Source organism: Taurulus bubalis, assembly GCF_910589615.1.
Source record: "Taurulus bubalis genome assembly, chromosome: 1".
NCBI lineage: Eukaryota > Metazoa > Chordata > Actinopteri > Perciformes > Cottidae > Taurulus > Taurulus bubalis.
In genome coordinates, this window is record NC_136589.1 from 31,939,239 (window position 1) to 32,227,596 (window position 288,358).

At 41.4% G+C, this 288,358-nt stretch overlaps 18 protein-coding genes across 23 annotated transcripts in view; 10 read left to right on the forward strand and 8 right to left on the reverse strand.

Annotated features, from left to right (window-relative positions):
• onecut3b (one cut homeobox 3b) overlaps positions 1-3,323 on the forward strand; it is a gene marked incomplete at both ends in the record, with an annotated part of 10,476 nt that extends 7,153 nt beyond the window's left edge. Inside the window, one exon of the mRNA XM_079221403.1 lies at positions 2,968-3,323. Coding sequence (XP_079077529.1) covers positions 2,968-3,323 — 356 coding nt within the window. The remainder of the gene's footprint in view (positions 1-2,967) is intronic.
• Positions 3,324-15,786: 12,463 nt separating this feature from the next.
• Positions 15,787-17,940, reverse strand: lingo3b (leucine rich repeat and Ig domain containing 3b; the record flags this gene model as incomplete). Its single annotated transcript, XM_079223026.1, has 3 exons — positions 15,787-16,356; positions 16,549-17,292; positions 17,386-17,940. The coding sequence occupies 3 exons, from the start codon at positions 17,938-17,940 to the stop codon at positions 15,787-15,789; spliced, it is 1,869 nt and encodes a 622-aa protein (XP_079079152.1).
• A 64,080-nt stretch (positions 17,941-82,020) lies between these two features.
• Positions 82,021-84,832, forward strand: LOC306735787 (uncharacterized protein). The gene is made up of 7 exons (XM_079217343.1): positions 82,021-82,135; positions 82,708-82,803; positions 83,570-83,589; positions 83,676-83,751; positions 83,852-83,986; positions 84,063-84,157; positions 84,257-84,832. Exons 2-7 carry the CDS (start codon positions 82,710-82,712, stop codon positions 84,635-84,637), a joined length of 801 nt encoding a protein of 266 aa, XP_079073469.1. The 5' UTR covers positions 82,021-82,135; positions 82,708-82,709; the 3' UTR covers positions 84,638-84,832.
• Positions 84,833-85,221: 389 nt separating this feature from the next.
• On the reverse strand, positions 85,222-87,446 carry sf3a2 (splicing factor 3a, subunit 2; the record flags this gene model as incomplete). The annotated part of the gene is made up of 7 exons (XM_079227463.1): positions 85,222-85,683; positions 85,792-85,860; positions 85,940-86,080; positions 86,596-86,645; positions 86,764-86,873; positions 87,101-87,147; positions 87,249-87,446. 7 exons carry the CDS (start codon positions 87,444-87,446, stop codon positions 85,423-85,425), a joined length of 876 nt encoding a protein of 291 aa, XP_079083589.1. The 3' UTR covers positions 85,222-85,422.
• Positions 87,447-88,893: 1,447 nt separating this feature from the next.
• plekhj1 (pleckstrin homology domain containing, family J member 1) lies at positions 88,894-92,135 on the forward strand. Its single transcript, XM_079217059.1, has 6 exons — positions 88,894-89,226; positions 89,405-89,472; positions 89,597-89,663; positions 89,868-89,958; positions 90,278-90,341; positions 90,965-92,135. Exons 1-6 carry the CDS (start codon positions 89,133-89,135, stop codon positions 91,055-91,057), a joined length of 477 nt encoding a protein of 158 aa, XP_079073185.1. The 5' UTR covers positions 88,894-89,132; the 3' UTR covers positions 91,058-92,135.
• Positions 92,136-93,041: 906 nt separating this feature from the next.
• On the forward strand, positions 93,042-100,215 carry LOC306744286 (fizzy-related protein homolog). The gene is made up of 14 exons (XM_079226901.1): positions 93,042-93,117; positions 94,199-94,276; positions 94,680-94,801; positions 94,980-95,043; positions 95,767-95,897; positions 95,989-96,074; positions 96,169-96,352; positions 96,609-96,674; positions 96,997-97,099; positions 97,242-97,426; positions 97,519-97,752; positions 97,911-98,015; positions 98,566-98,658; positions 98,772-100,215. The coding sequence occupies exons 2-14, from the start codon at positions 94,204-94,206 to the stop codon at positions 98,811-98,813; spliced, it is 1,488 nt and encodes a 495-aa protein (XP_079083027.1). The 5' UTR covers positions 93,042-93,117; positions 94,199-94,203; the 3' UTR covers positions 98,814-100,215.
• An 11,712-nt stretch (positions 100,216-111,927) lies between these two features.
• On the reverse strand, positions 111,928-115,994 carry LOC306736774 (spindlin-1-like). Its single transcript, XM_079218444.1, has 4 exons — positions 115,967-115,994; positions 114,988-115,247; positions 114,189-114,422; positions 111,928-113,496 (listed from the first exon to the last, which is right to left on the reverse strand). The coding sequence occupies exons 1-4, from the start codon at positions 115,984-115,986 to the stop codon at positions 113,291-113,293; spliced, it is 720 nt and encodes a 239-aa protein (XP_079074570.1). The 5' UTR covers positions 115,987-115,994; the 3' UTR covers positions 111,928-113,290.
• A 23,775-nt stretch (positions 115,995-139,769) lies between these two features.
• Positions 139,770-164,464, reverse strand: LOC306747735 (potassium/sodium hyperpolarization-activated cyclic nucleotide-gated channel 2; the record flags this gene model as incomplete). Its single annotated transcript, XM_079230822.1, has 8 exons — positions 163,551-164,464; positions 160,730-161,153; positions 158,525-158,686; positions 150,545-150,763; positions 141,830-141,976; positions 141,343-141,583; positions 141,067-141,231; positions 139,770-140,719 (listed from the first exon to the last, which is right to left on the reverse strand). Exons 1-8 carry the CDS (start codon positions 164,408-164,410, stop codon positions 139,770-139,772), a joined length of 3,168 nt encoding a protein of 1,055 aa, XP_079086948.1. The 5' UTR covers positions 164,411-164,464.
• Positions 164,465-166,750: 2,286 nt separating this feature from the next.
• Positions 166,751-173,874, reverse strand: rnf126 (ring finger protein 126; the record flags this gene model as incomplete). Of its 2 annotated transcripts, none has more annotated exons than XM_079215201.1 (9): positions 166,751-168,009; positions 168,465-168,580; positions 170,780-170,873; positions 171,270-171,339; positions 171,434-171,502; positions 171,932-172,170; positions 172,255-172,315; positions 172,415-172,473; positions 173,800-173,874. In XM_079215201.1, the coding sequence occupies 9 exons, from the start codon at positions 173,872-173,874 to the stop codon at positions 167,863-167,865; spliced, it is 930 nt and encodes a 309-aa protein (XP_079071327.1). In that variant the 3' UTR covers positions 166,751-167,862. The 2 variants fall into 2 exon arrangements, with proteins under 2 accessions (XP_079071327.1, XP_079071328.1); XM_079215202.1 differs by having other exon boundaries at positions 172,255-172,318.
• Positions 173,875-177,086: 3,212 nt separating this feature from the next.
• sugp1 (SURP and G patch domain containing 1) lies at positions 177,087-184,286 on the forward strand. Its single transcript, XM_079215915.1, has 14 exons — positions 177,087-177,174; positions 177,962-178,130; positions 178,344-178,447; positions 178,819-179,067; positions 179,216-179,339; positions 179,434-179,534; positions 180,443-180,566; positions 180,662-180,990; positions 181,264-181,370; positions 181,601-181,778; positions 181,907-182,013; positions 182,756-182,901; positions 183,427-183,556; positions 183,767-184,286. The coding sequence occupies exons 1-14, from the start codon at positions 177,156-177,158 to the stop codon at positions 183,791-183,793; spliced, it is 1,914 nt and encodes a 637-aa protein (XP_079072041.1). The 5' UTR covers positions 177,087-177,155; the 3' UTR covers positions 183,794-184,286.
• A 2,672-nt stretch (positions 184,287-186,958) lies between these two features.
• Positions 186,959-206,057, forward strand: stk11 (serine/threonine kinase 11; the record flags this gene model as incomplete). The annotated part of the gene is made up of 10 exons (XM_079221252.1): positions 186,959-187,242; positions 195,093-195,197; positions 196,996-197,085; positions 197,424-197,556; positions 198,167-198,303; positions 199,058-199,185; positions 200,427-200,484; positions 200,622-200,815; positions 203,242-203,475; positions 204,241-206,057. 9 exons carry the CDS (start codon positions 186,959-186,961, stop codon positions 203,439-203,441), a joined length of 1,329 nt encoding a protein of 442 aa, XP_079077378.1. The 3' UTR covers positions 203,442-203,475; positions 204,241-206,057.
• A 1,320-nt stretch (positions 206,058-207,377) lies between these two features.
• LOC306753285 (voltage-dependent calcium channel beta subunit-associated regulatory protein-like) lies at positions 207,378-214,519 on the reverse strand (the record flags this gene model as incomplete). Its single annotated transcript, XM_079237154.1, has 9 exons — positions 207,378-209,202; positions 209,282-209,486; positions 209,619-209,817; positions 210,556-210,699; positions 210,793-210,973; positions 211,057-211,219; positions 211,323-211,384; positions 211,560-211,705; positions 214,472-214,519. The coding sequence occupies 9 exons, from the start codon at positions 214,517-214,519 to the stop codon at positions 207,378-207,380; spliced, it is 2,973 nt and encodes a 990-aa protein (XP_079093280.1).
• Positions 214,520-222,143: 7,624 nt separating this feature from the next.
• LOC306739984 (midnolin-like) lies at positions 222,144-229,795 on the forward strand (the record flags this gene model as incomplete). The annotated part of the gene is made up of 7 exons (XM_079222085.1): positions 222,144-222,370; positions 222,459-222,546; positions 223,508-223,570; positions 224,137-224,655; positions 225,079-225,184; positions 228,068-228,301; positions 229,224-229,795. 7 exons carry the CDS (start codon positions 222,144-222,146, stop codon positions 229,385-229,387), a joined length of 1,401 nt encoding a protein of 466 aa, XP_079078211.1. The 3' UTR covers positions 229,388-229,795.
• Positions 229,796-230,541: 746 nt separating this feature from the next.
• Positions 230,542-235,440, forward strand: cirbpa (cold inducible RNA binding protein a). 3 transcript variants are annotated; one of them, XR_013771083.1, is made up of 8 exons: positions 230,542-230,579; positions 231,271-231,377; positions 231,486-231,592; positions 231,795-231,936; positions 232,034-232,190; positions 232,282-232,340; positions 234,941-235,041; positions 235,127-235,440. XR_013771083.1 is itself a non-coding variant. In XM_079225971.1 (7 exons), the coding sequence occupies exons 2-7, from the start codon at positions 231,278-231,280 to the stop codon at positions 233,632-233,634; spliced, it is 573 nt and encodes a 190-aa protein (XP_079082097.1). In that variant the 5' UTR covers positions 230,542-230,579; positions 231,271-231,277; the 3' UTR covers positions 233,635-233,905. The 3 variants fall into 3 exon arrangements, 2 of the variants coding, with proteins under 2 accessions (XP_079082097.1, XP_079082096.1); XM_079225971.1 differs by lacking the exons at positions 234,941-235,041; positions 235,127-235,440 and adding an exon at positions 233,627-233,905; XM_079225970.1 differs by lacking the exons at positions 234,941-235,041; positions 235,127-235,440 and adding an exon at positions 232,949-233,268.
• A 392-nt stretch (positions 235,441-235,832) lies between these two features.
• On the reverse strand, positions 235,833-238,985 carry ndufa13 (NADH:ubiquinone oxidoreductase subunit A13). Its single transcript, XM_079223452.1, has 5 exons — positions 238,876-238,985; positions 237,430-237,508; positions 237,265-237,336; positions 237,086-237,155; positions 235,833-236,078 (listed from the first exon to the last, which is right to left on the reverse strand). The coding sequence occupies exons 1-5, from the start codon at positions 238,967-238,969 to the stop codon at positions 235,959-235,961; spliced, it is 435 nt and encodes a 144-aa protein (XP_079079578.1). The 5' UTR covers positions 238,970-238,985; the 3' UTR covers positions 235,833-235,958.
• Positions 238,986-242,041: 3,056 nt separating this feature from the next.
• LOC306739266 (transcriptional repressor p66-alpha) lies at positions 242,042-250,076 on the reverse strand (the record flags this gene model as incomplete). The annotated part of the gene is made up of 10 exons (XM_079221241.1): positions 242,042-243,208; positions 243,671-243,929; positions 244,020-244,417; positions 245,013-245,274; positions 246,277-246,477; positions 246,753-246,872; positions 247,465-247,542; positions 247,664-247,792; positions 248,012-248,144; positions 249,550-250,076. The coding sequence occupies 10 exons, from the start codon at positions 250,074-250,076 to the stop codon at positions 243,069-243,071; spliced, it is 2,247 nt and encodes a 748-aa protein (XP_079077367.1). The 3' UTR covers positions 242,042-243,068.
• A 13,797-nt stretch (positions 250,077-263,873) lies between these two features.
• On the forward strand, positions 263,874-266,942 carry armc6 (armadillo repeat containing 6; the record flags this gene model as incomplete). Its single annotated transcript, XM_079224826.1, has 7 exons — positions 263,874-263,994; positions 264,509-264,594; positions 264,676-265,246; positions 265,373-265,518; positions 265,603-265,734; positions 265,882-266,019; positions 266,121-266,942. The coding sequence occupies 7 exons, from the start codon at positions 263,874-263,876 to the stop codon at positions 266,331-266,333; spliced, it is 1,407 nt and encodes a 468-aa protein (XP_079080952.1). The 3' UTR covers positions 266,334-266,942.
• A 2,377-nt stretch (positions 266,943-269,319) lies between these two features.
• slc25a42 (solute carrier family 25 member 42) lies at positions 269,320-272,862 on the forward strand (the record flags this gene model as incomplete). 3 transcript variants are annotated; one of them, XM_079221596.1, is made up of 7 exons in its annotated part: positions 269,320-269,445; positions 270,002-270,113; positions 270,301-270,326; positions 270,643-270,809; positions 270,954-271,070; positions 271,569-271,720; positions 272,284-272,862. In XM_079221596.1, 7 exons carry the CDS (start codon positions 269,353-269,355, stop codon positions 272,607-272,609), a joined length of 993 nt encoding a protein of 330 aa, XP_079077722.1. In that variant the 3' UTR covers positions 272,610-272,862. The 3 variants fall into 3 exon arrangements, with proteins under 3 accessions (XP_079077722.1, XP_079077723.1, XP_079077724.1); XM_079221597.1 differs by having other exon boundaries at positions 269,353-269,445; positions 270,011-270,113; XM_079221598.1 differs by having other exon boundaries at positions 269,353-269,445; positions 270,023-270,113.
• Between the last annotated feature and the right edge of the window lie 15,496 nt (positions 272,863-288,358).

Consider the following 288,358-nt stretch of genomic DNA (forward strand, 5'->3'; position numbering starts at 1 on the left):
TGGTAATGAGGCAAGTATAGCCTACAACTGTTCTCATCTCAAGAGAGGTGTTTTAATGAGCAGCTCCCTCTTTCCCTTCCCTGTGGTCCTATTCATTGCCATGGAAGGTGATGTTTAGGGGTTTCATTTTAAATGGATCTATTGATTATCTGAAATATGTATTGACCAGGCCCAGGCTTTGTGTTATAGCTCCTTGGTTTAGCATGGTTGGGTTGTGATGCTCTGCAAGCCTCACAGTTGCAGTTCAGCTGATGGAGGAGAACCAGAGTGGTGTTGGCATTGTAAAATGGCTGGTAGCACAAGTTGTTCGAAAACAGACATTACATATTAAATTATCACTATATTAGCACTAGCATTCAGTCATTACATTAGGGAGTATTGAGTTTGGTTTGAGACAGCACTTAGAGAGCCGCGAGAAGATTCTGGCATGGCTGGGCCTGAACCAATTGAATAAACGTTCCATGGAATGGTTCTGAAGTGAGGATCAATCAATATGGGAGCTATCAATCTGAGGGCAAATTAAAACAATTGAGAAAAACAACTAGAGGGAAACAGTTGAAGAAGTCCAGGAGGTATCTGTGGAGGCTCTAATGCAGGGACAAACATATACACTCTGCAGGAAAACATCTTAATTATGCTTTGCTTGCAGTAACAAAGCACGAACAATGGCAATTCAAACATGCACGCTCACACACAGGCATGCATACACATGTGCACATTCTTATTGATCTCCCCCCACAGTCAAATCTGTTTACTGCTGTTGTCTACACCTGCTATAAAGTCATCAATCATTTGCATACATCACCTCCACACTGCAGCCTTTCTCCCCTCACTCCCTCCTTATATCCCCTCACCCTTTCCTATTTTTCTCCCTTCCTCCCCTACACGTGCACAAACACCCCACGCCTGGGATGAATACAATTCCTCACTTTGTTTGTTTCTTTCATGCAAGCCCGCAGACCACAATCTCATGCACGCGAGCACACTTGAAAAAAAAAAAACAATCAGTGACGTAGCCTAATATGAAAGACATTCCTTTGTCCTCTCACAGACTGGATGACTACCTCTTTTCCGCCACATCTCCTTTGTTCTTCCACAGATAAACAATTTCTTCTCCATCTGTCTGTCACAAAGCGCGCTCCCGAGCTATACTCCCCAATGCGAGGCAAGGCACACACACACACACACACACACACACACACACACACACACACACACACACACACACACACACACACACACACACACACACACACCTCGGTCTCGCGGATCGATGGGGATCGATCGGGTGGGGAAGGGAGCCCTGATTACTGGACCACGTGTTCAGGAGAAAACCGCGGAAAATCAATCATTGCAGCTTTTTAGGGCAGCAGAACAGAACAGACTTCCTTCAGTCTCCACAGCTACAGCCGGTATACTGACGGTGCATCCAGGCGCGGCACTCCGCTTCTTTGTCAGCATTTCACATCACGCTCCTACGGTTTCAACAAGACACAGACCCACAATGTAAACCAGGCTTTTTTTTACCCACAATAACCTTTTTTAAATTTTTTTTTTTAGATCTGTATCATTAGAACAAGAGAATACAATGAAACCTATAGCATATACTTCACACAACAATTAACACACACACGTTTCGACACCGTAGCGTAGCCTACACTTTAAATGACCCAATGATGTGTTGCATGTCGTAGCCCATGCAACCTACTTTAAATTACTGATGACCATTTCAAAGCCTTCTGTAGTTTTTAGATTGATTTCCTATCCTCCAGGCGGCCGTTGCTTTCAGATCATTTCACTGCACAAAAAAATCAACTTGTAGAGATTTAAAACTTGCTTGACATAGGGAATCCATCCCGATGAACAATTAGCCTCATTAATGTTCGTTTATTTTATTTACTTTATACATTTTAATTCACGTTCAACAACAGATGTTAACAGGGGAAATTAAATACACTATCCTTTGTGTAGCATTTAAGGCTAGTTGGACATCTAGAAGTTGATACTCGCCTGCTGGAAAGTATTATTAAATCAAACATGTGTGTTGTTTCCTCTGTGCAAAAATAATTACTGTTTAACAACTGAGTCTTAAATCTCCAAGTGTTCTTGATTACAACAACAGGAAGAGTTTTCCAAACTATTATTGACTTTGTCAAGAACACAAAGACAACTTAGCTTTCAAGCAATATTTAGACATCCTCAAGTTGATTGTCATTCCACAATGAAATAAATGGAAAGCAAAAACTGCTTGGAAGGTAAGAAATCAATCTAAAAACTCTTAGTGTACTTCAGCAATTAGCAATAATATAAGATAAACAACATTTTAAAGGCTGAAACTTGTAAAAGCCACAGTAATGGCCATAACAGCTCCCAAGGGTGGGCCAGTTTTCCACTTTGAAGGATATATAGTTTACAGAATATGAAAATCAGTTTGAATTGGTCTTTCACTCATAAGTGGCGACTCACTGACTCAGTGCCTTTCCTGTCTGCCTTTCCACTTTTCCATTCTCTCGTTTGTTACCCTCCCTTTATGTTACATGTAATGTTAATATCAACTCCAAATGTCTTTCTTTCTCCCTGTACCAGACAGTCATTATGTATATCTGCAGTTTCACATGGAACGAAAGACATTCGGCTGAAATTGTAGAACTTGTATTGCACAAATACATCGATGCACACCAACACCTGCATTAGTTCATTTTTAACCATTTTGGTTTCACCGTTTCATTTGCTCTTTAGTCATTTTAATTGCGAACATTCTTCAGCATGTCCCTTTATGTCACAATTAGTTTTTTTAAAGGCACCTCACCTCATCTTGCAGCAATATAATGCATTATGTGTTATTTTTGTTATTTTGTTGTTAGTAAATTTAAAGGAACAGTTTGAGTATTTCAATGGCAATGACACTCCTTCCTTTTGTTCTGTCCTCCCCCCTCTTTTCCTTGGCACCTTCTCTTCCCCTCTCAGCATGTAAACGTAAGGAGGAGGACCGAGGACGAGAGCGCAACCAGTTGCCAAAGAAGCAACGACTGGTCTTCACCGACCTGCAGCGTCGCACCTTGGTAGCCATCTACAGAGAGAACCGCCGGCCCTCCAAGGAGATGCAGATCACCATCTCCCAGCAGCTGGGCCTGGAGCTCTCCACCGTCTCCAACTTCTTTATGAACGCACGCCGCCGCTGTACGGACCGCTGGGACACGGAGGAGCACAGTCATGGGGTGCACGGCCACGGCCACGTGCACACTCCTCACGGAAACAGCAACAACAACAACTCACCGACCCTACCCGGTACCTCCTCTGCCGCCTCTTTCTCTACGGCCTGACGGTGGCAGGATGGATGGTTGAACAGATACTTGGAGGACGGAGGGGGGGATGTTTTTCGCTAAACCACTCCAATCATCCTGCAGAGCTACAGGGTGTGTAGCTCCAGGACAATCATCTGATTCATCTGCTCAGAGTGCTGATGACTTGAGCAGATGAATCAGATCTTCTTAATGATCCATGTTATTTCTTTTAATCTGAATGTTACTAATAGGGATTAACATGCATTTCAAATTGTGACTTTTTTCAAACCAAAGATCCAGCAGCTTTGAGCAAGTTGCCCTCAAACAACCACACGTGGCTCTTAGTGCACCCACCTAACAAACCAAAGAAAATCCATCTACACTAAACTGTAATAACTCTAAATGTGGGTCTGTGTTGAAGCCTTGAAAAGGGAGGGTTTTGCTTTAGGAACCTCTGCTGGTTGTGAGGATGTAAACACACCAAAGATTCACTCTTGACAGGGAGCAGATAGCTTTAAGGCAGGAAACCTCGAGCAGCCGCACGTTGGTCTTGTTACTCCTCATTTCAGTAACAGACACTGAGGCTGATTGAGAGGTGCGTTTGTGTGTCAAGTGTCTGTGAAACGCTCCCGACAGGTCCTTTGACCCGTTAACCACATACCACCTCGCCGCTCTGCATCACTGCAGGCTGTGTTGCTCCTGGGGTGTAATTCTTCTGCAGTGATTTGGCCTACTTCCATGTCAGGGTAACAGTGCCACCTGCTGTCCATTTAATCCACATCTAAACATGTTCTGAGCATGTGTTGACGGCCCATGTCTCCAACAGGCCGGCCGCAACACACTGTAACCTGCAGTGCAGATTTCTATTAGGATAAAGATACCAAAACCCCATATAAGCAGATGTGTAGCCCTGCAAACACCAAACAAACTGACAAAACACGATTACTCCCAAACCCTTTGATACACATTTGAATGTTTGTTTCTTAAAACTGTCTCGTTGTACGGCTGCACGGTCATACACCGTGCAGCCGCTTGAGAGGTTATTTTCAGGTAACAAAAGGAGAACAATCAAACAGGGGTGACACTCCCCGCGTTTAAAAAGTGTTGTGCCCGAGTGTAGGGGTGAGGGATGGGGGGTCTGCTCTGTTCTAGTGGCCAAACGCAGAGGTCAAATGTCACAATATAGGATCCTGAGTGCCAATGATGTTTGCCTCTTTATGATAATCAGAGAACAGGAGCAGCCCGCTCCGTCGCCATGCGTCTGGCCTGTGTCATTACAACCGTCAAGCTGCGAGCACTACACGGGCACGTTGCCTATTCCATACCTCAGAAAAACATTGATGTGATCGACAAGAAACACAATGACTGTAAATAGTGTTTAATTTCATCTCTCTTTCTCTCTCCGTCTTATCTATTCTCTATTTATCTATACTCTCTTACTACTCCCCATGTTGTGTCTCTTTCATTTCTCCCTCCTTAACTACTGATGCGGGTAATAATAGTACCATAGACACATGGTTTCTCTTTTGGGACTATTGTGCTATGTTGTGCTACAACTTTATGTAAAGAAGCACCTTGTCGACAAAATGTAAAAACTTAAAGATGAAAAAAAGAAGAATCAACATAAACTGATCTTATGCACAGACGAGGAAGGAATACCACAAATGATGAACTGTGCATATTTGTGAATACCTGTGTGATGGAAGGCCCCTGATCCTTGATCTCTGAACTATGCGCCCTTTGAACTGGACTGTCCTGTGGTAATGCTGTGTTTTGGTTACCATGAGAGTCGTCTCATTTCTCTGTGTCTTGTTTTATTTATTTGGTGGGCAAAGCCACTTGTTGTGTAGCATCTTCTAGCGGGAGATAATCATATTAGAGAGAAGACAGGAGGAAGAAGGGTGCAGCAGGAGCATCAGAGGCCCATCATCAGAACATTTATGTGACATTCCTCCACAGTTTGGGTTCTGGTCGTGCACTAAAACAGATTCCCTGTTGGAGGAGGTCTCACTTAAGACGTTTCAGTGCAGATATTTGAAGCTCAGACCAAGAGAGTGATGGGAACAGTTGTATGTGTGGGTGTGGCTACCTCACAGAATAGAGTGGACTGTGACACAGCCATCGATACCAAAGATACTTCAAGCCTGCCGTGTTCACACTGGACCTGGGACGTGAGCACACATGCAAACACTACACACATGCAAACACACACATGCAGATGTGCTACTTAGTGCACATACACACTTCCACAGAGCAGTCGTGCTGCATGGCAAATACACAGAGGTGTTTGTTATGTGGGAAGAGTTGAGTGCCTTTTTCCTTCAACCAGGGGTTGGACTGCTCTGCACACATAGACACACATAGACACACACAGTGTTTAGGGTGAAGGGGGAGCAACACAGGAGTGGGTTCCCATGACATAAAACACACACTTTTGTTTTAATTTTCACTCAAAGAAGGAAAATATATTGTTCACCACCACCGTTTAAGTTTTTACATGCTGGTGAGACAATGTCATCTCACAGAGTCCTCTCCACGATACACACATGCACACACACTCCCACCAGAGATATTTTTGTGTAATTTGTAACTCGAGTGTATGTGTGTGTGTGTGTCTTTGATTGTTTACAAAGCCCTCTAACCCCGCTCTCTCATTGGCTCGCATCTAAAACTTTAACCTTTGTATCAAGCAACTGATGATCAATCAGTACAGAAACGATGAGACCTTTCAGCTCCAAAAGACACATGAAGCCCACCAGTCACCCCGACCCATCCAAAACCCTTTGCTGGTCCCTCCGTCCAGGGTAGCATCACAACGAGGCAGGCATGTGTCGACAATTCATCTTGATATACCTCAAATCTTTATTGTAAAGGTTAATGTAGTGAAACAATAATGACAATGTTTAGCTATGGGAGTGATATTAAAGTCACAGCAAAAATGATTGTTTGTTTTTACAAGACTTATTTATTTCAGTTAATTTAATTAAATTAAATTAGTGTGTGCAGTATAAGCCGTCTTATCATTTGACATCTTTTTGAGTTGGTTAATTTATTGTTTGTAGGTTTGCACGTTGTCCTTTTTGGAGTTAGGAGAAACTCTAAAAGGAGGATTAAGAATAATTGATCAGGTAAGAAAGGACATAATATATGACGATGTAGCAGTAGAGGACAAATAAATCAGTGAAATGATTATGAATATATGTTAAGACGTAGAAATGGAGAAAAGTGATCAAGATCAAGGTGAAAATGACACATAAAAGATGCACTAATTTCTGTTTTGCATCACTTTTTGGCTTATTTTGTGTTTAATGATTGTTTCCGAAATGTGTTAAAGTGATTTCCATATTAAAAAAAGAGAACCAACCAAAGCACCTCCGTCATTATGGTTGGGATGAGCAATTCTTTTATGCATGGATACTATATATATGTATATAAACTGCAGGATGAATTGTACCTCTACAGGTGAAGATGGGGAGAAACAGGGAAAAAACATTCTTTTTAGGTCTGTCTTATATGAAATATTTGTGTATTTGTTCAAAAATAAGTGTGTATTTGTACGTGTATCAGCTTCATCTGTGTGTCTGCCCTTCCTGTTGTAACCCTTCCCTTTGTGTGGAAATAGTCTCTACACCTCCATGTCTGTACCTGCCCTATGTTTCGTCACACAGGTGTGAGTGAGCTTCTCTGTTTTGTTCCTGTGTTTCTGCTCATCCGATATTTAATCTAAATTTGATCCGCCTGTGTGCTTTTCTGCTTTAGTAGAAACATAAACAAACAGACAGCCAGGCAGCTGAAATGCGGGTTTCCTCCAGTGCATCAAAATGGCGTCGTTTCCTTTTTCCTTCTGACAGACCTCAGAGCTCTGGAAGACCCAGTGTTGATGTTCTCTCCCTCTTCCCTTACCAATCAATCAGAACCAAGTGTCTTTGTGATGGTAGAAGACAATCAATTTCAAATAGAGCAGAGACAAAAAAGAAGGAGAGAGAGAAAGAGAGTGATGGAGGAGGGCAGAGAAAATGACTGGACAAGAGAAATGGGAGGAGAGGAGGAAGGATGGCTCTCAGTGTATGTGTGTGTGGTCACCTTTAACCTCTGCAGAGTGACCTTTACAGTGGGGGCTGAGGCACCCGGGACCCTCCCCCGGCCACGATGGAGGTGTAGGTGTATGTGGTGGGGGGGATCTGACTTGTTAAGTGGACATCTAATCGAAGATTTTGATCAAATGCCTGCACACACACGAACGTTGCCCAGAGAGCCTTTCTTCTGATCTTCACCTCCCAGCAACACAGTGAGTCCGTCAGTCACGTTGGTCTGCCTTCAGCCTGTGGAGGGACACTCAAGTAATAACTGGGACAAATGATACACCAAGTGAAAACCAGGATGGTTAAATTGTGTGTTTTGACTAAAACAAATAAAGAAACAAGCGATTGGCTGACTTAGTTCATTTCTGTGTGATGGTTTCTGACTGTGGAGCTCTGCTGCCATCTGGTGGTGTAAAATAACTGGACAATCCAGTCCAGGAAATGTACAGCATAGGGACCATAGCCAGGGTTTTGGAAACACTGATGCACCTCACTTGTCTGTGGATCACAATCAAAACATGTATATATTTGTTTATTCATTTGTATTTTATTTACTCAGTTAATGCAGTTAAATATTATATTTACTTCATAAGGCTACTGTACTGTAATAATTGTCATTTTGTCAGTTAGACAAATATATCAATATACTTTACCATTTTATACTGACAGGAAATATACAATTCACATGAGACGCTGGATGTCAATCAAACTGCCACTTTAAAAAAGCGACATTGCAAAGCGACATCAATATGTTTTTCCTAAGATTTACTTACTTTTTTGTCTTCCAAGATATTTTGGAGCTGATTCACCACCACCTACAGTTTATGTAAATGTTTCCAGCTTTGAGCTTGTCCTCCACTTCCTTTGTGCTTTGCATTGAGGGAGAATATGCCAAACAGCACACTAAAAAATAACCTGTATTTAATGTGAAGTTAACGAACGACATACTCAAAACCAACTCAGAACCAATATGTAGTAAAGAATTGGGACATGGACAAATAATATCATATCATCAGCCTTTGTCAATCAAGACAAACAAGAGTCAGTTATGTGATTGGCTGTCCATTCATTCAGTCTGAAGCAACAGACACAAAACGGCAAAAAGGACCCTGTGAGGAAATAGCATAATGGAATAAATCGTTCTTGGGAACTATGCTTTAACTAAAATGGTCTTTTTTTAACGATTATAATAAACTGCTTTTGTGAAAACAAATAATACTGAGTTTCAAAAATATTTTACCAACTCTAAATTGATTAGAGCAGCTTTAACTGTTCTGTGTATCTATTCATATATATATATCGTAATGTATTTTATATTTCATTTCATATTTAAACCCAACTTCAACACATGACAGCTGAATGGGAGCAAATCCTGCAGCCAGGTCCTAAAATCGTGTGGGAAGCCATCAAGAAGAGTGGAGGCTGTTATGGCTCTCGATCAATGCCCATGGCTAAAGGACACGCTAAACACTCATACAGGCCGTGTGGTATAGCTTTGTGAATGTTAGCGGCGGGCAACACAAGCAGGTAACGAGAAGAGACACAGGACACTTTTGACAGAGTCACATCATGCTTTTATGACGAAAGAAGTTCATTTACAAGACAGACAGTATATAAAACATATATTGAAATAAAAAAAGAAGTAATATGTGTTTTATAGACAAGTACATTATTGTCTCATCTTTCCCTTTGAGACCAAGCAGCCATGGGACTGAGCAAAACACGGGTGATCCCTGGATAAAAGAAGCAGCAGTTAAATCCTATATTACTATAACTACACTATTTACAGTTCAACAGTCATTTTCCTCTGTCAGACATGGCAAGGAGGTCTACAGATTTGATGACATGATATGGCTAATAAATCTAATATGTACAGTTTCTGCTCTTTACACCCAAAGATCCACACATCACGTGCAAAATTGAAATGCTATAATCCTGGTACAGTCTGATGTTCTTGCAACCAGAGAGGAATTTGGTATTTACTGTATAACAGCCTAGATTATGAGCCATCATGCTTTATGGTTGATCAGTCCAGTAAATGTGACAAGCTGAACAACCTGTCTTAATGTTAGCTCTGCATTACATTGGAGCGCTCAGCACCCATTCCTAGGTTTCAGGGGTCAGTAATGACCGTGTCAACAGGCTACAAATACGCATTAGCACAAAAACTAAGTGATTGATAGAAAAATGTTGAGAAATGTTTAACGAGGTCAGTGCCAAATAGAAAGAGAGACAGAGAGGAAAAACAGAGAGAGAAAAGAGAGAAAGAGAGAAGAGAAAATAAGTAAGCCAATTTGAGAACTTTACTAATAACTAAGAGGGCTCCAACAAATACAGAGCTAGACCATAGTGACAGCTTCCTCTGAAGAGTGGGAGAGCGTTACATTGGCTCAGACCTGGTAAAAAAAAAAAGTCAAAATCTGGCACCATCTCGTTCTTAAAAGAGAAAAATCGTCTTAAAAGGTACTGTGGAAACCTAGGAATGAGTGCCAACCAGGTCTGTAAGAGCTTTGCACGCCTCCTCCTACTTCAGAGGGATTCTGGGAGAGTGGTAAGGTTCAAGACAGATCAATGAAAATATGCCATTAATTATCCAATCCCCATACAGCATTGATCAGTCCCACCATCCTGCTTGGAATATCAATCGTTTTATCTACAGCTAAACACATCCTCTGTGTGTAAAAGTACAATCATCCCAAGTAAACAAATGCTTCTTTTGCAAGATGCACACTTCTTTGAATATATGTGAATGCACATGCAGGTGATTACCAGATTTAAAACACTGTAATGGTCCCACCTGCTCTCGCAGTAAGTCTGTTTCAACCAGTCCCATGGCCAGCAACAATGGCACCCATAGCTCTCCGTACAAGTGTAGCTGAGAGTTTGGCAAGACCAATCACTGTATACAAAAGGCATGCATAGATTAAACCTGCTAAAACCAAAAGAAAGAAAGTGATTGAAAGTGAGACTGATTTCTGTTCATCTCTCAGCCATATTCAGAGAAAGAAGGATGGTGTGATATTTTATCACGTTTTGTTATTGTTTGTTGTGAAGGTGGGGAGACTCGTGGGGGGGGGGGGGGGCGTCAGAAAGTATTTCTCTAATCTACAGACTGAGCCTCAGCAAACCAGGTCAGAACTGTTCTACCTCTCCTTTTAACACCCTCACAGGTAGCTGAGAGCAATCATTTCCCTGGACACCTACAGCAGAGAGGAGGTCACGCTATGGCTATAAGAAAAATCAGTGAAGCACTGACATATGAATCACACAGTTAATTTGTTCTCTTTAGTGTTTCGTTTGAGACCCAGTGCTTGATTTATTTCCCCACCACATACAATAATACTGGTACGTCAGCGTCATGGTCCCATTTTGTTGCTGTTACACACATTGACCACTTGGGGTCAGTATTGCCACATGGAAAGTGGGACAGTTGCAATTGTCTGGTCAAGGTTAAGATGAAGCAATTGTCTGCTCAAGGTGCTTTAAACAATCCTTGATCATTGCTCTGCCACCTGCACAATTAAACCTGAGTGTCAGTTAACAATGACTGCTTTGTATTACCATCTATTTGTCCAATAAGAGGAAACTGCCATGTGTAATATTTTTATCTAACATTTATGTACACATGCTGAAATAACACCATGAATTCAGCCTCCAGTATTCGCATGACACAATGTCATGAGAGGTCTGTTGTGGAAATGAGATTAATAAACCCAGTAATCACCCAATCAGTCGAGCTCATTTCTCCGTCATCCCATTACTGCTCCTCTCAGCTCGGATAATTCAACTCAAATCTAATCCAAGCGAAACCGCAGCTGTAGGTTCTGAAGCAGGAGATGGATGCAAGAGCAAATCTCAGAAACGAGAGGAAACCAAGGAAATGCATGAAGAAATGCAGTCTTGTCAGGCAACTAATGAGAGCACAGCTAAAACTGGCCCCGTTATTGAGAAAATAATGTTTAAAAAACCCAAATAATTCAGTCTCAGCTCTTAATTAAACCATGATTATTGGTGTCTAAGGGTTTGTCTTTATATGTGCTGGGTCTTTGAAGAGTTACCCAGCGGAAGGTATCCTAATAGTGAGGTTGCTGCTGCTGTTGCTGCTGCTGTAAATGGGGCGTCTAGACTACAGTACATCAACCCGAGGCAGGGGCGAACCGGAGAAGGGAGGAGGGGATTGCTCAGCCTACTTTCTCAAGTATTAGAGTGGAGGAAATGAATCAAGCTCCAGCTCCACTGGTATCTAAAACACAGAGAATATGTCAGGCAGACTGAGGCAATGGCTGTGTGTACTGGAATCTTTGTTTGGCAAAGCGCCTATCAATTTAAATGTTTAATGCATTTCTAAAGTCTTTGATAATGAATCTCTGGCAGAAAATTAAAGAGGGGGTGGGGGTATTTTGTTTAAAAGCCTCCACTAGCTTTTAAGGGCTTATGGGGCTTGAATAGATACAAACGCATATTTTTAACCCTGACCAATATGATGATGTCTGTTTTCAGTGAATGGGCTGCTTCCTCGACTAAATTACTTTGTGAACCACAGTAGGCAGAAAGTGAGTGTAGGCTAATAGTCACAGTATTAAAACAACCCAACTATATTCTACATTTGTAAGTTAAAGTGTGACTATCATCTAAGATATCATCAGAGAAAACACATACAGTACAGTCTGTGGGTTTTCATATCCAGAGAAAGATCCCACAGTGGCACTGTGCAGAGCAAGAAAGTTCCGGAAGTGCTTTTTCAGGAATGAGTGGGGCGTGAAATGGGAACCAATGTCTGTTTTTTTTTTTTTTTGGGAACCTGGGTCACCCCTTTCATCTTTTGTCTCCACTGATCCAATCAACGCTCCGTGTTCGATGGCACCACAAGGAGCAACAAATCATAACACAACAACACGGACTCACCGACCACACAGAACACGTGTCTACTACCACACAACCATAATCCAGCCTAATACTGTGAATGGGGACAACGAGGGGTGGAAATGTTAAGAAGACAGGGGAAAGGAAGAGGGGAGGAAGAAGGATAATACAACTACACACACCCTCATCTACGCCTACATTTGTGACTGTTTGCACAATAACGCCATCTACAATCACGAGACATTCTCACTGTCTTCTAAACCTAGTTGTCACTGAGAAATACCAGGGAATGGAAACACAAAAAGGTTGGGATAACCCGCAGGGAGAGGAGACGTCCATGAAGGCGACGTCCTGTTCTCAACACAAAAATGGCCGCTGACACTGTTAACGGCGGTGTTAAAAAACCAGGCCGATTTAATCAAAGTCTCATTCGGCCTCATGAATCTTTAACAGCTGTTGAGTTATTCATCCTGACACAGAAGCCGTGGTTTCATCATCCCTCACGAGGGACAAAAATGGAGTTTGCAGGATATATTTAGAAAAGGTTTTGAGACTTTAAAGTTGTATCTTACCTGGACAAATTGTTTCCAAACCGTACGCTTGGTTTCATACAGTGTTGTAGGTATGCTTTAGATAGCGGTTTCCCAATTTTGTACAGTTCTTAAAAGTGAAGCAATGCTCCTCATTATTGCACACATCAATGAGTTTATCAGCACCGGCAATGTGTAAATCTGCCCCTAAATGTGTTCATCCTTCAAAAGTTCCTATTAATGGCTAGCTGGTTTAAACATTTAAAATATAGATTACATTTAACAACCGGTGCTCTGCATATGGTATGATTTTGTTAGAATTCGGGCCTAAATCTTGCACAATCTTGTCACACACACTCACTCCCGACAATAGCAAAGCAGACAATTGCTATGCCACCATGCAACTCCCATCCTGCAAACCAGATAGACAGAAACTAAGTGTTATAGCAGGAAGGTGGTATATATAGATATACTGAAACCATTTGCTGTTAGCAACGCAGAAAGACCTGGTTAGATCTCAATGTAAGAGGCAGTCTGTGTGGTGCAACCAGTTTTAATATAACGATGTGTACATTTCTAGTTAATTACTACTTTTAACTATAGGCTAGCCTAGAAGGTATAACTATTCAATATACATTTTGATACAAATATTAAAGATATAATAACTTTGTGGAGGACACCTATATGTTCTTCATTCGTATTCTGTCAACCACCTAGTGACACCTCCAATTTAATTTGTGACACCATGTTACCACCACTGCTTTAGATCATGTATTTTTTCTTAAATCCTGGTTCCAGTTGACATGCACGCCGTAATGCGAACAGGCACAAGTGAGGTCTAGTGTTTGGGAACAATTTGATGTGTTGAGAACAGAACAGTCCCAGACGGAGGATGGTGAACTTCAAAAACGGCAAACTGTTAAAAGGTTACGGAGAACAACAACTGAGGAAATTAAAATAGAGGACAAACAAGAAGCAACAGAACACCTCAAAGAAAAGTTTTTTTTTCTTCTTTTTTTTTCTTTTCTAAACCACAGTACTTATTACTCTCCACTCTACGATGCACATGGTGTGGGTAGGGTTAACACGACTTCATTTACATTTTAAATCCTCGTTCTCCAGCCAGGGACCCCTCCCAAAGGAGGACCCAGTGGGGGTGTGTTGGGGGTGGGGTGGGGTGAGGAGGGGGGATGCACTGGGCTAGGGGGGCAGAGACATTCACACACTGACCTTCTCAGAGACAGAGAGAGAGAGCAGTGTCATACTTTGCTGTGGCGCTTCATCAATTTGTATGTTCATTGACGTGTAGCTGTGATTGTTGTTTCTGTACATCCAAGTAACCTTGATGAGGTTTTACCACTTCTGTCTGTGTGTGTGTGTGTGTGTGTGTGTGTGTGTGTGTGTGTGTGTGTGTATGTGTGTGTATGTGTATGTGTGTGTGTGTTATGGGGTGCAACTTTATGCAAGCCCAGCAACAGCAGATGGTCTTGTGATCATCCCACCAGCTTGTAAAATGGCAGTAGCAATACTTATTATCATATGACTGAATCATGCACACGGCTCGCTATAAAAAACATCCTACACATACTATGGCTTTGTTTCTTCACTCAAACATTTACAGTTCTCTCTTAGAGAATGGATTTTGGCTTCATGGCTCTACATACAGTATTGCTGGAATGTAATATTTTAACAGAGCATGTATGTGTGCTTACACTCACTCTGGAGGCTAGTTATTTCACTTTTCCTGAGAAAAGGTGCTATACATATGTTGCTATATGTGTTTATCCACTTCTAGAATGACAGTGTGTGTTTATTTGACCCCGGCAGTCATACTGCGCATCCTCTGTCTGCCTCTGAGTGCGACCCAACCCTCCGGGCTGCTCCCCCCTGGCAGCGCTAGGAAGGTCAGGCGTCCACCAACACAGGAGAGGGCAGGGACAAAGGGAGGAGGCCGGCAGGTTGAGCATCTCTTGTTGATGAAAGAGCATCGATTGGGTGATGTAGGGACCTCTTTTTCCCATTCCCTTCAACCCAGTGACCCTCCTGCGGCCACCAGCCTGGTCCACATTGCTCTCTATTGTGTTGGTTGCTATAATTACAGTGGCTGCCCGTGTCCGGTGGGTTTGACTTCCTAACCAAACCCTCCGGGCCACGGGCAGCCACGGCAGCTCTCGGCCAGTGTGCTCGCCCCAAACTCACACAACCAAACTCAACAGTTGCAAAAATCTCACAAAGAAGAAAAGGCCAAATCTTTCGTCTATTTGTCATTTATGGGAATGGTCCAAATGCAGCACTTCTTATCAGATATTACTATCAGATTGTATTTTACAGCCTTTAAGCTTGACATAACATAATGCTAATGAAGAACCCTCCTCACTATTCAGCCGTGGTCAATATAAATAAAGGAGGCTCTTATATGTTCTATAGAAAAACATATTCAAAATGTCTTTCAAAACAATTTGTTTTATTCGGTGGCATGAACTCACAACTTAACTCTCAACTGCATTTTTTCATGCATGATTCTTAACAGGGCAGACTTTAGGAGAGCATAGCTACAACTTATATAAAGGGATGGTAGCCAGGTCTCCCTGCAACACATTTCTTTTAAAATCCCTGTACAGAATACAGTAAAGGGAAATTTAAATGAAAGAGGAACCCATTATCTCATTAATGTAACCGAGAAACAGGGCTACCGGTATCCCACAGCTCAGTAATCATGCCAATTTCCAAAACTTATCTCCAATAATTCTTAACTCTATTGTTCTTATCAAGCACGGACGACAAGCAACTCCTTTAAATCTATCAATACTATAGTTTTTAACAGTATTAAACATATTTTTAACCACAAGCTGAAACCACTGAAAGGTTTTGATGTGGGCGCTCAATTTTGAAGAAAGCCAATAGGCAGGAACTTGTATTGTGCTTTAACACTTCTTTGTGAGTCAGTGGCTGTGTGTGTTTGCGCGTGTCAAACACGTTTTTGGGACGTGCTCATGCCTCCCCCGAGCGACCCCTGGCTGCGTTGTTTCATATCATTTTCATGTTGAACTTCCTGGTCCCTCCTGAGGAGCTGCCGGTGACGGGTTCAGATTTCCGGAAGGAGTACTCCACTGTGAAGTTGTTCTTGCGTTGGCCGCGTCCCCGGCTCCACACGAACAACAGCAGGAAACAGAAGAGGACCACCCCCAGAAAAGTGATGCAACCCATTGCCGTGGAGACCAAGATGGTAGTCAGGTCCAAGGTGAACTTGAGGAAAACGCGCGTATTGTTTAGATTTGTGTCGTTGAAGAACTCGCCACTGTACAGCGAACGGTTGAGAAAGAAGGCTGAGGCGGCATCTAGTGGCTGGCCACGCACTGTGAGTGTAGCAAAGTAGGTGTCATTGCCTCCAGCATTACTGGCGATGCAGATGTATGTTCCGCTGTCAGTAAGCTGGGCGTACCGGATCTCCAGGGTGCCACTAGGGAGAACAGTAATGCGCCCTGAACTTTTAGCTGTGATCCGTCTGCGCTGTGGGGAAATCCAGATTATAGCAGGTGCAGGTTCTCCTTCAGCCCGACACAGAAAACTCACAGGTTGGCCCTCACGAGCAACCACCTGTGAAAGGTAGAGGAAAGGAGTGCATGAAATAATAAATGCAGAAAAATATATGTGCGCTACAAAATCTGGCACTATCACAGAAAATATTTGTCGTGCTTGCAGAAGTAATTGTAAACTCAATGATAGAACAATAAGCAAATTATTAAAGTTTTGCTAAATATTTAAGCTAAATGCAGTTATCTTCATTACCTGCTGCAGCTTACGGTTGCGTATCTTAGGTTTCTGGCATGTAAAGTGGTCGAAGAGTGCAGAATCGGTGAAGGTGCTGAGGCTGACACCTTGCACCTCCACCGGCCCGGCACACACCGGCACTCTGCCGTCAAAGTTGAGGGTCTTGCGTCTTTGCAGGATCCACAAGAGACGGCAGTCACACATCAGGGGGTTCCCATCCACTCTGAGGGTCTCCAGACTGTTGACAGAGTGGAAGGAGCCCTCTTCAAGAGTTTGCAGGTCGTTGGAGGAGAAGTTGAGGACCCGGATCTGCCGAAGGCCGCCAAGGGCATGTAGCTCCACTGTCATCAACCCTGTGCTTACCATGATGAGGTCCTTCAGCCTCAGCAGGTCCTTGAAGGCCCAGGGCTCTAGTGTGGTGATGGGATTGTAGGACAAGTTGAGGTGGGTGAGGTGCACCTGGTTTTTGAATGAAGCGGAGGGGACAGAGGTGATGTTGGTGTTGGTGATGGAGAGCCGGTGGAGATCCAGGCCCTGGAAACTAAGAGGGGAGATGTACTCCAGGTACGGCCAGTGATCGATGTCCAGACCCCGCAGGTTAGAGAGCTTGCGGAAATTCTGGTCCTCCAGAGCAATGATGCTGAGGTGATGGAGGCGAAGGGTGACCAGGCTGCGCAGGTACGATAGGGTCTGTCCAGAAATGGATGTCAGGTTACAGCGCTCTATTGTGAGATCTTCCAGCCCCACCAGCCCTGAGAATGCCTATAAAAAAGAAAGAAAAAGAAGTTTAAATAAATGGAATGTTCCTCCCTTCACTTCTTTGCGATGATACAAACAAAATGCTGGAGAGCCTACCTTGTGGGAGATATATACCAGGTCGTTGTCTCCCACCTCCAAATGTTTCACACCCCTCAGATCCTGAAAGGTGTAGTCCAATAAAATCACCATTTTGTTCTCGCTCAGGTCTAAGCTGGTCAGATTGCCCAGCTTGGCAAAAGCACCCATGGGCACTAACTTCAGCTGGTTTCCCCGTAACTTCAGCACTTTAAGACTCTGGAGGGTGGCGAAGGCATTGGGCTCCAATGTGGCGATGAGGTTCTCACTGAGGTCCACTTCCTCCAGCCGCGGGTACGGTGCCAGGTCACCTACTTGAACCCAGCGGATTCGGTTCTTGCTGAGGTCCAGAAGTTTTGTCTCCGTGGGGATGCCCTCTGGGATGTTTATCAGCCGCCGCCGCTGGCACGACACCGACCTCAGCTGAGCCGAGCACTCGCACCGTGGTGGACAGGCCTGGCTATTTCCTGGCAGGGTCAAGGTTATTATGGCAACCAAAGAAGCAGCCAGGACCCACCGCCGCACCCTTTGCCATGGCGCTAAGGCACGCCCACCAGGGCCAGGAGAGCCAGTCATGGCCCTGGTCCTCCAACTCCTTGCCTTTTGAAGGCAGGGTCAGTGCACCATACACCTGCAAGATGAGACAGAGGGGCAAAATTAACAGGAGAGAAGCAACGAGAGAGGAGAAATAGGAAACATGAGGATAATGAATGATACTCGAGAAAGAGGATGTGAAAATTATCTTCTCGAAGGCTCATAAAAATTGCATTAACACACTGTGAATTATCTATGTTTAGTTTAAGTAATATTTCCCCGAAAGCTGTGGATATTTGAGACATATCATGACACGGCATTAAAATACAACTAATGAGACCAAATTACAGGAACACGGCTCCATGAAAGATATTTAAGATCATTTGTCTTTTCACAAATGTATCTATGCATTCAGCTGGAGAACTGGGACACTGGGAGCCTGTGTGAGGGAGCTTCCTGCTTCAGCTGAATTCATGCACATTGCACCTCCTCAGCTCTCCTTGCAGCACTGAGGCCGTCTGCTCCATTTAGACAAATACAATTAATTTATTATCAGCACGCATAAACACAGACTGAGCTCCTCATCATTCACATTATGCCTGGAAGCCATGCACGGTATGAAATGTGAAGAGAAGTAAGTGTTTGAATCCTTGTGCACTCAAGTCACATAATGTGTTTGATCAGGTATGTGCTGATGCATGTATGCGTAGGACGTGACATTTTGCTGGGTATGAATTTAAACCTTTTTTTTTTCTTCTTGCGCGGTGATGAGATGAATCACTCGTGCTTCAACATTCCTTCAGGCAACCTGTCATCTCTCCCACACACCATTTTCAACTCAGAGACAGTCAAAGAGCACCTGGCATTAGATCTGAAACACAACGCAGTGTCCATCTCATTAGCAGTAAGTGGAGATACTTATACACTTGAGGAAAAAACGTGTGCGAGACACATTTTCTGCTCTCATGCTCAAAATCTTCAAACCCCAGATGATTAAATATTGACTATTTGCTTGTTTATTTTACAGATGAAGTATGTCATCACCACAAGGGAGTATCATGTTAAAATGCACTCTTATGCTGGCAGTAGAGGAAGGAAGAGTCAAGCAGATTAATAATATATGGGTTGGTTTATGCTGAATGGGTGGTCTTTAGAACAGTTAAAGGAGTAAGTTGTCAGTCTCTCCTTGCTTTGCTTTGCCTCAAGTCTCTCCTGTAAAAAGTTGGATTCTGAAAATAGCCACTTGAACACTGTTTCAATATGTTGCCGTCAATTGGATCCAACTAGATGAAATGGGATTTAAGCAAAATTGAAAATTCCTCGTACACATGCTCAAAACTCATATTTTCACACATGATCACACACATACAAACTCACAGTAAAACCCCAGAGATGGTGTGTCTCATCTACTAAGCCCCAGGGTGAATAGTCCAACAATTGTATATAATATTGTTTACAGATCCTATATTTGAAGGATCTGGTTGAAATCTGGCACACTTTTCCATTTGCTGAGACAAAACGCGGGCAGAAGGAGGCTGACCCAGTTCTCAGCAGCAACTCAGCCTCGCACTATTAACCAGCAACAACTCCCCATGACCACAACAACAGAGCTGCAAACCTCAGCGTCTTCGTGGAGTTAAGCCCAGGAGAGTAACTGAGAGATCTGATAAACAAACACGAGTATACAGGTGTTCCCAAATAACAAACTATTTATAAGACAAAACAAAACAAAACCAGCATTCGCATCCCAGCACCAGCTAAATGACATGATACTATTTCCTCACCTCTTACTCCCTACTAGAGGTTCCCAAAGGGACTTTGGTGATAACCTGACCATTCCTCTAGTGCCAGAATGAGGTTGAAATTTTAGTTTCTTATTGAGATAAACAGAGGGAAAAATTATCAGCCATGAGCTTTTCCTCTTAACTGTACCTTAACGTCACCAACCATCATTTGTATATATTTTATCCAAAGGGTTAATTATTTTCCGTGTCTGATTTACAGTCGACCACCACACAGTCTGAATACTTGCAATCCATTTTGGGTGCTTGAGTATGTCTAGTAAACTCTCGTCTCATTCTCTGTAGTCTATATAATCTAGAAGGCCTTGTTTAGACTACAAGCTCAATTCCGTATTTTGGCATATCCAGATTAATTTTAGAAACTCTGGACAGCTAAAAAACCCATGAAATGCAATTTTGGCAAATCAGATCCAAACCATATTTTAAAGTGATTTGAAAAGCGATTCTAATCAGATTTCTAGAGATGCGTCTCAGTTTGTATGCTCTGGCTGCTCAAATTGGATTACAAAGTGTGGAAGTGCTGAGCAGAGTCCATGCTGTTTACTGGCACTTTCACTTTTACTCCCTGCTGCTTCCCCATCACAATGTTTACCAGCCTCTTCTGTCGCTGAGGTTGTCTGGAGTGAGGGTGGAGTTCTGCACCATGACTGTGCATTGTTTCAAAAGCGAATGCTTCCTTGTCTCACCAGCAATGCTACGTAGCGAGTGATGCCTATGGTGTCACCATAGCAACCCATGCGGATAAATTGGGGATGTCTAAACACAAAAGTTCATTCTGATCACTTGCAAATAACAGTGTGGACAGTCTGTCTTCAAGATCTGATTATTTGCTTCCAGTTTGAACGGTTTAACGTAAACATCCAAGTATTTCTCCTATACACAACATTTGCATACTATGCGATTGGAACGCCCTTTATACTCAGTTTCATGTCATGTAATAGTATGCTAGTATGCGCGTGTCTTGTGTCTGTGTCAGTGAACTCTTTGGCCATGTGATGGATGCAGCCTGTCCTCCCCCATGAGAGTCGTCCTACGGATCAGTGGCAGTTGCAGCATGAATCAGTGCGCTGACACCGTGGAGGCAGACAAGGTCCTCACTGCTGGACTCAAGGACAGGCAGAAATCTTTTAAGCACACACACATACACACTTCATTAAACCCACAGACCCAGAAGAGTTCAGTGTGCAGACAAATACATGGCAAACACTAAAGATGTATCTGTTCTAGTTTTGTTGCAGCAGGTGGTTTCATCAGCCGCTTGTGTCTCTGTTCTATTTCAAAAGAGCTCAGTGTAAGTCTTGCAAGTCGTTCCCACATCTGGACAGCCAAGACACACAAAATCACACTAGGAGGCCTCAAATTGACACCACAAACTGCAAATTAACATTTGCCAGATGTTAAGGTAATAGCAGTGTCAAATCCAACAACTATCCTGACAGATTCTGCAGCAGGCCAGCTGTCCAGGCAGAGAGAGAGATGGAGAAGAATAGGATGAAAATCTGCCCGGAAGCAAAAAATAATTAACTTTTTAGATAGCTGACCCGATGAACAGATGTTGGGGAACAACATCCCTGTCCAATCACAGATGCATCAACCTGCTCTGACCACGGCCAGATGCCTCAAACACCGGTTGTTTCACCTGATTTTCACAGACAGGGTAACCTGATTAAAAACACCATATTGCCATGAAAGAACGCTTCAAAGAATACTGTGGAGAAAAATGAGGTTGTGGTCATTGTCTGATGTGTATTTGTGTGGCAGTGTGTCTGACTGTAAATAGGTCATCCATGTTGACTGGTAGCCTTTACAAGCCTTTATATTCGGCCAGCAGAGCGTAGATCTCCTCAACCCTCGTCCCTCGTTCCTAAGCTTTGTCTAGCTTTTTGGCTTTTGCATGCACCCACCCACCCACCCACACCCACACACACCCACACCCTCCCCCCCCCACACACACTCAATAAAAATCTTTAAAAATAGAATCAGTGATGTAGACGCAGTCGAGCAGTCAGCAGGTTATTATAGAGAGAGCTTTTACATTTTATTGTCGCCAACCAACCGAGGTGCAAACTTGACAAGTTTTTACTTTTCAGAGGTAAGCTGACAGTTTGTGCTTTCCATTGCTAAGTAGCTATAAGTCCAATATTAAATCTGTGCTTAGTCACTCCATTTTAAGCCCAAGTCAAGTGTGGAGCTAGCAGCTCTCTAATACAGATGCACTGAATAGGGGGAGAGAAGGGGACGACAATGGGATGGAAGACAACTGTGGTAAATGTGTTCAAAGCGAAGAGTTATGATTTTATTTAAGCCTGGGAATTCTCAGTTTTGTCATGTTAATCTAGTTAACATCAAGTCCACGTCAATATGAAAGATTCATTTGTAAGTCTGAAAAGTCGATTTAAGTTTATCTGTACCTCCTCTAATCAAAGTTTGAGTCACAGAAAGGTTTTACAATGCTCAGATTGTAATCTAGTCAGTGAAAACAAAAACAACAACTCCCAAATGTAGACCCTTGATGATAACAAAGGAAAACTGTCATCACAAAATAATTAGGTGGAAAGAAATAGAAGAAGCCCTGGGTGGCAGCTCAAAGAGCAGGATCCCCACACTGATGAGGCGCACAACGCCTGGAGTGGAAACACAAAACTGAAAGAACACATAAAGAATCAACTAAATATATACATCTAGTCAACATTTGCTAACTCTTGATCGCTTGTCTACATCAGTGGTTCTCAAATGGGGGTATGTGAAAACACTCCAGGGGGTATGTGAGATTTTGTTAAGAAAATATTTAAAATTAGCATCCATTAAAAAATCCTTTAAAAAAATGTTATTTAATAAATATTCAATAAAACATAAGTGTAAGTTCCTGAACTGAATTTTAAATATTCAAATTTAAATCAGACACTGATGACAGCAATGTGTATTCCATCTTTTGTTCAACCCAAAATGCTTTGCACTGGTTAGGCGGTACTACTAAGGTTGAGCACCACTGGTCTACATCATGGACTTCATTACAGCGAGACCCATTAACCATAAACCGCAGCTCCCAATGTTCACAAAGAAAACTGCCCATTTTCAAAGCTGCCATCATTTCAGTGTGCAAAGTAAAAGACACGTAAATTGTTTTGAGTTTGCAAAGAGAGAGGACGCTCATGACGTTGCTTGGTGCCATGCAACCCTACTGTAGCTGCATCCTCTTCCTCAAACAACTCTGAGTCACTGAGGTAGCGAGTGTGAACTGATTGAGACAGACTGCCTCCTTTGACCTTTATCTGTTTACAGCCAAAAGTGTTTTATTGCACATGTAGCGGGAGGGAGCTTTGGTCGCTGGGTCTCGGCGCATCCCCTAAACTATAAGCCAATAGCGGTGGGCGGGCCTCCTATAAAGGTGACGGAGATTGCAGTGGTTCCCTCCTGACGTCAAGCGCGTGTTCGGGGTCTAGACTTCCGCCATGGACGTTCGTGGGCTCCCCCCTCCTGCACAGGAGATGTCCCTATAGATCGCCGTGGTGAGTTCCGAGCGACTCTTGATCTTATAGTGTCTCGTGGCGACGTATTCATAATCCGTCTGATTTTATATAGCTGGCTGTGACCTCCTCATATGGCGTCTTGCCTCCTTCCGGTGCGGATCGGAACCCTTGCCTGAGCGGTAGGTGCCTTCCTTGTGCCCAGTCAGGTAGTTTCGGGATTTATTATTATTTGATTGATGTCTTCCCGGCTCATAGGACACGGTTGGCTAAGTTCGGGCGGAACGCTGCCGCAAAAGGGTGCACCGCTAGCCAGCGCCACCAAGAAGCACCTGCTGTTTTGCCTACGGCGGATTTCGCCGACGGCCGACTTGCACCTAGTCTTGTGTTTGTACCAACCTGGTTTCCTACGAGTGACTGATTCGGCTGTGTCGGCCTACTGCGTCGGCCGCGGAGTCGAACCAGCACGGCGCCCCGCCTTGTGTGGGAAACGCCATCGGACTGGTATGGAAGGAACTAATTATTTTAGCGAGCCCCTTTTATCGCGGGTTTATAATAGATTATTCCTGTTCTCGGTTATTGTTTGGTCCTTATTTGCCTTTTTGTTTCTTTTTGTTTCCCGTTGCCTTTTGTTTCTTAATTGTCTTTTGGTTGAGTTTCCTTTGTTGGGAGAACCGGAACCTGGGATTAATTGTTTTTCTGTGTGTTTGTAGGTGCGGCGGGACTGAGGTGGTGGGAGTGGTGCTTCCGGGTGTTGGGGTCCCCCTACGTGTGTTGTGTGGTTTAGGGTACCCCTGGTCCAGGACCCTCACGTGTGGCTGTGTGTGTGAGTGATGTGAGCGGACACGTGTGATCGGGGTGCTTTCTTTTTATTTCGGGACCCTCACCAGTGCAGTTCCTCATCCCTTGGTCAGTCCCAGCCCTACACCCCTTTTTATAGTAACGGCTCTTTTATTGGTATATTGTATTAATATATTATATTGGTATATTGTCTGTTATTAGTGCATTGTATTAGTATAGGATATTGTGTTAGTAAAGTGTATTTTATTAGACTAGTGTATTTAAACTGGCATCAGTGAACACACTGTGATTTAAAATAATAATGAAAACAATAATTATTAAGCTGGACTCATGATAAGAATACTTATCACTGCTTCAATTGATTGAATTTCTGATTATGAATAATACATACATACTGATACACCCATACACATATTCAAACTCCTAGTTATATGGTAATCTACACATGTTTTTCCACAAATATAGTACATGATACATACGCACAAAGAGTACATATATCCTCACAAGTATATATTAATTTGTATACTACAGCAGGCACATTTAAACAAATATAATCTGATTGATTTGGGTGATGAAGCACTTCAAATTAGCCGATACATTTTCCCAACACTGACGCATTTAACTTGTCTGATATATTTGGTATCAAGGTGGAACCTTGAGAACAGACAACAGACTGTTCTCACAGAAACTTCTCACAGACAGTATTTGTTAAACTGACCTCGCACAACCTGAACTCTAATAGACATAAGAATAATGAAATGCAGAATATCTACAGAATATAATAATTTATATTATCAACGTGCATTTATCCAGATGACTGATGTCTGGTTAGAATTAACGAGACAGTTTCAGCACGGATCTGCCGTTGAGAAACCGAGTTAGCCTGATGTCAATCATCTCGCTAATTTAAGATGGATAATAGGACATTTGATCGACTTTGTTGAACCACGTACGAGAAATAGGGCCCAGGACCCTGTGACATTAGACAGCTTTTCACGGTGTTAAGTTACTATTTAAATTTAATTTTTGCTCTAAGTCGAAGTGAGATGCTCAATACATTTGAATTGTTCTTAATTTTTAGCGAAACTATTAAAATGACTAGAAAGTGGCTCTTGAAAGCATTGCAATTGTACACACACACACACACACACACACACACACACACACACACACACACACACACACAGCCACTGCATACACCGAGTAGATGAGCTGCTAAACTGAGGATACAAGGTAACAGATCCATACTGTCAGTCTCAATCCTCTCATGTACTCCTGAGAACTCGAGTCTGCAGCAAAGCAAGAGGCTTACACCACACAACACGCAACACACACACACCTTTTGGGGAAGCATCACCCCCGTAATGATGACTGTCTTCTCGTACAGGGGATGATGTTCCACCAAACTAGAGACAGTTTCTGACTCATCCAACTGTACTGTTTATCATCTGAACGGGTGATCCCAAAAACCCTTGACAGATCTGTGTGATTTCTCTGAGCTGATATCTTTCTGTCTGTATCTTTCATGCGAAGCACAGCAAAGTGAAACGCCACCAAAACAGAGAGTTATTTAGTTAAAAGTGGCATGAGTTGAGGATGCCAAACTCCATGGCCTCTGTTCTCCAACTGCTTCAAAGTCAGCCATAATCACACTGAAACTGAATGTCAGTGGAGAACGCACAGTGCATCAAGAACAATGCCTGACAGCCACAGAGGAACAACAACACAACAAACAAAAGCTAAAACAAGCTAAGATAAAACCCCACAAGACAAAACAACAACAACCATGTGCTGCTTGTTCATTAAGGGGGAAATAATCTCAGTCCTCAAATGACTTTTCCAACAAACACCCCCCGAAAAACTATTTACTTCATCATCTAAAAATACATTTCATATTGGAATAACTCTTGGTTGAATAATACTCCAACACACACACACACACACACACACACACACACACACACACACACACACACACACACACACACACACACACACACACACACACACACACACACACACACACACAATAAATGTCTGTGCATTCAGACAGGAGCTGTCTGGGTTGATGTGTGGGCAGAAGGTAGACGACGCAAAGTGGATCAGAATGGAGATGAGTCCAAAAGGTTGCTTCATCCCTGTGTCTGTGTGTGTGTGTGTGTGTGTGTGTGTGTGTGTGTGTGTGCGTGTGCGCGTGTGTGTGTGTGTGTGTAAGAGAGAGAGAGAGAGTGTGTGTATGCATGTGCGTCTGTCAAATGTTTTCCCTTTGAACTTCACCAACGCAGAGACCTCAGTGAGGGGCGGCAGGCTCAGCAGAGAGTCTGAAATCTCATGACACTGATAGCTTTGGTCACTCATATCAGTTTCTCTCGATGCAGCAAAAGTTCCTCAAAGTGATCCATAAAGTATGGAGGCAATTAATCAATGATTATTCTCTGAACTAAATACAGTAAATTAATTAATTATACCTGTTCTGTCCAACAGTTGAACACTAGGGAAATGATGAAAGAGGTTCTGCAGGGTTGACAGAGTTAAATATCAGACTTTCTAACAGCTTTCACACCACATAGCAAGCAATTAAATACATGTTTCGCGATCATATATTCAGTCATATCATTAATGAAATTGATGTGACCTGGAGCCGGATAAGCGTCATGAAATGGATGAATGTATTAACCAATACAAATGATGAACTCAACATATGCTCATTTTCTGGTTTGTACTTGTATTTGGGGTTTCTACAAGAACATGTCATACTGTCTGAATAAACCTTCGCTACAAGTCTGATGGTGCTGACTGAAAGCACAGCCACGAGGGCTTTCAGTCAGTGCATCTGACTTTAGTTAGATGCAAACATGTACATGTCAAATGTCAAAAGTGCAAATGTGCATCTGACATGCAAATGTTCATGTCAAATGTACATTTGCACAATTTTTCATTTTATAACTAACATTACTGCCCTCGATAGGCAATTTAAAATATCCAGGACTCTTGTAAATTACATTTCAAACATTGCCCTTTCTTGAGGGAACTGATTTAAATACTTTTAAAATACATTAAGGATTCCACCATTGTCTATCACTATATGTGAATTTAGATAAGCATTGAAGTGAATTTAGATGCTAATGAAAACACATTTGATTATTAAAATGACAAATGTGTCCTGTGTGGCCTTGATGGGGATATGGGCTGTCTGAGGATTATACATCTTTAAATGTAAAAGAGTATACAATGTGGATGTGATCAGAAATGTTCTGAACACATTCATATCAGTTAAAATTTTGAAAACCGGATGTTGGGTCCCGTTACTCCTTCCGTTCGTTTGAATATTTTTCACGCCAGATTCTGCACTTGATGTGACCACAGAGATCCGAGTGTCTGCTGATGATCGCAGTGGTTTACTGCACTCAATGGAGTTTATCACACACTTTGGGCTGCATTCACAAACAACCCGACTCAGAGAAGACCGGAGCCGGCGCAAAGGAGGCTGTTACCGACGGCCTGACGGCGACGCCAAGTGTCTGAAGACCGGCCCGTACTGGCCCGTTACCGGCCTAACAATGGCGGGCAAACGGTCTACGGCTCCCGGTGCGGCCGACTCTCGGGCTCCCGTCACTGGCCTCACGCCACCCCTCTTCTTTTTTCTCTGCAGAGTTTAAAAATTAAAATATGCTTAAATAAAGCAAGAAAACAATAACACAAACACACGATTATAAACATATTTGTAATACGTCAAACACAAACATAAAAACAATAAAACAGAAATACGTGTATAATCAACATATGTGTATAATCAACGTATGTGTAATACGTCAAACACAAACATAATCAGGGAGGAGATACGTTTCTGACAGTGTTGGGGTAGTAAAAGTAACTAGTTACAAGTTACTAGTTACTTCTGAAAATTGTAACTAGATTACTTTACTAGTTACTGCATTTGAAAAGTAACTTCACTACTAGTTACTTTACTTTCCTTTTTTTTAAGCAAATGTCCAAATTAACCGCAAGATACATAGACAAACATCATGGCCCTTTCATCACTTTATGTTCAATAAAGGGCATCTCTTAGCCTTTCCACATAGTGCATTGTAATTGTAAACATGTAAAACAAAATGGCATATAAAACTCAGCCATTAACTTGAACGAACATTAACCCTGTTCACACTGTCTGACCAAAGAAATATGCCTCACTTTAAAATCCACAAACAGGATACAAGAGGCTGTGTATGGTGGGGACATTCAGGTCGGTCAAACAGCATAACACATTGAAAACAGGCTTTTGGAAACATGAGACCCCACTAAACCAAATGGGGGCTGACTCCTAAGAACAAAACCAGCTTGTTATAGGAATCATTGTAGTGGTTTAAGAAAAATAGAAAAATGAATGCCACTTTTTCCCATAAAATAGAAGCAGAAATGCACTTAACCCAAAAAATAGAAACAGAAAATGCAATTAAATAAACAGAAAATCCACTTCATCTTTGCCTAAATAAACAGAAAGTGCACTATATCTTATGAAGTTTATCATTTTTCTCTATTCTTCAAAATAGCGATTGTATCGCATGAGTAAAAGTCTCTTGCATCTTTTATCCGACAGCCTGTTCCTCCTTGGGGTCAGAACAATACTGCCCAGTCTGAAAAGCCTTTCGACAGTGTTGTAACTTGTTTTATTACATGATTTACTCTTATTGTGAAGAGCATGGAAACAGGAAGTGCTTTTACTTTGAAGGCAGACAGTACAATGATACGTGCTTGTTGACGCTAACTAATGTTGATGTTACGTGTGGAAAATATATACATGTCAGGTGCAAGAGCGCGTTCTCAATGCTTTAACAGTTGTAATACTGCAGTTCACCAGTAAAGTGATTCCGTTCATACCAGACGTGTCTTGTCCTCATTAGAAGCTCCAATTCATTACAGACAGGTGCACTTGATGGTATTGGAGTGTTGTATTGCTTTGCAATATCCTTAATCCTAGGGAACCTGGAGAGAACCTCCCAGTTGGATCCGGGCACTCCGTCTCCGTCTCATCCATTCCCCGATTCCCTCCTTCTACGCACCAGCAGCTACGTCACTCAAATCACTCAGATCGAGTTCTGTGATAGACTGTTCATGCAGGAAGTGTCGTGTGACTCGCGCGCCGCTAAAAGAGAACTTTTCGGACTGGTAAAAATGTCTTGAGTAACGCAGGAACGCGCGTTACTAAGGTCTAGCAAAGTAGTGTAGTTACCAATATTTTGAGTGTAATGCGTTACTTTACTTCGTTACCTATAAAAGTAATTACGTTACTGTAATCCGTTACTTTGTAACTCGTTCCCCCCAACACTGGTTTCTGATCAAACGCAATTGGGAATGGGTATTAGTTCTGGGGGAACGTAATTTTTAGGAGACAGGGTTGTCCAAAGCGACTTACATTTTTGCTCTATACACCTTAGACACAGCAACGGGGAGCAATTCGGGGTTAAGTGTCTTGCTCAAGGACACATCGACATGGACTAGCGGAGCCGGACTGAAAAACCACCGATCCTCTGATTGAAAGACGGCATGCTAACCACTGAGCCGCAGTCGCCCCATTGGATGTATTATTACATTCAATCTATGAATGTGGTCAATGGCACCTTAAGAAATGTCAAATAAATCAAGTTTGCTGACAATGATGGATTATGAAATGAAAACTAAATTGATTCTTTGGAGAGAACTTCTAAATTTGAATCCAGACACAAACACTGTTTGTCTTTGGACTTTTAACTATTTCACTCCCTTGTTCTCTTCAACTAAAATAACCAGTAAGTCAGTATCCGGTGCACTTGATTGGTATCCAGGCTCAGCTGTTCTCGCTGTTCCTATCGAACTTCAGCGGGTAAGGTGTTTAATCAAATGTGTCGTTGAGAACATGCACATTGAGAAAGAGAGATACAATATGCTTGCTTTACTTCTTTGATGCCTAGTGTTACTTTGTTCCTTGCTTGATTTTGCTCCCACTCAATACTGGTTGTTATTTTCCTCTGTCATAATGAGCAACAGGGCTGTGCAGTCCAGAGAATCAAATCCATGGCAAACATCAATGATGCGTGTGCGTGCGTGTGCGTGCGTGCGTGTGCGTGTGTGTGTGTGTGTGTGTGTGTGTGTGTGGTGGGGGTGTGGTTCAATCCTCTGAAGTAAGAGTGTCTTTATATAAAACATTTTTGGCAGTAATTACATTTTTGGTGCTCACTGCAAGAGCGACCAGAAAGATAATCAGTGAAACGCTTTACTTAACCATTCACCTGTCGAAAATAACCCACCCTCTGTATCTTGTCTAGGCAATCAGATTACATTAATACATTTGACAATTGTCAAACAATACATTTGGTAGAAAGTATTCCTGATCACAAAAGTAATCGCTAAATAGTTTTCAGTGTCTCAGCTTTCACAGCATTGGTATTTCAACCTTTACGTGAAATCCCCTGTGTACCCAAAATAGATTAAACTGGAATCCTACACTCTCTCTCCGTCTCTCTCTTTCTCCCTCCGTCTTTGTTATCTCTTTTTTCTTTCTGGGTGTAATCTGACAGTTGAAGAGAGTCCCATGTTTGACAGTTGTGATGAATATACACAGAGGGATGGTGGGATTAAAGGGAAAAACAAAAACAAGACACTGCAGCATCCAATGAATCATTTCAAACACCGTTTGATCTCAAAAGTAGAACCAACATCTTTGAATTTATCTATAACCCCTGTTGTGCCCCATCTGTGGCAGCATTGCATTACTGACCTGTATGGAACAAACACACATTGAGATTAACGAAGAAATAATCCCCATTAATACAGTGATAGGACAATCACTATATGCACCTACACACACATGACACAACAGATGTCAAAAATGAAATATGCTGTCTAAAGTTAAACCCCTTCAGGCGTGTCTAACTTTACTGTCCTGCCAGAACTTTCATTCTCATCCCCCAAATCAAAGAGCTAAAGATCTGAACGTTTTTGCTAGCTAATTAACCTCACCACTTTGATAAGACATTAACATGATATAGGAAACATGTTTTATGGTTGACATGATTTTCACAACTACAAAACAAATCTAAGTCTAGTGAGACTATACTTAGGGCACTGTGCTGATTTGGGCTAAATGATGCTCGCATTGACAATGTGAGCAACTTGTTGATGTGTACCATCCAATTGTTCCCCATTTTAGTTCTGCATGCTAACTTCGCTAATTGGCACTGAACAAACATCATGATGGTGGTGCTAGAGAAAAAGTCAGAGAATCACCAAAATCCTAAAGATTCATCCTTAGAGCATCATAAATGTCTGTACAAAAGTTCACAGAAATCCTTCTGATTGTTGTTGAGATACTTTACTTTGTCTGTAGTCTGGCGTAAGTGACTATTTTCTTTGGCACAGACTAATACATATTTGATGCCCCTTTACAGTAGACATTGGGTCTAAAGGGGTTAATCGTTTCTCTGGCAATTTAAACGTGTAATATGTTAAAAACAAAGAGGATTCCAGTCAGTGCTCACATTTAGAGGATCACAACATGGATCCTTTTGTTTTACGCAACGGCCTGGCACATTTAATTAGTGGTAGCTATTCTGATGATTCTCACACCCTGCTGTGTTTTGACCTCCTTTTCTCTGGCTCAAACATGGATACACATACTGAGAGCACAGACACATGGAAAGACAAACACAAACACACACACACACACACACACACACACACACACACACACACACACACACACACACACACACACACACACACACACACACACACATAGTGCAGTACACAAACAACAGAGGCTGGCCCAGGGATCCGGCTTATTAGATGGGTAACTTTGCCTGCAACCATATTGTCTCTGCTCAGGTTTTACGTGTGTACGTTTTCAGTTGTAGTGCACCCAGAAACACTATTTCTACCTTGTGACATCACTTTTTCCCCCTCCACCTTTTAGGAAGTCATGTGATCTGGGTGTTCAGGGGTTATGCCTTAGTCGGCAGACACTTGTGAAATGCCAGGTCTAAAGTGGGAACGGATTAGTTTACATATTAACAAAGGTCACCCACACATTATCACTAAATTATGGTCTGTTTATGCTCCCAACATATATTCACTTATGTTACAGCTCTGACTCATACACAAACACTCAAAGCCTAAATACATGGGCATATGAGCAAATCCTTAAAGCGTGTGAGTAAAACTTTGATTATCACAAGACGATGGAAATGTTACGTAGCTCACAAGAATAGTACAAGAATGTTTCCCTGAACAAGGGATTTTACTTGTCGACACATTTCAACCTCATTCATCTCCATTCAGCAGTTTCAGTATGGCAGTGTCAGTACAAGCTCCTGTTATCCAGGATGCGACTTTGCCTCATTAACGAGCAGGTTGGAGCAACTACAGAGCCCAATTTTACATCCTGAAGATAAAAAAATAAAAAAGGCTTTCTGTTTTCGATTCCGATCCGAGCAGAATCGCTGTGATGTGTTGAAATGTCCTCTGTGTTACGGTGCTATACATTTTCAGGAAACATGAGGAGCTTGCTATGTAGACCAGGCATTTGGACACCCGCCATCTGGTAGGCAGATAGAGAACTTACACATCATTAAGTCGACACGTGCACTACTGAAGCTACACAAATTGTGCCTGTGCATGCACGCGAATAAGCCTGTGTTGACATGGCTTTTTAAAAGTTTATTCAGGAAAATAATTTTTGTGGCAAGTGCTTATCCTGAGGTGCAATTAGCCAACAAGTGCAGAGATTATTATGAGCAAGAGTTCAAGTTAGAGGGAAAGAGTTAAGAATAGCAGAGATAAAATCATTCAATCAAACTTGACCTGTCTGATGGAAAAAACTTTCACACATGCAGACACCAATCATTTTGAGTGACACACAGTCTGACAAGTGACTGAACAGCCTTGAATTAGTCTTGCCCTTTGGGGATCTGTGGCCTATTACTCGCGTGGATTGAAATGACTCATTAATTATCTCAGACGTGCTTCCAAAAAAGCTTGGTCAGCGCCGTGAGCTATTTCCTCACGTTTGTGAAATACGTGCAGAATATTCAGCAGTAGTAGTAGTACTCGTGCAGTATTGTGTGGGTCATGCTGCTAAAGGAGGTCTTATATTGATGTCGGAGAAGACAAATCTCTCCTTCACGTAAACACAAGACTGTCATCGCGGTTGTGATTACAAGGCTCTAGATGGGATTCGAAGGGAGTTCATTTCTGGTGTCATTTCCTTTCTAAAGGCTAATGAATTTCCAGATGACAAAATGGTGGGGTGATCTGGAGGGTTGGTCTCTGGGAAGTGAAATCACGTCTTCTTCTCAGCATCAACGGAGCAGCCGCATATTGCGTTCATAGCTGGGCGATTGCTTCTAAGGAAAACATTTCCTTGGAGACATCTCACCTGAAAGGCATCGGCTCCTTTTTCACCCTGTACAGCTTAGCGTGTGTGCATGTTTGGGAGTGTGAATGAGTTGTGGCAGTGTGTTTCTATATCTCTTCGGTGTTGAGAAGAAAATAAATTAATTCAATTCTCCAGCTCGTTAGATATGTGAAAGCCAAACAGGGAATTTTAAACCAAGACAGACGACGCCTCCTCGAGATACCGCCGCAAATAGGACAAGTGCAGGAAGAAGTGTGATCACAACAAATTGAAGGGATGAAAATGAAAAAGATAAGTGCAGAGCTGCATAATATGACCACAATGTGAGCAACTGATAGATTTGGGTATCTGGGGAGGAGATGATGGACATGCAGGACAAGAAAGAAGCGAGTATATGAAGAGGAGAGAAAGAGCGAACAGGCGGGAGGTAAGAGGTACACTTTGACTGTCTCACTCTGTCACTAATGATCGAGGAAGGTCAAAGCTATTCCACAGTTGAGAGAATCTAATGATGCAAATTAGGTTACGCTCAGTCAGATGCCAGAAGAGAGGTTTAGGAATCCTGATGTTGCTCAATAACACATTGTGAGAATTTTTGTTTTCTAAATATTCTCTGTCTATAACACAAGACGTTGGTAAAAAGGCAATATCTGAAGAACAAAAAGAGGAATGCTGAAACGCAGCCTGGCTGACTGACTGGTACAAATATATAACTGTCTCTGTGGCAAGTAAATAGCGAGAAAAGGAATGAGTTGGAGAAAGAAGGGGGAGGGGAGGAGTGTGACAGCTTTCCATCCCCAGTCTTTGAAGAGCAGCATGGTGCCGGATTCACATGTGGGAGAATTTGCAATAAATATGTACATAGCTTTGACCTGAATGCATAAACTGATTGCAAATGTATGACAAATCGCACAGAGGCTAACAGTTTCTCACTTCAATTTTTCTAAAATTGCATTTTGTCTAAAAATGCACAAAAGAAATGTGGAAAATTACATCAAATGATCCCCCAACATATAAAATTACCTTTCCTTTCAGTCAAGGTGTGAATAAACCATATAACCAAGAAGGGTTTTCCTGTACAGTAGAAATGTGCAGCATAGGTACAAGGACAGGAAACACATTGCATATGCATACATGGCAGGGACATAGACGGCAGAGTAATTGCAGTGCTTCATGGATAATAGTGACCTTGTTAGCCCAAAAGCTTATTGGCTGCCAGTTTTACTGACTCTGTCTGCGCAACCAATGGGGACGGTCGCTATACCGTTTCAGATGTGGGGATGAAGGGGCAGAAAGAGGAAGTGGGGGTGTGAAGCACTGAGAAATAGAGGTGAAGGCAGAAAAATGGGAATGGATGACATGGGGAGAAATGGAGAGTGACAAGGATGGAGATGCAGAATAAAAGCGGGACAGAGCTAAATCCTTTGTACTGAGGAAACAAAGGCGACAATCCCTGAGCACTGATAAAACCGTTCAGCTTGTGGTGGTTGTACAACACCAACAGAGCATACTCTGTGTGTGTGTGTGTGTGTGTGTGTGTGTGTGTGTGTGTGTGTGTGTGTGTGTGTGTGTGTGTGTGTGTGTGTGTGTGTGTGTGTGTGTGTGTGTGTGTGTGTGTGTAAGAAGATGGTGCTTCACAGGACATTGGGTGCTAATCACATTTTCTAGATCCTTTTCTCACCACAGATCCCTGGGGAAGGTACAGAAACCCCTATATACACATGTATGTAGACACACATATGGTTGTGAAGGCTTTGTAAACATTGCAGAGCTTAATGGTGAGAAGAAACAGATCATTGTGAGGAGGAGGAAGAAGAGGAGAAGGAGACATGGGATCACAGGGAGGACATTTTTGGAAAGGTCCTAAAAGCGGTTGACAGATAAGGGAAAAGGGAAATAGATGAGAGCTGGAGATTTTAGGGACAATGAGTTAGAGTAAGAGAGCGGTAGAGAGAGTTTGAACAGGTTGCCAGGTTTGGGGAGAGTTCAAGGTTATTTTGTGTAGTGACAGCCTGCCAGTCCATGTCTACACCTCCATACACGTGTGCACACACTTTGACAATACAAGGAAATTCTACTTTTATATAATCTTAATATAATAGTTTTGACCGACACTATACCATTGGTCAAATTATTCTCACCAAATGTATAGCTTTTCTGGATGTGCCAGAATTGTCTTCAATTAAATCAAGATAAAACAGAAGTAATTGTTTTTGGTCCCAAGGACGAACGATTGAAAGTCAGCGCTCAGCTTCAATCACTAATGTTAAAAACCTCAAACCAAGCTAGAAATCTAGGTGTAGTTATGGATTCAGACCTCAACCTGAACAGCCATATCAAGACAATTACAAAATCAGCCTACTATCACCTGAAGAATATATCAAGGGTTAGAGGACTTATGTCTCAACAGGATTTGGAGAAACTTGTCCATGCATTTATCTTCAGTAGACTTGACTACTGTAACGGTGTGTTCACAGGCCTCTGTAAAAAGTCAATCAGGAAGCTGCAGCTGATTCAGAACGCTGCAGCTCGAGTCCTCACTAAGACCAGGAAAGTGGATCACGTCACTCCAGTTCTGAGGTCTTTGCACTGCCTCCCTGTCAAACAAAGAATTGACTTTAAAATCCTGCTGCTGGTTTATAAAGCACTGAATGGTTTAGGGCCTAAGTATGTTTGTGATCTGCTGCTACCTTATGAACCATCCCGGCCACTCAGGTCGTCTGGGACGGGTCTACTATCTGTTCCAAGAGTCAGAACTAAACATGGAGAAGCAGCGTTCAGCTTTTCTGCTCCACACATCTGGAACAAGGTCCCTGAAAGCTGCAGGTCTGCTGAGACCCTCAGCTCCTTTAAGTCCACATTGAATACTTTTCTGTTTGCTGCTGCCTTTAATTGAACCAGATTCAATTACTGCATCTCACTACTGCATTTTATTTCTTAAACTGCACTGCAACTTTTATTCACCTTTTATTTTTTATGTTGCTTTTTCTACTTTTATTTTGCTTTTTGACTGTTTTAATGTTTTCTTAACTGTTAACTGTTAAATCTGCATTATGTTTTGATGCTTTTAATGGTTTTATGTGAAGCACTTTGAATCGCCTTATTGTTGAAATGTGCTATACAAATAAACTTGCCTTGCCTTGCCTTAGATTCAGAGAGATGGAAGGAAATATGCAACAGAGAAATTCATGGTCATGTCTTAACTATAGAGCACCAGAGCACCCCCAATCAGACTTTGAACAACTCCCAGGTAACGAGTAATTTAAACATCTAGTTAATGTTAATTATTGACCTTGAAACAATAGAAAAGGGGAAACAACTTTCCAAGGTCGAGAATGAACTGGAAGATCAAGTGATACGATCAAAAGCCCCAAAACAACCACCGCAGTTTGTCAGAATGGGCCGTGTGCTGTCTGGCACGGTGGTCAGTGATGTTGGAGCCCCACAGGGAACTGTTCTGTCTCCCTTCCTGTTCACCCTGTACAACACTGACTTCCAGTACAACACGGAGTCATGCCATCTGCAGAAGTTCTCTGATGACTCTGCAGTGGTCGGGTGTATTAGGGATGGACAGGAGGAGGAGTACAGGGCAGTGGTGAGTGACTTTGTGAAGTGGGCCGGTGAGAATCACCTGCTTCTGAACGTGGCCAAGACCAGAGAGATGGTGGTCGACTTCAGGAGGAAGACAACAGCTCCTAGTCCTCTGAGTGTTCTGGGAGAGGACGTGGACATAGTGGAGGAGTACAGGTACCTGGGTGTTGCCATCGACAGCCGACTGAACTGGAAGGCCAACATCAACGCTGTCTACAAGAAGGGGATGAGTCGACTCTTTTTTCTGAGGAAGCTTCGATCCTTCAATGTGTGCAGCAAGATGCTGGAGATGTTCTACCAGTCGGTTGTGGCCAGCGCCCTGTACTTCGCTATTGTCTGCTGGGGGAGCAGCATTGGAGCCGGTGACAGCAACAGACTTAACAAGCTAGTTAAGAAGGCCGGCTCCATCATCGGCTGCAAGCAGGAGTTTCTGGAGCAGGTGGTGGAGAGGAAGACGCTGAAGAAACTTTTGTCCATATTGGTCAACCTGGACCACCCTCTCAACCACATACTGCAGGGCCAGTGAGTGGGGCCGGAGCCAGTTAACTGTGATCATTTTGTGGGCAATTAACATCATAAATGATTATAGACAGTTTGTTTTTCCCTAGCCCCCTTGTAGGTGTAGTTCCCAAAATCAGCTGTTGTGGGTCAATCGAACTGTCTAAGTTCAAGATCTTACCTATCTCCCTCTTTACCTCCTCCCAGAACTTCTGCAATTTAGGGCAATCCCAGAAAATGTGAGAAAAGTCTCCTATTAGGCCACAACCTCTCCAGCAGAGAGGGGAATACTTCTTGTCATATTTAGCTATTACTAAGGGCGTTTTAAAAAATCTCATCCTTAGCTTCCAACTAAACTCTCTCCAGGTTGGACTACTTAAACATTTGTGCCAGGACAACCAAGAGCATTCCCAATCATCATCTGCAATAATGATGTTAGCCTCCAATTCCCATTTACTTTTTATATCTAGTGTGTTGATGAATGTATCCATATGAATTATGCTGTATAAACAAGATATTACATGTTTTGTTTGGATTTGACACTCAGCTATCTCCACCCAGTACTCCTCAAAATTGCCTGGTATGTCCTTAATTTTGTCCCAATCCTTGTGTGTGGTCAAATAGTGTCGAAGTTGGAAATATCGGAATAGATCCTTGGCTTCAATATCATACTTTTTAATTATATCGTAAAGCGTTAACTTTAGAAGAATTACGGTAATATGAATCACTTTCTGTCGCTGGAGACAGGGTTTGTACTACAACAGTTTTAGAGTTGTAAAATGAACTGACAGCTGCATGCAGAGTATTTTTCCTCAGTATAACTAACATAACTAACCACATTCGACCCACGGAACTGCGCCACCCTGCGCGCTCATGTCACGTGACATATAGGGTTCTGTCTGCCAGCCTCCTGCCATCCTCCTGCATTGATCCCTTCTGTCACAATGAGTGGACCCAAGAAAAGAAAAGTTGACAGTGAGTGCAGAGTCTTTAATGAGTGGACTGCTAAGTATTTTTTCACCGAAGTACGATCAGAGGCAGTATGTCTTATTTGCCAAGAAACCATTGCAGTATTCAAAGAATACAATATTAGCCGCCACTTTTTCCGCCAAGCATGCTAACTATGCTAGCCAACAGTCAACGACAGAACGGACGGCTACTGCTAAGAGGTTGGCAGCCAATTTAAAGAGTCAGCAAAATATTTTTCTCCGCCAAACTGCTATACAAGAATCAAGCACCAAGGCAAGTTTTTTGCTAGCATTCAAATTAGCAAAAGCCAGCAAGCCTTTCTCTGAAGGAGAGTTTTTGAAAGAATGTATGGTAGAAACAGCAGGTCTCTTATGTCCAGAGAGCAAAAACAAATTTGAAAAATTGAGTTTATCACGCAGAACAGTGACTCGGCGTGTAGAACAAATTGATGAAGATTTAACCAGCGAGTTGAACAAAAAAGCTGAGTCATTTACGTTATATTCTCACACCGCCCCCTGCCGGCCTCGCCGTCGTCCAGTGGAGAGCCACGGGTCTCACACCGCCCAGCACCCCCTGTGCGGACCACAGGCTCCCCACCTTCCCTTTGGCTCCAATAATCTGTTTTACCAGATACTCATACTCTCATGTGGTCTGCATTTGGGTCCTAAACATTGTCCTCCTGTGACAGGTTCACACAAACACTCTCCATCCATCTGATACTGGCCCGGCCCGTCTGTCAAATTTTTTTATTCAATGTGGCCCCTGAGCCAAAAAGTTTGCCCACCCCTGCTCTAGTGGATCCTTCCCCTCTTTGTGTATGACTGTTATCACGGCCTCTGACCAACTTTTAGGTGGGTCATTTTCCTGTAAAGCATAGTTAAAGACCCCACAAAGCCTAGGCACAAGCTCCTTCAAAAAGGTCTTGTAAAATTCACCTGGCAGACCATCTGTTCCGGGAGATTTATTATTTTTCAGAGGTCCAATGATCCCTTCTATTTCACTTTCTAAAATTGGGGCTGTCAACTCCTCCGCCTCTGCTTCCGATAGCTTTACTAAATTAAGATCCTTAAATATTCCCTCCATTTTTACCGTGCTTGGAGCTTCCTCTGGTGCATCGTAAAGATTTTTGTAAAAAGTTTGAAATGCCCCTGCCACCTCAACTGGATGTGAAACCTCAGCTAAGGATGTTGGATGCCTTATTTTAGGAACAATACGGTTTGACTGCTCTTTTCTCAACTGAAAGGCAAGTAGCCGGCTTGCTCGATTCCCCATCTCATAATATCTTTGGTTTGTATATCTGAGCGCCCCCTCAGCTTTGCGTGTAAGTAATTCATCCAGAGCAGTTCTACACTCCTGTAGTTGTTCCAATATATGTTTGTCCCCAGTTACTCTATGCTCATGTCCCAATCTTTTTATATCACTTTCTAATTGTTTCTCCTTTTCAAGTCTCTGTTTATGTAATTTAACGGCTATTTCAATACATTTCCCTCTCAACACCGCCTTAGCCCCATCCCAAAGGGTGGAGAGGGATACTGCTCCATTATCATTTATTGCAAAGTATTCTCCTATAGTTTGTTTTAATTGCTCTTGGGATATCGGGTTTGTCAGCAAAGAGATGTTTAATCTCCAGTATTTAAAATGCCTTTCGAAACACAAGTTTAATTTCAGTCTTACTGGGCCATGATCAGATAGAGTAATAGGTTCTATAACACACTCCTTAATTTTATGAAGGCTCTGCTTTGAGATGCAAATCAGATCAATTCTGGAGTATGACCCATGAACCGTAGACAGAAATGTAAAATCTTTTGCCGTTGGATTCTTGGCTCTCCAGCTATCTACAAGCCCTAACTCTTCCAATATATGTTTTGCAGCTTTTGATTTCCTGCTAGGAGGTCCCTGGTCTGTGGGTAATTTGTCTAATTTCGCGTTTAAGACACAATTAAAGTCTCCTCCTAAAACTATGGTACCTTCAGCTTCCCTTGCCAATATGGATGCAATGTCCTTAAAAAACGAAGGATCATCTTCATTCGGAGCATAAATATTCATGATGGTCAGGTCTATTCCACCTATTTTTCCTATGACTGCTATATACCTTCCCTGAATATCCTTTACTTCCCTATGTACTGCAAGACCGCTGGATCTACTCATCAAAATTGCCACTCCTCTCTTTCTGCCATTTGGACAAGATGCATAGAACACCTGCTCCACCCAATCTCTTCTCAATTTCTTGTGTTCAGCCTCATTTAGGTGAGTTTCCTGTAGTAATCCTATTGAACAATTGAATTTTTTCAACTGAGTTAGAATCTTTTTCCTCTTAATGGGATGATTAATACCTTTAACATTATAACTAACAACCCCTAAATCAGACATAAGTAATCTTCTTTCTTGGTTTTTTTCATTCCCCTCAAACCCCCTGTGTTTAAAATAAGAAGTTTTACTTCAAAAATGACCTCATTTACTTGTGTGGACTTAACAGACATGTCAAGGATATAAGAACTACGAACAAACATATTTAAATGAACCAAATAAACACCTTTGACTTCCAAAAACCCAGCTGGCTGAAGAAATGTGTCCACCAGCCCCTGTTGTATTATAGGCAGAGAGTTGTGACCTCTAACTCTCTCTGGGGAATATGCACAAAGTGCCAACCAAACCACAGCCCAAAGAAAATAACCAATTCCCTGGTGAGGTTTTCGTCCCATCTTAGGTACTATCATCAAAAAGAAAATGGGAGCCCTTCGCTCCCTCTTACCTTTAATATCACTCACATACACTCATCACTTATATTCAGTGTGACTAGCTGTTTTAAATGTCATATACGGGGATAGATATGTCGTATTCCTGTCGACCGTTAAACTTAGCACTGATTTCCAAAAGTCTGTTAGCATAACCTGAGCACAAATGTCATTTTCTCAGTCCTTCAGAAAAGAGCGTAGATCAGCGTCCCTCAGAGAAGCGGCTCCTCCTCCTCCTCCTCCTCCTCCTCCTCCTCCTCCTCTCCTCCGCTCTCCTGCCTTTGCCATGTCGCCCTTGAAAGTTCCCGTTCCATCTTCTCTCTCTCACTCACTTGCACCTCTATGCCCAACTCCCCAAGTGTCGGCAGAGCCTCTACCAGCGTTGGAAAAGTTTTCACTCCAGTCTCCAAGGTGACTGACTCTCAGCTGCGCAGGGAAGCGACATCCGGCCCGAATCCCCTTCTCCTTCAGCTGCTTTATAACTCCACGTACCCGCGCTCTTTTCCTCTGTACCCCCGGAGAGAAATCTTGGTCGAAGTATGTGAGCTTTCCCTAAAACTGGACTTGTTTCTGCGTCCATGCTTGTCATAGCACCGCTTCTTTCACGGTATAGTCCTGAAATCTCACAATGATGGAGCGCGGAGGTGCGGTGTTGTCTGGTTTTAGCCCCAAAGATCTGTGCGCCCTCTCAATGTGTACATTAATTTCAGGCGGTAGCTGCAGCGTGTTTTTAATAAGATCTTTAACAAATCCAACCATGTCTCTTTTCTCACTTTCTTCAGGGACTTGATAGATTCTCGGATTGTTGCGGCACATTCGGTTCTGCAGGTCATCTCATAGGTCGGTGAGGGCCGCCTCGCGTCTCACCAGATGTCGGAGCACCAGATGTCGGAGCAGGGTCAGCTACGCCGACCCTGGTCTCCGTCTCTTCCACCCTCCGTTCGAGTTTTGCGGGAGCAAACCCTCCTTGCGACTTGCTCAGAACATGGCGTCACCGGAAGTCGTCTCTATTCTATTTGATTGTGTATATTTAAATATATATATATATATATTATTTGTATATATCTTTCATCCCTGTTGCTTCTTTCTTTATATATTTGATCTTTTATCTTGTGTGTTTGTATCTTCAATTGTAAGGCGCTACTGATAACGACAAAAAAATTTCCCCTTGGGGATTAATAAAGTATATATTCATTCATTCATTCATTAATGAGATTGTCAGCGACTGTTTCCAAGGTCAAGAATGTTTGTATCCTGCAATCTTGCGGACAACTCTTTTTGTTGGGATCTTGAAAGACAGTGAATGTTTGCCTCCATCCCTAAAGTAGCTTTACGTTTAGTTTCTGTGACTTTCTGTGTGTAACCCAAATTAAATGAAGCAAAGGGCAAGCGGTGTGCAATGCTAAAAAAACACCCAACTCAAGTGAAATTATGCCACTGGGACTTAGTCAAGGCCCACATGATGGTGAAGCATAGTTGAAGCATATAGCATGTATGCTGTGTTCTCAGTTCTCAACAATTACCTTGGGTGAGTGCGTTGTTATCATAACTGACAGAAAGGTTGGCTAAAACTACAAACATGAAACACACATTGCAAGAAACACACACCATTATAGGGATGATTTAGTTGAACCCTTATCACATTACAGATAATAGATAGTGACATTTATCCTCTGGTACAGCCTCTGCTCTGGAAGAATTGGCTACCGCTGGAGGAATGTCATTATCCAGCGCTAAAACCGGATAAGAGAAACCCTTTGCCACTGATTCATCAAATGATTTCCCCCCAAAAAAGAAGCTAGAAAGTCAGACGAGCTTCCCTGAAAGAATATCAGAGTAGTCAGGGCCCTTGCGCGCCGAAAGAAAGCTGTGGGACTCTGGCATTGAAGACACACAGTGATGATGGGAATTCTCCCCAGGGAGCATCCGGTTAAAATTCAAGGACTCTTTCATTTTCACTCCCTCTAATGCTCATCTCGATCCTCTCTCCCTCTTTGGGAGGTCACGGCTGAAAAGTTTCAATGATGCCCCAGGAGGCCGAGAATAATCATCCAAGTGTGCATCTGCGTCCATGTGTGTGTATCCAGGCATGTGATTGACCTTATGTGTGCACAGAGATTGTGTGTCTGTCTTTTTGTCCACGTAAAGTTGATGTATAGACGTGTGGTTCACCGCCTGGTAGCCTCTGTCGCACCCTCGCAGGGTCCTCAGATCCCCTGCCGTACTATTTTGCTTCCCAATCAGGCCGTCTGATGTGAAGAGATAAGCACTTCAGCCTCTCCCCTGTGATTTCCTCTCCGCATAAAATGCAAACTGAGAGCTAGTGGAACTCCTTTTGGGGCATTCAATAGTGACACACTCCACATCTAAAACATTGAATGCGAGTCAAAGAGAGTGAGATGGGAAGCTCTCCGTAATGAGATCAATGGCCGCCTTTGAGTTGAAAGCTGGTGAAATAAACTGCTGCATGCTATGCCATCAAAGCTATTCAGCAGAAATCTGCTAAATATTATCCATAATCACCACATAAGTACTGACAAACAACCTCAAGGAGTAGTACAAATGCACAAACCTATCAACAAACACCGTAAAGACAGCCAAGAAAAAAAAAGTAGAACAAATGTAAACACACCCATAGCATGTCTGTATAAAAGCAACAAGCATTCAAAGAACAAGGCTGACAATCCCATCATATCTACACAGTCCTTCCTGAGGACAGAGAAGAATATGTTCTATCGTCATATGATCGTGATTGAACTGGTGGGAGGAATGATAGAGAGCGAGAAGAGAGGGAGAAGAGAGGGAGACGAAAGAGTGAGTGCAACAGGAAAGGCGCTGACAGCTCGCCATTCGAAAATAGCCAGAATAGAGCGGCTCGATAATAATTCTCTTTTTTTCCCCCTGATGCAAAATTCAACCACTTGTCTGCATTATTCATTTCTAGACCAATGACATGCAGAGATGGGGACAAAGAGTCATTCCTCTATTTTGATTCACATAATAAATTCATGACTCGATGTTTAAAAGGAGGGAGGAAAAGACAGAGGAGGGGAAGGAGATGGTGGAAGGCTCGGGTCGGGTTGAGAGAAAAAGAAACGGAAAGTGTAAAACAAGGATGAAACAGGAAGGAGCGGAAGGAGGAGAAACAGGAGATCGAGGAATCAAGACTGGAAAGGATGTGTGTGTTTGGAGATAAATGGGTTTCAGTAGCTTCTCTGTAAAAATCCACACACACATGAAGGTGCGGCTGACACAGCATTAACCCGGGATCAACTGAGAGTGAAACTGACAGGCTGCAAGCAAAACCAAAAAGGAGAAGAATTACACGATTATAAATACTGTATTGGCACAGATATGAGACACTATTTCATGTCAGATTCTTAGACTAGATATTTATGTATTCACAACATCACATATTCTTTTTGAATGTGACACTGGCTCCTACAGAGAGTGTTGCATTATGGGTCGTTTAGAGTCTTAATGTTGCGGCTCACAACCGAAATGGGCCAAACCGAATCATATGTGGAATAATAATAATCTGTCAACAATCATGAAGAGGAGCTCAAAACAATTGAAACTTGTGAAAATGCTAATACCAAGAAAAGATGATTGTGATCGATTCAAGAGCCTGGCAGGAGAGTGGGTGAGTAAACTATTATACTTATAAGTATTGCATAGTTTGGTTTTACGGGAGGAAAGGTTTTAAGAATGAGAGCTATCTTCTCTTTTGGCATAGTATATCTTGTGGGCAACTCTCCAAACAGGACTCTTATAATAAATTGTTTATAATAAATTGTTTATCTTCAACCTCCCCCTATTTAAAAAGCTGTTGGAAAAGAGGGGTCATTTTAAAGTGAAGTTAGTTTGCAGAAAACAAGGTCAAGATAATAACAGGAGGAGAGGCAAGAAGACAAAGATGGAAAAAAGCAACTTTTTTCCCTCACTAAACAAACAACAATCACTTTAACAAATCAGTCAGGGGACACTCGACTCCACACAGGCTGGTGATGCAAGTTCAGCCACACTACCACTTCCTCTTCCTTTAGCCTGGAAATGCAGCACACCTTTCCCTCTTAGTTTACTACGTTCAAAGCAACATAGGAAGTTCTCCGGAGATGTAGTCTCTCTTCTCTGAAATTCATTTTCAAACACTATAAAAGGACCCCGGCTGCCTTGCTAAAGGGCAACAATTCTCAAGCCAGTTTTACTGGTGAGGTCGAGACGCAATGGAGCAGATGATTCAGGAGAGTTTTGCTGTATAAACAAGAGGAGAAGCCGAGAAAAAAGGTTTAATATTAAAGAGGCGACTAACCTTTAGCTCTACAAGAACCTTAACAGATACTATACAGTTACTCAATTGCTGGCCTCTTTGTTATACATGACACATAAAAGGGACAAAGTCACACATATGTGCTGGCATCCTCAAGTGACTTCCACATGCCTCCAGTCCTGCAGCAAGGGTGACGCAGTGTGTGCCTCTGTATGTCCGCGTAGCGCGCACACACACACACACGCACACGCACGCACAAACACACACACACACACACACACACACACACACACACACACACACACACACACACACACACACACACACACACACACACACACACACACACACACACACACACACACACACCAGTACAGTCCCTAGGCTTCTGCAAGCCTGTTTGTGTAACAGTGAGGCAGAAATAATGTTTGAATCTGTGCTACCTCAGAGCGAAATGTATGTCTGTCTGTCTGTGTGTGTGTGTGTGTGTGTGTGTGTGTGTGTGTGTGTGTGTGTGTGTGTGTTTGGAATAGGGGGTCAGTGCTGAAGGACATTATAGAAAATCTGTCCATCTACATTCACCCAAACCAATTATTCCCACAGCAGGGTGGAGAACAGATTGAAATGACATCTCACAATGATAATTATTGCATTTGAGCGTGATGTATGTGCAGCGTGAAGGATTTGGCAGCATCTAGTGGTGAGGTTGCAGATTACAACCAAATGAAATTCATCTCCATGCAGTGCCAACCAGGAGAACAATTCTGGCTGATATGAAAACGCAATTGGCCCTTTAGAGCGCGAGTTGGCTCCGTGAAGAGGACCTGCTCCATATAAACGGCAAATTTTAAGGTAAAAAAATCACTACAATTCTTATTTTCAGTATACACAATACACACTAAATAAGAAATACCTATTCATATTACATCCAAGTTCTGCTACTATATCCCCTCAATGCTACACACTGTTCCTTTAATGCAAACTAAACACATTTTTTTTTACAGTGGGGTAAAATGGCCTTATATCTTTCACAATGTCAGCTCAAATGCCAAAACATTACTTTCCTGATCCTATCTTACATTATTTCATAGAAGGCTGCCCATTTTAATTTCTGCGAGTAACAGGGAGCATTGTTCAAGAAATGATACTTGACTCATTAAAATCCAATTTGCAGGAACGGGTCACAACACTCCATCACAGCTATCAACTGAGCACTCCTTCCCACATCGCAGGAAAACATGGATTGGACTGTGCCTGAACTGAACAAACGGAGAGATTGGAAGAGAAATCAATAACAATACAGCATTAATTTAACAGAGTCCTTACGGATCAGAAAGCTGTTCATCCACTCAGAATCACAGCTGAAAGAGTGAAAGACAAGAGAGAGGACAGGAGACAAGTGAAGCATACAAGTGAGACTGATTGACCTTATGTGGGTAGAAAGCCCACACACACACACACACACACACACACACACACACACACACACACACACACACACACACACACACACACACACACACACACACACTGTAACATTGCTCTTGCTTAAGTCATGCAGCTAAAGTTAATGAATAACGTCCCCCCTGCCCCAAAGGTCTGTTCTACAGATGGCATTAGATGGTAACACACACACACACACACACACACACACACACACACACACACACACACACACACACACACACACTCACACACACACACACACACACACACACACACACACACACACACACACACACACACACACACACACCGTAACAACACACACATTTACATGCACACACTACAAGCCATCAGGGCATAACTAACAGCAAATGTGTGTGTATATTCCCATCTCATACAACAGTTATTATATCAATTCAAACCAGCAGCAAAATAACTAAAACAGATTTACATCTCACACGCAGACAGAGGAGACAGAGGAGTAAAGGAAATTAGAGCTCCTGAATTCTGTGTGTGGCCATTAATAAAGTTGCATTATTAAAATGCAAGGTGATATTATTTAACCTACATTAACATTCAATTAACAATCACAGATATGGGCACGGGTGCACTTTCACTCACACATATACAGTAAAGGGTAATCTCATTGACCTGCATTTACATCTGCAAAGCGAAAGCACAGGTGAGCAGAGCACAAACTTCGTGACCCACATCAACATTTAATGAAGTCTGAGAAACATGAATCCTTAATTCAAGCAGATAATGAGATATCATGATTATTAAATCAGATTATTTATTATATAGCTAATGACCTAAAGTATTTATTATCATCATCAACTGAGTTTAAACTGTTTTGGTCCAGCTTATTGTCTTTAGTTTAAGTATTTTTACCTTGATTTGGGCATAAAGGGGCAGATGATTATTTCGAAGATGTGGGAATATTCAAAGTGATGTACTTTTCAACAGCCTCCTTTGAGAATTGGATATCTATCTATCTCACAACTCCTTGGTCAATTTGTAGATATCCCCAATGCTCCCACATAGACGATTTAAGGCTCTTCATGGCGGATATCAGACTGGAATGTCACTTCCCTCTTACATTATTACATTTTCTTTTCAACGCTTCAGGTGAGCGGCACGACTCTCACACACCAAACACATCGTAATTCACACGAGAGGATTACAGCGCACACAAACAAAATTACTCGCAAGAATTGTGTTCACAGAGAAACAGTGTAGGAGTCCGGACACCGTAGATATCGTAGATTCTATAATTCGTACAGTTATGAAACGTTTTGTAACCGCTGTTAAATTGGTTCAACCTGACAACCCTATCACACACACACACACACACACACATGCACACACACACACACACACACACACACACACACACACACAAACACACACACATGCACACACACACACACACACACACACACACACACACACACACACACACACACAGTTCTATTGAAATATTTCATTCAGCCGACTCTCCTAACACACAGAATCAGATATTATGACGAGGAAAAGGCTCCTTCTTTAACTCTAATAAGCATTAATTTTAGGTCACATGTTGTAGACAGAAGTGATATTTTTCAAGTTACATGAGTCTCATTTGTAGCAATGACATAAATCTTGTGTTGCAAATGTTCTGTGAAGGCCAGGCCAAAACGGATCACAGCAGTCAAACAGAAGAGGTCAAAATCTGCAGAAATTCAGACTCGAGAGTCAGAAAAGGATGTCGACACACTCAGTTATTGATTTACTGTTAATGAACGAGAGGATGGAAGTCTGCAGTGAGATTGGTCCTTGTTGGTCCAACCACTGCATGCCTCTTCACATCTTTATGTTAAGATTGTAAATAGTAGTGATCAAGTTGTTTTTGCGCCTTCATCTGCTGCTTCAGAACCAGTGAAAGTACATTTACTGATTTAACTGAAAGACTTGCTAGCTAGCAACAACATGGCAGTGTTTGTTCAAGGCTCAGCGTGAAGGTCAATACATTGCTGCTGTTGTCTCCATTGTAAGAACCAAACTGGATTTTTACTAAGCCAGTGTGAATTCATGTTTTTTTACTCTGCTTTGTAGAAGCAGTTTAATAATATTGGCTGTTGGCAGAGTGTAACATTAACTGTAGTTACGTGATGTTGTGACTATTTGTCTCAAATAGTTATGTTTTTTTGCTTTCTGCGGTTGAACAATTATTCGGAAGGCTCAAAGTGAAGTGTTGAACTAAGAAGATTTCTTCTGAATGAGACAACTGTAACTATAAACAACCAAATAAAGTTATATATATATATATATATATATATATATATATATATATATATATATATATATATATATATATATATATACGTATATATATATGTATATATATATATATACGTATATATATATTTGCATTGATTTGACAGAGAAAAACTTAAAAAATCAATGAAATATGCCCCTTTTCTCATTTTTAAATGAATCTTTACCGAGCTGAGTAGTCTCTGGTCACAGTGGTGTTGAATTATTTAACAGGAAAACGGGAAAGGCTTTGTGTCTCTCCAAGATTTTTGTAATTTGAAATTAAAGATTCAATCATCCCCAAATTCAATATGATAGTGTATTTGAAAGAGAATGACTCCAGGGACGGTTGTCAGACTAAATAATGAAGCAAAGCTAAATGCAAATTTATTATGAGCATTATGCAAGAGATACCAGGTGACCTTAAAATCAGACCCAAGCAGACGAGAGAGAGAGAGAGAGAAAGAGAGAGAGAGAGAGAGAAAAGAAGAGAGAAAGTTAAGGTGGCTGACAGACAGACAGCAACTGTGAGCAGTAGGATCTATAGGCACAGGTATCACGTCAGAGAAAATGCAGCCGGGAAAGAAAATGAAAGTAAGCAAAATGGAAAGTGGAAGCGCAGAATGAGAAAAATAGCGAATGTGCGAGAGAGAATAATTTATCTTGAGTGAGGGAGTGAAAAGAATAGAAACGGCTAGAGGAGGAGGAGTTGGGGAAGAAGGTCAGGAGGTCGTAATAGAGCAGTGAGACTGCAGATAAGTTGAGTTCCCACCTGCTGGTTATTTGCCCGGAGACCAAAGCCCACTTGTTCAATATTGACTGGTATCATGCCTTTAATTCCACACTGTACATGTGAGACACCTGAGGCAAAAGCCTAATAACCTCTGTGTGTCTGCACAATTAATGGACATTTTATTAAAATTGTAATATGGCCTAAAGAAATTTACAAAATGCAAGAGATGCAATATTTGTTAAAGGTTAAATGTGTGCCAAAAATACTATTCCAAACAAAATATTGTTGTGATGTAAAAACATCCATGTTTGGTACAGATCCCTGCAAAAATCCCATCATAATAATTTTGTGTATATTTTTCATGATGAAAAAATTCTGATTCCCTTTAATATTACATATCATATTGCAATTGCATTATCAGACAAAATAAATTGCAATTAGATATTATTTCATAATTATTCAGCCCTACATCTGGACACTAAGCAAGACCATTAAATTCAGTTTTGTGATCGACCTCTGATGCAACCACAAGGCTCTATACTGTAATTCCACAGCTTAATAAAGACTGGTGTTTAATCGTGAGTGTGTGTGTGTGTGTGTGTGTGTGTGTGTGTATTGGCATGGATGTGTGTGTGTGTGTGTGCAGGTAATAGCTGTTGACGTTGCCCACTTCTCCATGCATTCACCTCCATCACCATCCAGGACTCTAATAGGAGCAATTTTCCACTCAGGACATCTTTTAAGACCGGCTAGTGCATTTCTCAAGGTCAACCATCCTGCTCACACAGACGCACTTGTGCACAGACCAAGAACAAAAGCTGCTTCAACACGCCCACATACCCACGGTCACCTTCCCAATCAAATCCTCTCACTACGCAGCCAATCATAGCTCCTTCGCTCCTCTCATCACACGCTCACATTTTTCTCTTTGAAGTCTTAACCTTCTATGTTTCTGAATCTCCCATGTCACCTGAACTCCCCACTCTGCTGAGGCGTTTAAGCCTTAAATGGAAATTCTGGTTCCATACAACCTTTGTCTTATTATTCATAGCTTTGACCATCCATCCTATTGGTTTTAATAAAACGGTACTCACCAGTTGCTAAAAAGAAGTCAGACAGCGCAAGAGTCATGAGACATGATCGCGCATGTTTGGATTAGAATTAACAATGTGGAATTACTATCTTATATTTTTACCTTTTTTTTTTTTTTTACCATTTTTCTTATTTGCTAATTTTCGTACATTTTTATCTGGTAATTTTTTTACTTAGCTTTCATAATTTATTGTTCTACACTGCACTGTGTGGGAGTTTGACGCAAAAATATTTAACATTTAACTGAACTGCACCATGTAACATATTTTGAAGAGAAAACAAAGGTGAAATGTAACATGTATGCCCAATCTGTCTGTTGTATACATCCATCCAAGTTTACAGATGGGCTTTATACTTGAATATTAACCCAATGGACCCATTTGCAAATTCAAGTCTTACATATACCGTCAAATCTTAAATGTCCACAAGCTGTCACATTAAGAGGTCCATATAAACATTTGGTGTTCTATACAAACAGTACAACAATGCAGAGCTCTGCATTCTCAATGCTACATTGCTGTCTGATCCTATGTAAGCATTTATATGTCTGCCAATTTTGAATCAATAGTAAAGCCTTAAGTCTGGCTTGGACAAGCCCAACACGCTGTAAACACAACATTTACATTTCCCCATATTAAATTGTTGTGCAAGCATGTTAGCAAACAGTTGCATATGTACACGTCCAGAAGATATAAAGCAACATTATCAATAAGTTACTCATTGTAAAACTAAAGAAATTACCCTGATGAAAGTTTTGCAGGAGTATTTGACTGTACTAAAAGTAACAAAAATGTCACTGTTATTAGCACCTTTTACATTACACATAATTTACACATCATTTGACAAGAGGTGAACATCAAATTGCCATGAAGTGGTATCAGATGTTGTTGTATTGGAGTAGTTTTTACAAGTATGAGTACATGAGCACAGTTTTTTACCTCATACCCGATAATCGGTACATCTCTACATTCATGTAAGTACAACACGTGAGTACAACATTATAACTGACAGGAATGATGACCAAAAAAAAAGAAATGATCCAACTTAATAAACATGATAAACCAGATTTTTCCTTCAGGTGGCAGCTGAATGCTCTTAATAATAAATCAAACACCCTGTGGTAATCTCTGTCTCCTCTCTCTGTCTCTTTCTTCACCTTTCTTCCCCAGGGGCCTGAAAACTATCTGAAAAGACATCAGCAATCAGCACCTGTCAACAGTGAGTCCGAACATTTTCACCAACATTCTCTCATTTTTCAGTCTCTGTCTGGACTTTCTTTTCCTTTGACTCCCCACCTTATTCCATTATCGCCTCAGTCTTTTTATTATTATTTAAACTTAAGTTGTATACATAAAGGAGGGAAAGAAATCAGCAGGGAAGAACATTTGTAATAGGAGGAAAGTCTTTCCTCTCTCAGACACCAACAGCAAGTTTGCCCATATGCTGAGAGCGATGTGCCCGCCAGCCCTGTCTGGGTGAATTTGTTCTTTTTTTTTCTTCAGGAAGATGAGACTGTGAACAGCGATAAAGTTAGAAACCCAAACAAGTTAATGAGGAGTCGGAAATAATGAGCTGATTGCATGATTAGAGGCATAATTCTTCGGCACTCCAAAAAAAAAAACACAGCCATTTGCCATTTCCTATTTACATATCTTTACTGGATCTGAGTGCAGCAATAATATGAAGTAGCTGCCGTATTCAGACTTTACTGAGGTCACTCTTTGATAAAGTTGTGGCAATGTCCATGAAATCACCACCCATCCTTCACTTTGATTGTGGAAAAGGCAGACATGAAACTAGCCAGCAATGCTGTCCGGAGAGGCAGAGTCAGGTAAAGGTAATTGCTTAGCAAAAGAAAGAAACAGCAGATAGGATCAGGGGGAAAGGGAGAGAGGTGACAGCCTATAATTGGAAACGGAGAAAAGAGAAAGATGGAGGAAAAAGAGGGATAGAGAGAGTGGGGAGAGGAGGGAGGGCTGATATACCTCATGCAAACCTGCTGTCATAAGCCATATGCCCTCTGCCACAACATGACATAACACATGGCCACGCATGTCATGCCACCACACATGGCATCCTGCAGTGTAGCGTGGGCAAGCAGAGCAATGTCTCAGACCACAGTGCACAAACAGCAGCCACACAAGTTATACCCTTTCAGATATTTTTGGAGTGTACAATTTATGACTGCAAATAACTCACGTACAAAATTAATGTAATGAACAATGTTACAGCCACAAAAAAAGAAGTGTTAAATCAGAGTGACTGTTTGATTTGTCAACCTGACGTGAAACACGGCAACGTTCCACCAGTGAAGGTTTATTTACATGCATCACTCTGACAGCCTAGGAAACCCATTATGAAATGCCTCCAGTGCTATACAATGATGTTATAACGGGATGTAGATGGTAAGAAAGCATGACCAGGCACACACCCACCCACCCAACACACACACACACACACACACACACACACACACACACGCACGCACACACACACACACACACACACACACACACACACACACACACACACACACACACACACACACACACACACACACACACACACAATCTCTCCTCCTGATCCTGCTTCCTTTGCTGCAAGTATCTAAGGGCAAGTAGGGAGCCTTGTCAGGGCGGGTAGTCGTCAACCCCGGAGATCTGCGAGCATGCACTGTTGCGTTTTAAGTGTTTCTGTGCTCTATTGGTAAAATCACAGCAAACATTACGAAATGTATATACCTGTTTGTATGAGTGTGTGTAGTATAAGTGAACATACCCAGGACTGAAGCGTGGTCCCTGATGCCTCCTCATCTGTCCAGCTGTCCGCGTTTGGGAATCTATTTTTCTCTCCTCTCGACCCACAAGTTGCCAACACTGCTCCACACGTCCCAGCTCCTCCACTCCTCAGTCCGTCTCTGTCTCACTCTCAGACTCTGGCATCAGCAGCTGTACCAAAGCTGCCTCTCATCCCCCTCTTTTTGCTCTTACTCCCGCCCTCCTTCCCTCCCTCCCTCCAGCCGGCAGGCTCGTATGTGTACACACCTCCTTTCACTCCTTGTTGGTTATTGTCCCAAAATATGATCCAGGCACTCACGGGAGGGGGGTGCTCATGTGAGATTTTCCTCTCCTTCAAACAGTGTTCTTCAGAGGGTCAGGGCGCCCTCCATCTCCCCCGGTGTGGACGTGGGATTATAAGAGGGAGGATGGAGAAGGAGCGTGCTGTTGCTGTAGCTGTTGCCTCTGCCTCCTTCAGTGTGAGCGCCTCTCTCTCGCTTAGCATGCTTTTCATCTTTTTCTCTGCCTCTCTTTCTCTCTCTCTCTCTCTCTCTCTCTCTCTCTCTCTCTCTCTCTCCCTCCCTCTCTCTCTCTCCCTGCTCTCTCAGTACCCCCCTCCCTCCCTTCTCTCAGTCACTGTCTATCTGCTGCTGCTCCGGCTGTTTGGATTCACAATTCAGTGGGCTGCCGGGCGTAAAGCTTAGGGAGTCTCTCTAATCATCCAGGCAGGAAGAAAAACGAAAAGACAGAAAGAGGAAATTCAGAAGACAGGGACATAGTTAAAAGTTGCTTTAAAAAAAAGGAAAGAGATTAAGGTTAAATTAAGGTTAAATTAATATAGATACATCAGATTAAATATAATTGAGCAAAATTAAATTAAAACATCAAATGCATTAAATGTTTCATGTATTATAATTACATTTATTCAAATGCATGTCATGATAACACACTGCAGAAATACTAGCAAGGCTGTAGAATCCCAAAAGAATCTTCCATATTTGAATATCTGGATAAGAAACATTTACATTTCTTTTCTTCTATTTGACTAGTTACCAGTTAGTAACTGTATGTATTTTCAGGTTTAACAAAGATTGACAGGGATTGAGCTTTCAGAAAAACAGAAGCTTCGCTTAATGTAATGAATTATACACAAGACACACATTGGTACTAAAAAGAGACAAATAATAGAAACAATAAAACATTAAGAGACATTCAAACATATAAAGAACTAACTTGCCTGATCTACTCCAGCAGGTTTCTCCAGGCAAAAACTGGGAGCCAATCCCATAAGCAGTCATCAGAGATGTGAATCTTTTGCTATCTGATGAGTCTTGAGGTCACAATTTGATTCAAAATCTATTCCTGATACATTTTAGGATTCACTCTTGGCTACATTGTATGTCATTTCCAGTAATATATATTATTTCTTTCAAATATATATTCAAATTTTTAATGTTTGCTCTACTGGGTCTTTTAAATGACTTGGCTGCACCATTCTGAATCAAAGAGCCCCCCAAAAAATGATTTGGCAGTGTCATTCTTCAAGTGGGTTTGTTCTGTTTAATCATCTACCCCATTTTGCCTGAAGCATGCAGAGAGAAAGAGAGAGAGAGAGAGAGAGAGAAAGAGAGAGAGAGAGAGAGAGAGAGAGAGAGAGAGAGCAAACGAGATAGAGAGAGAGAAAATAGACATTTTTATTGTTCGGTCCTGTGGCCTTGTCAGGGTAAATCAGATCAAAAGAACTGAGGTTCAAACAAACAAACACACACACACACACACACACACACACACACACACACACACACACACACTCTTCTAGCCTGACTGACTGCCCCCGAGGTCAGTTAACAGCTCATCGCAGGAAAAAAGGAGTCTGGGTTGCGACCCTTAGGTCAGGTGTTGTGCTCGTCATGATGCCTGGTGGAGGCCAAGACCAGCAAACACCTACCACTTCAACCTCTGAGCCAATCCAAGACCTAGTTGTACTCTTTAGGCAAAGGTTAGCTGCCTCTGCACACCTTCAGCTCACAAGTCCGTCCACTGACCGTATTCAACATACTGTTGAGACAGCAAACAAGAAAACCTACCAAAGTAGGTCAGGCTTTCTTTTTTTTTAATCGAGGAGTGTTAACTGTAATGCAATTACTAAATTTGAAATTGTAATTCCTTACACTACTTACTGTGTGTCTAATATTGCTCTAGACCGACGATCCAGTTGTTTATAGTTGTATTTATGCTGATAAAGGTTGATAATGTTGTAGCCCACTCCTGGCTAAGTACACTTCACTCTAGGTTCAACAGCTAATTAAGTTAACTGTTACTTTATGAATAGTAATGAATAATGAAAACAAATCCCATCACATTTACATTAAACTAAAGAAAATTGTAGTTGGTTTGGGGTGATCACCTTAAGTCACTTTGGGAATCTGTCCTTATGTGAGGTTTCTCCAAAGTTTCAAATAACTTCCAAGTCAATATCTGATGATCATCCAACTTTACTGTAGTTCCGATCAGATGGAGGTCTAATCTGTCTGCGGCTGATGAAGTATACTGTATGTTCGGGCTGATATAAATCCATGTGGCTTGCACAATCCTGCCACAAAGCTAATTTCCACAAAGGCAATGGAAATACAGTTACCAGGAAATCCAGCTGGAAGGTTCGCCATCAACTGGAGTCATTGGATCTCGTCACTCAATGAAAGAGCTGACCTGCATTTACAAACAGGCTGATAGTCTTTATTCTGCTTTCCTTCATATTTCATAAATGCTCTTCTCATGTCAACATCATACTAGATCATAAAACATCACAGTCAGCGCTGACTGAATGCAAATACTTCAAATATTGAAAATTATGTTACTCTCGAGTTAAATGTTTCAGTATGAGAGATTGTGAGGGCTTGACATGGTGTAAATACAAATAGGACAGCACTTTGCTGCAACAAATCACCTCACCATGACAACGTACTAAAATATGATGGTACAGGTGGGGGAATGCTAATGTTCACGTCACATGGTTTCCACTTCTTTAACAAAAGAACAGGGCTTGTTTTTAAACGCTTACTCGCTTACGTGGGGGAAATGCAGAATTTCTTTATTTCAAGACCTTTAACTTATACTTTTTACTCTCTGATTTGTCTTCCAGGCTCTTTCCTCACAAGATGAGGTCATTTCAAATAATCAATTTACTTGTTTTTGTCAAAATACTGTGATGATTCCCTTGGGCAAAGTCTGCATCTAATGCTGATTTACGGAAAAGGTTCATAAAGGGCTCAACATGTCTGCGAAAGTCTGTGAGTGTGGAGATTGAGATTGAGCCTTTTATTTGTGTTTGCGAACAACACTTCAAAACTTCCGGCTACTGTTAGTAACTGCGAACTTTCAGGATGCGACAGTAATGAGTAAAAGTTATCACAACGGTAGATTCTAACATGAGAAATAAAAGCATTACATTAAAACTTAAATTGTTTAAAACTTTATTTATTTAGTCAGTTTTGTACAGTTGCTTTACACATTGATTTATGAGTAGCAGGATTACAAAGTATTTTATTTATGGATGAATAAACTGCAGCGTTGACTGTTATGACCGAGTCGGATTGGGTTCTTATCTGACACTGAAACCCTTGTGCAATCAATGAATGGTGCACATCTAGCAGACTTACTTATGCCTCGATGTGGAGAAGTTTCAAAGAACTGCTTTGTTTTTGCTTTCTCAACTGCAGATCTAATTTGATAAATTAAAATATTGGTTGAATGTGTATGTTCTCCTTAACAGATGAATGGGGGATTTCCTGCGAGAGCCTGCAAAATAATCTGCTGCAACATTTGTTAGCTGGGCCATTTATTTATGTTTCAGATTTATTGAGACATTATTGATGGTACGGCATCTGACGCAAACACCAAAGGAGCAGGTGGTGTTTTTCGACTGTATTCCTGCTGTACTTAAATAAATAAGTAATTAAATGGAGTGCCAGACGACAAATAAATTAATGAATGAGCTCCGGTAAACTACATGTACGAAATGAGAAAAGTACTTGTGTCTCAGGATTTAACATGACTTGAACCAGATAGTTTTATGAACAGTATTAGTGTTGAAGTATGTTTTTCACCCGTAATTGCTGAAACAGACATGTAGAAATCCAATCCTTCTGTAACCTTTCCCTCTACTTCAAGGTCATGAAATCATTTCCAGTTCAACTGACAATTTTGGTATTTGCTTTTTGGCTCCACCTTGAGCGATGGCAACGGCATCATGGTGGGTGTAGACTGATTGCATACACAAGATGTCTTCACAGTGGGTGCAGAGCGTGAAGATTACGGCTGCAAATGTAAGTACGACTTTGATACCAGCGTGGGTCTTACACGGCAGCCAAGTGACAGCCTCCTTCCTAAAAGCCGCTCTTTTGGGAGGGCTTTCATTTGCACTGACATTTAGGACAGAATAGGATGACATTTGAGATGTGAGAGTATGGGGGACGCGGGTTGGACATAAATGTATCAGATGGCTTGGATGGAATATTCCAGGAAACTGACAAATCATACCCGTTTAAGAATGTGGAATGTGAGGAAAGCACACGCAATAGATGGAGCTTCTGAATCTGTTTTTCATTATCATCAAAGGGGTGTTTTAATTTCAGTCATGGTTATGATTCATGCTCACAACTACCTTTCCCTGTCACCATATGCTTATGTGCCTCAAGATGTGCAAATGAATCCCATAATAAGAGGAACTTCTCAATGAATTAAGGATGTCTTTTTTGTTCTAAGTTACACGCTCCCTATCAGCAGCTGTGCCCTGAAACTAATCACAGCCTTGTTCATTGCTGTTTCATTTGGCAACTTCTCTGCATTTCAGCCTGTTCAAAAGGCCGACAGTCAAGAGCCAAGTGGAATTACATCTCTGACTGTGGTCACACTCACAAAAATACCACACACTTCTCATATGACCTGAACTATTTATCATCAAGTAACTCAATACTGAGGATGCAGTGTTCTGGAAACTCCAAAACATAAAGCTGTTAAATGCTACAGATGTACTATATATGTAATATATTTAAGTTATTTAGTTCTAAAAATCCATATAGAATAGGTTCACATTTTTCTAAGTGTCTCTCAATTTTGTTCATCGTAAGAGTTATTGGTTTCTGTAATCATATCTCCTGTACTGGCCGCTATATATAAGAGATCGCTTGCTACCCCGACTACAGTGGTGGGAGCAAAATCCATAGTTCAGCTGAAGTTAAAATTACTTGCCATATCAACTGCATTTGCGTCACGGCGGATACAGCAAGTAAAATACAACAGCAGCACCAAGTTACAGCTGGCATATTTAGTAAAAGGCTAAAGGTAACCTCATATTCTTTCAACTTAACAAGGACTGTGGGTTTTGTTCAACATCTCTTACACAGCCAATATAATGCATAATTACAGTGACCAATCATTCTTTTATTGTACACATGAGTGCTGTATTAGGATAGACCTCTTAATACTTATATCCTCCAACGTCCTAAAGATGCTAAAAAAAAATCCTAATTCAGTTTTTCACAATTTTGAGATCTGTTTTAAAAATTCTTACTTGACACCGGTTGTAAAATCATTAATCAGGACATTTATTCTTTGCAAAAAAGAGTCAGAAATACAACGTAATGCTTAACAAATTGCATATCCAAGTCTGCTCTCCGAACATTAGGAGAGTCTCCCTTATATACATAAAATACACAATCACAGAAGCCCTCATGACGTCTTGCACTTATTGTGAACCTTCCCCTAGCCATCCCATAGATATGTTTTTCCTCAGCCCTAGCCATAAGAACAACAGTGATATGTACGTTCTTCAGTCAGGGACATACAGATACAACAGATCACTGACTCTTAAACAGAGCCACGTAGCTTGCTTAGTTTCATTAAGTAGGGGAGAGTTCACACAGGAGTCACAGGCCATACAACCGTATATATATGTTTTTCTCAAGACCCTAATTCAGTCCATACCTCAAGGTCAGATAAATGTTGTGTTAATTGAGACTTGTGTGTAGTGCTGCTTGAAAGGCCATTTTGACTTGTCACAGTAGGAAAGAAACAGGTGTTACTAATACCACTAACAAGCGCTCTATTCAAGTGTTCCAGGGACAGTGAACAAGCATGCATGATACCCGGACCCTGAAAGCAAAGCATCAATAATGTCATTATTTATGTCTCTGTTTTTCCATCTGTGACAAGTCAAAATGTCTTCCTTGGAAAGGCCAATTGGGAAAAGTCTCAAACAGATAATGACAACAATAAACTGATTAACCTTAACTCAGCCTTTGGTCTCAGATAGAGCAGCACATTCACCACTCTTGCTAACTGAGCCAACTATTACATGCCAGGTAATAACTTAATTTTCAGTGCAGCCCCAAACAAAATGGATGAAATAAAAACAACTTTTTGCCCTGTTTTGTTCATCTTCTCCCTCTCTCCATTCTTTTTTTTCTAATTTACTCACCTCTTCTATTTGGCTCGGAGAGAAAGATCACTGATGACACATTCATTAGCAGTGATATTAGGGAAGAGAGGAATAGCAGTTAACTATGATGCTAACTATGTTGGCAATGCAACGTCATTATCTCTTCCACTGCGTGTTGCTGACAGTCTTATCAGTGGAAACAGACCTGGACGTGAGCAGGATGGCGAGCAGGAGGAGGATGTTGAGGGGGAGGAGGGGGTAGAAAAGCAACAGTGAAATTAAAGGATATAGAAATAGGAGACTGGAGGAGAAGTGGAGATGGACGATAGACACATGGAGGATATCAAAAAGGTACAATGCTTTGTGAACGAGAAGAATGCAAGATAAATTACTAAAAAGGATAGTGGGAGGGAAATGGGGAGAAAATGGGACGTGATCCGGGTGGAAAGTGGGAGCAGAGGGAGGGACTGGGAGGAGGAGGACAACGGAGTTGGTCGGGGGAGAAGATGCCAAAAAGGTGATAAGGAAGACTGGGCGAGGGGAGACAGGCTTCAGAAATTAGGTTTCTGATGGACTGATCTTCCGTGCAAGTGCCTGGAGGGTGGGCAGATGCCACTAATCTCTCGATTATGGCTCAGAGTATTGCCATGCAAGTGTCCCTCAGGAAGACATCAATAAATGTCTTCCTGAGCAATTTGTGCAATTTGTATCCAATTTGTATCCACAACACTGATACCTCATGTCCCATATTTTAAAAGTTGGAAATGTTACAGTATATGTTAACTAAACAGGTTCACGATTGAACACCCTGAAGCAGGTTGTTGTGTCTGGGAGTCAGAAAACATTTGTGAGCACTATGTGTAGTTAGTTGTGTTTGTGTTTTGCTCCAAACAATCAGTGTGAAAACACATGCACATCTTTTTTTAATTTTTTTTATTTTTATTAAGGCAAGTACACAATGAAACAATGCAATTGTGATACATTTCACATTTTTCTCCCCCCTCACCCCCACCCCCAAGCATTCAAGTCTTCTTGTGAACAAACTCCCTCCCCGACCAACAAAAACAACAACAACAACCTCTTAATTGAGGATACAAAAAAATAATAAAAAAATAAATAAGGAAAGAGTCTGTAACAGCAGGTCACGGCATACTACTACAACACCTCATCAGGAGAAAGTTTATCAAAATATTGAAGAAGAGGTCTCCAGTAAGTGTAAAACCTATCAGAGAACCCTCTAAGAGTGAATTTAATTTTCTCCAATTTAAGGAGAACAGGATATCATGTAACCATGCTTTGATGGACGGGGGTTATGAAGATTTCCATAAGAGAAGGATCTTCTTACGGGGCAATTAAAGAGGCAAAAGCAATAATATTGTCCTGAGTCACTGAGGTGGCAAGGCTGTCAGGAGACCTACCGAAAATAGCTATGTGTGGGGATGGATTAACGGTTATACCTGAAATGTCAGAAATGGATTTAAAAAAGGACTGCCAATAATTATCTAATTTTGAACAGGACCAAAACATGTGAGTCAGGTTACAAGGAGTCTGGAAGCATCTACTACAGGCTTCATCCATTGACTCTGGAAACATTTGAAAGAGTTTATGTTTGCTGTAATGTAGACGGTGGAGCACTTTAAACTGTATGAGAGACAGCCTAGCACAGCTAGAAGAGGAATTAACAGCCTCAAGAGCCTTTTCCAGAAATCTTCAGAAAAGTTTGTTTGTAATTCAAAACACATGCACATCTATCTTGTCCAGATGCTGGATCCAAAACACTGTGATTCATACCTCCTTCTACTCACAACATCATCTGCTTCTCTATTACATGAAGAATTGTGTAATGTTTTGACAACAAACGGGCGACTTGACAAATAGGTTCAGGTTTGTGTCCAAGAATTTGTCTGAAAGTCTCACCAATAAGTGTTGTTACAGACAACACATCCAGGCCTGGTACTAAGAACTACAAATAAAACATTTACAAATTACTGCACAAATGTCTCTAAACATATCCGGCATGCTCCACTATCATGTTACATGTTCATGATGGTATCTTACAGTCTTTAAATATCAGATGAAGTGGTTTGCTCAACCACAATAATTGAACCGTTGGACATTTTTCATTGGTCATTTATTTATATTTGTTGCATTTAAAAACACAAAAATCCCACACGCTGCATATATGAAACAATTCAAATAAAGTTTATTATCATGAGGTTTCTATGTTGCCTCGTGGTCTAAGACCATGTGATCGCAACATCACTCTGGTTTGATTCCAGCTTGTTGCATGTCATCACCATCGCTTCTTCCCTGTGTCTCCAGTCAACCTTGCTGTCGTCTGTGAAAATAAAAGCAAAAGATGATTCACAAAAGGTTTTGTTCCATGATATAAAAAAGAATTTCCAGCATACAAAAGAAGTTCTCAACCATGAAAAATAATTAAGTAGCAATCAATTACAAAATTAAGACTTGAGTGCTTTTCTAATTTGATGGCTCAACCTTCGTGTCACCTGCTATCCATCCCTCCTCAACCAATTGTTTGATGTACTGGAGCTACGCATGTAATGCTGAGTTTATAAAAGCAATGCATGTTTTAAGGCTATGCAAAAATGTTTTTGTATCTTTGCAGAAGCATGTTTCAGCATGTTTCACACATGGGTTTCACACAGACCTTCAACAGGCAGAATCGGGAATTCACAGCTGTACAACGTTTCTCTCCTTTACCTACACAGCAAATGCTGTGCAGCAACAAGCAATGAAAATTCTCTGAACTGGATATAGATCTTCAGCATGGCACAAAGGCACAATGTGTTTTTCTCCGTGATACCATCAGAGAGAAAAGGGGCATTATCTGCGTTTTGCCCGACAAACGCTCTGCAGCTATGCAGCGCCCTGAAGGCAGTAAACACACATTGCCTCACTCAGAAGCCACAGCAGGCAGGCGGAGTCCAACAGAAAGTCAGAACAAAAACAAAGACATAAAAAGACAGGTGAGGAGAGGGGAGATGAAAAGGAACGTCAAAGGAATGTAAAAAGCGAGTGGGACACAGCTAAATCGGGTGGCGATATTAGAGGAGATAGAAAAGTAGAAAAAGAGATTACGAAAAATCATATCTGCAAGGGAAAGGCAGATCCAGTGTATGCCTGCCAGAGATAGCCGGAGATAGAAAAGTGATAAAGAGGGAGGGCGTGATTTAGTGATTTAGTTTGTGTGTGAAAATGGAAACAACCCTGCAAGGTGGAGAGCAAAGGAGTGAGTGTGGGAATTAAGAGACATAGATATATGGCAGCAGAGTTCTGGTAAAAATCAATAGATATGACTGGAGAGAGATAAAGTGGATTGAGGGAGAATTGGGGCATGGAGGAAGGAGAACACTGACAATAAAGCTGGAAGAAGGGTAATGAAGGCAGGGGGAAGGGGCGAGAGAGGAGATGAGAGGGTTACAAGTAGAAAAAGAGAGGGAGAGGGTGTGAGGAATATAAGAGAGCGCTAGATGATGTGAGAGGAGCTGTTGTTTGTCCTCAGGCTGCTCTCTCCGAGGAAGGACAAGGATGTGGGGGTGGTTAGCAACATTTACTGACACAAACTGTGAGCGTGTGCGTGTGTTCATTTTTCACAGCAACCAGCCACCAATAACATTATATAAGAACGATCAAAACAGAGGAAACCATGGCAACTGTAATCCAACAGCCACTAGCATAGAGGTAACACACAATAATAGGTGTGACAGTGCAATTACAGATGCTAAATATCTTTTCAGGTATCAACACAAATATATCTTTCTTTAATAATCCACAACTGGCGTAATACTTTTTTTTTTCACCATGAGGAGAGAAGAGCTCACAGCCTAACGGGGAAGAGATGTTTTTGTTATCGTGCCACTGCAGACCACAGGGCTCTTACTTAGAAAATTCCTGACGTGAGCCCAGACAGTGACGGGCATGGCTTCTGGGAGATGAGTGTATATCGGGCTTGAAACAGAGGCCTGATGGACAGAAGATCACGTCATCTGGGTCACTGTCCCAAATGACTCTCTTGCTTCCAAAAACTCAGGCACGAGCCTCCAACGGCTGTCTGGATCCCCAGCTTAGGAGAGGATGAGGGGGATAAATGAGGTAGCTTCAGAGAATGTTGCTTCACTAGCTACAGCTTAAAAGCTCATTTACATCTGTTTCACCCTCACACAGGGCTAAACTGGGCCTCGGATGGCCTAAATACCAGTTACCCCACCTGTCTTTACTCTTCGACCCACAGACCATCAGAATCAACCTAACATTCCACCAAACTGATTGTTTGGCCTGAGCAGAGTCTGCAGTGAGACAGCTTCCCAGTATGCACTGTGTCTGAAGCTGCTGATGAAGCTACTTGCTAAAACTGTGATTCTACAAATTTCTATGAATGCACACCATTTAAATGTTCATGTATGCAGTAAGTGTGGTAAAATGTGTTATTTACCATGGTGTTATATACCATGAATGTCTTAATAAGACATTTTTCATTTTCAATGGCACTCCATCCAATAGCTGTTGAAATATTTTAGTCTGGACCAAAGTGGTGGACTGGCCGACAGACATTGTCCTCTATTGAGTCATGCAATTACTTACTCAAAACATATTTTCAGATTATAAAGTGATAGAGCACAACACATCATACTCTGAGAAACCACGCCCACCTGAAGGGAAACATAATACTGCAAAATGTCTCAATTATTCGTCTTAATTTACAGATATCTAAGTCAGCCTAAAACTAACCTTTGGACAAATTGCTTGCTGCACACGTAGTGATTCATTGTGGGCCCTCCATTGTGGGCAGGACTTAAATGTAGGTATACAATAGGTATATCATTACAAACTTTGTGGTATTTAATTCCACCCCACACTATCCTACTAACAGCAAATAGAGGAGAGACAAATGATTGAATATACTGTGTGAGATTTCTGTCCAATCTGTTCGATTTAGAGACTAAAAAAAAAAGGCTTGACTGCTTCTTGATTTTCATATCGACTCTAATGGTCAGGCCTCCTGCGGGGACCCGTGGGCTGTCTCATTGAAAATAAGGAAATAGCATACTTAAAAAAGGAATCAGCCAGAAGATCCAGTGAGGCCTTTTAATGTGTTAATTAAAATGTAACTATCAAATCTGAAAATCACTCGAGGCAACTGCGGGGAAAGAGAGCAGCAGAGTCTAGTGTGTGTTTAGATTTCATCAGTGGGACACACGTGGATAATCTAGTGTCTGTCTCAGCTTTCACATCTCAATTGTCCAGCTCGAGGTATATCATTTCTCATTGACTCCAAAAACATTAGTGGGCATGGAGTCAGTGGGTCGATCGTGGGGTTGTGGCTGATTGCCTCTTAACATTGCCTGCTGATTTAATATTGTTAAAAAATATGGCGTGAGTAAACAGACGGCAGACGGCATTCCTCCCTGTGAAGCAACAGTTTCCATTCAGAGCCAGAAATAGGGCATATGTCACAGTAGCTCATGCAATATTCCGTCACATATTCACTCCGATCGGTTATAGACTAATTCTGGGAATTTAACGAAGCATTTCGTTACAGTATGTTGTTTTTCTTTGTTGTGATTGCAACCGAAGTGATGATGCTGAGGGCAAATTTATTCACAGACATCTCATCCATTTATTTTGTGCAGTGTCACAGGGGTCTGGAGCCTAACCCAGCAGGGTGAGAGGTGAGGAACACACTGGACAGGTGGTGTTACACACACGCCGAATGATGTTAACTTCCATCCAAATAATTTTAGTGCACTGTAAACACAGAAAAAAGGACAGTCATGGAAGGTCGGCTTTCTTGTTTGCTGCTATCCTGACTGTCTCGTGCTCAGACTGGGCCTTCCTTCTAAGGAAGAAGAACCAAAAATAAATAAACCTAAAGTAATTTAGTGCAGAAGCTAAATTAATCTGTCATTAAATACAATGAATTACCAAGACACAATAGCAAATGTGCAACCATCTCTATTGCTACAAAATATTGCTTATATTAGCTACACAAAACATTTACAACATCTTATTTGAGAATACAATTATTAAGATAGTTCACTATTATAAATTCATATACAGCTAACATGTACATACCACTGGCCTAGAGTAGCAATTCAAACCAGCATTAGCTAGCTGCGTTACTTTCTAACATAAACATAGAAACAAATATAGATAAAATCAGCATGAATTTATTTGTGGCATTTGTGCACTTCCCTCACCTGGAAACACACTTTAAGGACAGTCATGGATTAACGTTGTCTTTGTTGTTTGCTACCCTGAGGAAGAACAACAGCGTCAGTAGCTAACATAGCAAAACTGCTATTGCCAGCTACTGGGGAAAATAATTTAGCCTTAAAACTATTTAACATTAAGGCAGGTGACTTTGCTATTGTCTTCCAAGTGATACAAAGAGTTTGAAATAATAAAGAAAAACTAAAATGTGTGATTTAGCAAATGTCATTTCAAAATAGGTCTGATTACGCTGTGTGATACTGTGTGGTGCCAATATGTGCATCTTTTATATCTGTTGCTGAATTGTATTCACAAATATCATCCTTGGAAGACAATGGAGCAATTGTTGAACAGCCGCCCTGTCTCCTTCTTTATAAGAGATTCACTCTAACATTTTTTAAAATCCTACCTATACCAATTTTGCTGGATACAATGCTGCAGGAACACAGAAATTAACTTACATTTTCATCATACACTTTAAACTTACAATCACAATCATTTATGCACATATTCATCTTTATTGCTTTCCTTTTGTTGTTCGTCATAATGTCTTCAGTAGACGGGAGCGGAGCCTGGAGATTATTGTACACGCTGGATGGAGATGAAATGAAAGATGAGTCAATTAATGCGATGCAACCCGAATAATGTCTTTTGACATGTGGAATGTAGTCTGAGGCTCACATAATGTCACTGCAGATACACAAAAACATAATTACTGTGCCCATGCATCTCTGCAGCGTGTGTGTGTGTGTGTGTGTGTGTGTGTGTGTGTGTGTTTTTGCCTTGCATCTGATGATCTTTGCAAATGGTTTGTGACATGTGGTTGGCCAGAGGACACATCATTGAATCATATTGGTTGCTGCTCATATTAGATTCTCTTGTTTTCTTTTTGTCACGTGACACAAGACACATCTCCTACCTGAGGCTGCTCTCACCTTCTTTGTTAATGTGCATGGGGTTTAATTTTCTCACGGCATCGATCTGATTTGGACCCCAGTTGTGGAGGAGGAAGAGAGAGAGGGAGAGAGAGGCGGAGAGAGGGAGAGAGAGGGAGAGAGAGGGAGAGAGAGAGAGGGAGAGAGAGAGAGAGAGAGAGAGAGAGAGAGAGCTAGCTGTTGATTTTCTTTGAGTGTCGAAGCATTATCTGCTTTTTAGAGGGTGTTGTTGTTCAGAAGCAGCCGGCTAGAGAGCATTGCCTGCTGTACCTAATCGGAACAGAGAGCGTGACGCCCTGATTAAAAAAAAACAATGAAACTCTCTCACAGTGACACACACACACATGAACACACACACACACACACACACACACACACACACACACGCACACACGCACACACACACACACACACACACACACACACACACACACACACACACACACACACACACACACGTATGCTTTGAAAACAACAACTCTCTCCAAACCTTCTCTTTGCTTAATTTACACACTTAGACGAAAGCACATTACGTTGGAGGTGCACAGAAAAAGACAGCTATATCACAAACAGATTTCAGAGTATTCAATAGTGTGTTCTGCTCTGTAAAAATAATGTATGTTCCCGGGAACCACATCTAGAGATGGTATGCACTGGGTAAGGTGCAGTCTTCCAGTGTGAAGGGTCACACTGATTAGCACATGATGTGACTGTGCCTTGAATCCCAGAATGGCTGTGATTCTAATAGCTCCTAAAATGCTATAGCTATATGCTATCATCCTCCTCAGTCATCCAATGAGTGTTATCCTCTTGCCTCTGCAATCTGTGTTAATGCACATTGCATGCCTCGTCTAGTCCAAAAACACATGTGCAGAGCACATGATGCCACAATGATCTTCACCATTTTGTCCACAGCTGCTGGTCCTTCATTGTCAGAGCACTATTGTTTCGCTTAGGGCAGATGTTGAAGGGGTAGGTGTGGGATATGTAGGCATGTATGTCTTACAGGAGCTTGTACTGCATGGATTGTCTCTGGTCCATGAATGTCCCTTGGTCATCAACTATGGCTATGTATTGAATAGAAGGTATTTCTATTATTTCGGTAATTATGTACGTGTAAAATAAAGTTACTGAAACATTTCCCCAATGTTAAAAAGTGCAGTGGATGTTTCCAAAACCGCTGCCTCGAGGACTCGAGTGGATGTTTTGGGCCGATGAAGCATATGTCATATCAAAGCCTGGTAAGCCTTCCATGTATGCCAACACACGCATACTGATGTCTGTGGATACTACATCTAGTAGGCTGTTACTGAAGGACAAGGCGGTTATTAATCTTTCACCCTCATCACTCTGCTCGCTCTCTCCGCTTCTCTGTTTCAGTATCTCCATCTCTCCCCACTCTAACCTTTTATTCTCTGCCCTCCTCCAAGTTTTCCTCTCAACCCTATGGTCTTGAGCAGTGTGTGGTTATGTATATAAAAAGAGTAGGGGAGGAGAGGGAGAATCTAAATTAATTTCCACGTCTATATCTCCCTCCACCTGCTCTAGTCCTAGCAGAATGTAACCTGGAGTCAAGCCCAAGCCTCCATGACGGGAGGATTGCAATTATTTCTTCAACACTCTTATCAAAACCTCATAATCATCTTCATCCACCCAAGTTCTCTTTTTTAAAGCCTTTATTTAGAAATTGAGGGCAGAGCACAGATACACTTTTCCATAAGCGCTTAAGCTTACACAAGTAAATATATACACATCAAAGTGTTACCCAGTGTGTCAAAATTCTCCATTTACTACTTCTAAGCTATGATGGCTGGAGTTGCAGACGCCAAACATGTTTTAGGTGGATAAGTTAACAACAAATAGAAAGTGTTTTAAATTGCAGGCTACACTGCTTTTCTGCGCTGTTGTCGAAAGCAAGTGATACAAGTAACCCTGACTATATTTAATCTGTTTATGTACTGTATATAATACATTTTAAATAAGGATACATGTATTTTGTGATAAAAAGACAAGAATAACATCAAGTAAGTTGTTTCTTAAAATGGATATGCAATAGTAAAGTATTTGTCAGGTGTGGCTCAGGTGGTGGAGTGGGTTGTCTGCTAATGGATGATGGTTCAATTCTAGATTTGGTGGGCCGATTCCTCACTCCTCCTGTCCTGCTCTGCTGAAGTGTTCTTTAGAATGAGAAAAAAGTATTTTAGAAAGCCTAATGTTTCCACTATGGCTAAGAATTGCCTTTGTATTTTCTGTACAATTCTGCATGTCACAATTTAAAGTTCTCGTCAAATCACAGACCTGCAATGAATGCTTGTTTTTATAGTGTATGACCACAATCTGTTCCAGATCTGAACCAAACAGTTGATAAATGAGTGGAAATCAGCAGCTGTTTGGAAGGGAGGGAAGATATATGAAGCTTGCACTTGACAGACTAAACATGCAAAACAACTTGTACTGACCCTCGAGGACCTTGCTCAGGGACACTGTTGTCGAAATCGCTGCAAGTTTTATTTATTCAACTCGGCCGCCCACACGTTCCAGACAATGTGAGAATTATTTCACCTTTACTCACCTTTACACTTCTACTGCTGCCCTGCATTAACTCCAAGAATATAAGGAGATACATTTCTGCTATGAAAAAACACTTGTAGTGAATGATAATAGGTTGTGCTTTATCCAGTATGGACAAATCGGCACACTTCTCACCTGAAATTACTATTTATTTAATGAAATTACTTCCTTTTTCCTGCTGCTCCACTTCCTGTCCTTGTACTGCCTTTCCCCTCCTATGTCCGATCTGCATGAGGGGAGATAAGACATGCATTAATCACCACTGGTACTACTTGCAACTCCCCTGACAATCTCTGAAGCACACACACAAACATGAAATATGATAAACTTTGCACATCCTCAAGCTCTTTGAACCTTCATAAAACAGTTGTTTAAGAAGTTGGGGCCTCTCACAGGGTTTAAAGAAGCAAGGCTTAGAGCCAGGTTGGAGAAGGTCAGGGAGAAGGGCACAGAGGATGGAGCTGAGAAAGAGGAAACAATCCTGGAAAGGAGCATGGTGGACTTTGGGAATTGGAGCACAGAGGGAGAGATTAACCGGCCTGAAAGAAGGAGGTCTAAATAAGAATATATAAAGTGTGAACGAGAGGAGGATTGACAAGTGAGTGGGTAGAAGTGAAGGGGAAATGGAGGCTTTGACAGAAATACAGTATGAAATTGGTTGCAGAGTTAGAGTGCATTTGGAGACACGCTGCTGGAGAGGCCATAAAATGAGAGGATTGTGCGAAGCGGATAAGGGAGAAAGAAAGTGAGAGACTGTTGAAGCCTTTGGTGGTTACCTCTATTCACCTCAGACTGAAAAATATATCCTCTGCTAACAACACACCCACATGCATGTGCTCACTCTTTCTCTCTCACACTTAAATGCACAGGATGCTGAGCCCTGGACCTGTGACTCAACCATTGAGCCTGTGTCACCACACTTTCTCTCTCTGTCTTTATCTCTCTGTTCCTCTATGGCTGATGTGAAATCAGGCCTGAAACGCAAAGCGATTATTCCAGCACACTGCAGTTTATTACACCAGAACCACGCTCTGCTGCAGATGCATCCACTGAAGAGCTTTCCCAATACAGTACACTACACAGGCCCTCACCACTTGACTCATTGCTGCTGTTTTCCCTTTGGTTATGATTTTATATAAATATTATAAGGTAGAGACTAAACCTAGAAGGTGCACTTAGCCAAGTGAAGAGACAGTTAGCTTATGGCCAGCAAACCTTTTCATAAACAGAGACCATGCAGTAACTGGCTGTAGCTGGCACACTGCATTTGACTGCACTGTGAACTCACTGATGTGATGTAATGCAGCATTATAGTTGCTCAAAATAGCCTGCTGTAGCCTTGCAATATATAGCTATGGTATGTATGGCTCCATACAAACATGTATGGGGAGATTTGCCGTTCATGAAGAGCACTCTAAAAGATGAACAGGCAGTGATTTGTTATTTCATGTCCATAATAGGGACTCATGAGACATAGACTAATAACATAAAATAATACAAATGGCAAAAGCTCCTGACTTTTAGTCCTTTAGTCATTTAGTTTCTGTTCTCCAAGTCAAAGCCAAGATAACCCCGACGATCACCATCACTTCCTCAGGGTTATTTGTTTTAAATGTGACAAAGCTCCTTCCAGAGCCACAGAGGACATGATGAGACTGTTGAACGGCTCGATTGTAGAAACTGACTATGACATACAAAAAATGGTGGAGTCCTCCTTTAACATAATATTTGCCATCAAGGCAACCTCTGTAGCTATGACTACGAGCGTGTGTGCGCCAATGTGTATTCACATTCAAGTGTGTGTGCATAATGCCTGTGTCCCATCAGTAGATTACAACTGACAGACACACAAAAAGGTGTTATCTTGTTAGATTCCTTGATGTGTATACGCTTGTGTAGTCAGTGTGTGTTTTCATACAGGGGTCCATACGTGTTGATGTGTGCAGCGGTGTGCGGCCCACTATTTGCCTGTGCAGGACATCTGATAATAAGCCAATCAACGTGGCTGATGGAGAGGGCTGAGTGATGACAGAGCTTTATCTCCCGGCGGAGAATGAGACTGAGGGGGGTAGATGATGTGTTTGGATGCAGTCTGGGCTGCTTTCTATCTCTCATGACCGCCTAACACCTGAGACCAGGGCCATAGCAACCCAGCAAGCTACAGCTGATACAGGCCTCATTGTTAAAGAGAGCACATACACAGTGAATTATTGTCTCAGCAGAAGCTTTGCTAAAGTAACGACAGAAACACACAGTTTGTTTTATAATGCATTGCATCTGCAGACAGGGTTGATTCTAGTGTGAGCTCTATTTACTTTCACACTGGACACCAATTATCTTGTGATATATTTGCAAGCAAAATGACATTGTGTGCATACAGAAGAGGAAACATTGATAAATGAGGCTCAGGTTTACATTAATCACTGCACTCTAACTGCTCTGAGAAACTAAATGGTAATCTTACTTCATTTTTGGCACCTGGCGTGGGACTCCTTGCACAGCTGAAATGGAAACAGTCTTGGACTGTTATTAGGAGGTATACCTTGATCACCCTCTTATCACCAGCTGCAGGACCACAGAAACAGAAACTCACTATTCACTATTGAGCATTATACATACAGTTTACAAGCAGCCTGTCTCTATATAGATCCCATAATGATCGTTATTTTTTGCTGCAGTTCTATGTAGTTCTATAGGCTGTATATAACTGCTCCGTAGATTACTGTAAATGACAAATAGGTATGGAAGCACAACTCTCTACAGTGCTAAACAAGCAACAAAAAAAGACGATCTAGATGATCTGTGATGGCACTGCAGGGTCACAATCATGCATAAAGCCCAGTGGGGATGAATCAAAGGAAACGGCAGCAAAATCCTTCCCATCTATGCAACCATTCACACATGCAAAATAATATATTCAGCTGGACAGGGGGGCATTTGGCCGAAGCATGCTTTTGCCCAAATATTTAAAAGGTGTTGCTAGCCCCTGTTCTTTTTTAGAAAGAATAATCATCACGGCACACAAATAAGCACAGGCATGTACAATGTGCTCAACAGACAGCAATAAGAAATCTACTGTCAGGTGCCAGCTGACACTCGGTGGGCAGAGCAATCACATATGTGAGCCTGCATGGGAAATCAGAGTGCCTGCAGTGGTGAGATAAACAGAAAAGCAAGGCCTGCTCTCTTTTTCTGTGTGTGTGTGTGTGTGTGTGTGTGTGTGTGTGTGTGTGTGTGTGTGTGTGTGTGTGTGTGTGTGTGTGTGTGTGTGTGTGTGTGTGTGTGTGTGTGTGTGCGTATGTGTGTGTGTGTGTGTGCGTGTGTGTGTGCATCAGCATCTGTGCTTTACCTTCCAGGACAATACAAGCCTGAAGGAGATAGGGGCACAGTTCAGTTCAATAATGATATACTTATTGCCATCTTTTCCCCCAATAGTTCTTCTATCTCCTGCTTCTCCTCTGGATGCCTCATGTCCCAGCCCATAAATACAAACTGAAAACAGCAAGAAGAAAAACTTGTTTGCCTTTCATAATGTGAGCGCTGTTATATCAATACATTTTTCAAATTACATATGAGGATGTGAGAATTGCATTAAGATAGATTTAACATTTCAGTGCAACCATTGCCCTCCTCTGGACAATTGGCCTCCCGTCACTTTGAAGACCTTCTTGATAAGGGTTTTTTTCTGTTAACCTCTGAAGTCAGGAGAGTCGCTACTCATGATCAGCAGCAAGAAAGCAGCCCTTATACTTACATCTCATTTATAAAAAAATAAAAAATGTGCCTTAGCTTTTTGTTTATTTTGGGATGGTTATATTGTTATTTGTAAGCCGGGGTTCTCAACATTTTGTAACTTGAGACCGACTTCTGATTGGTAGCACATTTCTAAGGACCACCTACCCAAATAAATATTTAAAAAAAAGTAACATGACAAAAAAGTAGAAAAATTAAACTGGGCTGTAAATATGCATTAAACTGTTAGCTGTAATGACCAAAATACATATACTGCTTACGTTGCATCACTGTCTGCCATCCTGAATCAAAATATAAATGTGCTTTAAGTGAGATTGAGAACCTTTCTATTCTCTCTCAATGGCTCTCAACATGGTGACAGCTGAGCCGGCGGCTCACAGCTAACAGTGCTAACAGTGCAAACAACGGCAAACATGTTGACAGGGACAGAACAGTGTTTACCTGAAGGGGAACTGGAGAGTAGGTGCTACGCTTCAGCAGTGATGCTGTTGGTCAGGACGGCATTATCAGCTTTAACCACCATATGAGAGGAGTGCAGAGTGGCGGCCGTGAGCTAACAAGAGAGCCCGCACACATCCACGAACATGCATGTGTCGGCTGGCTATGTAAACAATGCACAAAGAAGCTCAGATTACAGGGAGGGAGAGCGACTTCATTCTCTGCTCTGGGAGACATCACTCCACGATATATGTACATAGACAATAGTTGTTTCCTGCTCTATCAATACTCTGAGTATCACATTTACCACTTTTAATGTATACAGGGTCATATTTCCTCACCACATGCTTTGGAGCTTTTTAAGTTTCAGGTTGTCTGTTACATCACTTTTTTTAAAACATGTAGTAGATCTGGTGGTTTAATTGTGATAGGTTTATAACAATCCATTTAGCATTCACTTTTTCTTGAAACAAAATATTGTTACATTTGCAGAGGAGTTGGGGGTCCTGTTGGTTGATCCTACCAACAGACAACATCCTTATCCCTCATTTTTTCCAATTTGTCAACCCTGCATCGTCTTTTATCATAAGGAATATACTCATAAAACATAAAAAAAACAAGTTATTGCTTTGAACTTTTGGGTCCACTTTGAAAGCAATGTTCCTCATGCATGTCAAGTGAGAGTCAAAGAGAAGGAGTGTATGTGGGAGAGAAAGCATCAGTGTTATATTTTTCTGCTTTGATCTCTTTTGCTATTATCCACTTTTGCCCGCGGTCAAGTGTGCAGCTGCCATGGCTCCCCATGAAACAAGGAGGCAGACAGAAAGGGGAAGATCCTGAGTGATGGCTGCGATGAGTCCTCAAGTCTTCGCTGTCACTGCACACAACGCAGCTTATGTAAGCAGGAGGTGACAGAGGGAGATAGAGACGCAGAAGACAATGAGCAGAGAAAAGAGAAAGAAGGGGAAGAGAAAACTGTGTCAGCCAAGCAGGAAGAGAAAGAGAAGAAGATAGAGAAAGGGAGGAGAGCTGTCATAATAAAGAGTCTGACTCATTCCTACTGTTCTGGATATAGCACTGAGCTGAGAGGCATGTACGACAGCTCCAGAACAATTACATTCCTTCAAATCAGGATTAGTTTCATAATATGTGAGAGAACAAGCCAGCCTCTTCAAAACTACACAGATAAATAACTCAATTTACACTGAGACTGTCATCAAATCATGTCTAGTTACTATATTCTTCAATATAACATTTAGACATTCATTCTAAGTCAAGATATTTGTTGTTACATTTCAAAGACTTTAAATTACATTTTGTAACATTCCCGCTTGAAAAAAGGCATTAAATAAAGAGAATTGTATTTCTGCATCACTAAATGTTGCAGCATTTAATGTTTAGAAATATATTAATATTGCATCTTTGCTCATGCAAATTTCAGCTGTTTAGAAATTACCTGGAATACCTCATAGCAGCAGCATGGTCAGATATATGATTCAGCTTCTCTCCCATTGTGTCTGTAGTTATCTGCAGAGGCAGTTAAGGGCCTCTGCTTGGCATGTTCTCAGTCTGTAAGTGCCTCCAGAAAGGACTGGCTGTGAAAGCTGCAGTCAAATAGCTGTAATTATCTACAATCAGTTGACAACCAGGGGCCGGCTGAAAGGCTGCGAGCACACAAACACGGCAGAGGGAAAGAGGCATTGAAGGAGCAGAGGCTATAATATATCTGGGAAAAGAAAAGAAAATGGTTGTGATGTTAGTTTCAAAATCAGCCAATAACGGTTGTGAAAATCACGCTATAATTGAGATCACAAATGAAGCTGCGGCATGATGTGAATACTAATCAGAGTCAAAAATGACAACAGGACTGACTTGTGTCGTCAAAGCCTTTTGTCTCCAACAAAACATGTATGTTTCTCTCTAAAAACTCCATCATTATTAGAGGATGTTGTTTTAAAGGAAAAATATTTTACACAACCTACTTTTCACAGTATGTAACCCGTACTTTAGTCAAATATTTAAGTCGAGGCACAAGACTGCCACTTGTGCAGGATATTTTATGACACAATATTGCCCATAAAGCATGAGAAGATAATATTCCTAATGCACGGGTTGCTACTGATCGCGCAGACGGGCAGAGAGAAATTAAGTGCATGTGGGCTCCTATATTTTGAGGAGAAGAAGGCTGATGGAGGAGTACGGTTTAGGATGTTGTCATGTAGCAGTCATTCCTCTTAACAGCAATCGTATTAGAGCAAATGAGAGACAACTGTTTTAGCAAGATGAATTTACAATTTTACAAGACAAATGTGCTGTCAGACGTCCATCGAAGGATAAAAAAACTGAATGCTGAATGTCAGAGAGGATAAGAGCGCACAAATAGTCAACTGAGAAGCTTGGGATAATCAGCTCTGCATGTTTTTCATATTAAATATACACACCTTGTGTGCGAGTAACTGACACATGAGTGGTGTTAGTGGAGTGCAAATTACTTCTTTATCAGTGCTTATACATCAAATAGTGTCCAAAAACAAAACAAAAATCCCTCCTCTTCTTTTCTCCGACCTCTAGCCAGCTTTCTGTCTTACTCTCACTGTGTGCAAATGATAGATTTATCTGAAAGTGATTAGCAGTTTCACAAATTCCCAATCAGTTTCAGGCACTGGAATGAGTTATTGATTATACAGGCCTGTGTGCCAACAACTAACATGAAGGAACATGCATTGAGTGGTGCGGCTTAAGACCCCAAAGAAGACAAAAAGCATTTTAAAATCCGTGATCACGTGACCAAAGCTGTCAAGACTCACATGGTCATCGGCGAGCAGCAGTAATATATCACACTCTTCCTCAGCAAATGAGGTTGCACATTACTCGTCTCCCACAGGCATGCAAGCTTCTGCCAGAGCATTAAGGGCTGTGACAGAAGCTGTGAAGCATTGGCCTGGAACCGCTGCTCTGGAGCACACTGAAAGGCTGAACAGCCTCAGATGAATAGATGGTAATTAATACACATAGCACACATGAGACCGTAGTACAGTCTCAGGGCAAATTACCCTATCAATAAAAGGGCTGATAGACACAATGAGAGACAGAGAGTAGGGGAGGGAGGGGGAGAAAACTACATATTAGGGCCAAGTAACTCTCAGGTGTGAAAGTGAAGTGGTTCATTTCTTAATAAAGAAACACTCAGTCCTGCCTCCCTTTCCTTGCTTTTTAAAAAATCCAATTCTCTCTTCTTTGCTTCTCACCTTCCCTCAATCTCCTGCATGCTCGTCCCATAATGGTGAAACAAGACCTCAAGATATTATAGAAAAGACCAATGAGGGGAAATGCATAGCCTGCACATGAGGAAAATCTTTCTTCTTATCTTCTTCTCCGACCATCCGCATTCCTCTGGGTCAGCATCTCGCTCCTGCTCCTTCCTCTCAGACGTATCTCTCATGATGTTACACCTCTGCTTACCCCTCTAACGATGGGGAAATGAGAGACAGTTTACCACATTGTTTGGACATTTGAACATTTATTTGCCTGAGGGCACGGTCCGGATAACATCAGAGCGCTCCCCCCAGTGAACTCAGCAGGACTCGCACTCATGATCCGGTCAGTTACATGTTGTGGTCTCCGAAAGATCAAAAGGCTGAGCAAGTTGCCTGAAGAGATACAGAGAATAACACAAGTCCCACAGTGACTCCAATAGAGCATGAAGGCTTTGGTTTGAGATTTAAAGTGAAAGGCGAGCAGCACTGAGACATATGACTGAATCCTTGTGGATTCAGTGTCATTCCTCTTCAAATGCAGGTTTTACACTGTCAACACATCTGAGAGGGAGGGTGTTTAACACAGGCAGATATCTGTGCCGAAAGGCAGGCAGGTTGACTTGTGAGGCTGTCTGGTAGCTGAGTATTAAAAGTTCAGTGCCACTGACTTACTCTCATGATGGCAGCTGCTTGTTACTTTTCATTTATATAAAATAGCATAGGGACAAAGTTACTGCCAGAATAATTACAAAATACAATACGAGCAGTTTAAAGTCTGGTTTATAGGAGAAATAAAAGATATATATGGGTTGTGCTCCACAGTATAAAGTATATAAGGAGTGTGTACTGCTGGGTCAGCAACATAGTGAGCGCAAAAGCACTTGTAAATGTGTGTAGACAGAACTCACAACACTCACACACAAGGCAAAGGCCGAATTTAGTCTAAACTATGTCATTCTTTACAAGCATTAGTATGCAGAAACACTTTATTGTAAATACAATGTATTCCATATCCTTCATCTGGTCTTACGATTTTTGCTGCTCCAAAAATGGTTGATTCGCTGAAGCACAGTACTCCAGTAAGAGCTGAACGTTATCTAATTATGTGAGCAGCCTAATCTTCATCCGTATAGTGTCTATGTATCCACCATGCCAATCCAATTCTACTTCATCCTAACTTCATCTCCACTGTTTATGATGTTCATTATTCAAGACTTTTTTTGTCCAAGGCCAAGTCAACAGCAAGTGTCATTACTCAAATTCTTCAGGACAAGTCCAAGTTAAGTCTTTTTCAAATTGAAAGACAAGATGCAAGTCTCTGAATTTTGTTCATTAAGATGTAACAGCTTTTGAGATTTCTTTTCTTTCAAAACTGTGTTCAATCTCAAATCAAGGCCCACTATAACCTGAAGCTTTCATAGTTGTTTTATTGAACTGCTATTTCCAATGTCAAGAATGAGCTTTCATGCTTAAATTGTAAGCCACTATTAATTAGAAGTGTGAAAGAAATATGAATAGAATGATAACGGCACTTTCGTGCCAATGTACATCTGCAGGTCAAAAAATAAAAACTCCTTAAGAAGACCTTAAGATAAGGCTGAGGGCTCTGGAAAAAGGCTTTGTAGACCTTGAGTTGTGATTGTTTTGTCCAACTTTGCAAGATCAAGACAGAACTCAGGTACATAAAGTGTTAATAATCTTTATAAATAGCCATATAGATAACAACAAGTCCCTTCAACGAAATAGGCCTAATGGCTAAATATGCACTATTGGACTATTTGAGTGTCACTTTTCTATTTAACCACATAAAAAAATGAGACATGAATGTATTTATCTTCAAATCTCAAATTACGGTTTCCTAGGACAGAGAGTGAAAACTCAAGCAAATCAAGTCTCAGAAGAGTAAAGTAAAAGTTATGTTCTCACTATTTTGAACTGAAGGGTTCAGTATGCTTCAAATTGCCTAGTTTGAACAAAGTGTGACCTAAAGACAGCTTCAGGCAAAAGGCCTTATAGCTGTTGCAAATGGCCACACTCGGAGGCAGGACAACGATACATTTGTCATGGATGAGATGTGATACATACTACAACTGGGTGCAAACCTTTTCCATACAAGCTTTCATGGTGTTTCAAAAAGACTGTTGGTCGCAGCCCTCCTCACAATGGAAAATTGTAAGGTGAGGTTGTTTTTTACGCTTATACGGTTGGGGGAAGGATTTAGTTTGAACCATTGTGAGGCCTCAAGTCTGTTTATAGCTCTAAGAAATATCATCTGTGAGCATTAGCTTTATAAAGACACATCAGCTCTTCCTTTACAATGACTTAAAAACACAACTATTAAAGGTGCAATATATGATATTCAGAGCATTAATAGAGTAGCAAACAACTCTGCTCTATGTAAAGATAGAGTGTGTGAGCCACTCTGCACTGCTCTCATACGGCTGTTACAGCTGATAACGCCATCCTGACCAATGGCGTCGTTGCAGAATTGTAGCTCCCTCCTTCCGGTTCCCTCTCAGGTAAACACTGTTAGCTATGCCAGCATTTTTTCCGTATAGTTTGAACTGCAGGGCTCTCAAGTTTTTAAGACAGGTAAGAGTGACATAACCCCGCTGTTAGCGCTGTTAGCGCTGTTAGCTGTGAGCCACTGCCATGTTGAGAGACGTTTAAAGGCAATCAAAATGCTCCCAATCTCATATAACGTACATTTAATCCAATAGAAGTCCCAACAAGTCATTTAAGCCTGTGAGTTTGAAACAGTCTACACAGTTAATGTTGTTTCACGCTCCACTGTACTCCTCCCTCCTCAGTGTATGTGGGCCTAGAGCAGTTCCCACTGGGCGCTGGACGGTCAGTGTGTCCTTGGAGCACAGTCCTCAATATGTAAGGACAAAAAGAAGGCCGAAAGCAGCTGGGATCTCTCCACTGACTTCATGTGGAATGTAGATGTCCGCGAGCAACATTTGCTCACTTTATTGGGCACGACATGTCCACACGGGGCTTGTGTTGCCTTTGAAACATTCTTTAAGACTTTGGCACAGACTTGGCAGTTTCACTTTTTTACCTCAACACATGCTGAGAATAAGATAGAAGGAGCTCAAATTACTTATTGACATTCAGGAGGAAATCGCAAGGCTCCGTTTAATGTTGAAAGACTTCATTAATTCATCCAAATCAAATGGGCTTTTCTTTAAGATGATGCGCTCTAACTAGTGATGAAGCTGTATCCATGGGACTGCAGTGTAAGCACTGACAAATCAGTGGGGTGAGAGTGTGCACTTGGTCAATTATGTCTGCAGACAAGCTCATTATAGGCAAGAATAACCCTAAATGAACACATGATAACACTATAATCGTCTATGTGTTCTGCATACAGTAATATGAGAGGCCTCAGCACATCATATACACATACATGCTTAACATATTGTACATTTTGCGTTTTAAATAAACAAACAATAAACAGATCAGCTGAGGGTTGCACAGCACGTTATTTGCTGCCAACAAATATATCTTCTTTTTTGTTTACAACAATATGAATTTAAAGGTTTGAAGGTTAATTTAAAGGTGCTATATTTGGGGCTATATCATGGCAATGTATCCAATAGTTGTTGAGCTATTTCAGTCTGAACCAAAGGGGTGAGCCACCCAATTTTGATTAATTTTTAAAAACACCACAACTGACAGAGATTGGTTGTGTCAGTTTTGGGACATAACATCATGTGATGCAGCTCTGAGTACTATTTGAGACCCGGGCCTTCTCTTGGTCAGTCTGCCCACGGCGAAAGGTTACAGAGCTTATGTCCACTTCAAAGTTATTACTGATGGGTAAAGGTATGAGTCATCAACATCGCCACAAGTCTGTTTATCAACACTTTCTCTCTGCAACCATCTCACCCTGATATAACCCAATCATCTTTACATCTGTTAAAACTGCTTCCTGTTAGTGGCCTCCATCTCTCTCGCTCTCGTTCTCTCACACACACACACACACACACACACACACACACACACACACACACACACACAGTATGAGAGTAGTAATGCACTTCTGCAATAATGTCCGAAGGAAACATAACGATTATAATTTGATTGACAAAACTCTCATATGTGTTTGATGTAGAGGCTGCGGCTGATGGTCAGCTCATTAAAAGTGTGTAAATCCTTCTGCTAATCTGAGTGTCAGCTAGTCTGGTAGATTACAGACTTCATTTGTGGAGCAAAGCAGACTGAAACCCTGTCTTACAAGTACAGTGGCGCCCTCTGTTGGGGATTTAAGAAAGTCAAAATAATGTCTAAAAAGGAGGCAAAAAGTGGGGAAAGCATCTCCAAATAAAATCTTAAACATCCACAACTCTAATTCTTTCTTCTGTTTTTAAAACACAATACAATTTTTGTTTTCTTAGAGGGAGTTGTTCAAAATCTGTGGGATTGACAACAAATAAGATTTTTATGACATGTTTTCCATATGGCTCAGAGTTTTCCAAAATTCCAATGTGGCTTTCTTCTGCAACTCTGAGCCCTCTCTTGCGATTCGACAGCTGTATGGCACATGCTAATGTCAACCCTCCCTCAGTCAACGCCTCTGACTGACACTCAATTCTTTTCTGTTTTTTCATTCTCCTGCACCTGTGCTTAGCTGTCAGACAGTACAGAGCCTGACTCTGCCGCCATCTCTGCCGAGGAACAACAAGCTCTGTGACAAAGGTTTGCAGACGCTGCCCGGGGGGAACCCAAATGTCGAGACAGGTAGGTCCTTATCTTAATCAGGGCCAAAGGTTAGGCTGCATCACAGAGGAAGGCTAGCTAGGGGTGTAATGGTAACATCAGTCCTTAGATTCAGTTTGTATCCATCGGTCTCTCCAGTGGCTTTGCTTCATCTATTTATAGGGCTGCTAAGACATTAGCTCAATGTCTGGGTAGATATGTCATGTATGGCATAAGGGCCTCACAGCTTTCAATTGTAAATGTGAAGGTCAAGAAACTGTTTTAAGTTTATTCATAAACTATAAGTTGACCTTTTACTTCTTATCATTTTGTGAAGCCAATGTGAAACGCTGATGAGAAATGGAAATAACTTTTACAAAGGGAAGAATAGACAAAAACATTCTGGTCCGGTGAATCATCTTGTTTCTGGGATGTAATAGCTGGCACAAAAAAAGCATTTCTAGAAAATAACAACATAGGCTGAGCTGGCCTCTGACTACAGCCAGGATCTTATGCATATCACATGCAAATTATGGACTAAATCTGCTGACTCATTTTTAAACAAACTCAGTTTTGAGCCACATCCATCTTCTTCCCTCTCTTTCTCTCGGGAGGGATGGAAGAGAGCTATGAGACATTTGAAGAGGAGTTAAGGCCACCAAGAGCAGATCCTCCTCCACAGAAGCCTGTTCGACAGATCCTCAGACCAGGTGGCGACACACACACACACACACACACACACACACACACACACACACACACACACACACACACACACATTCTGTAATGCCTGCACATAAAAGCCTTTGTACATATATTAAACAACTCTATAAATACATGGGAACAGCAGCACAGGGAGCCACTGAAACATGACCCCTTGTCAAAGGCAACACAGATAATGCTGAATGGATGGTGGATGTAATACGCCTCACTCTCTACAAACAAACACCAAGCCCTGCTTGTGAGGCATAGCTCTAAAAAGTCTAAAAAGACCATGTGGTCTGTTTATTTGCCAGCGCTTTGGTCCACACTGAAATCATTTTGTACAGTCTTTCAAGGTCCAGACGATGCATTTGTGTCTGACAATTTCAGTTACCCAATACTTAAATTCATGACAAAATACTTGTAAAAGTATTGGAATTCCAAGGGTGACAGGGCTTGACAGTGTTTAGTGCTCATTAGTAAATAGTATACATGCTAACACACCAATAGGTTGAACGTGGTAAACATTATCTTAGCATGGCGGATGTTAGCATGTTGCTCAATGCACAGCCTTACGAAGTCGCTAGTACGGCTGTTGACTCTTAATCTGTTATGTCTTTCTGTAATACAAAACTTTGTCATAGTAGACTTATATTTTATGTATACTAGAGTGTTTAATGTCAACCAATAATAAAGTTGAATATAAATTAAAGTGGATAAATGGTTGTTTGTTGTCAATTAACCCCTCAGTACATTTCCATCTGTCTGTTTCAGAAATGTATGCGACGAGAAAGGTCAGAGAGGTTGGTTGGAAAACAATTAACATGAACCATATCCCTAATATGTCTTTTTTTCTGAGCTACATGTTGTTCTCCAACAGGAAATGCCTCCGTTTTCACAGCAACCTAGAGCAGAACCCAAGATTTTCCCCAGGGAGCCCAGCTTCCCCAGAACAAGTGAGTCATTCCCATCTTTCTCCTCAACACTTGTCAGCTTTCAATGTTTACTCTACTGGATTACAATAAAAGCATCTCCTCTTGCTTTCATTTCCTTCAGCAGCCTTACGTAAAGCCTCGTCCATCCAAAACTTGACCAAGATCGAAATGCCGTGGGAGAATGTCACCCTCAACCGCTGTCTGTTTGTGGCCATTACCATCCTGGTGCTCACCTCAGGCTTTCAGAGGCTTAATGGCAAGTAAACTAAAAGTAGAACCAGTTAAAAATGACATGCCTGCTGTGACTGAGTGGGCTCTTTTTGAAAAAACAGAAATCCTGCATGGTCAGAGGGCAGCAGAGGAGGAAGAAGTTGAACTGACAGTGAGATGGACAGGCTCATTACGACACAGGAGACAACCACCAGAGGTAAAGACAGTCACAAATAGCCTATTTGACACATTTATTCACCGACATGTAGATAAACAGATGTATAATGTCAACTACGTCACGTGTTCTCCCCCTCAGCCCGAGACAACTCTTTGGGAGGTCATGTTACAGTGGCTGCCAGACCTTGATGATGATGAAGAGGAGGACGATGATGATGACGATGATGGACAAGTCAAAATAGAAAAGTCAAAGAGAGGCGCGACAGCACGAGCATCAAGAGGTCTCAGAAATAAGCCACTCCCGGACAAAAAACTCTTGAAACCAAGAGAGGGGAAATTTAAGGAAAGGAGAGCCAAAAAAGCCAAGGACGAAGAAATTAAAGACAATAAAGAAAAAGACAAAAAGGAGGAACCTGAAGCAGCAGCAGATGAGAAAGATGAAAATGGAGGAAAGGAAGAAGCAGAGAAGAGTAGAAAGCTGGAGGAAAAGAAAGAGAAGAAAAAGACTCATAAGGGATGAGTTGATTCCTTTTACTGTGGCAGACAGCAAAGTATTTTCTAATCCCTTTTCACCAGAATTGATTTGATAATATTTGTGAAGGTGGGAATGTTGAATTCAATAGTAGATGTCCTCTGTAAAAACTCAAATACCACCACTGAGACTTCAAATAATTGTGTTGCTTTGCATAACATATGTGATTCTGTGTAATGAAACACTGAGTTACCTGTGAAGACATTTGCGTTTTCATTTCATCTTCTGGCAGCTATATCTTAAATCATCATGTGATAGTTTGATTACCTTTAGTTTTGAAAGATCTACATACTTTATAAACTGCAGTTCATTTGTCAATATTACCTCGCTAGAAGATATTGAATGTGGCAAACTAAAGATTGAGGTTGTGGGAAATGACTCAACCAGTAAAGTAACGCTTTTATCCTGATCGGCAACCTCCATTTAGATATTTTAAGAACTTATCCAGGGTTGTTCTTCTCTTCTGCTTTAACCCATTCACACGATCAATGAATCTTTCTGTGTGATATCTTTGTCAAAACACAGACTTCGAAAGCCAAATGCTTTTCTCCACAGAATTTAATTACAAAAACAGAATGCTAAAAGGTTAGCCATTTTCAATCATAGCTCCAAATCCAGAAACTAAGCATTTATACAAAACAGTGTGGTCATACGAGCTGACCTACACAGTTACATAAAGCAAATAAATGTTTAAAGTCTACATTTAGTAGATTTTTATACATCATTAAAAAAAACACCATGAAAGAAAGCAATCATGATTCACTGGTAGGGGATCAATTAGACATAAGGCCCTCAGGAGGAGGGGGCCTCATTGGCATGGGAGGCATGGGCATCTGAGGAGGCATATGGGGGGTTCCCGGAGCGCCAGGTGGGAGAGGGGGCATCCCTCCTGGAGGGGGAGGGGGCATAGAATCATGTGGCCGATGTCCAACACCGCTCATGAGAGGAGGGGGGCGCTTCACACCTGCAGGAGGTGGGGGTCCACTGGACTGGGGAATAGCTTTCTCCATTTTGAAGTGGAACTGTAGGAAGAACTGGGGGGGAAATATCATTGAAGACCAGTTAAACCATGTTTCCACATTTCTCACATCAAATACACAGGTTGGCTTTGTGGTAACAAATGTTGATCCACTTATCACTACCTGTTTAGTTTCCCTGTTCCAGTGGGTCCAGAAGCGGTTTTCTGCTTTATCAATTTCTCTACTGGGGACCTAAAAAAAGAAAAGATGTTTTGTCACAGCAAGAATACCAATATAAGAGGAGCACAGTAGAAGTGTAGCTTCCACTCACCTTAAAGGCAATAGTCTCATATGGTTCAGCAGCCAAAAGCAGGTACTGCCAGCGACGATCAGGAGGCTCGATGCGCTGTTCGTAAGCAGACATGAAGCGATGCCGGGGTCCAATTCCTTCAGCGATCTCTGGGTAGTCGATCTGATGAACAGAGAGAGTGGATTTCAGATGCCGATAAAAAAAACGTTACAGTGATTAATAGATTTTCTCGGACGTCATTGTTACAAAAATATATCTAGCTTTGATTTTAGGTTTGATACAAACTATGTAGAATCAAAAGCAACAACATCTGCTCTTCTGTAAATCATGAAAGAATCTAAGAAAATATACCAAGAAACTAAAAGGGAGTACTGACTTCAGCATGCGGTGCTGAATGAGACAGCTGTTTCTAACTGAGAAAAAAAACAGTTTCTTAGAAGTACAGGATATAGCCAGCCATGGGTGAGCGGGTATTGAGAAGCTGGAGAATATCTGTTTACAGTTGCTACAGCTGTCAGTGGTGGAACAAAACTTTACTTAAGCCAACTGAATAGCTTTAAAGCATATATCTTAAGGGAAGATTTAATGTTGAACTACTCTGCAAAGGAAACTTTTGGAAAAAGAAAAACTTTCAAACAAACAGATTTTCCAAAGGTATTGACACCGAACACACTAACCTGGAAAAGTAAGGACTGCTGTCCAGTCTCTGAGTCCCTCTGTTTGGTTACTATATAGAAGAGAAAGACATGGACCATATGTTAAAATGCAATACATTTGTAGTGAAACCTCAATCTGCATAATATAAATAATGACTGTACTGATTCATAACCACGAAGCCATCTTACCTTTGTATCCTGGTCGGCCAATTTTGACAAACTTCTTGACCTCAACTTTCACTTTTGCTGGAGCTGGCTGAGCAGGAGCTTCTTTTGCCTCTTTGGCTGCTCTCCGCGCTCTGAAACAAACAAAATAAATAGTTTTTAATTGTTAATTAACTCCCTGGACCAAATGGGTCGTTGTACGGTCAATTCACAGCCACCACGAAATAGCTGATGATCCACCTCAAGTCCAGCATATGCAATGTGGACTTGTGGTTTGATAAGTTTGTCAGTCATGGGAAAGTGAAGTGGAGTGAATCAGTCATGTAAAAGACAACATATAGAAATTGCACATTGCACTTACAAATTGGTCTGATGTTTCTTTCCTTGTGTGTGAGCCAAGTAGCTGCCCTGTAATTCAGAAGAAAGCAGTATGTCAAACAAGATACACAAAAAACAAGAATTAGTTCATAAAACATAAACTGGGAAAGTGTCAGTATTTGCCTCCATACCTCATTGTTATGAAGTGTCAAGCAAAGTTTGCATTCGTATGATCCTAAATGATTTTTCATAAAGTAGGGGTCTTTGTTGATGTCGATTGTCTCCAGGGCCAGCTGACGTAACCGCTCTCGCCTATCACGGTTACTCTCGGAGGCAGATGCCACCCCACCGCTCCCCGTCTTCCCTCCAGCTCGATGCTGGAAATCCATCTTTGCAAGGTGATGCGCTCAATCACCCAGACAGACACGTGTTTTCCCAGTCAGCACTGGACAGATGCCCCAAGTAAATCCTCCTTGATTATCTGAGAAAAGAAAAATAAAGCACTGTTTTTTACAAAGCATGTAGAGAAAGAAAAATATTTACAATTACTAACATCCTGGATTTTGGTGATACACCACTTATGAGTAAACTTTAGAACTGTATTTTCTGTATTGATAATTTACTTAATTGCTCAACATAAATAGTACTAAGATTTGTAGACAATTGCATGTTTTATGTGCATGCACATCATTTGAGAAGCAGATTAAGTAGAGGAAGTGCACCATTCATTTAAAAAAAGGCATGTACAAAACAAATACACTCAGAACATGGTGGCAACTGAACATGAACATGTTTAATTTGTCACTAGTCTAGCTTTTTACAATGCAATGACTCCTCAGACCCCTTTTGACTGGGATTGTGTATGCTAACTTCCCTCGCAATGGATCGGTCTAAATACTGGGAAGTAAAGCAAGAAGGTTAACAGAACAGTCATTTAGCCAATTATTTCCTTATAACCTAAATCTAATTTACACCAGTTGAGGGAGAGGTGGTTATCACGCCACAACACAAATAAACACTGGTGGTATTTACAAACTCTAGTTAGCTACAGCATTGTAAAGCAACGCTAGCTCCTCAATACAATGCGACACGGTGTATGCTAAGCTAGTGGTGCTAGCAGCTAATAGTTGATGATTTTAACAAATGTGAATGGTCAAACGACAAAATAAACATATCCAACTCTGTATATATGAGCATAGAGTTGGTAGTTACACGATAAAGCGATAATTACACATGGAAATATATGTACAAGTTAAATGTGTTCAAAACACTCACCGCCTATACAACGTTAGGATCATGCCAACGTAGGTTTGTCGTGCGCATGTCCAAGAATATTCTTCTCAGGATTTTGTCGGTTTGCAAACCACTTCAGGTGCATTACTGCCCCCTCCTGGACTGGAGCGAGGGCCGGCTGGACTTTCCTTATACATTTTCATGGACTGTATATTTTCTTAAAAGTTAAATATTTGTCTGTATCGATAAGACTACCACCACAAACAGCTCATCGTAAATATAATGAATGATTACTAAATTAAGCCGCATAAGGGTTCTTGCTGTGGCTGCATATGTGGCTATGATCTGTGGTATTTTTTTTACCCATGTACAATACTCTTTATTATATCATGGTCTAAAAAATAAACTTTTCAAACTGAAACACGAAAACGTCTAAAAATCAAATAGAAAGTAGATCTGATTAGTCGTATCTGACCTATTCTTGATTAAATGAGCGTGTACGGTTTGTAAACGCACGGTTCGCCTAGTTTGACCCTCACCGACCACCGTACGTTACTACAGAGGAGTGTCACTACCGTCCAAGAGGAAGGTGTGTGTGTCCGGTGTGTGACATGAAGGAGAAGTCCGTCTCCACTGTATTTGCTTCATACATACATTACTAAACACACTCCGTCGCGTTTCGCGAAGACAAGACAGCGAGACAGCGACGTTGAACCGATGGTATTGACACGTTGCCCCTACTTACCGTTGTTATCACACTCCATTAGTATGCTGTCGATGGGCAAGGCTCGGCTGTAGCCGAAGTTTCCCCTTTAACCTGTTCACCTGCGTCAGTGACCGTGATGCGTTTCAACGAGAAGGAGCTGGTGTCCCTGAGCCGCCAGCCCTCGGAGATGGCAGCCGAGCTGGGGATGCGAGGGCCCAAGAAAGGAGACGGTAACACGGTTTATTCCTGCTGCGATGCAGCTCTGATCACATCCACTTCCGTGTCATGTAGTGTGGACAGCGGACAGCTAATGCTCGGATCAACAACCACCAAATACACGCCAAGTTTATGTGATACGGAAGTCTGTGCTGTGATATCTCATCTCCGTTCCCTTTTTGTATTATACAGTTGTAAAGAAGAGGCTGGTGAAACTCGTCGTTAACTTCCTCTTTTATTTCAGAACTGATGAGGAGGAGGTCAGTTGGATGAATACTTCTTATTTAATGTATTGCTTCACCATGTCCCTCCTGTATTCATTATGGTTACCTGCTCCTTATAAGAAAGTGGAACCAAAACATTAAGTCACTTTGTATTTGTCAGCCAATTGGAGCTTTGCTGCTGGAGCAGTGTCGGGTGGAGAGGGAGGATACTCAGGCTTTCTCCATTGGTGAGTTAACTTACATTTCACATGACTCACCCTCACTTTCTTACTCACTGGTTTCAAATGCTCAAAAGTCAAATGAGTGGATTCACATTTGTGCTGATGCTATTCAAAATGCATTGTTCATATGTCACTGAACATATCCATTACTTATGACTGTATATTACAGTGACAGATTGTGCATTTTCTGATATGTATTTCTCTTTGTAGCATTTTTGGATGAAGCAGAGAAGAAGTATCTATTTGAGTGTAACTCAGAAGAGCAGTGTGGGGAGTGGGTCGACTCCATTATCAAGGCCAGGTAGGACTAGACTCTTTCCATCCTATTACAACAGACACCGCAATCATATACACATGTCTGGGTATGTTCGGTTTAATCTGGAAAGATTAAACTTCTGTGTTTTAGCCTCCCGTAAAAGACTTGCATGGGTGAAACCGTGAATGAAGTAGCTGTTTCCAGAGACCCATTGTCAAAAATGTGACTTGAGTTTAACATTTTTCAAATGATTCATCACTACTGGACCTTTTTTATTTGTTCACTGGAAAGCAATACTGCTCCCAAACAGGGGATGATTTCCTTCATCCAGTGTCAAATACATTTTTCATCTCATCTCTTGCAGTTACGAGTTCATGAGGAAGAACCTGGTATTCTATCGAACTGAAATCCACAGGCTCACTGGCAAGGTAAGGTCTGTCACAGCAGTCACTAAACGCCACACAGATGGTGCTTCTATCGAACAGTGTCGTACTAGAAAGGAATTGTGAACGTGTATTCGGGCCATGCTACTGAAATGCACAGTATCATCAAGATCAACAAAGGATAGATGGATCAGTCAGTATAGGAACATTCAGTTTAGGTTTTATTTAATAAGGTTTTGCTGTTTTATGATTTATGCCACAACCCACAAAACAATAGAGATATGTGGAATTGTATTTATGCTACTAAAAGCATACATTAAGTACTTTAGAAACGCTTAAAAGTCATATTTATTTTCAGAAACAATCTCATGACCACTCTGGGATCATTCGGGATGATCCAGAGACTGTTCTCAATGAAAACTGTTCATAGCAAAGTCTGTGAAGAATTATGGTTGTTGAGTTTGTTAAATGTACTTTTTTTTTTTAAGAGCAACTAATTCAATTCCACTCCTCTATACTGTATTGTGGCGGAGACAGAAGTCTCAAAGATATCTAAACCCGAACTGAACATTTAATATAAAGTTTGATTCTGCGTCAATAACAGGGAATTTGCTCTGTACACTGTTTGTTTTATTACAGTCTTTACTCATCTTCTCCTTTCTCCCCAGGACCCCTTGGAGCAGTACGGTATATCAGATGAAACTCGCTTCCAGGTCAACAATGGCCTGCAGCTTATGCCTCGGGATACATCCTCCCTGTAGACCAGCGACCTTTATTCAGATGTACATTTTCTTTCATTTTAGTTCGCCCTGCCATTCCAACAATCTCTCCTCAATGGTTTGAAAACCATGGCATTACCATAAGCACACCTTTTTTGAGATCTTCACTGCTCTGAATGTATTTAGTGTGGCTCCAGATTTACAGAGAAATTCTTATGCACACGTTACAACACAGTATCTGCAGCCATGCAAAGTAATGGGTTGACAAATCATGTCAATTGACAGGTAACAGGACTGTTGAACTTGACACTTTGTTATTTTTGGTTTAGGGGATTTTTCAAGCCATTTTCTGTATAATTTTCAGACCTTTTCTTGGTTCATTGGTTGTCAGTATAACACATGTTTTATACTATGTTTTATTTTGGACATACTCTACTGTTAGACGATGTGATTTGAGAGCGTCTGATTGTAATTGTGCTGTAGAGCTGCGGCTATGACTTTCTTGACTGGGTTTAACAAGAATTAAATCCGGACACATGAATAATGTCATGATGATGTATGCTGTTTGAAGAAGCTGATGACTATTGCCCAATTCAGAAAAACCTTCAGCATTTTTTGAACTGCATGGGCACTTTGATCTGCTGAGTTGAGCCACCCATTTTACTTTAGTTTTGTTTATAAGATGGAATTTTATTTTAACTATCCCAATATATATTTATCATTTTGCCCATTTAGACTATTTAGTTTTAAAAACTATACTTTTGCACATATTACTGGGTGTTGAGGGTTTTCTTTTTCAGATTTTCAATAATTTACTTGAAAGTACTGTATCTTTTCTGTGGCACTTTGAATCAGATTCCTAGAGTTACGCTGTTGGACTGGGCTCTTGACATGATTTTTGAATATCTCTCCAACTTGTTTGTCAGTGCAGTTTTGAGAGTTGCAGCTGGTGGTGAGCTGATTGTGCTCACAATCACTTTCACGAGCAGTCCAGAGTCCACCAACAAACAGGATATGCTATTGAATTTGTCTTTATTTTTAAGCTTTGGCACATGAAATGTCAGATTGTGTGTTTCCCTTTCATCCCTTTTTATTATTTTTTACTAATAAAGCCATTTGAAAGATACTGTGAATCGATGTGTTTTGTAATCTGTTAATGAGAATGAATTCGTCAAAAGTAAAATGTTATTTTATACACTATAGACAATCCTGTTCAAAGGCTGGCAATGGTGCTGCAATGTGTGTCCATGTGACAGTCAACTTCAACGATAAAAAGCCCACCGTGTCTGGTTTGTCATAAAAAACACAGACTTCATCACTCGTTTGTGCCAGTTCAGTGGATCAATTGACAAATCAGTTATCAAGATGTGCAAATTTGATTAAAATACTAAATGCATTTAACAACACTAATATTTACACACTAATTAATACAAGCAAAATAAATAATTAAGTTTAAACTATATTTATACTGTCATGGGGCTGCAGTGGCAGCACTGTCACCTCACAGCAAGAGGGGCCTGGGCAGTTCTGTGTTGAGTTTGCAAGTTCTCCCCGTGTCAGCGTGGGTTCCCTCCGGGTTCTCCGGCTTCCCACAGTCCATAGACATGCAGCTTCTGTTAATTGTAGGCTCTAATTTGAGGCATGAATGGTTGTCTTTCCCAATGTCAGCTGGGATCGGCTCCAGCTCCCCTAAGGATGTGGTTTGTTTAATGGAAAGGTATACTGTCATTATGAGGGGACTGGTAAGATCACTTGATGTGGAAAACCTGAAGCTGTGTTTTTATCTTTATGTTAAAAGCTTTGTTGTTTCAAAAGATGTATTTTCTTATCTTTGCAAAAAGAGAGGACATCATTGTCCGTCTTTGTGACAGTGACACGTTTCCTTAGCAACGCAAAATGTGTGATTCAAAAAACTGTGACGTCACATCCTTCCCGTGATGCTTAGCGGACCCAAATTGAACGATCGGCAAAAGAAAACAATTGTGTTTTGCATGCTCTGTTTTAAAGAGTCAAACGAATAAAACAAGACATTTCAACTGGAATTAACACTGCAAATAAAAACACTTTAACGGTGCGGAACAAGAAGATTTACTCCGGTCACGGTGGGTGTATATGAAAGAGGAGATTGTGAACAAACAATGTCGCTAATGTATTAGCCGGGACAGCTAGCGTTAGCGTAGCTTTGTATGCTGGATCACTGCATTATTTGGGTTTTAAATCACTTTAGCGTCACGATTACAGATCAACAAGTACCACCACACCCGAGTTCGTTGTTTCGTGGAGCCAGCGAGTACAAACATTAAGCCATGGTGGTTTTACACCTGCCGTTACAAGTTGCTCACGTTAACTAGTTTTACGTTAATGTTGTGAGCAGAAGACGGAGCCTCCGCGCAGCTGATCACATGTAACTACTGTAACTCTAACTAATGTCATTGTCCTTTACGAACGGATTTGCCGCGAGTTAAAGTGGGGTTTAAATGAAGGCACAATAGTTTAACAGTTGTTTGCCATTATAACCACGATTGCTCTTTGAAGGTCACTTATCAAGTTTTCATTACCATCCAGTTCAATGTACTGTTACTTTCTTTAGCGTCACCTCACACGTCGATACGGAGCAACATCCTCTGACTATGTGATGCTCAGGCAGCCTTCAGTAGTCAGTGTAGTGAGGTGGATCGTTTATGTTGCCATGTCAAAAGATATACGTTATAGGTTAGACTTCACTAGACCGAAGTGTTGCTGAATCAATGAGTTTATTAATCAATGAGTGAATCTCCAGAAAACTAGAAACTAAAACATTTACGACCCATCCAAGGTTTTATTGTCATTATAAAATAGATGATTTATGATGGAAATATGTGTTTATTATTCATACATTTACGTAATTATCAAGCTAATAAAAACAAAAAATGCAAGTTCCAGCTTCCTGAATATGTACATATTGTTTTGATGTTTAAAGTATATTTAATTCAATTGATGTCCTACATGGTGGCATAGCTTTTGCTCAACAGTCATTTATGAGCTAATTACATTTTGCTGTCAGTATCAGGACTGACCAGAAGTCAGCAAGTCATAGCTAAGAGAGTACCAGTGTCCATTTCTAAACCTGTCATCGGACATGTGCATTCAGGAAATTGTTGTATGATTTTACAAATGTGTTGATCTGTCTTAACCTGTTTTCAGGCATCATGGATCAGGACTATGAGTGCAGGCTGCTCAGGCAGATCAACATTCAAAATGAGAACGCAAGCCCCATAGTAAGTATATTATACACACACTTGTACATAAAGGAACTGTGTTTCCTCCACTATTGCACGATGATAGCACCTTCCAAAGAGGATTATCAACTAGCAAAGGACATAGATGGACGGAGATGGTGTTACTCTCCATGTGTTGGAAGAACACACATTTTAACAGGCCAGTCTCTTTTCTTTTTTTTAACGGTGTCACGAGTGTTGAGTGAAAACAAGACCTCACCAGCCAAATGACTGGGTTTTGTGAATGATGCCTCCTGTTGTTGACACCTCAGACAAATGCACCATCTGCCACCTAAATGATCTTTCTGCTTTGAGCAAGTTTTCACATCACTGTCCAAGGCCTGTTTGCATTTGGCCTCTAGTGAGAAAAATGCTTTCTCCTCTCACCCAACTTGTGTAGAAAGCAGCAGGAGCAGTGCGGGCTCTGACACCCACAAGCTCCCCCTTGTCCTCCCCGAGTAAGCACGGTGATCGCTTTATTCCCTCCCGGGCTGGAGCCAACTGGAGTGTGAACTTCCACCGCATCAATGTGAGTCTGCCGCAATACACCCAGGACTTCACTGTCTTTCCTACCAAAAGAACAGTGTTCTCAAGATCAAAGTGTTTATTATCGCTCACAAAGGGAAAACCCAACCCCTTGTTGTTCTTATTTTGCTTGTCTAGATTTGCTTTTCAATAATTGCTTTTTATTCAATTTTCTCATGTAGGAAATTGAAAAGTCACACAATCAAAACAGAAAAACCAAAGATGGCACAACCGACAGCAACAAAGGTAATCAATCCACCTTTTATATCCAGAAACTAGGCATGGCACACTTTTTAATAATAGATCGTGATACACTGTTTTTCTCTTCAGTTTCATTGCTACTGTGATGCATTAAAAATGACTAGAGCTTAAACTAACACATATTTTCATTATCCATTACTTGTTTGGTCTATAGAGAATACTATGAATGTACTCTCATAAAGGAATAAGAAATTAGACATTTGCAAGCTTTGAACTTTTGCTTGAAAAACTACTGAAATGTCAAATTGATTATCAAAATTGATGCAGATTTATCATGTCGATCGGCTCTAAAGATGACTGCTTTTTAGAATATTGTGTATTTCAGAATTGCCGTTTACTGTGACACTTAAGTTATTATAGGAACATTATTATGATAGTATTGCAATCCTGAGTTATCCTATGACTGTCTGCCCTTAAAAGACAAATACTCTCTGTTGTGAGTCCTGTCCCTTTTTCAGCTCATTTCTACACGTGCCTCTCTCTGCTCCAGTGACAGTCAAAGTTGATAATTTGACCTTTTCTTGTTTACTAAGCCTAGACAGGCTCATGGAAACTGGAGATAAGGACGAAACAAAGCTTTGTGAAAAAATTCTCTCTGATCTTCAAAATGGGAGAGAGGGCTGTAAAATTGCAGAGGGAGCAGTGTTTGAACTTAATCATTTCGACAGCCTGGTTTGATTTCCCCTCTGTCTCTTCCTTTGCCTACAGCGGATGGTCTGGCTTACTCGGCTCTGCTGAAGAACGAGCTGTTAGGAGCGGGCATCGAGAAAGTCCAGGACCCCCAGTCAGAAGACCGCCGTCTGCAGCCATCTACTCCAGCCAAGAGAAGCCTATTTAGTGTAAAAATAGTTCACATGGCTGCAACTTTTAATGCACTATTTTCATGGGGACTTTTTTACGAATCAGTAATCATCCGGTTTTGTTTTGTAGTATTCTATAAGTGCAAAGAGGGCTCTGCCAGAAGAGGATGGAAACACAGTCTCTCCATATTCTCTATCGCCCGTCAGTAGCAACAGGTAATATGTTTTCCATGTCTTTCCTCAAATGCCATCTCTACCATTTTGGAAAAGTAGCATCGTATTCCTTACTTACTTGTGTGGTGCATTGCAGCCAGAAACTGCTGCGGTCGCCAAGGAAACCTACACGCAAAATATCCAAAATACCTTTCAAAGTCTTGGATGCTCCAGAGCTTCAGGACGACTTCTACCTCAACCTAGTGGACTGGTCCTCTCTAAATGTACTCAGTGTTGGACTGGGTACCTGTGTGTACCTGTGGAGTGCCTGCACCAGCCAGGTGTGTGTGATCTGTCAACACAAAGAGTGCATTGAGCAAAGCAATGAGACAGCGAGGCATCCAGCAGATGTCTTGACTGCGGTGGAAAATGACCTACGAGTATACATTTCTCTCTCCTATAATGTTTCCAATCACACTGAAGCTCTCAATCACTGGTTGTGTATCACACATTAACTAAAAGAGTCTGAAGATGTAAGTAAGCTGCCTCTTGGACGTAATGTTAATCTGTGCTTTTTTTTTCTCGCCATCTTTTTAGGTAACGCGTCTATGCGACCTTTCTGTAGAAGGAGATTCTGTAACGTCCGTCGGCTGGTCAGAAAGGGTGAGTTTGTCATCTATTATCATCCTTTCACATTTATGTCAGGTACCATTTAAAACATCCAGCATCTCTAATACGTACAACCTGCACACTAAAACGCTTTTCACATTTTTACTAATCAACCACAGAGTTGTTGATAAAGTTACTCAGATTAACCTGAAAAAGATGCATCATGGAAAAGGGCTGTTACCTGAGCTGATGTTTTGTATAGATGCAAATGGTGTTTTGGTGTGTTTGGCTTAAAACTTTTTTTCCTTTGTTTTTTGTTGTTGTCATTATCAACTCATGGTGAAGATGGTTTTCAACGTGTGCTGTCTATTTTTAGGGTAACCTGGTGGCAGTGGGGACTCATAAAGGCTATGTACAGATCTGGGATGCAGCAGCAGGAAAAAAGCTCTCCGTACTAGAGGGACACACTGCCAGAGTGGGTGAGTTGTGATGGAGCGATGAAGGCGGAGACAGCTGCTGGAGTAGATATTACAATCTTTATTCATTTCACAGTTGTTTAGCAACATCTCCCATTCACGGTTGGTGAATCATCTTCCCTTCGATTTCATTCTTTGCTGCCAGGTGCGTTGGCATGGAATGCGGACCAGCTGTCGTCTGGGAGCCGTGATCGGGTGATCCTCCAGCGGGATATCAGGGCCCCGCCTCTGCAGTCAGAGCGCCGTCTCCAAGGACACAGGCAGGAAGTCTGTGGGCTCAAGTGGAGCACAGACCACCAGCTGCTAGCCTCGGGTGGAAATGACAACAAGGTATGTAGACGGAGAATCTCACCTGTCACGTCAGTATCGGGACCACTTTTTCATGAAACAGAATTTCTCTCCCCTCAACCTGCTGTCTGTAGTTACTCGTTTGGAACCACTCGAGCGTCCTCCCGGTGCAGCAGTACACGGAGCACTTGGCTGCAGTGAAGGCCATCGCCTGGTCTCCCCACCAGCACGGCCTGCTGGCCTCCGGAGGCGGCACGGCCGACCGCTGCATTCGCTTCTGGAACACTCTCACTGGCCAGCCCTTACAGTGCACAGACACCGGCTCTCAGGTCTGCAACCTGGCCTGGTCCAAGCACACGAATGAACTGGTGAGTCACCGGAAGTTTTGCTCGGCGATCATACAGCATCTTCGAAATTACATTTCCATAGTAAAGCTGCTATTTGCACACGACAGTAACTCTCAACTAAATTGGGAGGTGACTCCCGAATGTGTTGGTAAATATGTGAAAAACACTGTTTTCTGCAGGTCAGCACACATGGCTATTCCCAGAACCAGATCCTGGTGTGGAAGTATCCCTCTCTCACTCAAGTGGCCAAACTTACTGGACATTCCTACAGAGTACTCTACCTGGTCAGTATATACTGTGTATTTGTGCATCTGTCTGCAGAACAATGGGCCACATACAAGGACATTTTCGTATTATTATTATTATTATTATTATTATCTTAACTTTCTCTGTGTGCCACATCAGATTCAGACCAGCATAAACATGATGAATACCACCTGTGTTAAAATAGTCAATTAGCAGTGATTTATTTTGATGACTTTTGTGAGGCTATATGATTACATTTAGAATTGTATCCTTAATATTGAATAGCAGAGTTAAATAGGATAATGTCATCCCAACTTTCAAAAATGAATTGCACATGACTACTACGATGTCTGGATAACTTGTATATATTCGTACCTCAGAGAAAATTTGAAATACGAGATAATTGGTGAAACTTCTTCGCAAAAAAAATCGCAAGCAACTTAACGAATCGAAATGTGTTGAAATTAATTAAAATTATTTAGTGTCCAACAAAAGAAGGGAACTTAACCCCAAAATACCCCTGATTACTTTGATGTTGTAGTGTTATAATACTGTATATTCAGTGTGTAATAATGTGTTTGTTTGCAGGCCATGTCCCCTGACGGAGAGGCCATTGTGACGGGAGCTGGAGATGAAACACTTCGTTTTTGGAACGTCTTTAGTAAGATGAGATCCACTAAGGTATTTATCCTCTCCATTTCCCTTTCTCTGTTCTCTACCGTTCTCTGTCTGTCATGTTTGATTCACTGTGGTCTTTGTCGCACCATCTCCTTCTATCTTCCTCCCTCTTTTAGGAATCTGTGTCGGTGCTGAACCTCTTCACCAGGATCCGGTAGTTGGCGCGCCACTCTACTACGAGGGCATAATGTCGGGAAGGGAACTTAACTTTGCATGTATCAAACTGTAAATGGGCCCCTTCTTTTGAGTATTTACCTCCCTCAGTAGTCTGCAGAGGGCCCCCATCGATCGCTCTTAGTTATTTAGCCAAGTTGTAGCTGGAGGTGGGAGGGAGCTGGAGAGATGCACAGTCGGGGTGTCGAGGGCAGAGGAGATACGCATGTACAGTATTCCACTTCCTCCTTAATGTTGGAGCCACTGGCTTCTCCAACAGACCAGGGATCTCTGATGACGAGGAGAATGTGGGAGGCGTTTCTCTCCCAATGTGATTATGTTTTGTTTACAGACTGACATTGTGCTTTCCTGCCAAATATTGAGTTTGTCCTTTTGATTGTCTTATTTATTTTATTTTGCTTATTTTTTTCTTTTTAAGGCTGGCAGATTTTCTTTTGTGTGTGTAACTGCAGTTTTTGGTGTGATCTGTGGACTATGTTTGCAAAAAAAAATCCAGGCTTGTCTTTTTTAATTTTACTAAGAGACAATAATGTTTCATGTACACTGATAACCAATTACACAATCCTGTGCCGTTTCGACAACTGTAAATGCATAACTAGGTTCGGACAAATCTGCCTGATCTCTTTTGTAAATCTTCTATTAAGTTAATTTTAGTCTATTGATATTAAGCAGTATTGGCTCATTGTTTTATAATCTCAAGAAAAATATTTGAATGGCACATTTTAGAAGAAAATAATTATTTGGTAACACTGTATATAAGAGCAGTTGCTTACAAAAGTTATCCACAGGAAAATTGGAAGATTTGAATGTGGCTTGTGTCTCACTCATCTTTTCTACTTTCTTGAGTGGAAAATCCAGCAAGGGGTGTTAAAATGAAACACTTTGTCTAAAGCACACACTAAAAATATTTGGGATTAAATCAGAGTGGAAATGCTGCTTGCGCAGAGTGCTGTGTGCTAAGATATTCAAGCTTGAGGCACTTGTCTTTAGCTACTTCACACTGTGTCTGTGTTGAGCAGTCATGCAATTCTATTTTATGTTTGTTATATATCTGAGAGAAAAAATATTCCATATCTGCAGCATTTCCCCCAAATTTTGATTATCTTTTTTCCTCGTTTGAATGTTTGAGTCAACTAGCGTGCCACGTTTAAACCAATGCTATTTATTTGTGTTGTGAAGAAAGGTTATTGTACAGAAATGGCATGTTTGTTTACTAATAATATCTGGGGGAAGTTGATGGGCAGTTTCACTGCTAGACTGAGGACATTTATTTGAATGCCACTTCAAAATCAAGACAATGCTGCAAACTTGAGTTACAGAAAGAATGTTAAAAATAAATATTTCTGTACTGAGAGATAATCAACAATTAAACGATCATATCTTGTACCTTATATCGTCGCCGTTTTATTGTGCAACAACTTGAGTAAAATCAGTCTGCTGCTGTGGAGGAAAATGGGCGATATCATCTTGTATCATTCTATCTCGCCCAGGCCAGGTCAATGAATCGATCTGACAAACAAGTATTTGGTGCGTAGCCAATCTATAGAGCTTCATAACTATAAAAAGCATATGAATAATCCACAATGCTTCACTGCGTGACATGTTCACACATTACCATGAACATGGGCACTGTAGCTTTTCCTAATTTTGTTTTGGTACTGAATTAGGAGAACCAAATATGTTTTTCTCAATAAATGCACTATTTATTACTGTTGAAAGCTCATATTGATTGATCATTTTTATTTGGACGAATAATAAAAAAAAAAAAACATCCACAGAACTTTTAGAAATTTGCTTTTCCTATAAAACATTATGGTTATGAATGAATTATCCAAAAAATATTGACGGGTCCAAAATCAATGTTTTGTTTATCTCTGTGGAAGATAATTGATGTTGGGTTGCCGCTTATAACGAGACTAATGAGCCAATAGTGTAATGACGTTGGTGTCACGTGGCATCTCTGTGTCGTCAGTGATCAAATTGGCAGTTAGTTTGGAAAAAAATGATAAATGGCTGCATTTGACAGTTTGAAGTTTCACTTTGGTAACAATCCCTAGTACTGAGGAACAAAAGGAGGCCATCTCTGATGGGCCCTCACTATCACGCTGCAGACTACGTGAATACGTATCGTGTCAAAAAGTGACAATTGACGTTAGCACATATTAGCTATTAGCTATTTTAGTTTAATAATCCATACAATTACAATTTGCATGTTTAAACAAAAACAACAACCAACAGCCATAGTCCTTACAACCTTAACTAATGCATTTTCACCAGATACATGTAAAAGAAAAAAAAAAAGTTCTCTCAAACAACAAATATGTGTGTTAGTGGAGATTTAGAAGAGTGTGGAAAATAAGTAGGAATACGTTGTGCAGTTCACCCTGCACTACACCGCTGCTTAGATGAGAAGCTAAACATGACCTTTAACTACCCAGCCATATCCTAAGATGACCAGACATTAAGTTACATGAACCTTGACACACCATCGCACAAAGTAACATAATTTAGTACAGCTAGATGATTCAAAATCATCTACCACCAAAGATGAATCACTTGACAAGACTGTTGAGTCGAGACTGTTGAATCGACCATTAAATATACAGGTTTTAAAACAAACTTGCCAAGTAATGAGCCATTGTTCTCGATTTATATAATTTATTAAATGATTGTGCAGAATGTTGCTATGAGCTAACATACAACATCTGTACTCTCTTCAAGTCTCTGTTTACGTCCTGAATTTCCAGCAATCCTGTCAAACCCTGGATACACAACATAAATGCACTATAAATAAAGATGCACACTCCTACGTACAGTCTTGACAGAACTGGCAACCACTTGTTGTGAAGTGAATGCAATGGTCCAGGGCAGAGGAGAGTGCAACATTTCTTGGTGGGATGTTATCAATGTTATGAATGGCACCTTTAAAATGTAGCTAAAAACTACAGTGCCCAGCTGTTTTATAAAAATTATTTGCCTTTTCAAGAAGAAAATAAACTACACATGTTTTACCAATTTTTAACAACGAGCCAATGGGCTCGATGCTGAATGCCACACGCAGGCTAGAGAACTCAGTAAGGTACAGAGGGACTAAATAATTGCTGGTTGTATTATTTTCATGAGATATGTTAACGTACACTTTTTGTGTTTCAGAATGTGATTTTAGAATATCCCAAAAGAAGTTCATATGAATTATGGCATACCTTTTTTCTGTTCTTCAAGAACACGAAAATTTCTCCACACCTATTTGTTAGTGGTAACATTCTACTGTAAAGTTTTGAGTCCTAGTGATTGTGAAAGCCATAGCGTATAATTAACATGTTTTACAATAACCTGTCTTCATTTATTTTTTTCTCCACTCAATTTACTTGTTTTTCCAGATGAACAGCAGAGGGAGCCATCTTATGAGCAGACCATACACTGCTGCCACCACACCCATACTATCAGCCTTCACCATGATACCCTGAAGGTGAGAATCAGATTCAACACTCACTAGAGGTGTATATCCTGCTCCGTTGACTGTCTTTTTAACACGCTATGCAGAAAGTGAAACATCCCAACAAATTGTATCTGGTTTCATTGTATCCTCAGTTACGCATACACAATTAGAGTTTGTAATGGCTGCAAAACATGTGGCCTCACCTTGTTGCCTGCAAGTGTGCTAATTTTCCTACTACGAGTCCTGCCCACACTAATTTAACCCAGAGCACGAAAAATAATAAATGCCCACTGCCTCCCAAAGCTCCTCCACCTCTGCTTGTGCCCTGTGGTCTAACCACACTCCCTCTTGCTGGTTTAATAAGCAGCAACTTTATGAGGTATTGCATGTTTAATGTCATCCACGTTGCAGAGAGAGATGAAAATGAGCCTGTTTGGCTAAATATGTCACATTTACACAATGGCTCATGTTAATGAATTTGCATTGTCCCTTCTTAAAGAAAAACAACTGGATTTTCATCAGTGTAAATAACAGCTAAGAGGTCAAAATTCATCTTTTCACTCCTGTGGTTTGGCTTTAATTTACAGATATCCGAAAAAGGCTAATACTGAATACTGGCTGGCTATTGGACTGAAAAAACTAAAAGGTCTTTTTTTGTAAAGTATTTTTCAGTGTGATGAAGATCAGGTGCTGTAGTCCTCTGTGACTCAGCTCCTCTCAACGTCAGAGAGCCTGAGCTTTTCTCCCCTTCAGACGCCATTATAATGTCATCTAAATAACATGCATAGTCCATTATAGTGATCAGAAAAAACATCTGAATGGAAGACATTGTTGGAAGAAATGCATTCAACACAGTCTTCCAGCTCATATGTGGCTCTCAGTGGGCAGATGTTAACATTAAGCCCTGAAAGCAGACAGTAGGACAGAGGGGGATTTCTAATATGCATAATCCTACCTCCTGATGTTTCTATCAAGAGGCACGGAGTGTGATGTTCGTTATACAACTAAAGCCTCACAACACAGAGAGCAGGATCTTCCCCCAGGTTTCTCCGTAAGCCAGACTCTTGAGTTGTATTGATAAATGGCCTACAGAGGTGTCAAAGGAACACGGCTTTTGTGGGAACTAATGGCTGCAGCCACCCAGGCTTCTTTTGTAATTTTTTCAGAGCACAGAGGGGGGTCACTCATGAACAGTATCCACACATAGTATATTCCCTCACCCCAGAAGTCCCTTTGCAGCCATAAACTGGGGGTTGATAGGGTGTTCCTCCACAGACAAACTGTGACAAGCCCTGCTGTGATGACTACATAATTAATTGATTAATAATAGTGCAGTGACCATGAATTCATGAAAGTGATTCAAGTCATAAATACACTCTGGTCCACGGGAAAGAAACACGTGTAGGCGACGGTCTGGTGCCCAGAATTAAAAGGGCCCCCAATAACTGATTATGTTTAGATATGAAAACTATTGAATCACGTTGTATGTAATAATACACTTACAAAAACATGCTTGTGTCTTCAAATCACTAAATCCGTCCCAAAACACATCCAATTGTGGTCAGAAACACTGGTTTTACAATTAAGTTCTGAAGTCATTCAGAGTATATCAGAGTATACATATATACTGTGTATGCTGACAGAGCTAACAGTAATAGCATGGACGGGCCGGAGCGTGGGTGCTAGGCTTCTGTGACGATGTCGTAGGTGAGGATTGTTGTAGTGCAGAGCAGAAGCCATTGGCTCACAAGTTGAGTTGCATTGGCAGAGTGGTGCTGTTCCTGTGTAGGCTATCTGCTCGTGCTCCTTGACTCCAGGGGAGTAAAAAAGTGAAAAGTTTGGTTGCAAAGTTATCCAGCAGCAAAAGTGAATTGCAGCCAATGAGCGCCTGCACGTCTTGTGAACAAGTAATCATAAGATTCACATGGAATTATTAACAGGTTTCTTTTGTATTATTTTCAAGTCATTGGCTGCATGGTGACAGCTTTTAATTTTCTTGGAATGATTCCTCATACCTCCATAAACTTCTTAATAACCCTTGGCTTGCTGATCATTATTACAATTGTGAATTCTAATTCACAAGGAGATAATCCAATCCTTACATAGACCAAACCAGTTTACATTTCATCAGTATTTTTTTGTAAAACACATAGGTCATTGTTTGGCAGTTTTCCTCTGGTTCAGATGAGTGAGGAGACGTCATGAAGCCCAGAAGGATCCAGACACCTTTGCTGACTGGGAATATGTTCATTACTGTACTGGATGCTACATCTAATATTATACCAATAATACTAAACTCAAACTCTTAAAAGTATAACATTTGCACATTTAAATCACTCCTCATACAAGCCTACAACTACATTAGGAGGTCTAAAACTATTATATAAAAATATTTAGACACATTAGATCCGTTTTCTTTGTCCACTAGACACTGACATGTTATGTATACAATAGTATACATCATATGGTTTGTGATGCTGATGGATACTCTTGGGAATGCTTGTTTAACCATGTATTATTATTTTATGAAGCTTTCATTGTTGACTATGGTCATTTTAAGTTTTTGCTGTCTTATGTCCGAGTCTGGCTACTGTGTGTGATGTTTGTGTTTTGTGTGAGCTAAAAGCAAACAGCTTTGTTAAAATTGCAACAATATATTGAATCTCAATGAAGATCAATTAGGCTCAAACTAAGCATGTACAACTCAACGTTGTTTATCTGCGCATGAAGATAAATTAAGTTGTATTCAGCCCAGCCGTTTTTTCCAAAGCAATTAATTTGACCAACAACACTTTCCACTGCCCTTAAGGTATGTAGCACGTCACTCTTGTTTCCCTCACCAATTAATTTGATGCATAATCTTGATCTGCACAATTCAGGTTTAATCAATTACTTCTGAGCTCCTCACCCCACGGTGCTCAGTATTTTTGCACTCTTGGGACACATTTAAATTTAATTTGTATCTCTGTGTATTTGTGTGTGAGATGTTTCCTCGATCAGATTGCAATTTACGCGCCGACATAAAGTTAGAAAACAGCATGGATTTAACCACCAGTCCGAAAATAGAAAGCTATGTTCCATCGGCAAACATGCTAAACCCCCACATGTTTTATTCATATGCATCCTAAACCTTCATATAATATAATGTGTCTGCTGGTTTGGGCCGCACCCTTAACAAGGTCTGTAGGAGAGAGAAAAAAATCCGCGTCAATTGGCCTCCCCTTGCAGTCGTCACTCCACCTCGTCCCGCCTCCTCCTTGTCTTCTCCGGGCAGCAGACGTATATAAACACACTGATCCATCTTCCTCCAGCCTACCCAGTAACATCATGATAACCAGTACGTGGAGCTCGGCTGGGAGGGCGCAACAGCCCCAGATCGTGGCTGATTTTACCAGCAAACCCAACAGTCAGAGAGACGCAGCCGCGTCTACTCATCCAGCCCACGCGGCATAACATTGTGTCGGCATCACCTGTTGTTTCCATCGATGCACGGTAAGTACACCACTTACAGCCTTTGTCCTGCTCCTTTTATAAAGCGAATGCAATGTTAGGCTATTCAATGGGAAAAAATGCATATATTTGCAATGCCTCTCGCTCCACAACCTTTCGTCTTTTTTTTTTTTTTTTTTGTTGCACTTCAGGATTGAAAAACAAATACGATGAAGCAAAAGAAAAGACAAATAAATAATAGACTCCGAGTCATAAAACGAAAACACAAATAGCTGTTCAAATCCAGACGGCGTCTACTGGAAATTAAATGACAATCCCTTCCTCCTCTTCCTGCCTCGCCTGAGAGGTGGGGGGAATGTTTATCATGTCGTCATGTTGCCGTGATTTGAGAGGGAACACATCTATATCTGAGCTTACTTTTAGATGAGGAGTAGGGTCGCTGCACATTAAATGTGTCACATATCAGAAGTCTTTTGGCTTTCCAACCTCCTGAGAGAAAACTTCGGTGCAGCAACAGGTGGCATGTTTTTTTCTTTTTTTTTTCTTCCCGGGCCGAAGTCGAGGCGAGATGCTGACGAGGAGATGGACGTGGAGGAAGTAGGGCGTCATTCAGCACCGAGACACTGGACAGCTCCCACGTCGAGGGCTCATTTCTATTTAGCTGCGAGCTGGACGGAACAACAGGTTTATTTGTCGCTTTTATAGCTTACATTTTAAATCATGCTGAGACGTCCTGTGAATATTAACAAAACCTAATGCTCAGCATTCAAATGTTCCTGCTGCTTGGAAACTAAATGGACTATTTTTGAGAGGTAGATGCTTGAATTTGAGCATGCAAGAGCAACAGCAAAATAAGTCAATTGTTTTTAATCAACACTATATTAAAATGACGAGTGCATATTATTGATTATCTCCTCTTGGGTCTCCTCTTGGTCTAAATAGAGTGCTGTCTCTGACCAGCACTCCTCTTTTCTCTAGTTTACACTAACATACCCCCCTTCCCTCCTTCCTTGCTTCCTTCCTCTCACTAAACTGTCCCCATCTTCCCATCCCCCTCTTCCACTGACTCCCAGTCTTGTTGCATAGCTACCAGCTCAGAAACATACTGGAGATGCAGGACAATCTATCTGTCTCTTTTCTCTCACTCTTTCTCTTTCAGTCCAAATGAGACTTATTGGAAAGAAAGCACATATCACGGAGTTGACGGCCTGCGTTCACATTTCCATTTTCTTATTTTAAATGGGGTGTAATTGCAAACTGTGCACAGCTTGGGGTTTCTGTTCATTGCATATGGTGAACAACGTTTATTCTAAGTGCTGTGCTGTGATCCTCTGTGTTCCTCCCCTCCTCCTCCTCCTGTCTCCCTCTTTTGAGAGGAGCTGAAAGGTTGGCATTACAACAACAAAGGAGGGATGGAATGTCAACAGGCTTCAGAGAGAAATGGGTTGAGAAAAACACAGAGATGAGAATTGGATGTAGTATTTCCATCTCCGACGTTTGAAGTTCACCACCTGTCAACACACCACGAGCCGCTGGGTGCTCTGCAACACCTGTGACACATGCATATCCTGAAATGCTCTGTGACTCTGGGGGTCAATGTGGAAACAGGGAAGGGAAGATACCAACTTAAGTATGTCAATGCCCTGTGGTGTTACAACTCTTTTTCTTTTAATACAGATGCAGTGGATGTGGAGCTTCAAACCAAAAGGAGAAGATGCTTTGGAAAAGTCTTGGTGGTGCTGAGTGGAAGACTAGTGATTTTGTTGTGAAGCTGATCACAGAACAACAAGTCCCAGTCTACCTCTCAGCACAAGCAGTGCTCTTCTGTCCACGTCAGCTTTCACCTACAAGGCTCTTCAATTCAGAATGTATTCACATTTTAATGTTGGCATTGTAACCGAGGTTTCCTGTTTAAACAATATTTAATCTGCATTTAAAAATTGACTTACAATGTTCTGATTGATCCGTGCCAGCCTTTATTTTCAGCATTTTATTTACTTTGCGATGAAAAGCATCATGCTACTCATGAAACTGATGCACAAACAATGAAAACTGCTCCAAAAGCTCTGGGAGAAACTGTAATAATAGCATACAGCGGCACACTTTGTACAAAACAGACTGTTATGAAATAATAATGGTTAATTGTTCATTCCTTAATCTGCATTTGACTTTTATATTGGAGAAATAAAATTTGGATGTACAACTGTTACGTATATTTCTGCATTTCCTCAAATCAGCATCAACATGACAGCATTAAATGAACATATACACTATATATACGTCACACACCAGGTGCTGAGAAAATCCCAAAGAAGAAAAAAACAAACACTATGGTCTTTCCTGGTCTCGAGTCCACTAACTACTGTACATTCTCCACTCAAACGTATCACTCCTGTTAGATGAGATGGCCTGCTCCAGAAAGCTTTACTTAACACTGTACTAGGTCCAACACTTTGAGCACTTAGAGGAAGAAATACACGTCAACCATCAATAAGAATGGTCGAAATCCCTTCGTGGACTTCAGTGGCTGCCTCAGTCTCTGTAATGGACAGTGGATAGCACTTGCTTCCCATGGTGAGGTAGTTTCCTTGATATGAGTTTTGAGTGACCAGGTGAACACTGTGCAACCAGCAGGAGAGGTCCTCCTAGTGGTGTGAGAATACATGAATGCATGCAACTTGAGTTTAATGCCACCAAATGTTGAAGATATCACAGAACCAACTATACAGGCAAACGTCCGAATTATTAAAAGAAGTGTTGGGAGGCTGACCTGACTTCCTGCATGGTGATTAACACATTGCTTTGAAGAGTGCACTAGTGGCAGTGCTAAGGGCCCATTAGGATCAGAAGTAATTAGGGAATGAGTCTCTTATACACAGTATCTATCCCTTTTTGTAAAACATTTTCTTTGTATTACACTTTGCTGCCAGTTTTTGTTCTGCTCACAGGGTGAGTTAATTAATCAAAGCTCAGAAAAGGTCTCTGCATCAGATTAATATCAGTAAACACACCGGAGCAAATATAAAGATATCTAGAGTCACTACACCTGAAGAAGTCTGAGAGGCATGCTCACACAACCCACTCTCTGCTCTGATGCCGTATTCACATATCAGTAAATATATCTCAAACCAAATAAATATATAGTAACAGACTCAGATGTACAACTAAAAGACTTAAAATCATGATGCTTCTGCATTATGTCAAATTCTTTCAGCTGTGCCTAAACATATAAAAACCAGTGGAGGTGAGCACAATTATTTCTTAGAAAATGGGATTTTAAAAAGATTGGATGAAAAGGAAATGAAGACTTAAAGCTTTAGACATTTTTTTTTAACACCACATATACTTCATCTGCCTCTCCCTCCCCCCAGATACCTGCATGAGTGACCTGACAGGATCCCCATTTATGTTACGAATGGCAAACGGTGCTGAGAACAGAAAGTCAAGCCCACCGCGAATGGGAAAAATATGAATATCTTAATAAAGGCACTATATTTACGGAAATGTTATCTGATGAATGCAAGTCATTACAATCCAAAGCTGACATGAGCCCAACATGGAAGATACATTTGAATAACAAATCATCTTCATCTCCGCTGACACTACATGCAGAAATCAATCATGTCATTATCCCCCGTTAATAACAGACAATGCTTACAGCCCTTTTCACTCAGAAAAGCTTGCAATATTTAATTAAATATGCGTCGTGGCTGGTCTCATTCACACTGCACCCTGTAGGTCTCCAGATTGGCGGCATGCTGGTTTTTCATATAGAAAAACCGGGGACTGGCTTGCGTTGCTAAGCAACACAAAAGAGTCAAGTGCGTTTGTTTATTGGCCAATAAGAATGCAGACAAAGTTTCAAGGTTTTTGCAGAAGGTCCTGTCTCTCACAGAAAGAAAATTGTGCTACAACCTTTCATACATTCATGTTTCATACCAGTGTATGAATAGCGTTGTGCTTTCAGACGTTTCTGTTTCGCAGAGCTCATAAATGGCTCTTAGCTGGTTTGGTAAAGAGATTAAAAGGTGATATATTAGGTTGATATATTGTTGGTTCTAGCACCACAGAACAGAACCACAATTTATGAAAGAAACTTTATACATATACAAACTACTGAGATAGACAGTGGTGAATCTGACCCTTGTATAGTTCACTCTGGCTATATACTGATATATATATATATATATATATATATATATATATATATGACTATTGCTCATCAATAAAGAAAGGAATTAAAGGAACAGGTTACATAGCTGTCCAGTCTTTTGGGGCCCAAAGGACAGAATCACACATCACAGCCATAACCAGGCACACATGGTGCCTTATTTATCCGGTTTTGCCTGGATCAAAAATCAAAGCTACTATGACCTTGTGAGAAGAGATGGTTTCACAGTCAAAGACCTGTCTGACCAACGAAAGCAGTCGCCATGAGTCCAGGCTGACGGTTTCACAAAGAATACAAAATGCTAGGAAATAGTAGCGGATGTGTAAAAGGAAGTGCACAACAGGTGACAAAACGCATCAGACACATTCTCAAGAGCACAGACCTTGTGTAATGCATGTACTCCCTCCTCGTTGTCATTACTATCTGGGCACCAAGCCTGGCGTGATGGTATGCCAACTGTTCCCCTGCTGTCTGTACTGGCACCTGTCACCAGCACCCTGGCACCTCGGAGGGACTCTGGAGGAGCGAGAGGCAGTCAGTAGTCAGCATGTAGCTACATATGCGGTCTGGTCGAACAGGAAACAGGGGAGAATATCTAAGCAGGGTCATCTCTAATATATTTTTGTTGATGATCAGCACTGTAGGACACATTACTGCTGTTTTCAGAAAATATAGGGGAAAGCTATTCACTTCAAAATAGCGGCCATTTGCACTGTCAATGTGTGTGGCATCTATTCAGTAATAGCCCACTTTAGGAGAATTACAAAGTAATCAATAAGGGTTATGGCAATGTTTAGCTTAGACAGTGTCTACTGTATAAATAAACAGACATTTAAATGATTCTGACACCAACTGTGTAAGTTAATAGCTTCTGTCCCTCTGATTTTATTGGCCTTTAAATAAAGAAGCTAATCAGGAATCTGATTAAAATAGGCTGCACAAAAAGTGAAGCAGCTGATCAAGAGGGAAACTATATTTAGTGAAACTATATCCTTAGTTACTTAACCTTTTAAAGCATGACACAGAACAGGAATTGTTTTTTCTTCTTGTTAGACTTATTTTATGTGTAATCGCTTGTTTTTGACCATTATTATCTGAGCCCCTATCATAACATAACATAATCTAAATGTTTCATTAATAAGCTGAATAAAAAGACAGGTGATCGTTCCTCTATACGTTTCTGACGCGGTCAAAGCAATCCGTCCACGACACACAGGCAAAGGAAACAAACAAAAAACACCTCACACAATAAACTCAATCATTCCCTGTGTTTTTTTTCTTCTTGTTTTGCAGCTGTAAATATCAACATGCTGGAAGTTGGAATGTGTCTTGCAAATCCAACTTAATTCTACTTGCTTTCTTTCTTTTTTTCCACATGTATTTACGCAGGGAGGTTGACTGAGCTGTTCCTCAGATATTAAAGGTGTTTTGACACAGTCACACCTGAGCTGTAGAAGTTAACTGATTTAAGTGAATTACCTTCTTCTCGCTAAGAGCAAAGTAGTTAAATCGGTCTCGTGCTGTGATACAATATCTTTTGGACTGTAATGTGTACAGCGCTCATAACACAAGACAGTTTTTCGGTCAGATGGAGGCAAAAATACATTACATTTCAAAGATGAAGATGGGTGTAAGCTGTGTGTAAGTACTCACTGTTTCAAGTAAGAGAAACGGCTCACATAAAGTAATTATAGAGAGGGGCATTTCCCGTTCAGTTGCATGGTCAATATGCACACAGGTACTATACCTAATTACAATACATTTACATTTATTTTCTCAATGGATTAATTGTGCCACTATATCAGCAATATGTAGATAGATATAATACTGCAGGTCATATGGGCAGCGCCTTGGCTTATTAATTATAGCGTTGTGGTCCATTAAAGAACCACTATCAAATCTCCACAATCACAGGGTAAAACATATGCTAATCTGATAAATGTGCTCACTATTTGATTGAATTAATGTATTGTACTTTCATCCATGGTGGAACTCATTCACACGGCAAACAGCATTTAACAATAACGCAACAGGAAAATCATTTTCAAGCAGCTTTGTTTCACGTTCATAAAAATGTCTCCAATTATATATACAGAACAGAACAAAACATATTTAGAGTCACAATGAACAATATTTTGAGGCTTGAATATGTCGTATCACATTAGTCATTTTTTGGCAGATAACAGAGACTTCAGTCCAAAAATGTTGATCGCCAATGTTAACTGCATAGTGTGCAGCACAAACACTGTTGAAACAACTCAACATCAGTATTTTCCATATATAATCATAATGTAGAAAACTTGCAGTTTATATGATAAAACAGAAATATGATAAATTACTAATCTGTGTTTGATATCCATGATGTGAGACAGTCAAGTCGCATCAATGCCTAAACACGTGAACAGAACTCCGATGGTACACGTAGCACACAAATGAATATACTTCTATATTCAACAAACTGAGGCCGCCAAGAGACACATAAAGCATAGCAGGCAAGTTTTGACGAAATGTTACCAGCTGCACAGCCAGATATTCCAGGAGAAATAAACAGCACATACATATAAAAGTGAAATGACATATGAGTAAAACACAGAGGTAAAGGTAGGAAAGCTGAATTATTTTTAGTTTGATGTGTACCTTACAAAAAGTATGATTTTTAAGTTTGAAAGTTGCACTATACAAGTTTGAAATGATCAAGACAAAAGCCCAGTTCCTTTTGATCTGCTGGGCTATACAACCGGTCTGAGACCTGCTTTATTTACACTGAAGAGGACTTAAAAGTCATACATTAAGGTTAACTTAAAAAGGCACAATGAGTAGGATATTCCTAAAACATAATGTATGGACTCAAACAAAAATAATCCCTCACAATCATCACCGATGACCCATTAATAGTGTGTGGCGGTGTCTGTATCTGCACACACTCTGCTTCCCCTTCCCTGTGTTTTCTCCTTTCTTTTCATTTTGCTGTGTTTTGGGACCTTTCTGGGCATCAACCTCTATGAAAACATAGTGACCAGGTGTCCGATTGCCCACAGAGGCAGACACAGCGTCAACCCACCTGCAAAATACCTAGCGAACAAAGGCGTTTCAAAAGGAGAGTAAACCCTTCTTGAGCTAAGGTGGAGGGGCCAACTTTAAATGTTGTTTACCAACCGGTAACCCCCAAAAAAAAAAATCATACTTATTGTGCCTAAAAAAAAGAAGAAATGTCTGGTGACGTGAGAATGAAAGAATCCACTGGAAGCCCCAACAAAAAATGAAACAAAAAAGAGAAGGCTTTTGATTTTCAGTACATGCCTCCTGCTGGAGGAAAACTGAAATCTGTAACACTTTCACAGGTAACGGTTGGTCAGGTCACAGATGAGCTGTCAGCTGTAAATGATTCGGGACAGTCAGTACTAGGTGGTCTTCACCAGATCATAGACGTGGACGTGAACATCATCGTCATATTTGATATAGTATACTGTGGGCTTCGCTGGGACCTGGTAGATGACCAAGCCGGTCCTCTTCAGACCGTTATCTGTGACGTACTCCACCTGTTTACCCACAAGGCTCTCTGGCTCCTCACCTGGCTTCCTGTCTGCTGGCAGCAGATGTTTGTTCTCTGTGTGACGGACAGATGAAAAAAAGTACAATGTAACAGGATCAAGTAAATTCTTACAAGGCTGTATCAATGCATCTTGGTTATTAACTTTAGAGTATTTCATGATTCATACCTCATATTGTTTGGGCAACTATGTACCCCTTCAATATTCATAAGCTTTATTTGCTGTACAAACTATTTGTAAGAAAGGCAACTTTCTCAAACTCTAACGAGGCCTCTATTCCACTATTCAGGAAACTGAACATTCTCGCAGTATATGACATAAATAGCCATAAGATATGTGGGTTCAATACATGGTCTGGCCTTTGTCCCTACCATCAGTGTTTAGCAGTGTAAATACAATAATTAAATAAGTAGCCAAGTTTTAAAATGAGCAAAGGTAACAGCAAGGTTAAGATGGTAGTATCTGCAGTTTAAAGCTGAACCTGGTCCTCTACCAAACCAGTTTATTTGTTCACTTCTTCTTGTCTCTTCTAATTCCTTCTTAGCATTGTCTCATCATGATGAGGCACAAGTGTACATAACAGAACATACTATCTTACTGAAGCTCAGAAAATTACGTTCAGAAAAAGAAGAAGAAGGGAGCATACAGATTGGAGTGTACATTTGTCCTGCCCTCTTTCTCCCACCATCTGAAATATGAAACATTCACAATTGTATGCATACGAAGACTACATATCTTGTTACTTTACCTGATTCGGGCAGGACACGTAGATCTCCGTCCTTATAGTCGTCCCACAGCTGGTACATGTACAGCACCGGGTCCTTCTCGTAAGTGATGTAGTACCAGTGGGTCATGACGGGGGCTCGGGACAGCACCATCCCTCGCCACTCGTTTTTCCCACCGTCCTCCTTCTCAAACAGATGCTCCACAGCACGGCCCACCAGCTCCTCCGCCCCGGGAGGCACCTTGATCTTATTGTTCACTGTGGGAAGAAGACACTTTGAAATGCCTGTGAACTGGAAAACTGTATAAATCCCAGTATCGTAGGACATTCAAATAATATAATATTATCTTACAATGCTGACAAAGCACTGATAGAATCTACAAAAACTCCTTAACGGACTATCAGTCGTGCTTAATGTTAGCGTTATATTAGCTCACTGAAGTGAAAGAGAAAAGTTTTAGATTAACCAGAAAAAAAAAATTGGCTGATATATACAATAAAACTAATTTGTCTTCTCCTTAAAAAAGTCCAGAATCGACTGGGCTGAAGTGATTACATTGTAAGTGTTTTTTTTTTTTAAGTTAACGCATCACTTTTTTAATTATTTGTCTGCTTTCTACAACAAACTCATTCATACTTATACACAACATAAGTGATGAGTTTCATGATTCTGAGAAGCACACAGTTTGACCAAGTGTGACCAGGGTAATTACCAAAATCCAACAAGCTAAAAATACTTCTCAGCACTTTACTGTTTACAGTATGTACATCCAAGCAAATACAACATATGTCCATAATTAGAGATAGACAATGTCACACTCACCAACTTTCTCTGACAACACCTGCAGGTTGGACACCCGGGTGTCTTTGAAGACCTCAATGCCATACACACAGTCAAAGCCATCATATTTGACCATGTAGAGAGAGTTGTTCACAGTTAGGCGCTCCAGAACGGTGCCTTTCCACTTGGTCACGTTACCCTTCTCCCTCCAGGAGTGCTGAATCCTTCGGCCCAGCAGGTTGTCGGGGTCTGGGCTCAGGGTCGCCGCCGAGCTCTCACTCAGCTCTCCACTGCTACGCTTCCTATGAACATGGAGGGAATGAGGTCCATATTACTTTATGTGTAACGGTTGTAAACCTAAAGGCCTTTTGCAAACATCCGGGGTGCCAAATGGGTCCCAAACAGTGAACTTATAAAAATGCACACATGTGTTTAAGCTTGTCATATTGTTTTATATTTACATGTCATACTACAGCTCAACTAATTTCTGTCATGTTGGGTCGTCTTCCCACTGATGACACCTTACATTAGTGTGTTCACACATGCCATTAATAATATGATCATGGCAGGTTAACTAGGAGAGCTAACAATCACTGTGAAGCTTTATCTGAGCCAATGGTGCTGTCAAATTACAGCAAACATGTTTGTTCATCAGGTAGGACTGGTCAGACTAATTCAATTTATTATAACAAATGATGTATTACAATATATTATGTATTACAAAAACCTTTTCATTGTACTCAATCTAAATGTGATTTGATCTTTAAGAGCTGAAATTAGCAGGCACATCGTATAAACGATGGTAAACAGTTTGACAGTAATGTTTAATTAAGTTTAAAGCCACTAGGCTGTGATTTTAATGAAGGGGGAATACCTGATTAAAGTTCATGTTAAAAGTTATTGTTTTTGAAGGGTTGTCACAGACCACAGTAGACTATGTCCTGCTGTGTCGTTCTCGGTGCAAAGACAAGTACACGTTCATACAAAACATCTGGGTCAAAGAGTTTTATCAGATCTTTACCTGCCCCGTTTCTTTGACATGTTTCCATAAATTCACACAGCCCTGCGAGACACAACACAGTTCAGTTAGCCAACACGAACGGACGATCAAATTCATATAAATTAAAACAGTGTTACGTGGTTTTGTTAATCAGCAGGTCTGCTGCCCCGAGCTCAGTCAACCACAACCGTGCAAACTAGCCTATCGTCGGATGTAAACAACGTGACTGCTAACTAAGCTAACGCAGTATCGACTTACAGGTTATATGTGTTTACACACCGACAGGAAAATACATGTGTAACTTCACCAAGACTAGCTGAATAAATGTCGACGTGTCGCCAGGAATGTGAGGCTACAGTGAGTCTAAAATAGGAAACCGAGAGGTAGCCAGCCTCAATAAAGCACTTCAGGGACTGTTCATTTCAAATGAGTAACATTTCTGAGCATTTCTACACAGTAGCTAGCTGAACAAAAGGAAATGCATCGCCATGTATGCGCTGGTTTTACACACTGGTTGTCGCTTTAAGACTAACGGGCACACAGAGGTCCGAACAGAAGAAATTAACTGGCATGTTTAATCAGATAAAAAGGTGCGATTAGCGGGAGCCGGCAGAATGAAATGTTTGTCCTACCTGATCAATAACTTCACATGTGTTTGTCTTTACAGAGCAGATTCCACCACCTAACACTAACGTATGGTAGACACACGGAAACGATACTGATGTGTGGACTACAACTACCGGAAAGAACTCGCTGCTGTCTAATTACTCTGGGATTTGTAGTCACATCTGTGTACTTCTCTGGTACTATCTTGTCATTTGGAGCAAAGTGTAATCACCTTTGTTGATTACAGTGTTTTACGTATTTTCGAACAGTTGGATATTTGTATTAACACTTTGTTATCTTTTAGATGTTGAGGATATGGCGAGGCTTACGAAGCCTTGAAACAACATTTCCCAGAAATCCCCACAAAGCAAGCGCACATTCTTCCTTAAATCGACTGTTGCACATTTCCATGCGGAAGCACATTTCCGACACAACCTGTGAGTCATTACAATGAGAAACTATTTCAAAATAAGGAATTAGTTTCTCAAAATAGTGAGGAACACTCTCAATATTTTTGACTGAGTGTTTCATTGTTTGGAAATGCTAACTCATTATTTTGAGATGGTTTCTCATATCTTTTTATGTCGGATCATTCTTTTTTTAAAGACATTTCCAGACATCTCTTTCCTAAACACCAAGTATGTAATAATTACAATCAATTTCTTAGGCCGTAAACTTCATTTGTAGATCACCTTCTTTTCATACTGATTTGTAAAGTTTTATTTTAATAACACTAATGCATTTATTTGACATCTTTATTGGAAATATAGATACATTTCAACATATTTTAAATAATTTGTGTTTTAAAAAAAACAATTGATTTGAGTTTTGTGTTAGCCTTTCAAAATGGAACAAATCCCTGGATTGTTAGAGGCTGTGAGTGATATTTATAATACAAAAGAAAGGCATGCAGAAAGACGATGCATTTATGTTGAATTTAACTGCAAGCTATGTGTTTCAGCAATTTATAGGCTCGAATGAATATCTTTTGCAATTCAAAAGTGAGATTTTGAGAATTTTAGTGTCACATTGTTTTTATTTTTTTTGTCTATTAAACAATTTTACTGTAAAATACTGACAGCAGAAATGCCAGTATTTTAGTTATTTTACGAAGCAGCTGTATTATATTTTAGCGGTAACTTATTGTATATTGGATTACAGTATGTGATAGGAGAAGTGTGTTTCACGGTAATTTTACAGTTTATAACAGCATGTTACTGTGTATTTACAAAGGGTAATACAACCTTCTACTTTTACATGTATTTCTCCACAATTTAAAAAAAGGAGAACAAATTGAAAACACAATAATTCCTATACAATACAATATTGCTGTCGTTTATTAAACACCCCTTAATTATTTATACAGATGATTTTGTAAAACAAGTACAATTAGGAAAATTTGTATTCCAAAACTGAAGAGGTACTGTTGAGAAGAAAACAATAACTACACACATTTTACACATGCCGATGTGTAGTTACTACATGACAGTGTAAAGGAGAAAGAGAAGAGAAGGAGGAAAGAGAGCGAACAGTGAGGGAGGATTTGGCGGCCTCACTTCTTTGTCTTAGAGACACACTTTTAGAGGCATTTACAGGCATCCATTCCCTTTTGAAAATCATCCCGTTCCTTCTGGTTTGCACTTCTACAGTCGGCTCTATAATAGCACACACAAAACACAGTTAGGTAACCAATGTTACATCTTCACATTCTAATTGGCAATTAGCTTTACAAATGTTAACTTGGCTATGCTACTAGATAACGTTACTGCAGCTACCTGAGCTCGAGCTTGGCTTAATTTTAGCAACCTGATGTCATGAAACAGACCAAATGAAATTCTCTGAGATGATAACAGTTCAACAATCATGAAGACAAAACAATACTTGAAAGTGTCAGTTTATGGTAAAAAGCGTAACTTTACCTTAACTCCTCTGTAGATCTCCACGTGGCCGTGCTCTGAAGGATGACTACTGGAGTTGTGCTGTCCAAAATCACCATCTGGGACAGCCAATCACATCTTGTCACTCAAAAAATGATTAGTGGGCTATGATCAGTTTGATTAATAAAATGTGCTATCGTCCTAGCAGAAACATTAGCCTATAATCAACACGTTGATGGATCGTGACTCATTGAACTTGGTGAAGCGTATTTCCACCACTTCATTGAACATACTGTATTATGCTGATAAATTACGGTTATCTGCCGCTATGGGTAACTGTAAATCTACAGGCGACGGATAAATAGTTAACTGTAAGTTAGTTATTATGAAACACTGTAAGATACCGTCGTAAATCCCAGTGAATTTACAGCAATTCATTACAGTGAAGGTATTGAGGACATTTGTGAAAGGCATAGCTTACTATGCCCAACCATTTAATTTATCATAAAATACACCACAGGGTGTGCTTTAATACTCAAACAAAGTCTTAGATTGTAGCTGAAATGCTAATTTCCACCACAAGATGTCACACTAAACACAACAACTCAGCCACAGGCTCTTTTAACAGACTTCAGATGATGGACTCACAAGTGTGGAGAGTGAATGATGCAGTACCCTTGGGTGCCTGTCTGACAGCTATTTCAGGGTGAAAGTGTTTGGTTTTATCTTGTGCCAAACCACCTGTGTGTGTCTGTGTGTGTCTGTGTGTGTATGACTCGCTTGTGATGTGAACACACTGCGTAAACCTTAACCTTATGTATTGTAGCCCCATTTCTTTGAGAAAAAACTTTCACAGCCTATTTATTCTTTCATGTATTTGCCCAATTATGGTAAATTCCATATTGATTAAAATACCAATACTTTGACACACAAATAGCCATTCACCTTATGAAATAAATGTAATGACCAAACAGAGCAGTCAAAAGAAAAAGAGGTTAGTAGCCTTTGCTGAAAACAAATGAAGCAACATAGACAAAGATGGAAAGCCAATCATTTGATTGAATTGATGTTTGCATTACATTATTTTCTTTGTTCTAATTATGATTAGCATGAGCAGCAAACTAGAGGTGTCGAGATGACACGTTGTGCAGAATGTTAACACGTCAAGCGAGTGTGTTCAGGGACAAAACGTGTTGGTGTCGACATAACATACAGTATAATTGCATTAACTGAGTTTATACAATTACATTCTGCTTACATTTTAAGAACATAATAGAACACATGTGTAAAAATACAAAGTATTAAGTATAAAATCACATGAAAATGTAGATACAAACCATCAACTGGAGCTTCCTTAAAGAAATATTGCAATAACTCATCAAGATTAGGTACACAAACTTTATTTATTGAGGATACACACCATGTCCCAAAAAAACTTTACGATAATACATTCCATACTCAGTCAAAACTGGAAATCATTTAATTTAAGTTTCAGGATGAACCACTTTTCTTTCTAAATTAAGTAGTGAAACATTATCTTTACACCGCGAAAGAAGATAAACCCTCAAAAAGATGATGTCGCAGCATGTGTTATCTCCAACATGAAAAGACTTCAGCGTATTCAAACTGAAGTCCGGTTTGACTCAAGTTGAGCTGGGATCATAAAGTGTGACATGTTGCTGATCATGTTCTCTTAATGCGCTTCATAACTTCATCTTTATCACAATAAAAGTTGTGCTATTATGTTTGTCGACCCTGCAAAAGTCACATAACTTGTTTGATGAATAGCTCTCTACATATGCTCACAAGAAATGGATTGCTAAATTATCTAAATGACTTGGTTCACAACATAACAACAGTTGGAAAGTCTAAAAGAGCTGCACAATTACTAATGTATCCCCATTTAAGTTAGCATCAGGCTAAATCAGAAGATCGTTAGAAGTCTCTGGTGCGTAAGCTCTGCCAGTATGTGCGTTAACATTCTGCAAAAGTACAGCAGAGAAGTGAGATGGCCAACATGCCGTATATACTGTACGCAATAAGCCCTTTCAGCTGACATGTTCCGACAGTTTCAGAGCAGACGGTACTGAAGATTTTGAAACCTAATTTTATAAACCTGCCGATTTACAGTATGTGGTAATTCAAATCTGGCTGGGTGGTTAATAACACACTTCTGTGGTGTGGCAATGTGTTGCGACCGTGGATTTTGTACCTACGGTTGCTGTTTAACAGCTGATCGCGTTATTGAATAGTTTGAAAGGTTGTATGAGCTATAATTTTAAACACATACATATGTATTAATCTTAATAAACAAATATTCGAAGAGAACACATGAATTGTGTCCATCCATCCCACAGTTAACACATTGTGTGCTGAAATGTGTGAAAATGCTGTTGACCCAAATTGTGTGCATTTTATTGACACATCTCTTAGAGTACACTGAGACCATACCCTTGTGTACCTGGCAATTTGCGAGTTTGGGGTGGATGTTTTAAAACAAATTCCAGTATGTTTAGACTCATCATATTTAAATTGAAAAACCTTTGGACTAAAAGGAAATAAATGAGTCAGTACCCCAAATCTTACTCCTGGCAGTGTGAAAGCATTCTAACAGCATTTAGATGTCGGGGAATGCAATTTAGAGAAACTTAAAAGTTAGCAGAATGAATAAAATATGATCAATAAATAGTTTGACCTCATTAGTGGCAGGTCCAAATTTGGAATTGGAACAGGAGGGATATGTGTGTGTGTGTGTGTGTGTGTGTGTGGGGGGGGGGGGGGGGAGGGGGGGCTACAACCCTGATCATGATATGCATATGTCCTGTATGTCTGCCTATAAGGTTGTGTGGAAAAAAATGCTAAAAACAGAGAGAATTCCATTAGCAGCAGGTTAGCAACCCCCATCATCTGCACCCCCTGTGGACTACTGCCCCCCTCTCCCTCTCCCTCCACCTCCCCCTCTTCCACAGCACTCAGCTCCCCTTCACACCTCTCATACTCAGCATTCTACAACCAGCAACCCACTCCAACACCTCACAGCACCCCACCCCCAGCGTGTCCCTTAACCTGGTGAGGAAGGAGGATCAAGGTGAGGAAGGCCACGGGTCCAGACGGCATCAGCTCAAGGCTCCTCAAATCCTGCGCAGACCAGCTGTGCAGGATAGCGGAGCACATCTTCAACTTGAGCTTGAGGCCGGGGAAAGTACCACAACTATGGAAGACGTCCTACGTGGTACCGGTACCAAAGACCCCGCGGCCCAAGGACCTCAACAGCTACCGGCCGGTGGCGTTGACAGCCCACCTGATGAAGACCATGGAGAGGCTGGTCCTTGCCCATCTCCGCCCTTTGGTGAGTTCATCCCTGGACCCACTTCAGTTCGCCTACCAGTCTGGCATCGGGGTGGACGCCATCATCTTCCTGCTGCAGAGATGCCTCTCTCACCTGGAAAAGGCTGGAAGCACTGTGAGAGTTATGTTCTACGACTTCTCCAGTGCCTTCAACACCATCCAGCCTTTACTTCTGAGGGACAAGCTGGAGCAGACCGGGGTGGACCACCACCTGATTGCATGGATCCTGGACTACCTCACAAACCGTCCACAGTATGTGCGGATACGGTAGTGTGAGTCAGATCGGGTGTCCTGCAGCACGGGAGCCCCACAAGGAACCGTTCTGGCTCCATTCCTCTCCACCTCGGACATCAACCACAACTCTGCAAACTGCCACCTGCAAAAGTTCTCTGACGACTCTGCAATCGTCGGCCTCATTTCTGCCGATGGCGACAGGGAATACAGAGAACTAAATCAGGACTTTTTAGGATGGTGCCAGCGGAACTGCCTTCAGATAAACTCCAGTAAAACCAAGGAGCTGGTGGTGGACTTCCACCGGGGTAAACGCTCTCCTCTGGTACCGGTGAGCATCCAGGGACTGGACATTGAGATCGTCAAATCAAGTACCTGTGTGTTCACTTGAACAACAAACTGGACTGGTCCGACCACGTACACGCACTTTACAAAAAGGGACAGAGCAGACTCTTTCTGCTGAGGAGACTGAGATCTTTCGGGGTGCAGGGAGCACTCCTGAAGAATCTTTTATGGAGTGGTCTTCTGGAGCAGCAGCATCACGGCAGCTGACAGGAGGAGACTAAATAAACTGGTAAAGAAGGCCAGCAGCGTGCTGGGGCGTCCCCTGGATACCGTGGAGGTGGTGGGGGACAGGAGGATGATGACGAAGCTCTCGTCCATGATAAGCCTCGCCTCCCACCCCATGCAGGACACTCTGGCAGCGCTGCACACCTCCTTCAGTCACCGGCTGATTCATCCCCGGTGTCTGAGGGAGAGGTACCGCAAGTCCTTTCTTCCCGCTGCGGTCAGGCTGCACAACCAGCTGAGCTCCCAGTAGACCACTTTGACAATTAAACACTTTGAACTGAACTTGGTCACTTTGTCATTCACCTGGTGCAATATTACGTGCAATATTACGTGTAATACGTTTAAGTACTTTTTTATATATACTTTTTCTACTCAGTCTGTATATTAATATTCGTCTCTACTGTTTTACTGCTTATTTATATTTATTTATATTACTTGTTTCTATTTTATTATTCTTTTACTCACTTGTGAGCAATGCTGCTGTAATCCTGTAATTTCCCCACTGCGGGACTAATAAAGGATTATCTTCTTTTAGGTTAGTTTTCTCTAGTTTTCTCCTTCAGATAATCCAATTCTGGATTAAGACAATATGTTCTCTACGAACCAATTGGATGTGAGGTGAGAGTCAGTGTTGGTGCTGTGTAAAGCTGACAGTCTTCAAGAAAAAGCCAGTGTTGTATCGACACAAATATATCTGGCTGTTTTGGCCTTGTTGTTGTCACAGCAACAGAAAGACCTGGATGTTGGAGAAATGGGCTGACTCTTTTTTCTTTTTTTGTTACAGTCAGTACCATGAAGCTCTCAGCAGGCGTCTCTCCCACAGCGGCCGTCTCTCCTGGGACACCATACCGTCTCCAAAAATAGAGGTCTCCTCCTCTCCTTCCAACTCTTCAACTCTTCCAGGTGTCAGTCACTCTCATTTGCATTATTGGTTAGTGGAAAAACTCACAGATCACCTGCACAGAAATGAGTGTGTGCGCATTGATTAGATATCTCTGTTATTAGCTACATCCCTATGCAACCTGAATTATGGCTTTAAAGGGATGGCTTATCATGGCTGTGTCATACATATAGTGAATAGAACTTGACTGTGAGTTTGTGTGTGTGTGTGTGTGTGTGTGTGTGTGTGTGTGTGTGTGTGTGTGTGTGTGTGTGTGTGTGTGTGTGTGTGTGTGCGTGCGTGTGTGTGTGTGTGTGCGCGCGTGTGCGTGTGTGTTGTGTGTGCGTGTGCGTGTGTGTTGTGTGTGTGCGAAGCGGGGTGTTGGAGCTAAAAAAGAAATGTGCTGCTGATGACGTTAATTAACAGGGTTGTGTTTCCTTCTGGAACACAGATCCTTTCCTCTCTGAAGACAAACAGGCAAATATGAACACGTTCAACAAAACCCTGTGAGCCGAGTCAAGACCAAACATGAAGACACAGTTTCTCGAGTGTTGTGATGTTGATTATGAATAGTTTTAGACTGTGAGAACAGCAGATACAGAACAACACATGAGCTTGTGTATTTGGATGGCGGCTGGCTATTCCTGTGTTTTTTGTTCACGTTTCATCTATATGTAGATACATGCTAAAGTCCTTCGCTGCCGAGATTGTTTCACATGTTGGTTTATTTTTATTTTTTAATGTCATGTGTGTAAATAAGACTTTTCTCAAAGAGGCACCTGTATTTGGCTTATGACGGCACATCTTCATGTGTTCAGTCTAAATGAAATTCCCCAAAGTCCAAATTCACCATTTCTGATGAGAGAATGATTCACATTTGGATTGCATGTTTGTAATTTAATCTCATGGTACATCTGATGATGTGCTGTTTCGTCAGGTTGACAGTTTGCATCTCCCAGAGGTGTTTTGCTCGTCTATTCCTCAACTCATCTACAGCTATCTTCAACTATGTGTGAACATGCAATCTTACAAGATGTATTGGGCCTCGTGCCTTGTGGAGAATGTGGTGGCTGGTGTTTCCATCCTGTCGTACCTTCTGATTACACATGATGGGGATTTATGTGGTCTCATTGTCAGCTGGTGGTGAGATTCTTTTCAGCAGTTTGGGATTTCCTGCAGGGAGTCGATTTCTGGTAAAGACTGAAGCAAGCATTTATCTGTCTAATAGTATGTAGAGTATTTCAGAAGCACAAAAAACACAGTACGCTGCCTAAAATAACAATGGCTGATGCCACACAGTTTGATTAAAGTGCCACAGACGTAACCACAAGATTAACAGCGGTCCCTTCTGAGAGCTGAAGGTAGTCGTAGCTTCTGCCACCCAGCACTCAACCATAACACAAAATGTTTCAATATAATTATATCCAGTGAGTGTGATATAAGTCAATCCTCTTATTAATTGGGTCTTATGATTGTGTAGCTCTTGCTGTCACAGCTAATTGACCCCAAGAATGAGGTGAAGTACACCTGCCTTCATTTATGCACAACTCTAATTAACACCACCACCAGAGATAGATGCATGTGTGTATGTGCATACAGTGCATCTCAGTGTGTGTGTGTGTGTGTGTGTGTGTGTGTGTGTGTGTGTGTGTGTGTGTGACATGGGATCAGGCTCGTCTCATCCAGCATACGTTGGATCTAGTGACCCCAATCAACGCAGTCAGACCAATATGGAGGCTGAAGAGAGAGCGAGAAGTGACTTGAGCATTTATTTGGAGTCGTGTTTCTGTCCACCTGGCGAAAGTCCAACATCACCACTGTAGGCGCAAACTGTGTCTGTCTGCCTGCTGTTCGGTGCTGAGCAAGTAGTGTACAGTGGGTTGTTAGAGATTCTTTTTTTTTTAGCTAAAACCATAACAAAGCTGATGAGAGTGGATATAAAATGAACAATTTCCAAACTTCAAAATTCAACAGCAGGTCATATTGCTTTTTCTGCCAAAAATATATTTTTTCAATTAATTTCAAAGTCTATTCTTGCCGATCCAATCCCGAGTGACTGAAGTAAACGGGAGGGGTTCAGTGTCTTGCTCAAGGACAACTTTACAGGACATTGATGGATAAAGTAACTGTGGTGGAGATGCAAGCTAACACTGCTTATGAGACAGCCTCATTCACCATGAGGTAGCTACCTCACAGGACACAGACGTCCATCCGTTTACTCCTCACACTTTAAGAAATTAGTTTAGGTTTTTGTTTCCCCGCTGACATAATAAGCAGCGCTGAATATTTATCTCTTCACCATCCAGAGGTGTTATTGCATATAATGTTGATTACAGTTTATTTTGATGAGTAAAATAGATGTTACTTTCCAGCAGGCTTCTCCCTATCTGTCTGCCCACGCTTTCTCTCCCTTGTTCTTCAATCCTTTAATCTCTGCATAAACCCACTCTGACTTCATAGGCCTGAGTCCTACTGTATCAATTCAGACTCTCCTCTCCTTCCTCTCCTCTCCTCTCCTCTCCTCCTCTCCCCTCTCTTTTCCTCTCCTCTCCTCTCCTTTACTCTCCTCTCCTCTCCTTTTGTTTCTCTCAGTATGTTTTTGATTTCACAATGAGTGTTCTTCCTGGTACTGTTTCCTAAACAGCAGGGGTGCTGCTCTGTCAATGGATTGCTGATGCTGCATGCTGATTACATAGGAGCTAATCTGATGGCTTTATATAGTGTTTGTGTGTGTGCGTTTATTTTTGTGTGCATTTGTGCATATTAAGTATTTTCTTTACTGATGCAAAAATTGCAAGCAGCAACCTGCTCTGAACAGGCACGTTTTGAACGGGCACTGTACTAGTAGAAGTATGAAGTAGCATACCATAGATATACTCAAGTATTTTAAAATTGTACTTAACTTCTGTACTTGAGTAAATGCACTTCGTTACATCCCTCAACTGTAAAACCATTACTTATAAATGGAACAAATCAGAGCCCAAATCAGTCAGCATCATTCTGGTTTTCATGAGAATATATCATAGTTTATTGGCAGTAATTTGCAATTGTTTCTGATGTTGTTATATATTCACTGTTGGCAAGTACTACTATAAATTTAATCCATCCTGACCAATCAAATAAATGCTTTCTGCCCACTGAGCAGTAATAGTTAGGATTATCAAGCTTTGCCAATCACCGATTTGCACACACTAATTTCTAATCCGGAGGGCAGCGAGCTTTCCAGTAAATGGAGCATATGAGTTTGAATTATATCCCAAGTCAGAGGTTTTTATAGCCACAGCACAACATATGTGAACGATGATTCATAGCATCCTCCAGATATTGCAGAAGCAAAATGAACAGCGATATGGTCAGATCAACATAATGCTTTGACTAGAGGCTGACCATTAAAATACCGCTAAATTTCCAACCTGCTTTTTTTCTGGTAAATACTGGAACCTGCAACAACGTGAAGCCTGTGATTTGAAAAACATATCAGGATGTGATGTCAAATATGCGTCATCTGATTGCAAAGCCTACAATCTGCTGCTTAAGTTTTTAATAAATGTTTAGTTTTTCCTGTTTAAATCAGTCTGGTTTATTTGTAAGAGTCCGTATGGTGTAAGCAAAGCCGCAATTATACCACAGGATAGCTGTGGAGTAACAATATGCCCCATCCTGTGTTGTGATTGTGCGTGAGTGTGTGTTTGGTGGTGACGTGACAGTGGGGTGGGGACAAGCTGTGTGTCTTGGTCTGGAGCTTGTCGGTGAGGAAAAGACAGAAGGAAGCTGGGATGCAGCTTACTCTTACAGTGACTCAGCAATTTCAGAGATGAGGTTTTTGTAAATAATCCCCTTTTCTCATTTCTGCTTCCTTCATTCCTTATCCCCTTTGCCCTTTTCGTACTCCATCACCACCCTCCTCGCTCCCAATAATCATTTATGTCTCATTACTTAATTGTTTTGTACATAAAAATAACATCTCATCACTGTAATGACTCTCAATTAGAAAAAAGAGGGACAGGAAATTTGATAACACATCCATTGTCTTAATATTGTTCCTTTTCTAGAACGAGGGATTAAGGTAGCATTTAATATGGTGAAATAAAAAAAGGGAAATCATTATTCAAATTCTGTTGGTTTGCGGTAGGTTCGTCATCTGAACGCCTATCACTGACAGCCCTCATCTGTTTAGTGCAGAAAGAGAGACGTCAGTTGCACTTTGCTGAAAGCAGAGAGATGCAGGGACAGAAATAGACCATACTGGGATATCTGAAGAGAGGAGGAGAAGGGAGAGGCCCTGGGTATTCTGCCATCCTAGATAACACCGACTCTCCAGCGTGGTGGGGTGGAGAATGAACGCCAACAGAGACAATGAGGAGCATGAGCGGTCATGCACTGAACTTGTCTCTGTGTCTGCATGTGTGAGCAATGAGGTGGTCGCAGCAGCGGTGGTGTGATGGAAGACAGAGGAAGGAAGGAGAAAGGAAATGAGCTTCCTATTAGATTAGGAAGAGAGACTAAAAGAGACACTAGAGAACGTTTGCAATGCAAGAAAGCACGTGTCATGGCTGTAGAATGTATAACGCAGCAGAAGATGTTGATCTTTTTTTCATTTGCCGTATTTAATCTAATTATCTGCACATTTTGGTTTGAGGACTGACTTGATGTTAGTTTTTTAATCTGACTGCTGTTAGTTTTACACCATTATTCAGTCTGACATTGGGTTCTTGTTAAACCAGTTTCTGTTTGGGAGGGCAGTGACTAAGGCATCCGGCCCACTTACGTTCAGTCACCTCTGTTACTCGGGATATTTACCTGAAGTTTTTCACATCAGCTGAGTAAATATGTCAATTGTTGTGGGAGGTTGAGTTGTTATTTCTATAAATTGACTTCCATGACAAAATTGGCTGTATCTACGGATACAGTGGTGCTTTTAACTAAATACTAACGTCAGCAGGCTAACACTCACAAATGGCAATGCTAACAAGCTGATGTTTACATTTGATAATGTACAGCAGCATTTTACTAATCAGCACGTCATATTAAGTACAACCGAGGCTGATGGGGATATCATTCATTTTGCTGGGATTTGATCAAAACCAGAAAGCGGAACAACATTTGGTTCACAAGAGGAAAAGTCAGGGGATTAAGATTCATCATTTAAGAAACAAAAATGTCTGTAAAAAATGTCCATTCAGTAGCTGTTGAGATATTTCACTGACATGAAGTCACGTCGCTAGTACGGCTAACAACCTACACAGCTGTGTCAATCTTTGTTATGCTTGTGGCCATTTTTATGCAATTGTTTTTCTGACTCAGGAAGATGACACACATTTAATGCCTTAGAGATAGCCAACAACGAGCACAAAAAGGAAAAATTCAGTTTTGTGTAGAGCCGTTCTGGGGTCTGGAACCGGGCTAATGTTATGCAGGAACTCTTTGAGACCACAGCTGTGACGCATCGTGACGAAATCAGCTATCAAGCATCCTCAGACTGGAGTCATGTCTCTCGCCATTTCAGTCCGAAGTCAGTGGCTTCCTCACGTTAGCCATGTCAGATTGAACAATGGCTCACTTTGACTGGTTTGACTTTTCCTCAAAGCTCACTGTGCCCAGACCTCACTCCCACTCATTCCCATTACTCACCTCTTATTTATACGTATCCTATGAAGGCCAGATAAGATGTAGATGGGTGTGCATGCCTCATTTGGTTTTGCCTGGATGACATGGGTTACAGAACAATAAAGTTGAAATGTCTTATGTTCATCATGGCTGCAAATATATCTGCTCAGCATGAAGGCAAGAAAGAGCCATCACTGGCTTGTTGAAAGGCACAAACAATTGAATTTAAACAATCAATCCAGACTAAATAGCTTGACTTTATTCTCATGAGCACAATAATTAATTTCTGCTTGCACATCCATTTTTTTTTTAGGAGCCACTGAAACAACTTGTTTTCAGTGAATAGCTTAATGATGAGTAATAGTTTTGACAAGCTAAGTCGTCTAATTGGCACGCTGTTTCATATGCATATTTTCATATTCAATTCTCAACTTTGTACCACAATTTTTAGCATATTATTTTAATCAGTAGCGGCATTCAAAGGGCGACAAACCCTTATTGCCCCTCCCTCTACCCTTCTCTTTTTCTCCCTGACACTGCATATGATTAGTTATTTTCAGTTGTAAGAGATTCTGTTAACCTTCCTGTGGATACAGGTCACAGTTCTTCAGATAAACAGGAATACCGTTATTATCATAATTACAAATTACAGCGTGCCGGAGAATCAAATGAGTAAATGTACAGGGCTCAACAAAATGGTAAAAACGCACACATGAATCTGATATATTGAACATTGTTGGGTTTTACAACTGAATATTGTCGAATAGGAATAGGAATTGTGTTAGGTCATACAAATAATAGGTCCAGTCGATCAAAAACAACCAGTTCAAGTATTTAAAATTTTCACTTGAATCGTCTCTGTAAAGCAATATTTGAATGTCATTGCAGTTGGAAATGTGCAGAACATTCCTATATTCATCTGTAATTTGAACTAACATGTAAGTTTGCACAGCAACTGCGGTCCAGCCCCATGCTTTTAGCAAAAACTTGATTCTCCAAATCTGTGTTAAACTGTAGAAGCTTCACGTCTAAACTTGCGTGGATGTAATAGACACTAAAAACGAGCAAAGCTTCCTTAAAACAAAAAAAGATAAATACATAATGTCATGTGACAAACAACCATATGGCATACTGCGCAGGCTCATGACACACTGTATGCTGAGCACGGAGCCTTTTAATATGTTTATATTGCATTTGTTTGTCTTAATGGGACTTACCTGAGGTCTGTTTGTTCCCGGGTGAGAGAGAGAGAGAGAGAGAGAGAGAGAGATGAGGGTGCTGTTAGGACCCAGGGGTGCTCTGTGTGAATGTGATGGATGCTGTGGGGTTTCTCTATCCTCTCGACAATTACACAGCCACTGCTGTTCCCTCCTCACACAGAAACAGTGACCTGCTTGAGACGCCTCAGCACACTGTCATAAATCTTTGCTAAGGCCACTTAAAATCACTACGAGCGATTATGTTTCTGCACAGAGTGCTGGATTCCACTGGAAAATGCAAGGCCACGCAGTGTATTAGCTATTATGGTCACATAGCCAGACGCTATGATGGAGCAGAACAGACTGGCCCCTGGGCTAATGCTCCACAACAACGAAAAGCCCAACAGAGCCGGAATTTAATAGCACTGTTAAAGGGTCACAGCAACAAATAGTGTATCTTGTTTATAGTTTTTCTCTGTTTTCTGTCACTTCCTCTCTGCCTCCCCTCACATCACATCTGAGCTGTTAGTAGTTTTCGCTCACACAATAAATCTGCTTAGAAACAGGAAGACTGGCCCAGTGATTTCTCTGTACAACTGTCAAAATTAGAGAAATCCGTTTCTCCTCTTTTCAGTGATTTGGAAAATATAATTAAAAAGTATATTTTCACCACAAATTGACCTTTCACAGCCTAAATTAAAAGATCTTCTGGACCTGCATCTTTAGAGATTTGGGAAATGTATCCTCTAAACTTCCATTTAAAATAAATCATTCAGATCCCAAAGCATTTAGCCATAACAGCTAAACCAGGGGGCTATGTTCTGTGTTTACTTTCACAATCAGAGACAAGCAGCATTTGAAATGATGAGTTTATTTCCAGTGTCAGAATGTTTTTATTCATGTATTGCATTTTATTTGTCAGGGACATATTCCAATATTACTGGACACATAGATGTTACCATGTGATGAATTGTACCAGACTCAATCAGCCTCAGAGACAAGTGTTTGACATTTAAGTGTTAGGAGGCTTTACATTGAATGGATATACCTTCAGAAATGATGTGTGTGTGTGTGTGTGTGTGTGTGTGTGTGAGAGAGAGAGAGAGAGAGAGAGAGAGAGAGAGAGAGAGAGAGAGAGAGAGCTCTGATGAATAGCCACAGTGTCACTGAGTACAGACCTTGACAGACAGAGCAGAACAGATGAGATGATTCAGACGCCAAAGCATTGTCTTGGCTCTCATCACTTCAGTTGGCGACCCAGAGCAAATATTATCGGTGGATGATGGAGTGAATTCATTGAGCGGGAGGGCTTTGTTTCCTGTCTCAAAACAATCACAGCTGAAACAGCCTAAAGATCTGGAGGAGATTAAATGTTTAGCAAATGATACAAAGTGCTTTGAGAGAAGAAAAAAAAAGGGAACAATATATGCCTGGAGTCTATGAATGATATTGTCTAATGCATATTGCGTTATTGCTTGCATATCACTGCTTTGCTTTCAAACTTTTTACTTCATCCTTTTTCTCTCCTCTTCTTTAAGCTAGAGGGCTCATGGACGTTTCTGGGTCGTCTGTAATGGGAAGTGTTTAGCAGAGCAGATGCATGGAGTGCTGCTCAGACCAGCTGCTCACAGAGAGCCAGCAGCCAGGAACCTTTCAGCCCCGCCTCTTTCCTCTGCTGCTTCTGTCATTTTATTTTCGAGAGAAGAAACATTTAGCAAAGATAGCTGAAAGACTGTTAAGTTCACAAGAAATAGTTGCTGAATTTACATTTTAACTTTGAAAAAAGTATTCGGAGACTTTCTCAGGAAGCCACTTTCAAGCAGTTCATATTTTACATAAAACATTGTATTTATGAGCTGCAAAGTGCATGTAGGATGTGCCCTTGCTACTGCTGTTGTCCTCCTCCTCCTCCTCCTCCTCAAGATACATGCTACTCATTACACAATGTGTTGCTTTAAGCACATATAATACAGTACTCGATTAGAAATGTTAAATCCTCGACTTTAGCTACCAATTTACTGATTCTGAATTAACACCTCACTATTCATTAATGGTTTGTGTAAATCTAAGGTGTGTACATAAAAAAAAAGATGTACATTTTTGATTAATGCCCTGAAATATACAGTGTTACACAATATTGATGAGAAAGTAGCTACAATCATATACAATTGGGAAAAACAATGGAGCTTGGCTACATTTTAATTGGTGGTATAAATGGTTGGTTTTGAATAATTATTTGTTGTTCAATATAAGTAGACATTTTCACGATACAAAACAATCATAATACAGTTGAATTTCTGTATGTTTAGTGGTGAGGAGGTGTTGACCAGAGGTTGTATATTGGTACGTGTGCTAATTATTGATCCCTGGACTCATGCCATTTCTTGTCTTTTTTTATCTATGCATGGAGTAAGTGTCCCACTGAATGGCGGACTGAATTACAGTTGGTTGTGAGTCACATGATTTAAAGGCCATGTGTCCTTGGATGAAGGCTGCATTGATCACTCAAAGGAGCATCTCTCTTTTTGCCTAAATGAGGACGTTAAACAAATCCCCCACAGGGACCAAAGATAAGAGCACCTATCAATTTGAATATGTTGGACATAGTCTGTAGAAGACCACGTGACCCCTCCCTCTTGTCTCTTCCTGTGTATATTTCTCTTGATCATTTCAGCTTGACGCACTTCTCACTTCCTCCCCAGCTCACTGTCCAGCAACTGTGATGCTACTGAGGCTGCTGGAGGCTGTAAGATGATTTACTGTATCTCTCTCTCTTTCTCTCTCTCTCTCTCTCTGTTTCTTGCTCACTGACTCATTCATGGACTTAGAGCTTGGACCAAATGCTAATTCTGGCATTCAGATTTGAGCTGTGTTCTCTAGATGCTCCCCGGTGCAGAGAGACATGGCCGAAACAGCTTCAGCAGAGATGAAATGTTACAGGGCCAACGTTTATGTCGTTTACCATACACACACATAACACATAGAGTTTCCTGGGTACATCCATACCTGCACAAATTACAATAGCAAGCTGCACAGATGTTCTTATGAATCGCAGTTGCGGAAAATGCTCAAAAACCCGGGGGACAAAAATGTTTTAGCTTGTAAAAGCGGGCCAAATAGGAAGTTTGCACCCAGTAAAGGAGCAGTCCTAGGGACCTGGAGGAAGATGGATGGGACAGGGACGAGGATACCAGTATACGGCTAAATAAACAAATTGCCCTCTGGAGGTAAACAGCCTGGAGGGTAGGGAGGGAGATGCTGATATGATTAATTGAAGTAGGACAGCCAGGGACACAGTAGAGGACCGGCACTGCAGAGGAAACCAGGTCGAGGACAATCCTCGGCCATATACAGGATGAAACTACTCAGACTACATATAGCTTCACAACTTGGTGTAGTATCTGCCTGTAGCCACTATCAGTACATTGCTTCCTCATTGAATTACAATGAAATGGATAGAGAGAGAGGAGTTTGTGTGTGTGTCAATAGAGCGGAAGAGAGAGAGAGGACATTATGTCACGTCAAGGCAAAACTATGTACACGCACTGCGGATGGCCTCACCCCCATATTTGTACTAGCCACATGTAGATCTGAGGAGGCAACATGCATGGTGTAAAGCTCTGTGTCGAAACCTCACCTTGCATGTGATTTTAATCTTTCTATCTCAGTGTACAATGCATAATCACTGAGGATCCAGACAGCAGTGTGTGCACGTGCGTGTGTGCGCGTGCCTGTATGTGCGCGTGCGTGTGTGTGTGCGCATGCATGTGTGTGTAAAGGAAATAGACAGAAATGGAAAGGGTGGGTGCTGCTCCCAGGCTGCCAGAGGAGTTTGTCCTTGGACTGCCCTCTTCTGTGACGCACACACACATCAACCCTTTCACACACACACACACACGTTCACTGCCACTGGTTCGTTTACTCCCTCTCCGTATCAGACAAATATAAAACTAGGGCTTGCATGTGCATACACACGCTCTATAGGTACAGGAATAAATACACTTGCTGCCGTGCTGTGTGTGTTCAGGCACACACACACAGTGGAAAGCTCTTAGACTGAGCTCAGACATCTTATCAAGGATGCAGCAGAGCCCTTGTCTGCAGAGAGAGAGAGAGAGAGAGAGAGAGAGAGAGAGAGAGAGAGAGATCTCATCTGATGTGGGTTAGGATGAGGGTGGAGGGGTTGCTGGCTGATTTACAAGGTTGAGGTGTGTGTGTGTGTTTGCGTGTGTTTGCAGCTACCGTTAAATGCTCACATGTACTGAATCCAACACAGAGAGACAACCAGCAAAGACACACCAGTGAATAAAAGTTACACACAGAGGGAAGTATGCCAATGCGCTCATCTTTTTATTGCACAACAATGTATCGTCTTTTTACGAACGCTTAAACGACATTGCCACTGACTGACTTATTGAGAGAGACCAGGGTGTGGCTCTGTGTTCTCGGCCAACAGAGGTGGTGGACAAGACAGCCTTTTGGACGCAGGCTCAAATCAGCCCCTGCGCCCATCGCCGCCATCTGTGCATCTCAGTCTGAAAAGACTTGACGGACAAAAATATTACCAGCATCCCAATTATCCCCTTGATCCTTTGAGATCAATTTTGGAAGTGCTGCGGCTCGGGCTGGGAGCTGATTTGTTCCTGGATTGTAGACATCAACTTAGACAGAGCTGGAGTTCTGAAATACTTGAACCTTTTTGTTAAACAGAGCACAGCCTGAGATGGTTGCAGCAGATTGGCCTCCATAGAGAAAGAGAGAGAGGACACATGATGTGTCACATATCTGTGCTGTTGTCTACATGGTGCTGATGAAGTGTGTTTGGATGCCAACACCGAGCTGCTCTTGCAGGCTGTGCAATGCTACTAAGTCTATGGATGTGCTAAAGTCTTTTTTTAGGAGCATTACAGTGTTGTTGTTTTTCTTTTTTTTTTGAACAAGTAGATTCGTGACCATGTAACACTTTCCAGCTTGTGCTGGCATCTCTCTCAGCCTTACATGGGTTACAAACGCCTAAATGGCATCATATTCTCAAGTGGGACCAACATTATAGAAGGAAAGGCACAGGAACACACACACACACACACACACACGCACACATGCACACACACACACACACACACACACACACACACACACACACACACACACACACACACATACACAAGCACACAATACACAAAGTCCTGAAGCAGAGAGAAGGCTTAGGTAAGCTAAGCAGGCTACAATAGCTACGACACAAAGGTTTAACTGTTAGACTAAATAAAATCATTGTACAGTAGTTGTTTCACGACAATGTCTAGATTTGAAGGTCCCACTAAGAATCGTACACAGAACGCTCTCTGCTTAGATAAGAAAAATACAAGCATGCACTCTGCTATTATCTGTCAAGGTAACTCAACTAGGGAGTCGAGCTTGTGACTGAATTCAGCCTTTTTTTTATTATGGCAAACCAGATCATGTGTGCAACCAGCATCAGAGAGACCTGTGCAACAATATGGTTTGAGAAAGATTTTCCAGCATGTGCACATGTCTTGTTTTGTTCCTGTATTTATGTTTGTGTGCAGGCATCTCCACAGTTTTAGTTAATATTGTTTTGTCATTTTTGGCTCTGTGCAGCAAGCAGGTCATCTAAGCTAACGTCTAGACTGCCGATATCCACCAGAAGCCTGTCAGAGCTCACCCTCTCACTGTAGAAAATGTATCTTATACAGGAGGTAGTGAAAAAACACAACAAAGTGCCCCACATCTCTGTGTATACCATATGTACAGAACATGAAAGTACAGAGTACAGCTCGCATGGTGTTGGAAGGCTCAAACCAACAAAAATGTGCAATTTTGTGTTTCCCAAATCAGGGAAAATTATATATACTGACATTGTCATTTTAATTCAGCAATACTAGTCTTCATCTAATGTTTTTTTTACATATATTGCAAGTTGAAAATAAAAACACATATTTGCATTTTTACAGGCACATACATACCACAAAAATAGACTGTGGAAACTAGATATACTAGGCACAAGGTATATACAGTCTGTGTGCATGGGGCACGTTGCAAAAACAATAAACAAATAAAATATACTGATAAATCAAAGACACTTTTACAGACAAAAAGAATACCCTGATTTGCTAACATATCAACACCAAGGCATTCAGTACCCTTAATATCTGGTACAGCGAGAATGAGAGGTCTGGAACTTAGATACTCTCAATAGTTGTCAGTCAGTGTCAAACATGTACGAGGGATTTAAATCCCACTTCACAGCAAGGTCCAGAGGAAGAACCGTTAGACAATCGCACTTTGAACCCCCCGTCATCAGGCAAATACAGCGTTATATCACACACACAATTCGAGAGTGGCTGTAAGCCAACTGACTGAACACACTTGTGACACAGACACAAAACAGATAACTGACAGACGTATGTGCTTGGCCAGGGCTGTATCAGCTTCATGGCTGAGGGTTGAAACAGAGTGGTACTGATCAAAGTCTTGGGTATGCCATCCATTGAGTGGGAGTGAATTACACACTACAGTATCTTACTGGATGAACGCAATGAAACAGAGACGGTGCCTGATATTGCCTGAAACATTAGCTCTTTAACTCTCCTTCCATCTTGCTTTCACTGACTGTGGACTCATTCAAATAATATCAGCACAGTCCTGATAGCAGCTTAATAGGGCTAACTGTGGTATTAGCACAAAGGAATAGGGAAGAGGACCAACTGATTGCACTGGAACAGTATTGAAGCACACAACAGCTATTGACTCAAATGGACTGGATTCATTCACAATCGTATTGGTATTTTGGCATACCTTTCCCATAGGAAAAAAGCAAAACAAAGTTCCCGTGCTGCTGATGGAGTGGGTTGCAGCACTGAGACCCAGGTACGACGATGAACAAGGTTTAGTGCATGTTTCTGATCAAATGGAAAGTGGAAATGTGGCCACTCTAGAGTGACAATGAGACAGGGTTTATAAGCCATATAATGAAGCCCTTGGATAAAACAATCACTTACACATTGTCTCAGGACTTAAGCAGCTCTCAAAGTGATCAAAACGGCAGCAAGTTTCATTAATAACAATCTGAGGGTTGTGTGTCCACTCGATAGATCCTTGTTTTTCTCAGCCAATCAAAATTCAAGGGGAACCTTTCCGCATGGTTAAATCAACAAGTTGATTATGGGAGGATGGAGAAGACTACATACATCAATGAACAGCCACGCTGCGGCAATCAATAGATCTCTCTAAAAAGGTAGCAAACCTGAGTGAAATGTCCATTCCATCGATTTTACAGTTTGGCTCTGGATCGATGCTCAGAGCTGAAAAAGTTGGTGTTTGTTTAACGCATTGAATCAGCTGCCTGTTTTCTTTCCCAATTGGATTCATTTTTCGTCCTTTATAGGTTAACCAGATAATGGGTCCAGAAGAAGTACTGTGCCCATTTTCAGAGAATAGAGCATTGATTTTCAGTTTGACTACAAGGTCGAAGTGCAACCCAAGGTGGCTCACTGAATGTCCTCAATGCTTGCTTATGACCGAGGAGTTCAAAATGGTTACGACTCACGCTCGTTCACGCCCACTTCAATAAATGAACAACAAAAAAAGGGATTCTCTCTTGATAGATCTGGGGATAGGATGTGGGGGTAGCATACAGGTTAAATACAACAACGTTCTACCCAGAGAAGCATCATCAAAACCTAAAAAGATCACACAGACACTCAGCAACACATACAGCAATGGCCACAACCCCCTTGCATCATGAAAAAGCCTCTTTAAATCTCTGTCCCTTTATTTACATGGCAGTTTATATCTGATTAGCTGTCTTCCTTCTCATATGGCATACATTCAGCAAGAGAAGGCTTTTAGGTTCAACAGGATCAGAATATTTAGAACAAAGATAACCAAAGCCTAAACCCAATTGCAACATTTTAACAATGGGTTTGTTGTGGATCAAAATATTGAGACATTCATGGGAGTTTTGGGTGATATAGGGCATATGGAGACTAGCAAAGAGTTTTTACAACTGAGGCATTTGTGCCCCATATTGCCCACCCCCATTCATCTTACAATTGAATATCTTCAAATGGGTTTTAAAGTGACGTTTTTGTGGATCTGACTTGCTGAACTTAAAGTGTGGATTCCTCCTGTGACTCTAAACTAGTTTTGAGCAGTTTCTCCCATCTGTTTTAACAAAAATGACACTGCACGTCCTCTCATTCCCTCTCAACATTTTTGGTTAAGGTAACAACATGGTCACTGGATTACAATACTTCAAGTGAAGCCACAATAGCTGCTGGATTCTTTAAGATTTCACATTAAAAAGAAAACAAAAGGAAAACTTTCCTGTACAGCATATGTAAAGATATTTATATTCATATATATTTATATATATAGGCGGGGTAGAGTATTGCAGAATTATATTGCATGTGTTAATCAATAAACCTAGACAAAAACAAGCAAGTATACAGTATGGGTTGTTCACAAATATGTTTCCTTTCGATCAAAGCTCAAAATATTTAACCACCTTTGCCTTCAGGGTTACAATCAGTGCGCTGACAAAACAGCTGACCGTCTCCCAGATGTTTCATGAAAACGGGTCAGTGCTGCCGTCAGCATGTGAAACCAATCGCGCTTGACAAAGCAAGTGTGTGAGTCCATTCTCTGAAAATTAAACCAAAACGTACCAACAAACTCATGCACACAAACTTACACCCACATATATACATACACACAAACCAAATATATGGCTTCTAACGTTGAATCAAGGCAGTTAAATAAATGGCATTTTCTTCTATGTTTCTTTTTTAGTTGATACAGACACAACCAGACTTTGTGTTCAAGCTCAACTTTGGTTTGGGTAGATACAATGTATATAATATCCCTCCGTACTTTTTTCATCAACTATTTACACATCGATGTAAGATCGACCAGCGGTCTAAAACACTATTTCCACTACTATTTTAAACAATATGAAGAGCAATGTGTTCTTTTGCTACGACAGCTTATACAGAAAAAGTACACTCAAAACACTTTTTAAACGCTTAAAATGTCATTGTCATTTGACCTCAAGTCCCTGATTTTCATTTTTAAGTCCAGCTCCTGCTAGATTGCATTGCATGGATTCTACACAGTATGCAATAGTTACATAAATCATACTTTTCTTCATACCTTTACAGTAAAGACAGCGATATACAGTAGGTGTTTGGAAGCAGAGTGTAAGGGGTGATACTAAGACTAAAGTTGCTGGCACAGTAGACTAGACCAGTTCCACCTTAAGTTATACTAGTTTAATTGTATAGACACCTCCTAGCCAAAAGTGTCTAAAGACTTTGAGTTGCTCTTTTCCTTCTGCTGACACCAGCACACAGTGCATCCAGGTCCACTGACTGGTGCTGCTGGCGGTAGCTGATTGGTCATTTAGCAAGCTGACAGATCAGCTGGACTGACCGAAAACAAACAGATTCTCCTACAAAAAAAGGCCTCTTTCCTGAACTCTACCAGGGTCACAAGTTGGAAGACAGCCGGGATCTGGCAGAGTCTAGCTCTGGAAGGCTGACAATTGAATCTTTCTTGGGAACTCCAGAGTCTGGAGGTCCTGATCCAGCAGCTGCTGCTACTGCCCCCTTCCCAGCAGGTCCACTGGGAGGAGGTGTGGAGGCAAAGACCACCCTTTGTGGAGCTCCTGCCGATCTCCCCACCCCTGAGGGCCCTGGCAGGTTGGGGTGAGGGGGGTGAGGGGGACCGATGGAGTTGTTGGAAGTGCGGGTGGATGGTGGAGGGCTGGGGGCTGCAGAGGCAGCTTGTTGTGTTCCCTCCTGGGGAAGTGAAAGCTGGGAGGCAGATATGACCCGGGTATCCTGGCTCAAGCTACCTGCATGAAGGGAGTGGGTGCTCTTGTGTGAGGCAGCCCTCTGCTGGGTCTGTGTGGGGCTGTGAGCATGGTGCTGTACTAGGGATAATTGGGAACCAGAGGGTCCTGCACTTGCCATGTACTGGAAAGTCCGTCCTGGAGCTGCAAGCGGGCTTTGGACCGGTGGGCTTGAGATTGCAGATCCAAACGCCCCTCCGATTGTCTGAGGAGGTTGAGACTGAAGAGGAGACATGGCAACTGGGCTGGCCAGGTTCTGCATCACATGGAACCGTCGCACCATACGAGGAGACTGCAGAGTCCCTGGACCCACCAGTGGACTTGCCATTTGAGGACAAAAGCTCATAGCCACAGCCTGCTGAAGCGTGGCGATGGCGGAGCCCGACTGCGACTGGCCAGGGGGAGCAAAGATACCGCCGATGGACGGGGTCATAGACATGGCCCGCGGCCGCTGCAGGTCCACCAGCTTCACCATCTCACGGTCATACTTGACAATCTCTTGGATCAGCTCGTTCTCCTGGTTGTTGAAGACACCAGAGTTGAGATCATGCTGAACCTTGTGCATCAGGGTGGAGTTCTTTTTACCTGCAGAAAAAAAATAATGGATTCATTATTAAGGACGGGGCAAAGGGGACAAAAAGCAGGACACATAAATAGATGGAAACAAATACGGGTTAGAAATGGCATGTGATGTCCTTCAAGTCAGGTACATCCTCTAGCAGAACAGGCCCTAAAGGAAAATGGATGTGTCACCCTGTACTTTCTTCTTCTGTTACAGTGTCCTGTGTTATTCTCAGGGAACAGCACGGCTCAATTTACTGCCTATTTTAACATTACTATTCTGGACAGATTTCCAAAGCTCAATATAAGTTGGTTCTAAGTACATTTGGTTCATTTATCTTATGTAAGCATTCACTGGAGGAACTTTTTACCGATGCGGTCTAGACGGTCAATGGCAACAGTCTCGAAGGCGCGTCTCATCATGGGATATTCTTCCAGCACCTCATTGAAGTGGTCAACCGACAGAGAGTAGAGTCGACAGTAAGTCTCTGCTCGCACGCTGGCTGTTCGCCGGCCCCTTGTTAATAAACAGATCTCTGAAACGAGGAAGGATGAATTGGATCAGCATAAAAAAAAGAAAAGAGGCTAAAAATGTCATCAATACAGGAACAAAAAGAGAAAAGAGAAAGCCACAAACTGTGTCCTACCTCCAAAATAAGAGCCGTCAGAAAGTTTCATTGCGAGAGTGCCCTTTGTGATGACGCTGCAGACTCCGTGCTGAATGAAGTACATCTTCTTCCCAATGGTGCCTTCCCTAATAATGTAATCGTGTGGCTGGAATACCTCAAAACGCAGCTTGGTCAGCATGGCTGTCACAAAGTACGGCTCTGCGTTGGCAAAGAGCGGCATGGATGCGACCAGCTTGCGACAGTTGAAGTTCACAATTTCCTAAGAAAATACACATGGTTTGGTTAGAAATATCTGTCAAATGTGCAAACTGCAGCGCTACAGTTAAGTAGGAATGGTGAGTTCAGGGATTTTAGTATAAATGTTCATCTTGTAGGTAATGCGACAACTAACTACAAGGCTTAAAACAAGTACTGTGGTTTTTTGTATTTTCAAAATCAAACAAGTATCTCAAACACAAAAATAATCCTTCAGTAAGACTTCACATGTGGAGATTGTGTGTCTCACCTCTCTGAGGGGCTCGCTGAGTTCTCCCAGAATGCTCTCCTCATCAAACATCTTGCCTTGGTATCTGTGCTCATAGTAGTCGTGTATCTTCTGTCGGAAGTCGGAAGGCAGCTTGTGGAAGGACATATACTGCTCCACTTGTTTGTACTGCAAGGGAGATGGACAGAGATAGTGTGTTGTTAATGCAGAGCACATAATAATTCTGACAGTTTTCCCACTGAAACAATGTTTAATTGTATTAAGTCTGATGATTTTCTGTATTTTTCTTATTGGCAGAAAAATCCCGTGAAGAGGATCCAAAACCAACAATGTATTGATCTCACCAACAAGTGTTGTCTGTGTAGTCAACAACTGATAAAGCTGACTCATCTGTGCCAAAGAGCGTCGTTGTTGTCCAAAAAATATTAAAAAAACACATCAATGAGCCACACTGTTGCTCTTGGTGACATGTTCCTTCATTATGAGAATTGGCACTGTAGTTTATTTTTAAATTAATCCCTCATACATGCTGTTAAATATTCACTACAGAACCAAATGTGTTTCTCCGAAGCTAAAAACAGCCTCACTTTGTAAAGCACAAAGCATCAGATCATGTATGCGCCTATATTGTTACACACTAATGTTACAGCAGGAATTACAACTCACACACAGCAAGTATGCAGAAATATTTGGATGTATGCAGACACTTCAAAGAACAGAAAATGTGATGACATTTGGTTAAGCAGTTGCATGTGTATTTTGTGTCATATACCTACACTCAGTTGGAAGTCTAATGAAACAGCCTAGCAGTATATCATAACCTTATGAAGGTCATAATGCATAGTTATACTGAAACTGTTTTAGAGAAATGCCTGATTAAAATGTATGGCCATTTTCAAGGCTGTCGTTCATGGTGCTGTTGAATTGTATTATATTACATTATCCTCAGATGATTTTCTAATCCTGCATTATTGGGTGGACAAAATAGTACAGTATAAACTCCTCTGATGATAGAGCATTACAATTCAACAGCACCACAAGCTGGCAGTAGCTCATGGGGAGTGTGGTCGTCCTGCAACCACAAGGTAGCCGGTAACATCCCCAGTCTCCCCATAGTTTGCATGTCAAAGTGTCCTTGAGCAAGACACTGCACCCCTAGTTGCTCCCCGGGCACCTCTCAGCAGCCCACTGCCTCTAAATTGCTATGAATGGGTTAAATGCAGAGAGCAAATTTCAAGTGTATGTAATATGATGACGTAGTTTAGAATGCAACTTATCAATGAAAATAAACAAAGTACATTTCTGAAGGATGACTTGATGAAGTGCACAAAACAGTGTAAGCACATGCCCTTCAGCTGACAGCCGAAATCAACACACTCCCTCATGCTACCTAGAAGTTAATCAATGCCAGATCAATAGAAAGTGAGGGGACCAACACAAACAATCAGCTTCTGTTGTTGAGATATATGCTAATCGCAATCCTCCCACAGAGAAAACAAAAACTACGTGGCCGGCCTGTGGACTGAGGAGGGGTGGCGGTGAATCGAGCAAACAGTAAACTGGTGAGAGAGAATTGTTTCTCCTCGTGCTGTCTGACTACGTGCACTTCAAACGGAAAGCCTAATAGGACACACAACTGCACCCCGCACCTATAAAGCTGTCTGAAAGACAATTTTGAAAGGCAGTGACAGCTCAGCGGGCGAGCACTTGCTTCTGTGTACTCTTAACTTTCAGAGACTGAGGACAGTCCTCCTCCAAACCGCCTCTGTCCCGGCAGTCCCAACACCTGCGCTGTGGATGAACAGTGAACACCATGAAAAAATTTAAACTACCATCGAGTGATATCTCGTGACAATGTTTTCAGTAGGTTTACAGCTTTAATCATTACATCCTCATCAGATGAATTGTAGTGTTTTTTAAATGTGTTTATGTACAGTTGTTCCATTGTCGGAGGTTAACAACAAGTTAACATAATCTTGAATAAAGTCTCCATATTTCATATTTGTGTGCAAATCTTTCAAAAGCTGGCTCGACTCTATGACCCAAAGACATCAGCAGACTCTTGGTCTCCTCCCCGGTGATGCTCTGCCAGTTTTGTACTCTTCACTTCTTGCTTATTTCAGGCACTTTCAAAGGGCAGTCTGGCCTTCACTAAAATAAATACATACTGTTTGCTTGGGAATATTATCCTGGTGCATTGGATTAATAGGATTTAAATTCAAAATGGCTCACCCACTCTGGATGTGCACCCACAACGTTCTTTACCCCACCAAACACCTCCCCTCTTTTGGGATTGTCTGCCTAAATTAAAACAAATTTACATGTTTTTCCCATTAGACCCTTGCAATGAATTTGGACTAACATTTTCAAGTATTTGCTTTTTCTGTTTAACTGCCAATTTGTGATTTGTCATTGAGAGTGAAATGCGTTTGTGCATATAAGGTAAGGACACACTATATTTTAGAGGTTTTTAGACATTAACCATGACTGTCCCCTGCAGGATTATTTGTAATAACTTTGTGATAACTTTGTAGATCTCCTGACTCCGCTCCTGACTTTTCACATTGCCAATACTTTGGTCTATGACCAAATACTTGCCATACTAATGACATTCCACATCAGCCTCAGCTGTACTTTCTCCTCTAATTACAAAATGTTAGCATACTAACATGCCTAAGTATAGCCTCGGAGCAGCCAGCATAGCTGTAGGTGTGTTTGACCACTTCTGCTGTAAAGCCAAGAGTTTAATCCAGAAAAGGTTTCCATAATACTGTCAGTCTGTAAAGGTTATAACACACATCCCACATGAGGAACAACCATATACTGTTTCTGCAGAGAGGATGTTGATAGACAATGACCCCACATTGCTAGACAAGAAAGCTCTTGTCACTCTGCCCAGAAAAAAAGCAATGTGTGTTTCTGACTGATACCGTCACCCACGATGCTTCCTTCTGCCATATAACATAAACAAAAATAAACCAAACATGCATCGCTTAAATTATTTAGCATCTACGCAAGTTCAAGTCTCCTGGACGGGAGGGCAGCTGCACAGCTCCTCTGATCTTCCGGAGTTACACAATACAATGTCTCACCTGCATGAGTGACTCTGCTTCCTGACATCTCCAGATGGAGAGTGGCCTGGAGAAATGACCCTATGTCACAACTCTTTACCCGACGTGTCCAAGCTAATGCTGCTGCTGGTGAGCCTTTCATAGAATAGAAATGCTGATTGTGAACAAAGTGTAGGTGAGGGGCGGTCCGGCAGCAAGGGAAAACCTCACGCTCCCTGCAGAGGTGCAGCAACCGAGCAGCTGTGGTTAGATTGTGACTAAGTCTGAATGAATGAGGCAGCAGAAGCCTAGCTGATTGGACTTAGATGGTGGCATTTAATGACTTGACTTTGAGAGCCATGTCACATTGCAGCGTATCGATTGTCAGCAGGCCAACCTGAAATCTCTCCAGTGTCACAGAGGAGAGGGAGCAAGCATTTGACCGGTGCGTCACAGCACCCACAGTGGACTGACAAATCCCCAAATGATAGTGGAAATGACATCAAATTCTGCGTCACTTTGATGACAGTGTATGCGGCAGCAAAATGATCCACAAACATTTTGTCATTTAAAGTTCTGTTTTTGGGAACTTTTTGCATTTAGAGATTTCTTATTCAGATAAAGATTAATGGGGAGTTTTGTCTTTGACTTTGATTATATTTTTACACTTTTAAACCCATTAAGTAATAACCCAATATAGCTATCAGCTTTGCATCATTTCCCTGTCCTTTTTTTCCTTTCCTACTGTTTTCTTGTGTTTTGTTTCTCTCCTCTCCTCATTCATCCAACAACCTCTCTCCATTGGAAAATCCTAATTTGAGTTCATCCCAAACGGCCATGTGGATGTCTAATTCATTCACTTAATTCACAGATAAATCGCCTCATTATGTTATGCAGCACATTCACCAAAGGGAAGAAAATCAGATAGTGTAAGTCAGAGCTTGTCTTGTCTTTCTTAAATTCAGAGATGTGTACAAAGGGAGGACCAGCACACTGTGGGGTCTCACACAGTACAAAGTCTCATTGAAGGAAATGAGACTTCTAAGGAAACACTGATATTCAGTCAAAGGGAGTGACGACCAAAGGAGGCAGATAAGGGTTTGTTCATCAGACACACTTTCTACGACAGGAGTGAACATAACTTATGGCTGAAGAGACGTTGTTTTTGTTGCAGACGATGGCGTAGGAATTTCTTTGGCCACTATCTTTGCACAGTCAGCTTGGCTCTGGATAATTGGAGCGATCAGTGACAACCCGTCTGGCTAAGAGAAGACAGATACTGTAGTTGATGAAGGCAGCGGCAGGTTTTATGCCACATCATGGCAGTGAGCTTAGACTGATGTCTGCTCCCTCTTTTTGTTTTTTTTACTACATCTACAAGAGGAACGCTGATTCAATCTAAACCCCAATGTGAGACCATTAAGTTACAATAATTGATGCAAAAGGTGTATCTGTGTAAAGTTATATGACTAGTCTATTGTCTGATGCATGTTACAAAAGCACAATCTGTGAAGTAAAGGGAAGTCCGGCTATCTCAAATGTTTGCTGATTAAATAAAATGAATGCCAACAGGCTTTTTTCTCAAAAGACATTTTGATGTGTCACAGTATGAATAGCACAGGTGTGAATAATATATTTAATTATGCTGCTCCAATGGTCCTGGTTGTGTATTGGTTCATTTATGTTAGTAACACCTGTGCTTTTCCTGTCTGCTCTTAAACATGGTGTCACATTTTCTAGACGCTGGGTGATTTCAAGCAAACTCTGAACTAAATGTAGTTATCATGTTAAATAAACAATAGGATATCTGTCAAATATCTGCCCGCCGAAATTTTATCACGGAGTGCACCCAAAAGCAGGGTTAACAGATTACATTAAATGTTGGAATTAGCATGGCTAGCAGGATAACAACAGCTCTCCACAAATGTGTAAATTATAGCATTTTATCAAACATTTAACTGTAACTGCCAACCAGCAGCATCCTTCCTTCTCTGCTGCTTGCATTATTTTTCCGTGCAGGTAAAAAACAAGAATATCATAATAGCATAAACTCTTCAAAAATCCTAAAAGTGCGGCTCATTTGTGAAGATTTAAAAAAAAAACGGTAAGTATCATAAACTTGTTTTTACCACGCAGCTTATTTTATGCAAAAATATTTAATCAAATGGAAAAATCTAATTGGCTTTTTGTTCAAGGAATCAGTGCGATGCTAACTTCTGCCGTTGGCCGACAAAATAAGTCATCCCTGCAGCACTCCATGGAGCTAAATGCACTATACAAAGTGACCGTTAAAGGCCCTGCACACATACACTGGTGTTTTAACCTATCCTGGCTTATTAGACCAAACTTCACGAACCAATAAGGAGTGTAGGTGCATCCTCTCCTACCCAAACAGGTGCATTCAAATTGGGTTGGGAAAATGTCAGTATAGCACAGTGTTACATGTGCACACAGTCACGTCATATTGATATACCCTAATTACAAGTATCCAATTCAAAAAAATCGCAAGCCTCCTATTTGAAGATATTTCTTGAATTTCTGACGATCTGCCCTACTTAGTGAAAAGAACTACGGACTTGTGAACAGACTGCAAGCAAAATAGCTGACTGCAAAACCATCATCCCTGGGAGTTGCATCTAAATAAAATCCGATACTAACATTACTATAAAGAATTCAGCTGGTTAGAAATAGTTCATCTGTGTCTGGTTTCACTTATTAAATACATAACACCAGAAAATAAGTCTTATACTGAGTGAACTCTCAGGTTGGTTTTCATGCTCTTCTTGTTATGCCGGCAGTGCATGAATCAAGCATGAGACAAGGTCTAATCAGACAAAATAAGTGAAAACACCTCTGTGTGTGTTTGTGCACCCTGGAGTGTGAGGGGCCTTTAATTCTGCATTTTCTAGTGACCTTACAACGGATTACATAAAACAGGGTAATGTCGGAATCAGAAAGTCAAAATCACAGAATATAATGCACCAAAAAAGTGTTTCTACTGGCCGAATATGCAAGTTTGAAGGTCAAATATAAACAAACATGAATTCTGACGTGTATCTTTTCAAAAAACATGATCGTCAGAAACACATGCCTGAATTGGTAATTTGCATTGTTTCCAAAGGTGGCACAAGTGAACTATTTCATTCTATTTTAGGTCTGTGTGCCCTCCTGTTGTGTGTTAGTGTGTACACTTTTACTATGTATAAATAACTCATAGGTCTCTGCACCAAAGCCACCAAGCCAGACTCTCCCTAAATTCAACTAGCATGCAATGTGAGTCTGGCATTAATGCTGGGCTGAAATGGAAACCTCCACACAATGCTAGCTCGAGTCTCACTGGGGCTGTAGCAGAATGCCAGCAGACTTGTTTTGCTAACACTCTCCAAATAATAAAAATGTCACTCACAGTCCGATCTGGAGGCGTGGCGAATTCACCCAGCAGCATCGGCATCAGCCTCACTGGCATATTGCTGGCACTTTTCTGCCATACACGTTTTTTTTTTAATAACCACGTCTTCAGCTCAAATACTAATCCTCACAGAGCAGCACTTCTGGGAAAAAAACTTCTGGGTAAATGCACTTTCCTGCCCTCAGCGGAAAAAAAACATATATTCTGGGATGGGGTGACGAAGCATTAGCAAATATCTACATATGAACGAATACTTACTTACTTTTAAATGTATCCTTAATCTGAATAAAAATACAGGCAGTTTAAACTTATACAACTCATCACAGCTCTTATATACATAAGACACTACTGCTTGTAGTGCAAATTTAACTGGATATTTAAAGCTGAGGTGAAAAGTTTAAACCCTCATGAACAAGAAAAGGGGGCAGAGTAATGGTATTATTCTTGGACAGATGCGTGATCCCCTTTGCATCACAGATAAAACACATCGACCACCATTAACCATCATCCAGTACACACAGTTAAGACAAGAGCACCAGTAAAAGCACTCAAGGCATTTTATTTGGAAATGGTTTATACCCCCCAAAAAGGGAAGTTCCAAACAATGCGCGCAAGATAAAACACAAACAAAAACACCCTAAACGATGTCAATCTCAGTGCGCCAGGACTTGACAACCATCTTCCACAGGTTTCCCCTCCCCCTCACTTTGCTCCCTGTAGCAAACAGTTAGCAGTAGCACTGCACCTCTCAAGGACACCACCAACAGAGAGGATAGAGAGGGAGGAGGAGAGGAAGAAAGAGAGAGAAATTCAGATCGATGTGAGACAGCTGGAAAGCAGGTAGAAATATTTTAAAGGTGGATGAAAAGAGAAAAGAGGGGATGAGATAATGAAAAGAGGGATAGTTAAAGATGCAAACAGATGATACAGAGTGCAGGTAGAGTGAGAGCCAGTGAATGAGTGATCAGGAAGAGAGAAAGAGAGGCAGCCATGGTTGCTTACGTCACCTTCAGGATGACATTGGCAGGACACACAGGTCTGCTGCCTCATCAATTCTACTGCTGCCCAAGGGGACATTATATCACACACACATACACACACACACACACACACACACACACACACACACACACACACACACACACACACACACACACACACACACACACACTCTCTCTCTCTCTCTCTCTCTCTCTCTCTCTCGTTCTCTCTCTACCCGACATCAGCCCCCACACACACATACGCCCAGCCCCTGGCGACGTGGCTCTACCTGGCCGAACACACCCGCAGCCTCTGATTGGCTGCTGAGAACCAGCAACACCCCCTCCTGCTCCCCTGCCAGCGAGACTCTGCTTGGAAACAGAGAGGCTGTGCCGTTACCACAACAGGCCACTGCTGCAGCACTGTTCAGCACTGCTCTGATCCCATCCTTGTTTCTGATTTGCAAAGAAAAACACTACCTAATGACCATATGAGAGGTTCAACAGTATCCGGTATTGTGTGACTAAGGTCATAACCCAAAGCAAAGTGGTATGACCTGATGCTACACTGGGCAGTTGTACAACAAACACAAAAAGGTCCCCTCATGTTTATGGTTATCAAAATCCCAAATCTTAAATGAATAATGGATTAGCCTACAATATGTTAAATGTACATTTAATCAGCAGCAAATATTCAATAACGTGACATCAGTTGCAGCCAGTCACTAACAAAGACACCGGAGAGGAAAGAGAAATAACAAGCTCTACCATTGTTTTGATCAATTAAGATCATTTTTTATATTGACCACCGAGGTGGCTCTTTAATTGCACGGGCAATCAGCACAAAACTATCCCGCTGTGATCAGCCAAACATATTTTAAACCGTCACAGGTAACCAAACCAAAGTACAGACCTGATACCAGTGATCTTCTTTTCACAAATTTAAAATCTGTAAAATTCTTCTATATGTAAGGTCATATGAGGCTCTAACTATCATCAGCTCTGAAAGATATAGCGTGCTAATTAAAGAGCTTTGGAGGTCCCGGTAGATGGATTTCCCCCTTATGCAAATTTATGCTCGCTGGCTGGTGATGGTAGTTTCATATTTACTGTAGAGTCATGAGAGTTGTACTGATTTTCTCATCTATGTTTTGGTAAGAATGCAAATATTTCCTTAAAATGTCAATCTTTTCCTTCAATGGGAAATAAAAGTGGGAAACTGGATATTATGAGGTTAACAGGAAACAGCAAAAGGTTTGAGAAGATGGGACAAAGGTGATTTAATGAAGCTTCTCACCTTTTCCTGATACTGCCGTCTGGAAGAGTCCAGGGACTGGATAAGCGCTGTGGCATGGCCAATAAAAACTGCATAGCAAGTCGCTCCTACAATCATACTCAGCATGGTGAGCCAGATGTCTGAAAGACTCTCCGGGGCCTGCCGGCCATAACCAATGCACAGCATGTGGCTCATTGCCTTGAATACGGCAAAGGAGTACAGCTCTGACCAGGTATCATTCTGTGGAGAGAGGAGAAAGGGAGGGAAGCAAATAGTTAAACACATCAATGTTACATAAAAAGGTAAGTTTTGAGGGAGAGTGGTGGCAGAGAGTCAGAAGAAAAGCTTTGGGGACATCAGGGTCGTGGAAAAGCACTTATACAAATGAGAACTCCAGGGACAGAGTTGCATTAGAAGGAAAGAGGGAGGAAGAGGAAACGACATCAAGGGAATCCTTCGAGGCCAAATCAGTAAAGTAGAGACGGTTTGGAAATTATTTCCTCAGAGAGAAATTAATAATGAGAGGTCATTAAATATGCCCTTTCAGAGCTGTGTGAATAGGAATCAACAACGGCAGCGGCCACCAGGCTGTGGGTTTTGAGATTCACGAAGGGGCATACCTCAGGTTGTGAGTTAAAAATACATCAAGAGGCATTTCTCCTGTTGTTCAATTACTTTGACAACATCTGATTAACACTGTCCTAAATGTAAATAGTGGCTTTGTGTGATTCCACTCAAGCTTTCAGCCAAAACTCCCTTCGGCACAAAAGAGAGGGGTGAATGAGAAATCCGAACGTGCTCGATTGATCTGATACTTTTGTCCACCATCTCCCTTTGTTTCCCTTCTTGTTTTCAATAGCTCCAACTGTGGTGACCTCAACCTCACCACACTGCTGATGCCAATTATGGTGGTCAAATGAAATCCAGGTTTTTGGGTTTAATTTAAATCGTTCTACCAGGGGAACTACAATCCTGTGTAATGAAACTCTATTGTTAAAGCCGCTTCTGTCCGTAGAAAAATTACGTTTAAAGAGCCTCCTGAAAACCTGGCTTCAAGGTCACAAAAAACAACATCTTCCATAACACACACATACACACACAAACACCAAACACACACACACACACACACACACACACACACACACACACACACACACACACACACACACACACACACACACACACACACACACACACACTCCTATTCTTTAAATTTGTAGCAGGCTATACACAGAGGTTTCAGTCTGCATTTAGCAAAGACAATCAACTATATCGTATGTGCCATCACATTATAATATACACTTTTCTTTCCCTGACTTATTTCAAATAACAAAATCAGCATTATCACTATCTTGTTAAAGCCACCTCCAAAGCCACCTCCACATTTCACAAGGTAGAAAGCTTGCATGTAAAGTTATTTGAAATTGCAACAGGCACTTTTCACAATTTGTTGATGTTTTATTGAATAAATAATTAATAAAGCAATAACAAAAAATGTGACAACAATTAAATCAATCACTATTTGCAACACTTAAGAAGTAAACTAAAGAGCAAATGTACAAAATACATTAACAATACTACAGCATGTGTCTTCTATGTCTCTTCTGATCGAAGAGACAGGACATTAAGAGAACCACACGGTGATACAAGCACTTCTCCCTCACGAGCAGAGAGAAAATGAATGTCCAAAAATAAATACAGCTCCACCAAGTGGGCTAAGGCTAAATGGTGTATGTGAAAACAGAAAGAGAAACAGTGGAGTGAAACAGATTGAATAATAGATGAATGATGAGCACTTTGATTCTGAAATAGCACAGGCAAGACAGAGGGAGAAAGAGACTCCATAGCATCCTCAACCGCCCTCCCCAGAGATTTCAGTTTTGGAACTATCCATTGCTTTGTTGGTAATCGGCGTCTCCATTAGCTACAGATCTGTTTGAAGTTGGCTGATAACGCAAAGGGCTTTAAATTTATATTCCACTGTCCTAAAATGCCTCTTTGTTTACTCTGCTGCGGCCTCGCTGTGCGGCAGGCCTCATATATCTCACATATGTACTCACATAAATTTCACTTGCCAAACAGAATGACCAGAGGTTATCATGTGCCTTACAGAAGTAACGAAATGTACCAGCACTTAGTTTAGAGCGTGTGATAATTCAAGTGAGGTTATAGCAGTCGTACTGAATAATTAGAGAGGGTGGTGTCAGAATAAAGGTCTTTGGAAACATATATCAGAAAGGTTCATCAGGGGTTTGTCACGAGAGCTAAAGTGTTAAGATATGTGCGTGGCAGAATTACAAAGTTGTGTGAGGATGGTGTAAGCAAAACGGTGAGATATATGTTTGGTGAGGTTAAGAGATGTATGAAAACGGTCCTTATTTTGTCTGGTTATGCATAAAGTATGTTAAAAAGCAGTGTTTTCATCCTTTTGTTCCACTGTTACCACCAGTTTAAAGTGTTAGCATGCATACAGGTAGTACAAAGTATGACTGAGTCTGATGTATTAGAAGGGAATATCTGGTTCACATTGTATGCAAATCCACCCAGTGGTTGTCAATACATTTCACTATGAAACACACATGTCAATCTCCTGGTGGCTGCAAAGGAAAGGTCTGGGGATCACTGAAATCATTAGGATTGAAGCCTCTGGGGAACAATGAATGTCTGTATAAATGTCTATAGCAATCCCTCAGATAGTTGTTATATTTCCGTCTGGATCAATGTGGTAGACCAACCCACCGACGCAGCCATGCCTAGAGCTACAAATGACAAAAACCTGCACCCAGAGACCGAAACAGAAGATACATTTTTGCCCCATTACCAGTCTCATCACTTCACACTTCCCTGGCTAAAGGACTGATCGGTATAGGGATGGAAGAAATGAAAGAGAAAGGGAAGATTGGAAAAATGGCGTTATATCAGACTGAATGACCGATCTCTATGTGTATCCAACGGCTGATGAGCTTGAGAAATATCAAAAGATAATCAGCACACATGTAGCAAAGCCTCTGTCAACTCTGCCTCCTGTTTCCTCTCTTTGTGTCTTTCTTCCTTTCTTCTGGTCTGACTCAGTGAGTGTGTGTGGGGTGGATTGTGGAGAGCGAGGCATCCTCATCCCTCAACAGTTCATTTGAAGGCCAAAGGAAAAGCGTCTCAACATATTCTACTTTTCAACATGAACAATGTGTGATGGCTTTCTTGTGTAGATGGATTTAATTTATCAATTTGAACCAAAATGTATGTCTATGGTTAAAAATCTTAGGAAGTGCACGAGAGGCGATAAGTATGAAACTTGAGATGGCCAGCTTGCTTAGCTCAGCAATACTGGAGGCAGAGGGAGACAACACTTGTTGTTTTTACAATTGTGTACTGATGAAGGAAACATGATGTAACTTGTTAAGCAGTGAGCTTTAGGGGGGGTTTTAAGTTCGTAAGCTAAGCTAACCATACTTGAGCTCAGTATCTCACACATATATGAGAGAGGTATTGTTCTACTTCTTCCTATCTAACTATCGGCAAGAAAATATATAAGCATCTTTTCCAAAGTGTCAAACTATTCCTTTAAAAGCTGTTGTATTCCATATGTGCAGATAACACAAGTATTCAGCATTTCTAAGTTTCTACACTTAACATTATGATAACATATTTGAATAAATTGTTCTACTTCTGAATATCAATTAAATTAGAGGCTGACTTTTGGCCTCTGGTATCATGTTCTGAAAATGCAGGCTCCCACTTTTCCCACAATGCAACTTAATATCTTAATTGCTTGGTAAATGCCCATGTCTATCAAGCTCGATGACCTCAGTTTCTAACACAGGGTTTTAGTGGTGATGATGTACTCTCCAGAGTGGCAGAAAACACTATATGATTGTGATCACAAGCTGAGGAGTAATGATTAATATTAAACTGACTAACTCAATTATTATCTGTTTGTTTATGTTGTTAAATATTCAGAAGGCTGTGAAGAATTTTGATGAATTCAGCTGCATTCTAGTTCCAGTTCTGTTGTTGTGGGACAGTCTGAAATATATATATATATATATATATAGATATATATAGATCTATATATATCTATATAGATATATATAGATCTATATATATATATATCTATATATATATAGATCTATATATATCTAGATATATATAGATCTATATATATATATATATATATATATATATATACAACAGTTTGCTTTGAAAACTTTATTTTTCTCATGAGTCTTAGTTGTAATTACCAGCTTATCTTCTCCAAGGGAGCAAACCAGTGTACTGCAAAGCCTCCTCCTGCTGATGGCAGCGGGGGATAATAAGAAAGAGTCATCTCTGTGATGTGGATACAGTAATGGATGGGTACACACACACACACACACACACACACACACACACACACACACACACACACACACACACACACACACACACACACACACACACACTTGTAATTACAGAGTGGAAACCATACACCCTGTGTCTGTCAGTTGGTGCTGCTGTCACGATCATTACCTTGTCGCCTTCACTGATGCAGCGAGGCTCTGCCACCAACCCGTACTCTACAATGGAGATTAACTATGTGGCTGACAAAGCTATATAAAGAGAATGCTAAATATAAATCAAATGAAATGCATGGACGGAATTGGGGTGCACTGAAAAAACAACCTATGTTCCCTGAGGTATTACAAGTTTGACTGAATCCAATTACTGGTTGGTGGATGTCATCCAAAGTTACAGCGTTCTCAACGCCCTCCATGGGTCCTGCCTTTGGGCCCCACACCACCAGTGCCCCTGCAGGGTGCGAGGCATGATAGATGGCCTGGCTGCAGCACAATGGCTAATGTTACAAGTTGTCAGCCACTCAATAGGGGGTGGTCTCAGGTGGCTGTATGCAGCCTGTACCATGCCAGAGCAGCCCTTTGGTTTGAGAGTGACGGCTCTCTGGAGACGGACTGTCTTTGATTATACAGATAGAGAGAGCAATGGAGGAGTCAGTGGCCTGTCAACTTCCAACTTCATCATCCTAGACTTTAAACTCCGCACACAGCACAAGGTTGTCCTTGTGTGAGTCGTGTAAGTTTATAAAAGCAGAAATATTCAAGTTCTCTTGAAGTTCAGGTTGCTTTGCATGCAGTGCTTTAAAGACAAGATCAGCACGGTTTATGTAATTTTTACACGCCCTACAGGAAATAAAAGAAGACCATATTAATAGATGAGCGTAAAGCTGTATATCAGCATTTTAATTAATGAATTATATAGGTCCAATATATTCTCGATTAATTAATTAATGATTGAATGTCCAGATGTCAAAACCTTTTGCAAAAAAAGATAAATTTCTCCGAGCTCAAGATGACATCTTCAATATGCTTATCTTGTCAGGCCAACAGTCCCAAACCCAAAGATATTCAGCCAATCATCACAATAGAAGAGCAGGAACTCATTTTCCTGCTCTTCTATTGAGGTTTTAGCTCTAAGTACCTCAACATATCAAGCAGCCTTACTATTTGGTTTCTATTTTTGTTTCTATTGTATTACTCCGGTGTGTGTTTTTTAAGAAAATACATAGATAAAAGGATTAGGTATTTTCTTTGCTTTGTCACATACGTACATGTTTGTGTGAATGTATTTCAGTGGAGGGCAAAAAGTTGAAGGATGCCGTTAAAGGCAATGTGTGATGACGTTTTTGATCAAATAAGAAAATTCTATAACAGGGATAGTGGACAGACCTGCTCTGGCTAAAGTCTCTCAATGTCTGTTTTTTGTACATTTAGGTACACGTAGATTTAGCTGAGTGATAGCAGACGCCTCTACTTGATTTGCCATCATAGTACAATTTTTTTCTGAGATTGTTTGTTTGTGGGTTTTATTCAGTCAATCATTACAATAAAATACAATACAACATTATATATAATATACAAAACAGAAAGACTGAAAAGGTATAGGTAGAAGCAAAAATGCTTATATATTCCTATCCTAAATTATTATGATCAATTAAATCAGATAATTAATTTGAAATAAAGATAACATAAAATAAAAATGAAAAAAATAAATATATATACATACATATACATACATATTCCATATACATACATTTCATTCACACTTGTAACCCTCAAAAATTGTTTTATAAATGATCCTTTTGAAAACCAAAAATTCTTACATCCATTTTACTGATCATGTCACCATCAGCTAATTTTGATTAAATATCACATGAAAGCATTCATCAAACCCCAAATAATGCCTTTGTTTAAAATACTGGTCAATATTATAATATATGATTTAGTCAATACTGTCCATCTGAACAAAATAGGGCCAGTAGAACTGCAGTATGTCCGTGTCTGACACAATAAACAAAGACAACCTCCTTTCCTTTCACCAACATGAAAGAGAGGACATTTATTCATCACAACATTAACTTGCTTAACAGGAATTACTTTTGGACAGCAATAAAAAGCAAAAGCTTCTTCTGTCATCAAGGAAATACTTTAAATCTTAAATGTACAAATTGTCGTGGCGGATCCTGCCAATGTCGGGGAGGGGGACCCAATCTGTTTAAAACCACATTTAGACCTGTGTCTCATGTCGGGTTAGTGTGGCCTCCATTCACGCAATAAAAGACTCACAGACAGGATGTATAAACAACCAGCTTTTATCTCTCTGAGAGAGGCATGGCAACAAAGAGCCCAGCTGCCAGGTTATACCACCTTCATATCCCTCTGTTTTCCCCTTTTATCTTTCCTGTCATCAGCCCAACATGCTGAAGAGGAGGCACGGGGGGATCTAGAGGTGTGCCTGAATCTCTCCGGTTTATTTTTCACAGGTTCTTTATTGGTATCCCGTGGTTGTTTGTCTGGCCCACTGGCTGAATGCTTCTGCAGAAGCCAGTGATTTGAATAATTTTCTGGATTTGTTGGTAAGATATACTGACCTTTCCTCCTGATTCAGCAATAGCATAATTTCAACAATCATAATGAGGATAATAACAGGTCCCTAAATGTACATAGCACTGACTTCAAAGTGGACCATATTGATCAAAAGTACAGTATATATAACAATTGCAGCGAACCTACAATCCCTCCGTTTTAGCCACACTAGGGTGGAAATGTTGGCAGGTCCCTTTGGTTCAGACTGAATAAAATTAATAAATATCTTGACAACTGTTGCATGGATTTTCATGGAATTTTGTACAGGCATGCATGGTCCTCAGAAGATAAAGCATACTGACATTGATGTTCCCCTGACTTTTCATGTAGCGCTGTTATGAAGTCACAATTCAATTTGTTCAATATTCTGTTTTATTAGTACCTGTAAAACTAATGATGTTAAGTGCTGAATATGAAATGTTAGCATGCTAACACACCAAACTTAGTTAGTGAATGTGATCAACATCATACCTGTTAAACATCTGCACGTTAGCATTATCATTGTGAGTTTGTTAGTAGGCTGACATTAGCATTTAGCTAACAGCACTGCAGTGCACAAGTACAGCTCCACAAAGCTGCCGGTGTGGCTGTCGACTCTGAGTCTTATTTCAATGGTCAGAATTTATATTTATTAATGCTTACCTTTGCAAAGGCTCAATCTGAACACATGTCCATCTTTGTTGAATAACCAATGTTCCTCCAATACTAAAATAGACTAAACTACCAACGTATTTAATTGTGTGGCAAATAGATGATTTGACACGAAGAAAAAAAAGCATTTTCTGGTCTTAAAATTTAAATAGAGCTTTTTCAAATGCAAAAGTTCATACACAGATTGAGCCTTTCCACTATCCTTACTAGAGCACAATGGTTTCTGTTTCAGTCAAGAAAAGAAAGAGTTTATCATTGTCATAAAATATTGATTGACATTGAGCCAATATTTTCTGATAGCGGTCAGAGAAAAATCCATATTCTGTGACCACTGTTAGTTCTTTCCCAATCAACACAGAATAAAAGATGCAAATCCAGTTCCGGGGTGATATGTGCAACTTTGTATGCGCAGACATGATTCCCTGTCACATACCTCCATCTTGTTGAGGGACACCCAGCAGTCTGAGGGGAAGTCCTGCAGCATGGGAACCAGGAACTGTAGGCAGCCGTCCCAGTGACACAGCAGCAGCATCATACCAATCAGGTTAAAGATCCGCATCACCGCACTGGCCAGGTCATAGGTCATATGGAAGATCTGGAGTGAGACAATAAGACAGGGAGGGGAGTTCAAAAGGCTGAAACATATAGAGATAGAGAATATGTTGGATTTTGCAATATGAACTCTGTGAATATGGCATTCCTATATTTGTCACTTTAGATATTGAATTCATATCTCAGTAACAGCCTGGACTGCTTCCCACTCAGCTCCACAGTCTCCTTTGGATTATACCAAGTCTGATTAATGAGTAGGGGAGACAGGTTCCCATCAGCCCCACATCAAACACAGCAGGAGCAGCAAGACATTTGTTACACAGAGACACATGACATCAATCAGAGGCTCAAACATGCACACAGAGTCCAGTCACACACACAAAACACTCATGCAAGCCTGCAGGCACACTGATATACTAACAACACATGCAGACAGACGTGCCAACACCTACACATACACAAATTCAAACACACAGAGTGATGGACAGGGACCATCATGATCCTTAACAACTGATAGTCTATGTCATCTCACACATCAATCATTCTGAGTCACTGGACAGTCACTTAGGCCAATCTTCTATAACCTGACTGACATCGAGAACCACCCTTTGTTGGTGCTTAATGGCTGCATTTAATACCATAAAGCTCTCTATACGGTCTAAATATGTAGAAAATACAAAACGTTTTGTAGTAAGACATGACATGTAGAAAGGTTTAATAAATGGGTAATTTCTTACTCAGTGCCACTGAGGTAGAAAAGATACTCTGTGAATGGAGTGAAGAGGAATGAGACATGAACCCCATGTGGTGATCTATCTAAATGCAGCTTTAACCTTGATGGAGTTTTCATTGTCCGTTTTTAATCAATCACCAACCAACAAAATAGAATTATTTGTCATATTGTTGTCATTGAGTATGAATGAGAGAAACTGTACTGTACCCAGTTGTGTTGTGCTAGCCGATGGAAGCAATCAGCACCATGGACAGCTCTAAGAAAGCTACAGGAACTTAAAACAGTGACAGCAGCTACGACAGATAATGTCAAACAGACTGGGCTTTTGAAACTAGGCATTTCCTGTGTCCGCATCTCACTCTCTGCCACATATAATCTCATTCTCTATGCATGCCAAATATCACTTCCCATCATGCACCACTGTATGTGTATGTGTGCATGCATCACATCATATCTTCAGAAATCCAATTATCCAAAGGTCAAGTTAGCAGCCAGGCCCCACTGCGCTGCTCACTACTGCAAAATGCCAAAACCGGGCTGCCAATACTGGCACGAACGAAAAGTCGAGTGATCTTGTGACATTGTTGGACCTCCTGTCTCCCAGGTTGCGCTCCTTATGTTAAGGAAGGAGTCCGAAAGAGAGGCTGAAGCAGAGCCCCGACAAAATCCATGCCTCGCAGAGTAAATAAAAGCTGAATGACCAGGAAGGGCAGGACTGGGTCGTTGAGTTCAGACTTCAGGGGACTACCTAGCAACAGCACCCATCTTCATATTCAATGTCTATCATGCAGGCCTCTGAGGAAATGCCAGCTTACCTAACCTCTCCGATCCCTTTAAATGAGCAATTAGTGGCATATATAATCACAGTCAACAGCCCCCTAGTGCTGCATATTATCACCAGCATCTACCCCACCTGCTCTTCCTCTGGCACCGTAATTGATTAACTGTGTTTGCCCTGGTAATAGGCTGCTTATTAGACCGCCTGATGCTGCCTGTGGGACTATCAGGTCAGACAGGGAGACAGAGGGGTAGGGGGGCGTGTGTGACAATAACAGTAATTAGAATGCAAAGTTTGTTAAAGCTCAAACATCCTGCTGACATGATACATTTCTCACCAGGTGGCAGGTGAGAACATTAATATTGAGCCTCCAGGCGGAGGGAGCTAGGCCGCTCGGAGCAGACAGAGAAGCAGATTGTTGGTTTGGTCACAAGCCAACAATCTGCATAACAGAGGCAAATCCGTGACCTTTTATCACAGACTATGGGTGTTTCTTCCTCTGTGGCTCAAAATTATGTGACCAGAGTTAATATAATATTTACGGAGGGACAGTCATGAAACTATGCTATTCTTACCTCTTCCCATTGGTGAATGTAGCGTATTAATCTGGAGAGCCTCAACAGCCTCAGAAGACTTAGGATCTTGGTAAAGCGGACGATCCTCAGGGCCCGAGCAGTCTTGTACACCTCCGAGTCAATCCCTTTCTCCACTATGAGGAATATGTAATCCACCGGGATGGAGGAGACAAAGTCCACAATGAACCAAGTTTTTAAGTACTTCCTCTTAATGGTTTCAGGGTCCAAAATTATGTCTGAGTTGTCCTCAATGATGATTCCAGTGCGAAAGTTGAGCACCAGATCCATGAGGAAGAAGGTGTCAGAGACTACGTTGAAGATGATCCAGGGCGTAGTGGTCTCCTCCTTGAAGAAGGTGATGCCCACGGGGATGATGATCAGGTTGCCCACCATAAACAGCAGCATTGTGAAATCCCAGTAGAACCTAGCAGGTATGTGTGTGTGTGTGTGTGTGTGTGTGTGTGTGTGTGTGTGTGTGTGTGTGTGTGTGTGTGTGTGTGTGTGTGTGTGTGTGTGTGTGTGTGTGTGTGTGATACAGGAGGGCAAAATTGGGAGGGGAGACAAAAGTAGAGTCAGATAAGAAAGGGCAGTTGCTGTGGAAAGCCGATAGGCAAAAGAGACTTCCTACCTCAAGATGGGAAAGTGTAAAGCGGGAGCTACACTTTGTCAACCTGAAGATGAATGTAATGAGTTGCTGAAGTTATTTTTTCCATGATTGACATCTGTCATAAGCTATGTCTTTATGCATACAATATACTTCAAATGCAACAGAATTAATCTTGTGATTGTCTTTGCTCATGGCAGAATTTTTTTTTTTTGCTATAGTAGATATAGTCTGAAGTGAATGTACACATTAGGTTTAATTTTAAAAGTTTAACATGATGGTACAACTTTCAATCGCATTACTTATCGCTTCTGTTTCATTGGCTTGACTTACACTTACCCCAGTAGTGTAGGGAACTATGATTGCAAAATGTTTACCAGCTTAATGTGTCATTTATTTTCTTATAAAAATCCAATATGTAGAAAGGTTTTGAAGTGATAATTCTTTATCTCGTGATAACTGAAATATGTCCTGTTATCTACGATGTATATTTGGCATACATGAGTTATATACATAACCTTCAAAGTGATGTGTTTGGGGTAAACTTGACGTCTTATGATCAAACTATTGTATGCAGAATTATTATCAACACAAATCCTAGTGTGCATATCTATTGTGTTCAACCGTATTTTACAGTCAGAGGGCTTAACTGAGACCCCAAACACAAGCCATTGTTTGTGGCAGAAAAGGCATGAAGTGTCAAGCTGATAAAAAAAATCTATGTATGTTTCTTCTTGAACTGTTTAACAGTGCCGAGGGTCTCCGGGACCTCAGACAGAACATGAGGTTTTAATTTATACCAATAAAGCGTCTGTCTTGCTAATTCTTACCGATGCTGATGTGACAGTTTGGTGAATGGATCAGAGAGAGAGAGAGAGAGTCAAAACTAGTGAGCTTTGAGCCCGTCAGAGGAAGCTCTGCAGGACAGGTGCAGCGCTGAGTCATTACACTGCGACTTATGCAACACGCTCTGACTCCTTCACTTCAAGGTACAACAGAACCCGCCCCGATGAATATGTTTGAAAGAACTTTGTTACTTTGAATATATGTGCATCATAAGAATACGGAGAGGGCAGCTACAGATTCACGTCGTGCACGAGCTTGCATTGCAAGAGAAAGGTGTCCAAAGTCGTACAACTGCATCTCTGCTTGGGGAAGACATGTCTCAAGTTTAAGCTCTATTGGTCTTCTCAGTCGTCGCGATGTGATACAAATGGGCCAAGCATGAATGGCGCTGTGGAAGGTAGTGATCAAACGCGCCAGCCGATTCCAAAATAGACGAGAGCTGTCCACTTTTTGTGGTGCTAAAACCAGCCGAGAGGGGAACCTGCGGGTTTCAATGCCATTCAGCGACTGATACATGTCGAGAGAGAAAAAAAGGCTCACATGCTAATTCATCAAGCCCGAGTCACGAGGAGCCTTCTTGGCTCGTAACAATTCTCTAAATATTTGGATGACAAATGAGCTGGGTTATCGGTGTGTGTGTGTGTGTGTGTGTGTGTGTGTGTGTGTGTGTGTGTGTGTGTGTGTGTGTGTGTGTGTGTGTGTGTGTGTGTGTGTGTGTGTGTGTGTGTGTGTGTGTGAGCCGTGATAAACGGAGAGCATCCGTCACTGTAATGCAGGATCCGGGGAGCCGTATACAGGCGGACATGTCTCCAGTGAGCATACTTGAGGTTTTCGCACACTTGGCTCAAGGTGACATTCCATTACTGAGTGCATCGCATATACGCGCGCGTAGCCTACATCCAGTCAGCACGGCTCTTGTCACTGAGCACATATACTACAACGAATATTAACCAGTTCCTTGAAAAATAATGGCATTGTAAATTAGCCCGAATGAGCGATGTCCTCTGTGTTGAATGTGAGCGTGTTGCAAGGAAAAGTGTTAGCAGGCCGGGCTTGTTGAGCAACCCAGACATGCTACTGTGTGTAGACGGGAATAGGATTCCTTTACAACCTTGAGAGGACACTCTTTGCTCAATTTGCCTGACAACAGGTTGTTTGGGGGATAAATGGCAGCATGTTGCAGTGCATCGATTCTAATCTTTTGGCTTACTGATTCAATCACAAGGGGTGAACTGAAAATTCAGCAGCCCGTATAGCCTTGAACAATAAGCATGTGTGTGTTCCCATAGAGTCACAGTGGTAACTCACTATAAGTTACGTACGGCCCCTCATGACTTTCAACGTGCGACCAATGGCAGCCCCAGCTCTTACCTGAAATCGCTGTAAGGGTGAATAATCCAATTTCCAGCGGATTTTACCCTCTCTTGCTCTCTCTCCACTGCTTTTTGACTACCATACATGCGCAAGGAGAATTTATTAACTCCAGGCTGCAGCATACTACTAAACTGCCGCTGCATGAAGCTGAATTGGCTGCCCTGAGCCTCCGCGTCCTCAGCGGGCACAATTGGCGGTCCATCCTCAGGCTTCTGGAAAGTGACAGAGTTCCTAGGCTGCTGGGTTTGAGTCGTGCCGTGCAGCGAGGACGATGCTTTCCGACTTGGTGCGTTCGAGAAGGACACCTTGGAGTCCCTTTTCTCGGGGGCACCGCTGGACACGGGGGTCGTGCCGGGGTTTGCGCTCTCTCCTCCGTGGCCCCCGGTCAGGGACCCGCCTGGCGTGATCGAGCCGTCCATGCTGGCGGTAGTCGAGTTACAGGCTCCTCGCTTAGCGCTCCCTCCGTCCTCGGCCCTCCCCGACCCTCCTGTCTGCTTCTCCTGCTTGGAGATGATTGAGCGCAGGCTCCCGGTACCCGAGTCCCTCCTGCATTCTCCGTTTTTGTTGCATTTCATACTGGAAATTGGAGCGACGCTTTTGCAACCATCACCCACTGTCGCTTGTAAAACCTCTAACGCGACCGCTGGTGCCGACGCCTGCGCCCCAGATGCTCTGCTGGTCTCGCCGCGCTGGGCAGCATCGCCCGGACAGGGTGTCTGGGTCTCGGTAGCTCTGGAGGCAGCAGTGGGCCGTGGAGCGGCAAGAGAGTCCTCTGGGTGCGTATGGCTGGGCTCCTTGTTTGAGTTTCTCCTGGAACCCGAGGACGCGGCTCCCCCTCCTGGCGTAAAGTTCTTCATTCTGATACTGCCTCCTCCTCCTCCTCCTCCTCCTCCTCCTCCTCCTCCTCCTCCTCCTCCTCCTCCTCCTCTTCCTCCTCTTCCTCCTCCACCTCCGCCGCTGCCGCTCCCCCCGGCTCGGCGCAACCGCGGATGCTGAAATTTAGACTCCTCTTCTCCGTCCTCCGTCTCGTCCATCACGACGTTGCTGGCCGCACCGGGCTGCTTACCGCTCGGTGCTACGGGAGAACCGGAGTCTAGACAGTTCTGGCTGCTGTTGCTTCTTGTGCATTTGGACACGGCAGTCTTTGGTGCGCTGGTGTGGCTGCATCCACTGCCGCCCGCCGCCTTCTTTTTCATGGTGGCAGCAGACCCCGGCGAAACCTCATTCCTGTCCATGACATTGAGCATATCACATTTTGCCTCCAATTATATTTGGAGAAAACCAATCAGAAGTAGAGGGGAGATGAAGAGAAGACGAAGAGAGAGAGGGAGAGAGAGAGAGAGAGAGAGAGAGAGAGAGAGAGAGAGAGAGAGAGAGAGAAAGGAGAGAGAGAGACAGAGGGAGGGGTGGACGTGACTTATTTGCAAACTACTGCGCTTTTACTTTCTCTTGTCATTGTGTCAAAGATGCTCAAGCATCAAACTAACTGGACACTCTGACTACGTGTCAAACGAAATTAGCTATGCGGCTGTTAATTTATTTCTAGGTGCTTCCAGATGAGGCCTCTCAGTCACGACCTGAAGCTGGATTTTTGGAAATATATGCTTAATATGTTGCCAGTCACGGTATAATGGTATCAAAAGTTGAATTAACGCGTGTTAATGAAAACTCAAATGATGTCATAGGTTTTAGAAGGTGCTTTCAATGACAACCTCCCTGAACTGCCCACTGTTAGTGTTTAGTGAACCCTAGCGGCCACTTGAGGGTGTCACAGAAGGTGAAAGACAAATGTTCATTGTTATGTGAGTCTAAAACAATACAAATGTAAAATGTTGTTGTCAGAGACAGGAACAGGTACACAGTTAAGGTCAATGTATTTACAAAAACGTAGTTATTGTGTGACGTGTCGCCTCAAAGGTGCCTGATCCTTTGGGTGCTTGTGGCTGCATCCATGTCCCTGAGGGAACATGTTGTACCTTCCACTTCTCACAAGGTACATTCTTGACTTTTTCTTTTTTGGGGGGCATTGAAAGTAACAATCCAGGTGACAACAATTTGTACTTTATTTGGAATATTGTGCATTCTTGGCAAATGTGAGTATGAGAAAGGAGCACAGAGGAGAATTGGTTATTCACATCAGCTCTGTCAGATACTGCATAATCCGTGGAGGTAGCACCTGCAGCAAAGGTCAACAAGTGCAGCAGAGGTATTCATGTAGTGCACACACTGACAGATGCAGGTTCAGCATTACTGACAGACGGGTTGAACTGCATGGGTGTAAGAATAAAAATGGGTGGCTGTACATATGTCATGCAGAAGTAATTACATTTCTATTAGCTTCTCTGTTGGAGGGAATTACACTGTATAAAATAGTCTTGAAGCATGTTTGCGCCAAAGATACAAAGCTGCAGAGCCTTATCCAAACATATTTGAGATATCAACCATATAGGAGTGCTTTTTCACTTGAAGAAAAACTGTAGTTAGCCTATTTTCTTTGTCCTACTTGTATACATCATCTCTATACTTTTAAAATAGGAATTCAAACTAGTGTAGATCTTTCTTCATGCACGTCTTACCTTTTGTTTTGACATACTGGGAAGCCATATGCGTCATCACTCTCTCCCCCTCCCCTCCACTTCATTAGACAAAACGCTGCACTAAGGTTCACGTCCATTTCCTGGTGGGGTGACGCAGCGGTGTGACGCTTAGTGAACAGTTTTCAATCAAAGACAGAGAACAAGAAGACACCTGCTCAGGAGCTAAAAGGGTTTTATCTATTTATCAAAACGACTGTTAACACAGTATATGTTCTGAACTAGTAAAAATAAATGACAGGATAATTGAGAATCTCTTGTTTCAAGTCAGTATTGAATGTCAAGGTCACATGAATAAGCTACTAAAATCAAACAAATAGTATTACATATCTGCTTTGGTAACTTCTGGAAGATGGATTTTTATCTGTTATTCATACTTATTTGATTATGAAAACCTCCAGTAACTTAGTTCATCAACAATTATTTAGAGTTCTGTCAACACCATAGCCACGGTCCCTAAAAAACATTCACCCCCTGAAGTTGTCATGTTTTTTTGGTGACTTGGAAATGTGTTTGCCATGTTTAGTTTAGTTTATTTGAAATGGACATCACAGTATTATTACAATTGCAACATACATTTATGCCAAAGGACCAGATGCATTATGTTTAGTGTGTTGTACAATGTTGTAAGGCAATAAAACATAGAAGACATTCCAAGTGGGGTCTTTTTTTACTAATCCATAATTGGGGTTTGATTGACATTGAACTATTATCAAACGTGTAAAATTACACATCCTCCAACAGCACAGCAAGGATACGATTTTGAAAATGTTCATCAGCAGGAACTGCACATTTGTTTGTTTTAGCACTTTATTGCAACTGTACGAAAAATCTGTAAATAATATAATAAACACTTGATTTATGAATCACATTTGGCCAGTTTCATAAAGGTAAAATACTCCCATGCCATTTTTATGTCTTTTTTTCTGTTACAATGCTCAATTTGAGTTGTGTAAGTCGGTTTGTGAAATTTGTTCACTCTGTTGAGCTGTGAGGATCTTTACTTTTTCAAGATGAAAATGTACTGGATTAAACTTTAATAAAGAGGATCTAATAAAAACAAGTCAGAAAGTACTTATTTATACTTGTTTTGGTTCAGTCTTTGACCCAAATTCACATTCAACATTAGACAGTTTTGTGCAAAATAAAAAACAAACAAAAAAGGTGCAAATAAATACAAATCAGATGAGTACACTCAGTTTCCTTTCCACAATGTTTTAGTTTGATCCACCAGCTGTACAGTGGCTGATCGATCTACACATCTATGGACTCTGCCACAGGCTATGTTCTTAAAAAAAAAGAAGAAAAAAAAAGAAAGAGCATTCTGTTATTTAAATATAAAATGTGCCCCCGCCTTGTGGAAAACACACGTCTCCGTCAAAAAGCAGTCCACTCTGTTCCAGTCACTTCTGGTCACAATCCCTCTTCTATTGTTATTCTGGATTCAGTCTTTCTGGATCCTCTTTCAATACTGGCCTGTCCCACCGCCTCAAACACTCTGCAACAATAGCAGCAGGAGCTGGACCCGGTGTCCATTAAGCACAGAGGGAGGAATGACAACTTAAAACCTGCAACAGATTCAGAGTTCAATTCGACTCATATCGTCCCTTGGAATTGAGAAAGACTACTGTCCTAGTCTCAGCTGAGAGGCATTGGTTCTCGTTTGTTATACGTTGTGAGGTTCTTAGATGCGAGGTGACGGTGGCAGTGAACATCTATGAGTTTCTGGTAGCATTCTCATTGCTAGGTGAGCTGGGGGAGGAAGAGGACGAGGGAGAGAAGTTCATTCCTGATAACCCTGGTGGGTCTGTGGCTGTGTTCTGTCCACTTAGACTCTTCCTGCAGACAGGACATGTATCATGCTGTCGGAAACAAGGACAAAGAGACTTTTATAAACAAAAATATTTAAATACACATGACTGGTTGGATAAAAACAAGTGTACCCACTTCTGCCACAGAATGGACATATAAAAGAGTAAAATGTCTACAAGCTTTTCAACGGTACTTAAGGAGCACCAGAGGTATGTCATAAAAACGTCAGTTTGTTTAACCCAAAGCCCGGCTGCTTTTATTTTAGCTCACTGACACACCGTTCCTATCAATTCATTTGACCTGAGGCTGTGCTGGCTGCTGTTTGTGTATGTCGTTTTGCAGTTCACTTGCTCACACTGCAGCACATTTTTCCCAATGCACAATATGTTAAAATAAACAAATGATCTGACTTCATACAGCCATATAACTTGCTGTACTTGATACCAATCAAACATCATGATCAATGTATTAATCTTGCAGATCTGTGGATATTAGATATACATACCTGTTCCAGCCACGGTACTATACAGTCATTGTGAAACAAGTGATTGCATGGAAGTTGTCTAACATTCTCCTCAACGCTGTAGTCTTCTTTGCACACAGGACACTCTAAACCAGCACCTGCACAAACAGAAAACAACATACTCTCTGTCCGTGTGTCAGAGAACCTCGGTCACATGCATCAGCTGGAATGAAAATAGGGATCACACCAATTCTGTTTATTTAGGTTAGACAGTGTTGCACAGAGTATTATATTCAAGCCCTTCACTTCCCCTAAAAAGAATACACAATACAGAATACACATCTTATGCAGGAATCTGCATGAGTCTTTGATGATAGGACAACATTTTCTGAGGGTGATTATTGTCAGCTGTCTTCTTGTTATAGACAAAATACCGTTATTGGATTGGCTTACAGGCCCATGCAAAGAGTTAATATGTTTTTGTGACTTGCAAATAAGAAGGTTGTAATGACATGTATCGCTGTACGAAAACCAACGCGGATCAAAAGGAGAACTTTTCTGTTCTGTTCAAACAGTCTCAGCAAAACTGCGTCTGATGCAGAGTAGGTGAGAGACAATGACTGTCAGGACAGGTCCTGTTCACATCGGATCATCCAAGATGCACAGCTATAAGTGCAGGTGTGAATGCAGCCAAGACGCCTTGAGGACGCATTGAGATCTGATTGCTCAGACTACATTTGGAGGTTGTCTGTGACGCAGATAGCCCCATTATTTTAGCAGCATGTACGCCAATGTATCCTGAGTCACATGAGCGCCTACTCAAATGGCAACTTAACAAAATAGCGTATATAGTTATATTGCTAAATAGAATTTTGGTGATGTGAGTATTTATATGCAAATCCCTTAGGACCGCTGGTAAACAACCTTGTAGATATTTGTAGGTTCATAAAATGTACCGGAATTCACTAATCTGTAGTATATTACTAGCCTGCTGCTGTCTCCCAGTGGTTAAAAACAACAAATGGAAATGATGGAGGTTACGTGTTGAAGAGTATTCTTAGAACCTCGGGTGCTCATGGCAGAGAAAAAATACAGAAAATCAAAGAGTAATAATACACGGTTTAATTAAAGTTCAAATGGTGATACAGTGTTCATATACTCAGCTGAGGGTCTCCGAGCTTCCGCTCCACAGACCGTTCCTGTCTCGCTTCAGCTCAAAGACCTCAAACAGGAATCTACAATCTGGTTTTAACATCCCAGCTCATTTGCCTCATTGGTTCAAATCTACGGCATGCTAAAAGTCCCACAGGGGCGGAGTCTCTCTTTGGCGCAGGTTTTGAAAATGGCTCCATAACATTCATGTTTTCCGGTATCTGAAGTCCTCACTCCGCCCTCCTGTGTTTACTAACACAATATTTTACCTAGAAGGAATTGTTATTCAGTTATATCTGTTACAGCTGATGAGAATCTTATGACAGCTCACAGTCATAAACTCTTCACCTCTGCTGGCTGAAATGCAAATCAAATCACTGTCCTGTTCCTTATCTCGTGTCATAAACTACAGGACAAACCGCAGGTCCATTCTCTTTGTTCCTTAAGACCAAATGCTCCTTGTAAAACTCTCAACCACGGTCTGTGTGTAAGTGACCTCTGCACTCTCCAGTACAGATTGCATGTGACCCTCAGCAAACTAGTGACTCTGTGACCTGATAAACAATAATCCATTTTAAGCATTGTAATGTACACATGGACATCATTATAGAGATGTGCAAGTCCAATTTTGACAAACTGAGTTATTAAAATTCTTCAGTGTTTATTTGCATATAGAGCAGGGAAGTAAGATGCTATTACAAGTACTCAAGACTCATGTGGAGACACATTCTAAGGTCAGGTGATACTGTGGAGAAGTATGCACTCATTTGCACGCCAAAGAGGCCATTTCAAAGTGCAACAGGCAACAACAAGCAAAATAGATAGATGATGGTTAAAGATATATTACAAGGAAGCAAAATGTCTTCGGTGATTTGGTTTGCTTTGGACATGACAAAGAATAAACCCACTCTGTTATTGTTTTGATTTCTTCTTGGTTTAATTTCCCAGAACTCTAGACATAGCATTGCTGCCTGCCGCCTGTTAAAAACAACAATGCATTTGGTCTTTGCAATCGGAAATGATCCAAGTGTTTATTTTCTGACAGAGTGGGGAAGTGAGATCAGATCACAAGTGGTCACAAAAGACGCATTCTAATGCCCGGTGTGAACTGAGGTACTCAGAGCGGTCCACTTGTTAACGGATCACCCAAGATGCATTTTAATGACAGATTTGAACAGGGCCCAAAGAGAGAGACGTGGACTTACCCACATGTTCTTCTGTAATGGTAACGGTGGGTAAAGTCTTGATCCTTTCTCTGTCTGCAGGAGGTGGACCTGTGTTTTCAAACTGGTTCAATAACTACAAGTGAAAAAGAACAGAACCCCAATAAATGGCTGTGGGGTCATCTGCAGGACAACAAGGCTGTTCTGTAAATTACAACTTTCAGACATTCACTACTAATATCTAGCTTAATTACATGTCTGATTTAAAGGATGAATTCTTCACAAAGTTTTAGAGCAATTTGTTTAGTGCCAACAGGGTACCATCCATATATACATAAACATTAAACTTCTTTAAAATGTAGAAAGCACTTTTAGGACATTGGGTCCTGTACCATTATGGCTTTAAAATAAATTATACCATGGGTTATTTATGTATGGTGTAATTACAATTTTGAATTATTTATGAAATTATTACAATGTAGCCACCTAATTGGTATGCACCACTGTCGTGTAAAAATAACACTTTATATACCTGTGTAATGATAGCATCAAGACCATTGGCACCCCAGGCGTAGTCCATTGGATTGGAATGCAGCATACCCCTGCACGACAAGAAGGTAGTCAACAAAAACATCTATCATTTTACTTGCTGATATGAAACCAGTACATAAATATGCATCAGTTCCTTATACTTACCATGGTCCCATCCCAATATTTGGCATGGCTGTAGGTGCTATAATTCCATTTACTAACTGCTGGATAATTCTGCATCCGGGGAAAAAAAAAAAAAACACAAATAAAACTAAACACTTTCAATGAATCAAACTAATTAAAAAAATGGAACATTTCTGTAAATATAAATAGTTGTATGGTCATACATAATACAAATGGTAATACTAAATATCTGCTGTTTGGTATTTACAGGAACAGTGGCTCTTTGTTGTCAAATTGGTAATACTCGATATTTTGTGTTTTATACTTTTGTATTTGAGATAATATGCTTATAATAATTAGGCATAATAGGTCTCTTTAGTTAAGCAAACATATCAAAATGTATCTAAAAAATACAAATGTTTAAGTGATTTTTACCAAAACATGTGAAGAATGCATAACTCACACAAAAGCAGTACATTATTTACCCGCATCCTATTGTGTCCCACAACAACCTTCATCACACTGCTGAAAATGTCTCACCCTTCTAATGTGGGCACTCCTTCATGGCGCGTACCCTGTCGTCGAGGAACATGCCGACCCCGGGGTTGCCGCGCACTGTATCGTTGGCGTGATGCCAATTCCCTTTCTCTCCTGTTTTCTGTCTCGCGATTGTCTTCTGTGGGTAGCCGCGTTCGAAGGTCAAAGTTTTCATCAAAAATCCCAAGGGCAAACGGACCGTACCCAGACGGAAATGTGAACAAGTGTTGGTGATCCATGTTCTTGTAGAAAAGACAGAGGTAATGTCAAATCATGGTGCAGGGTGCAAAAGGTATCCTGGAACAACTGATTTAAATAACACTGACCTCAAAGGCTAGGCTGTTATGATCACTGGTGGAGGACGTGGATACAGAACCATTTTCAGTACTGCTCAAATATAGTGGTTAAGAAAATGAAAGACTTAGAAATACATTTAAACATCAAAATAATCAAATTCATGAGGGGAAAAGGAATAATCCTCCATACCTTCGTTCATCAGCCAGTTCCTCAATAAAACCAGAGGCACAGCGTGGACAGGTGTAGTCCTACAGTTTAAATATCAATGTGAATATCTAGTACACACCATAACATATACACAGTTGTCTGTTTATTATGTAGACATACGTAGCTAAAAACAATACACCCTATTTCAACAGCTCAACAATAATACTACCCTTATGAGCGTTATAAAAGCTGTTTAGAGTGTTAATAAGGTGGTGATTCAACTCAATGGTCATTTTGGAGGCTGCATGCCGCTTTTGAATGATTTTATTGCGTTATTCTGAGAAACGTTTATATTTATTCGACCATCACTAACATTTGGGTTAACAAAAGTAAGAAATTATTATTAATAATAATTATTAAAGTATTATTATAAAACACAATATAATTCAACAGGATCAAAAAACTGCTCCAAAATGATCATAGACACTTAAAACATTTACAACAAAAACCGAATACTATAACCTTCATCCAAGTTGGATTTATTACAAGGCTGCATTAGACTGCATTAGTTTTAGCAAGGTGTACTTTTTCATATTCCCTAATAAACAGTCAACACAGTATACATTGTCTAAATATGGTAAATATATACTTTCCTATAAACATGGTCTTTGTGAAGCGCAGACTATCCCAGTATTGCTATAAACCATAAACGTAATCTATATCATCTGGCGGTTTAGCACATTTTAACTGTACATGCTGTGACCCATTGAGATCACTTCCAATGAGGCAACATACTCTCGATTAAGCTGTAACACGTTTCACACAGGTAACAGCTGTAAAGTAACCGTGACTGTAACATTCAAGAAGCTTCCCATGAATGGCCACCAACAGACTGCTGTGGCAGGCAAGTGCACCTTTAATACAACAGCAACACCGACTGTTCCTGCTCTCTGCGGTGTTACCACAATAAGCGAACGGCAAGCCTTGTGGAAAATAAATGTGCATGGATTTTATTTTAGCTGATTTATAATCTTTAAATCAAAAAGGTGCCTTACGCCCCAAAGTCTGGTTTAGAAAGTGAACCTACGCTTTCTCCTGTTATCTCGCTGACGTCAAACGCCTCACTAAGAAACCTTTCAAGCTCCTAACTTGACGTTATCTTGCTGCTATTTATTATGCCACGATGAAGCTTAACTTGCATGTCGACAACACAAGAACATACCGTGAGTGTCACGTTGCCCACCAACTACATTAACCCACACCCGTTTGTCCCTCTGGACCGCTGTGCAGCTGGCTAAGTGGCGTAACGTTAGCTGCACAGCAGCCTTGGGTCTACGTGACGAGATGTGAGCCACTGATACACATATAAAAACACACACAAACACATCCTTCAAGGAGGCACATATATATATATCTCGGGTTCTTACCGGTAAACGCGGATTAATCTCTGCTGAACACCGGTGACAGAAAAACCGGCAGGGCCGCGGGGGTGCTTCAGCCATTTCTAAGCACAAGACCAGTTGGTACAACGCGGACGGGAAGCAACGAGGGACAATACAGCATGACTTTAGCAACAGGGGAGACACGCGCCAACGTGAAGGAAGCTGGGAAACAAGACGAAGACTTCCGGTTATATATTCACCTTCAAATTAAAGCGATTAAGTTAAATGTTAAAGGTTACAGACAGGGTTAATTTATGTGACTTTTATAACATTAAATTGACGTTGTATCCCCTCCACGCTACACACATGTAAAATACATACAAATATACAAAACATTTACATGGGCAATTCTATTCAATCATCACTTATTATGCGACATAAACTGTTTGATTTACATAAAATCCCTTTTACAAATCATAGTTGTATAACTGTGAGGCTACATATATTATTCTGAGCAGAATAAGTCATATATAATACAATAATTTATTAAATTCATTTAAATAATAAATTGGACACTAAAGTCTATCTGTCATTGCTCTGATGTCGGTACTTTCCATAATAGCTCAAGGTAATAACATAAAAATATGAAGCCCAGCCCTCATTTTCAGATATTCATGCTTGAGATCTTGAGAATACAGTGCACACATTTGGGTTTCTGCAGAATGTGATCCAAATAGTAGTATGTTGAAAAAAATACAATAACTCAGAGTATATTATATATTTACTCTAAGTTGTAATATATGATACAAAGCAATATAATACACCCAGTGTTGGGGTAGTTACTCAGAAAAAGTAACTAGTTACAAGTTACTAGTTACTTCTGAAAATTGTAGCTAGATTACTTTACTAGTTACTGCATTTGAAAAGTAACTTCACTACTGGTTACTTTCCATTTTTTTAAGCAAATGTCCAAATTAACCGCAAAGATACATGGACAAACATCATGGCCCTTTTATCACTTTAATTTCAATAAAGGGCATCTCTTAGCCTTTCCGCATAGTGTATTGTAATTGTAAACATGTAAAACAAAATGGCATATAAAACTCAGCCATTAACTTGAACAAACATTAACCCTGTTCACACTGTCTGACCAAAGAAATATGCCTCACTTTAAAATCCACAAACAGGATACAAGAGGCTGTGTATGGTGGGGACATTCAGGTCGGTCAAACAGCATAACACATTAAAAACAGGCTTTTGGAAACATGAGACCCCACTAAACCAAATGGGGGCCGACTCCTAAGAACAAAACCAGCTTGTTATAGGAATCATTGTAGTGGTTTAAGAAAAATAGAAAAATGAATGCCACTTTTTCCCATAAAATAGAAACAGAAATGCACTTAGCCCAAAAAATAGAAACTGAAAATGCAATTAAATAAACAGAAAATCCACTTCATCATTGCCTAAATAAACAGAAAGTGCACTATATCCTATGAAGTTTATAATTTTTCTCTATTCCCGAACCCTTCAAAATAGCGATTGTATCGCATGAGTAAAAGTCTCTTGCATCTTTTATCCGACAGCCTGTTCTTACTTGGGGTCAGAACAATACTGCCCAGTCTGAAAAGCCTTTCGACAGTGTTGTAACTTGTTTTATTACATGATTTACTCTTATTGTGAAGAGCATGTAAACAGGAAGTGCTTTTACTTTGATGGCATAAAGTACAATGATACGTGCTTGTTGACGCTAACTAATGTTGATGTTACGTGTGGAAAATATATACATGTCGGCTGCAAGAGCGCGTTCTCAATGCTTTAACAGTTGTAATACTGCAGTTCACCAGTAAAGTGATTCCGTTCATACCAGACGTGTCTTGTCCTCATTAGAAGCTCCACGTCATTACAGACAGGTGCACTTGATGGTATTGGAGTGTTGTATTGCTTTGCAATATCCTTAATCCTAGGGAACCTGGAGAGAACCTCCCAGTTGGATCCGGGCACTCCGTCTCCGTCTCATCCATTCCCCGATTCCCTCCTTCTACGCACCAGCAGCTACGTCACTCAAATCACTCAGATCGAGTTCTGTGATAGACTGTTCATGCAGGAAGTGTCGTGTGACTCGCGCGCCGCTAAAAGAGAACTTTTCGGACTGGTAAAAATATCTTGAGTAACGCAGGAACGCGCGTTACTGAGGTCTAGTAAAGTAGTGTAGTTACCAATATTTTGAGTGTAATGCGTTACTTTACTTATAAACCTATAAACCTATAAAAGTAAATACGTAAACCTAGTTACCTATAAAAGTAATTACGTTACTGTAATCCGTTACTTTGTAACTCGTTACCCCCAACACTGAATACACGTGCAATACATTATATTTTTGAGTTTTGAAATTGAAGTATTCTGAGTATGTTTTTCTCATCCCTGTTCACAGTCTACATGATGGGCACAGAACATCTTAAATGTCTCTTGAATGTAATACAACACCACTGCACATGTCAACAAAGAGAGATTATCATAGCTGTCCCATAGTGTATTGCAGGGCTATGCGTAGATTGAATAACATTATACAGGTGTAGGCTACCTATAGTTTGGGGGCAGCATTGAGGGAAAAACTACCATATGCATGTTTTCTAAACATTTTCCTTTTGGGCTGTCATCATAAAAACACTGCAGGTCCTAACCTGGCGGCCCTGCTGATGCCCCTCCTCTCTATCCCCTTCTGCTGACATGGATCGTGGTTATCTGTATCGTGGTCCATGCCTACTACTCATTATATGAATCATTTCTGTCATATTCATTGGATGTGTTGTAACTCTGTTACTTTGTTCATTCTGTACACATTACATCTATTGCTTCTGTCCATCCGGGGAGATGGATCCTCCTCTGTTGCTCTCCTGGAGGGTTATTCCTTTTTTCCCTGTGAAAGGCTTTTTCTATTTTTGGGGGGAATTTTTGAGCCGATGTGAGGTCGTTGTGAGCCGATGTGAGGTCCTGGGATAAGGATGTCGTATTAATTAAGGGCTATGAATAAACTGAATTCAATTCAATTGAACCTGCTCAAGATAATGGAGGTTGAGTCTCCTCTCTGGATAGATTAGCTGAGAGGCCTTTTATCTCTTTTGGGGTGCGAGGGAGCTCAGCATGTATTTCATAACATACACACACCTGTAGCATGTGCGTCTTGACCTCTGATTAGGTATTCTGATGTAGCCCATGCATGTACGACTTTGCGACAATAGCAGAGATAATGATTTTATTCTGGACAAACCACGACCGGAAGTCCTGTTCTTGTGTTTGCTCCGGGACTTAACCTACGAATCAGCTATTTCGGTAGCAGCGATTGGCCTTATTGTAGTCCGCGAGCGTCCTTTTCTAAATAGATTTGTCCTCCTGCGGGGACCATGGAGCACAGCGATGCAGGTAAACCTTCCTGTGGCTTTGACTGTGATGGTGTCACGAAACATGTAGCTGAGCAGCTGTTGTGTGAAACCCTTGAGTTAGCCCGGTTAGCTAGCCGTTAGCTGTTCATGTGAACTCTCCAGTATGTGGCGGTAGGAGCTCACTAGCACACTTTTAGCTAGCTGTCTGGGAATATAACAAGGCGAGGTCATAAATAAGACAATTTATAATAGTTACGTCGCTTAACAAATAATGTTACCCGAGTTTTAGCAGCTCTGCGCACTGTAACGCTAATATCCAAAATGAATGACACAGATGACGCTTAACCCCACAGTTCGTATCGGCTTTTACAAGTTAAGCTTTCTTATATGCTCTTCTGCAATACAAAGTCTAAGCAATTAGACGCGGTATGTTTAAACGTGTATATATATATATATATATATATATATATATATATATATATATATATATATAATGTGTGTGCGTTTGTATTGTGTGTATGTATGCAAGTGGACATGTGTATCTGCCCTCAAGAAGTTGAACCCTAGTAAAATCCAACAATGTAATAGAAAATGAGCTTGAATATACTACTCCATAGTCTTTGTTTTTATATCATAAATGAATTCCAGCTTGCATTTTGCTTGCAACTCTGTGTTTTATATTGACAATAAATTAACCTTGAAACCTGATTAAGGCAGCATATCAGAAAATATTATTTTACTTTTGCTACCTCAACTGCCAGCTCCTCAGCCGTATAACGCACTTATTGTGTTGATATATTGCATTTTCCCCGTAATCTTGTTTTTAGGGCGAGGGGGATGGAAGTCCAAGCCCATCCAGCCACAGAAAAACAAGATGAACATGAATATTCTCAGGCAAGAGCAACTGATAGCTCAGAAGAAGAAGGAGATTGAGGCCAGGATGGCAGAGCAAGCAAAAGTGACTGTTCAAACCCCGAGCAAACCCCTGCCTCCAAGGTATCAATATACTGATGGAACGGCTATATGACACGGACATGTAAAAATTCAATATTTGTATATCGTTTTATTTTTTAAATACAGTTGAATATTTTAGAAAGGTCCTGTTGGTCAGTATTGTTATGTGTGAATGTGTTTTCTTTGACTCCAGCATCAACCTTTAATTATAACAACAAATGCTGAAATGTATTTAATTCATTCTGATCCCAATAGTTCTCCCAGTTTTCAAGGACCTTCCTCAAACAAGTTTCAAAATGATGGAAGCTTCTTACAGCAGTTCATAAGGATGCAGAAGGACAAACCCAACACTGGTTCTGGTTAGTAATTTGATCTGCACAGTGAATATACAGATTACAATTAGGTTTTTGCCCTTATCACAACTAGAGTATCACTGTGATGTTGTATAGTGCAATTGAATACAGCAAGAGGAACACTGAATAACAGCCATAACCTATAAGTCCTTGGCAGCTGTACAGTTTGTGGGAGGTAGAGGTTTTTAAAGAGGGCATCCTGACCTCAGGAAACTAGTTTAGAATAGGGGCCGTGAATGTTACATTACTTACTTGTGTTGGTTACCCACCAAATGTTCTGGTTAAAAAACCCATACCATCTAGAGCAGAAAGAATAATACTGCTTAAGGCTTATGCTATTTGAAAACATAATGTGTCCTGTTTCATACTCCTTCTAGGTTCCACCACTGATGCCAAACCTCCCACAGCTTCGATTTCACCACCAGGAGGAAATGCGCTGCAGAAAAAGAGCATTCTTGTTGGCAAGCGGCCTGGCCTCGGAGTCAGTAGCATGCTTAGTCAGTTCAAGAACTACTCTCACTCCAAGAAGAATCCTGTTCTCAGCCAGAGGCCGAGCGTGTTTTGTTCTCCAGATGAGGACGATGAGGAAGAAGAGACTGATTACTCCAGATTCTTAGAGATGAAAGGTAATTCAGGGCCAGTGTTTTCCAGTGTATCTCTGGACAACTCCATGGCTTGGACATTTCAGTGCATCTTTTGCATACTCCAGTGCCTTGTGATTGGCATTTTGTCCTAGGTGCCCTTTGAGTAAATGTACTCATAGCCTGCTTAAAGTCTCTCCCCCAGAGGATTCAGACATCAGACTCATTATCGACAAGATGGCCTCTTTTGTGGCGGAGGGAGGAGCTGAGCTGGAGAGAAAAGCCCAGGAGGACTACAAAGACAATCCTGTTTTCTCGTACGTTTGAAGGACAATGTAACTCATCCAGATGTATATACTTTTACAATATTTTCAAACTAATCTCATTTCAAATGCTATTGTTGTCTTTCAGATTTTTATACGATAAGAGCAGCATGGAGTATCTCTACTTCAAAAACAGAGTTGCTGTTTTGAGAAAGGATTTGCTAAAACCTGAGAATACGTTAGATAATGGTAAGATTACCTCTTCTCCCACTCTTTTCTCTGTCTCACCTTTTCTCTCAGAAATACTCAAATGTAATTGTAAAAGGGGTGGACAACAATGTCAATGTAGAATTGTCGGTTTCATTACCAGTGTTCACAATATGACTTCACAGGGACATCATCAACATTATGATGTGTTATGCTAGCCTAAACGTATGTGTATGTATCCACATTAGATGGTTTCATGCATGGTTACTGTAATAGATGTCCCCTGCTACTGACCAGTTAAGATGAACTTGAATATATTAATTATTGCTGACGTAACACGGCCGGACCAATGAAACGTTCCCTGTTAACTGGAGACTTTCACATAATTGCATAGGTATATCATTATTTTATTTTATGTATACTATTTCTGTTCACCATCAAACTGGTTCTTTTTTTAGGCTGTGCATATACAGATCATGGCTTCTTTTAGTTTTCTCTTATTCTGCTGTGTTTGAATAAACCGCATTTGTTTTTTGATTGGTCTTTGAAAGCTGGAAATTGAGTACTACACAGTAAATTGTAATACACACTATAAACATGCATATTGCTCACCCCTATGTTGTAATTTAATCATACGGACAATTTGAAGATGGAGTACATCTTCTAGTCTTTAAGTGTGTACAACATTGTACATGCAGATATAAGTTTCACAGTGTAAACATAGTGTATATGGTGGAGCATCTCTGGGCTTTAAATGGTCTGAATGTGTGACAGTAAAAGCCTCGCATCCATACAGTTCCCCATTCACCACCCCTGTCCCCCTTGCTCCTCCTCCCTCCTTCCTCTTCTTATCCCCTACTGGCTCTAGACTGGTGCTGTGTGAGGGCCAGTTGAGTACGGTACAGTAGTAGAGTTTGAATTGAGTCCCAGTACTGATAGGCTGCTTAAAGTCTCCCCCCCAGTGGACGCGGAAACCCAGCAGATGGCTGAGAAGCTGGCAAGGTTTGTGGCCGAGAGTGGCCCTGAGGTGGAAGCCATTGCTGCTGAGCGTAACCGAGACAACCCCGCCTTCAGGTCAGTCACTGTCTATGTGTCACTCTGTTTGTTTACACTTTTAAAGTCTGATTTTACATTAAATATCTACTGCCCCCCCCAAATACCCCCTTCAGTTTTTTATATGACCACCAAAGTCCAGCCCACCGCTTCTACAAAGAGAAAGTACAGGAGTATCGGGCCACAGCCTCCCAGAGCGCCTCATCTCCAGCAGCAAAATCCTGGACAGACCTTCGGCGACCAGCTGCTCCACCAATATCAGGAGTCGCTCCACCACCGAACCCTGCTTCTCTAGTCCCCATTCAAGAGGGTGAAACGCCGCCTGTCAAAAGGAAGAGAAAGAGTAGATGGGGGTCTGAGGATGACAAAGTTGAGTTTCACATTCCTCCCATCTTTGTTCCTCCGGAGATTAATGTTCCAGACCCCAGCACGCCGTCTCTCTCTGGTACTTAAACTTGTTTTTCACATGCTGTACATGTATATGTGTGTGTTGATACCATTGTCTATTCTTTTCCAACCCATATATGCTAATATATGCATTTTGGAATAGTCAAGTAATTATTGTCACGAAAATGGTACTGCGATCATGATACGTATTGATAAAATGGCACAAAGAATGATGAAATCACATTAATTAGCTATCAGCTGATTCAATGACTTTTTTTATATATATATATATATATTCATAAATCAAAGTCTGTTGTAATGTTTGTTTCAGTTCAGGATCTGAAAAATCTTGGTTATAAAAAGGGGAAGCCTCTTGGTCTGGTAGGAGTGACGGAGCTATCTGAGGATCAGAAGAAACAAATCAAAGAACAACAAGAGGTATGAAAGTCCCAACTAAACATATTGATTAAGTGAAAATTCCACCCCTGCATATTTAACTATACTAAAGTCCACCCATCCCAAAAATCTTTTTTTTTGTCTATAAAAAAAAAAAAAAAGTCAAACGGTATTTTGATGACTCGGATTGAACGCACCATGAATTAGGGATTCTTAGGTCCTGTAATCTACTTGCTCACTGTGTGTATAATGTTTTCTCACACACTCTGTAGATGCAAGAAATGTATGACATGATCATGAAGCACAAGCGTGCGATGGCAGAGATGCAGGTAATGTGGGAGAAGGCCATTAGAGACCACCAACATGAATATGACAGTGATGAAGAAGTGGACCAGCAGGCAGGCACCTGGGAGCATCGACTCCGACACATGGAAATGGAGAAGACCCGCGGTAAGGTTGACCATCAGCGCGGAACATTGGTCTTGCTTCTGCAATGCTAGCAGCTGCCAGTGATTGATAATAATGTATTGTAAGCTGTTGCTGGTAAAAACAACCACTTCTTTTCTGTTCTTTTTCAGAGTGGGCCGAATCTCTGACGGATATGGGCAAAGGGAAACATTTTATTGGTGACTTCCTGCCCCCGGAGGAGCTGGATAAATTCATGGAGACCTTCAAGGCACTCAAGGTTTGTTTGCCTCTGAATTAATAGCCCAATAGGGAAGGATTTATGATTCCCCTTTTTAATATTGAGATTCAGAGGGGAATGAAGATGACTCCTTTTGAGTCAGAAGAAGGCAGCTAATCCCACAGGTCATTACATGTTTTGAATGGATGATTTTACGAGGTGTGTTGTGTACAGAGAAAATAAGAAATGCACCCATGCTATAGTATGTAGGATCTCTTCAGAGTGCTGGAAAACTAGTTGCATGTGTAATTTGTGGGAGCTGTTCACCATTAAATGTTTGCTTCTCCACAAGAAGGCCACACAATTTTTAGTAAGACCAGGGTCAATTGGAAAGGTCTGTAAACAGGATTGTAATCATCCAGCCATGCCTCTGTTTTCAAGCTGCTTATCCAGGTCAGAGGCACTGTGGCAATAGCCAGCAGAGCAACCTAGACGTCCCTTTCTCCTGCAAATTCCTTTAGGAATTCCCAGGAGGAGACTGTAATTGCCACAAGTTTGTTTAACTTTATTTGGCGCTAATGGAAACCAAACTTTACTCTCAGAGTCATGTGGGGACAGTGTTAATTGTTTTCCAGTTAAATCAAATAAATAATCTTGACTCGCCTATGCTAAATTAATTAATCTCTCCTTCTTCCTTCTTTATTTTATAAGGCAAGAAAATTGTATTGAACGCAGTGAAACAGTGCAAAATTTAAAGTGTGTTATGGCATGAATGAACACTTTTTGTCTTCTTGACTTGCAGGAGGGCCGGGACCCCGACTACACAGAATACAAAGAGTTTAAGTTGACGGTGGAGAATCTTGGTTTCCGAATGCTTATGAAGATGGGCTGGAAGGAAGGTGAAGGTCTGGGCAGTGACGGACAGGGCATCAAAGCTCCTGTAAACAAGTGAGCATTCATCGTCACTACATTTTCCTTTCATTGTATGTCTTTATCATTCAGGTAATCTTTAATTTAATGCTTATAACTGAACAGTTAAAATATTGTTTCCACTAACTATTGTTTGTTGTCAACTATGACATCTTTTTTTGTTTGCACAACATACACATTTCTTACAATTTTACAAGTCTAGCTTTGCTACTGTGTGTGCCATTGTTGGCATTCACACCTGAACAGACCTTTTTCCACAGCCAACTATGACTTGTTATGGCAGGAAATGCACAGTTGTTACTAATGTTATTAACAACAGCACTTCTTTCATCAAGTGTCCCAGTAAGCTGTGACAGTGGGCTGGCATGTACATTAGATTCAACTATTCATTCCTTGTATTATTTACACCTGTGCTTTTTTTTGACTGTGACATAGCTTCTGTGAAACATATATTTTCATGGTTTTGCTATAGATCGAGTGAAATGACCGAAAATGCATGAAAGTAGACACTCATTTTGTGTGGCCTTGTCTGTTGCACTCTAGGGGAACTACCGCTATGAACGGAGCAGGTTTTGGAGTTGACCGTCCAGCTGAGCTCTCAAAAAGTGATGATGAGTATGACGCTTTTAGAAAGAGGATGATGCTTGCTTACCGCTTCAGGCCCAACCCACTGGTAACTTCTGTTTCATATTGTTTTGTTTGTTGGAGCAATGTTCTGTAAATGTAATGGCATGTAAACATCCATACTCATTGTTTTAATATGAAATATGGTTTAGAAATGTAGAACTTCTTCGCTCTTCCTTTTACTGTGCTGCGGATCAATCAATTTTGATTTGTGCTATAATATTTTAATTTATCTAGTTTTTCTTTTTTCTTTCCCCAGAATAATCCACGGAGACCATATTACTGAAGTAGAGGACTGTTTTTGTTTATACTTGTTCTAGTTTAACATAACTTAAAAGCTGTTTTTTGCAGCTATCACATCTCTGCTCGGCTATGAAATGGACTATGTTGCAGACATTTTTTAATTTGTTTGACATGTATTCATTTGTTAGATTATCCATTACATTTGAGGTTTAATTTGAATGAGAGAAAAAAATCTAAAATGTTTCTTTAAATAATTGATCGCCTGTTTTTATACCATTTCATTATAATACTGTAACAACTTGAAACAAATAAGCTCACATCGCCTGACTTCCAGAATGATTTCCCTCTTCAGTTTGTTACCATGTTTTTCCTTTTCAGAGCCTGACTTTGCATTCTCAACTATACAGTACACTATAACAGTCCTGTCTTACTGCACAATCTTCTGTATACTTTTTGCATTGAGTCATTTGTCCTACTGTGCTATAACTGATTTTTGATTCCTGTCATATGCTTCAGTGTTCACAATAAATATGACCATTTACTGAAATGTGCACTTGTCACAGATATGTCTGAATAACTACTGTACTTATCTGTTTATTCGCTGTTTATTTGAAAATATTTAGGAGCTCGTAGTGAATGGGAACTTGCTGTTGATGGTGCACCTCTGTGCTAAGTGCAGCTATCTATCTATTCATGTCAATAACTCATCACTGTTGCTTTCTGCATAGCTCAGGACAGCTTTGACCAATTGAGTAGTGCTGACCAGGCTGAAGCAGCCAGTGGTGAGGAGGAGGGTGACAGATCAGTGAAATCAGATCTTCAGATCTCCGTTCCCCAGGGGGGTTTACACGGGTAAATATAACTCCGAAATCCCAGCTAAGCAAGAGCCACTCTGGTGTTGACCACAGCATCAATCACAGGCAACTTGAGCCATATTAGAAGGTAAACCAAAGCTTTGGTTGGTTAGGGACGTGGTAGAGCTTTTGGTTGAATGTAAGGGTGCAGATAACAATTACCGTATGTTGCATTATCCATTAATCGTTTGGTTCATAAAATGTAAAAGTCAAACTGCTTGCCTATATCTAACATGTAAGCAATGTGCTATCATATAAGAAAAAAGAAAGCAGAAAATCCTCACGTTTGATTTGAGACGCCAGAACCAGGCAACGTTCAGCATTTTTCCTTGGAAAATACTGCTTATAAATTGTTGCCAAATCAACAAATTGATTAAGAACGGAGCCAATGGACAGTACAGTTGAAAGTGGAGTGGGGTTCATAAAGGTGTGAAACCAGCTCAAACAAATGCATTTTTGCCTAATTTTATTGCTGCTTATATTCTGTTCATAAAAAAAGAAACCAACCCCTTGTGGAAGAACACAACTTGCTGTGTTCCTTCCTGGGGATATCCATCGTAAATACCCACACGCATAAATGGGACCAAGTGACCCAATTACATGTAAACCGCTGAATAGCTCACGATTTAAACTATTTATTGTCGGCACTGGGTGACATTTTTGTCGTTCCTCAACGTGTGGGAGGCAAAACTTTGATTTGACGCATTAACGTAAGGGCTGTCAGTGCGAGTCGGGGGGGGGGGGAGGAATGTAAACAAGATGGCGACAACCTAAGCAGCAACAGTCATACGAAGAGTCGGGGACCTCACTGATAGACACAAGTGAAACACTTGCTTTAACCAGGACGGAATAAAACCTGCACAGACAACACGATTCGTATGGATAAAGGTGAGACCCGGCAGCACAGCAGCGGACCAGTCTGCTCGTTAGCTAAGTTAGCTGGCTAACAATGTACCTCTGAATCTGAACGGCTCGCGAGACAACGCAGCTCCGGTTAGCTCGCGTTAGCTGCACGTATCTGGGTCGTTTCTCCGGTGAAGGGATTGACTGTTAGAGCTCATTTTGACATTTAAATCGGGTGAGCATAACGTCGATGCAGCACACCCAGAGAACGATTCCGGTCTTCTTTATTGCTGCAGCTGTACCGGCAGACGGGGTGAAGTTGGCTAACGCTAGCCGGAGCTGCACAACCGCCGACCGTTAGCTACAGTACAGTTGTGTGACGACGTTTCGGTTTTCCTCCAAAGGGCTCCGTCGGTAGTCCTCGTCCACGTTACATGAGCTGCCTCTGTTGAAGCGCAGCCTTTAGAGTTAAAACCTGCGATGGTCGCCAGAGATGTGTAGTTCGATGACCAACATTGTGAGTGTACATTGGCGAGCTATTCATTCAAGCAGAGGGGCTACGTTAGCTAGCGAGCTAGCTAGCTAATAGTTAACACTGAATTAAAATGCAGCTGAGTGTCAATCGTAACTCACACACGACTGATTACAGGTGGGTGCTAAATGTATACTCATCAATAATAATATAATCGTGTCTTGTGTGAACCTCAGCAGATTGGAAACTCAATAAGGTTGACCGGCCAAGTGTTGATGTCTGCAAAGATTGTTTACCAAAGAGAGCTAACTTAGTGAGAGAAAAACCTGTGTGTGCATTTTCAATCATGTTTAAATGCCCCTTGTTTACAGGCCCCAGGCAGTAGAACCCGTGGGGGCATGGAGGACACCTGAGGACGGTTGGACACATTGGATGGCTCAGTCGACCTCCAGGAGCCAGGCTGATACTGCTGCATGCGTTTGGCCGTAGACCTGTGCTTGGATCCAGTCCAGCTGTACACACTTATGTATCCTGGGGAAACCTGTGCTCTGAATCATGGATCTTTGACAGAAGTGCTGTGCTGCACGGCCTTGAAGCAGGACTGGTTCCCTCTACCTTAGGCTGTATGGTGTTAAAATCACAGCGAAACAGAGAATAGTAACATTTTAGAGTGACAATTTTCCAAATTTCTGTTCAACTGTACTTGTACTCAACTGTCACAAAATTCACAGTATAGAGCACTAACTTGGCACTGGACCCAACACGTTGTTCACCTCTGTTTGCACCTATTGAGAGAAAAGAGCCCTAATGTTTACAATTTGGGATTGATCCCCCTCCCCCCCACCCCCCCAATGCTCAGGCCTGAGTATTTTTTTTCCCATGTTCAGTATTTTGTAAGTCATCTGTATTCCATGTTGTGGAATTAAAGCACTCTGCTCAGCTTAAAGGTTACCAGTGGATTACTCCCCTGCAGCAATCATAGCTATTTGTGAACAATTTGCACAGGACGCTTAAGTTGTTTGCTGTCAAACTTTCAGTCATGAGTGCCGGCGAGCTGCAACATCTTGACTATCTAAATGAAAATGAACTGATGGAGATGGATACTTTTATTCATCGCATTGACTCTACAGAGGTGATCTACCAGCCAAGGAGGAAGAGGGCAAAGCTGATAGGAAAGTACTTGATGGGGGATCTGCTAGGTGAGGGATCTTATGGCAAAGTGAAAGAGATGCTTGACTCAGAGACACTTTGTCGCAGAGCTGTCAAAATACTGAAGAAGAAGAAGCTGAGAAGGATTCCCAATGGAGAAGCCAATGTGAAAAAGTGAGTACTTTTTTGGCTTTGTCAACTTGCTTTCTTTGGCCCTTTTTATTACTGTCTCTGCTCTGCACTCTGACAATTTAAGTCATTACACCAGTGTCACTAATTTATGTGAACGATCTTTTTAATTGGGGATAGTAAGTAATCTTGAGATACAGTAGCATTGACTGGAATTATTGTTCCTAACATGAGTTAATTGATTTAAATCGCCCTACTGAAAGTGTAATAACAGTTAACTGGGTTTCTTATGATTGTTCCACCTAGAGATTGGCCCGCCATGCCTGTCCCACTTTATTAACCATCAATCCCTGTCCACAACTCTTAACTTGCATTTAAAAAAACAAACTGAAATATAGTCCCTTGAAATCTCCACTACCTTCGTTTCAGTATAAATACCAATAATACTTTTTTTTTTTTTATTTCTTTTTTTTATTCCCTTTTGTACAAAAAGCTTTTTTCCCCCCTCATTTAACCAAATAAGCCAAACTTGTTAAATGGACCAGCATTTTTACAGTGTGCTCAGATTCACCTGTTCCAAACAGCCAAAGAGTGATGTGATGTTGCACTCAGCAGCACACCCTGAATACACTTTTGTAGCACTGCATCAATGACAACTTCAGTCACTGGAAGCCAACACAAAGCTAATAGCTTGTTTCAAAAGCCTTGCCTAAATAATCAACGCTTCTAAAGAATCTAGAAAATTATGGTCTGAATCTGAACATTTCTCAGCTTTCAACACAGTTTGCAGCAGATGTAATTCAGTCAGTTGTCAAACATATTGATGTTCACGACTTGGATAATTTGTATGCCTGACTGGCTTTACTTATACACACACAAACTTAGAGATGTTTCAGTACAAATGTTAAACAGTCATAAGCTGACACAGACCAGGACTGCAAACATCAGCACAGTAAGAGTTAAAATGTCCATAAGGAAGGAGGGAATACTTAAGTACATTTGTCAACTTTTTGCAACAACCCAGATGTAAACATTGCATCGAAAAGAAATGTTGCTGTAATCGAGGTGAAGTAATAAGAAAAGCTTGGTTAACACAGCTCGGCCTCTTCCACAAAAATAGCCGCAGTCTGTGGTGACGGAGCATGTTGCCGTATCAGATTTCTCTCTAAGTTGCTTTGTTTGCACATTAATGTAGTCAGTGCAACTAAATATGTTCTTATAAATCAATGCAACTCAAGAAACTAAAAGATTACCATGAAAAAAAACAGTAATTTATTCATCACTTCATTGATTTAAATATGTTGAACACAACACAGTAACACTTTTCTCTTTTGTTGTGTGGCTAGTAATACTTATCAAATTTAAATATCTTAAATCGATTTTTTTCTTTTTTTTATGTAACGTGCTATTTGTTTCAGACTCACTTCCTGTCTCTTATGTCTTAAAGCCTCTGCGATTTGGCTGTATCAGAAGTTTTAATCACATAGTAGTTCATTAAACATTACTCCAGCCTTTCGCTGCGGGCCTGTGCTAATTATAGAGGGAGCTTTAGAAAACTGTCAAAATGAGTTCACACACAGAGAAAGAAGAGCTGCAAGATGGCGTGTTTGTAGGCCGCAGTTAAAACGTCAGCAGAAGAATGATGAAAAGCCTATCGTAACGGCTCAGTAAGAATACATCATTTGTATGGAACATAGTGGCTTATCGTAGGAACTATTTATCAGGTATCCATACTAACTTTACTTAAGTCCATCACAAAATATCGTGTTAACCATTCTCAGATAGACGACTTACTGTCAGGAAATACCATATTTTCACCCTCTGTCTCCAGTTAGTTGGGGTTGAAAGCAGCCTGTCCGCAGCTCGTCAGCAGCAGCTGCAGTTCTCAAGCTCAGTTCTTTCAGCCTTAGTTTGGCCTTGCACTCAGAAGCTTTGAGAACGCTTCCAGCCCAATGGACTTTATGCCTAAAATTACACTTCAGGTCACATTTAAAGTGTGCAACGTGCACACACGGAATTGAAGGTGGAGGTTTAAACCGACAAAATTACAAATGCAAACCCACTGATGTTTGCATGACGTGTGAGATAGGGGAGAGCCAAAGCTACACCAATTTTACTTAAAAACAACTATATTAATGTTCTGGAGTGGCCAACTATAAGACCAGGCTTAGTCAAATCCAGAATTTGTGGCAGAACCTAAAATGACTGTTAAGTCAGTCAGTCCCCATGTTACTTGATAGGTTGGGCAGTTTTGGTGAGACTGGTGAAAAACTCATGCCGAGATGTGTAAGATTAGTGATTAAAAATGTAAAAACAATTGAATAGGGTATATTCTAGGTTTTGTACTGCAGATGGAAAGCTACTTAAATTTAAAAACTGGACCCACTTCAGCCTTTGTTGTATGATCCTGAAGGTATCCCAAATAGTTATCGTACTATGAATGATTTTCTTGTATTCAAATTTTGTATTTTTTATCCTGACTATTCATATATTTTAGGACAAAGCTGCAGGGGTTGGCTCCATGGTTTTGTCACCCTGTTAGTAAGACCACAGCATTGTTCCTGTGTGAAATTACTTTTTCCTGTGAGTTTTCTACATCTGTCTCACTTGGTGGAGGCCTCACATTTTCCATCCTTAGGAAGCTGGATCCTCGAGTCTGTAAAGGCCGGTCTGTGTGTGGTGCCGTAGTAGCTCCCAATCTGCCATTCAGCCTCTGCTTAGCATTCCTGTCTGCTTAATACTTCCTGCTTTTACAGGGTTGCCACAGGAATGGGCATGCCCATACCAGCATTGAGTGAGTAATGCCACTCCTGTTTCTACAGCAACACCCCAAAAATGCCATGCTCTTATTTGGAATGACAGGAACGCAAATGCAGACTTGCATACCTTAAACTAGACTCAGATTCTGCACCAGCACTGTGTAGGTGCAGCTTTTGATCCCTTGTTAATGTTGCCACTGTGTGCCAGAGTAGCTGCCATATCGCTGAGTGCTGAAATCCTGTTAGCCTGCAGGCCTTGAACACACAAGGTCCATCGGCACACATTTGAGTTCAGAGACTGCAAACAGACTGCAGTAGTCACTGTTCCTTAGTGGCAGCGGTGCCTATGTTTTATGATTTGTTTCATGGAAAGAAGTAGTGATGCAGATGCAGCTTGGTTTGCTGCATTTCAGATGTCATCTGTGCTTGCTGTTCAGCTGAATAGCAGAGATGATGGATTGCTTAAAGTATGCTACTAATGGCGAACCATATTTTGGACAATTCCCTGTTTCAACAAGTGGATCTCCCACCCATGATCACATTTCAAGGATCCATCCCATCCATCCATTATCAACCGCTTATCCGGGGTCGGGTCGCGGTGGCAGCAGGTTCAGCAGGCCGACCCAGGCTTCCCTCTCACCCGCAACACTTTCCAGCTCATTCTGGGGGATCCTGAGGCGTTCCAAGGCCAGCCGGGAGATATAATCCCTCCAGCGTGTTCTCGGTCTTCCCCGGGTTCTCCTACCAGTTGGGCGTGCCTGGAAAACCTCTAATGGCAGGCGTCCAGGAGGCATCCTGACTAGATGCCCGAACCACCTCAGCTGACTCCTTTCGACACGAAGGAGCAGCGACTCGACTCCAAGCTCCCCCCTGATGTCCGAGCTCCTTACCCTATCTCTAAGGGTGAGCCCGGCCACCCTGCGGAGGAAGCTCATTTCGGCCGCTTGTATCCGAGATCTCGTTCTTTCGGTCACGACCCAGAGTTCGTGACCATAGGTGAGGGTTGGAACATAGACCGACCAGTAAATGGAGAGCTTCGCCTTCCGGCTCAGCTCCCTCTTCACCAGGACGGACCGGTACAGCGCCTGTTTTACAGCTGCAGCCGCACCGATCCGCCTGTCGATCTCCCGGTCCACCTTACCCTCACTCGTGAACAAGACCCCGAGATACTTGAACTCCTTCGCTTAGGGTAGGCAGTTTTTCCCCACCTGGAGGGAGCAATCCACCGGTTTCCGGCAGAGCACCATGGCCTCAGATTTGGAGGCGCTAACTCTCATCCCTGCCGCTTCACACTCGGCTGCAAAACGCCCCAGTGAATGCTAGAGGTCACAGTCCGAGGAGGCAAACAGGACCACATCATCCGCGAACAGCATAGAGGCGATCCCGAGACTCCCGAACCGGATCCTCTCCTCCCCCTGGCTGCGCCTAGATATCCTGTCCATGAAGGTCACGAACAGGACCGGTGATAAAGGGCAGCCCTGGCGGAGGCCAACACCCACCGGGAACGTGTCTGACTTACTACCGAGGATACGGACACAGCTCCTACTGCAGGCGTACAGAGACCGGATAGCCCGTGCCAACGGGTCCGGCACCCCATACTCCCGCAGCACCCCCCACAAAAACCCCCGAGGGACCCGGTCGAAAGCCTTGTCCAAGTCCACAAAGCACATGTAGACTGGTTGGGCAAACTCCCAGGACCCCTCCAGTAGTCTTGCAAGGGTAAAGAGCTGGTCCACTGTTCCACGACCGGGACGGAATCCGCACTGCTCGTCTTGAATCTGAGGTTCGACAAGCAGTCGGAGCCTCCTTTCCAGCACCCTGGCATAAGCTTTTCCCGGGAGGCTGAGCAGTGTGATGCCACGATAGTTTGAGCACACTCTCCGGTCCCCCTTCTTGAAGATGGGAACCACCACCCCGGTCTGCCAGTCCATGGGCACTGTTCCCGACCCCCATGCGACACTGAAAAGGCGTGTCAACCAAGACAGCCCAACAATGTCCAGCGCTTTCAGCATCTCAGGGCGGATCTCGTCCACCCCTGGCGCCTTGCCACCAAGGAGCTTTTTGACTACCTTAGCGACCTCTGCCAGGGATATGGGAGAAACCACCCCAAAGTCTGCCGGCGCTGCCCCCTCTCCGGGGGACATGTTGGCCGGGTTTAAGAGTTCCTCAAAGTGCTCTTTCCACCGCGCGACGATGTCCCCAGTCCGGGTCAGCAGTCCCCCCTGCTGAGAACAGCCTGGGGTAGCCCCTGCTTTCCCTTCCTGAGCCGTCGGATGGTTTGCCAGAACTTCCTTGAGGCCAACCGAAAGTCCTTCTCCATGGCCTCCCCGAACTCCTCCCATGCCCAAGTTTTAGCATCCGCGACCATCGCAGCTGCAGCCCTTCTGGCCTGCCGGTACCCGTCAGCTGCTTCAGGAGACCCCTGGACCAGCCAGGCCCGAAAGGCCTCCTTCAGTTTGACGGCTTCCCTCACCCCGGTGTCCACCCGCCGCCCAGTCTGCATAGCACCCGACCCCGATAATTCTCCCCGCGGGTGGTGGGTCCACGGGGTGACTGCTGCTCCATGTTGTTTCTTCGGGCTGAGCCCGACCGGGCCCCATGGGCGAAAGCCCGGCCACCAGACGCTCGCCGACGAGCTCCCCTCCTGGGTCTGGCTCCGGGAGGGTGCCCCGGTTTCCCTTGTCCGGGCGAGGTAACTTCAGACCGTGGGCTGCTATTCATCAGGGTTTTTTGAACATTTCAAGGATGTACAACTTAATTTATGCCTGATAAATAAATATACCAGTAATATAAGATAATCATTGTTTAAGAAAAGAAAAATCATTAGGAGTCTAGAAAAGCATACCCTGTTATTTAGGGAATTGACGCATTTAAACGAGCACAGGAAGGAAGCCGAAAAATGTGAACACAAAGACAAATCGGGCATCTTTTTAAAAGCTTAATTTCTGACGGTCCGTTACATATCTCTCATAGACGGATAAGGAACGTTTGTAATATAAATGTAAACGTGTTAGCTAACCCCTAATAACTAACTAATTATCTCCAAATTGCTCAAATACAATATATCATTAATCAATTGTGCAAAAAAAGATTACGATTTTTCCATTGACTAAACTGTGGCCGTCCAGCCACCAGTGTAGCAAAAAACAAAAGATTCTGTTTATTGTTATATAAAGTCAGAAGAAAATGTTGTAGCACTACATTTACCTGACAGAAGTGTTACTGGTTACATTGCAGATTTAAGATTTTGCTCTCAAAATCGAACAATTCAAATATGATGTTTTAGTTCCATCCAGCATTATATTATAATTGAAAGCTACACCTTGAACAGACATTAAGTACATTGTGCTGATAATGCCTCTTTCACTTCCAAGGAAACATTTTAATGCAAGTTGCTTACTGTGTCATATTAAAAGTGTCACTATTAATAGTTTGAATTCAGAAAAAAATAGGCGTTTGGCGACTTATCAACGTCATCAGTTACAGAAATGTGTCTACTTGCAAAGTGAGTGTTGCACAAAGTGTTTGCGTCCGGTAAAAGCATTTCCCCGGAGAACAATCTGCAGTTCAAAAATCTTTCCCACGATGAGTGAGGAAGTATTTTAGACCGAGGTAATGGCTCAACTGCCTTTCCATATTTTAATCATAGGTGTGCATGAGTCAGCTGTATTTTTATGAGTGCAGTGATGCAGCAGCACCAGCTTGTTGTCTGTGTGAAAGCAAGAGGCTGACTATGCCCAGAATATCCATTTGTCAGTAGTACGATTATGTAAAAGGCAGCAGACTGACGGAGCTCATAAACTGCAGGGTGATAAGGGACGGAACAATTCGTTGTGAGGTTGGAAGAGGAAGAAAAGATAAGATGAACGAACGATGCCTCAGCACTGTAAGGGCTTTATTTCTTTATGGTATAGGCACACTCCCTTTCTGACTTGTCATTGCGTGACACATTTAATCACGTCTTTCCAAGAGGGATGGGATTAAATCTATTGACATAAGAATCAAGATTTGTTATCTTCTACAATTCTAAATATATCCGCAAAGACCAAAAATGTATTCTGTTTCATTTTAGTCGATGACGTTTGACGTCTTTGAGCTTGGTTGCAGTATGGTTTGTCCACACGACGTATACAGTGATTATGAAATGGTAAAGACAGAACTCTGCTTCGAGCATACGTGTCCATCATGATGGCAGACACAGCTGGGTGGTGCTGCCAACTGTGCGGTGACCTCCAGCTCATCCAGTAAAGCGTGCTTCCTCACGCTGGATGAATCCGTGGCAGCGGCCCGGATTTGATTCTGACCCGTGGTCTTTTGCTGCACGTCATCCCCTCTGCCCCCCCTTTCCTGTCATTCTCCAGCAGCACAAATACAGGCAAAAGAAACTAAAAAACAATGTGGATGTTGGTACCAAGTCTGTGGTTTGTACTTTGCAATCTTCCTATCAAGATCTGCATTCATTAGCGTCCCTTCTCACAGCTCTCTGGTGAATGTTGAGTCTCCTGGGTGTATTGCCATGCTGGTGATTTAAACCTCGAACTGTCGGGTTATCTTTCTTTATGAGACTGGTGTAATTGACTGCTGCTACACTCAGACAATATCAAGTCTTAGAGTATCATTCCTGAAATTGTGTTTTCAATGAATCACCTTTTAGGAGGGTCTTGTTTGATTTTACTCTTAATTTAATGGATATACAAATTGATCTACTTGTTACTGAATCGCAATTTATTTGAATATATGCATAAAAAAAGAAACGAAACGGCCACTACTGTATTGTGAAATTTTTTGAGCTCTCGTCCCTGCTCAATATATATAGTATATAACTGCTCGTGCTATTCAGTGCTAGGGAATCGGATATAGGTTACTATGTGGCTGATCTATTCATTTCATTTCTATGTTTATATAATATTATGTTTTATATGCTGACCTTTTAATTCCGGTTTCAGTTTTGACCAATTTGTTGGTCAAAAGTCTGATCGGTGCATCCCCAATGAGTGTGGTTGTGCTGCTGTATTGCACCTGGCCTTTATCCTACATTATCAGCAGACAAGTGACAGTATTAGATTATATAACTCTACCTGTACATTGCCTAAATTATCTTTTGTATGTTTTTTTTATTCTTTTGTATGTTTATAGGGAGATTCAGCTGCTAAGAAGACTCCAACACAAGAATGTGATTCAGCTGGTGGATGTGCTCTACAATGAAGAGAAGCAGAAAATATATCCTTGTGTTGTAAATAAGTGTGCATATGAGTTGATTATTAATATTTAATGATTTTAGATTTTAATGCTGCTGTTCCTGAGGGTTATTTCTTTACCTACATACAGTGCATCCGGAAAGCATTCACAGCGCTTCACTTTTACCACATTTTGTAATGTTACAGCCTTATTCCAATATGGATTAAATTCATTTTTTCCTCAACATTCTACACACAACACCCCATAATGACAAAGTGAAAAAGGTTTTGGGGAAATTTTTGCAAATCTATTAAAAATAAAGAACGAAAATATAACATGTACATAAGTATTCACAGCCTTTGCTCAATACTTTGTTGATGCACCTTTGGCAGCAATTACAGCCTCAATTATTCTTGAGTATGATGCTACAAGCTTGGCAAACCTATTCCTGGGCAGTTTCTCCCATTCTTCTTTGCAGAACCTCTCAAATTACATCAGGTTGGATGGGGAGCGTCGGTGCACAGCCATTTTCAGATTTCTCCAGAGATATTCAATCAGGTCCAAGTCAGGGCTCTGTCTGGGCCACTCAAGGACATTCACAGAGTTTTCCCGAAGACACTCCTTTGTTGTCTTGGCTGTGTGCTTTGGGTCATTGTCCTGTTGGAACATGAACCGTCGCCCCAGTCTGAGGTCCAGAGCGCTCTAGAGCAGGTTTTCATCGAGGATGTCTCTGTACATTGCTGCATTCATCTTTCCCCCGATCCTGACTAGTCTCCCAGTTCCTCCCGCTGAAAAAAATCATCCCCACAGCATGATGCTGCCACCACCATGCTTCACTGTAGGGATGGTATTGGCCAGGTGATGAGCAGTGCCTGGTTTCCTCCAGACATGACGCTTGGCATTCAGGCCAAAGAGTTCAATCTTTCTTTCATCAGACCAGAGAATTTTGTTTCTCATGGTCTGAGAGTCCTTCAGGTGTCTTTTGGCAAACTCCAGGCGGGCTGTCATGTGCTTTTTACCGAGGAGTGGCTTCCGTCTGGCCACTCTACCATACAGGGCTGATTTGTGGAGTGCTGCATAGATGGTTGTCCTTCTGTAAGGTTCTCCTCTCTTCATAGAGCAATGCTGGAGCTCTGTCAGAGGGACCATCGGGTTCTTGGTCACCTCCCTGATGAAGGCTCTTCTCCCCCGATCGCTCTGTTTGGCTGGGCGGCCAACTCTAGGAAGAGTCCTGGTGGTTCCAAACTTCTTCCATGTACAGATGATGGAGGCCACTGTGCTCATTGGGACTTTCAATGCTGCAGAAATGTTTCTGTACCCTTCGCCAGATCTGTGCCTCGATGCAATTCTGCCTTGGAGGTCTACAGACTTCATTGGACTTCATGTCTTGGTTTGTGCTCTGACATGCACTGTCAACTGTGGGACCTGATATAGACAGGTGTATGCCTTTTCTAAATCATGTCAAATCAACTGGATTTCACACAAGTAGACTCCAATCAAGTTGCATAAACATCTCAAGGATGAACAGTGGAAACGGGATGCACCTGAGCTCAATTTGAGTGTCATGGCAAAGGCTGTGAATACTTATGTACATGTTATATTTTTCGTTCTTTATTTTTAATAGTTTTGCAAAAATTTCCCCAAAACCTTTTTCACTTTGTCATTATGGGGTGTTGTGTGTAGAATGTTGAGGAAAACAATGAATTTAATCCATTTTGGAATAAGGCTGTAACATTACAAAATGTGGTAAAAGTGAAGCGCTGTGAATACTTTCCGGATGCACTGTATTTCCATTTGGTACCTATTGTCTTTATAAAGGGCTAAATATATTAAAGGCAAATCCCCTTGACTCCTGACTTACGTATATGGTGATGGAGTATTGCGTTTGTGGGATGCAAGAAATGCTGGACAGCGTCCCAGAAAAAAGGTTTCCAGTATCTCAATCTCACGGGTAAGAGTCAGTTTTTCTCTCCTTTCGGCTCCCCCTCTTCCCTTTTCTCTTAGTCTCTGCTATATTTAGAATAAGCCTCTCTGCAGCTATTGCTCCAGGCCTAAGTTTAGATCCAAGACTGTAGGGCCCCTCCACTGTTAAAATAACTGACCATGGATTGTGTGAATGTGTGGTCACTGCTGGAAAGCCACTAACACTAAAGTACTAAGTGATGAAGCTTCATATGACCACAGTGATACATTGTTTGATATGCCAATTGTTTTTTATAACTTGCTGTATGAAACACTTATACTGTTGTAATTGTATCTGTCAACCCCTCTGTTTCTTTCTTTTTTCAGGTACTTTTGCCAACTCTTAGATGGCCTTGAATATTTGCACAGCCAGGGAATAGTTCACAAAGACATTAAACCAGGAAATCTGCTGCTGACCACTGACGGAGCACTTAAAATCTCCGACCTGGGAGTAGCAGAGGTGAGCTTGGGCTGCATCAATGTGTTGTTTACCATCACGGGGGAATGCTTGTTTTTTTTCACCATAACTACCAGATCACGCATCTTCTAATTCCACATCTTTTTCATTTCCAAATATTCTAATGCTACTGCCAGCTCCTAATATAAACAAATGTAGTGTTGATAGTCGGGCAATTCGTCAACATAATCGTCATCCTCTATTACAAAAATATCACACGGGCTCGTCTCAGCTCCACCGATGATCCACCTCGTTGCCCATTTTTTGAGCTAGGTTGTGTTGTCACTGCGAGGTCCAGAGCCACCAACTTTGAGCTTTGCAATGGCTCATTGGTTTCTGATGAGCCAATGTCCATGTTTTATACAGTCTATGGACACCATAGACTGTATAAAACATGGACATAACTCATCGTTTTCATAGTTTTTTTTTTTTTTTTTTTTAGATCTTTTTTTTTTTTTATCACAAAATATTATCACTACTGGTTCTAATGTAGATGGTGCTGCCTACAAAGGAAATGGCAACACATTATTCAGTTATTTCATATTTATGGTTATAGTTATACAGAAACACAAAATCATGTTTTCACTAATCTTATTCGCGCTATATTTTTCAGGCCCTTCACCCATTTGCAGAGGATGACACGTGTCGCACCAGTCAGGGCTCACCGGCCTTCCAGCCTCCAGAGATTGCAAATGGACTGGACACCTTTTCAGGGTTTAAAGTGGACATTTGGTCTGCAGGAGTAACACTGTGAGTAGTCAGACTCTAAGGTGGTTCAAGTTCTCAAAGAATGCCTTACATTTCTGTCATTTTAAATGCCCAATTATAGATGGAAGATCTGCTAAATTGTCTTAATATCTGACAAGATTAGATTGAAGAAATGCTCTTGCTTGTCCTTTCATAGGGCGCTCAAAGGGCAGAGCAGCAGCCTTGAAGTTAATAGAGAAAGACACTGTTGTCCACTTCTAAGGTTCTCAAAAAGAGTATTCTGCTACTCGTGATTCTGTGTAAAGTTTCAAGTGTAGGATTTAGGAATTGAAGACACCGCCTACAAGCTACAGAGAGGATGACAAGTAAGGTGTATCTAGGCATCTTATACTATATAAAAAGCTGTGATTAAAATATACTTCAGTATGGTTCTCTTCGATTTTAAAGAGAGCAAAAAAATAACACCAGAAAGGACAAAACTGACAAAATAAGTTAATTAATTACCTCTTTTTTTTTTTTTACAATACTAAGACAAAACGGCACAGACGTCATTGACTGTGACTATGTCAAAAGTATAAAAATATTTAAAAACAAAGCTAAAAGTTGATTAAAATGGCCTAATATGACTTATCGGCATCTAAAACATTTAGAGAATGTTTTTGGCTGAAAGATTAAAAATGACTATAATATGACAAAAAATAATAAGCATTTTTGTATAAGGAGTAAAATTAACTCTTGACAATATCCCAGTTTATGATGCACTTATAGTATTTGCTGACTCCTTCCATTCATTCAGATACAACATCACAACGAGTCTGTATCCGTTTGAGGGAGACAACATCTATAAGCTATTTGAGAATATTGGAAAAGGAGACTTCACTATTCCCGAGGAGTGTGGACCCCTCCTGTCAGACCTGCTGCAAGGTGAGTGTTTTAAAGAGCTAATGTTTTTACCAGAAGGCCAAATCATACTTTCATCACACCATCAAGGTGTTGCTGTGGTCACATATATTTGCTGCAGTGGATGATCAGCGAAGTATTAATCAATGCGTGGAGTGTTTTTTTGTCATTGCAGTAGATGACTGTCTCATGCACCATCAGGCAATATCATGCATTTATATCAACAAAGTAGTGGAAGTGCTTTGCTCTAAGGATGTTTCCAAAATGCAAGTTTGTGTAGCATTGACGAAAAGGTGTCGATTGGAAGTAAAAGCTTTGAAATGGAATTAGTCAGGTTTGTAGTGAGAGCAGTAGTAAATCGCAACAAAGTCCAGTAGGTGGTGCTGTGACACTGGAAGTCACTCTGACTTAGCATGCCAGGCTTCCTCCAAACTGTAGAAAACCCTTCAGCTGTTGACGTAGTTTCCATCAATCTGGAGCCAGCAGCGGAATACTAAACATTTCATAGTCCGGCGTTGCTTTTCCTGACTGGAATGCTGCAATGCTTCTGCCCCTTGTAAAAAAGTCACGTCATTTTTTTTTTGTGAAATGCAAAATATTCTGAATGGATGTGAAACCAGAAATATGTTGGGAAGATAATGTTTGCACCAACTAATGAAGCTGAGTGCCTAGTATTCTAGCTTTGATCCATCTTATCTTGTTGTTTTTCTGGGGTTACATGGAGGGATTTTTAACAATTTCGGAACCGTGAATAAGAAAGATTAGAACTGCCTCATTCTGGTGCTGTTATAACTGAGAGAGCTTGCATCCCCCATTTTGTGTGAGCCTGTGACGTCTTTGTGTGATGACGCAGCACCTGGGAGAGATAGTTGGTCCATAATTACATGGTCTAAAATAAGCCCAGTGCCACAAAAGGTGTCCTTCAGCAGGCGCAGCACTACTATCAGCACTCTGCACGCTGCCCCTTGCTGCCAGCTGGCAGACAATTACAATATTCTGCTTTTCCCACAGATTTAGTCTACATTATAATAATTACCGGACAAAATCTTCATTACATTGGTACAGCTGTTATGCTACTCACCTTGATGTTTCCTTAATGTACCTCATTGACTCCTTAAATTTAGCAGGATTCCTGGACACACAGTGACGAATGAGAACCTCCCTCCCACCAGTTTATATTAAACACTTATCAGAAACATGATGTAAGTGGAGAAATATTTCAGGATTGTTGTGATTCAATTTACCTTTTAATGTTTGTTTTTCAGGAATGCTTGAGTATGACCCTGCGAAGAGGTTTTCCATACAGCACATAAGGCAACATAAGTGAGCATTTATCATGTATCCCATGTAAAATGAATAATGTGCAGATAAAAAAAATAGAAAAGAAGTGTGAGAACTGTTTAAAAAAAGCATAGTTGTAGTCAGGTATGTCATTTACATGTCCATTTTCTCCCTTCTAGCTGGGTGCGCAAGAAACACCCTCCGTCTGAGCCCCCTGTGCCCATCCCCGCCAACGCAGAGAGCAGGGATCCTTGGCGGAGTATGACGGTGGTGCCCTACCTGGAGGATCTCCACGGTTACACAGAGGAGGATGATGACGAGTTCTACGATGGAGAGGATGAGATCATATACACTCAGGACTTCACAGTGCCAGGTAAGTGAGCTCAGACTATACTTATTATTTCCTTCTTATTAATCAGCATGTGTTTTTTCTTCAGTTGAACTTAAGATTGCTTTAGATAAATGCATTGCGTTACTTGCGTACACTACAAGAAACTACTTCCAAACACAAAAATGTGTCAAAACTGTGATTACAAATTTAGACTTTAAACAACTTCTAGCATTAAACTTTGGTCTGAGACTTTAAGCCATGAAAAACATGCTTGATGCAAAAAGCGAAACGTGAAAAGCTGATAATATTAACGTCATGCTGACACTGCGTTTACACTCTTATTTCAGTAGTCTTTCCTCCATTATTGCTCATGCTCTTTTGTTCAAGGGGTTAAAAAAAACTTTAATTTCCAGGCATGACAAACTTAAACTGATCCTTAAATATGTCTTTTAAAATGTCCAATATAATTGAACACGATCGGACACTGTTTTGTGTTTGTTTAAGGCTGCATATCACATCACTTATCACTAAAAATGCAATGAGCCGTACCAGAAATTTCCCTCATTCTGTAGCCTGATATTAAAACAGAATTATCGTTTAATTTCACTTCATTAATTCAGCCTGACATTGTGTTCACGTTTGGCAGTTTTCTGTTTGAATTTTTTATTTTATTTTTGGACATATCCATCCCGATATTATCTTTTTCGGTTGACACTGAAGCTGCAGTTGCCCGGATCAGCCAACTTAACATTTTCCACATAGACCAAAGATTTATTTTGATTTAGTATTTATTATTTATGTACATGGACAAAGATTAGCTTAAATGCCCTCAAAGGGGCAATTTGTGCTACAGCACAGTAAACGATAAATATAATGCAGACAAAATTAAAACGGAGAGAAAACCAAAAATTCAGGATCAATATCTATCAATAGATGTATATTTTGCACATCCCTATGCATTACACGCCCCCCCGGTGAGTTAACCAAACATTCTCCCTACCCAGTGTTGCACATCACCCTACCACAGATGCATCGATCTCATCCATGCTAGTGGTCATTTCTCTTTCTGTAATCCTCATGAATGTAGGTAGATAGCCAGCATTACGTGTCTAGGAAGATGTCACCATTCATAAACCCACCCCCTGAGCTTTGATTGGTTGGCTGTTTACCGACTAGAAATGGGTAGACAACGCTTGAATGTGGGCGTAGATTCAGAGTCCTGTCTGGAATAGGCTACATTTTATATCAATTTTGTTGACGATGAATTTATTTTCAGAGAATGATGTTTCCTTTAGTTAACTGTTTGTGTAACGTTCGCAGTGTTTACTGATTTTGGGGGGAAATGGATAACGACAGCATTTTTATATTTAATTTAATTTGTTAACCCATTTTTCTTTTATCTTTTTCTCCCAGTATTCGGAGCCTTTATTCGTTGCTAGGCAACAGCCGGTAATAATAAATGCAGTAGAAGTGGTCTAGAAGTGGTGCTCCACATAAAAAAACAAGCAGAGCTGCACATTGTGAATGAAGTGGTCTAAAAATAGTCCAGTTGAAATGGTTTTGGTGTGGGAGTGTGAATGGTTTTTCAGGGTTCACTCCCACACATGCTCAGCACTGTTTTATGGGATGTTTCATACGAATTAAATGAGTCGATGGTAAATTAAACAACAGTAAGACCCAATGTCTTGAGCAGTATCTACATCTCCCTGCTTTTATTATTCCCCTCGGTCTTACCGTTTTCATAGTGTGGGGAGTTATTTAAGAGTTTCTCAAGGCCCTGGCCACACACACAGACACACACAAAGATGCACCGATCGATCGGCCACCAGTCAAAACTAACTAGTTGTCAGCTGATCAGCCATTACCGGTCACTGGGCTATCAGTCTTGCAGCTTACGTCAGTCACACAGGCATAGACGGTAACACCGTGTCCAAACAGCAAGTGAGCATCCAATTTACGCGTCCCATTGCTTAACACCGGACGCTCTCTGTGCACACTGTAAAGAAAAGGTATAAACATGTTTGTATGCTGTCAATGTATAGTTTTGAGAAAGAAAGAAAATCTGAATCTGCAGGTCAGAGATTTTAAAAATCGGAAATCCGCCGAAGAAATTTCACTCTGTGCAACTACACACATGCACAGGCACACTGCGGAGCTTGAAACTGAAAAGTCACATGAAGGTTGGGGCTTATTTTTCACTCAGCTGATTTCCTGTTGTCAGTGGCCTGACATTTAGCTGGTGCTGCTGACAAATGAGCTTTTTAAAGGTCCCATTTATAAAAAAAAAAAACAATTTTGAACAGCTTTTACAGCAGCGGCAGCTCTGTTGTAATTTTATTCTGTGTTATCACTCGCAGTTTTCACACTCATGCTATTACCTAATGCTTACTCAATGAAGCGCCGGTCAAGTCAGCACTTGTTTGAAACGGTGATGGATTTGTTTTGAGCCTACTGTGCTTGTCTTTTAGGACAAGTGGCCGAAGAAGATCGGGATCAGGGGCAGGAAGACCATAGTCCAGCTCTAGCCAAGCCAGTTTGTGTGAACGGGACAGAGGGGAATAGCAAGGCCAAAGCCGAACGCCGATCCTCCTCTTCATCCAACCCCTCACGTAAAGGAGTCTCCACAGCCAGCAAGATCCGCAAGCTCTCCACCTGCAAACAGCAATGACCCCTCCCCTCATCCCTCAGCAACAACCCGCCTGGTGAGTGTGTAGACTCTAAACAAAAGTGCTGAATTGTGCTCAGAGGACGCCTTCTATACAGTAGACAGAGCAAGAAAAGATGGAGATAAACACCTCCGGAGAACAGATGAAAAGATGGGAGAGATAAGAAGACGTTTGAAGAGATGGTATCAGTGAGGATGGAAGAGGAAATCAGGGAGGGGGGAGGGAGTGTGTGTTGATATTCAGAGAGCAGGGCTCTGACTCACCACCTCTCCCCAGGAGGTTTCCTATACAGTCACGAAAACTAGATTTGGACTTGTCCGTTCTTGGGGCATCGTATTTCTATTCTTCGTCAGGATTAATCGAGACTATAACCTTCCAGGGGTTCGTCAGTGGCCCTCATTCAGGCGAAGAAGTGGGACAGATTTATGCTACAAGCGTACACACCAATTTAATAGGCTGTCGTCCTCTCTTTTCAGTTACCACCCACAGCTTGCTCTTTCAGTCTGTAGCGCACACAAACCAATCGAAGTGTGAGGCTGTTTGTCATGAGTTGAGCGCAGAGGAGCGGCAGTGTATTAATTCGTTCAGGCAATGACTCACCCTGGATGAAATGAAGTGGGCTGTGGGATGTTTGTGTCTCTCTTTCCCACCCTGTGCATGAGTCTTTCCATGTTCACAAAGTATATCTGATATGTTACCTAAGGGACACTTGCTTTTGTTTATCATACGTGATGAGATGAACCTAAAATATAACCACTCCAGAGCTCTTGTTATATTCTGTCCTCCGTCTCTGTCTCGCAGGTTGGTCTGTCCCCGTCCTTCTGTGTCCGGAGTCCTCACAGTTGTGAGAGAAACCTGCTGACGTTAATGCCCCCATACCTCCTTGGACCACTGGCCTGCAGAGTCTTTAGAAGATGCGGTATGACGGGGAGGAGGAGGACAGCATGAAATGTTCTTTTTGCTCTGAGACTGAGGCACTGGCTGTGAAGATGTATTTTTTTCCTCCCATATTTTGGCTCCTTTCAACTCTAGTCATCCACTTCTGTCATCAATGAATGCCCCTCTCCATCCTGTCATCCTCTTAGGAAGGTCAAGTGTTGCACCGGACATTACAAACACCATCACCCCTGTGCCCCACCCATCCAAACCCTCTACCCCACCTTCTGTTTCTGTTACTACCTTTGTTTTTACAGAACCCTAATGGCAGTTTTTAAGACGCATTGTGAAGTGTAAAAAAGATTAAAGAGAAAAAAAAGATAACAAAAGTTATGAATAATTCTATTTAAATCTATAATGAGAATAATTATAATAGTACTCTACTACCACGAACATAAAAACTGCATGCTGTACAGAGCTGGAAGAAAGGGAAAGAGCTTGGTTTATGGACAGACTAACCGACTGAAGCTTTGAGATCCACCGCTGACCTGTTGAGGATTTTTGTTTTCCATTTAGGTTCTCTTTTTTCCAATGAATATTTTTTAATTATTATTTATATAAAATATGTCCCAAACAGGCTATTTTGTTGGATGATCCTTTGTCCTGTTTTTTTATTTATTTTTTACCTGTCTTTTACAAGGTTATTTGGTAGGAATACAACTCGTCTTACTCTGATGTCTGCAGCTAGTTTGTAGTCAGATCCCAGAATATCAAGCCGATGCTGACGTCGCAATCAGTCGCCCTTTTTTTCCAGCGACGCTGCTCTTTATTGCGCCGATCACATCAGCGGCAGCCCTGCCCCTACCCTCTCGTACGCAGCCAGGCCTGTCGTCAGCCCCTCGCTGGGAATAGATCAGAGAGCAGGTGAGTCATTACTCTGAGGGAGGAGGGAGAAAGCAGCGCTTCCCACGTCAGCAAGGTCGACGGAGATATTCTCTGTTCGACGAAACACACAAGGAACGATAAAGAGATGCCTCTCGTTTACAGGCTGAATAATACTTCAGCGGTATGATTAGTGTGTCAGAGCGCCTTCTGTTTCACACAGTACATCAGCTTACATGAATTATATTACAACAGCATGAAATCACGGGTTGCGTAGGCTCTTTTTTTTCCCCCCCTTGTTTTTATTCACAAAAATGTTCGGTCCAAAAATGAAAACGTGCCCACAAGGTCTAGCATTTGTCAAGGCTGCGAAACATTTGAATTCTCTGCACTACTCATTTACAATAAAACATATTGTCCACCATGAATGAGGACAAAGACGCAAAGTGTATGTATTCTAGCTCCAACCCAAATCTGTGTGAAATGGAAAGGGAGAAGCACTACCTGCCATCGCAGTTTCCCAGGTGACATCACCCATTATAACATGCAGCAATGTTCTCATGTTGAAGCAATACAATTTGACATGAATGCTTCATGAATAGTTTTACAACCATACTGGCCCAGAGAGAGGGGAAAGAAGGCAGTTCAGCCTGTGATTTTAACTTGTAAACACGGGCAAAGTATTACTTTAAGGATTGGGCTGCCAGTATTTTATCTTTTTTCATATTTTTTTTTCAATGCCAACAAATAAACAAAACCAACAAGGTGTTAGTTTGTCTCTTAATACTTTCTGACTTGCCCAGCCGCTATGTGGTGCTCAGCTCCAAGCCCATTGATGTTCTTCTTAAGAAAAGATTACATGTTTTTCTCCTTTTTTTTTTTTTTTTTTTTTAAATGGTAAATCATTTACCCAAACAGCTGTGCACTGATGGGAGTATATGGTGCATTTTTGGAGCACTATTTTCAGCTGTGGCCTAAGAGCCCGGTTTTTAAGATGGATGTGGTATTCAATCAAAAATAAATGATTGTGCGTGGCTCACTGTTTTACATTTTTTAATAGTTTGACAACAATGGAGAGCTATAATCTACATCAGGCTCATGACTTCACAGGTAATTCATGATCGTAGGATGAATAAATTGTTAGTTCTATTTGTAGGATTTGTTGAGAATAAGAAAAATATAGAATATCACCAGACGTATCTTTTATTTCGTAACACGCAGTGAGTTTATCCCATGTCACTGGAATTTTAACCTCCCCTTTCACAGCCTCAACTGTCACTGGACCGTCTGTGTAAAAGCCTGAGCGGCTCCTGTGTCACTTTCAGAATCATCTGTCTCCCTCTCAACAGCCCAGCACTGATGCAACCCTTCACTCGAACCCATGGAAGATCCTGGATGCCGTATCTTTAATTGTGATGAATAACAGGGACAAATGATGAACAAAAATCCTATAAAAATAGATGAAATATGGGTATAAAAAATCCTTGATGCAAGTTATTCCAAACTGTGTAGTATGGGTATCGCATCAGTTTTGACTTCCGATAAAGTTTATGCTCCAGATCTGCTGATGTGGTTAAATGAGGGCTGCGAGCAATTTAAGTTATGTTTTTCTTTTTCTTTTACATGTTAAGTGTCATCGCCAAATACATAAACCTCAAGCTTTCACAGAGACATTTACCCTCGTGGTGATGAGAAGGACGCTTGAGGAGGATATGGTTTTTAAATGAGAGGAATGGGTGACAAACTCCATTGTTCTTTCTTCCCATCAAAGTGCTTTTTGTTTAAGTCAAAACTATACAGTATTCACATACACATTGTTTGGACATTCAGTAGCATGCTGAAAATTCACAGTTCTGAAAATATTACATTTGTCTGAAGATGGGTCTATATTTCCAAAGCTATGTAATAAATGCATTTGATTTTTAGAATAAAAAGGGGCATCACGTGTCACATGGAGTCACAGTGGAAATCAAGGTCTGAATGGAAATGCTGGAAGAGACTTCTTTAGTTTAGGGTATATCTGTGTTTTGATGCATCAGTTATTTTCTCAAAATTGAAGGGACACAAATAGCCAACTACATATGATGATGCTTGAAGTGCTATCAACCCATTTGTTCGAGTCCGTCGTCTATAGATAATGGATGTGAAATAAAATTGATGAAGATAAGGTTGTTAACATGTTATACGGGACGGAAGCCGGGTGAGGCCGCGTGTGACGCGCTAAGCGCACGCGCCGTTCCTCCCTGGCCAAGTTTCTCTGCACTGCGCAGGCCGCCGTAGAGCCTCTCTTCAACCGACACGGCCAGCTTGTCTGTCAGGCTGCTCTCTGATAGGATAGCTTGACTACTGTTGTTGTTTCTGTTGTTGACTCTCGGATCCATGTTGCTCATCTGTGTAGTGCTCAAAGACTGGATAGTTGTGCTTTCTGTACCCTTTCCTGTAGAGACCTGGCAGCCATGACGCTCACCAGTTGACTCTGCCCAACTCTTTGTTGCGTCGGTGCCTTCAGAGGTTGTGTCGGCTGTACTTTCTGTGGCTTCCCCCGCACCTCCTTCATTTTTGTTATCTGTGCTCTCTTTGGTGGCTTCCTCACAAGCCGCAACCTCGCTGGCTTCCTCGTCAGCAGCGCTCGCGATGCGTGAGAGTGTGCTGTGATACCTGGTGTCCAGAGGGTAGCCGGCGCTGTCGCCCCTCCTCAGCGGCGTGAACCTCTGCCTCTCTAAAGATGGGGAGTACCTACCCGCAGCGCCTGACCCCGGGTCGCTGTACTGCTTGTGTCGTTGCCACTGTTTACGGAGGTGGACTCTGGATCGGTGCCTGGAGCGCAGCGGCGAATCCTTCTGGTCAAACCGTGGATCATGCCGGAGGAACTCGTTGAAAAGAGCGTCTGTCTTCTCGTCGATGCTGTAGTCGCGGCGGCGGAGACGGGTTTTGTGAGGAGTGGAGGGCTGTGGGATTGGCTTAATCAGCGGCGGCATCGGCTGTGATTGTGATTCTGGAGGTTTCTGAGGTTGAGGGGATTTCAGAAGCTCATGTGGTTCTTGTAGGGTAAGAGACTGGCTGCCAGTTTGAGAACTCGCCACTCTGCCGTCTGCCATTTCATCCTCCAGCTCCTCCTGAAACAGCCTGGCCTCGACGCTCTCGCACACTGAACCTTTTCTCCCAGAGCTGGTGAAGAACAACCTTCTCTCAGACGCCGTCTTCCCTCTTGGAGCTCCAGGAGTCCCCAAAAGACGCATTTCCTCAGATGCCCTGGATGGTGCTTCAATGGAGGTGTAGCCGCTGTCCATCTGAAGGAGTTTACGGTTTCCTGCCTCACCCTCTCCCCCAGCTCCACTTCCCACCTCACTGTCCCCACCTGACGCCCCTCTGATTCCTTTTTCCAACATCTCTCCCTCGCCTTCTCCCTCAGGCTCATCTTCCAGGTCTTGGGACAAGCAACTGTCCAGGCCAGAGCGAGCTCCTGCACCACCGTGGGACGAGCCGCTGTCGCCATCACTGCGGATGGACTCCCGATCTGTGCTGCTCTGGTCTGAGGAGGCGTATTGCTCTAGAGAGGCTCGCAAGCTCCAAATGTCTCTGTACAGGGAGGCAGGAGCCTCCGAGCTCTCCTGGCGAATCATGAAGGAAAGGGATGATCCTGAGCCGGCTCTTAGCCGGGCCTCAGCTCCCAACAGCAGCTCATCTCCTTCATCTGCCTCACTCATGTTCCTTACATCTGATGTCTGTGGGTCTTTAGTTGTCCCTAACATGTCTTCAAACATGTCCTGTACAGCAGTTCCTTGTTGTACCTTAAACAACTCGTCATCTTCTACCGATTCTAGCTCAACTCCCACTGCTTCTGTTCTTGTACCTGCACCGAACTTTGTTTCTTTTTCTACTCCTGTCCCATTGGCTGTTGCCTCATCTTGACTCCGAGCGCGGCAATCATTTGTTGGCGAACAGCGATCCTCTCCTCTGGCACTGCTGCTACCACCTAACTCCACCATGGCCTCTAGTTTTAGCCTGCAAAGATGGAAAACAGTTAATCATTAATTTTGGGAGTTTCATGGTGCAAGTTTTGGGATTATGGAAAGGGTTGTACCTGCTGATGAAGATTGAGGACGTAAGTGCAGTGTCTGGTTGAGAAAGGGACTCTGCAGAGAGGGACTGGAGACCACCGGTCAGGAAAGGGGACTGTGGGAACGACTCAATGACCTCATCTCGGAGGGATAAAGAGTCGTCATCGGTGCGATCAGTGGTTTCACTCGCTGCTCTCTGTCTCTGGAAGGGCCTTCTTTTGGGGGATCCTAGTAGAAATGCGCATGAAAAGGAAAAATGTCTACTTGATGTTTTTCATCTTTTCTTTATTTTTGTTTTGCATAGTGTTACATCATCCACTAATCTTAGCTTACTACTCCATTTATGACATGTATCCAAACCTTTGGCATCCAGGCTGGCAGCCCGATGACTACTGTCAAACTTCCACTTCCTGAAGTACGGCCCTGCCCCCTCCAGACTGGCATGACGCCGCAGTTTAGAGAAGAAATGTAGAACTGAAGTCTGGCCCGGAGCTTGAATCGACTCTCCTCTCATCCCACTTTCGCTCTCAGCCTCTCCCCTGTCCCCGACAACCTCCGTCTGACAGAAGAGATGAATAGAGGGGAGGGTGAAGGGAGGTGATGAGACATTAAGGAGGGTTGAGGCAGACGAGCTGAGATGAATCACGACGGGCAGAGGCCCTCAGGGGACAGCAGTTTGTCGTACTGTCACTCAGATGCACTGATGACTGATGTCACAGTGCATCAATAGGTTTGAGCCTGTGGTAGCTGCTTTTTACAGCTCTGTGTATGTGTGATACTACAAGTGGACCAATCCTCACTGAGGAATCTATCTGTGCAAATGCATTTCTTGCTCACAACTTTACTGTAAAAAAAATAAATAAATAAACTAAAACAATTATTGCAGATTTTGAGTAAAAATGTTTTTTTCATTTCAACAAAAATGTTTCAAGCAGGAATTAAAAACATGCAAAGAAATGTCAGCTGGAATTTAAATCTTTTCTTACAGGCATTCCTTAAGGTCTGACCCTGAAATATTGACGTTTCACTGACGACAAGGCCTCAGGATGAAAATATTATGTTTACCTGATAACAAAAACTTTAATAAAAACACTGAGCGTGTCGTCCCATGATGAAGAAGTGACCAAACAAGACGAAGAGTCTGCGGCCGTGGGAGGTTGTACTTGTAGGCACAGCATCACTTGATGGTCTGGATGAAAGTGGTTCACCGACTAGTGTAGCTAAAAACGTATTGACTTGTAATATGCAATGACCATTTTATAACTGTCAGTACACGGCGGAAAAAGGTTAAACTCACCGTCTGGGACCATGAGTGCTGTGCTTTCATGGCTGATGAAGCCTGGCTCGTGTCCTGGTCCAGGATGGTGGAGTGGTGCGGGTCTCCAGGCAGACCGCCGCTGAGGCTCAGTCCGATCCAGTCAGGGACTCTTCTCTCAGTGAGCTGGAGGGAGTAATCAACGCAGGGCCAACAACAATGAGAAAAAACAACCGGATTTGGTGACAGTGAGAAAAATCACAGCCGGTGAGAAGTTACCTGGTAGATAGTGAGGGGCAGTTTGGGAACTGCGGTCTCATTGATGTTGATGGTGCTGCTCTCTGTTGAGTCACACTCCATGATGGTGAGGATCTTCACGTCACACGGGGCCGGAGGCAGGTGAAGGTGGGTCAGCCGGGCCTTTTTCAGGTGGTGGAAGTCTCCCTCAGTCAGAGTATACCTGAGAAAGAGGACACATTATTTCATCTGATTCCACCAACAGCTCATCTAAATAAGGATGTCAAATCACCTGTTTAACTGTACCTGCGTCCTTTGTCCTGAGTTGTCTTCTCCTGTTCATAAAGTGCAGACTCGTTAAAGGAAACTCTGCGGCCGGTAGACCCAGTGGAGACGAATCGTTCTGACTCTCCATCGTGACAGCTGGCCGCTGAGAGAGCGTCTGATTCATCCAGATGAATGGTGATCTCTGAGCGACAAAGAGGATGAAGCGAGGGACAGAAATAACGTGAGTGACAACAGTGGACCAGAACACATGTATGTATGAACCTGAGAAAATACACAGCTCTGACCTTGGGTGGGCTGAGAATCCTCAGCATAAGTGGTGTTTGTCTTCTCAGGGTCATCACTCGCTCTGAAAGGGGGGAAACGAGTTTTACTCTTTGTGAACGTCTGGTCACGTCACCGCTTTCAACGTCGGATTCAACACAGCTTTAATCCACTGCTGTCACAATCACGTTGCATCCTGTAATCCCTGTGTGTTTGCAGACAACCCAATCCCTGTCGGCCCCACACAGTGTGTCACCCACCTGGAGTAGCGCCGTCCACCCATGCAGCAGCGGTGACAGAAGAGGAGCAGCAGGGAGAGCAGCACCAGTGTCCCCCCGGCAAAAGCACTCAGCAGCACCAACAGCAGCACATAGTTCTCCACCTGGCCTGCCGCCACAGGCACATCCTGATTAACAGCAGCCAAGAAAAGAGGTTAGGTACATTGAGTCTATGCAATACATGTATGAGGTACTTGAACTTTACTTTATAGTGGTTAAATGTGGGAATGAACCAGGTAATCATTCTCTTTCAGAATAAATATTTATTTTTTATGTTTAAGCATGAAGACCAGTTTTCCAATCTCACCCTATATCTCCCTTGGATCAAAGAAAACCAGAACACAAGATAATGTCCTGAAATTTTAATTTTAGACATTTTGTATTTACCTGATAAGTTAAAAATAGATCTCAACCTTTTGTTGCTGCATAGAAATCTGAAAATATGTGGCACTAAACATATCGGCTTTCAAAACCAGTATCATTCAAACCCTGGTACCCTCTGTCACTGTTTCCCTTTAAATTCCATTACTGTATTCACTTGTCATTGCTGGAGCTTGTAACTCATTCCTTAAAAGCACAAAGACATATCTCTGTTGTTATGTTTAGTTGTTGTGAGCTCGCTGGCTGCGTTGGTCCTGCTGGGATAGTAATTGATTCTTCTCCCTCTGAGCTTCCCAGCCATGAGGAATCTCTTTGTCGCATCACACTGCCAGCAAGCCTCGTAGTAATATTTAATAAGGAGGAAATTAACACAAAGAGACTTTCTTAAGCTCCGGCATCCTCACAGTGATTCTTATCCACACTCACTAGACACTCTACGCACACACACACACACACACACACACACACACACACACACACACACACACACACACACACACACACACACACACACACACACACACACACACACACAACTGCTTTAGTCCCTCTGATTAATACTCTCAGTCTTGGCTGAGTGAGCTTGGGGATGCTAATCGAAAACGTCAGCGAGACCCTTAATTCAATCTCCCAGCTCTTCTCAATGGGAGGTAAATGAGGCCTCTGCAGGCTAAAAATGGAAATCGGAGGAGGTTGCAGACGATGAGCAATCCCCACACCAGACTTTCCTGGCTCTTCTTCCGATGTCAGTTTCAAAAGAGAGAGCAAATAATTGGTCTCTTTTCACCGTCACAAAGGGAATATATTCATCTATTGCAACATTTAGCATTACATATAATATATGAAAACGTTAAAGGGAGTCACCGTGCACAGATTCAAAGAAAACTGAGTAGAGAAGCTCCTCACTGAGCACAGGCCGACCTTTAGAGGATGAGGATGGCTTTAGCAAGAGCATCATCAAGGTCATCTGAAAGTTGGTTTGTCAATGGAAACATAGGTACATATAGAGCCAAATTCCACAAACCTCTTTATGTTCTCTCTAGACTCCGAAAAACTCTCAGTATGCAACTTTCACCATGCGTACGTATACGTCATTCCTCGAACCGGCACTGTTTTAGTTGAAAGTGTTTTCAAAGGGTGTGTGTGTGTGTGTGTGTGGGTGTGGGTGTGGGTGTGTGTGTGGGGGTGTGTGTGTGTGTGTGTGTGTGAGAGATAAAGAGCAAGAACAGCTTGTGTTGGGTTGACTCCGCATTCACTGTACATGGTAAAGGTGCTTCGGTAAGACAAAGCATCAATCAATCTGTGTCAACCTCAACAACAAGCTCAATCCAACAGCAAGCAAGTCGCAACGTGGAGGATAGACTTTCTTCTTATAAAGCCAGACGACGACCAGGTTGACGGTTATGTGCGTTAGAGCAAATGAAAATACCCTTTTCCCCCCCTCTTTTCATTCAACCTTAAACCTGCTTCAGGCCTGAACATGACAAACTAAGTCCTGTGAACACACACACACACACACACACACACACACACACACACACACACACACACACACACACACACACACAGTATATTTTCACATTCATTAGATTCTATAGTTGCCTACATTCTGCCGAAGCCTACGGGGAGATACAGTATAATGTGTTTGAAGCCGTATGTGTGTGTGTAGGTAACATGCACACCTTGATACACACACGTACACACACAGCTTAAGATAGCTTAATGAAATCTGCTGTTTTCACAACCTCAGCCGAACAGGAAGAACAACACAATCAATCAGCTTGAGTGGCGAAGCCTCCCGCCAGTCTTTAGGCCAGTGTTTTTCAACCTTTTTTGACCCTCGGCACATTTTCTACAATAAAAAAATCCCACGGCACACAAACAACCAAAAAACATAAAAAATGTCACATTGTAGCATTGTGTATACAACATATATGGTAGGTATGTATTGCGCTACCTACTGGCATGGACGAGTATTTAATTACTAGGCCAGCCACTATATTGCAGGCTCAGATACTCAACAATGAAAAATTGTTTGCGACAACTAAATAATATTTTACTGGACATTTTTCCACGGCACAGAGGTTGAAAATCACTGCTTGAGGCCATGCTTCTAACACAGAAACTACAGTCCGTTCTCCCTCCGCACAGACAGCTTTAACTGCCCGATAATCACCTCCGCTGGATCAGATATCCTCCCCGGCCTCCAGGGGCTATATGGCACTTCAAGACCGCATCACGCTCACACCCTGTTTTTGATTAAAATCCTCTTTGGGTACAGATCAAGCTTTCCTCCACTACAGCTCCCGCTGGGATGTACTACCTGTTACTGGGACAGTGTGGCGCTAACTCACAATCTGTACCTAGTCATTGCTGAGGTCAAACTGGCTGAGGTCCAGTTTGACCTGTAAAAGTATTGAGGAAGAGTTGTCACAGACACCAGCTGATGTGAAGGTGTGGAGAGTTAGTGTTGGTGGACACAGAGTGGGAGGGGCGGGCGTAGCGGTACTCACAGTGGAGTTCTCAGTCAGACTTGTCAGAACAGGAAAATCATTGCTCATGGTCCAGGTCAGCGTGTGTGAACCCTGTAGAGGATGGAGAAAGTGAAGTCAGACACAGCTGCTGCTTCTTTCTCCACGATAACAGTTTCTGTTTTTTCATGCAGAAAAGTCAAAGAGCAGGAGAAGCAAATAATGTGATAAGATTAATAGTGAAATGATCCAACTTTTTCTTATGGATATGTTAAAGACCTCCATTGTTTAACAAACGCATCAATGAGTCACACAGTTGCACCAGGTGACATGCTCCTTAATTCCATGAATGTGGGCGTAGTCCATTTTGAATACCACACAAATGTCCTGCTGCCCTAAATAAGGACCAAATGTGTATAAATCCACGGCTGTAAACAGTCTTCAACGGAAACACCATTTCATCCTGTTCGAGTAACACAGCGACCAAATCAAGGAATTACAATTTCCAGGTTCTTAATGTGATATCATTGGGCCCAAAAAGACTTTGTCCCATACACTTAAATTGGGAAAGAGACATTTGTAACTCAGTGAAAATCATTTTGTTTATGTAAATCAACTTTCCAGTACAAAGAATAGCTCTTATTTAAATCATATAGGGCCTAAAAGTTGTAAAAAGCCCTAACAGCCAAAACCAGAGTTATCATTCCTCCGTTCATGTGACTGAGCCTGAGAACGAGGCTGGACCGAGCAACAGATAACATTACACAGCTGTTTTTGCAGACTGTACAATACCTCATGGCAAGTAAACTGGTCCTCTTGTTTAAAACGGGTCTAATGCCTCATTTCACATTAAGCATAGTGCATTAAATGTGTCAAATTTACTGACATCTCCTGAAGATGGACTATTACACACACACACACACACACACACACACACACACACACACACACACACACACACACACACACACACACACAATAACCAAGAATATCTTGTATGTCTCAGTCATTAGACGATCCCTGTAAAATAAGACGGTGACAGACAAAGATATGTAGGAGTGGGAGAAGACTGACAGTACACATTTATTTTACAGAGTGCAGCTTGTGTAACATCAGTCCATGATTGCATCCCTGACACTGATAACACTGCCGCACATTCCCTCTCCATGTGAGAGTCATATTTTATGTAATAGGCAGCTCAAGGTAACACCGATGAGGACAAAGTTCTGAATAGCAGAGAGCAGCAATAGAGAACCACACACACATCATGTTGAAGTTTCACCACCCTTCTTTTTCTAACATTTAATGAATGGTTAAACACTTTATGACGTAGTTGGAAGGAGATGTGCTCGTTTTTACAGTGTTTATTAATGTACATTATTCGTCAACAATTATGATCATATTTTATATTATTACAGCTGTTATAAACCATTTATCATATATTTTATTAATATATCTAATAGGGGGATTTAAAGTAACTAAAGAAAATAATTGTAATAAAAGAAAAGACTTTATTTTGACATTTGACATTACTACAGATGTGGTGAAAACCTCTGTCCTCTCTTTGCGCTGTCAGCAGTAAAAATGTTTTAGTTACCTTGAAAATTTGATTTTATTATCCAAGGTTTTTAAAATGTGCTTGCTGATGGTCTTACATTTTCCTTTTATTTCTTGTTAAAATCTAATACAACCTTTACATAATGTCACTATATTACTGACCTGTCACAGCAATCAATTATACATGTTCAAACTCAGATAGCTGCTTCTTTTATGCATTTCTGAACTCTTGAATATTTCACTCAGTGTAAATCTATAAACAAGGCACACTTGTCCTGTCAGACAGTGTAGAATAAGATGACTTAGGGCTGGGAAATTAAAGGAGTGTGAATGTGCATGTGTTAATGGGGTTTTACTCTTTTTATCATCATTGTGCTGATTTGGGGGGAAATAATGTATAATAATGTATTTATTTTTGTTTGTCACAATATTAATATGATTGGAATTTAAATGTTTTTATATATTATTTTATCTTATTTCGTTTTTACTAAGTATTCATTTATTCATAATAACTTTTTCCTAATAGTCTATTTTTGAGCGGACTTCACGTTTTAGAAAATGTTATTAGCATTATTTTATTATTATATTTGTTTATATATTATTATTATCTAAGTAACCAGAATAAAATTGAAAACACCGACTTCGACGAAATAATAAAAATTGTGTGTGCGCGCGTTTGTGTTTGTGAGTGTGCGTGCGTGTATCCGCGCGCGCGAGCGTTAGTTTCGAGGATGTCATGACATACATCCTCGCATCATCTCTCGCTTCATGTACACCAGGCAGGGAGACAGATGGACGATGCGGCTCAGACAGACGGACGTTCACATACTTTAATTCCATTAGCAGATTGTAATGCTGTTTACACCCTAAGCCCCATCATAGTAGGCTGAAGGGAGGAGGAGGCGGGAAAGGGGTCACTGCATATCACCCTGACGTGTGACTGGAGGATGGAAGTCCCCAGATGTGTCATATCTTACGGTCTATACAAGCGGTGTTGAGCAGCTTCCCTCCGCTCTGTGCAGACGGACTACAGCGACCCGCTGCAGCTGGCAGCGCTCAGCAGCAGCAGCCTCAGCAGCAGCGGCAGCAGCATCTTCCTTTCTCCTCCAAAAACATGCCGATCAGAGCTGTCCCGCATCTCTGCGTCGTCTGCGCTCAGCCTGCGGGGAATAAATCAAGATAGTCACACAGGAACCCTAGGACACGAGGGCTCCAAAACACCTCTCACTGAAACACTCCGATTAAGATACCTGGAGCCGGCTGTTGTCACCTATCACACATCTGATCTTACATAATGAAATAGTAGCACTTCACACCGCGAGCACCCCTGTAGGTCCATTAGATGGTCCCGGTGTGAGAGGGACGAGGACGGGACTCACCCGGCTGTAGACTCCGTTAGAAGCGGCGGTCCACAGGCAGCCTGCCCCGTCTGCATACTTTAATTTGGGCTTCAAATAAAGACTGTAGTTATGAATGAAACCACACGCGAATAGACACACCCACCGCCCGCTCCCCACTCACCACGTGACCAGCGCTGACGGTGTTGGTGGTGGTGATGATGTGAGATGGAGGAGAGAGCCTCATTCACAGCAGTTGCTCATGAATGACAGCTGCTGTGGGAGCAGTTCATTGGTTGGTTATCAGACTCTTTTTTTTTTGCTGTCGATCCACACATGATTCATATTTTAATATGCTCCGTTTGCTGTGTTTGAGTCTGCCTCCGACAGCAGCTTTCTCTCCGACAAATTTCAGACAGATGGGTGTTGTGGACGTCGTTGTAATCTCACGTTTCCCCACCAGGGGGCACCGTTGCACTGTTGTTTTCAGGTTGAACATTATTGAGGCGGAAGTCATTTCGTTCTTCATGCAGCTTTTTTTTATTTTTTCAAAGTTAGATCCAGTCAAGACTCCTGCTAAATAAACAATAGTTTGAATTCTTTGTAATTAAATTAACTCGTCCAAATGAGAGAATTTTCACCATAAGAATGTTTTTTGTAATGAAAAGTGTGATCCCTTAATAATGGTATCTCCTCAAATGCACACTGTAGAAATATATGTTATTCACGACAAATATATATGTCTATATACATCATCAACCTGTACTCCATGGCGAAATGCATTGTTGTTATGTTTAATTTACTTAAAATAAGGTTATTGCGTCCTAACACATGCAAAAATGTAATAAACTCTATTACTTTAAGTGAAATAGTTATACAACCGCTGCAAATCTTTATCAAATTAGTTGTTTCTAAGGATCTCCTTTGTTAATGTTTGTAGCTGACATTGTCTTAACCAATATGATAATAATATAATGCAACAGATTGACTGTCGCATTGGCATTTTGGCTCAGCTTTAGGCCTCTTTGATGATTTGAGTTTTGTTATTTAATTTGACTCATGACAAATGCAGCTAAAGTCATTCAATATTACCTAGATTACCCACCAAGAGTATTTTTAATTTGGTACGTTGTGTGTTTACGATCTCCTGTGACTTTTGCACAACTAATATGTTCCACACTATTTGCACTCATCTTCCAATCCAAAAAGGCTTCTTGCAACCAGCCCCTCTACAGTCTACATTCTTCAGTGATGTAGAAATGGAGTAGTTGCCCAAAGGAGTTGCCCAAATGGAAAATGTGTCAGCTGCAAAGGGGCAGGAGGTCTGATCTGTGATAACAGATAACAGAAAGCTGAACATTTCAAGTTTCTTCACATAGACTATCCCCAAATAACTTCAGAAAACAAAAAAACAGAAAAAGCCCAAATGTGGAGCAGCCGGTTGAGTGACAGAAATAACTTCACACACTGATTACTTTGATTCCACTGAGGGAATCAGTTCAGGGCCAACACAATGACCTACATGTATTTACTCACTGCAGGTTACTATCAGAGGGAAGTCTGTTGGGGGAGTGAGGTGTCACATTTCTGGGACAGATGTGGAAGAGATGCTCTTTTCGGGAATGTGACCACATGTCCTCATATGCTATGTCTATAAACCTTATTGGCCTCTACTGTCTCTTCGGGTTATTGAATGTCACATTCTAGTACATTTTGTAAGCTCCTCAGACTCTTTTCCGCATGCTAAACTCTGTCTACTTTAATCTATCATCTGAAACATAAACACAGCATATGTTTTCAAGGACTTGGGACTTGTTCATACACTTTAGAAGAAGTAAAAATGTTGCCACTGCCAGCCCAGTCTCTGAGAACATCGGATGCTTTGAGACCTCGACATAAATACATCTCTATAAATACATGCATTATGGATATGTATTATGACAGGTGTAATACTCTACACACAAATGTAGCTTTCTCCACTGATTACACAACTCCAATACTCTTTCAAAACAATTTAATGGCTGTAATTGTATATTCATTGTAATGAAATATCACAAATAGAGACATTTCAGTCTAAACAATCAGACTCCTAAGGTGTTCAGTGACATGATGGAAGCCCTCAGAGTGTCTGGCTCAGCGTATGGGGAACATTGGTCCTCACACTTATACCAATAGAATTAGGGAATATATATATAAATAAATAGTATTTGAGGACTGTTGTGCTTTACAGTAAATGAGTAAATAGATGGCTAGAAAATTAATTTGAAGTAATACATTCAGATTCATATCAATATGTGCTCTCCTCTATCCGTGTTTCTGTATCTTCAGAAAACACAACACTTTTCATTGAGATTCTTGTTGAAATATCCAGGGGTGATGCCATACAAATGTAGTTATCTCTGAAATTCCATTAACTCTATTTATTTTTGAACAATTCAAACAATAAAATAAAAGATCATAACAGAAAATGAATATCACAGTGCAGGAAGAGACAAAAAGCCAACTTATTTGAAGCCTCCACCTATATAATATTTAACATTTAACAAAATTACAAACATAAATTGAAATATGCATATGATAGACAACAAAAGAAAGAAAGAAAAATAATGTAATTATGTCAACTCTAGAGTGTGCCATACCAAAGGATTGAAACGTCTGGGAAATGATGCCAGGATAGGCTAGGGGGAGTGTGTGCATGTGCATGTGCATGTGCATGTGTGTGTTCTGGTCGGTTGACGTCAGAGCAGCGTCTGTGCATGCTCTGGAGAGCAGGACATCCTGTGGAATTTTTCGAGGCCCAAAGAATGTAAAGCAGCAACCGCTCCCCCTTCTCGCTCGTCTTTGTGAAACGTTGGATTGGCATGCTACCATAGAAACGTTGGGGAGGAATGAGGGGCCGGGGGGGGGGGGGGGGGGGGGGGGGGGGGGGGGGGGGGGGGGGGGCTCAGGGAGGGAGACAAGATCTCCATCAGAATCTCACTGGGATATTGTGTTTATCAAGTCACCGGAAGGAGGAAAAGATGAAGAAGAGATCCGTGTGGAATTCCTTTTGAATTCCAGTGAAGTTCAACAAAGATTTGGATTTGCTATTTACGGTGTGTGTGTGTGTGTGTGTGTGTGTGTGTGTGTGTGTGTACACACGTATGTGTATCGCTCTCATATTCCTAGAGCATATTAGAGAAGGGAACAAATACAAATATTCTACTGAACAACTAAGCAAAACAGAACAGAAAAGGAGGTGGATAGCTGTGTTTTTTTTCTCACATACTGCACAGACAGAAAAGACATCGTGAGGCAAACATGTCTGTATTTCGGAGAGGAGGGAGTTGAGGAAGAGAGGGAGCTGATATGGAAGTGGAGTGACGCAGGCCGTGTAAAGCGGGGGTGTTGTGGGTGTAGCTATTTTTAGCCACTGTGTGGAAACACATTAGCTGCATTTCTCTGGCCTTTCCTGGTTCCTACGTCACTTTACTCCAAGCTGGTCTTCTCTCGACCGTGAGTCATGTGACAGGTGCAGGCCAGAGGACCTGCTGTGGACCAGAGGTGGGACAGGAATACTAAACAGCTAAAAGAAAAAGACTGCAGAGAACAAAGCCTGGATGCTATCTGTGAGTGTCTCCTCCCACTGGCTGAACAGTGTTATACTGCATCCACAAATGTGCATCTAGGGTGTTTCCCTGCCTATAGCCCAGTGCATGTGATCTTGTAAAGGGAAAAAAAGGATCTCACCTTTTTGAAATTAAAAGTATAAATATATGTATTTATATTTAGAGAGAGAGAGAGCTGGAATTTACTAAAACAAAAACAAAAGCTCTGTTAAAATGTCCGAAAAATATGCAGGACTTATTATTATTGTAGTTTCTGAGTTGTAGCTACTTGTGTTCCTTGGAGTTGACAAGTGTGTATTTAAGAGTCGATTCAATTTGATTCATATAGCACAAAATACCATACCTGTGTCTGAGGGCTTTTTTAATCTGTACCACTATGACCACCTCTATCCTTAGACCTTAATAAAAACTTTTTTTTTTAAAGCGTTTGAAGCTTAAAAGGTCAAGAGGTAGGATGATTAGCAGGTGGGGTTATACTAGTTGTATGATCATTAAGTTCAGGTTTCCCACTTAAAGTTGGCGGCACTGTGGGTCACACAATTACAGAGTTAGTGATGATGTAATAATTTCAAACAGCCTGTTTTTTTTACACATTAAAAGAGTGTGATGGAACAACGCATAGTGTAATAATAGGGCTATATGGTCAGTAGAAGGTCAAGATGTGTTACTGCTGGGGATTATGAGTAATGTCAACATTGTGACTCATCTCTGGGAAGCTTTTCAGAATGAGACTAATTTGAAATAGTACAATAGCCTACAGTCTGCATTGTTTTTATAAGAAAATTAGACAAACATTTGTACATGATGACATTCTGTAAACATGTTGTAGGGCTTTGCAGATTGCATCATTTATGAATGGTGAGTGATACACCAAACAGGGTGGAGTCACGTGAGAAACAGACATATATGATTGGACGGTGCAGGCACACTGGTCTCGCGCTCTCACTGATTGGCTGTGCTTTCGAATGGGCGGGGCTTACACTAACAGGGTTGGGGTGTTTTACGCTCGGCGGAGTAGTGCTGCGTCTGTCACAGCCAGAAAGAACAACTTCTACGTTCTGCCGTGGTCAAACCGCTCTGTAATCGTATTGTTATTGTCCAAAGCTGCTTCACACTGTTCTCTGACGAATGAGGTGCAAGACTAAAAACAAAATTACTGTCGTATACTCGCCTAAATTGAATTTGGTTTAAATTTGGACCTTTCACAGCTGAATGGAGCAGCAGCGGGGGCTCAGTAGTTTCACCCCAGCCGAGTCTGCAGGCTGCCAGGCTGCGGTCTCCACCGGTCAGCCAACCATGCGTTTGTCCGTCACCTCGACCACGGGAACCCCAGTGGAGCTCACTGTCCCCCGGGGAGAGACTGTGGAGGGACTGAGGACACACATCTCCCACAAACTCAGGCTGCAAACAGACAGAATCGTCCTCCTGTATAGAGACAAGTGAGTTGTGATTCTTCACACATTGCTTCATCGCCGCTGTTATATTCTTAAGTCAATATATGCTGACTAGAAAATGTGTATGTGGCAGGCAGCTGACTGCAGGCCAACTGTTGGACCTGGGTGTAACAGATGGAAGCAAGCTGACCCTGGTCCCTGCCATTGAAGCTGGTTTAGTGGTGAGTAAGCCGATGCAGCCTCCACCATACAAACAGTTGTTATCATTATTATATTACTTAACGATTACCTGTACATTAATAGTTTGTCTCGTGTAAAGTGGTGCATCATATTGGGTTGTTATAGCTATATGAAGCAATCAAATGTACGATTCATTCCTTGTTTCCTGTTCTCGTCCAGTTCATTTTATAGTCATATAATTGTGATGATGTATCACAAATGATTATCACACTGTAGATTGATAAGCATGAAGTAATGATGGATTACTTGTAAAAATAAATGGGTCCACAAGGCTAATGGTGACTAATGACTGGCTAAATATTGATACATTTCTAGTGCTGTAATGATGTTTCCATCAATCTGGGTGAACCACCACTTTACGTAGGAGGAGGAAAGGGAATCTTGTTTTCTAATGCTAACTCTTGATGAAGTATTCATACAACTCAGTGTGATGCACCACTTTACTTGAGGGGTACACCATTGGTAACTAATGGACAGGTAGTCATGAACTAATGATTTATGTCTCTGTAACATCACTTTACTTAAGGGCAGGCATAGAAACTGAAAGGCGGGTAATGATGACGTAATGATTTTTTATTGGATAAGTGCTGTTTACAACATTATTTAGAAGTAAGAACGATAAGTTAATGGATTCCATTATAAGGATTCACAGATAACCACAAACAATTAAATACATATTAGTTAATTAACCCAATATCTTACAGACATTTTTCAATCAGGTTATCAGCTACTAAAATGTGCTGAATATTTAATCAAGAAGTGCCCGTTAACTGATGCCTTACTGGCAGTTAGTTCCTCATTCGATCTTTATTTGTTCCCTGGTAATACTCAAACATTTATGAAATATTATAAAGTGTTCCCGAATCACATTTCCATTCACATCCATGTCCACATGTAATCAGTCTTTATAGCTGTCATGTTGTGATATCTTTATTGCCACAGTGCTCCACTGCCAGAGCCGAGAGAACGATGATGGACGTCTTAGAAGGTTTAACAGAAGTCCAGGTACATGTAATGTCTTTTTGACTCTATGCTGTAAATATATAGACACTTGTTTAATACATAAATGTGATGAGGGGGGAAATCTTGTTCTCGAACAATTCAAACTATGCACTGGTGTGTCTTTTCCATTTATGGTCATGCAGTAGCACATAACACACATTTCACCGCTGTCCTAAGACATTGTGACAAATGCTTTTTTCAGATAAAAATCGCCCCCCCCCCCCACACACACACACACACACACACAGCTCTGTATTTAAAGTTGAGATCCTCAAGATGTTCATGAAATCCAACAATTGTTTTAGGGCATTTTGTCTGCAATGGCCCTTCTCTCTATTTACAATCATTAATTACTGTAACCCTTCTATAGCAATGACTACATTCATGATGACCTTTGTCTTAAAATAATGTGAGTTCATGAGGCTGCTGTTCTTCTGTTGTATGTCTGACAAACTAGATATTAAATGAATGTTTGCTGAAATACTGTAAATCCCACTTGATGTTACCAAGGTAACCACAAGTGTCAACAAATTAAACTCTGATGTGTGTCTTTCCTGACTACCCTGCAGATCGGAGACTTCCTGTCTGGGCGCTCACCTCTGACCATTAACCTGGGAATTGGTGCCCACATGATGTATGTGCAGCTCCAACTGTCTGCACAGAACGTGGCGGAGCTGCAGCGCCACAAGGACTTGAGAGCTGGGAGCAGCAGCGACCCTCAACCCGGCATGCCCACTGCCGCCAACATGAGCCACCCTAACTCATCCAACAAAACCACAGGATCCACCTCCCAAACCTCTACTCGAGCCCCAGACTCTTCTGACTCTACATCCTTGATCCAATTGAGTGCTCAAAGACCCATAACTTCCTTGAACTCAATAGCTCCCAGCACCACTGTCCTTCCACATCAATCCTGTCCTCCACACTCCACACACACATCCGCTCCTGTTCTTTCAACCCCTTTTTTTCCTGCTGGTTGTCCACATCCCAGCAGTACACAACCAGCAGCCACACCAGTCTGTTCACCGGCTCCCACCGGCTCCATTTCTGGACCCCGGAGCCCAGCGTCAGCTTCAACCCTCAAAGAGGTTAGTCTGACATATTCTACTGCAACAGTGTATCCAAATCCCAATGCATTGTCATGGTTTCACCACGATGCATTATTGGCATGTTTTAGTGACATAACCTATAACAATCAGAATCCGTTTATTTGCCAGGAATGTTTACACAAACGAGGAATTTTTCTAGGCGGAACGTGCATACATTAGACATGAGACGAGACAAACAATCAACAACAACAGTGCGGTGGGTATTAAATTAAGTATAAGATAAAGTGCTCAGACAAACAGATAACATTAATGTAAGTGTATGTTGAAGTGACATGTGTGTTTAAGTGACATGTGTGTAAATATGAAGTGTGCAGGGGAGTGCCCGGTAAGAAGAAAGAAAAGAAAGAAAAATAGTCCTGGAGTGACAGTCAGTCAAGCCATCTTTTCCTTCTTGTTTTACAGAGTAATGGTCATGCCTCATCCACTGCAGAGCTGAGCAAGCAGCCAGGAGCAGTCATAGAAAGTTTTGTGAGCCCCTCACCAGGTGTCTTCTCTGGGACTTTTTCTGGTAAGTGTGTCAGCAGCAAGGTGTCAAGTAACGAAGTACAAATACTTCGTTACCTTACTTAAGTAGAAATTTTGGGTATCTATACTTTACTGAACTATTTATTTTTCAGACGACTTTTTACTTCTACTCCTTACATTTTCACGCAAATATCTGTACTTTCTACTCCCTACATTTTAAAAATTGCCTCGTTACTGTTTCATTTGTTTGTTTTCACTCCGGCTTGTCATCGTTCAAAAACACACACACAAAAAACCTCTCCGCCCCGTTGCCCACAAATACGTGCGCGCGTACACAGGTGAGCGCTGAGCACACACACCAGCGGACAGAGAGCGTCAGAAAATATGTCGCGTGAAAAGTAGACCGCTATATCTGCATTTTAAACGCTCCCAGGGTGAAGACGCAACAGCAGCTCTCATGTGAGGAGCAGCGGAGTTCTCCTCGCACCGGAGCAGCTCTCTGAACCCGGAGCAGCTCTCTGAACCCGGAGCAGCTCTCTGAACCCGGAGCAGCTCTCTGAACCCGGAGCAGCTCTCCTGCTCCACGTGAAACGAGCCACGGTGCTCGTGTCTTCTACCAACAATGAACTGCTGGCTTCACACAAAAGTACACGGATATAAAACTAAGTCATGAATAAATACATGGACAAATGCCTGTACTTTCGGGTAAATGGTTACGGTACGCCGTTAACAGGTTACGCTTACGCATGCGCGATTTGACGCGACGCCGTGAGCTCGTCTTTTCTTGCTGTTGCATTTCTCAAAATAAAAAAACAGATCTAAGCTCAATATTGAGCATGAATTGAGAGAGGCCATATCAAATCTACAACCCCGTTTATTACATATGTGTCGAGGAAAGCAGGTCACTGCAGCCACTAATACGGATACAACCTGATGGTTCACATATCTGCACTCATTCGTTTTGTTTGGCAAAAAAAAATTAAAAGCTTATTGTTTTCCACAATGAGCTATTTAGTAGTAACTAAATATGAGTTATTTTTGCAGAGATAGAACTTACACAAAACATTGTCTGATGGGGCAATCTGATTTACTTGAAAGTGATTGCAATTTTCTTTATTCTGTTATTTATAAAAGCACAGATGAGTCACACAATTATGTTATTTACAGAAAAAGTTTGAGAACCACAGCTTTAAGTGTTTGTGTCGAAGTCGCCGCCGCCTATTTTGCACTATTACAATACTTATAGGCAACTAGTCATCATGTCTTCCGCTCCATGAAACGCATGTTAATGCTCAGTAGTACACATATGGTACTTTAATGTATTTGCGTTGTAACAAAATGTGATCATTTTAAATGGGCATATATGCAGCTGAAACGGGTAGCCTACTGCATCCCACATTTTTCAACATAACATTTTAAAACATTATAGTCATTATGGCCTTTATAAAAATTATTGTTTTGGGGGAGGTGGGGTAGTGCACTATAGGCCCCTGAGACGCGTCTTAAGAGTTTATCCTTAATGAAAAAAAAAACATTCCCCTTACATTACTTTTATACTTTTAAGTAGTTTTTAAACCAGTACTTTTACACTTTTACTTAAGTAAAAAGCTTGAGTTGATACTTCAATTTTTACAGAAGTATTTTTAAACCCTAGTATCTATACTTCTACTTGAGTAATGAATGTGAATACTTTTGACACCTCCGGTCAGCAGCGAAAGCCTGATTATGGAATATCAGAATACAGTAGTGTTTGATTAGTTTAATCAAGATAGATACACAGACAGACAGTTTTTATTAATCCCAAAGGAAAATTACAGTTTTGCAACAGCAAAGTCACTGAAATCCTGAAAATAGATGAGGCAGGTGTAAACACATTATAAACAATAACTAAAACACACTAAATATTAGTGATGGCGAGATGAAGCTTCCTGAAGCATTGAAGCTTTCCATCCAATTGGTTCGCTCATGTGCCGACGCTTCACGGAGCTTCATTTGCTCTACTGCGTCACCAAGTGGACAATACATGTAAAACAAGCAGAGTGATCATAACGACACCATGGCTTTGGTGTGTGAAGCTTTAAATTGAATAATTATGTTTGTGATGCCAATACATCAATTATTAACTTATTAATATTGTGTCTATCTTTATGATATAATGGCAGGGTCAAAATCAAAACTCGAAACCAATTGGGAGAGGGTTGTGATGTGACTGTGGGTCAGTGGTTAGAATATCCGACTTTCAGTCAGAGGATCGGTGTTTTGAGCCTCAGCTCCGCTAGTTCATGTTGATGTGTCCAATTTTTTAAGTAAAAATAAGAACTTTTCCACAGTGCTGGGCTTTTTGAGACTATTTCACCTGCTTTATAAAATACCCTTTCACAGGCACACATGAAGCTGGGTACAGAGAGGAAGGGGGAAATCCATTGAGTTTCGCTGCCCCTTATATTTCAAATCGCACGGCAAACCCATGAATCATTTTCTGAATCAGTCACGTGGTACGGCCGGCTCGCGAGGCTTCGAACGTCACCACATACATCATCGACACAAGCCTCGATACGCGCTTCACCAAAATCTACCTGGATTACTCGACACGCGCATCGAAGCCTCGACACATCACTACTAAATATAGTTAACAGAGAATATAGATTTAAGATGTACCTGTGTGGATAAACACTGTACAATGATGCAATGTATCAGTCCAAACCTGAAGATATTCAGTTCTTGACAAAGAAAAGCAGCAAATCATGACATTTGAGCAGCTGGAACCAATGGAACCGTGGGATTTCTACTTTACTTATCTGTTTTTTTTTTTTTTTTTATCGTTGCACTAATGTCGGCTGTCTCAGTTTGCTTAGGTCTCCTTTTTCATCAACTATCAGCCACCTCGTCCTCCCTAATGTCCTATGCTCTCTTCTCCTCCCATCAGGCTCTCTGACCCCATGCAGTCAGAGTGGCATCGGCGTCATTCTCCAGATCTTTAACGACCTCCTCAGAGCTGCCTATCACCACCAGGGGGCTCAACCTGCCCCTGCTCATCAACCCCACTGCCCTGATTCGAACCCTCCAGCCAGCCTGCTGCTCACAGCAGAGGAGGGGCCAAGCAAAGCAAAGAGCCAAACACTGGAGACCCAGAGGACAGAGCACCTCAGTAAAACTCCAGGTGAACACATGATATTACACACTTGAACACTGGAGGAGTTACTGGTGATTGCATTCATAATACATTATTTATGCAGCTATATATTCCAGGAACAAAACAAAAAAGGTGAAATATATAAACATGGCTGCTTTGGCTCTCAATAGATGTCAAGTTCCCACGTATTTTTCGGTCAACTCTAGCCCAACTTGAAATTACCTGGTACATGTGATCCCAAAGGACAAATGGGACAACTCGTTTCCAACACAGCTCAATCTTTATTGTTTTTCTTATTCCTCAATTGTTGGCTGGTTGGTCCATTTAGGTTGAAAACCTTCTAACACAAAAAGCAAAAAGTTATACAACCAGAATGTAAATAAACTTTAAACAATTTTTGCCAACAAATGAATAAATAATGGCTACAGTGGCTTCTTTGGCTGTACCATCAGTTGACTCCTTCCCTCTCTCTGTCTCAGCTGAAATGTTTGCTGTCAGAGCTTCCCTTTGCAGGTGTTTCCAATTAACTGATCAGCAGCCTGCACTGGCCGACTGGCAGTGCATTCTGGGACATGTGGTCTTTTTTTCCTCTTTTCCTTTTTTTTCTTTTTCTTTTGGCAAAGTAACCTACATTTGACTAAATAATTAACTCAGCAATAGACCTCCAGCTGGCTTAAATGACACTGACCAAACATTTGGTGCTGTGATAAAAGGCCATATTTATTTACACACGCCCAAATTCATGAGGCTTAATGGGAGTCTATGCCTTCTACTCTACATGCTTCTATTTAAGTGCCCATTACTAGTTGTAACCTGTGTTTGTGTACATGCATGACAAATCCATGTCTGCTCTTTTAGACATCCATCTATTTCCATTTGTCAAATATTGAAGTATAATGAAGGACTAGTAGCATGTCTAACAAGTTGTTATTCCTCCCCTCCCCTGTAGGTGAGGAGAGTCACCTGACCTGCTCAACCACACAGGAAAATCAAACATTACACTGTAAACTAGAGCGCCTGCAGTTTTTGATGCATCAGAGGCGTCTACGCAGGCGAACTCGGAGGTACCCACGAACGTCTCAACCGTACCAGCATCATCCCCATCGTCCCTAGTCTCCTGCATGGGAGAGATCCACTCACTGTGATAGCAGAGGCTGCTTTCTCGTGACTAGAAGGAACCAACCAAGGCTGACCTCTGAACTCGTGGAACAGGTCAAAAAGCAGCAGAGTAAACTAAAATGCTTTGGTGCTATTTTGACACATATATTTCTGAAGAATGTAAGCCCAACAGGTCCGAGGTGTCTGATTCCTGTGGCTGTCTTTGTGCTGAGCATGTTATTTCATCTGAGTCTGTCAATGACAATGGCTGACATTGTTACGTAGCATATGCCACAAAAGGTTCCAATGTGCATTTTCATGTTATACATCTTGGTGTTTTGTACAAAGACGTGTTACTGTATGTTTGTTTAAGTACTCCAATGCCTTAAATGTACATGTCTTGAATGTAAACTATGTATTGTTCTGTGCTAAGGATGTTCCTTGAAATGTTTCAATATAACTTATATGAATGACAATGCAGGTAAAAAAAGAATAAAGGAAAACATTAAGAAACCTTGGGATATTTCCGTTGCCATTTTATACCTGGAACACATAACATTGCTGCCTTCATTTGTCTCTTAATTGAGACCTTTTTGTCATTCAGACATTGCTGTCTTTTACGTTAAATGTCCTTACATTCAGGCATGACGTGAATTTTGACTGTGAGGAGATGGATTAAACAAGCTAAAGACGTAGATAAACAAACAGATAATGTGACTGATCTTATACCTAGGCCATGAAGGAGGCCTACAGAATTGGGGAGTCCTGAACAACCCAGCCAGAAACTGACAAAGGAGATCAGAATTACAAAAAAAAGCTACCCTGAAAAGAACCATGTGTTTTACCACAGGTTTGATAAGCCAATATTCACACCCCTCGCCTGCTCCGATTCATACATACGTCACGCATCCACTGCAACTCAGTTATATGCACCTCAAATTCTACATACACTATATATATATATATATATATATATATATATATATATATATATATATATATATATAGATAGATAGATAGATATATTTAGCTATATAATGTACACTACCATGTACAGTAGGTGGCAGTGGGATCCGCCACGCTTCCTCCAATAAAGCTCCAGAAGAAGAGGTCTGTGCGCAGAGCTGGAGCTCAGGACGCGCCCCCTTCCTCCTCTCATTCGACCCGCAGCTCCGCTCAGCATCGGTTGGACTCCTGACAGTTGAAGGTGGGTTTTCCCCCCATTGTTTTCTAAATGTTTTCACGGTAAATTTCGTGGGAATTATACATGTTCACATATATCTGCAGATTTTCCAAGGCATGATTAGAATGTCATCTTTTTCCCTGGTTTAAAGTATTGCTATTATTTGTTTTAAATATATGAATAAACAATTGTACATTTGCATGCATTGTGTTGCTGTTAAGGGGAGTTTGGAATTGCGCACAAAACAAAATCCGTATCACATTCCTCAGTTATGTAACCACCATAATATGGCATCTTGCTGCATGAGACGCTGCTCGCAATGTCGACCAGCGGATCAACAGTGAAGCGCTTGAGCTCGGTGCCACAAAATGGCGCCCAGAGAATAAAAACTGTCTCCCTAATCCGCTAAAATAACGGTACCACGCTGAAAGGCCCGAGGCGTAACTCTCCGAGCTGCTCGGCTTTCAATGTTGGCGGGATCGATTTCAAGTAAAAGCACCATAAAATATATATTTTTCGGTTAAGTAGGGAAGGTTTATTTTAGTTCCAACCAAAAAGAATGAGAATAAATATTTATTTTTGAATACACTGTTCCACGGGCTGGTGACCTACTTTAGCTCTGCGGACGGGATTTGCCGATGTTTAACATTTGTTCAGATTTGTGTTTATTTATTTTTTGCGTCAGCTGATTGGTGTTTATGTTTGCATTTCCCAGCTACACTATGTCGGATGAGGGTAAATTGTTCATCGGAGGCTTGAGCTTCGAGACCAACGAGGAGTCTCTGGCTGCGGCCTTCGGCAAATATGGAACCATCGAAAAAGGTAAATTATTTTAATTACATAATTTAATTAATATTTTTTTAATTTTTAATTTTCATTATTTTGGTGCACTTTAAAAAAAAAAGAATACTTTTTTTTCTCCCTCATTAGTGGATGTTATCAGAGACAAAGAGACAGGGAAATCTCGCGGTTTTGGCTTTGTGAAATTCGACAATGCAGAAGATGCCAAAGACGCACAGGACGGCATGAATGGCAAGGTAACATCACAATGCACAATTAACCAGCATTTCACATTATTTATTCTTTGTTCTTCTGATGTTGTTGAACTTGATATTAACCCTTTGCCCAAATATCTTCTATTTCCCTGTAAATGACAGTGTTGGGAAGTAATGCAAATAATGGCATTACGAATGAATGAATAAAGGATTATTTTAACAACATTTTTTTTTTTTTTTGCAGACTCTCGATGGACGGTCAATTCGTGTGGATGAAGCAGGAAAGGGTGGACGTTCCAGGGGAGGTTTTGGGTCCGGTGGCCCAAGAGGACAGCGAGGAGGAGGATTTGGCGGGCGTGGGCGAGGTGGACGAGGTTACTCGAGAGGTGGACACTAGCTGTCTGCGTATTAATTGTCACGTGGTGTGTTTGCAACACCATGCCTCTCCCTCTGTTGGTCAATGCTGCCCTTGTGTCATCTTAGGTGGTGGTGGTGGTGGATACAATGGAGACCGGAGCTACGGTGACAGGAGTTACAGTGATAGAAGCTTCCATTCTGAAGGGAGGTTTTCTGGCAACCAGTACAGGAATAGCGGCGGCGGCGGAGGAGGCGGCGGATACTCAAGCTACAGAGACAATAGGTAAGGACAATTTATGAAATCACAGTTTAGACTCCCTGATGGATGCACGTTAATCTGGTTCAGTTATATTAAATATTTGGCATATTTTCAGGGGTCAGGGTGGATACGGTGACCGCGGTACATCCTACCGTGATGGATACGACAGCTATGGTAAGCTATGATATGCATTTGTACTGTGTCTGTAGACTTATGTTGGGGCTGTAACTTTCAAATTTTAAAGCATCAAATCAACCTGCCATAAGACTCTTAATTAACTAGTAAACCATTTTAAAACAGTTTAATGCTTAACATTACACTTAAGCTGAAATATGAACATAGTTTGTCTGTGGTATGCTGATTACACGCATCACACTAAGCATTTAATTAAACATTTAACAACATTAAACATTACTTCCCAGGACAATCACACCAAAGGTTATCAAACATTTAATTAAAACTGTACAGCCCCAACATATGAAGACTTGTATGATGTATGTCCCTCAGTTTTGTACCTGAGCCCAACTTGATGCCTTTCTGCGGTTGCCAAATTTTGCTAGCCCCCCCCACCACCCTCCTTCCACAGTCCCACTCTGATACAGAGGCTGGCAAAAAATTTGAATCACTTAGCAAATGTTACTTGTTCTGACATGGCTCAGCAAATGGAGCTGAAAAACGGAGGGAGGGCTTAAGGACTGTCTGGTGGGATTGAGGGGATGTTGTGAAACTCGAGTGTTGGAACTTTCCGTGTCTTTACCTGTGTGCCCACTTCTTATCCTCAGCTGCAAACGAGTAAACATCTCCCTGATTCAAGATCATCACTTGGCTGGCTGTATTTCAAAGATGCGCTCCTCAAGAAAAATGTTCACGTGTTATTGCTGACCTTAGTTTTGTAGTTCTGTTGTCGTAGCTCAAGCATCTTAAAAAATAATGTAGCCATGAGTTTTGGTCAAACCATGTTACAAATTACAGTTCCAGACTCTTACCTTGCTTGATTGGGCATCTTTATTCCTCAAAGGTCGTTTGTTAACTAAAAGGCATCTGTGTAATCGGATCAGTCAAAGTCCCAATTTGAGGACCGAACTGCTCTCCACATGGCCACTACCATCGCTGTAGACTTTATACAGCACGTAAAGTGTTTCCTGATTTTGAATCCTTAGTATTTTTAATTTTTTTTTTTTAAATAATATATATATATATATATATATATATATATATATATATATATATATATATATTTAAATATCCGCTGGGCTTGGTCCTGTTCCTTTTCCTTATTTACCCGCTCAGTCTCAGTGGCTGACCTACCTCCTTGCCAAGTTTTAAAGTGAGGAAAGAAATCCAATTTACTCATAAACAGACTTTTGGGGGATTTTATGCTAAATTCCTTTTACTATATAAAAAAAAAAACCTTAGTCTGGCTGAGGCTCCTGTTTGTTCAAAGAGTGAATTCCTTTCAGACTGGTGAACTACACAACCGAAGTGGCCGGCTGTCATGAAGTTGCAAATTGCAGCATGCTACAGTCTGTCCAAGGTATCTTTTGTGCTCTGCTCAACATCTGCATTTTAAATGTGCTGTAAAATGGACTAATCTTGTTTAAGTGATCGAAAAATGTAACTCCGTTTCCCTAAAGTAATATCTCAAGCGGGAACAGTTTTGTACTTTATGTTCTTTGTATGATCAACATTTTTTTTCTTTGTCAGTTTGGCTTCATGGAGCCTATTAAACAGACTGTGGAAAATAATCTTGATTCTTTTGCCTTTTAAAACTACCGCATGGGGTAATTTAGTTGACAGCGGTAGGCCCATGTTACTGTAATGCTGCGTGAGGAAAAAAAATATAACGGCCCGTAGTCCTGAAATTTCAGTTCTTTGGAGAGCGATTTGATAATTGCCCGTTGTCTAAATTAACTTCAATGTACAACGCCGGATTACGCTCCAATTAGGCGCTTAAAAAAAAAATCCCCTAACTGCTGTCTGGTCTCCTAAAAACATAATGGTTTTTGGCCCGACAGTCTGTACAAAAAAAGCAGCAATTTGTGATCGCCAACCGTATAGTGCATTGAAATCGAACCTCTAGTGAGGTTTGATTAAACCCCTAAAGTTGAACAAAGGGGATGCTGGGAAAACATCCGTTGGTCATGTTAATGTTTCATTACATTCAAGAGGTCAGCCACATCAAAAACCTACAAGTCCTTGGAGAGTGAAGTGTTGCGCCTTCCAACAAGTGCTCATCAGAGAGGAAAGCTGCTCTCTTGCCTAGGTCAAATGTGGAGAAAGTAGGCCAATGCACGTGAGGTAAAAATCTACTTTTGCTTTGCTCACATCCTTCAAACTCAGTTCTCATTGTTTCCATGAATACCTTCAAGTTAGTCGTTGTTTTTAGTCCTCTGCTTCAGATGTCGCCCGCAACATGCCATGGCCTCTTCCCCGATTGGAAAAGTTCATTGAGAAATTGTTTCTAAGAAGCTCCTCTGGATTGTAGTGCTCATCCTCCCGAGTCCACCAAAAAAGCTTTGGCCTCTAAGTCATGGGTAGTATTGTGCCCAGTCCACTTCTGTTCACTGCATTAGTCCTCACATTTGCTCCAGTAATGCCCCTGCAGCAGTCCTAATTGACGTCTAAGGTGTCTAGACTGTACTCAGTTTGTTGTTCCCTTACATATGAATAAGTGGTGAGTTTCAGACTCGAATAGGATTGCATGCATATTGTGATCTGACTTGTGTAAAATGTTAATTGCCATGCCTAATCCATCTCTTGCTCTTTTTCTTTAGAGTGAGCTGGCTGTCACTGGAACCCCTCACAGCTGAAGTATCTGGCTTTAGATGGCAGTAATCGATGCAGATTCAGTGATCGATGCAGATTCAGTTATCAGGTAAAATATTGTATAAAAGTTGATCCCTCATGTTACTGGCTCAGTACACCTGGCTGACTTGCAATGTCTTACTGCCTTTTTTCAGGTCCAATGTGCAACAGTGGTGGCGCAGCTGTAAGCAGTGGCTACATAGGAGGAGCGGGCCAGGATCCTGCCGAGTAAAAGGTCGAGGCCTTTGTGAATCTGATCTGTTGGCTTGCAAGAAGGACACATTTCTCAAATGTAATGGCTGCTATTCACAGGTCTTGGTGACGAGACGGGCGAGATGACACAAGAGCTGTACAGCCTCTTGTCTGATATAACTATTTTAATGCTAATTAATTTAATAAGTCAATCTAGTATTACAGTATTCTGCTGTTTGAACCTTTTTGTATTACAATTTCAAAAATAAAAACTGGCACTAAAACGGCTTGTGGTGTTGTAATTGCCAAAAGTATTTTAGTACTTTTAGTGTTTTTGGATAAGTGGTACTAAAATTCTTAATTTCGGTTTGAGTTTATAAAGTAAGATGGGTCCTACTTGGGGTGGTGCACCCAAAAACAGGAATGCTTCATGTCAATGTATTCCTGCAAAATAAACGTTCAAAAGCACGAAATGGTCTCGACAATTGATATTTAATTATTCTCGATGCAAGTAGCTTTATGCATTTAGGTTGATAAATAATGCGGACATACCCTTAATGTTTCCCTATTATGAAATATGTAACTTCCAAGTTACAGTAGATGTTCCACAACTAGGAGGTACATGCTTTGAAATTCAATCCAAACTGAAGAAATATCAAGTAAACTAGGTTGAGGTAAAGAAAAAAAGATTTTAATATAGAACATTTACAAGCTAAATTGAGCGAAGGCTCATGTCCACACGGTGCTGGCTGTGGAAGAGGTGGAGCTCAGGGCGCTGTACGTCTCTGGTGGTGCTTACACGTACCACAAGAAGCCGAACCGCTTGTGCAAAAGCTCTTCACGAGGCCGGAGATTGAACAGCTCCTCTGACAGAGGGGCGACCCAGCGGCCGGTGTGGAAGACGCTCTCGCCAACCTGCACGGGTGTTAACGGGACACACATCTGTCACAAATACACTGATGCTAACCTGCATCTGGATCAAATGATAATCAACTTTGATTATTAATCCCAATAAATAAAACATATACTTTATAATCTAAATACAAATAAGTTCCAGGTGCTACTGATCTGGTGTTTACCAGAAGCATAAAGATTGCATGTAAGCATTGTTTTTATAGTTATAATAACCACTGATGGACTAATATACAGAAATATTCTTACTAAAGCAGTTAGCAATATCACAGATTTACATGCATTCTTTTTGGCGTCTTGTTTTTCAACATCAGCTTAATCACATTTTCAATATCTGTTGCAAATATTCAATAGTGAACACAAATTATTTGTGCAATGCATGAAGGGCTTCCATAAGTGGGTCAAAATTAACAGTCTTAAAAATCAGTGTTTCTTGGTAATAATACAATACGAAAATCATTATTTTAAATCCGTACAAAAATAAAGTTGGTTGGAAACACATTTTAAAAGAGAAAAAGTAATAACTATGAAAAACTACATGCATTAACATAATTTTGCATAAAACTACCTTAGACGCTACTTAATTATGGCAACAATACATCCCAAACTAAAGTATTGTTAGTTGGCTGTAAAGTGACTTAAAAATAGACAAACATGCTTGTGCCTTAGGTGAAAGTGCTTTTACACCCTCATCTTGGTTTGAGCTTCAGAGTCACTTTAAACTAGAATATTTTATAAGCATGGAAGACTAAAAGTAAGTCTATTTAAGTCATCGTTTCATGAAGTTTGTTTTAACTCTGAAGTGTTTTTTAAATTAATCTTTAAACTGCTGTCTTGGCGAAGGACTTCCTTGCAAAAGAGATTTTGAATGTCAATGGGAAAATATCCTTGTTAAATAAATGTTGGGTAAAAAAAAAAAAAGCATTTGTAGATATGTTGAAATGCAGAAAGCCTGTGATGTTGATGCTCAAGTGTTTTCACAACGAAGAGAAATCCCAGCTTCTCTTTACCTTCCAACCAGGAACGTCCTTCATGAGAACCGCCTCCTCTTCTAGATTTTCCCTCAGCATCCGTAAAGACCTGGCCAGAGGGAGAATTAAACGGTTACATGAAGACTAGTATGAGGGAGTTACCGCATTTAAAAACTAAACTGATTTGTGTGCGAGTTTGTTGTTGTTGTTGCCGTCACCTTCGGTCTTGCTCTGCCTGCAGCAGAGGCATCAGAGCTATCCTGGCTTCCATCTCCTCAATCTGCAGGCGCCTTTAATGCACAAACACATCACCACTAGTTCAGCCACATTGTCTATTGTGACCAACATTTAAACCCAAAGTATAATTGCCAGAATAATCCTACCTCCTTTCTCTGTTCCAGCTAAAAAGCCTCCAGTAACCAAACACCATGATGCCAATCCCAATGCCAAACATGCTGTATCCTGTTGATTAAAGATTGGATGAGTGACAGTTTGGGGCAACATTGTATTTAACCACAGATAAGTAATGTCGGGATTTGATTTATCCCAACCACATAATCAAGTTTCAGTGTACCAACATTCATAAAAGAGACCAGATAGAAGCAACTGGTCAAACCGGTTTAACACCCTTTTTTTTGTCACAATTGAATGTAACTAAAGATGAAGTTCCTAAGGCTCAACCTGAATCCTATTTTCCATGTTTTTGTGCATAAGTGAGTAATGGACAACCTTTTTGTTCTTATTTAATTGATCCAGTATTGATTGATGCCCACAAAGGAAGAATGCTTTACAGAATGGGACTTGCTGTTGCACAATAATCAGACTTGGATGCAATGATGGACAGAATGGATTAAGCGAAAGATAAATAACACCTTTTTATTTCTATGTTGGTCCTTTCCATAATGCTGTCAGACACTAATAATAACAATCGGAGCCGGTTGGTGGCAAATACAATAACGTTTAGTGGTCGTAACATGCAGCTTGTTTGTTTTCTGCAGCACCGGGTCTAAGCGCAATTACAATTCTAAATGATCTATTTGTTGAAAGTTAATGACATTTAACCAATACGTTTGTTGACCAACCAGGAAATACACATTTTGATCACTTTCTTTTGGTCTGTATCTTTTTCCAAATTACAAACGATAGGTCAGCCGCAGAGTTCATTGCACGCGCGTCAGGAGAAGGTAGGTGGCTGTGTCGGTGCCTGTTCAAAACACGTTTATACATATTTGACCTAATGCTCTTGCTGTCAGTTTTATATTTGTATCATATAGTTATTAATCTGTCGTCAAGTCGGTCTGACGCCTGTCTATACTTTCGTACAGCAGCTTGGAGAGGACGCTCAACTGTGATTCTTGGAGACTAATAACTTGTACACAGAAGCCCAATTGGAGAATAAAGCGGATTTTAAATCGATCTTCGATGCCCTCTTTCCTTCTGTCACAGTAAAGTTGAGAGGATGTCTAGCTTGCTTTGAATATTTGAACTTTAATGTGAGCACTGTTTAAATATGTACAATTAGAACACCTTCGGTTGCGTGTCATAAGATAACCATTTGATTTAGGTGGGTCTTGATGATGCACGATAGAAAAGGCAGCCAGGCGTTATTGTACATGTAGGTTCTATTGAATGACATCAACAAGCTTCCGTTTAAGAAGCGTTCACATTTAATTATTGCTAAGTTTTTACTAAGGTGAACGTGACCCGCTCAGCACCGGGGACTCGTGCACTGCTGGTTTGTTGTCTCCGTGGCTTCTCGGTACTTTGGAACGCAACGGTGGCTATGTAACCGCTCGTGCGTGGACCCGTTTCTTTCGTAATGTAAGTACCTGACAGTCCTCGTTTCGGCAGATTTCTCTTATAATCAAACGAAGCATAGCCTCCCGCAGGAGGCATGTCCTGCTTCACCTTGGACCCCGCCATCTTCCGCTGTCTTCTCCGCAACACGCCGGTGACGTCACTGGATGTAGGCTTCCTCTCTCGTCCGATACCGCTTCTGTGGCGCTCTACCGCCCCCACCCGTCTGGATGGCAACTCATGACAACTCCTTCTTCTTCTTCTTCTTCTTCTTCTTCTTCTTCTTCTTCTTCTTCTTCTTCTTCCTACTCTTCTTCTTTGGTTTTAGGCGGATGGCATCCGAAAACGTTGCATTACTGCCACCTACTGTATTGGAGTGTGGAACAGAAATAATTATCCCTTTATCCCCCCCCAAAATAAAATAAAAATAAACAAAACAAAAAATAAAATGTCACTTTCGGTGCACTAAATCCTTCCACTCAATCCTGTTTCTTTCAGACATTGCAGTACATGTCCTGCTGTGCCAGCTTTTTAATTTTTTTTTGTACATTTAATAATAATAATAATAATAATAATAATACTTTGATTTTATATAGCGTTTTTCTGAATACTGAAGACGCTTTACATAGGAATCATTCACCCACTGATGAGAGGAGCTACCATGCAAGGTGCCACATCAGGACTATCTAACATTCATACACCGTAGGCACAGCAATTTAGGGTTAAGTGTCTTGCTCAAGGACACACCGACATGGGATATAATAATATCATTTTCTAATAAGTTTACAAAAGTCAATATTAACGCAATATTAAGAATACTGCAGCCAGTGTTTGTACTTTTTCCAGGTTCCATCCATAATAATAAAAAGAAAGTCACCAAGTAGGCACCACTGACAGCCTGTCCCTCCAGGCCTCCATCCAAAAACAATCCCATTAAAATTAAGCTCTGAGTGAAAAATTATAGACCATGTATAACAAGGGAAAAACCAGATGAGTGCATAATATGAGGCAATCGGCAGATAGGCCAGTAAACTTATTACAGTCCTGCGACATTCGCAGATACCATATTTTTACTTCATTTATTTTTTGTCAGAGCATTTGATTTATTGATTTCTGTCAGGATGTAATGAATTAGACATGTTTTTGAAGAAGATTACCAACCCTGCCTTTAGAGACCCCATAGCTTTGGTTGAAGTGCATCTACCCTGGAGATGTAAGGGTAAGGGGGCATCTTTTTACCAGCTTTGTCTGAGGGGAGGCTGGTATACGTGTATGCTATCAGCACCAGCGATTCACTGTCCAATTGAAAGGATGAAGGCTACTCTTCACTAATACTTCTCTCTCCACAGTCTGCACACAGGTTGGTTAGTGACCCAGTTATATCTCCATATAAGTCACCTGGCTCTAGGTCAGCCAATAGCACAATTAAATAGCAAAATACTAGTAGAGGGCAGTCACAACATGTAGCAACATTAAAAAAATGGTTTTAGTGGGGGAAAAAAGGGGTTTGGAGTTTTGTTAATCTTTAAGATGATCCAGTAGAGTCTTGGAAGTTGTTTGAGATCTCTCATTTTGCTTTTTGTTTGATCAAATGAATAGTCTAGTGTAGACTTTTTGTCATAAACGTGCAGAGCATAAACACTGTTTTTGGTGACAAATTACCTCAAAGGTCCACATGCAAGCAGTGTCCTGCAATCAAAATCATACTTAAGTAGAAGTACAAAAGTATTGCATGGAAGTACAAATGTACACAAATGTCCCTGTCAGTTGTATTATTTGCCTTGTGAAGCCCCTCCTACTGTCCTCAGTAGGCTGACAAGGGAGGGTTCCCAGTGATAATATAAATCCTTATGTTCTGCAGATATTCTTCATTACTCTTCATGTCTATTAAAGTTCAGGTTTGCGAGGTCAGCATAACACAGCTATGCAGCTGGAGTTGGTTGTGTCTATGAAAGGTCCAGTTCTCAAGGGAAGTCAGTCACACGCCTGCGCACTTCAACACTCACAACTGTTTATCAGTATGTTGACATTAGGGAAGCAGACTGGCCGTTGCACGGTCCAGTCTTGTGAGAAAAGATGAGAACACGGGATTCTCCTCCTCTTGACAGGATAGAGCCAATCAGATGTTAAGACGAGGCGAGACGAACCTGTGACGATAACCTGTGTATGAAAGGCCCCACTTCCCTTTGTGGGGCAGTTGTTCTGTGCCCAACCTGCGTGTTGGCTGTACCACTCATTGCTTTTGCAATTGCAGCGCTGACTACTTTGCTTGTGATCATTTAGTAAATAAATATAGAGAACGAGAGAAGTTGTTGAACTGAGTTCTTCCGGAGGCTACACCAGGCATCCAATAATTAGCACGCATTAACACCAGTTTGATTAAGCTCACCTGGGTCCTTGTGCTCATTGGGTCTGTCCCTTGCTGCAGCAGAAATCCAACCTGCACGATTTTTGTCTGGTTTGGCCCCTTCAGCTCCTCCATTGCAAACCCTCCACGCATCCATTCATGGCTTTCATCACTGACTTTGCAAATTTGGATACTCAATTGTTCACTTTTTGAGTTAACCTTACTTTTTTGTAATTGGTTGGTTTTAAGTAAACCTTGTGGGGGGGACTCTCTTTTTGTGACATGAGCCAGTTTGTGACACGTACTATTAGATTATAACAGGTGTAGGCAGCATTGCAATGTTGAAGATTGATGAGGAATACTTAATTTGATTGATTGTTAATATGTGTATAGAGTGTAAAGTACAATATTTTCCTCTGAAATGTATTTGCAGAAACAGTTTGCCTTCTGGCAGCTATATGCAGTCTTGTATGTGTGGTGTTCCCTTTTATGATCTCACCAACCTGTCTCACCTCCGAACTGTTATCTGATCCGCTTTTCTGATACACTTGTCCTTACAGACTCCATTTTCCTTCTTGGTTGCTTTTTAATCACATTTTTTTCTTTTTTTGTCTATAGACTAAGACCTTCATTTGCTTTGGAAAACAACTGATCTGATAACATCTCAATATATCATATTGCTAGTTAAAATGTATAACGATGCAATAGTGAATGCCAGTGAATTGATTTAATAACCCATGACCTGATCATATGAGAAAGAGCACTGACAATGTCATCCCACGTGGTTTTGTTACTGGATGAATTGTCAAGCTTGTGTTACATCATCCACACAAAATCAATGAAAACATGTGTTTAAAATGTAAATTTTTATTTATTTTAAGAGCTAGGAAAAAAGTAAACCAAATAACTTTAAACATAAGTTTGTACAATGGAGCTAAAATCGGGAAGCAGAGAGATAATACCATATTGTGAGGGTACAAGATAAAGATATCTTATGTGTTTCAGACTCTTGGTAACTGGTAGAACAGGCCTTGTTATATGCATTATGTTTGAATACATCTGAGGCTAGATCTCTGGTTTAAGTGAGTTTGCATTTTCTCAGCAATGACAAAACACTCAAAAGTGGACATTAATATAAAATAAGCAAATTACAGATGGTAATTACAGATGAATTCAGCAATGACACCATGCTTCTTCAGCTAAGGTGCTTGAGGGAAGGCATGCTGTTTAACAGGGAAAAAAGCTAGAATAAACTTCATTTGTAGAAACCACCGTGTAATGAAATATTATTAAAAAAACAAAATAACTTACTGTAAATACAAAATAAATTCAAACCTTTAACTACGGGGGTGATGTACTGAAACCTTTACAACTCCGTTATTTTGTATTTGCTTAAAATGAATGTGTATTTAGTTAAATGTGAACTATTGGCTATGACGACAACCATTCAAGTGTCAAAAGGTTGGGTCAGTTTGACCCACACCATGGTAGAAAGGGCTAATAAGCCCAGATCATGTTACTTATTTGAATTTTGTCAAATCTTTTATCAAAGTACTCAATGTACGTACATAGCCTCTTATCACACACCCAGTCTGGAGGACAGAAGAACTCAGGAGGAAGCCTTTCAAGTATTATTTCGTTCATTGCCCCAATCAAATCTAAATAGTTTCTGAACAATTACCAAAGAACAGCGAATCTTAAAGTAAACAACAGAAAATAAGAATACTAAAACAACAATCATACAAAAGTAAGGAAGGAAGGTTTCTTCAATTTGCGAGATTGTATTTGCTTAACAGTCCTCTGGGGGTTGCTGTTGACCATATTATTGGAATTGAGGAACTTGGACAAAAACTAACTAGTACAAGCATACTGTTTTAATTATTTCCATGTGTTTGCAGTCTGCGAGATCGACGAGCGAGAGGGGATCATGTCCAGCAGGTACTCCCTCTGACGAGCGTCGACCGTGGCTGACGTCTTGTGACCCGTCAGGCTGGGGTTCACGTACGCCATTGTGACTCCTGTGAACATGCAACAGAGCAGCAGGTCAAGGTGAGGAGCGAGCTTCATGCGGGCCATTTAACGCCTTTTGAGTTGCATAAGAAAAAAGCACCTGAATATCTAGCAACCCATGTCACCACAACAGACAGACAGATACAAAGGAAAAATAATAAAAATGTCTACTCTAGAGTTTACTAGTGACACCCAGGGGAAAAACAGCACGCCACCAAACCGAGGGACTAAAGTAGGAAGATTGAGATCACTGGCAGGGGGAGAACTGAAGAGTGGGATTGTCTTGTCCGAAAACAGTTCCTCCTGTATTTTTTCAATCTATTATTTGAGATCATACTAGAAGGAAAGGATTTTTGTCAAGATTCCCGAACACCAGAAGAATTTGGATGTTCAAGGATTGCTTTTGGACCAGACAGGAATTTGAAAAACAGCCGATGTCAGCAGACAGGCTGGTATTAATGCGAGTCTACCTGTATTGCTGTTGCTCTGCTTCTTCCATGCAGTGGATGAGGCACTACCTCCGCTGATATTCCTGCCGCCGGCGATTCCACTGCTGCTCACCTTTGAACTCTGGACAGAGCGGTGGAAAACGTGGGCATGCTTACCTGGCCGGCTGACCAAAGCTGCAGCCGCCACTGCACTCTGCAGCTGGGAGGAGGAGGAGAAGGAATGGGAGACGCCCCTCGCCCCCAATGATGAGACACCATGGGACAGCTGGCCCTGGGAGCTCTGAGGGGAGAGAAGAAACACGGAGAGGATTAGGTTGGTGTTTCAGTTTCCTCAACCGCACAAATGCTTCTCTTTAGAACAGATTCCAACCTGCTTGATGGAGTGATGGTGAACCATGTTGGCTCCTCGACTGGCCTGGTGGAGGTGCTGGAGGGAAGACGCTCTGGCGTGAGCCTGCTTTAGCTGCTGAGACAAACCCCTCGACGAAGAGGACGAGGAGCTACTGTGGGAAACGGGTGAGGATGTTTGCTGAAAAATACGCTGCTCTATTTCCTGCTCTTGCTGCAGTGCTTTGACAAACGCAGCTTTCAGCCTATTGGTATGCTCAGCTTTCAAAACCCTTTTCTGGCTGGATGACATGCAGTGTTCGCAGAGGAAAGCCCCGCCTTTTGTCTTGTCCTGCCTCCAGCGGCAGGTGAAGTCGGTTTTGCATTGGGTGCAGGTGAGGGGCTCTCTGCTAATGTTCTTCGACAGTGCGCCTGGCTTTCCTGGATGGAGAGAGATGGGAAACCCAGAGGCACTGGTTGAAAACGGAAAGAGTTGCTTGTATGGTGTCAAAGAAGTGATAATAAAGAAACAGACACAGGTAAGCAGACTATTTAGATCCTGGATGAAAGTGGGAAAGTCCTGACTGTATGATGACAATATTTAAATTGCATGAAAATGGGACAATTGCTAAAGCTTGTTTGAAATAGATCCAACATGCTATACTGACATCTAGGGCTGAAATTAATGACTATTTTCATTATTGATGAATGGGACAATTGTTTTCTCAATTAATAGTTGTATTAGTTGTGAAAAATGGCCATCATAATTTACTACAGCCCAAAGAGATATTACAAAATAGCTTGTTCCGCAACCAGTAGTCCAAACCTAAAGATATTAAGTTTACTATTATATATGACAAAGAAACATCTCCACAGTTTAGAAGCTGGAAAAGTTTGTCTTCTTTTTTAATTACGTGAATGATTATTGAAATTAATATTAATATTTTTCGGTTGATCAACTGATTGACTAATTGACAATTTTGTTTTACCTATACAATGTGTCAACAAAAAACATTAAAAAAGAAAAGTAACACACCTCTGTGGATTGTATCCAGCAGATTCTGGACCACTTCTTCCAGTCCCACCAGGTAGATGAACTCATTATTGGCTGCAGACGGCAGGAAGTTAAACTCTGGTGCAGCAGGCTTGGGTGGGGGAATCTCCAGTAGGGTCTTCTCCAGTTGTTTCCGTAAGGCGAGTTTAGCTGCAGCTTGGCGGCTGGCTGGAGAGTCATTCACGCTAACCACAGAGACACCGCTGTTTCCTGAGGAAGAGCTCTTCGAACTGGATGCCGAGGCCTTTGAAAACAAGCACAGACAGGAGGACATGTGGCTGTTGATGAACAGTTGAACCCACAAGGTATAAACAAATTAGACTGATCATTGTAGTTACTTAAATTTGTATTGTGACAGGATGTTTCTTCTCTACTTATCTTAATGAAGTTTAAGCACCCTATAACTGTAACGAGGACGTTAAACCAAAGCAAGCTTCCATGATTTCTAACGTTAGTGGTACGCAACTATGCTAACTTAAATGTGAACAAAAATTATTCTCATAGTTTTATCCAGGGTAAAATGATGATGTGCAGCTGTAGATACATATTTAGCTTAGAATATGGACAGCAGCCCCCATTATCACATTTAAGAAACCCTCAATAAGATAATGCATGTATGGACAAGGCTAAGTCTAAGAAGCAAATGTCAGCTTGAAAAGCCAGTGGAAGTTCAACTCTCTTACTAAACCAGACATTTATTGAACCAGGTGTTATTATTTCATGAAACGCATCTTTTTGTGCATCTGCACCTACTTGGTACAACAACATTCTCATGACCCAAAAATGATGCACCAATAAGGGTACATAATGGCATACTTGGACAGCGGTTGGACTTGAGCTTCTAAGCGCTCGCTGTGTTTGCTTTCAACACCGAAGTAAACGAAGTTGAAGGTCAAACCTAGACCTGATGGTGGAAATTGCTTAGTTCCTGTATTAAGCTTAGTTTATAGTCGTTGGGTTTGCACAAAACGGGGCCTGCAAGGCGTATGCCACTTCCCACACAAAATGTGTGATCCATGCATGAATGTACGCAACTCTTGACTCATGCATACGGACATTTTGGAAATAGGGGTAACTGGCAACACAAATGGTGAATTGAAGCCCGATTGGAGAAATTAAATCCGAGAGGAATCATTTTACTGATGCCAGGAAGTGGCGGGATTCAGGAAAGCCTGGCTTGCCTTTCCCCAATATTAACGGGGAATATACTTTTTGTATTATTAGAAAGCACCTGTAAAATACTGACCAGCATGTTAGCATTATTGCCAATTCTGATGAGGGCTGAGTTAACCATGCCTCTCTGGCTGTGGATTGCAGAGGCGGAGTTCCTGGAGCCCAACAGCAGAGGAGGAGGTCCTGAGCCGGAGCCTCCAGAGGCAGCCAACTGCTGCTGCTGCTGCTGCTGCTGGCGGAGAGCCTGGATCTGCTGTGGAGATACGGAGATGGGCTAACCAGGACAATGAAGGGTGACGCAGAGGGACATCACAGACAACGGTGGTGGAGGACAAGGGAGGGGCATCAAAAGCACTGAGGCAAAGGGTACACACAGAGATAAAGGCGCAAAGAGTCCTGAGTTTAAGTGTCGTTATTTCCCTGCTAATTGTCCCAGAGTGACTAACAGCAGTACGACGGTAAGACTCAGACTACCATTGACCTGACAAAGATAAAAAAATGTATATTTTACCATTTTAATAATATTGGTAACATTTCCCCATGACTCACCTGTGCCCCTCGGACCAGAGGGGGCATTATAATCTGGGAGCCATGTTTGGACGACATCTGCTGCCCTCCTCTTACCAGCGGCGGAGGGATGATTGTGCCTGAACTCCTGCCTGTCAAAATCTGGTCAGAGAACAAAACCATCAGAAACAGGTCAACCACAGGTGCTGTCACACATATGCTGACGGATGCGTGACTGCGGTCCAATAGGTTTTATTTGCTTGGAAAGATTCCTAACTGAGTGAAATGACCCAGAAGTGGCAGCCATGATAAGAGAAGGAAAGGTGGTTTCTTTTTAAAAATCTCCGTTAGCATGGGGTACACTGCTGGACACAATGTTGTCCAACAATTCCTTGTGACGGCAACATTTAAAGCAACGCACCATTAATTGTACACTATGGATACATTGAAATTATCCTTCTGAGGAGGTGTGATTTTATTTTGGACAGGAATCCAAACAAAATTAAGTTTGTCACTGTACTTATTTTCTGCGTTAAAATGCAGTTGCTTAAAAAACCCCACCAACAATACAAAAGGATGTTGCATGGTGCACTGCTGTTGTATTTTTCTGAATCCTCATAAATTCTTCTTCATAGCTTTCCTTGAACTCAAGACGTATTTAATCGAAGTCAAGGAAAAGTGGTCAGGAAAAGACACTAGGACATAATATTTGGACTATTCAACCGCAGCACATGTGTCAAAGAAGAGCATTAACCTGCTGAGTGCCTTTATTGCTTGTAATTGTTCCTCGAATGAGAGGAGGAGGAGCAGAGGAGCCAGAAAGACCTGTGGGCTAAAAAGGAAATGGAGAAAGATATTAAACAATAAACAGGATGCCTGAAGTGGAGGCCAGTGTTGTGGGGATGTACGCCTCTTTGTGTGACCCAGTGTTGATGTGGGTAATAACCGTTTACCTTCTGGAGAGGGTCCTTCTGTATCTGGCTCTGTCGAAGTTTCTTCAGCAGCACCAGCTTGGCCTCCTCCAGTCTCAGTTCCTCCTTCAGCTGCTTGATGATGCACTCCCTCTGTGCTGGGCTGCTCTTCTACGCGCCACAGAAAACAACACTCACAAAATCCTTTCCAGCAAGTAAAACATAAGATGTTGGAGCCTAAACTGGCAATGCATCCTGGGATACTGAACACTCATGGGCTACCTAATTTTCAGCATCTCTGAGTATCAATGGAACACAGAGAGTGTAACTTAAATCTTTGAGGTGAGAAAATAGGTTGTCAAAGTCTAGCTTTGTGTACGCGTGTCTCACCATGAGCAGGTCTGTGTCCAGCTCCTTAAAGTGGCTCAAGCCGTTCATCGGAGGACTCGGGGAGTCATTATCTGACAGGATGATGACATCGTCATCTTCAGATGATGGAGGGCGCTTCTCCCTTTTCATACTGCTGGATATAAGTAGGACAATGGCATTACAACTTTGATTTAAGTATCTTATATAGACATATTTGGTATTTTGAAAACTTTGGGATCTCCACTAGAATTTAAAAAAAAAACGTATGTGGGTTAAAACAATGTGTAGATATTATCATTTCGTACTCATTGATCCAGTGGTGTTGAGGTGAAAAACATGTTATGGCTGTTTGAGGCCAGATGAAGAGGTTCCCCTCAACTGACTCAAATATTAGTAATGTCTGTATTCATAGAGATCTGCTCCTCAACCACATTCATTGTTTGAATCCACTCCACGAGGATCTAGAAAGTCCACACATCCTCGTCTTCATGTTGATGCTACTCCAATAACAGACCAGTCCTAAATAAGCAAGGTGGGACCTTAAGCTCAAGTAAGGTCTTTCCATTACAATGCAACGGCTGTACTAGGTATTTCCTGCTGAAACAGGATATTGTGGCAGCACATTATAGGCGTCTGAGTCATTTGGGGGTGACCTGTATTGGGCTGCTTATGTCATTCAAAGCACGTTATGGAAATTAAAAGCAGTTGGGAATGTGAAAGCAGATGACCTAAATTCAAGAAGTGGCACTCAAAAACCAAAAGAACATTATTAATCTTCTTCTAAAACACAAGGGTGGTCTTGTGAATACACAGATTATGTATTTCTATGAATTTGTTAAAGTCAACACACTAAATTGTGACTCTCCCTCTCTCCCTCTCTCTCCCTCTCTCTCTCTCTCTCTCCCTCCCTCTCCCTCTCTTACTCTCCCTCTCCCCCCCTCTCCCTCTCTCCCTCTCCCTCCCCCTCTCCCTCTCTCTCCCTCTCTCTCTCTCTCTCCCTCGTCTCTCCCTCCCTCCCTCATCACTTCCTGTGGATTAATCACTACTCTCTTCCAAAGAAGTCACATGACCCCAAAGTCATCGTCACGTGACACACTCACTTTTCCTCCTCCCCCTGCCCTCACTGTTCCTTCCACTGTGGAAACCATGGCAACATCCGGCTGAAACCGGTTTGTGACACACGGCTTCATTTTGTGTGAGGGGAGTTTTTAGGGTTCAGGTGCCGAGTGGGGGGAAAATGGAGATAGACTAAAAGTTACGCATCCCCTCGAAGGAGCCCCCCTCTCTCCCTCACATCCTCTCTACACTACACAGTAATCATAAAAGTAACTTTCGATATTTAATGTTTTTTTCAGATTAAAATAGCGTAGTTCATCCTTTTTCTACACTCTCTTAAGTAACTTTTCCTCCTCAACAAACAATCTGAACAAGAAGCATTTCTGTTGTCTATAGATGAAGTTTCCTGCACATTGACATCATTACTTTTTTCCCCAGAGGAGTCATGTGGTTGTCCCAGCTGAAAAGAGTTTACTATAATAAATACATATTCATGTTCTCACCCTTTGGAGGTGCTCATGTCCATGGGCTGCTCTTCCGTCTGAACTTCCACTTTAATGGTGGCTTTCACCTCCCCTGCAGCCAGCATGCCACTGGGCACCTTTGACTCTGCCAGTCGGACCGGGCTCCTTGTATCCACAGCTGGCTCAGTCCTCTCCTTGCTGGCTATGTCATTGCAGTCAGTCCGATTGTCTGAGCTGGGTTCAACCATCGTCTCTTGTCTCTGGGTCCGCTCTGGATCATCCTTCACCAGCTGAGAGGCCAAAGGTAACGCTAAAGATGGCGGGGACAGGCTCTGCTCTTGCTCGTTCTTGGGCTCTGGTCCAACCATAGTCTGGCACTGATCTTCCCGTGCCAGTGCAGAGTCGGATTCAGGTTCAGTTTGTTCCTCTGTCGTGGGTTCAGAAAGGTCCAACTTAGGCTTTTTGCTTTCATCCTCAGCATCAGAAGTTTCTAAAGACTGGGGATCAGCATCCTTTTCCAGCGCCCTCTTCTGGCTGCGTGTCCGGCGGACAGCCTCCTCAGACATCCCCTGCAGATAGAGAAAGAGATAACTGTATTTATTTATTATATCACATCTGACCAGAGCTATATAGGTCAATTGTTAGAAACATGGTCACAGATCACCAAAGGTTATCCATATAGCAACTAAGGAACCTCCAGCAATGGTAGATAAGTAGTGACCATCAGGGAATGCATTTGGTTAAAGCTCAAAATAATGTTGATTTGAGCCGTTTGAAAGCAGCACTGCACATAAAAAGACTATTTTAAGCTCTGATTGGATGCCACATTGTATTTCTGTCTTGTTGACATTATCTGACAAACAACCACAACAAAACAGGGCTTTTAAAATAATACATTAAGTTATCAATTTGACAGTGTAGTTATGATTGTGGGCCTATCATTCAGAATTTAAGCAGACAAGGGTGACCTTGAGTCAGCTGTTGGGACACAGGGTGACTAAAATGGCCCCCAGACAAAACATGTGGGATTATGAAGGTCACATGGCCAAGATGTTGACTCAAGTATGAATCCACAACATCCAATTATCCAAATGTCTGTAAACCAAAAACCAAAAGAAAGGAAAACTGAAAGAGAAGATGGGAAGAACTCAGCAAGCACTCAGTGTTAAAAAGTAAACTAAATATCTAAAGATCACTTGACTTCACTGTCTTTTGGAAGAGGGGTACAAACAAAAACTTGCTGCAGTGCTGCAGTCTGAGACATCAAACAGATAGAAATATATGACAACATTGTAATAAAATCAGAGTTATGAGGGGCTTGGGGAATATACAAAATTAACTGGAGCATGAATACTGTAAAATATTCATAACAACCCATGAATCCAAGTATTTTAGTTATGTATGTGTGCAAGTGAAATATATTTGTACTCATTTCAAAAAGGAATTGTGTTTAACCTTTCTTCCCTCGAGTCCGACACCAAAGAGCACCAGAACCAATACCATCCCATGAAGAACAAATCCAATTCCACCACATGTTGACATGCCAGCAGCAGTAGTGGAGACGGAAATGGCAGCTCGTTCTCTCTGACAGCTGAGACAGATGTGCACCAGTACAAAGTACATACAGACACACATTTCACCCTGAAATGTAGGGTGGGACAATGAGAGGAGACACAGGGAGATGGTAGACTACATCGGTCAATACATGTTTACCTTCATGGTTTTGATAATGGAATATCACGATGTAGAGTACCAGTTATGTATAATAGACTCGACCACAAAAGAACTATAGGAGAGTAAATGTTATTATTGATCAAATATTTTCCCCTCTGGACACTTCTGTCAACCGATCGGTCAGAACTAGAAAACTTGAACTTCTCTCTCAAACTATTTTCCTTCTTTACACGTTGCGTCTCATCCCTGGCTTTCCACACTGCTTTTGAGTGTGGAAGATCAGGTATAAACCCTCTCTCTACGGGATCAAACTAGTTCTGTTAATAACCCGGCCCTTAAATATGTCCAGAGCAGAAAGTGAGTGGCCAGTCCATTGAGTGTGTCCAACAATGTGCGCCGCAATCTTGGGGAGTACTCTCGTTACGTGTGGCGCATGATAACATCTTTTTTTGGGGGGGAAATATGGGTTTTTTAACCCTTGTCCAATATAAACTGCAATACTGTGGTATGTGGACACTATATTCAGTACCCTGTACCTTACAGTTTGTCAGAAAAACAAACAAATATTAAAGGTAAATGATCGAATGATGTCAACACACTGAAAAAAGGGGAAAGTATGACTGTTTATCTTCAGCTGCTGAGTCAGTTTATTTATTTATATATATATATATATATATATATATATATATATATATATATATATATATATATATATATATATATATATATATATATATATATATATATATATATATATATATATATATATATACACACACACATACATACACACAAGTAATGCCAAAGTGGTTCAAATGTCGAAAGAAAAATCAGCATACTATTGTGCATGCACGCTCATTAAAATGACTTTGGCCATCATCACATGAGTAAGGTGAACGTGTGCTGGCTGCATTAGACAGCTCTCTGCTCAAAGTTCAGAAAGCACAAGTGACATTGAGAGACTAACTCAGACGTTGACTATTTACTGGACAACTATAAAGAAGAAACGCTGAACCGTTATGTCCTGGATCATAGTCGTGCATTTCTATTATAGACTCGAGGCCCGGTCCTGCCAATGCTGTCTGAGACCCTCAGTCCGCCCAGTGACACACTTCAGGAAGCTATGGGTATTTTTAGGGGGGAAAGGACTAAAATGAAATGAACCCGTACAACCTACTGCTTCTATGTGACACACACTGTACACACACACACTTCTACCCCCTCCCTTTCCTGTTCTCAGAGTGGTTATGGCGGCGAGCATAAAGCACACTCAGTGTATCTATGATGTACCTATACAGCCTACACATACAGAGTAACAATGCAACATGCGGAACAATCATCTGATAACAGAGAGCTATTGTAAGTTTTTTTTTTTAATACTCTGACATCACTGAGACACACATGACATGACCCTTCCTAGGATTCAGTGGGACACAAAGCACCTTTCCTGACAACCAGTCTAAACCGGTTGGCCGGTGTGTGTGTGTGTGTGTGTGTGTGTGTGTGTGTGTGTGTGTGTGTGTGTGTGTGTGTGTGTGTGTGTGTGTGTGTGTGTGTGTATTTATGTGTATGTGTGTGTGTGTGTGTGTGTGTTTGTGTGTATGACTGAGCGGGAGAAGCTGAAACTGGATTTAACCCTTTAGGTGCTGGTGTAGACAACATGCTTCCACAACGACGACCATTACACAGTATGTGAGTGAATGTGTGTGTGCTGAAGAAAGTTGTGATGGCATTATTATTTCCGATGCATACAGCTGTGAAATTATGCTGGGGGAAGAAGTTGGACACACAAACCATAAACCTCTTACAGACACTGACCCTATCTTTATAACAGGGAATCTGAATGGCTGACGGGTTTCACATTTCATCTCCATCAAGCCACACACACACACTCAAGAGTTTGACATCATATGCAACAAGTGCAAAGGCTCTGAAAGCAAAATTCCACTTTCCACTTTAAATCAGTCCATGTACAAAGTAAAATGACTGTTCACTAACACACACGTCAGAATAAAAAGCTAAACTGCCCATTTCAATATTATATTTTTCTAATCAGACAGCTTGTATTGTTATGAAAGTTTCATGGTACTATTATCAGAATTATCTCACCAGACATAATCTGGATACATATTAAAAACACATGGAAATCCTCGAACAGCATTTAACGACACTGTAAAGACGACATTGTACGGTGTGGTCATGGTGACGTGTCCTGCTGTCGTTAAGTTTGTTGCCTTTAGCTGTCCCTCTTTTAAATTTAAATCATAGAAATAGCTTTGCATCAGCGCTTAGAAGGTCCAACGGCATCAGCATGCCGCTGGGTCTTCCATTGTAAGAGAGGGCAATATTTCTGTAAAACGGCACACTAGTTAAGATATGCACTTTAAAAATATCTTTAAAATATAACAAAGTAACTGCAGTGAAAAACGGTTTATGTTTGAGTGCAAAGAGCATTACAAAAATAATACATATAAATAAATAATAATCATACAGTATATGATTATTCATATTGTTCATGTTATTAATTAAGCAACTATAGTGGCTGCTTCATGAGGGGTTTAAAATTGTAGTCTGGGTTTGAAAAGAAAATGGATCTAATCCAACTCAATCATCACATTAACATTGCAATTTCATCACAAGGATCCCTACCATATCATCTTATTGCAGCATGTAGGTACTTGTCTTGACAAGTGTGGTTTTCACCAGGCAGAATAGTCGTACGTTAATCTGGTATCAGATTGCTCCCACTATCAGGGCGCCGCTCAGCCGAACCCACAGTGTATCTACACCCGTCTTGTTTTTTGCTGAGTGTCTTTTCTTCTTGTGGTTATTTATCTCGTCACTCGAGGATCACGCCAACCATCAGTCACTCAATCACCCTTCAGTCTGTCCAGCAGACTCACTCTCAACCATTATCAAAGTCTGGCTGCATATATAGTATGTGTTAAACATTTTATTTAACCTCTGACAAATCTTTAACCTGTGAAAACATATTTCAACACTGCACTGGATTTACCGAAAACTGTGCACCCACGCAGTCGCACTACTTTGGGAAACTGCTGCGCCGTCAGATATCTGGTTGCAACCGTCAGAAAAACAAATGATAGCGATGATGGTCTGCAATCATCCACTAGTAACAATACAATTATTTAAAATGAGCTGTAGGCTATAATTGAACAGTTTAGCGTTGGAGCAGATCACTGGTTTGTTGGATTGGATCATTTAAAACTCCTAAAATGTCAGTGCTTTATCCAGCAACTAGCACCACTTTCTCCACAAAGTAGGCAGTAAAAGGCAATCAGTGTTGCCTATACATTTGATGAAGTCATGGAGGCTTGAATAAACAGCTGCCCTGTGACCCCTGCAGTCATGTGCAACAGCTTAAAATATTGCCAGTGGACGACCCTTTCCAGAACAGTGGCGATTACACAACTGGAATATGGACAAGACTGTGTGTGATTTTCTGGAAAACAACAAAACTGAAACTTTCTGAAACACTTTCTGACTCACTCGCTCTTGTAATACCATGAATACAGTCACTCCATATAACTAGTGGACATACAACTCCAACCCTGTCTGTCATAACAATGAGCATTGCCGGTTACAAAGCAAAGCGTTCTCCACTCTTCTAAGCAGTGTTAGTCAACCCCTTCTCTAAAGGCAACATGTATTTTGTTTACAGTGACAGGTCATAAACAATGCAAGCATGCAACAGATTAACATGCAGATAACTCTTCACAGGGGCTTTGTTCACTTGAACAACTGACTGTTTATTCCAGATCTCCACAAGAGGCAATAAAGCCTCCTAACAGCAGATCACTGCACCATCCTCAGTCTACACGGCATGCACAGTACCTGGATTTAAGTGGCTTTGTTGTGCACAGGTCCTACTCAAACAATGATCATTGATTACTGATAAGGAGGTTTACCATATGTGACAACAAGTAGAGCTGCAACAGTTCGTCTATTGACAGACAATGAATCAGAAACAACTTTGATATTCAACTGTTTTAGTAATGTTTCAGGTGGATTGTGGAGGGTTTGAGCCAGACAAAACAAGACATGATGTCACCTTGGACTCTTAAACTTGGATGGATCAAAATGTGTCATTATTTTATCAACCAAGCGATTCATCTGGAAAATAATCAGCACTTTAATATTGAAAGAAGTGGGTAGTTGTAGCCCTAAAAGAAACCACCCAATAACCTCTGAAATCTGTAACATTAAACAATAAGATAAATAATTAATGAAACAATTTAAAGCCATTCATTTATTTCTTTACTTCTTCCTTTTTATTAGTCTTAATATGAGCATACTGCTGTTCAAGTTGTATTATTGCCTCTGAGAACGCTACTAATTACATCACACATATATCATAACACCGTAGTAAATCTCATTCGAAACCAGTATGTCATCAAAAGTGGAACTACATTTGAAAGTCTTAAACTAGCACAAATAAAGTGAACCCCAGCAGCCGCCTTCATAACACAATATTAAAATGCTGCATGTGGTTGTCAACACACCGGCTTCCGTCATATTTATGAATTAGGCCAAATATGAAAAGCTTTTATCGGAGTGCGCACAAATAAATATACAATAGACAACAGATTATACTAGGACACGCTGGTATGGCTAGAAACGTGTGTGTGTGTGTGTGTGTGTGTGTGTGTGTGTGTGTGTGTGTGTGTGTGTGTGTGTGTGTGCGTGTCAGTGTGAATGTGTGTGTGTGTGTTCAGCTTTAAGAGGAGGAAGACTACGGTTGTCACAGAGAGAAGTAGGAAGATTAGCTACCAGATAGCAGAACCAACACTGGTGCCAAGGGGCTTAAGGCGAGCAGCAGCGTCCACCATTAACGTCCCGACACCCAGTGCACCCCCAGACCAAAGTCAGCCCTTTAACAACGAGACCCAGCCCACGCTACATGTGCAACCAGCCGGCTTTTCTTTATTGACACCGCCTCAGAGGAGGCGAGCGTGTGATTAGTTAGCGAGCTAACGTGAGCTAACAGCGACACAAACAACAACACCAAGCCACTTTAGCTCGAGCACAACGTAAAACGCAATACGTCTGAACGTCAACGGCTGGTTTAGAGACTTTAAAGTCAAAGTGAGAAAACTCCTCCAGCCGAGCGGGTCAACGTGACCCACGCAAGCAGAACCGAGCCCGGATCGTTGACCTGGCTGCACCCCGATGCGGGGGGACAACCATCCGCTCGAAAAGCGGGCGCAAACTTTTATCCTACTACCGTAAAGGTGGGGGCTGTATGAGGCTCACCGGGACTGTTTACCTGGGTGTCCACTCCCGAAGAAAACAAAAACCACAGTCGGAACTCATAAATTGCGTCGACCGGCGGCCCGGGGACGGAGCGTGCCGCGAGGAGCCGCTGGCGATGAAACGTTATAATCCTCACCTCATTTCACGACTTCTACCGCACGAAATCAAGTCCAGGGATCACATTTACAAGCTGGCACGCGCATGAAAACGTAGTACGAGATAATCTTTGGCGGAGCGAGCCCCCCATCTCCTCCCCAGTGCTCAACCTTTGGCTCTGCGGAGAAGTGTTACTTTTCAACAGCCCATCAGCTTCTTTATCGTCACAGATAGGTGGAGGAAAACCTGGCTGCTCTCGACGACTCCGAATAAAAGATCCACTCACTAAAAAACTTCGGCTTCACCTCAGTCAACTTACTCGGTCGCTTTGTCGCCCGTTCTTCGCCGATGGTCGACCAAGAATGTTTAATCTGCAGTTAACCTCGATAAATCGTTGCTTTTTTTTAAATCCAGGGGATATCCTCTTTTTTTCGGCCCTCCCCACTGCCGCGTCTGTTGCCAAATAATGCGCCTCAACACACATGGAGCCGCTGCGTCCTCTTAGTGGGCATGCGCACCTCGGCATACCAGGGCGACCGAATCACATCATGTCAGCCACTGACCACCAAGGGCCAAAGCAGCACGCCCATGTCAGGGGCCACGTTGACCCATGACTGTACCAGCAAGTACAGAGATCCCCTCCAACACACAGTCAGACTCTCTCTTATACACACACACACACACACACACACACACACACACACACACACACACACACACACACACACACACACACACACACACAATTAGATGGCATTACATTTCATTCAAAACCCTTATGAGTACAGTTGACCCCGAACATGCAATAAAGATTTAAACCAGCAACTTCAGTTCAAGAATACAAAACCACTTTATTGGTCAATTCATATAGTAAACAGAAGGCAAGCAGCACTAACAGAGCACAACAGAACCAAGACTGGTTTGCCAAACGGGCACAGGTGGCCATTCAAGTGTCCCAGACCCCTAGTGGGCCCCTCAAAAGTCCTGTGTTCGCTGCGTGCTGATTTTTGGTGATCTGATTTACTGCAAAATAGTTCAGGAACTTGCAACACCAAAGCACAATAACAGCTAATGCGGATTCGTTATTATTCTGTAATCTTAAATCGATCAAGATGCATCAAGCTGCAGCAGCTCCTCCTCTGGCCAGGGGCAGAGTTTTGTGCGGCCGACACCTTGCTGCTGGAGACATAGTCCAATGTGTGTATTACACTGGATATACGTACATTGAGGCTGTACACTGAGGGTGGGGAGTTAACAAACGTTTGCATCCATGCAGGTGAATCAGGCCATGCAAGGATGTCTAACTGCACAACATGCATTCACTTGAGTGTAGTATATAAATATGCAATGTAGTGCACATTTCTCCCTCCATAAAAAGTCTGGCAACGCATGCAGCATCATATTATCCCCCAATCTCAAACGTTGGTCTCACACCAGCCACCTTAGGTTCATTTTACAGGCTCTCAGGGAACTGTTTCAGCATCACATTCAGATCCTTGTCCCAACCACAGCATCACATAATTACCTCCTGTCTCTTCAGGACCTATGCTAGCATCACATATGGATCCCTAACCCCGTATAGAAATCAACCCAAAACACATCTCACTTTATCGCAGAGATTAAAAGTATCAGGATTGGATTAATAGCCATGTCAACCGGGTTTACAGTTACAGTCATATTCATACATGTGAATCAAGAGCACATATCGGCAGCGCTACTACGTCAGGAGTTGCAGGAGGGTTCAGCTGGCTGCCCGTTTCATGGCATCACTTCAAAGCATCACTGTGAACTGGACTTATCCACTGTCATGCAGACATTCATAGAAATGCTCACATACATATTTCACACATGTGAAAGACTGTGATCTAAGTAATAGAAGTAGACTGAAGTGTGCAGGGGGCTGCTTCTCTCTGACAGGTGGGAGGGTTTGAGTGCTTCATCAGTGTTCTTTGTTGCTGTTCTTTAAATGACAATGAAAAGCTTTTGAGAGATGATGCTGTGTCATCATGTCTGATTATTTCTGTCCTCTCATCCTGCCACTCCATCTACTGAAGCTACTGTTTGTCACATATAAATGCGATAAAATCTGTACCAATGGGCCACCCTCATTATCACCCCACCTAAAGCAAAAAGTAAACAACACTCTGGAGTTTACAGATAACGATGAATCTTTATGTAAATATTGTCACTGTTCCCAGAGATTCAGGGACAAGTAGATGTTTCCTCAGCAAGAAATAACTTAAGTATGAAACAATTCGAGCAACCTTCACTTGAAGACATGACCGCAGGATGTTGAGCAACCTGGGGGGAGTTTACATAGTAGAGTGGAGGGCTTCTGGCACAGCTTCAAAGAGTGGACCCTGATGAAGGCCACAAGCTGAAATGTGGTAAATTAAAATATTATGTCAGTTACTGAAGTTCACACTACGACAGACTACTGGATAAGTGAAAAGTTCAACCTGTCTATCCGCTAGAGAACATGGTTTTCTGTATGACATATTATAGCTATCGATCCAGTGGATGTCAAGACATTTCGCTTAAAAAAACAAACATGTCAATGTCAAGGTGGCGCTAGAGGACAAGTCATGGGATCACCAGAGTCAGTATGGATCAATCACCTGGGGACCATGAATGTCTGTTCTAAATGCAAAAATGATTATTTACCCTCGAGAAAAAGATTCATGGCTAGAGAAGGCTCTCAAACACAATTGAATACATCATGTTGAGAAATATTTATAGACATTTTAGAGAGCTCCCCTTTGGTTTCTGGGACTGTGTTGCATGAGGGCTCTTGGAGGACCCATAACATCAGTATTTCTAAAATCCTGGCTACGGCCTTGCAGCCAATAGTAAATTAAAGGTTAATTTGTCTTTTAATAAATGTACAGAGGTGGACAAATATCTGGAAATATGACACAATAAAACATCCCTACAATAATCAGCCTACAACCTGCAGTCTCTGGAGCTTAATAAAGGTTAGAGCGTTTTCTGAGGCTGAATGGGATTTTGTATTGGATTACATAATGTTGTCAGGCGGTCCTGTTTCTTTGTCCACCTCATCTATTTAACAAGTGTAAATATACTTATTGCTATTACTCATCGTTCATAGCTATTACATAACAGTGATGATACAAGTTATGATGTATTGCTATACACATGTCTTACTATTTCTCAAATTAGGGAATATGTTGTCTGAATGGGTTGTTGATTTAATATAGACTACTATATACAGGCCCATATGTAGCCTATTGATAGGACAGAGTCAGTCAGCAGGTCCTGCCCAGGTGAAGGGATCAGCTTTGAAATCAAACAGAGGTAAAATCAGCCTCCAGAGTCTCTCCTTGTGGAGGAGGCGTAATGGCCGCCCGTTTCAACATGACAGCTTCAACTTAATCCTCATTAAGTACTGTAACAATGCAGGAAGTAGCTGCTGCAGTCACGATTAGACGGGCTCACTATTTGGCAGGAAATGGCTCTTTCAGCTGCGTCCGATATACCTCGAGCGTCCAAAAGTTTTCACTTCTCACTAAACCTCTTTATTTTGGTGAAGGATGGTTTCCCGACAGCTGCGGACACGAGGAAATATGAGAAGAGATACATATTGTATAACGTAATGGTATTATGTTTAAAAATATGTATTTGTGTTGGGGGGGGGGGGGGATACATGAGCTCTCGGAGGATCTCCATTGAATACCGATGGGCTGCAGAACTTCATGTTTCTTCTTGAACAATATACAATGCGCCTGTCTTGAATTTCTTAATATGATATTTTTAGGATACACGGATCAACACAATTGGTGTGTTTACTTTCATGCTTTTGCAATTACGGTGTCAAAATCGGGTCACATGTTGGATATTTTTAGTTGTAGAAATAAAAAATTAAAAAATCTTACATAATAGGGCAAATTAATACCTGTTTTAAACAATGTAATATCACATACTTTCAGATTCATCAAGCTAACATTAAATACATGTAATTGCTTTATCGTTTAAATTACTTTGACAAAGTCTGATAATATTCAATTAAGACTGTTTTTTTGTGGACAGTTTTACTAGTTCTGCAAACATATTTAGATGTCATATTTATATATTATAGAAAGGCAAATATATCACCCTGAATGATCAGTAACATGAGTTATCTTTCAATCAGCAAAAGTCTTGTTTTCCAAGGAGGATATTGAGGTTTGAATATATTGCGAAACTCACAACACAATCCCCATTTTCCCCTAATGTGCTGCATTTCCCATCTCTTTCACTTAAATGGCAGTAACTGTATCTCCCATGTTTAAGTTTTTAAGCTTAAAACATTCTCTAGACAGTTGGAGACCAGTAGTTATCATTGGCAACATTAAGCCTTTTAATGCGTTCTTGATGGCCTTAGCATTTGACAAAGATGTCATGTCTTTCAGAGTTTACCCAGTTCCTCCGAGGTCAGACACGAGGTTCTGTACTTCCTAATATCAAACAACAGATGGACATTCATTTTCAGCAAAGACAGTTTTGTTTGTCTTCTGAACCTAAAACTTTTAAAGAGGACAGGCTATGACTCAAATCTCTTGTGGTTGAACATTAGGATTTCAATAAAACTCTTCACTATATACCATGTAAACAATGCAATTTAGATTTCTGAACCTTTTTCAATGACTGCTATGTTTCAGATTTAAAATTGAATATGAATATGCGGACACTAAAAAGTTGACTGAGTTGTTTAACTCCATCATTGTGTGGTGGTGTTTTGTATAAGTGCAGATGCATCTGAAAAGTGGGCACTGCCTTACCCAAGGACAATACAGCAACTTTGACTGAATGCAGACTTCACAGTGGTAACTTAAAAAGTATCAGTCTGCTTACAAGTTTACATCATGTACAGAAATGAATGTAAATGTCTAAAACACTGCGACACAGTTGGCTGTGATGTAAAGTGTGCTATGTTTTGTACTAAGTGGCCTACAACATGAAAAAAAACAGGTATTGTTCTTTCAGTCAGCACTTAGATTTTAGCCTCTGATACAGAATAATCAAGAACAATTAAGACTACTTCTATTATTTGTATTTATAATGTTATAGATGTGTTGAAGTGCAGCAGTTATAATGACAATGGAGAGAACACAAATATAGCATTATGGTTCATAACATACGATAAAATAAATGAATAAAATAAATAGTATGTAGTTATAATTGCAGTAGTTACTCTGCAACTGACCAAATTTAGAAGTTTATTTTGAAACTACCAGTGCAAAAATCTTGACCAAACAAAAATGCACCAGCCATACAGTAGCATTACTAAATCAACAGCCCTACAGTAGCATTACTAAATCAACAGCTCTACAGTAGCATTACTAAATCAACAGCCCTACAATAGCATTACTAAATCAACAGTCCACAGTGGCGTTACTAAATCAACAGTCCTACAGTAGCATTACTAAATCAATATCACCAAATGTTTGGCTAGTTTCTGGACAGAAACACTCCCTTGATAGGACTAAGATTGGGCAAATGGCTGCCCAACTGCACCATGGAGGTGGTTTCAAGTAGGATTGTGATGTGCTGGAATTATGCATTCTGTTTGACACAAAAAAAACAGAAGAAGAGAAAGAGCACCGTGTTAAGGCATTGGTGTAATGATATTTTGTAGCAGCATCATTAAATAAAGATACATTCTCATTCTGACCTCATTATCTAAGACAGTCTTTAATAGCTTGGAGATTGGTGTACAGTGTGTTCTAGCCAAATATGTTCCTAATAGGGTAAATGTGCAAAATCAAAACTCTGGAGGCTGTGTGGTTATTTAAACCTTGCTATTAATGTAAAAAGGCTACGGTCTGCTGCCACAGTCATTCACAATATCAACTTTATAATGTTTATGTTCAATCTGTTCTATTCTCAGTTTACTGAAGAGTTGTTGTGCACCAAAGTGGTGAAAATCATTTACCGCAGCTCCACGCGCCAACTTTTCTACCTGGGACTATTTACCTCTTTGATTGAGAGTATAGTGAGAGTAGACACTCAGAGGAAAAAAGCATGTGCTCATATAACTATTTATTTTTTTTCCGATATGGCTGTTGAATACGTTTATGACATTATGTTTTTGGTCCAATCTTGACTCCCCACTTAATCATAAAAAGGTCCAGATCATATTTTCAGACCTAAAGCTCCAGCTTGTACCCAAAGGCACAGCAGTCTCATTGCAAATACTATTAGTCTGAGCTGTAAGAGGATACTTGTTTGTAGATCGTACAACGCTGACCTCTAGTGGCAAAGAACAACAACTGCATGCCTTAAAGTGAGTAAACACTGATCCGTTGTTTGTTAGTTTTTGCAGATGTTTATTATGGAGGACTATAATATTTGTTGGTCCTCCTTCTCAGACTGACCGTCTGTGGACTTAATCAGTCAATATATTTAGCTTGTCAAAACTATGACAATTTGAGTAAGTAAGGCATCATGTAAATGTCTATCTCATAAGGTTTACTTCTGAGGTTTTTTTAATGTATTTTTTATTTAAATACTAGCATACTTAATAGTATATTACATTTTCGTGTAATCAAGGCTCTTTTAGTGACACAACAGCAACACAAATAAATAGATTTACCTCGAAAGGGTATTTCATATACATCCACTAGACATAGGAGTTTGCCGAGTTTATCATGGGGATGTTATACATTAATAGAATGCCTCTTTTAATTTGAAGGGAAAGTTGTCGAAAATAGCTTTCACTTACAAGTACCTGCTTGTAAACTATATGGTGGATAATCACGCAGCGCTTCCCTCTTCTTGATACGGAAGAAAGTGGCTCGTGATAAAATACAAGTCATGACATTGTTGTCTTCAGGTGAAACGGCGTATTGGTGGAACTAATGTTTTGCAGCGCATGTTCCGACCGAGGCTATATAGGAATAGGACCGTTGAGGAAGTTACTATTCACTAAACTGTTCCGCACGATTCACGCCCTTTTGAACGCTGTAAGTACGTCCATGCTTTCAAGCAGTGAACACAACGATTACGGAACTTGCGTAAATCGACAGCGGTGGACGGTTCATCATCCGCTAGTTATCTCTGGGCGGTGGTAGCAGTTAAGTGCTTTGACTCGTGATATTCATGACGATATTTTTATTAAGTGGGGAAAAAACATTACATTTCAACATCTTTATGTGCCAGTAACTTTGTGAAATCCAACAGACAGTCTTCAACAAGAGCAGAAACACAACATCTATTGGCTAACATTAGCTATTGCTAGCTACTTTGATCAAACTGAATAGACACAATCAGGTTTCGCATCACCGTTGTTACATACTTAATTTGGGATATTAATGGCAAACATGGAGAAGCGGAGGATCACACAGGAAACCTTTGATGCTGCTGTCAAGGAAAACATGGAGGAGTTTGAGATGGATCCTGATGAGGCATTGAGGGAGGCTGTGGAGCAGTTTGTTTCTCAAGGTAACGTAGCTAGAAAGAACAGTGACTGACATGAATGAGGCCAAGCCTGTTATGATCTATATATACTATCTATATATAAGTGCTAGATATCAGTATGTCTAGCTGTTTCTTGAAAATGTGGATACATTTAAACCCTTTTAGGGGACTTACAGACTGCCACATATACACATATTTGTAACTTTTATGCTGAGTTTAAGATGCTTAAGTATTAAATGGTAATGTATTGGCCATCCCCTAATTAACTTGAATAATTGTCACCCAAATCACACAGAGTTAGGCTGCAGTGTGACTGTTTTTTAGGTAATCCTATTTGGATAGTTCATATTCTTACATTCAGATTTTTGTCACCCCCTTCAAAGTGTGCAGTTAGATACCAGATAACCCACTCGTAAGCACCTGCTCGTCTGCGTCTCAACTTAGTTTTGCATGCTTACTGAATTATGATTGTTCTTTAATTTTCCTTTTTGTGCTTGGTATTTTGTGTCATTAACCCCAATCGTATGTGTGGCTGCAGGTGTGAACCTCTATTGTATAGTAAAAGCTGTACCAGCTGTCTCAGGTGATGACAAACAAGAGGAGCCAACACACGAGGTCTTACAGGTACGTTTTGTTTTTTTGAACGGGGATTGCTGACTGCAAAAGTGTCAATATCTCAAGTCTTTTTTTTTTCTTCACTTTCAGGTGTTGAATTCCCTCCGCACTGGAAAGGATTCTGCCGGTTTAAAGGAAGTGACGGCAGACATAAAACGCTTCACTGAGCTATGCTCACTTGGATTTGCCCAGAGGTACCTGGCTGCCCAAAAATACGCCTACCCCATCATCCTCTCTTACTGCAAAAAGAGTGTGGAGGAGCAGGAAGCTGTGTTGACTACACTGTTTGCTCTGGCTGCATTGACAGATGGGCAGCCAGACTTGCTGGATGCAGAGGGCCAGCAGTTCCTTTTGAATGTCCTTAAGGAGCATAAGGCAGATACCTCTGTGATGCGTGCAGCCATCTGCACTGTGCGTCACTGCTGTTTGAAACATGAACAGAACAGGCAGAATTTGGTAAAAGGGGGCATCCTGCCTCTTCTGACCGGTGCCATTACACAACACAGTGGATGTGCTGAGCTGATCAAGGAAGCTGCTGCAGGTCTGAGGTTCATGACCTTTGACGATGATGTCCGCGTTACGTTTGGGAATGCTCATGAACACGCCAAGATTATTGTTCTTGAGCACAATGGACTAAAGATTTTAGTTGACGCTGCGAAAGGTGAGGCCAGCTGATGCCTAGTTTATGTGGGTGTTTAGCATAATAACTTCAACTATTTTGTCTTTTTCTTAGTCAGACTGATTTCATTAATGTATTTTATGTATCTCCTGTGTGCCTCCCTCACAGCTCACTTTGATAATACTTCTGTTCTGAGTGAGCTGTGTGCCACTCTGTCCCGTCTGGCTGTAAGGAATGAGTTCTGTCAAGACATCTGCGATCTTGGAGGATTGAAGCTCATCATGACACTGCTTGCGAACAGCTATGAGAAACCGGTAGCCAACTTAACAACACGGGATTGTGATACAAACTGATTCCATGTTTTTTTTATGCTCACTGAGCTGATATTCTTCTTGCAGGAGTTGGTTCGGCAGGTCCTTAGTGCAATACGAGCTGTCGCAGGAAATGATGATGTGAAAGATGCAGTTGTTGATTCTGGAGGAGTCGAGCTCATTGTAATTGCCATGAACAAACACATGAACAACTCTGCTGTGAGTTTAATATCATACCTACACACTAATTGGTAGTATTTACCTTTTATTTAATATACAAACTTGAATATTGGTTGTTTTTAATGTATTTTGTTGGCTAAAAATTGAGTTGAATTATAAATAAATTGTATTCACATTCTGCTGTAGGTGTGTGAGCATGGCTGTGCATGCCTCTCGGTCCTTGCTTTGCGAAAACCCAACAACTGCAAAGTCATCATGGAATATGGAGGTGTCTTGGCGGCTGTGCAGGCTATGAAGACACACAAAGATTCAGTCAATGTGCAGGTCAGTCAATGTGAAGTCATTAATAATAGTGAATGCTTAATTAAAAACTGTTCCTCTGATAGTCTGAACTCTATGTCCCTGTTTTATTTCTTTATAAACAGAAACAGGCGTGTATGGTCATGAGAAACCTGGTTGGACGTATGAGTGAGTTAAGCAAACCAATCTTGGAGATGGGAGCAGAGGACCTCATAACCCAGGCATTGAGGACCCATCAAGACTGTGGTGATGTGGGTAAAGCAGCCCTCAGAGATCTTGGATGCGAGGTGGAGCTCAGAGAGCTGTGGACCGGCAAACATGGCAGCCTCACCAACTGAAAGTATAGGACAGCAATCAACCATGAGTTTGCCTAAAATACAAGGCAAGATAAAATGCTATGGTGGTGTACCCAAGAGTTTAAGCGGATGTATCTACCCAGATAGACTTTTTTGTTGTTACATTTGGAAAAAGCTAGTCCTACACTGTGCTCTGTTGAGGTTGATTAGGTTTTCCAGTCCTCTTTTTTTATTTTAATTTTTTTACAAAAAGGTAATTGTAGTCCTGTTGAAAATGTTTTGTTTGCTATTATAATTTTGTTCACAAATACTACTTTGCCCAATTGTGTATGTATATGTTTCACAGTTATGTAAGTAGGATCTTAGGAGTTGAATTTGTATGTTTTGTGCAATGGGTAAATATAAATAAGTGTATTTGCTTCGATGCAAATAATTTAACTGCACTATTCTGTGCAAATTCTTTTCCAATGTTTGCATCGACACAGTTTAACATGTATGTATTGCCTTAAACATCAATGATCATACTTAAAGATCAAAATATTTCCATTTTATGTTTGTTAGTTTGCTAGCTTGTATATGCTTTATTTAAACAACTGAAATATCTGATACTTGGACCTACCACAGACACCATTACAGTGTATATTTGGCATGATTAGGATAAAACTGTGGTGCATCACCTCTGTGGCTGTGTGGCTCTCTGTAGATCATCACACGCGGTAAAACTGATAACTTCACGGTCAATAAGTAACTCGGGAGAAATTATTCGGAGCAAGTTGGTTGCCAAGTTCACGCCCCTTTAACCGACCTATCCAAACATGCCCCTTCTCGTTCAGACTTCATTTCCCAGAATGCCACTGTGCTCGTCCTTGTCAGAATCCAATGTCTCGACGCTGTCACGGGTAGTAACGGCAGAAGTAACTCAGCATGGACGATGCTCGTCAGTTAAAGTCACTCCGGAGCTAATGAATATGTGAAAGGCAGTGCCGTCAACGCTAGGAGACGTTTTTAGGAAGATACACGCGCACTATTAATACTCTCACAACACTATCGACCAGAGAAACATCTACGTTAATGTAGCAGTAAGCTAACAGCTAGCTAACTTGGTAACCGCGTCCGAAGAACCTGCTGGCACCAAAGCATCAGAAAGCTGACCTGTAAGGTAAAAATGTGACTTTGTTGTGTGTAACTGCTGACAGGTTGGTGTGTCGTAAAGTGGGCAAGTTTCTACAATAGTGGCGAGTGGACCAGCCAGAGGGAGACTTATTTTATGGATGCATATCTAATTCTGGACAAACGTATGTATTGTAACCACACCTGTCATTGTAGTTATGCTGTGAAAGTACTCAGAACTAATCTGAAAACAACAATATTGTTCTATATGCCAAGGAAAATTGTGGCATACGGGATACAACGCTGTTAAAGGTCTATCGCCTAACTTAACACAAAACACCAGGAGGTAGACAAAATAGCACCACATAATACAATGCAGTCTCCTAGAGCTACACACAAGAAGACACGGCTGTGTATCTATTTATGTATGTGTTTAAATTTACAACGTTTAGTCCTGCAGCCAAGCCCGAGGCCCACCAAACAGGTTTAAATAGAAGTAAGGAACAAGGAAACACTACAATACTATGCATAGGGAAGGAGGCTTCTGGGCTGGCTGAGGGACGACCCCTGATTCAGGACAGTGGTTGAGGTGAAAGGGGGCATATGTATCTAAATGGATCTGGCTTGATGCGTCATACTGTCACACACATGAGTTGCTCGTGACTAAACAGCTTTTCAGCAGACCCTTTGCTAAGTTGTTTCATGGCCTCGCTACATCTTGTTTGGCTTGATTATCCTGACTGTTGCTGAACTCCTTGACCCCTGAGGCTTCTACGAGGAATGTCTCCCAGTTATGTTATAACATATTCACTATCAAATAGTTCTGGCCTTTGTTTTGAAGCTGGATCAAGCTTTTTTAGAGAACTATTGCAACTTTTCAATGGGGAACTGTAACAAGTAAATGAAAATAGGAAAATCACTTATTTATATATTAGCTATATCACTATTTTTCTCACATTTTCTGTTGTTTAGGATAGCATGTATGTTGTACACATTTTACCACATTAAACGTTTACACACTGTATACTTTTGAGTTGTAACTTGTGACTTGTTTAGAGTGGTGTGAGCGATGCTGGGCTGTTTATTGTGCACAGTGTGTAAAATAAACCTGTGGGGGTTGAAGGTTGCATGAATAGGTGATTTGTCCAGTAAAATGATTAGCTCATTGTAGAAGATGCAGACATCTTTGTTTGTAAAGGTGATATTGCCCCAGATAATGTTCTCTCTCTAAAGTTCATCTCATCTAATTCTCCATTGACTACATGGTAAGGGTGTCAAACATGTGGGGAGACTTTACGAAAGGGGCTTTAATTGTATTATTGTATTGTTCAGACAGACACCTTTCACCTACAACTCCTCAACTTTGACCTTCAAGAGATATGTATGGGTGTAGCTTGACTTAGCTCAGTGTCTTTATACAGCCTCTAGCGGTGTGGTAGTTGGTTAAATGTAACTGGATTATTTTCGAGGTAATTATTTACTCTAGTTGGGTGTTGTCTTTATCGTTCCTTTATAACAGAGCTGCCAGTCATCTCATGATGACATGACACTTCTTTACTCAGCAGGGGGAGAGCAAAGAAAGCTTGAAACTATAATAGATTTCTGTGCCTCCAGGTTTAAAAAAAAAAAAAATCAGGTATAGACTTGCATTATTTGGTACTCACAGCAAGTGCAGCATGATGAAGCTAGCTATATTCCTGAATGCAAAATCTAAATGTGTAGCCAGTGTTGGCATCTTGGCAATGACATGCTTGTCACTTGATCCTGACACCGAAGCTTAACCACCAACATATCTTGTCAATTGTTTTATATTTAGACTTACCTAAAACTGACCTATTTTTCTCTGACCACTTCCTCTCCTCTGTAGCTCTCAGCACCAGGTGTTAGTGCCCCTCTTGCAGTGGTTGAATTCATGAGCCTGCTCAGTAACAGCCGTGCATAGTCCTCGGGGATGGGGAGTGGAGTACAGGAACAACGGGCAACACTCACGCAGGGAGAAGTGCTGCCGCTGGATTCCTCCAGTCAGTCAGAAAAGAGCTATGAGGTGACATTTATAGACATGATCCTTCCTTCAATGCTTTAAGGAAAACATCCACCAATTAATTATTAAGTTTCTTTTTTATCTGTACGTTTTAATCAGCTGTCTGATTTTATTTAGAGATTTGAAACATTGATCAATGCGAGCAATGACCACAGTATTGTGGTGAAAAAATATTTTCTGATTATTTTCTAATTGTCATTATCTGATTATCGTCAATGGCAGAATTATCGTGGCATCCGAATGCTTTTTCAGTGTCTGTATTTGATCTGTGTACTGTCTTTATTCAAAGGACATTCTCTGCTTGTTGCTCTGCTGTATTGTATGTGAAAGAGATGAGATTTAGACCGAGCTTCATGGCTTCTTCTCTGTCTTTGGGTTCATCTACTTGTTATGTTTTGTGAACTGGTTATTCAGATGTGATCTATTGTCCTTGCATAACTCCCAAGTTATTGATCAACAGGATCTCAAACACAACTTTGTTCACACAAGGAGGCAATTTTACAGGATTCACTCTGTTGCTGTTGATGACCCTGAATGTGATTCCTCCGTAACTATGCAGGACCTCAAGCACACTCGGTCTATCCTCAACTCGCTCTTCTCTGGGGCTTTAGCAGGGGCTCTGGCCAAGACAGCTGTCGCCCCATTGGACAGGACTAAAATCATCTTCCAAGGCAAGTGGAATTCTCAGCTGACCTTAAAGTGGAAAGTGTTTTTAAATTGGAAATGACGCACATGAATGCCATGGAATTATATCTTGAACTAATGGTATGTTTGTGATATATTTATATCAATGAGAATATTAGTGATGACTTACAGAAACACTGGACATTTATATTGCACATATGTTTTGATTTCTAGTGTCCTCAGCAAGATTCTCTGCCAAGGTAAGTTTGAGCACTTTTTTAATGTCAATTTCTTGGTAAAACAACTGTGATTGTGATTTTGGGCTATACACAATAAACTGAATTGATTCTCATTAATAACAAGTGATTTCACACCTGTTGCAGGTTTTAAGCCACAAGTTTAAAGTTTAATTCACAGTTAAAATGAACTTGAATACAAATTTCATGCAATGTTCATTCAGTAACATATTTGTTGTCAGTCTGACCGTTGAAGAGTTATTTCAAAGGAACAGGTTTAAAGACAAAAATGTAATAATCAATCGTGAGCATGTGTTCATGTGTACACACTACATTACAGGAGGCCTACAGGTTGATCTACCGCACCTACCTGAAGAATGGCTTCCTCAGTCTGTGGAGGGGAAACTCTGCCACCATGGTGCGAGTCATCCCATACGCTGCCATCCAGTTTTGTGCACACGAGCAGTACAAGGGACTGTTGGGAGGCTACTATGGCTTTAAGGGGAAGTAAGTGTTGGTTTATACTGGAGACCTACTACTAGGGTCTGTTGGCTCATCCAATGACTTTTATCTTGATAGATTGTCTTTGTCTTGTGGAGTAATACAAACATCTGGAAGGCTAAGACATATTTGTTTTTCTCTGTTTTCCAGCGTCCTTCCTCCAGTTCCACGGTTATTGGCTGGGTCTATGGCGGGTACTACAGCAGCCATGGTGACCTATCCTCTGGACATGGTGCGAGCTCGGATGGCTGTAACACCAAAGGAAATGTAAGATAATTTTTAACTACCAACAGACAGTCATCAGTGGGTATTTAACACATATACACTCTGACAATAGCACTACAGCTAAATAACACAAAGGGGTGTGTTGGGTCTGCTCTTTATAAGTTCAGGTTGAATTTAAAATATGGAACATTTGGATGGCTTATCAAAAGCCACCATATTGCAGAGAAAGTCGTAAAGAACAACTGCAGTAAATGGTGGCAGATCTTGGAGGGATCATGCTCTTGTTGCTGTCACTGATTCAAGGCGCTGGTTATTAATAAATATCCATTACTAATGACTTGATAGGTGGTCCTAACATTTGCAGAAAAAAAAAAACAATGATTGAGTGAAACAACCAAATTACATGTCTGTTTTAATGAATACTTGAATCCACCGCACAGACATCCGAGGTAGTTTGTGCTCCTGAATGGATTTCACACTATGCTTCTTATCAAGTTTCATGCTAATATGTCCATTGTTTAAAAAAAAAAATTTTTTTAGGTACAGTAACATCCTGCACGTGTTTGTGCGGATATCCCGAGAAGAGGGCCTGAAGACATTGTTTCGAGGCTTTACTCCCACCATGCTGGGTGTGATTCCCTATGCTGGTCTCAGCTTCTTTACCTACGAGACACTGAAGAAATTACATGCAGGTAATGGTGACCACTTTCATGTCTACATGTAATTGTGTAGTTGTGCACAGCCCTTTTTTCCCCGCACCTAATGGTAATGTTGAATATATTAGAGAGGCACCTATGAATTATTTATTTATCAATTAATCTATCGATGACTTTTTGTTGAAGTTATGTTGCCATAACTGGGGCGATGAAGAAATATTTAGAAGATACATTTTAAGAGACTACTACCACATTTTGATAATCCTAATATATCCTGCTTTGGTGAGGACAAAAAGTAAACAGGACACAGTGCTGTCTTGCTGCCACCGACGTCTTTTGGAAGCCATTTCCAATTTGCAGAGTTTATAGAGCATCACATTGTTGCGTCTCACAGTTCACATTTCGTGGATCGAGGACTTGGGCGAGGTTTTATAGCTGCATCTTGTTCGCCGAGGGAATGCATCCTTCGACCAGGGCAGCTATTCTAGTGACGCTCAAACAGACGTTATGCAAATTTACCTATCGGTGATGTTGATTATGTCGCCCCAGCCCAAGTATATTTAATATGACACTTCTTAACATCCTCCTCTCCCATGTAGAACGCACTGGGCGCTCGCAGCCCTACTCGTATGAACGTCTGGCGTTTGGAGCCTGTGCAGGACTCCTCGGCCAGTCGGCGTCTTATCCTCTGGATGTGGTACGACGTCGTATGCAGACCGCAGGAGTCACAGGTCACACGTACAGCACCATCTTGGGCACCATGAAGGAGATTGTATCTGAGGAAGGGGTCATCCGTGGACTCTACAAAGGTCTCAGTATGAACTGGGTCAAAGGGCCCATTGCAGTGGGGATCAGCTTCACCACCTTTGACATGACTCAGATTCTCTTGAGGAAACTGCATCAGATGGGCTATACGGCGCGGTAATAACGATACAGAGAGAGGGGAAATGGGGATAGTGGGATGACGATATCCCCTTACACCCTCCGAAGAGAAAAGAAGTGAGAGAGTAACAATTGTGTGTTGCTGGATTGAAGCAAACACACACTGGCTCAGGATGCAGGATATTAATGTATTCTCTCGCTTTATCTGTGTGCAGCGGGGATGTACAGTCCCTGGAGGCGTGAGGTATGTTGGATGGTACAGAGTACCTGAACACACTGTTGTCATGTACAGCTCAGTGCAATGTGCTCAGCAATTTTCTGTGTGGTTGTCTGTGCACGCCATTTATAACGCATTTGCCCTCGTGGACCAGGCCTGTGAGTGTCAGTCTGAGAGTTTAGAGGTTCATACACACTCTGAGGTCTCTCCTGCCTTGTGTGTCTGCTTAAAATGGACACCTTCCAGTGTAATGCAGGTTGACACTCATTTATAAGTAACATTTTAAGATGCATTTGATTTAATAACAGTAAAATATGCCCCCTTGAGATTACTTTTGTTATGAGTGTGTTTATTTTAAGAAATTATTCCAAAGGTTTGTATATGAGCTTGTTGCAGATTATATGATATTAGGGGTGTTTGTATATTGAAGCACAAAGGTTCTCAGAGTACGACTTTGGAGCAAAAACAGAGGGAACAGCATTGTTTTGTTCGAGTTGAATACATTGAAATCACTATGAGTCCAGTATCTATAAGTAGAGCTTCTGAAAATTGAATTCACAGATTTGTATTTGTAGTTCAGCTCCAGTGAGGACTGCAGACTAATGCGATAGACTTTATGCCAGCGCCAACATATATGAAGTATAAAAAGTGCTCAAATATTTTGTTTTGTTTTCACTGTGATACTACCCTGTATAATGGGCCTTATAGTGTACGTTTAGTTGTTTGTGTGTGTTAATACAAATGCAGGCAGATATCTCTACGAGACGGGAATACTAGTTGAAAATAAATTCTTTGGACATACAGTCCCAGGTTATGCACATATAGGTCTTTTCCAAAATGTGAGCTCATTTACACTGATTTAACAGTTTAGTAGGAACACATTTACAGTCTAATGTAACTCGGTACAACAGCTCTGCAATGAGCACTACCTTTATGAAGTGTATAACGTTCTGTTGTTGTTGACGTTGTGTGAGAGGTGTCGCTTTAGCTCCGGTAATCTCATAGCTGTTTTGTTTTGGATTTAAATATTGAAAGGTGTTTATTATAATCTGTCTAACTTCAGTAAATCACTGGTAATGGACGAAGACGGACACATATAGGTATTTAAATGTTGTCTTCCATTTGCTGTTGGTTTGGCAGCTGCAGGGGGCATTGTTTAAAACTCAGCACAAGTTGTAGAGCTGTGCCGGTATTTACTCATGAATTAGTTTGACTGGAAATATGCACACACCTTGTAAAGAGATCATTTGAGTTCTCTGTTACAGGCATGATTTAGTCTATTTTAGGGTTCTCAGTATTGTACTTTACCGGAGCACATAATCTAATGTTCATGACATTCTTTCATAACAAGGTTTTATGTGGAGGAGTGTCAAAAATGGGACAGTGTGCTGAGTTTTCATTTGACTGTATCTATGACTGTTTGAACAGTATTGATGCAGAGGGCTCCCAGTCATTGAAGAGTGTCAATAGTTTCTATTCTTAGAGCACGCATACCGAGGGAGGAGTTGAGCTGAGGGAGCAGCTGGGTGCTGAGCCAGGTGGAGCAGAGTGCAGGAAAGTGTCATCGCCAGAGAGGAACGCAGGAAGTTTTCCCTGTGAAATGAGTGTGAGGATCTCCACTGAAACTCAAGTTGGTTTGCTAGTTAAGATACTCAAAAAAACAATATTGTAATAGTATTGTATTGTTTGTTTTTCACTGTGCGGATCACTAATATTTTGTCACTATTGGTTAATTTATAGATTTGTTTAATTATCGGACAAAATGCCCGTCATAGTTTGAGTCCTAACGTTGATAACTCTGTTTCCTGGCCAGCAGACAGAAAACCCAAACGGTTCACTGCTGTAGAAAAGCAACGTTTAGCATTTGAGAATCTCTAATCGGCTAATGTTTTGTGAGATCACTATTTAAAAGATTAATCAATTATCAAATTGGATTTAAAAAAAAATCCCATTAACTAATCAATACATTTTTGGGACACTGTCACTGTTTTTGCTCTAATCCCTCTAGTTTAAAATGACTATTAGTTACATTTAAGTGGCAAAAGATAAGTGTTTTGTTTTAACTTATAATTATGAAGTAAATGTTGATTTCAGGGGGAAATGAAGGCGGGGATTTATTGTGGAAAGTCAACTACTGTGCAACCAAAAACAGGAACATGATGCTTGGCTTCGGTCGAACAGGTTCCTAATTGAGTGAAATTAATATTTCTTGCCTATTCCTCGATGGTCTGAGTAAGTCGCTAAATGTGTTGCTCGTAGTGGCTCTGAGAAAAAACGGAAAACGATCTTGTTGCGTTTGACAGTAATAGCCTACGAGTTTTCTATTGCCAGTTTAAGAAATATACACTTCTTTCCATTTAACAAGAGGCCTAACTTCTCAAATGTCAAATATGTTTAAACACATGCAGCATACACACATTTGTCTAAATCAAATAGTCTGAAATTAGTACATTTTGGTAAAGCAACTTTGGAAAACCAGTGTGTCCTGTGCAGTGTTGCCAACGCTTTTCAAATGGAAGTAGCTCGATAGATAGATACTTTAGCACTAGCCGAAGTCACTAAGGGTCGCCAGATGAAGTCACATGCTCATGTACATATTGGTGACGTCATTGGCTTTTCATTTGTGCAAAGCTTTGAGTCAGTACCAAAACAGTATTGAGATCCGATGTCCAGCCCTCTACTGGAAAGGCTACTTCACTTTATTCACCAAAGTCAGCTCTCCCCTGACCTGCCTGTCTGACCGTCACATTGCGTCTGTCTGTCCACGGATGTTGTGATAGTTTTCTCATTGTTCAGTAAATCAGAGCGCTGTTAAAATAAGCAGGTTTGTTGAAAACTCTGAGTAAATAACCCTGAGATGAGAGAAACTCAAGGTTTTCATCCTCAGAAAGAGAGCTAACTTAAACTCGGTGTCTGGAACACAGTTTTTATACAAACTCTGATCAGCTGAAAACTCTTTTTCCGGTCTCCAGTATCATCAACTCAGTTCAGGTTCAGGCTCAGTTTGTTGAACCTGTTTTCTGAAATGTGTCCCAGGAGTAGATGTGCTCCGGTGACACAGCCCAAACAGCTATTATTCTAATCGGCAAACAGCGGTGATGCATCCTTGTTCAGAGCAGATGCCAGTGTAGTCATTTAATATCAGTGCGTTATCTTTATCCCTTGCCTTTGTTAGCAGGTGGGAAATGATTGTAGCTGAGGTTTGATCACTGGCGGCTTGAAACCGGCACAAGTTCTGAGCTGAAGCGTGCAAGAATGCTGTAATGTAGAAAGTACACAGTAACTGAAAGCTGAATGATGGGTAGTTACTGAATCTCAAGTGCCTAGCAAAGAATAGTAACGTTTGTACTATGACTGAGCTACTTCTACTAACCTTTTTGAAGGTTGCTTCCATTTTCTAGCCTTTGCTTTGGTTGTGAAGTTACACATATTTAAGGGGCAGAAGATTGTTTTGAAGTGTGAAGATTGTTAGACATCTGAATGTATTACTTAAGGTCCAGTTGTTGTATGTGAATTTTGTAAAACATGTGACCTGCCTTGCAGTGTTCTGCTGTCTAGGGTGAGATGCATGAACCGTGGCTCCCTAGCAGACTTGAACCATCCATTCCAACCAGTCTAGGACTAATTTCAAAGTACTTGCTTGTCCTGATTTCAATTGGCAGAGCATTGTAATGTCATCATTTCCCTGTAGATAAAGGGAAGTAGGTTAATGCAGAATGAAATACAATGATAGGGAGAGAAACAACAAGCTTGGAAAACCCCCAGACAATCATGAAATGCCCAAAAAAGTTTTAGTTTTGGAAGAAAAGTACATTTGGTACTGACCGTGGCCTACTGATGAACAATACTGAATCACTACAACAAAAAAACTGGAAACAAGATGGAATAAAAAAATCCTACATCGACATGCAGACATACTGTGTTGCATGTTCCAACATATTATCTTGTATTGTTTTTGTTTCAGTGCAGCAGCGATAAGACCGCTGTGTTGTAAATCCTTGTGATTTGTGCCTACTGAATGTAAACCTAGCTACTAATATCACACCCTGTGTTTAATCTCTATTGACTATGATGTATCTGTAGGACATTTTTAAATATCAAATTCCAAAATTAAAGTGGATATTTGTTGTGAGTTGAGTTGTTATTATTTCACTGTTTTACTTCTATGCCTGAATGATGTTTTTTAGTTCTTGTAGATTTAAAGTTTAGAATCTAAAATTTAAATGTGAACAATATTTCCCGTGTGAACACTCAGACTAGTCCATTGGTTCATTATTTTAATTTCAACTAAACATTAACAATTATTGTATTGTAAATTAAATGTACAAAGAAAAGATAAGTGAAGCATATTAATAATAATAATACATGTGGAAATAAAGAAATAAATACATGCATATAGATCTATAAATTAGTAAATGAATGTGGAAATGAATAAGCATATTCTGGGAAATAAATAATGTAATAACACTAACACAAAAAATATATATAATGTGATTATAATATACAGTACAGTTGTGTGAAAAAGTGCATGCCCCCTTCCGGATTTCTTATCTTTTTGCATGTTTGTCACACTTAAATGTTTCAGATCATCAAACAAATTTAAATATTAGACAAAGATAACACAAGTAAACACAAAATGCAGTGTTAAAACATAAATGAACTGTGGTTTATCACATCTTTGGAAAGCTGAGTTAAATTTCTCTAGCCACACCCACGCCTGATTACTGCCACACCTGTTCTCAGGGGCGGTTTTGGGCACGGGCGAACTGGGCACCCGGGGCAGCACTTTGTCATGACACGTGGGGGGCAGCACGACCACTTAAAAAATATATTTATATCATCTGGGCCGCGAAGCGGTTTTCCATTATCTATCATATCACTGTGTGGGGAATTGGCAAATTGGCGCCCCCTGCAGCTGCAGGCGACCCTGTTTGCTAAGAAGGTGCCATCTACATATCATGTGTGAGGGGGGGGGAAGGAGAGGGGGCGCATTTTCGCGGACCGGCCTTCTCGGTGTGGGCGAAAAATGTGACGTAATACGACCGGCATAAAGGCAATTATAAAGTGCATATAGATACAACTCACCATTGGGCTGCATTAGTGGAGCCCTGAGCTTGTTTCTCTGCTACAAGCCGGTCCCGTCTCGGGGTGACGGGAGAAAAAGACCGAGCCCCGACGTGTGTTGTTTATGTCCAGTCTACTGACTCTACTCCGTAACTTAAACCTTTATGTGCACTCTGTCACTTAATTAAAACCTGCTAAACAAAGACAGGATGTTGAAATGGAGGCAGGGTTTCAGAGCTTTTTTGGCGATCTCAGTATACTCTGCCTTGATTTTAATCCAGAACACCGAGTTGAAACGGACTTTTAAGTTTAAAATCACGGAACCTCTTGACATGTGTCGTTAGGCTCGTTCGAGATGAGCCAGTTCTGCGCAGAATCGGTCGGCGGCGATCGGCGCGCAATGCATACCGGTTAGATTTGTGTCCGACTTGGTCCCGACTTGCTCTGACGTCATGCACACGTGGTCATCGATACTCTCACGAGACCAAGCCGGCTGTCGGTTTCAGAGTCAGTCGCCGCAGTTGCTCTCCAACAACTGCTTGGCCCAGTGCATGATGGGAAACTCCTGTCTCTCGCCACATCAGAGAGCTGATTGGCTCTTAGATCTGACAGCAAACACCACGTGTTGTAGAAAATCCTTATTTTATGTGTAGTTGTAATACTTAACCCTCGATTATTGACTATTCGTCTCATGTTTAATCTAAAAACACATCTTGTGTGGTTGATAATACAAAATCTTATTTTCATAACACATATCTAAACCAGTAGTAATGCATTTCACAGGCAGACATACAAATACCAAAGGATGCAGCTACACAGTCATTTCTACATAAATACATATATATTTATAAACATATAATAAATCCAAACGTGATCTGTAAACTACAAGTAAACAAAAGTTCGGAACTAACAGGAAGTACTTTTTTCCGTGACTTCCTCTGTTTACTTTGAAGGCAGCTGACAACTGTCCGACTTGATTGCAGTTTATTGTCAACGCCTCCTGCTGCGGCCGCTGCTCTCGTCTGGATTCCAGGCGAGGCGCAGCTCTAACGAACGAGCCTAATATGTTACGTTTGAGGCTAAGCACAGACGGATGTATCCGGTCTTTTTTCAAAATAAAACATTTTTCCGACTTTTTTTCTTTTTTTTTCTTTATAAATTCTTTCTCTTTGGCCCGTTACCAAGGGACCCACGGACCGGTACCGGGCTGCGGCCCGGGGGTTGGGGACCGCTGCTCTAATACAATTAGTGGGCTTAAGTCAGTAGATTTCATATGATGACATTATTGATGATTTTGCATAAAGGAAGGCCAGAAAGGTTAAGTTTCAGTTTTAGTTTTCGCTCGAAGGGGGTCTCGTCAGGGGGCGTAAATACATGTAGAACCGCCACTGCCTGTTCTCAATCAAGAAATCACTTAAATAGGACCTGCCTGACAAAGTGAGGTAGACCAAAAGATCCTCAAAAGCTAGACATCATGCTGCGATCCAAAGAAATTCAGGAACAATTGAGTAATTGAGATCTATCAGTCTGGAAAAGGTTAAAAAGCCATTTCTAAAGCTTTGGGACTCCAGCAAACCACAGTGAGAGCCATTATCCACAAATGGCGAAAACATGGAACAGTGGTGAACCTTCCCAGGAGTGGCCGGCCAACCAAAATTACACCAAGAGCACAGCAACGACTCATCCAAGAGGTCACAAAAGACCCCAGAACAACATCCAAAGAACTGCAGGCCTCACTTGCCTCAATTAAGGTCAGTGTTCATGACTCCACCATTAGAAAGAGACTGGGCAAAAATGGCCTGCATTGCAGAGTTCCAAGACGAAAACCACTGCTGAGCAAAAAGAGCATAAAGGCTCGTCTCAGTTTTGCCAGAAAACATCTTGATGATCCCCAAGGGAAAATACTCTGTGGACTGACGAGACAAAAGTTGAACTCTTTGGAAGATGTATGTCCCATTACATCTGGCGTAAAAGTAACACTGCATTTCAGAAAAGGAACCTCAAACGATGTGTGATGGTCTGGGGCTGTTTTGCTGCTTCACGACCTGGAAGACTTGCTGTGGTAAATGGAGCCATGAATTCTGCTGTCTACCAAAAAATCTTGAAGGAGAATGTCCGGCCATCTGTTCGTGACCTCAAGCTGAAGCAAACTTGGGTTCTGCAGCAGGACAATGATCCAAAACACACCAGCAAGTCCACCTCAGAATGGCTTAACAAAAACAAAAGAAGACTTTGGAGTGGCCTAGTCAAAGTCCTGACCTGAATCCGATTGAGATGCTGTGGCATGACCTTAAAACGGCGGTTCATGCTCGAAAACTCTCCAATGTGGCTGAATTACAACAATTCTGCAAAGATGAGTGGGCCAAAATTCCTCTACAGCGCTGTGAAAGACTCATTGCCAGTTATCGCAAACGCTTGATTGCAGTTGTTGCTGTTAAGGGTGGCCCAACCAGTTATTAGGTCTAGGGGGCAATCACTTTTTCACACAGGGCCATGTAGGTTGGGATTTTTTTTATTTTCTTAATAATAAAAACCTTAATTTAAAAACGGCATTTTGTGTTTACTTGTGTTATCTTTGTCTAATAGTTGCATTTGTTTGATCTGAAACATTTAAGTGTGATAGACATACAAAAAGATAAGAAATAAGGAGGGGCGCATGCACATTTTCACACCTGTATATCAATCAATATACAGTAAAAATTGAACATTCGTTATTCATCAATTTATTCAAAAAAAAACTATGAATTTTTTATTTATCTAATTTTCGGGTCACAGAAAAAAAGTCTGTTTATGCCAAAGACACTTGTTATGTAATGATATCTCGTGACCACAGGAGGGCGCTGCCTCCCCATGAATGAGTGAACTCATCGGGCTGTAGTTCTACAGATGGCCGGTAGGTGGAGGAGCAGGACCGCGCTGGGAGCCAAGGGAAGGTGAGCTGGGTCAAACGGTGCTTCTTCGCTGAGGCCCTGCTGAAGCTTTGAACTTGACCGTGAACGCAACATAGGAACCTGAGGAATAAACTGAGCAAACTGTAAACAATAATAATTAGTCAAAATGTTTGATATTATTACATATATACGTTGTTTAAGATTTGATTTAGATGTATTAATACTATGGAGAAAGAAAGGAATCCATATGTTATTCATGAAAGGGTATTTTACCATACATTTGTGTTAATTGAGCGGCTGTTTAAATGAGATTAAATATTTCGTTTGGTCTGGGTTTTCTTCTTGAACTGGACAGGGAGCTCGGACCAGACTCTTTGTGCACAGATTTCTGGGAACGTGGGGGGAAAAAGCACCAGAAGAAAAGAGCTATAGGGAAGATAGAGGACTAATTAGAGAGTGAAGGAGGGAGGGATGGACGGAGGCTGTCGGAGGACATGGTTGCTATAGATACTTGGCATGATGCCATGTGGAGGCAGTGCCAATTTACATTTATTCAGATGATGGCTGCTTTCTCGCTCTCTCTCTCTCTGAAATAAAAGCAGCAAAACAGATATATCTTCCATTTCAAATGGATCTAACCCAATTTCCTTTTAATTTTAATGCAAAACCCAGTGAAAACTGTTAAAAATATATAAAATATATTAGCCAGACGCAAATTTGATGAAAAATGCATTGTGATACATTATGATTGTGCTACAAAACAAAATGATCTGCCAAAAAAACAAAATGCTTTTTGGCCATTTTATTCGATTTTGAAGTTGAAAGATGTAAAACCAAATTATTGCTTCTTTTTTAAACAATATATAACAATTTATCTCTTCTATTAATTGAAAATAAAAATAATACAATTCTGCACTCTACTTTAGACCTGTGGATAGTTTCATGTCGCCCCTGAATTTTTTTGTCTCAAGTTTAGCTCCAAAAAGAAAATGTAATGATTCATTACTTTTAGATAAAAAGTGAATGTAACAAAATAACTAACTAAAAGAAAAATAGAGCATAGTTTTTATTGTATTTTTTCCCATTATATATTATCTATTTAATATTGAAACTAGGGGTATAGTTAGCAGATATTTCATATTCTTTGAGGAGTCATGGCCTGTACAGCTTAGCTCGTTAGTTTCTGTTGGGCCTACGGACCAATAGATCATGATTTCTTTATTTTTATAAATAAAAGTGAATTTTCATGAAAACCCTTAACAGCTTCAAATCTGAAGAAAATAAAACATTTAATGAAGTCTAAAAGACAGGTTCAATTAAAAACAATAGACAACGAGTACTAATAGTTTGAGGATGTTTTCAATGTTCCAATACCAAATGACACTGTCAGACCTTAACTAATTAAATAGAAGCAACAGGAATACACCTTTTTCGTTCTTTAATTATATAAAAATATGAGAGCCGTGTGTCAAAGTCAAGACTTTTCACTAATAATATAATTAGAAAACTAAAAGAATTTCACTGGAGAAAAATTTAAAAGTCAATGTTCACTTTATTGAGCACATATTCACACACAACACAGTTTCAACTAAAGACAACTCAGGGTATTTATCGATATCGAGACACAGTATGGCGTGATCGAAAAACCTAAGCCAATGACTTTTGGGGATTAATTAAAGTAGTAAAACCCACGATCAGATATCAGTTTCCATCAATTAGCATCATCATTAATATATTTAGAAAAATAAAATCGCTTTAATTACAATACCTTTTATTATATAATTTATTAACCCACAGAATATATGCCATTTAACTTTAAAAACACATCTTCAAGTATACACATCTATTTCAAAGTCTCTCTTGACTATTCCTTGGATTTGAAGATTTAGTGGTTCACCTTTACATGTGTTTGTGTGTAAGTTTAGAGGCAAAGAGATGGTCTATCAAAACATATTTTGTAGCAGAAGCTTTATTCATTCAGCGGAAAATCAACATAATATGTTTAAATTGGTCCAGTCCAATTTGGGTGTAATCTGTATGAGTTGAGTCAAGTTCTTCAGCCAAACAAAAATTTCTATACCGTCACCGATCTGCAGAGAAACAAAAAGACAGAACAGAAATTACAGAATAATACTAAAATACAAGATACACCTGTACACCTGAGCTTTCACAGTGAATACTCATGAATAAGAGTCACGTCACAGGACTGACGCAGCAGTTTTGGACCAACATAGAAAAAGGGATTTGGGGAAGGAGGGGAGATACAGAAGGGACTCCCTCCTCATGACTACTAATATCTGTCTGTGTTGGAGTCGACACTCGTCCACCTCTGACCTCTAAAGCCTGAGTATCGAGAGGACACATAGTCAGCAGAGAACCCCACAACTATGCCCGAGGGAAAAGACACACACACACACACACACACACACACACACACACACACACACACACACACACACACACACACAGAAACCAGACACACTTCTGCTGTCTGGTTTTGCAATGTCATGACTGAACAAGATAAGGATCCCACCAGCAGAGATAAGGGTTTTAATCCTAATTTGTCCAGATTGTAATCATGATTATAAATGAATGAGGAGCAAACCAACTGCCTTTGAATTCGGACTTCCTTAAATAGCTTTGAGTTCACATGTTTTAAATGCCAGCTTAATGCTCCAAAGGCAAGGTGTGTGTGATGTGAGGAGGCAGAAGAGGGTTAGTCATGATTGAGGAGATCACAGCTCGACCACACTCCCCAGATAGATAGCAGGGTTTCAGACATTGGGCAATTATGAGGGGCGTTTCCGAGCCTGTAGGGCTCTCCAGGGCTCCTCTTCTGCCCTCACTGTCCCAACAACCCGCTAATGTATGCAGAGAGGCGACTGCAGTCCCACACCACACACATACTCTCTAGCACATGTAACTTGCAAAGAGTGTGACATTATTGGGTGTAATTATTCCTTCTCTGACTCCTCTGTGTCATATAGTCTTAAAATAACTTCAGCACTTTTCATATCTTTGGGAGAAAAAAAAGAGACTAGATCTTCATCTCCTCCACTCAAAAATAATTTGTTCTCCCTAATATAACGCTTTCTACGATGGAGAACACACACAGCGAGATGCTCCATCAAAGTAAAAAAGCTATTCATCAAAAATGTTCAGGCGTATTGCCTTCAATAAAAAGCATTAAAAGGTGACAGCAATGTTGTTTTGTATACTTGAATATTTTGTATCTGTGGTGTTTTACAAGTCAGGACTGTATATAAGGACAGACATCACCCTGATTTGGTGAATGAAACATGATGGTGTTGTGTTGAGGGACATGTTCTTATTTTGATGTCCTTGATTTATCCAAAATGTACTTCAATCAGAGCTGTAGACTATAGGTGTGGCTTACTTGACGCTTGGGCCCTGAAAGTCTCGACTTGACTTGAGACTTCATAACAAAAGCATCCAAGTCTCAAGTTTTGACAGGTCTGACAGGAAAATGTCCCACAGAGGTGTCATTGTAATAATTAGCAATAAGAGACCCGAGAGGCGACTGGACCTATTGTCTTTCAGCAAGAACCTGAAACTTTGCAGTGTTTGGGACAACCGCTCTGATTTGAACTGTTTTCAGAGACAGAGAACAGACTGTCCACCAAAGTCTTCCTCTCATCCACTCGACAAAGTCGGTGGGATTTTCATAGTGAGGTACGGTGAAAGAGTTGGAGAAATAGGAGAGGCGCAAATAGATGCAAAAAAGCTTGAATTTGTTTCCACGGAGAGGCTGTGTGTGTGGGGTGGGGGGGCTACAGGATTTCAACCCCCCTCCCCAACAAACACACTCTTATGCTGAATCTGTGTCTGTCCAACAAAGACGTCCCCACAGCCACCTCATTATAAATACATGTCATTGGATCGCAGCTCGTCTGAATCCCTGAGTCTGCTGCGCTCTAAGTGGCCGTGACTGAGCCCTGAATGGGTGGCCGAGCGACAGCTATACCAATAGAGCCAACAGCGTGTGTGCGTGTGTGTGTGTGCGTGTGTCTGTGTGTGCGTGCATATGCAGAGACGACCACAGCAACCAGCCTATGGGAATGAAAGCCTCACAGCAGGACAAGGTCAGAGGTCAGGCTGTCTGTTATATACACATGTATACACACACACACACACACACACACACACACACACACACATGCAGCTTACTGGATATGTGCGATAAGAAGTGATGGAATTATGATGAAAATAGTTTTGAGTTGGATTCAGTTGAAGTGTGGGAACAGTTTACTGCTGCATGTGTGGAGCAGGTTCGCTTAAATCTGGGGCAATAAGTTTTCTGCTGCCTCAACAACAAAGCTACACGAATCTAGTCCTGGCTCACTTAGAAGGAGGGAACAAGGTGTGCATGTGTATATTTGTGTAAATTGTGTGAGTGTGTTAAAAGAGCTCATCCTATCTCGTTCTGCAGGGGAAAGTGTCTCTATCCCTCTGGAACCACAAACCAGGCCACAGTGTTATACGCTCATTCCTCCTCCCCTGTCAGCCTCTCTCTCTCTCTCTCTCTCTCTCTCTCTCTCTCTCTGTCTCTCTCTCTCTCTTTATCTTTCTCTCTCTCTCTCTGTCTCTGTCTCTGTCTCTCTCTTTTTCAGTGTAAAGGCTTCTATTTCTGAGTCAAAGCTTGCATTTCTCTATGAATATGACAATTTTTTCTTTCACAGAAGTTTTGAACCCCCAGAGATATGACCTGGGCTCAACTGGAAATCAATAATTAAAGAATAACTATAATCACCAGCGAGTATGTTCAATATCCACACTGGGTTATCTTTCACTTTGTCTTGATTAGACAAAATAATTGATACAAGATAGAAGCTCTGCTCCTCAATTTAATTGCACAAGTGAGTGATCTGAATAAAAGGGTGCTCTCTGTGTGTTTTATTCTCCCACTCAGGGTACTGTATGGGTTGGCTGTGAAAGCAGATGTGAGTGGGTATACATGTGTTTTTCATGGGCAGACTGTTGGAAGCACACTGGGCTCATTAATGCAGCACTGCAACAATAAGCAGAGCACGCGATGGCGGCAGCCCATGCTAATCATCTCTGCTAGCCCGCCACCTTCCAGCACCTTTGCCTCTATGTGTGTCTCCTCCCCCCTCACTCGACGAGGACCTTGAATAGCTGCCTGCACACAGCTCCTGGTGGGAAACGTTCTGCGTGTTTCCTTTTAATTTACATCACGCCAAGTATATTTAATGATGGCTTCAGTAAAGGGTTTTAATAAAACCAATACTATTTTATAGAGAGTTATTTGAATAGATTTGTAGAATAAATATGAACTATTTTAATAAATGTAATTATTTCATACAGAACACAACTTAAAACCACATAATAAAATAAATGGTATAATTGTATCAAATTTGGTTTGAGGGGGGAACCTGTAAACTACTACTACTACTACTACTACTACTACTACTACTACTACTACTACTTTTATGAGTGGATCTACTGTAAGTAACAGCAGACTGAATTTATCTTCTCAGTTATCAGAAAATGCAGAGTAACTTCTTTAAACCATTGCATGTTGTGAGCTTAGTTGGTCTTTTGCAGTCAACTGTCAAAGTACTGCCGAGTAATCATTACAAATACAGTTATGATCACTTGTTCATCGTGCAAAAACGGTAGTATAAATAACGATGAAATTTATATTTTAGGTGCAAGTTATTCTTGCAAAGTCCTTTTCATCTCAAAGTAGGCTAGAGAGGCAGGAAAGGTCAATGTTAAGTAGCAAAAGTCAAGATAAAACCGAAATCTGCTGCAGAGTACAGGAGTCTGAGTCCTGTATAGCATATGGTCCTTTACTGTGAGAGATGTGAGACATAATGAGACAAAGCGACTTGGAGAGAAAACACAATGAGAAAAAAATTGAGAAATGGAGAATAATGGGAAGTATGCGCGAGGAAACAAGAGAACGAGGAACAAAGAGAGATGTGAGTCTCAAAAAACGTGTCAATGCCAGGCTTCCTTTAGGCATGAGTGAGAGACTATGAGGCCTGGTGGTGTGTGAATGGTCACACACACACACACACACGCACACACACACACACACACACACACACACACACACACACACACACACACACACACACACACACACACACACACACACCCCACTGAGCCAGAGCCTGTGCCAGTGAGACAGGTCTATGGGTCCATTGAGGGGACTGGGAGGGAGCTGTCCCTTTCTGTAGAGCTAATGAAGCCTGCACCCACAGGCATAAAGGAGTGGAGAGAGTTAGCCCTGCGCTCCTTCACCCATTCACCCACTTCCTTCCTTTACACAGCTCCTGATGAGGTAATGCTTTCCCTCTTAAAGGGACACCATAAGTAATGCACCTTTACACATGCAGCTTTTCACGATTACAGGAGACGTCATGAATAAATTGCTTTTATACGCGATCCTGGATACGATTTTATGACAGGAATCCAACCAAGCTGTCGTCTCCAGCATGGTGAAAAAAAGCTGTTTGTATGTTTTAAGTATAAGGCTGGAATTATTTTCTATTTTCCTTATTGTCAACAAACAAATCCCATGAAAAGATCTAACTGGGCGTTAGTTGGTTTCTGGTTGCACTATGTTCTATATAGCGCCGTAGCCCCAAGCTTATTTGTTCATCCTGAGGATGTAAATGAGTCACAAATATATTGTTTCATTAAAAAAAGATATTCCCAAAATCAGCAACATAATTTTTTTTAACAAATCTTACTCAAACATGAGCATTTGGGGGGGACTATTTTCTGCTGCAGAATAATACACATTTGATGTTCTTAGTGTTAACAGCAGCACTCAAAATAAATCACAGTGCTCATGTTCATTGCAATGGAGGAATACATCATAGTGCATTGGTGTGGCTCATATTGCTGTTTTTAATAGTTTTTTTTTGACAACAGTGGAGGAAACAGTCTTTAGTAATGCTTGATGATCAATTATCAATGATCAATGATCAATGATCAATGATCAATTATCACAGAAATCACAGCGGGTTAAGCTATAAAGCCAGCATCTGAATATTATGCTTTAAATCAGTGCACTCTTGACGATTTTATCCATTATGGAAATGTGCAGTCGCGTTACAAAGGTGCCATCAATCTAGAGAGAACCAAAAAAGAGGCCTCACGCTGGAGAGCCTGAGAACAATGTGACACTCAGAGAAGAAATGTTACAGAAAGCAGAGATGTGTGGCGAAAAGGCTTCCAGAAAACACAATCACAGCAGAGGAGGTCTGACTTTACGCTGCCTGTCTAACTGCTACTCTGCTGTGACTACAAGATGAAGAAGGAGCCCTTGTCCAAGTCCACACCCAGTCTGGGCCTCTCTGAACAAACCAGACTGAGCTAACAATAGACAGTCGTGCTTATCAAACAGCCTGGCAACTTCATTAGCATCCTACATGACCCAGACGACGACCGGAGTGGCCCTACACACACACACACACACACACACACACACACACACACACACACACACACACACACACACACACACACACACACACACTCATGAACCAGACAACCCCTTCACTGGCCTTGACCCATGAACTTCAGGGTCCTCTATCACCTGCTACAACAGCATTGATACTAGCA

Excerpts from the sequence above, each read along its gene's own strand:
- LOC306735787 (XM_079217343.1), top strand. The coding sequence starts at position 82,710 with ATGGAAGAGAGCTATGAGACATTTGAAGAGGAGTTAAGGCCACCAAGA. Across the intron at positions 83,590-83,675 it reads AAATGTATGCGACGAGAAAG|GAAATGCCTCCGTTTTCACA; the intron begins GTCAGAGAGGTT and ends GTTCTCCAACAG. Across the intron at positions 84,158-84,256 it reads ACAGGAGACAACCACCAGAG|CCCGAGACAACTCTTTGGGA; the intron begins GTAAAGACAGTC and ends TCTCCCCCTCAG.
- plekhj1 (XM_079217059.1), top strand. The coding sequence starts at position 89,133 with ATGCGTTTCAACGAGAAGGAGCTGGTGTCCCTGAGCCGCCAGCCCTCG. Across the intron at positions 89,473-89,596 it reads TCAGAACTGATGAGGAGGAG|CCAATTGGAGCTTTGCTGCT; the intron begins GTCAGTTGGATG and ends TGTATTTGTCAG. Across the intron at positions 90,342-90,964 it reads TCCACAGGCTCACTGGCAAG|GACCCCTTGGAGCAGTACGG; the intron begins GTAAGGTCTGTC and ends CTTTCTCCCCAG.
- LOC306744286 (XM_079226901.1), top strand. The coding sequence starts at position 94,204 with ATGGATCAGGACTATGAGTGCAGGCTGCTCAGGCAGATCAACATTCAA. Across the intron at positions 95,898-95,988 it reads CCAAGAGAAGCCTATTTAGT|TATTCTATAAGTGCAAAGAG; the intron begins GTAAAAATAGTT and ends TTTGTTTTGTAG. Across the intron at positions 97,427-97,518 it reads CGGGTGGAAATGACAACAAG|TTACTCGTTTGGAACCACTC; the intron begins GTATGTAGACGG and ends TGCTGTCTGTAG.
- LOC306736774 (XM_079218444.1), bottom strand. The coding sequence starts at position 115,986 with ATGTCAAAGAAACGGGGCAG. Across the intron at positions 115,248-115,966 it reads ATGTCAAAGAAACGGGGCAG|GAAGCGTAGCAGTGGAGAGC; the intron begins GTAAAGATCTGA and ends CCATGTTCATAG. Across the intron at positions 113,497-114,188 it reads ACGTGTCCTGCCCGAATCAG|AGAACAAACATCTGCTGCCA; the intron begins GTAAAGTAACAA and ends TCCGTCACACAG.
- sugp1 (XM_079215915.1), top strand. Across the intron at positions 178,131-178,343 it reads AGCAAACCCCTGCCTCCAAG|TTCTCCCAGTTTTCAAGGAC; the intron begins GTATCAATATAC and ends TGATCCCAATAG. Across the intron at positions 181,779-181,906 it reads GGAAATGGAGAAGACCCGCG|AGTGGGCCGAATCTCTGACG; the intron begins GTAAGGTTGACC and ends GTTCTTTTTCAG.
- cirbpa (XM_079225970.1), top strand. The coding sequence starts at position 231,278 with ATGTCGGATGAGGGTAAATTGTTCATCGGAGGCTTGAGCTTCGAGACC. Across the intron at positions 231,593-231,794 it reads AGGACGGCATGAATGGCAAG|ACTCTCGATGGACGGTCAAT; the intron begins GTAACATCACAA and ends TTTTTTTTGCAG. Across the intron at positions 231,937-232,033 it reads TGGACGAGGTTACTCGAGAG|GTGGTGGTGGTGGTGGATAC; the intron begins GTGGACACTAGC and ends GTGTCATCTTAG.
- ndufa13 (XM_079223452.1), bottom strand. The coding sequence starts at position 238,969 with ATGGCGGGGTCCAAGGTGAAGCAGGACATGCCTCCTGCGGGAGGCTAT. Across the intron at positions 237,509-238,875 it reads GCCGAAACGAGGACTGTCAG|GATACAGCATGTTTGGCATT; the intron begins GTACTTACATTA and ends TTTAATCAACAG. Across the intron at positions 236,079-237,085 it reads AGGACGTTCCTGGTTGGAAG|GTTGGCGAGAGCGTCTTCCA; the intron begins GTAAAGAGAAGC and ends ACACCCGTGCAG.